General features: G+C 43.5%; 6 protein-coding genes and 1 long non-coding RNA gene across 14 annotated transcripts; 2 read left to right on the forward strand and 5 right to left on the reverse strand.

Moving 5' to 3' along the window:
- Window positions 1-1,360: 1,360 nt before the first annotated feature.
- On the reverse strand, window positions 1,361-11,829 carry SFXN4 (sideroflexin 4). The gene is made up of 14 exons (XM_058841957.1): window positions 11,660-11,829; window positions 11,504-11,569; window positions 10,662-10,736; window positions 10,299-10,325; window positions 10,156-10,210; window positions 9,361-9,386; window positions 7,867-7,917; window positions 7,716-7,781; window positions 7,535-7,603; window positions 6,210-6,300; window positions 4,874-4,989; window positions 4,090-4,175; window positions 2,876-2,990; window positions 1,361-1,728 (listed from the first exon to the last, which is right to left on the reverse strand). Exons 1-14 carry the CDS (start codon window positions 11,696-11,698, stop codon window positions 1,651-1,653), a joined length of 960 nt encoding a protein of 319 aa, XP_058697940.1. The 5' UTR covers window positions 11,699-11,829; the 3' UTR covers window positions 1,361-1,650.
- Window positions 11,830-13,478: 1,649 nt separating this feature from the next.
- PRDX3 (peroxiredoxin 3) lies at window positions 13,479-19,043 on the reverse strand. Its single transcript, XM_058841958.1, has 7 exons — window positions 18,962-19,043; window positions 18,794-18,869; window positions 18,569-18,710; window positions 17,708-17,843; window positions 15,397-15,500; window positions 14,414-14,579; window positions 13,479-13,903 (listed from the first exon to the last, which is right to left on the reverse strand). The coding sequence occupies exons 1-7, from the start codon at window positions 18,995-18,997 to the stop codon at window positions 13,850-13,852; spliced, it is 714 nt and encodes a 237-aa protein (XP_058697941.1). The 5' UTR covers window positions 18,998-19,043; the 3' UTR covers window positions 13,479-13,849.
- Window positions 19,044-26,204: 7,161 nt separating this feature from the next.
- Window positions 26,205-175,912, forward strand: GRK5 (G protein-coupled receptor kinase 5). 4 transcript variants are annotated; one of them, XM_058841951.1, is made up of 16 exons: window positions 26,205-26,469; window positions 88,514-88,609; window positions 121,785-121,897; window positions 129,751-129,828; window positions 147,819-147,919; window positions 150,768-150,860; window positions 153,030-153,093; window positions 153,602-153,742; window positions 154,781-154,971; window positions 159,486-159,523; window positions 160,334-160,423; window positions 161,708-161,916; window positions 170,813-170,950; window positions 173,259-173,396; window positions 174,187-174,318; window positions 175,115-175,912. In XM_058841951.1, the coding sequence occupies exons 1-16, from the start codon at window positions 26,418-26,420 to the stop codon at window positions 175,211-175,213; spliced, it is 1,773 nt and encodes a 590-aa protein (XP_058697934.1). In that variant the 5' UTR covers window positions 26,205-26,417; the 3' UTR covers window positions 175,214-175,912. The 4 variants fall into 4 exon arrangements, with proteins under 4 accessions (XP_058697934.1, XP_058697935.1, XP_058697936.1 ...); XM_058841952.1 differs by lacking the exons at window positions 26,205-26,469; window positions 121,785-121,897; XM_058841953.1 differs by lacking the exons at window positions 26,205-26,469; window positions 88,514-88,609 and having other exon boundaries at window positions 121,837-121,897; window positions 150,764-150,860.
- A 23,116-nt stretch (window positions 175,913-199,028) lies between these two features.
- RGS10 (regulator of G protein signaling 10) lies at window positions 199,029-220,002 on the reverse strand. Of its 3 annotated transcripts, none has more exons than XM_058841947.1 (5): window positions 219,909-220,002; window positions 214,255-214,373; window positions 212,746-212,832; window positions 205,738-205,881; window positions 199,029-202,345 (listed from the first exon to the last, which is right to left on the reverse strand). In XM_058841947.1, exons 1-5 carry the CDS (start codon window positions 219,955-219,957, stop codon window positions 202,199-202,201), a joined length of 546 nt encoding a protein of 181 aa, XP_058697930.1. In that variant the 5' UTR covers window positions 219,958-220,002; the 3' UTR covers window positions 199,029-202,198. The 3 variants fall into 3 exon arrangements, with proteins under 3 accessions (XP_058697930.1, XP_058697931.1, XP_058697928.1); XM_058841948.1 differs by lacking the exon at window positions 219,909-220,002 and adding an exon at window positions 218,826-218,975; XM_058841945.1 differs by lacking the exon at window positions 219,909-220,002 and adding an exon at window positions 216,044-216,176.
- A 9,935-nt stretch (window positions 220,003-229,937) lies between these two features.
- Window positions 229,938-248,865, reverse strand: TIAL1 (TIA1 cytotoxic granule associated RNA binding protein like 1). 3 transcript variants are annotated; one of them, XM_058840790.1, is made up of 12 exons: window positions 248,567-248,865; window positions 241,962-242,058; window positions 238,581-238,679; window positions 238,227-238,281; window positions 237,829-237,916; window positions 235,867-235,942; window positions 233,837-233,945; window positions 233,459-233,554; window positions 233,291-233,375; window positions 232,879-233,002; window positions 232,268-232,407; window positions 229,938-231,406 (listed from the first exon to the last, which is right to left on the reverse strand). In XM_058840790.1, the coding sequence occupies exons 1-12, from the start codon at window positions 248,593-248,595 to the stop codon at window positions 231,289-231,291; spliced, it is 1,116 nt and encodes a 371-aa protein (XP_058696773.1). In that variant the 5' UTR covers window positions 248,596-248,865; the 3' UTR covers window positions 229,938-231,288. The 3 variants fall into 3 exon arrangements, with proteins under 3 accessions (XP_058696773.1, XP_058696772.1, XP_058696774.1); XM_058840789.1 differs by having other exon boundaries at window positions 238,581-238,730; window positions 248,567-248,828; XM_058840791.1 differs by lacking the exon at window positions 229,938-231,406 and adding an exon at window positions 232,662-232,754 and having other exon boundaries at window positions 232,272-232,407; window positions 238,581-238,730; window positions 248,567-248,836.
- Window positions 248,866-250,689: 1,824 nt separating this feature from the next.
- Window positions 250,690-251,925, reverse strand: LOC131580590 (uncharacterized). The gene is made up of 3 exons (XR_009277897.1): window positions 251,716-251,925; window positions 250,984-251,068; window positions 250,690-250,861 (listed from the first exon to the last, which is right to left on the reverse strand). It is a non-coding gene; the product is annotated as an uncharacterized LOC131580590 (long non-coding RNA).
- A 7,998-nt stretch (window positions 251,926-259,923) lies between these two features.
- Window positions 259,924-276,665, forward strand: BAG3 (BAG cochaperone 3). The gene is made up of 4 exons (XM_058841128.1): window positions 259,924-260,124; window positions 271,364-271,714; window positions 273,389-273,769; window positions 275,360-276,665. Exons 1-4 carry the CDS (start codon window positions 259,954-259,956, stop codon window positions 276,131-276,133), a joined length of 1,677 nt encoding a protein of 558 aa, XP_058697111.1. The 5' UTR covers window positions 259,924-259,953; the 3' UTR covers window positions 276,134-276,665.
- Window positions 276,666-287,303: the final 10,638 nt, after the last annotated feature.

The raw sequence follows: 287,303 nt of genomic DNA on the forward strand, positions 1-287,303 counted from the left end.
AGCAGATGACATTTGGCTCAGCAGACCCTTTGGTCTGACACAACACAATTATCTTCTTGACCCCAATGACATTTTACCATGTTCTGAAGAACATCACCCACAGAGGCTGAGTGAGCCTGCAGAGTTCAATGGGTGTAAACAATCCTTTACCTATAAAAATTCACTACAGTTCTCCAGTGGAGTACTGCAAACTCTGCCAATTACAGACAGTATCCATATGGTCTTCCTGGAACAGCTTTGCAGCATGTTCCCCTCCAGTTCCAGGTCCTTAGGATGTGCTGCTGCTCCTTTCTCCTCTTCCCTTGTCTGACCTTTCCCTCCAGTAAGTTGTTAGAGGAAGGCTCAAAAAAGGCAGAACTCAAAGAAATTAAATTCAGTCCCCAACTTCCTGCTTTTGTTGAGTGCCAAAAGCACAGCAGGGATCTCTTGTTGCAAGAGCCTAGGCCTGCTATTTTTCCTTACTTTGCTCTATGCTGCTCTCTTCCTCTAGGATGGACTGGATTGGGCAACCATTTCTTCCCTCACACTGTGAAAAGAAATCCAATCCTCCAGCAACAGCAGAGCAGTGAACTGCATGTTGTGCCCTAAGGAAGTTAAATTATGGCACACTTTGGAGGCTGCACTTGTGCTAATCACTTTCACATAAATAATTTTCCATTATTTAATGCATTTCCATCCTTGTCACATAGCCTTAGCAGCACCTCACATAACCACAGGCAGGGGTTGTAGGAGAGGTGGCTCAAAAATCACTGAAGATGTTGTCACAATCACAGGGTGTCCTATAAGCTCTTTCTGCAGCCCTTCCCAGACAGCTGAGGGTCCCTGAATAATTTCACAGGATCAGCAGAATGTATCACCTCGCTGATCAACACACCAAAATAACGCTACATATCAAAAGAACTTGCTTTCTTTCTTTGGATAACCACAGCCAACCTTCAAAAGTGGAATTCCTCGTTGTCCACCACAAGGTCAGAAAGACATGGGATCTCCTCATGACTTCAGTGTAAAAAAACAAGCTCTAAAGCTCAAGGGCCATCAGGCCTCACAACTACTTCAAGGATGTTTAGAAAGCCAGGAACTAATTGGTAATCAAGTTTGACACCCATTTCCAGAACACTTTTTAGACAACTAAATTAAACCAATATTCCATTGCCATCAGGGTTGCTTTGTCCAATATAACTTCAAGGGCTGCCTCAGTCACGTCTCATCCTCAAAATGAGCATTGGTAGATCACTGAAAACATCAAAGTGTTCTGATAAGAACCAGCTGGACTTTACCCACAGGAGTACTGATGTCAAAGCCTCCACTGGCTGGGTTCCTGGAAAGAAGCACACCAAAAGTTGCAGCAGCAGAACAAACCTATGTACTCAACAGTCGTTTAATTAAGAATCAATCACCTGAGGAAGCACAGAACACAGGTTGTGACAAAGGCTGTGTTATAGTGCTTTTCTAGTACTTTTCAGCTTCAGGTGCCACCAGGCTGGGGCTGGCAAAGCCATGTTGCCAAGTTCTGCCTCTTTACAGGCCACACCATCATTCACAGGATCTGGCACCTTTGCCACCACAGAATCACAATTCAGCCACAAATGCCAGTGCTGCAATCAGAATTCACTTGGATCACAGCACACATCTATATATAAAAGCCAGGCTCTAGATTCCCCTGTTGTAGAAGAACTCTGTTTCTTCTGTAGATGACAGAATTTCCGGTTCAAGGTCTGCTCGCTTTATCTGCAATGTAGGAAAAAAGGGAATCAGCACCACCATGGATTGGTAAATGGATGTTAAATCCTTCTTACTGCATTGCACTTTGCACAAATTCAAGAACTGCATTTGGGACTTGAGGCTCTTTGTTTATCTGGGGATTTGAGGAATTTTTTGTTGTTGTTTGGGTTTGTTTTTTTGTTTTTTTTCTTTTCTCCTCCAACATTTGCTGTATGTGCACACATATGGGAAGAAATACTTATTATTTGAAAATAGTGGCATTATCTTTGTTCACTATAGAACCACAGAATCATTTCGGTGTGGAAAGACCTTTAAATCACCAAATCCTGCTGTAAACATATTTGGGTGACACACAGGAGAACTTCTGCTGTGGGCTGGGAAGCCCAAAGGGCATCAGCCATCCCTAATCTCAGTACATAATTCCTCAAAAGTCCCCTCATTTATGTTCAGTTTGCTTTGCTGTCATAAGAGATAAGGAAATCTAAAAAAAAAAAAATGCCAGAAAGTTTAGGCAAATAAAAGAAACCACTGAAAACTGCAAAAGCCCAGTCTGTGATTTGCTAAGAATATTCACAGAGAGGAAACAAATGCGGAGATGCTCCCCTCTCATTTGTCCTTTTCCAAAGCCCAAGGTTCAGGAGCTACATCCTCCATTAAAAACCTGCCAGGAAACGATTCTGTTCTCTCCCAGGGAACAGATTACACTTCCCAGTTCAGCAAGGCAGGGTGAAGAGATGTCACATGTGAGCAGGTTTACCTCTCCAGTGAGCTCGTGCTGACTTTGTAAAAAAAAAAAACTCTCATCTTTCCTTTCTCCTGCAGGACTGAATGCAGTGCTGGAAGAGCCTTGGTTTAAATCTTCAACATACTTTTCCTGACCTTGCTTGCTTCAGACTGTTGTGAAAGTCTGATAAATCTACACTGAAAAGTGTAAATATAAATAACACACAATGCAACTCAGACCTCAGAAGTCCTGTGAGCCTCTGCCTGGTACATGGGCCTTCACAAGCAGCCTCTCTGCTGCCCCATTTCATATGTACCGCATTAATCCTGTTGATTTTTTTATACATGGCTTTCAGACTCCTGGCCATAGTTCTGAAAGGCTTATTTAATGTCACAATAATCTTAAACCAATTCATCTGAAAGGACTTACCTCCCCACACTGTGGGAACATACTAAATGAGGCTGGTAGCATCCCTGCTAGGACTGACATAATCACAAACATCCTCACTGAACCCAAAGCACGAGGATTTTTAACGAATCTTGCTCTGTCCAAGACATTGAAAAAAGTATGTCAGTATATTGAAAATTAGCCTGACAGTAACACAAAGAGCATTAGCTACTATTTTACTGGTTGAAATTATACTGAAATTAGTAATAATCTAAGCTTATGGTTCCTAAAGATGTTTCCTTACTTCATTTCCTATGTTCTTACTCTTAACTTCCTGTGCTTTCCCTTTGTTTTGTGCTTGCCTGCAGCATTTTCCAAGCCCAGACTGTCAAGATTAGGAAAACAAGCAGCAAGATCAAAGTGACAAAAGAAAAGAAAGTAGTGCTTTAAAGTGGCTCAGTTCCTTGATTAAGATTTTTCTTGCATTACCCTCTTTCCTTACACACTTAGTTCCTGTGGGCAGCCCTATTTTGCCTTGTGCAAAAATTTATCACTTGACATATAGATTTAAAATTTTGTTTTACATCTGCATTTGTCTTCTGGTAACAGGAGTCCCTTAAACTGACAGGAAATCAATTTAGGCAACGTCAAACGACCTGACAGAGATGATCCCTATCTGTACTATTTACATGACAAAGATCATGACCTAAAGCTCAGGGCAGGCTAAGAATCCCCTCATAAAGCATACAATGTATTCTTCCTAGGATACAGGGATTTAAATGTTGAAAAGCAAGAACATGTTTTACAATAGGTGGAAAACTATCTGGAAGTTGGGATCTGGCTTTAGTTGCAAATTCAAGTTCCACATTACCTCTTCAAAAATGCAAACCTAAGCTAAGTGCTGTGAACAACCTTGATATAGAAATTGAAACTCAAATTTTAAGTTAGGGAACTGGAGGGAGGTAGGAAGGTGCTGGAAAACAGCCTACCAGGAAAGCACATACATGTTTTCTGCATGGGAGCAGAGAGGAAAACCTCATTCCTGCAAACCCTTGGAGCATGGGTTCAGACATAACCAGATTCACTTAAGGATCTCAAAGAATCACAGCAGTTCAACAGTAACTTCCCACATCATCACTTCCTCCAAGGCAAGCAATACTGCAAACCCAAGGAAAAATCTGGCAAATGCTAACAGCCAGACTGAAAACCAGAGTACCACTGAGCAGGCACCCCCAGCCTCTTGCAGTGCCCCTCACCTCTGCACACAGTACATGAGCACTTCTGGCAGGAAGAACGTTGTCCCAAACAAGACCCCTCTGGACAATGCAGTCTCCATAACAGCCTTCAGTGAGAGAGCAAAACAAGTGTTGTCAAAAGAGTGCTCTGGGCAGCTTCAAACACTGCCTTGCTTCCCTGAGTGCTTTTTTGTCTTTCACTCTGGAGTTTAAAGCAATAAGGGATAACACCTCTTAGAGGAATTCTTTCTTAAATGGAAATTAAGAGGCAAATACTCTGCTTATGACAGAGAAATTCCTTAAATTCCTTAAAAAGAAGATGAAACTACTGATGAGTTTTCCTGCCATGATCATAATTTTGCTAAGATTTGTTTTTCTAAGTTGTGCTGCATTTCAAACAATTGGTTATACCTTCTGGGCATCCTAACTAGCCTGTGTTAAATCTGAAGTTCTCTCTCCAGCTGTCCCCAAATCCTTATGCTCATGCAGTTGTTTCCACAATACAGGAAGTGTCTCATCAGAAGATCCAAGAGTTTTATCTCCTTCTGGAGGTGATGAGGGAAAACAGAGATGTCTGTGCCAGTGTCTCTGGTCCTCAGTATATTGGTCTGGGGAGGCAGCCAACCCTTGATGACACAAAAGTTGTGGAATGTGGTTCCAGAGACCTAATCCAAGCCTGGCCAAAGATTCAGCACCTGATGTGGGATTCATTATTCAAGATATCCCTATCTACTCTCAGCATCACATTCTGTTCTTAGCAGGGAATGAAAGGCAAGTCAAAAAAGCTCTCCATCCCCTCACCTACCTTCTCACCAGCCTTCTTAGACACTCCTATAACCTTGCCATTCCTGTCCATCACTTCTATCCCATTCTCAAATTCTGGGCTTCTCACCACTGACACAGTAAATGCACTTGTCAAACCTGCAGGGTTAAAGGGGATATTGCTTTAATAGATCCAAAAGGACTGCCTCAATAGTAACACTCATAACGATGTGCATTTTACATTTCCAGTTCAATAGTTCACAACTGAATAACCTGACAGCTTCAAAAGACACTGCCCCATGAAAATCTATTTGGGATCTGAATCTTTGTTTGAAACTTAAGAGAGACTGCAAGGCTTCAGTCCTAAAAAGTGCTTTGTCATCATGGATCCAGAGCTTTGAAAATCATTTCTATCCAGCTCAAACCATGAGTGCTTTGTCTTAAGAGAAAGTGGAGGGATTTCTGCTGTGGTTAGGTTTTGTCCTGCTCAGCATAAAATCCAGCACAGAAGACAAAATCCTGAAAGGAACAGAGTTTCAGAAAAGGCTGCATCCTGCATTGAAAGGAAGGCCATAGACTGTCAAACTGACCTTGCTTGAAATAAGAGATTGCTCTTTTTAATAGCTCTTGGTAGGGCTATTCAATAAAGACATCAGTGTACCAGAGGAAACTTTGCAAATGCTGGACTACCATTAATTGATTACCCTCAGGCTTCCCTCTACATTTCAGAAAATGGAAGTACATTTAACACCTGCTTCAAAGGAAGCAAGTGAGAAACCTCTAATGTAAGACCTCAGAAAGATCTGAGTAGGCATCTCACATAATTTGAAACAGAGGAGATGATGCATTTTAATTTTAGCAATTTTCCCTTAAGAAAGGCAAAAATTTTCTATTTGGCAATAGAAACACAATTAACGACATTAACCAGTTAAACTTGTCCTGGTGAAACTTCACCATGGCAGTAGAGTTGTCACTGTAATGAACTGAGTCCCACTCTCCTTGCAAGATTAATAACACCCTGCTAGAACACATCTCACTTTCTGCACTCCCAGAGCGATGTCGCACTCTGGTGTCACAGATGTGCCACACCAGGTCATGGCAGTGCCGCTGTTACTGCCCTCCTGATCTGTCCTGGTGCTTTCAGGTACGTGTACAAAGGGCACAAGAGTGCTCTGCCGCTCTGAAACTAAACCCAGCAAGAATCCAGTGAGGTTGGGGACTGTGCAGTGAGAGCTGTCTCCCACAGAAAGGAGTGGGCCAGTAAAGGCAGCCAGGGAAGAAACAGTGAGACCACAACTGTGCAAAAGCAAGAAAACCCTACAGTCAGACAGGCAAATGGCCCTCAGGCCAGCTGCACGATGCAGTTTGTTTCTACTCACCAAACAGAGGAGCAGGGAGAAGTTTTTTGACGACAAGTTGCATTAATGAGCTCTTCAGCACATAACGATTCATGAAGGCAAGAGGGAGAGCCTAAGGCATGGAGAGGAAACAGGCACCCTCCATTGAAAAAATGTGCAGCATTAGGAAAATAAATCTGTGACTTAGTAAGTAGTTAACATCTATGAAAATAAACAAATGCCTTGGTTTAACGTTCCAACAAAATATACGCCTACTCTAGTTAAAGAAGGTGCTCGTAACCACGCTTTTAGGTAAGATTTAAAAACATGATAAATAAAGCATTCAACATTATTACATAGAGGACAGAAGCAGGGAGAATACAAGGACAGAAAAAAGAAAATAATAACCTCTGACTAATATTCCTTGGAAATTTTATCCAACTGCATTTTGTCACACATTCCTCTCTCCCCCAAACAGGAAATCTGGTTTGCTTCTGTATTTTTCCTGATTCTCTGCAGTTTCAGCCCAATTCTATATTCCCATAATATACTTGCAGGAAGTTTCATCTAGGAATAAAGGTCTAGGACACCAGCTGGTCCTCTAAGACTCCTTTGAAAGACAAAGGGCAGCACTCCCACAATGACCCATGGGCAGGGCTGCCTCCTCAGATTTCTGTAAGCCCTGAGCAACCCTAGCCAGCTGTTCTGCCCTGCAGTGGGCAGAGGTGAAACGCCCTCTAAAAGAAGCAAAAACCATCACATTTTTCTGCCAGAAGCTTATGAAAATCACTTCATGTGGGGGGCAAGGAGAGGCATCACAGAGACATCTACACTTGTGATGAGTGTCATGATGAGCTCATTTTGACGTAGCAAACTCCAGAAACCACAAATTCCTATTCCAGCAGAGAGCACAGGGTGAGCTCCCTTCTGGAAGACTTATTTCCCTGCATCCAGTGCAGTATTTGCATGACCATGCTGCTCCTGGGATCTGAGCAAACACTGTCCAGTACTTGCAGATCTCACCCCTTATTTGGAGTTGGATCTCTTCCACAGCACCACATCAAAAATCAGCTACAACACCCCAGTGGCTCACTCTGTGTTTGTAAACACTGGCCAGTTTCTCTCACCACCTGTTTGCTAAGCTTGCAAAACAATAAAGAAAATGACACAAGAGGAAGCATCAGGGGAAGCCACATAAAATAATGGCTGACAGATAATCAGAAAGTATTCTGAACAGTTCTGTGGCAAGACATCAGAGTAGAGCACCAGAGCACAGTCCTGAAGGATATCTGGCACTGTGGTTACCTCAGTGCCTACTCCTTCTCAGGAGATCTTCTTAGGAAAGCAATCACTGAGCAAATACTTACACCAACACAGGCTGAATAGGAAATGGCTAACAAGCCAAGAAAGATCTGCTTTTGATGAAGTGAGTATTCCTAAGGACAGAAAAAACAAACTGCATAAGTATATTGTAAAACACTTGCAAATCAAGTTCAAAATGGCATTTGCACAATTAAGATGATAACAAAAATAAAAATCAACACTCACTTCAGCCTTTGGGGTGCCATTTCCATTTACCAGAGTGAATGCTGTGGTGTATGTGTGAAACACAAACTGCAGAAACAAGAGATTGTAAGAAAAATTGAATTCAGGATTGAGACTAGATGACCTGTAAAAGTAGAAAGTAAGAGGCAATTACCTGCCAAAATAAAGAATGCTTTGCCCGGCTCTGAACAGATGAAACAATGACCTAAGAGGAAAAATACATAAGAAAATGAGGTTTGAAGAGTGTAAAGGTTTTTGGTGCAGGAGCACCAGTAGAACTGCTGGGGAACCACTGGCAGCAGTGTCAAAGGCTCCAGCTGGTGCCCAGAGCCATCAGCCTTGGTTCTAGGCTATCACAGTCTCATGTTACAGAGGTGACATGCTCATTTTTCTATTCAATAGAAAGCACACAGACAGGTATAAAACACAGACAGATAGTGGTAAAACATTATGTGCAAGAATATCACAGCAAGATGCTTTCTTACCCAAAAGAAAAATGCATTTGTGCCAGTGAAGCTTAAATAGATGCAAATAAAATAACTAAGGTAGCAAAAGTGTAATTAAAGAAATGATTGAGAAAAAGATTGGTTTTGCTGGGGATATGAATACAAACTTAGATCTAAAACCAAAGATTTTAGGAGTTAATTCCAATCTTCTTCTCAAATTCAGACAGTGAATAAGAACTTCAGTTTTAATAAACCACAACCATTCTTGAGGTATCACGCTCAAGGTGTGGAACACTTTCAAAAAACAGAGTCAATCAAGATAAGAATAAAAATATTGAATAAGAGAAAGGCTGAGAATCTCCAAAGCCTCAGAGAAGGATCAGTAATTCATTTAATATTAGTGGATCAACCATCTTTATTATTAATGCAAACACTGACTCTAATAATATCTATAAGAGTGCATTAAACTGCAAATATAAAAGTATTTCTACTCATTTTATTTCTGCTATTAATGAATTTAACAGCCATCAATTTAACAGCCATCAAGACTTTCATTGTACTTTCTAGCAGTGCCATGTAAGTTCATGCTGTAATGTCTGTATGGAATGACATATCTAAGGATGTGCACTCATAGGCCAAGCCCAAACCCAAAGAATCTAAACAAATAAATATGCACATAATTACAGCTACAAATTTTATGAAACCACATGGTGCCATTTTTTGAGCACAATAACAAGAGTTCACTTTTATATCTTTGATAATTTACTGACAACACCATTTCCTACTTGCAAATGCACCATCTACATAAGAAAAAAATCATATTCTGGATCTGAGACACAGAATGTAAGGCTCCAACTCCTTCCCACTGCAGTTCCAGATTTTTGAGGCTGAACAGACCAAACCCAGGCCTTGCTCTCATTGCTGAGTGATCTCACCTTGCATCAGAAAGCTGTCCTTCACACATGAACAATCTCTTGGAATGCTGCTGGAGAAGGGTAACTAACAGCTTTGGACTTCAGGAAGATTCTCTCAGGCCTCGATTTCCAGGTTACTCAGCACTTCCCATAAAACAGATATCTTTCAAACAGCTTGTGCTGAAGCTACAGTAGAGCCCCAAAACTTCTATTCCCTCCCTCCACCCTCTGGCTATGGAAAATGGGAGACTTGCTGGATGCACACTGGCATCTGTCATGATTACTCACCAAGGGAAGAGTTATGGGCATGAAAGCTAAAAAGAAAGAAAACTTTATTTCAGTAAAATTAACGTCTGTGAGTGCAGATGGATGGTCTTGAGCAGAAATTTCCCCTAACTTCCCCTGTCTACTTCCATCTCCAAGCAAAAACCTGCCCACAAACCCCAGCATCACCATTAACTCCAACCCTAAGCTTTATCTCTCACTCCTCACTTAAGAAGCCACAATCCCAGATTTCACAGCCAAAAGGAGCCCTCATGAGCTCCCCTCACCAGGGCTGCTTGGAAAGCAAATAACTGAACACAAGTTCAGCTCTCTGTTCAAAAAGAGAGGTATAACAAAAGCTGCCACAGTTATGAGTGGTCACAGGAGATAATGAGTAAATAGCCTCAGTATGGTTGTATCTCATTAACAATCTGTGCTGCTTAAAAAAACCCTAAGCACACTTGATCTGTCACCAGAAAGTAAATTCATCCAGCAGCCACAGCCATCAAGGGAAATACTTAAATTATAGCAGACACTTAAATGTGGAGGGATTTGGGAACTCATTCTGCAGCAACAAGAAGCAGAGACTAATCAGTGTTTCCATCTACATGAGAAGATTATCCCAGGGAGAAATTCCTCAACAGGAGCATAGGAAAAAATAAAAAAATATTTAACACATATAACAATGCAACTAACAGAAGAATCTGCTTGCTTTTCTATATGGAGAGTGCCACTGTGGTGTCACAGCAACTATTTACCAGGAGCTATTCCCCCTGATGCTTCAATCACACAAATAAAATTTCACGTAAGTGAACCTACCAGGAGGTCTAAACAAAACAGGAATTATCTTGTCTGTATCAGGATGTATGCTGGACTTAAAAAAAAAAAAAAGCAAATTAGAACATCTTTGCCATACTTGAATAAGGGAAAAAAAAATTCATCCAAATGTTTTGTAAACTTACCAGGCTTAGCAAGAAGGCTTGTTTAGTCTACAACAGTTGGAAAATTAGGTTAGTAATTGAATTTCTTAAGAGGCTGGGTAAAATCTTCTTTCTAAATTTATTCTATGTCTTTTTCTCATCACTTCCTTTTATACAAAGTATACATATTTATACATCCCTTTAATTATATTTTCCTCTAAAATGCCTCTCCTGTTGAATATAAAGCACTCACATCCCATGGGCTGTGTAACACACTAAGCACACACTAAGGCAGAACAGAAGGTTAATTTTAAAAAGTTAAAACTAGTAGGTATTTTAAAACATAAAACAACAATTAAATATGGCTAAACACTTATGTTAAGACTTTACTGAAGTCCAAAATACCTGATTATTCTGTATGGGCTCACTTAGGGTCTTCTCATTGTTTTGTATTAATAACCTGGTTCTTTGTATTTCATTCTGTATTTGAGAAAAAAAAAAACAAAACAAACAAAACTCCCTCAGATTTCAATATTCTGGATGCAATATATCAGCTATAAAACACTGCAAATACAAACCTAAAAGCTAATGATGCACCTCTCCCTCACCTGAGCAGTGAAAGCAAGAACACACCTAGACACAATGAATTCACAATCATAGAAACTTTTAAATTTTAAATTATTGGGATAATTCAACTGCTGGTACAGCAGCCATGGTCTGAGCAGGGCTGCTGAGATGGTTGTGCCTAGGAATGTCCCTTGGTTTGTGTGATCAGATATAGAAGTGCACACACGAGTATTTCTGTTTATTGTATATTTGTGGAACGCTTCGGGTTGGGAGGGACCTTGAATCCCACCCAGTGCCACCCCTGCCAGGGCAGGGACACCTTCCCAAACCCCGTCCAACCCGGCCTTGGGCACTGCCAGGGATCCAGGGGCAGCCACAGCTGCTCTGGGCACCTGTGCCAGGGCCTGCCCACCCACACAGGAACAAATTTCTTTCTGCTATATCATCTAAACTTCCTCTCTGTCAGTTTAAAGCCATTCCCCCTTGTCCTATCACCCCGTGTCCTTGTCCAAAGCATCTCCCCAGCTCTCTTGCAGCCCCTTCAGGCACCGGAACATTACATTTGCTGCTAAATTCCTCACGTATTTCCTCTCCTCAGCAGCCCTGCAGTGACCCCGCTCCACAGCCCGGCAAATCCACAATCCCCTCGCTCACCTCGACCCTCCCCGCGCGGTACTCACGGTGGACTTGAGGAGCAGCAGCGGATCCAAGGCGTCCGACCAGAGGAGAAACCTCTGGAAGAAAGACTGAGGGAGACACGTTTGAGAGAGACGAGGCGTTATTTCGGACCGTGCCTAAGCGCGGCCCGTCCCCACACCGCGGCCCGCGCTCCCCACCTGCCCCTCGGCCCTCCAGAAGCACAGCTTGGCGTCCATGGAGCCGCGGCGCCGGAAGCGCGGCCGGGCCGGGTCCGCTGCCGCACGCTCCGCCCGGGCACGGAGCCGCCGCGCCGGGGCCCCGCTGCCGGCAGCGCATGGAGGGGGACGGGCCCCACCGCCTTTTCCCTTTCCAGCGGCCTCCCGCGGGAAGGCAAGGCTCTATCGCCTTTTCCCTTTCCTCCCGCGGGAAGGCAAGGCTCTATGGCCTTTTCCCTTTCCTCCCGCGGGAAGGCAAGGCTCTATCGCCTTTTCCCTTTCCTCCCCCGGGATGGCAGAGCCGGGGAGCCGGGCTGCGGACGGCTGAGGGAGAAGCCCGGCCAGGTGAAGGTCGGGGTGTCCCAGCCCCGCAGGCACAGACCGGCCACTCGAGGTGCGGCAAAAACCAGGCTTATTGGGAAAAATTCCACGGTTATATTTCACAAAACAACCAAACAGCGGGACTGAAAAGATTTCCAAGTAGTGGGACCTGGAGCAGCAGCAGGCACGGCAACACTTCAGGCTCATTTTTTTAATCGTTTGTTACATTGGAGCATTGATCCCCATTATAAAGCTAACTTAGGACTCGGCCACCTTGTGCTGCTTCGCTTAGAGGGACAGAAGATGAAAAACAGAAACCCAGTGAGTGTTGTATTGATCTGTGCAGTCTCCCCACTGTTATAGATACATTTTATATTGTTGGCTTTTCGCAAATATTAAAATGAATGTTATGTGTATGAGAAATTTTGTTGTATTAATATAGTTTTCTTTATTTCTGTTACTGATGAAATTTAGAAATGGTAGTATAATACATATATGTTAGGCTATGGCATAGTATTAAAATAAAAACTGCTTTTTTTTGTATAACCCAAAGACTGAGGAAAAAAAATAGCTAGAGAACTCCTGCATTTGTAAACTACCTTATCCAGATGAAGACAGCAGTGACCAGAACTCTGGGGGAGGAATTTATTGCATTTCTGGTATCAGGGAATGTAAATCTCAATGGCACCAAGAAGACTGATCTATTGGGAAGGGGGCAAGAGAAAACTAAACAGAAGAACACCAAAGATCCTAAGAAGAATGTATGAATATGTATGAGAATTTATGGATATGGAGCAGGGTTCTGTTTTTAAGGGACAATCCTTTGTTAGTAAGGTGTGCTCTCTTGGCTGAATGCAGAGACACCCGGCCGTATTTGTATACTTTATTTTTTTCTCCTAATTGTCTTTTTTATTAAACTTCTAAATTCTATAAAAATTATGTGAACCTCGTTTTTCACACCACGACTTTGTGTCCAGGGGCAGCTGTGAACTGCTGTGAACAAAGGTGTGGGACAGAGCTCCCGAGGCAATGAACAAACACATCCAGTTCCTTCAAAACAGAGAAACGGGGCTTAGGGGGAAAGGGAAAGAAAAGCAAAGCACCACACCTGCTGCTAGGCCACGTTAAGATTATTTTATTATAGCTAGAGCAATGCTACATCAGTTTGAAGCAGTACAAGAGTCAAGCAAATTCAAGTGAAAAGAAACTTGCCATTAAACTCCAGTAAGTGCACTGTGGGGGTTCAAGTTTTTACCAAACCAAAGTAAAGGTCATGCTTGTTAGTGCTCCTGAGTAGCTGCACTGCATCTTTTTTTTTTCTTGAAATGGCACATATTTACATTCATTCCATGTTTTAGTGCATTTACACACAAAACTAATGATTTTTAAATTATTTTTACTTGTTACATTCATCTCTTCCTCTGTAAAATTCATTAAAAACAAACCATGTATCAAAATTCTATCCTTTTATTTCTTCAAATTTTTAATTTTTTTTTGGACAGAATTTTATGTTGTGTGAGAAAACTAAATGCAGGACATTTTCTGGTCCAAAATCAGTTAAAGGGAAAAGCCAGTGGAAGGCAATTGTAACTTGAGTACTTATCACATTCAGGAAGATGATTAATGGTCACAGAAATCCATGAAACTGAAGTTGCAGAAGACAGGAGGAAAGCCTTAGTTTTACCCTTTTAAAGCAAGACAAGGGAGTCAGTAAATATCTCAGAATTTAATTTCTTCTTAAACATGAGAAAATGAGAAATTTTATTTTTATTATTAATTTTTACAATCACAGCAGTTTTCCTAATGTCTTCAGTGGACAAAAGTAAGAGTTTTGTCCACATATTTGAGTGTTTATTTATGCACTTTTTCAAAATATTCTTTGGAACCTTCTGGGCTTGGTTTGATCTGTCAAAAAAATAAAGTTTAGTTATTACTTGGTATAGATACAATAAAAAATTACAATTTGACACTTTATCCAAGAAAATCCATGCATACTTTGTAGAAACAGTAATCTAGTTCTGTTTCTGCACTTGGTTGAAAGACAAAAGCCTAGATCATGCACAACTCCTACTTGAAAATTTTAAGGATAAACCACATTTTTCCTGTTAAATTACGATGCATTAAATAAGTTAAAAAAATCTGAACTCGGTTAATGCAGAGTCCAAGTCAAATCTGGAGTTTTGAACAGAATTTGCATCTCCTGAAAGGAAACCAGTAGCTTTCTTCACAGAAATCCCACACTTAGTATCAGACAAACAAACTAAATTGGCCCAACCAGTAAAAGCTTTGTGTTTAAACAGGCAGAGATTCAGTCAAACACCTCACATCCGAGTGGATGCCAGCCCTTCAGACAAGCAGAAACAGGCCAGTGCCTATCTTTAGGAGGATTATATTTAGCACTGAGCAGGCACTCACCGTTGGGGAGTCTGGAGTCCAGTTAGCTGGGCACACCTCTCCGTGTGTCTCCACGAACTGGAAAGCCTTCACCAGGCGCAGCGTCTCCTCCACGCTGCGCCCCACGGGCAGGTCGTTAACACTCAGGTGCTTGATGACCCCGTTTGGGTCAATGATGAACAGACCTCTGCAATGGAGCAGGAGTTTAGGGAAGGCAAATCATGTTCCAAGGCCAAACACAAGGAACTGGATGCACAATTTCAGCAAGGCTGTTACTCCTAGTTACATGCATCAGGAGCAGAATGACAGCATTTGGTATCTTGTTTGTTAGCAAAGTGATGCACTGCTATGGTACTGTGAAATTACAAACTATGCATAGAGACTATTCAATCCAGGCAGACATAGCAAAGGGAGAACATGTTCCACCTGTACTTCAAAACTGAAAGCTGGCATCCCAAAAGACATGAGTCTTTTTGGTCAAATCTGTAGGTACTGAGTGAAGAGCTGCTTGTGCATTATGCCACTAAATTAAATCCCACTGCATACATGCACATGTGAAAACCAAAGTCCCAATCTTAGCTTACTCATTTACTTAATCTGTCAGTAAGCAAATCAAAGAGTCAAAAGCTCCTGATCCAAAGAGATCAGGAACTAAAGGCCTCCAGAAGACTCCTACCCAATCCACTCAGGACTACTATGGAAAACAGTTATCAGAAATTGCCCTTTTGTGCTGCTCTTTTTCCTTAGTGATACGGAGTTCTCCCCATCTCTCAGAGCAGAAAAGCTGGCTTTTCCTTCACACACTTTCAGCCTGAAGCCCTTCTCAGCTTCATGGCCAGAATGGCCAGTTGCCCTTTTCCTAGGGTGGGATTCAGCCACCCTACTGCAGCAGAAGACATGTCAGAGCCTTCACCTGACACCATTTCCCCACAGGAGGGACAGTGGGCTGTATGTTGGTTAGACTGGGTTGCGTCACAGCACAGCTACCTGCAGTTGAGCCTCACCTCAGTGCTATGCCAGGTCCTTCCAGCAGCACCCCATAATCACGGGAGATCTGTTTCGTGAGGTCTGACAGAATTGGAATATTCATTTTGCCCAAACCACCGCTCTAGAGAACAGAGGAAGGTTTCACTTGGTTACAAAAAGCTCCATAGGATCATCCTTCCTGAGCTGCTGGATTCCCTGTTCTTCAGGGCACAGTAACAACAAAACACAACCACGGCATCTGCTCCATGAAAGGAACCAACTGTGTGCGGTGTTGCTTGGGTTTACTTTGTCTGTTTGCTTTAAAGTATTCAAGAACAGTTTGTTTCTTTAGAAAGCAAAGATTTCTTTTGCACTGAGCATTTTAGAATTACTTATTTTGGTGGTAAGAGGCTACCAATGACAACAGCCATAAATTTCCAGGAAAATTTCCTTTGTGCCCTATTCAGGAGCTTTGAATAGAAGAATTTCTACTGCATATTTACATGGTCAGAATTAAATAGGAGGACCATGGTGCAGAGGGAAGGGAAACAAACCTGTGAACGAACTTTGGAGCACATGTCTGATGAGGAACAATAGGGGAGCTGAGGATATTTAACCTGGAGAAAAGGAGGCTCAGGGGTGACCTTTATCACTCTCTACAACTACCTAAAAGTGGGTGTAGCCAGGTGGGAGTAAGCCTCTTCTCACAGGTAACATAGGACAGGACAAGAGAAAATAGCCTCAAATTGCACCAGGTGAGGTCTATGTCAAATACTATCAAAAATTTCTTCACAGAAAGGATTGTCAGGTACTGGAACAGGCTTCCCAGGGCGTGGGGAAAAAAAACATGTGGATGTGGCACTTGAAGACCTGGTTAGTGTTGAACATGGTGATGGTGGCGGTGGTGAGTTGGACTTCATGATCCTAGAGGTCTTTTCCAACCTCAGCAATTCTATGACTCCAAACACAATGCTCCTACCAGCACACCAGGTATGTCAGAGTTCTGCTGCTCTACTCAGTGCACACATTTTTTTTAGTTTTGCCTCTCACAAATCAATTTAAATACTATTTGAAGAGTCAAACAAGATTTCTTTCAGTTCTGCCACATACTGAGTTTGCAAGAGAGATAAGCTCTCTAACCTTGAAACAAGGCTGGAGTTTGTTAGCTTTGCTATTCTTGGCATCATCAGTGAATCACTGTGTAATCTCAGCCACTCAGACCCTGATCCTGCAAACACTTGTCTGCAACAGAGTTCCCTACAGAGAGCTTTGAGCACAGATGTCAGAGAAACCAAGGCTTCACCTCTTCTGGGTGTCAGTTTCCTGCCTGTGCCACCATGGAATTATTTCCACCCTGTGGAAAGGGTGTTTTGAGTTGGGCTCCATGATCTTTGTGGGTCCCTTCCAACTCAGAATAGCCTGTGCATCTGTAAAATACTATGTGCACCACTGACATACCCTGAACACCTTTGGGATAAAGCTGTGAAATCAGGCCACAGTCACACTGCTGAGCTTTGAACAAAGCATGCAGAAAAGAAATACTCTTTGACAGGCTCAGCCAAGGTGTGTTAAATCCAGCAAACTCTCCTCCCTCCCCTGTGTGTTCCAGTGGTGCCCAGCCTGCAGCACTCCTGCACACTGTCCACACAGGCTGGGACGGATGGCACAGGTGCTTCTGCACCTTCCTGGGACACCTGTGGTTCTCTACAGCTACCTAAACCAGGGAGATGCTTTATGTTGTCAAAAGCAGGTATTTTTAAATACATCTGAAAGAGGCTCCTCTCCAGTAAAAGGCTGTCTTCATCACTTTCCTTTCCTAAACTAAGCCAAAACCTCCAGTTGTACTGCAAGAACAGAACCCTTTCTGTTAAAAAAGGTGAAACTGGTGATTCTTCTGCTTCCATCCTGAAGCCACCGCTGTTGGGTGCTTGTTCACAGTAATGACTGAACAGCTGCTGCTCTTTTTCGTTGATAGTTTTTGTGCATTATCAGCTGTCACAGGCATCTTAGGACGGTGATATGTAAACTGAACATTTGTCTTTTGAGATAAATGTAAAAGGATACAATGTTATCAACAAGGCTATCATCATAGCAAAACAAGTTAAATACTCAAACCAAATAATTAAGAAAAAGAGAAAGAAAACAAAAGACAGATGTCAGAATTATGTCATTAAATGTGAAAGTTGATTGCATATGACTTGAGGAACTCAATTATACTAAAATATATATTAAAAATTATATTAAAAATCAGCATTGGCATACTTATTTATTCAACTCTTCTACTCTGGAGCTCTTGTGAAAATAAACCAAACCAACGGAGAAAGCCCTAAAAAGATATTCGATTCGTACCTTCCGTGGTGTGTTTATCCAGGCCAGATGAGTAAAATGAGAGTCCACTGAAACAGCCACCACTTCACAGTTCACGTCACGAAATTCATTTGCTTTGTTGCTGAAAGCCACAATTTCCGTGGGGCAGACAAAGGTGCTGGTGGGAAGACAGATCAGGCTGTAATAATTCTGCTGTCTTCTCTAGAGAAGACTCTCATGTGTGTTTCTAGGCATGAATGCAGCAGAGTGTTTTCTTTAGACTGTTAATTTTAGCCATGTTTCCTACTCAAGATTAGTTTCAGTCTCAAACCAACAGCCACAGAGTTAGCACACCAGTTACCATCTCTGAATTTTAGACAAATTCCTTACAAAGATGGAAAAACTGTCTTTGCTAGAGACTCTCTGGACAGAGTTTTTTGAAACTACAGCAGAAAGGTCTGCAGGTTAAATCCTTCTCCATGTGCCCACATGCACTAGGATGCTCTTGGCAATTCAAAGCTTCTGAGCAGACTGACCCCCCATCCTGTCATGTTTTGCCATGCGGTTGCAGTTCTGCTTGCCTTGCTGCTTCAAGGACAGAGTCTCCAAGGCAGCTGCAAACTGCACGGCAATGCTCTTATCCCTGGGATGTGACTGTAACAGGAACCACAGCCAGCTCCTGATTCAGTCCCTGCAACTAAAAGATGCTTTTCAGCCACCCTATCCACTGCTTTAACACACAATGGCCGTGTGCTCCCAATCTTATCACTCACGCTCTAGAAACAGCCACATCTGCCCTGCAAGAGTGGCCCAAATCGGGCAAAACCAGAACGACCTGCAGCGCTTATGATGACCTTCAGCAGGGCAGAAGGCCCACAGGCAAGGGGAGAAACCCGCACTCACAAGTCCAGGGGGTAGAAGAAGAGAACCAGGTATTTCCCCTTGAAATCATTTAGGCTCAGCTCCTTGAACTCTCCGTTAACCACGGCCGTTCCCTTGAAGGACGGGGCGTGCTGGGTCACCGCCGCGGCGAACCGCGAGGAGCCTGCGGAAGGGAGAAAGCAGAGCTGCGGGCCGGGCCCGGGGGCGCTGCCGGGGCGCGTCCCCCGCCCGCCCTCCCGCACTTACCGAGGCTGAAGGGGCGGCAGGTGCAGGCCAGGGGCCGTGCCGTCCCCCTCCTCCCGGCGGCGGCAGCCACGGGCACCTGCGGGGACAGGAGGGACAGGGAGGGTGAGGGCGGCGGGGCAGGGCCGGGCCGGGCCGGGCGGGCAGGCCCGCGGGCGGGCCCTCACTCACCGCGGCGCGGAGCAGCCTCCCCAGCGCGGCGGCCATGTCGAGCGGCGGGCGGAGCGGGGCGGGCCGCGGGGCGGGAACCCCAGAGGGGCGGTGAGGGACGCACGGAATTGCTGAATCGATCGCTTTGGGAAAGGCTTCTCGGACCGCGCTGTCAGACCTGTGGCCGGACACCACCGGGTCAGCCAGACCGGGGCATCACAGGCGCGTTCAGTCTTTCCTTGAACATCTTCAGGGATGGTGACTGCACCGCCTCCCTGAGCAGCCCATTCCGATGTCTAATCACCCTTTCTGCGAAGCAATTCTTCCTAATGTCCAACCTAAACCTTCCCTGGCGCAACTTGAGGCCATGTCCTCTTGTCTTTCCATTTGTTACCTGGGAGCAGAGCCCGGCCCCGACCTCTCTTGTCACAGCTGTGGAGAGTGACACAACTGAGCCTCCCCCATCTCACCTGCTCCTCTCAGGACTTGTGCTCCAGACCTTTCTTCAGCTCCGTTCCCTTCTCTGGACCTGCTCCAGCTCCTCAATGTCCGTCCAGAACTGCGGGGCCCAGAATTGGACCCAGCACTCGAGGTGCAGCCTCACCAGTGCCGTGTTCCCAGCGCTGTGCCCGGGCTGAGCCCGTGGGCTCTGGCATGGGTGGTGTTTGCTGTGTGCCGATACAGCCCGGCTTGTGCTCGGAAACCTTCCACATACACACAATTGGCTCTCACTATGCTGAGCTCACTCGGATTATCATCACAGAATCACAGAATATTCTCAGTTGGAAGGAATACACAAGGGTCATCAAAGTCCAGCTGCTGGTCCTGTACAGGACATTCCAAGAGTCACACCATGTGCCTGCGAGCATTGTCCAAACCCTTCTGGAGCTCTGTCAGGCTGGGTGCTGTGCCCACTTCTGGGGAGCCCATTCCAGTGCCCAATTACCCTCTGTTTTTTTCATAAATCTGGTGGTTTTTCTCATATACAACCTAAACCTCCCCTGACTCAACTTCAGACGGTTCCCTCGGTTCCTGTCACGGATCACCACAGAGCAGTGTCTGCCCCTCCTCTTCCTCTCACAAAGAAGTTGTACATTTCAATGTGTTGTCACCTCAGTCTACTCCAGATAAACAGAACAGGTGTCCTCAGCCACTCCTCATACAGCATCCCCTCAAGAACCTCCTCCACTTTCACAGCTCCTAGCTTCTTTCTTTGTGTTCCCTCATCTAAACACTTAAACCAAGCTGAACCCAGTTTCTCTTCTGTGTTTTAGTAACTTCTGGTTTCATATATTTATAAATATTCACAACATTTTAGAAAGGGCAGCTAGAGAAAAGTCTGCCTCTGCTAGCAGGATAAGCTCAGCCATCAGCATGACGGGGGGAATGCCAAAGGCAGCCAGAGCAGTGTCAGCTACCCCTGGGATGAGCTCAATGAATGTCAAATCTATACTTCTGAATTTATTCCTGGTACTGATACATCTGCCTGGTCCAGTCACCTCTGTAACAGTGAAACATCTGAGCCTTCAAAAGAGGGAGGATTGTGTTCAACCTCCTGTTAGGGTTGATAATTATTTGGTATTAACTAGGTACTATGCCTAGGAATTGTTTGGGGCAGTATTAGTTGGTGTTGTCCAAAAGCGTGCTGAGACCTTTCTGGGCATTTAACATCATGGCAAATTTCAGTCCCTGGCACCTTGAATTTATTAATCCAGATGTAGGCAATGACAGTGGGAAATGTGGCCCTGAAAAATCCTCTCAAAAAAAGAATAATTCCTAGCAGAGTAACAAAAATAATGTTACCTACTCAAAACATGAAAGTGGAAGTGAATAAACGATTTGTACATTAGAAAGTATGGCAGGTAGAGTGTGGGTGAGCTGTGCCCTAGTCTGCAACCTTGGATTAGGAGAGGGAAGGAGCGACTGTGACCAGGGCAGAGGTGTGGGAAGGTTTTGTGCTGCTGCTGAGGGCTGTAAGCGGAGTGAAGCTGAGCCTGGGACACCTGTGGAGCAGTGGCTGTAGGTGGAGAGCAGCAAAACCATCAGCCATTACCTGGGCTGACTCTTTTCAGAGCAGTGCAGGATGGCATGACTGTGTTCGTGTCTGAAACCTGGCACATGCCCTCGGGCACAGAGATGTGCTCACCCAGACGAGTGCCCTGGGACTGGGCAGCAAATTGTGTGCCCAGGGGTGGCTGGGTTCCTTTCCCTCAGCAGTGGGAGCTGCATTGTGGCAGCCAGAAAAGAGCTGTTGCTCGGATTTCCTGAGGATGGCTGTCTCATCCACAGATGACTATTCACAAAACTTCTAAATTGATGTATTCTAGACAAATGCCCTTCCCCCCATCCCCGGAAAGTTATATTTGTTTGAAACTCTTTGTTTAAACTCTTGGCTTGCAGGTGGGGAAATATTGCTCATGCTTTGTTATGGAGGCAGCGCAATTCAGCTTCTCAGACCTCTGTGCAAAAGCTTGAACTACTGCTGTTTAATGGGGGATATTTTCCATTTTGCTTTTGGAAAATGAGCATCCCTGCAATCTGAAGATGGACCTTGTCACTGCCAAAGTGCACATGATTAAAGTTGTTCCTTTTTCCTCAGCTCTGGCTCTGGCACAGGCTAGAGCAGCTGCTAAACCTGGTTCTTATTGACATCCAAAGCTCAAAATCAATCTACCAAGTGATACCATATGCACATCTTTCTTCAAATCTTGTTGGTTGTCTTCTTAGCTATCTTTAAGCCTGACTCAAATTGAGATGTGAAGTTGGTGAAAGACTCTCCAGGGATTTCAGCAGGCTTTAAGGAGAAGTTGATATAGAAGGTTCAGGGTAGTCCATCAGGCACTTGAACAGATAATGGCAGATGTGAATGTTCTTCTTGGTTAGGATATTTATCTGCCTGCTCCCATTTTGTGCCTCTCTTTTCCTATCTGGGAATAGTTAATTATGTCTTTCTGGTGAAAAACTAAAAGATCAGCTGATAAAAAATACTACATAACTCTTGTGTGTCATTCCCACTATTGCTTTGTGTTAAATTTTAAAGAGCTCTTTGAAAGATCATCGTTCACACAACAAAACTTTAGGGAAAAAGTAGCTGTTTCTCTCTAAACTTGGTGAGAGGGATAAGCAAATCTCAAATCAGAACTGCTGCTGTGGAACACTGAGTAGCAAATTCTGTGCAGAGTATGGGATACATATGTCTGCTTGTTTAAAAAAAAAAAATCTGCTTATCTTCCAGAAGGTTATTCCATGAAATGCTGTAATAATAATTTATCGTCTACCTCTAGGAAACGGATAACTGAAAAAGAGGCTGTGAAATGGAAAAAAAAGACAGAGGCATAAACATTTGTATCTAAACCAAAGCAAAAAGTTTGGCTTAGGCAACATGATGCATCACCCCGTGACTGTTGGTAGATGGCAGCCTCTGTCCTTGCACACAGGGGCGCTGGAAAATATTCCAGCTGCCTGCAAATGCTCTCACAGGCCTGTGTGCTCCCACCTGCTGATACCCAAGCTCAGCAGGAGGAGAAAGAATTTGCCCATTTGTAGCAATAAGTTTCAGAAGCAATTCCAAGCACAATCCAGTTTAGGGCTAATAATGAACGGGCTTTACAGCATTAATTAAGTATCAGAACGTGGATTTAGGAGATAGCTGTTGTTAGGGTATGTTTCCAATTGATAAGTACAGGCAAAAGCCTTTCTGACATCTGGTTCAGCGGGGTCTTATCCTTCCTTTTCAAGGCGGCCGTGCAGAGGCCGAGTGGTTTTTCTCTGGTGGCAGGATAAAACTGGGTGTGTTGCCGCTGTGTTTCTGGCTGGAGCTGTGTGAGCCCACCCTGCCTATGAGTCATCCTTCGAGTGGCTCAGAATATCACACTGTGCCTCGCTGCTTCCCTGTTCCTATTACACTGATGCATTTGGGTCTCGCTCGGTGTTGGCGTTTCATTTACAAACCTCGCTTTTCCCATAAAGATGGCTGCCAGTCCTGCTTTACCCTGATGTTCAGCACTCTTAGGTTTTTAGGAGCCTCTCCTGAATGACTTCAGATGGAAATTTTAAAGCACATTTTTAAAGCACATTTTTAAAGCACCTTAGAACATTTTTCAGAATATGAAATTTTTTTTGGTAGCCTCCCTTTTTTTTTTCCTTCCAATATTGGTTGTTTCTGCATATGATTCAGACTGAATTTTCATTTCTCTCCTAGCAAGTGTTGAATCAAGGTATTTAGACCAGCAAAAGAGACCTGTGTTCCTTCCCTGCAGTCTTTCCCTGCCACCCTGTCTGAGTCCACATATTTCAGCACCATTTTACAAGAGCGAATAGAGTCAGATAAGCAGTGGAACAGATTTACAGGTCTCCTGTTTCCTTCTCCCTCACTCACAGAGAACCTGACTGTTCCATTAAATCAGGTGTGGACATAGCTTGAAATTAAAGGACTGTATCACCACAAGAGAAAATGGATATAAATAAATCTACCTCTTCTTAATTATTTTTGTTGTTTTTGTGAACCAGTTGTTCCAGGTGACCTGAGAATGAAGATACTGACAGCTGTGAAGCAGTCATGAGGTAAGAGTCCAAATGCTGCAGTGGGTTTTGCAAAAGCCAGCTGATGGACTTTCTGTGCAGTGGAACTTGCTCTGCCAACATATCGGGAGCCACGTCCATGAACGGGGCCATCCATCTCAGGCCTGTGTCATATATCAGGGGTTCAATCAGGCTTAAAAAGTGCAGGAGAAAAGAGAGATGCAGTGAGAGCTAATCACCTGGATTTTGTTTTTCAAAGTAGTGCTAGGGAGTGCTAGTGAACACACCTCCTTCCATGTCCTAGTGCACCACAGTGAGTCAGATTTATTAGAAACAAGGGGGGGAGTTGTTAGTTAACATAAGAATATTGAAAAAAGCCTCTCCATTGCTCTTCCCAATAAGCACGGAGTCAGAATCGCTGCTCTCCATATAGATGTGTAACTAAGACACACATATTATTGCAGACCCTCAGCAACCTGATAGCAGAGCTCAGATCTCCCCGCTCCCTGCACTCAGCCACATTTCTGTGGTTACCTCTGGTCCACTTCAATGCACAGCCATGCAGCTGAGCTGCAATAACCCCTGTGGCAGCAGCACACACGCTGCTGGCTGGCTGTCCCTGCTCCTGCGGGAGCTGGTGAGCGTGCCTTTGGCTGCCAGGATCGTGGAGCGCGCCGCAGCTGCGCCGCTCATGAACACTAGGTAGCTCCGTGGGATTTCCAAACTCCAGACAGATCTGTCGTAACTCTTCTGATAAATAGGTTTGCCCTTTCAAGAATTAAATATTTGAAACTATACAGGAAAACATCAGTGTGCTGGAGTCATGCTTTTGTCCCACAGGGTAACACCACTGTGGGTGACTCCACATAACTAGAGGTGCATACAGATATTAGATAAAAGAGGAGCACCAGAGCTGTTGGGTGCACATGCTGATTTCCAGTGCAACTCACACTTAAGCTCTTCAAGATCTGCCCTCTTCATTCAGGCACCTCTATAAAAATACCGCAGCAAACACAGCCAGTGCTCCCTGTGGAGTCTCCCATGGAGGTGAATCCCTCCCCACGGCTCAGTCTCATCCTGAGGTGCAGCAGACACAGAGATATCCCACTGCTGCTGCAGTGAGTGCTGCTTCACAAAATGGGCACTTAGATACATGCCTTCATTTGTCCTCTGGAGAGAGGTGTTGCTTGTAGCATTAAAAACATTCTGTATAATAAAAGTTCTGGCTTCTACCATCAGCCACGTTGTGATGTTTGCATTGTCCTTATGATGATCATTAGTGGGAGGCTGGGCAGGGATGTGAAATGCACTTAGAACTGCGCATAATCTGCTCTGTTTACATCAGTGCTTCCACAGAAGAGTTCAAACAACAAGCAGGGCAGATGCTTCTTAGGAGCCTCATCTCTGTGCTAAGGCTCTGGTTTCCAGGAAGCAATTTCTCCCTCAAGAATTATTTAATCAGAGAAAAATCTTCCGGTACTTACAGACACAACTGCTGCTGTATAGAACTTGTATTACAAAGAAAGTACCACAACACGGAACGGCTCTGAAGGCTGAATGTTTTTCTGAAGCTACAGGAGAGAGGCTATGGAAGATTGTACATAGCAGTGCCACCTGCTATGCAAAATAACTTTCAAAGGTCAAACCTTTGACACTTAATCAGGTACAAAAGGCATTTATTGTAGCAATTTTACCCCCAAGGTATTATTCATTAAATGCATTTCTCATCTATTTCCTATGTTCAGAAAATGTGTTTGAGGCAGTCTGCAAGCTCTGCTATCGCAGCTCATTTCTGTGTGGCTGTGGAAAGAAACAAATTGGTACAATAAAAAAAAAAAAGAAAAAAGTAGTGTCTACGCTCCACTTACAAAAAGGTGCATGCTAATTTGATTTGCTTCATGTGGATTTAATCAATGCAAATACAGATGGGGGAAGAGTGTCAGTGAGAGTAATGGGTCGTTTTTATTCCTCTTTCATTGCTTGACCTGATGAATCGATCTACCCCGTTGCTAGGAAAATCAGAATCATGCTGACATGAGCATCTGTCCTATGTAGACAGGAGAGAGTTTATGTTGTAATCTAGCGCTTAAAATTCACAAACTTTCCACAAGTGGCTGATGCCTCGCACAGCTCCTTACAAGGGTGAAAACAACGGTGTGGCAGAAGAGATGGGGTTCCCCCGGGTTCTTCCGTAGGGGGCTTTTGCGATCCCTGGAAAGGCGAGAAGCCACGGCCCGAGCAGAAGGGCGGAGGGGGAAGCCGTCTGCCGGGTGTCGGCGACCCCTTCCCACGAGTGTGGGCACCTGCCGGGGGGTGACGAGCACGAAAAGCCGGGCCGGGGAGCCCTGGGGACCACGGGCAAGACAAGGGGAGCCCCGGGATGGAGCCCGGCACCAGAGCTGCGCCGGGGCCGCGACCGCGGGAGCCCCGCGTATCGCCCCGCGCATCCCGGCGGCGAACACCCACCCCCGCCGCCCAGAACGTTCTGGCCGGCCCCTGCCCGTGCCCCTGCCCGTGCTCTCCCCCTCCCCGAGGCGGACAGTGGCCGTCCCTCCCTGGGGACCCTCCGCGGCTGCGGAGCCAGCGCCAGGTGCAGCGGGGCCGCCCCAGGACTACACGTCCCGGCGTGCCCAGCCCGGCGGGGCCGGCGCCTGCGCGGGGCTGCGGGGCCGCTCCGCGGTGCCACACCCCCGGGGGAGGGAGGCAGGAGCGCCCGAGCCCTCAAACCACCGGGGGAGCCGGCGGGGCGGAGGATGGAGTAGCGGGGCGCGGCGGAGCAGGCAGCGCGGGGAGCGCCGCCTCCGCCCGGGGAGCGCGGGGGAGCGGGCGGGCAGGCGGGGATGATGCGCGGGGGGACAGCGCGCTAGGGGCAGGAGGCGGGTGGTCGCCCGGAGACTCCGCACCTCGGAGTGACGTCCTGCTGCAGTGCCGCTGCCTGCGCTGCCCGAGCTCGTCAATGGAGCTGGAAAACATCGTTGCCAACACCGTTTTGCTGAAAGCCAGGGAAGGTGAGAGAGCGGCGGAAGGGGAGAGGGGGCCGGAGCATCCTTGTCGCAGTCGCCCCTCCGCGGAGCGATGCCCGCGGGATGCGGGCGGGCACCGGTGGGGATGCGCGCCGGTCCCGCCGGCGGCGGCTGTCGGGGTGCCATGTGGCTGTGCCGGCGTTGGAAACGGCTTGTTTGAGACAGAGCCCCGGTGAAAAGGAAAATACCGCTGTTTTTCCCTGTGCGCGGGGGTTTGGGAAAGGAAGTGAATGAGATTGCAGAGATTACAATATTCACCCATCTCTTCCTTCCCCCTTCCCGCCTCCCCCCCTCAAATCTGGTCCCACAGATTGTGCTATTTCAGCGTCTATTGTTAAAGGTCAGCTGCAGATGCATTCATTCAAAAGGGCTTAGCAAATCTGCAAATAGCTTTCCGCGCCGTGTGGTGAGACCGGCAGGATCGTATCGCTTCCCCGTACAGTCATTGCCTTATTCGGCGTTATTAGGTGAGATCATGTTGCCGCAAACATGCCCATTGTTGAGAGCGTGTTTCTCCCCAGCCGGAGCCGGACAGAGGGGCTGGGGGCTCAGCCCCGGCCCTTGGGTGGCGCGGGGGTCTCGGAGCGGGGGCTGTCCCCCGCGGCCGCCGCCGCGCTCGGCCAGCGGGGATGCTCCGGGCGATGCCGGAGCCGCCGCTGCTCGGCGCGGGGCGCCCTGAAGAGACGCTCGGCTGCGGCGGGGGGCTCCCGGCAGCATCCCCGTCCCGACCCCGAGGACTCGCAGAGACAACCACCGGTGGATCGGGCTCCCGGGGCTTGCTTTCCCCCCGTCGGGAGCGGACGCGGTTTCCTCTCCCCGCGCGGGCGGACATCCTCCCGCGGCCGCGGGGCGCGGAGCCGGGCGCTGGGCACGGCGGGGCTCGGGGCTCCCCGCGGAGCCCCCGTCCGCCCGGAGCATCCCTCCGGCTGGAGCGGGAGCGCCACGCACAAGCAACACGTCTTACGGCTGCGGCATCGCTGCCAAGACGCGATCGCCTTCTGTCTGCTCCAACCCATTTTTATGTTTGTGTTTATTTACTTGCTTGCTGCTTAAAATACGGCGTTTTTCCAAGCCCTTGCTCAGAGTTTCTTCCCTGAAAGCACTTGCTGGACCAGGCGTTTTTAGGTGCGGTACAACCTGCAGCCCGTTCTCCGCTGTCCGCCGGAGCTGCCTGCGAGCAGGGCTGGGCGCCCCTTGGGTGGGCTTCAGCTCCGGCTGCTCTGAAGCTGTGGAACTACGAGTAAAGCAGCGCTCATTTTGTGAGAGATCATTCAAATAGTCCGCCCCTGGAGCGATCCTTTTGCTGGGAAAATAACTCAAATTGTAAAATAGTGTTTATATAACTCACAGGCTGTTGAACTTTTGAGGCTTAGCTAAAGAGTAAAGTCCTGAGATCCTCCCAAAAAAGCTCTACAAATAATAAGGGCAAAGGTGTTACCCCATTCAGCAGATCAGTAAATTATAACTTTTTGTCTTCTGATGGAGATCTTTTATTTTCTGTTGTCATTTTTAATGTTGTTTAGGATGTGGTTGTTGCTACCAGTCATACAATGCGGGTTTAGATTTCAGTAGACTTTAGGAATACTTTAAAGGACTGGTATTAATTACAGTTATTGTGAGTTGTTTACAGAGAGCCGATATTTTGCAAGTAATTTTAAATGTGCCGCTCAGTTTTATGGTCCTTTTCTACCATTCTCAGGAAGATGGTTACAGTCACGTCATGTTGCTTTATTGTGTTAGACTTGTATTAAAGAAGCTGTTAGCTGCAATTCAAATGGCAGAAATTGATCAAGATTTCCACCAAACTACACTCCAACTGTTCTTTAAACCATGTATGAACCTCCAGCAACATTTTTTGGAGGCCTGTTGCTAATTTATTTTTAAAGTTTGGTTTTTGTTTTTTGGAGGAGATATGAAATTTTTTAAGTGAAGAACAAAGGGCAATTTACATGCCTGACATCAGAGCCACAAGTATTATTGCTGTATGAGATAGGTTGCCACACTTTAGTTATTGTTGTAAGCTGCACTGAGTAAAGTTGTTTTAAGATTTGCAGTGAGTTAGGTAGGTGGCTTTTGTTGCAGATAAAAAAGGCAGACAACATATGTAAGACCAAGAGTAAAAAGCAAGTTAATATATTGAAGATTATGGTACCTAAAAATAAGTTTGTTGCAGGTCCTGCAGACTCCATCAATAGATTTAGATGGGTGAATGTGTAGCCTAAGCCAAGTAAGTGCCTGTGTGTTTCCACTTGTGAAGTCAAAATTAAAAGCTGTATTAGCTCAATCACATGCTGGTTGGTGCCTGCAATGTGGTCCTTAATGTTAGGAGGAGAAAAGTGATGGGATCCACTCTGCAAATGTTAGTAAAGGCAGAAGTTTTGTCAGAATTGCAAGGGGAACACAAACCTACTCTCAGTAGCAAAAGGGAATGTCAGAGAGGTTTAGGTAGAGCTGCAGTGTGAAATCCAGCAGTGAGGACATTTGAAGTAGTCAGAAGTCAGGCTGAGTGGCCACCACAAATGTTTTATAGCAAATATTGGTTTAAATTTTGCAACTCCTTTGCTCTGGCCTTGGTAGCTTTTTTTTTTTTTTTTCCCCTCCCCCTTTTTTCCCCCTGTGGTCCCTTGTCTAAGTTCCTTCACCCCTGGTATAAAGTGAGCTTTTTAGCTGAAATACCAGGGGGCAAGTTTTATAACTGCTACACAAATACTTGCACTTAAATCCTAATGATCACAATGAGAAGCACACCCAGAATTAACTGATGCCATGTGAAACATGAGTAATCTTATTAGAGCAACAAAAAGAGTAAATGTGGTTCACATACAAAAATGCATTTCAGTGAATAATTTTGAGCAGAGAATAAATTTCAGGAAATTTTAATATTTTTGCAGAATATGAAGGTTTTGACACAAAATTACACGTAAGTTACTTGTTATACTCAGAAGTCTGTCAGTCTGAACATGTTAGAATGGAGATTTACTGCATTTGAAAGTCCATTCATTATTTATTAGGAGTAAATTTATGCTGTTTCCTCAACTATAATTTCTCATTTCTTGAATGCAAAGTTCCATTTCACAAATCGCTAATCCCTTTCCAGACTGAATAGAAAATTCATCTGGTTTAATTATAGGAACCAAATAGGTATTTGGGAACTATCTAGTATTGCCTGGGGAGAAGAATAAGCTGAGAAGGGAAGACAAGAAAGATGAGAGTCATGAAAAGAAAATCAAAACAATAACAATTGCAGTCATTTTGGGTTGAGTAAGAACCTCAGACTGTGAGGTGGCAAAACATTTATCTGGATCTTCATGGCATCATAGAATGGTTGGGTTGGGATCACTCAGTGCCACCCCTGCCATGGTCAGGGATGTCTTCCACCATCCCAGGCTGCTCCAAGCCCCATCCTGGCCTTGGACATTTCCAGGAGCAGCCACAGCTGCTCTGGGCACCCTGTGCCAGGGCCTTCCCACCCTCCCAGGGCACAATTCCTCCCCATTATCCCATCTCCCTGCCCTCTGGCAGTGGGAAGCCATTTCACTGACTTTTCATCAGCCTTCTTGTTCCTGAGTCTCAGCAGCGGTGTCTGAGGCACAGAACCACCCAACCACGAGCACTGCAGATCCACCACGCTGCCAGCAACGAGCCCAGGCTGGGCAGTGAGTCCCAGTTCACCTTCCCAGTTTGTTTGGCAGAGGGCATCATCAGAAACAGAGCCAGGAGAGACCAAGAACTGAATCTGCTGAGGTCTCAGAGGAACTTCAAAAGTCCTGGTCCAGAGAAGATTTAGCTTGTATCCAGAGTCTTGAATCTACCCTTGCCTGCCAAAAGCAGTAAGCTGATAAAAGACAAGTTTTTTGAGAGATAATTGATAAAGGATAAGTTTTTTGAGAGACTGATAATTAAACTAGAGTGTTTATATGCAAAATAAACAATGGTGTGAAGAGCATGACCAAGGCCTGGTGATTACCTGAACACCCTTCCTCATGAGCTGTTCTTTCCTAGCCATAAGATCAGCCTTCCCTGATGTTTCCTGCTGCTTCTGTGGGCATGAGCTTCCTCAGACAACCTAAAACACATTTCAAAACAGAAATACAACTTGACTCTTAGATGGCAAAATTCTTAAAAATTTTGTACAAACAAACAGACAATTCTCACTGCTTTGAAGTTTTAATGATAGCTGTGATGTCTAATTTAGTCATTAGTTTTGAAGTAGCCACTTTGGAAAATGAACTGTGTTTTTTTGTCAAACCTAGAGTTTCTAAAGCACAAAGTTTACCATGTAAAAGGAAAAAAAGAAAATCTTCAACCACTGAAACACAATGGAAAGGCTCTTTTCCCTTTTTAGGTAGGCTGAAATTCTAAAATAAGCTTATTTATGGCACCCAAGCAGAGCCTTCTATTGGCCTAGACAAAAGGAGTGACCTTTTATACTCTCAGAATTTTTTGATGAGTGCACACTGATGCCATATAACATGCAAAATGTGCCTGTTCATAAATTGCTGTATTTTTAGCTTTCTTTTGCAGGATGATCACAGGAGAGATTTGTGTGTGTCCGTACTGGCAAAAGACTAGCAATAAATCCTAAACATGAAGCGTGATTGCTTTCCAAGAACTTGGCTGCAGAGCACTTGGAAAAAGGGCAGGAGAACAATGAAAAGCATATTTTGAAGGAAAGGAGGTGGCTATAGTGACAGCCAAAACACTATGGAGAATATGGTTATTGCAACTTCATTAAGCAGTGCTCTGAATGCAGAATCTAAGGTCCTGTCCCCCATCCCTTGACGTAAACCCAAAATGTTTTGTATGGAAAACATTGGAAGCAGAGGAAGCTTCCATGTTGTGTCTCAATTTAATTTTCTTTTCTGGAGTTCAAGAGAAGCTCACCACTGTAATGGCTTTCAAAAAAAGTATTTCAAGAATGGAGTCAGCCATTGCTCCAGATGCAACAGGGTGATTTTAAGCAGTAGTTTAAAAAAAAAATAGGTTCCTGGAACCATTTCTTTCAGGGAAAAAAAAAAAAATACCCAGAAGAGTCAAGACTATCTGATTATATTTTAATCAAGGAAATTCAGGAAAGAGGATTTTTCAGGCCTCTCTGAAAAGAATGTGTAGGTCTGAACCAGTTCAAAATTTCTTTTTAGAGAAGGGAATTGGTTCTGTAGCCACACCTGGCTTAGGGCAAATGTGTATGTGTAGAACTGGCTGGAAATATATTTCCTATGTTGTTTTTTTGTATTTTTTGATAGCAGGGCTGATGCAGAGCAAGGTAGAGCTGTAGCTGTGCCCTTGGTGGACACTCTGGGGTTCTCCAGTGTGCAGACATGGGCAGCAGGGCTGGGGATGTGGCAATGCTGGAGAAATCAAGAACTCTTCCATCCAGACTTCTTCACTGGAGAGAGGACCATGCTCCTTCCTGTGTTGTTGTGTGGAACTGTTATGGTCTGATTGCTATCTGTCTTGTTGGGTTTGTAGGCATTTAAAAAATATTTAGTAGTGAGCCAGGTTATTAACACAGAGAACCTATTATGTAGTAAAACTTTTAGTACAAATGTTAACTGTGGAGGTTTGAGTAGAACTACTTACATCTGCTCCATTAATCTCATGGGATTGCTTTCCTCAAGTGCAAAATAATAAATCTAAGAGAGACTGCCTGTCTTTGTTATCAGTATGTTCTTTTTCTGAAAAGGTTTTAACTTAGTGTTGCTGAAATTATCCACTTAGAAAAGAATTTTCAGTCCTTACACAAGACATTGACATAACTTTATGACTCTTTTTTTGTATTAGTTAAGAATACCCTGAGAACTTAGTAAAAAAACACCCAAAAGAGGTGGTTTTAGTGATGGTCTGCTGGGTGTTACCACAGCAGCAGCATGTGGACCAAACCAAGCCACGTGTCTTTGTGATAAACAGCTCCAGAATGAAAGTCTCAAACACAGTCGTGCCCCAAGATGAGCCCTGCCTGCCCATGCCTTCGTCCCCACTGAGTTTGGGTTGGCTTGTGCTGCCCCGTTTTGAAGGAGAAACAGCTTAAGAGGAATTCAGCAGCTCTGACTTTGCTGCTTTAGGCCCCAGGGGTATGTTACACCTCTTTGGTGGCTGATATTGCTTCCTTTTTCCTTTTTACCTGTGGACAGCACAATGTGTCACTCCTGGAAAAAAATAGACAACAAAGACCCCACAATTGCATCCTGGCTGACTTCTTGGAAAATGAGCTCCCTTTCCAGGTCCTTTCCTGCTGTGCTAGCTGAGAGCTGCTAATGATCTCTTCCCAGCTCAGAGGATGAAGACCTGTGTGCTGAGCACTTTGATGTTTGCAGGGAAGGGTCTGAAGCCCCAGTAGTGTAGTCAGACCTACTGCAGATGTCTTCTGATCCCCACAAACCTCAGAACTCACTGCTAGCATGGGGGCAGGGTCCTCCTGCATGGGTAGAGACACAAGTTGTGGTTTTGTTGTTCAGCTGACTGGTTCTTCTCCCACGCTGCTTTTCTGCCAGTGTTACTCTGTGAATGACTTCTGGTTTGTATTGATCCAGGGAAAGCTACAATATCACATCAGGATCCATACTGTTGCACTGAAAAACTTGAAAAGCAGATTGTTTTATCAAAGCAGGTACTGTGCCTAAGTAAAAAGCCAACCAAAGAAACACAGGTTCTGGACAGAAAATTGGGAGTTAGGGATCTAACTCATGCTCATCTGAGATCTTCCCCTGCATCTTTATTTTGAAAATATTCTGTATGCTGTATGAGTTTTTATGTGGCAGTAGGGAAGAAAAAAATTGGTTACCCCCTATTTTTACTGGCATGTAATCTAAACAATAACAAGATGATATAATCCTAATATTTCTTTAAGACCACAGGATGTGAAATTAAATTAGAAGGCCAGGAAAATAAAGAACCCTGCAGTTTGATTACACTCAGCTGGATTATCTTTGTAATTATTTTCTTTGGAAGATTTAAAAATGCATACAGCTTTGTGAAAAAAGATTAAGTAGGGAAACCAAAATTAAAGTAAACAATCTAAAGAAAATATTGCAAAGATGATGGGTATTTTACTTAATTAAAAAAAGATGCACCAAGTTGCCTGTTAAAAAATGAAAGGATGGAAGAAAACACAGGTGAGGAGGAAGATGGATGAGGCTGTTCAACTGGCTCAGCTGCTTCTAGCTCATATAATGTCCTTTCAGATATGGTTAAGAAACTGTCAGAAGCAGTTATTCAGGGAGGAAGGGCAGGCTGAAAGGAGCAGAATTGCACACAGGTACTCGAGCCTCCATTCAGACCTGGGAGCAAATAATGCAAATAGTTGAAGGAAGGGTGGTTGTCTGTGTTCCAGGATGAGATTTTTTATTCACAGATAAGTTTTTGGTGGTACAGCCAAGGCTGAAAAATGTCTATATCCATCATTTCCAGCACCTAGGGATGCATTTGCTATGCATGAGTAGTCCTGTGGACTTCATGGGCTTTGCTTGCTGGTTGGAAGTGCAGCTTGTTTGTGCTCAGGGATCAGCCAGTTCTCACTGCAGCAGAGCTGTTCCAGGCAGTAAGGCCACGTGGAAAGAGCTGAAGGGAAACTACTGGAAGCCATTGGGAAAGGCCTACTACATCATCTTGTCCCTGGTCTGCCATGTACTTTTTAAGGTATGAAACATATTGGTATAAAAACGACTCCATTTATGAGTCTGTCTCTTCAGATTTTTTTAAATGAGCCCAAGAAATCTTGACTTTTTTTTTTCTGGTTAAATTTCCCTTACTTCCATCTCCTTTACTCATGCAATCCCTTTTGTACAGTTTTCATTTTTCCAGGTACTTTCTGTTCCTCGCCAGTTACAGTCTTGCCAAGTTTTACAGGATTTGTTCTTCTTCCACCTGTCAGCTTGGAAGGCCAGGCTGAGATTTTGTGAGTTGAGCTGGAGCTCCCTCCTGGTGGTGGGTTCCTCGTGCTGAGGGACAGATTGGCCACGCAGGGAGGAACCTGCTCCTCACCCTGCTCCTCACCCTGCCCCACCTCAAAACCACCCCAAACAGCCTCTGTGGTGGGGAGGGACCCTGGGGAAGGGGAAGGACACACGGGGTATTTCAGCAGGGTATTTCTGAGCGGTTTCTCCCACTGAGGTTGCTGGTGGAGCTCCCTGTTATCCCCAGGATGCCGGAGAGGCAGTTAATAAGCTGGAGCAGCTATTTTTTGCCTTGGTTGAGTATCCTCTTGGGTCCCATTGAATGCATGATTTCACTATGAGCCTGGCTCTTCCTGGTAGGCTGAGGTTATGTTGCAAGTTCTGGAAGTTACCGTATTTTTCATACAATTCCTCCTTTGCTTCACTACTCAAAGAGCCAATCTTTACCTTGTATGGGTGTGGAGAATGACGACTTTTTGGATGCTGTTTGTTGGTTCCCAGTGCTCCTGAACCAATCCCTTTTTCCTAACATCATTCTCCCGGTGAATAAATGTGGATGATTTTATTTCCTCTCCCTGTTGGAGTAGTCAAAATTTTTCTAGACCAAAATTCCCATATTTTGTTCTTCCCATTTCTCTGTCTAGTTTATTTTCCCTCTCCTCTGTTTCCGACACCACCTTTGAATCTGAGAAGTCTTTGATGTACTGTTTAAAACACATTTAATTAGTTTGGATTAAATGTCAGTTTCCTAGCCACATGTAAGGCTTTATGTATTTACACACTCCTATTATCCTTGGTTGCTCTTTGGTCAGTGTTTAGTCTGTGTGACAAGTCTCCTGTCTAAAATTACTGAAACTGTTCTTTTTTCTCCTCTCCATGCATGCATTATGAGAGATCTTCATGGCTCTATGGGAAGTCTTTATTTTACAAGGAAAGCTTTAGACTGTGCCTGCCTCAGAGCTCTCCCTCAATTTTATCTTGTGTGTCCCAGGAAAGGGCCCACCTGCCAGGAGAATGGAGAAATTCTGTAACGCTACAGTGGTGTTCGCTTGGCAGCATCTGCAGAAGGCACTAATGGAGGATCTCATCTTGTGGGGAAAAAAAAAAAAAAAAAAAGGTTAAAAAAGGAGAGAAATGCAGCTGGAAGAAGAGGAGATTCAGAAGCAAAGGGAAGATGTCAATGCCAAGTGAAAACAGCACCAGTGAGTCCTCCGTGACACTTCCATCAAAATATTCCTGTAGGCAGTGCAAGGGAACTGACACCTTTAACAAGCAGATGAGTTGGAAAGAATGGATGCCAGGCTAAATCATCATTTAGCCAAGGTTGCCAAAATATCTGTGGAAGACATAGATATATGTAGAAATACATTCATTCATGGTGTTTAATGCTTGTCCTTAGCTTTCTGCTGATTTCATTTTCCTCTTCTCTCTTAAGTTAGACTTTGTTTCTTCCTGGGGATGAAGTAATCACTTTTAGCCAATGTTCTCTCTTCCATCTTCTTCAGTGTTGGTTGGTTTCTTTATTTTCCAGTGCTCTGGGTCTCTATGAAGGAGGAGAGGTTTTAGTGAAAAGCATTCTGGAAATCAATAGGGTTGCTTTTTGTGCTGGTGATCTTGCTACTTGTACAGCAAACCTTTCTCCTGCAGGAATCAGTGGAACAACCTACTTCTCCTCCTTTGTTGCACAAAAATGCAACTGCTCACCCTGCAAGTTTTGCAGAAAAAAATTTACTTGGCTATCAGTTATGGAAAATTAAGGGAATCTGGACACTCATCCTTAATCTTACTATGAGAGGAAGGATAGTTGCCCAGTGCAACATTTGGAAGCTGTGAAAAAAAAATACAGGAATTTGGGCTAATCTATGAATAAACCCTTTCTGTCTCCCTCCTTAGCAATTCCACATCTACATTCCATCTTTGAATCCTGGTTTTGTGTTTTCTGAGGATGCCAAATTTTAAATCATGAGTTGAGTGAGAATTCCTCATGAAGCACACATCTGGGAAAGTTTGTGCTTTGTTTATTTCAGCAGCAGAGTTTTGGGAAGAACTATCCAGATGATTTACATATGATGTAAGTTTTTCTCAGGGTTACCATACACCTGTCCTGGAAGCCTGGTGTGTTTAGTGTGCATCTCCTTTCACTCTTTGCTGGATGAGAGACAGGAATGGCTCAGGAATGAAAAAAAAAACCACAGAAATTTAGCACTCTGGTTTGGAGAGCTGGTGATAGAACAGAAAAGCATTTGAAGTTTGAAATCTCATTCTTGTCACATGTCAGGGATGGACAGTAAATAGCAGCAGGTGCCTGTGGAAAGGCGTGGATTTCCCAGTCCTTCCTCAGGCTGGATTTTTCAGCCTCCCATTCAAGGGTCTTACTGAACAGAAGGTGGCTTTACCCTGCGGGACTTAACAGAGGGATCTATCCTTTGTGAATTAATTTAATCCATTTTTTGGATCCCATTTCTGCTTTTGGCCTGAGAAGCTTTCTGTGGTGATGAGTTCCATCGTGTAACAAAAACATGCAAGCTTCCCCACACGTGTCCTTCATGAGGGACTTGGTCACTGTATGACTTATGTTTTGGCAGCAGTCACTGTGAAGATGTGGAAGTGTCTTGGAGGGGGAAGAAAGGGAATTATCCACAAATCAATCAAATATTTCTGGGTTTTTGCTGTGTTGGTTTAGTTTTTACTTTTGTTTTAACATGTGGATTTCCTTGCTTCTGCGATTTATATTGGAACATCCATGATTTTATAACCTTTTATGTCCTCTAATAAACAGTGTATCTCCAGGCTGAAAGGTCCAATCTGTCATCTCTGTCCCTTTGCATTTTTTAATTCTGTGTCCTTTTTCAAATGGGGTGACCAGAACTACCTGGCACTGGTGTGCACTGTGGGCAGTGGCACAGTGCTGCTGACCACTTTGTACTTTCTTCTTGTCACCATTTTAACTTGATGTTTGTTTGCATTTTTTTCCCCACTGCCACAAGTATTCATTACTAGGCCTATTGATGGTGACCTCAGAAATTTATCTCCCAAGCTGCAATGTTTAATTTGGAGCCCATTGTTTGGTGGATATAGCAAGAGTTGTTTTCCTTCATGAGCAATACTGTGCTGACACAGAATATAGCTTTCTTTTATTCTCCTAGTTTTTAAGTGATTTAGTACTGCAAAATACTCCTGCAACTCTTTGCAGGCTGTTTTTGTTACAACTGTCCTGAAGAAATTTCTCTTGGCAGCAGATGCCATCTTGTTTATTTATCTCTTTTCTAGACCATTTATAAATACACTGAATAGTCCAAGTCCTTTTGCAGATCTCTGTGGCACCCTGTGAGCCGCTGTGCTCCACTGTCAAATTCTTATCCTTGATTTTCCATCTTGTCAACTGCTACTGACTCACAGCAGGGTCCCCTCTATAGAAACAGTTCAGTTTCTTAAGAATTGTTGGGGAAGGTCACTGCCAAGAAAATCACTGTTCAAAAGTGTCAAAATCCACCTGCCCAGGCAGCTGTGAGTACAGCCAACTTCTTCCAGAGGTGGGGAGGAAAAGGGAGTGAGAAATGTAGGAATTTGCCAGCTGATGGCAGTGTTTGAAGGAGCCGTTCCTGAGACAACTGAAGGTTGGCAAAGAAGTGAGAGTTGCACCAAGGGCTGAGGGACAAGGTCCCAGGTGAACACTCTCAAAATGAGCCCTGTAAAATGTACCCATCAAATCTCTGAGGCTGTTGTAAGCTCAGTGATCACTCCTAATGCCCCAGAGGAGTGTGATAACTGCCAGTGGTGCATTGGCCACAACACACTGAAAAATGAACCCAAATCTTCCTCCATCCCCAAATCCTGCCTGTCATGGGAACAAAAAAAAAAAAAAAAAAAAAAAAAAGGTGTTTTCAGGTAATTATTCTTCAAGACCTGTACACTAAATATTTGCCTCTGTCCATGCATGCATGCACAGGATCAACCTCTTTCATCAGGCAGCCTAATCCAAAATCTCTAGCAGGTCTCGGGACATTTGTTATTCTGGCTCATGCAGACTTCCAGCTGCAGAATGTTTATTTGGCTGTGAAAAGTCTATGAAGTAACAATCTTTGATGGATTCAGCATATTGTTTTCTCTTCCTTTTTTGGGATGCTGTTTGCCTCCAGCTCTCATGGGGAACACATCTCTCTTTTCTGTGTATCATAAATACCAGAGGCCACAAAGGGCTGGTGCTGTGGCACAGGTAGGAGCCTGCACTGCACAGAGCTTGCCTAAAAGTAATGCACAACAAGTTAATGTTTAACCTTGCCAGCATTTCAGGTTGCTAATAATTTATCCTTGCTTATTAGCAGCTTATGGCTTGGATAATACCACCACACTGGGATTTTTCATGGAGGAAAGTGAAGGAAGTAAACTCTGGCTCTGTCAGCATAGTTGGGAAAGCAGATAGGGAAATTTATTATTTATTGAGTGACCTCTCCAAGACCTTCGTGTGGTGGTTGATATAAACAAACTGGTAATTACAAAGAGTGAAATAAGTAGAAGGAAGCTTTCTGAAACTTAGGGGTGTGCTGTGTAAATGACGCTTCCAAGATGAAGCTCAAGTCTATATGTTACAAATCTTTTTCAAAGGCATTGTTGGAATATATTTTTAAGCAAACGTTTACCAGCTGTGTGAAAGCATGAAGCTTGTTTAGAAGCCCAGAAATATTTTACAAGGTGAGGACAGAGCATGCTTTTGTTCAGAGTCCCTGGCCTAAATTTAAAAAAGTACTTAGTGATTTAAAAAAAAATAAATTTTCAGCTTTTAGATACAATGAGCTGAGAAGGAATCAAAATAGGGAGTTAACTACTGGATATTAAACTCTGATAAAATGTGCATTCTGTGCAGGGAAGAGGTAAATGTGAGAGGTCTGGCATGTCTCTAAGGCCAGACACTGAGGAGGGCAGGCAGCAAGGCTTTGACCTCTGCCCTTTGTTCATCTCTGTGCTCGCTGTAATCGCTCAGATCTTGGGATGCAGCACCACATCTTGAAAGGGGGAATGTAGAAATGCTGCCTGTGGGAAGCTGCCAGTGCAGGTGCCAGCTGAAGATGCCATTTTATAAACACTGAAGCAGGTAATACGTTTCAGACGTGAATAGTCCCATAAGGCGAACAGTTTGCTGACGGAGGCAATCTGAGCAGTTGCTCATCAGTGAAAGTAAATGCTTCACATTCCTGGCTCTTGCCTTCTTTATAAAAAAAAAAAATCACATTTTGTATAAGTAGTTAGAGGGCCTGATGCCTAATTCCAGCAGATAATTGTGGGAAAACTGTTTTTTAAGGAGGTTTTGCTTGTTTCATTAAAAAAGTGATGAGATTTGCAGATGCTTTGCTAACATAGATGTGCACTATTACTGTTATCTTTTCATCTGGGCTGATTGAAAATCACAATGACTGTGTTTAAAAAAAACACAAACAAGTGATGTATTAACTCCTCTAATATCTCATTGCAGATGAAGTTTCATTTGATCTTAGTAGATGATGTTCAGCTGGAGAATGAAGCTGTTTTAGGATTGCAAAATTTTTGCACAGGAGTGAATTTTGCTTTTTATAAATCTTACTGTTTTCCTCTAGGGAGGGGGAAGAGGGAGAGAAATAGCTTGACAGGAATCAGTTGTTTTGATTTAAGAGAATGTGAGGAAATGGTATCTTCCAATAAATACAGATTTTATTAAAGTTGAATACTGTGACAAATAGTTTAGACTTAGAATGTCAGATTTGGTATGTAAGCAGAGCAACTCCACTGAGATTTGAGTGCATTGCTAAGATTAATGAAATAGACTTTGTAAAGAAGGGCAATGATTCACTGAGTAAAAATAGGCAGCATCTTAAAGACCTTGTAAACACAGCTATTAATTTTACAACTAGAATCATATACTCTTTGTCTTAGTCTGAGAATAATGCCACTGCATTCTCTGACACTATTCAGTGGGTACAAATTCAGCTCTTAAATAGATTTTTAAATAGATTCTGACAGTGGCCACAGTTGCATTTTTGTTTGCGTGCTTTGTCCATACTTTGGAACAGCTTCATGATACTTCTGCTGTATAAAATATTAATCTCTTCCCTCTTAAGCCATCACCCCCACCACAAATCCTGCTTGATATACTTGCTGCAGACAGTAATAACAATACAAAAGGAGCCACAACTGACAGGCTTCTACTTTTCTACCTAGTTATTTCAGGGTTTGGCAGTCTAGGAAGCACTCCTTGGTTGAAGCATGAAGTCCCCCCCATTTTTGATCGTGCTTAATGCTTACTTTGGTGCTGTAGTTTGATTTGAGGGAAGGGGAATCTCTTCCCCCTTCTCTTCCATAACCTCGGGTGTTGTAGTTTTTATCCATTCTTTTCAGTATGAGAGAGAAGCTTTCTTTAGCTTGACACAGCTTTATGTTGATCTTTCCAACAGCTCCTGTCTTATGCCACTGCCTTGATCTTCTACATGAAGTGTATATTTGTTTTCTTTCAAAAGAAGGAAGCCTCAAAATTTGGGCAGAAGGCAAAGGCTCAATTCAAGCTTAGTGATATTACTTTTTTTTAATGGAACATGGCAAAGTCATCATCATTTTCCACTGAACCCACTGGCCATGAGTGTCTTTTTCTTCTTTTTCTTCTAAGCTAAAAAGCACAATAAAGCATATTTGGTGCCATTTCCTTTAACTTTTGAGAACTAAGCCAAAGGCTCAGCTTACTGCTTATGCAGGAATATTAGTAATCACTTTATAACATTAGGGTAAGCACACAGATCACAAATAAACTTTACTGAACTCTGTGAATTCTGTAGGGTTTTTAAAATTTTCTCCTCACCATTGCCATTTACCGTTTTTACCATTTTTGCAGGGTCCTGAACTTCAATTTTCAGACCAAAAGCAAGTAATTCATCTCCACACAGTAACCTGCCTATAGGAGGAATCAGTCCAGTTGACTAGACTGATATCTGGATATTTCAAACATAACCAAATGCTTAGGCTTTCATGTCAATCTGTAACAACTGGCATAGACCTACATGTCATTTGTGCTCTGGCTGTACCTTGTTTTTAACAGTGAAGGAGTGTTATTTGACAAGCAGCTCCTTTTCTGGCCAGGGTAACCCACATACCAACCACTACAATGTGGTGAGAAGTGACGGGATGTGACCTGTGCTGGTGAGGACTCTGTCATTTGTAAATGTTCCTGTCTGTGGCTGTTCACGTCTGCCCGTTCTCTTACTGTACACGCTTTTCAGGAAGACATAATAGTACTTTTTGGGTAAAGGACAGATCCCTTAGAGGAGGCCTTAGCTGGCCTTTTGAGTGGTGGGAATTACTTTCCCTCTGCTGCATCCCAGCTGGGCAGTGCCATGGGGCTCAGCCCCATTCCCTGTCTGCCTGGCAAGGGGCAGGGGGAGAGGGCTCAGGGTATGGCCCCTTCATCCAGCCCCTGGGAGCAAGAAAATCCCAGACCTAGGAGACGTATCAGGGACTCACAGCTGTTTAAGAGGGGTCTGGGATCAGTTAGAAAGCAAGCAATTTTTCTAACTGTGAGTAAATCCTGCACCTGGAAAGAGGAAAAGACTCAGGAGACTGAAACTGGAGCAGGCCACCAAGCACCGTGCACAATTGTGTATCCCAGCACTGGCACAGAAGGTTTTTCTTCCTGTCTTTTAAGTTGTGATAGATGAGGCTGGAGAACAGGAGAATGGTCTCTACCACCAGATCACTTGGTGCATCTGAGTCAACTGTTTAATCTTTCATGGTCAAAATCTCTTCTGCAACCAACCTGTGTTCTGTAAAGCAGCTGAACTTAAGGAGCTAATAAAGGAATATTAATGCAGGTGTCTCCATTACATGGAAAACAGAGTATGCAATGACATTCCCTTCTGCTGTGGAGCAGCATGTGGTTTTTATTTTCTGTGTATAAATCAACGTATTTTATTTGTTTTGTAGTAATTTGTAATACATGGATCAGTGTATTCTACAGGAACTTACACTAATTATTCAGGAATGATCCCCTATTTAATTGTTAGGACTAATTTTTCAGCCTGGTTCTTCCATTAGCTGTGCCATGTAAGCAAATTTTTAAAAATGCATGTCATCATTAATTATCTCATAGAGGAGTCATGATTAATGCTGCTCTGATGTCTAAGCAGATCAAGGAACATTCCTGTAGCTGACACCATGGGAACTTTCCCTTTGAAGTCACTGTAGACTTTGGCTGATTGAAAACCTCAGGACTATGCCCAGGTTGGCCTTTCCTCTGAAACTTAGTTAAACCAGGTGAATTCTTTATGCTTCTTCATGACATTTTTTTGAGATGACTGCATATCATGTTCTGCCTGAGACACTGAAACCAAGCATACCTCACATTTTCTTAAGTATCGCCAAAATTTGTAATTTTTCTTTATAGGAATGGCTTAATGAAATTCTTGGAAGTTTTCTGAAAGCTTTTGAAAATCCTGGTTTGCTTTCTCAGTTTTGGGCAGCTCTGTGCTGACATGTGAAAGGGAATATGCACATACCTTAAGGGTGATAGCATTACTCCTGCAAAGTTTATAAGCTTACAGTAAGCTCACATATATTGAATTCAGCAACAGTTAAAAGCATATAGGTATGGAAAGCCTTATGCAGGCATTTAACCTTTCCTCACAGAGCTGGCTGCTAGAGGCTGTGTCGACAGCTCAGTAATTTTACAGAAGTGACCATTAGTGTTTCCTGTCCTCCTTATGAACTTTGAAAATATTCAGTGTTTACCTCTGATGACAGTATTCTGCACTCCAGATGCAGAATCCTTTCGTGCTGCTCAGGATTGGCAAGCACAAGGAAAGGCGATGCAGCCTCCTCCCTGAGCAGCACAAAGCTGAACTAATCCATGGGCCCAGGTGAGGAGCAGCCCCTTGCTCGTGGGGCTTCTGAGCAAGAGAAGGCAGCAGAAATGGTCCCTGGAGACTCTTGATCACAGTACTCACAAATCTCAGCTCCCCACTGTAGCAGCCTTTTGCAGGCCATGAGGTTAATTCATGTTATTTCACTTCACCTCTTGGCTATAACCAGTTGAGAAAGTCGTCCTCTCATGCAGCTTCAAATTCTTGCAACTAAGAATTAGAAATTGCAAATAATTCTGCAGCTGGGAAAGTATTTCGCCATAGCTGTGGTGAGGGAAAAGTCTGTTGGTTGTAGGGCTGCTGGTTTCCTCCAAACAATTTACCCAAGCAGATTAAGATCTGGGATTTTCCAAAGTACAAGTGCAATAAAACAGAGTAGAAAACAAGAGCTCCTGCTATACTGTGGCTACCTATTGAACTCACAAGGGAATTCAGGCAGAACATGCTGCCCACCCCATCTGACAGCAGCGGGATTCAAATCTTGGTTTGCATCAACAAAGTCATTTACAATAAAAACAAAAGAGCTTCTCTGGAAAGCATTGAAGAAATAACTGTTGTGGGAACCCATAGCTTCTCGGGGGAAGGAGTAGAAAGAAGATAAAATCCTGGGGCCTTTGTTCCCAAATGATAAAACTCAAGACTCCACGTGTTGCCTGCCGGGGAGGCTCAGCAGTGTCAGGTGGATTGTGCCCGTGCTCGGAGCAGCGACTGGGGCTCCCTCTGGCTAAACCAGCTTGGTGCCACTTGTGTGTCTGCCACACTGCCCTGAGGCTGTGTCAAATATCAGCATGCATCAGAAAAAATAGTGGTGGTAGCAAGTTTTATTTGCATCCTGCTCTTTCAAAGGGAGTGAAGGTTTGGGAGAGTTAGGGCTTGGCTAAGCTAAGCATCCACACAGGTGCCTCCCTGTGATCTGCAGAGGCTGTGAGTGAATGGCTCCAAGCAATAATTGCTGCCAGTGAAATATGGAGCTAATAAATGTCTGCAGTTAGCAGCAAACCGAATAACGTATTTTGAATAGTAAGAATGGTGTTTGAACTCCCATAAGTGTAACAACATGTGGCTGTAGACTTTGTTAATGAATGATTACAGTGTAAAATTAAGCATATGGAAAATATTTCCATTTCTGCTTTCTGATTTATAACTTACTTTAAACACTTAGGGACAATGTTCTTTCCTGCAATCAAAAATGACTGGGGTATGGACAGGTTATTAAAGATATTTGATTTTTGCCTTTGGATATGACTTTATTCCCCAAACCCTTATGTGTGGGGAAATGTATACAAGTGAGTAGTTCGTCTTGCTTCAAAGTAGAACACATCTGGCTTCAGAGTCCACCTCTGAAAGGTGACTTAGAAGCAAAACCTGTAAGAATTTGAAAAATTCTTCTTAAATCTTTGTATCATTAGGCAATCATCCCCAAATCAGTCTGCTTTAAGGTCTAGTCTGGGACCTGTTTCCAAAGTATATGCACACCAGTTGGTTTTGCCAGTTGGCAGCATGGGACATGAAATATCTGTTATTACTTAGTGCAAGTACACCATGCTACAGACTGTGATTTAGAGGGCTGGTGTTTGCAAATCATTTATGAAAACTTTCTTATGTTTCGTCTTGTAAAACTTTGTAATTCAGCTGCTGCCCAGGGTGTTGTTAAGCTTGAGGGTATTAAGTGTTGCAATGTTTCTGTTTTAAAATCACAGTTTTAATGCATTTTAGGAGTTTCTAACTCCAAAAGCATTCTCAGAACATGGAACATTTCTCATTACCAAAACTGATGCTGAAATAAACTATTTTTTTAAATTTTTTTTCTAAGTGAGTAACGCAGCTCAGTCTGTGGTGTCCTATAAAACCTTTCAAATTGGGGAATGGAGTGTGTATGTAAGGAACACGCTCCCAGGCTTAGGACAAAATGTTTTGCTGCTGCTGATGCTGCAGAGGCAATTCTTTCTTAAATACTTTAGCATCAGTGTAACTGGCATTTTGGCATCACTGCCTTACATTGCTCCATGTCATGTTGGGGTATTATTTAATTTGGTTTAGGAAAAGTGTTTGTGCAGCTCCTGTTTATGAGTGATACCACAGACTGGGTTCCTCAGCCTAAGACAAATACCAGTGGAATCTGATGGAAAATGCACAGCCTTAATAGATGTGCTGGTATGCCCTGTTGAATTTTGTTGTTGTATTTATTTTGCTCGGAAAGAGAAAACAAGTAATTAGCCAAGAAAGCTCACAGCTGCATAGCACACTCCCCTCTCTCCTATATACACACAGTCTATTGGTATACACAAAACTGGCACTAATGAAACATAAATAGATCCTTTTCCTGCATGGAAAAGACTTTTAGCATTGAAAGGGAATGAAAGCAATGGGATTCTTTGGAAAACCTAGTTATTTGGGTTCCCAGTTTGGGTGTTAGGCTCTCAGTTTGGGTGTTAGGCTCTAAAGCCCTCTGTGGTTCCATACATGGTATGAAGTCTTTCTGGGTTTCTTGGGGTTTCTTTTTTTTGCTCTATGTGTTTGTTTAAACCTGTTGGGAGATGGGATCCTTTTTCTGGATTTCTGTAACCACATTATTGACTGCTTCCAGCAACGACCCCTTCTTCCAGAATCAAAGCTCCTCTTCTTTGCAACAGCCCTGGAGCCTCCAGCTGTGTTTAATGGCATTCACCCCTAAAACAACAGCCAGGTCGCAGCTTCTTTTACTGTTACCTGCCCCCATTTTTCCTTCTTGCCTCAGTTCCTAAAAGCAGTGCTGTGCAAGAGGCTTGGCAGCTCCGAGCAGTGCTGTTCACACCAAGCTGTTGCCCCTGCACCTCCCTCCTTCCCGAGCTAAAATAGCCCCCCTTGCAGACCTGGCTGTACACCAGCTCTCAGCCACTGGCTGTCACGTCTGCTCTGTCCTCTCCTGCTTCTCTGAGCAAAATGCCATCACGTCCTCTGTCCTTTCTTCACCTACAGTCCCTCTCAAGATTATTGTTCTGAGAAGCTGAGCAGCAATGTAATGAAGTCATGGCATTTATTTCTAGGCCTCCCTAACATTTCTGGTCAGAGATGCCTCACGTTCCAGGAATGGTAGGGTCTACACCATGGTACTCTGTGCTCTTCAGGACTTTGAATAAAATTCAAGGAGACCTTCTGTGTTTTATTTTAAAAGGGGGAGAGGTGATCTGGCTTCAAATAAGACAGCTTGGATTCACTTATATAGTCTTCATGAAACGTGGCAGATCCTACCCTTCAAAACCCTTCCAGCAGGAACAAGCTAATGAATTCCCCATTACTGTTCTCATAGGGCAGCTCAGAAGTAGGTAGTTTTCTCCTTTAGTGAAACACATTTCATTTTGAATTCTGTGCTTTTTTTAACAATTACATTTCTGTTCAGGCAGTCCTTTGACATCAATAGAAAACCTCCTCTGAACACCTTAAACCTCCTCTTTGAATGCCTCTGAGAAGTTCAGGCAATTGGTTAGGGAAGTGCTAGCCCAAGCTCAGCCCCATCTTTCCTGTTATCTAGCAGAAACCCTTCACTGAGACTTTCTGCATGTTGCATGGAATTTCCTCTTCTGTCTGCCTGAATTTTTGGAGAGCCTTAAACACTGGCAGTGGCTCTGCAAAATTTTTCTGGGGAGCTTGGTAGAAACTGAGCTGGAATGGTGAATTATAACGAGAGTAAAGAGCATAACATCACATAATTCCCCAGGAGACTCAAGTTCTGCTCTCACTTTGCCAGCCTTGTGGCTCTGTGTGCAAACCTGGGACTGCTGAACCCTCAGCTCCACAGAGCTGCTCTCAGTGACTCCCTAAGGGCTCTTGAGGCTTGAAAAACCCCCACCTTTGTCTCAGAAAACCTTCCTTTTCCAGTATGTGCACGAGTAGACTGCAGCAGGAAGGTGGAGGGTGGCTCACAGACAAAGATAAATTTTAAAGGGGTTTGTTCTTCCTATAGGCAGAGGTATTGTATATGGGAATATTTTAACTCCCCCCCCCCCCCCCAGCTGTTTGTTTCATGGTGACAAATTTGAAAGGTCCCAGTGACTAAGTTAGATAAACTTTGAAATGCCTAATTGTTCTGTTTTTCAAGCGCACCCTCGCAGTAATGTTCAGTGCTTTAATAACAGTTTCCTTAGAAAGTTCAAAATGTTTTACATGTCACGATGCCAGAAAAATGGGCTTGTAGGGAAACAAAACAAATATGCAATTCTTAATGGGAAAGGTCACTTCTCTATCCCTTCCTCCTACCTGCTGAAAAGAGTTATTTAACTCTGTGTGTTTGGCCATCTGAAGTGGAGCCCCCTCAAGCTTTCCTGCCTGCGCCTCCCTTTTGGTGGGGAGTGTTTCAGTCTCTTATCACGGCTCCTTTGCTGGAAACAGCTGTTGCCACATCCTCATGGTGGAGCAGCCCAGCACAGCCAGGGGAGCCCCAGCAGACTGTGGCACCTCAGGGACAATTGTGGGTGCGTCAGGCCCTGCACGGCTCACGGAGCCTTATCTGGCCAGGGCCTGGGCCAGGCTGCACCGAGCTCTGGCTGTGTTTTCTCTCCTCACAGGGCTCCTGTCCCCACCAGAGCCGTGGCCCTCGAGTGCAGCGGGCAGTCACGTAAGAAGAAACATCAGGGAAATGCTGGAGCGGGGATAAGAAGAGGACGTAGGCTGGTGATGAGATCTGAGTTGTGCGTGCTTGGCAGGCCGATGAGGTGGCTGAGCCTAATCAGAGACTGGCCAGGCCCCGTTCGGGGGGACAATCGGTGTCCCCAGCACACAATGGGAGGGGAACTACGTCCTCGCACGCACACAGAGGGAGGAAGCCTCCACTTGACAAAGTGGATATTTTAACTGGAGTTATTTTCTCCAGTTTCGCCTCTGCGCATTGGCAAAGAGGCTGCAGAGCTCTCAAAGCAGTCAGAGGAAGTGAAGTTACAGAAAAGGATCAAAATGGGTAATCACCGAATAGCTGCATTTCCATCCTGTCTTTGTATGACACATGTTGTTCTTACATACAGCACAGGAATATGCAGTCAGCTGAGTGACAGTCCCAGAGAGTTTGTCCTTTAGCACTGATGGCTGAAACCACTCAGAATTTGTGCAGGGGATGACAACGCTTTCTTCCTGGCTGTGATTCCTCTCCCTCTGCTGCAGCCTTTCCCAGGGCTCTCAGCTGGCTTTGCTGTGATAAACTCTGGTTCTTACATTTTTATCTCAAGGTCCACAAGCTCTCCTGCCAATGCCATCACCCCACGTTTGCCTCATGGTACAGTCTGACATGTACATGACCACCTTCTTTGTTTTGTGCCATTTGTAACACACAATTCCCATACAAAAACCCTCTTCCCTTATTTCCCCACAGGCGTCTTTTCATATTCTTCTCTTCATATTTTTTTATCTTCTGCCATTTGATATATTCACAGTTAAATAAATAAAAAATAAAAAGAAGTGATATCTTGCAGAATGCTGCAGCTACAAAAGGCCAGAAAGCTTTAGGACCTCTTGTAACTGTTTTATGATAAATACTGTTCAGCAATCCTTTGAACACACCTGCACTACATCTGGCTCTCCAGTGAAGGCTAAACTTGTTTGCCTGAGTTATTTTACTTTTTAATTACATACATAATTTGGACTGTTTGTATATTGTATTAGGCACTTAAGAATTGCAGGTAATTCTGCCTGAACCAGAGTCACATCTTGGACTGTACTACTGGCCTCTGTAATCTTGATTTTTTTCTGTGACAGTAACTAGAGCCAGATGACTGAGGAAAGCATAATGCTGTGTCCCATAATAAAACATTTGGGAAAGGTTTTTTGTTGTTGTTGTTGTTGTTGCTAGCCAGGGATCACTGGACAGCTGAAATCTGATGCTTAGCACTGACTTTTGATGTGTTTCAATCCAAGCACCCACACATGCTTCCACAGGCTTCCTAATAACTTGCTGGAGTTACAGCCCAGCCTGCGTTATCCCTCTGAGAAGCTGAACAGCCACACCAAGTGATCTTCTGCAGGCACCTGGACAAAGTAGCTAGAGAAGCAGCTAATCCTATTCTTAGCTTGGCACGCTGGTTATCTGTAAGAGGACAGCCTGCCAGAAATATCTGGTGACATATTTGTCCAAGGGAGGGAGGCCTGTGCCAAGATGCTGTGGGTGCTGCTGAATGGAGTTGAGTTTAGGAGGAGAAAAATCTGTGAAATGTGAACTCAGAAACACAGCTGTTGTTAAAGAAAATGTGAAGCTGTTCCCACCAACACAGATATATTCAAGATACAGATATTTTTAAAAAATTATTTTTTAAGTATCAGGAAATTAAACAGTAAATGCTGCGGTGTCAGCCAAAGTTAACTCTACCTAATACTTTTGGCTTGGCCACCAGAGGTGGCAGCAAGCTGTATGCACAGTTAAATGCTGTTTTTATTTCATTTCATTTTAAACTTAAAGCCCTTTATGCAGGTTAAACATTCTGGGACTTGTGCTTGAGTGTCACCCAGCAGTTGGGGCTGTGTGTGCGTAACCCGGCGGTGAGTACGTGGTACAGTCCTCCCTCTGTGCCTGCTCTGGAGCAGCTCCACGTTTGTTCGCAGCTCCAGCAGCAGAGCCCGGCTGCACAGCTTGCCCAGAGGCAGCAGCCTGGCCTTGGGGGGCTCCCTGCAGTGCCTGTGCTGGCTCAGGCTGGCAGCTGCTCACAGATGCCCATCAGATCGCTGTAAGCCACCAAGGATAAAAAACAAAGCAGCAGTTTAAGAGCAATACCTGGCAAACAGCTGCTCTCTGTTGTGTGCAGTGAGGGCTGCTTCTCTGCAGGGCATTCAGAGTGCCACAGGCTCTGCCAGGCATCCTGTGAGGTGCTTTGGAGCACCATGTGCAGGCACCCACTCCACACTGCTGGGCCCTGGACCAGGACTCCCTGATGGGAAATCTTCTTTGCTTTGTGTGCATCCAATGACCCCAAAGTCAGGTGCTTAAATCTGGAAGCCTCCCCTGAGGTGCCTGAGCCCATTTCTGCCCACCTCCCTCTGTCTGGGTGTCAGAGTCCCCTCTGCTCTCCTGCTTCTCTGGGGAGAGAGCTCTCCAGAGATAGCTCCACAACATGGCTGGGAATCCCTTTTCTCCTATATTTTTAGCAGTGAATGCCAGGCAGGATTTAGGCTAAGGCTGTACTGGTCAGGATGGCTTTGGTGGGCACTGAAAAGGATTTGGCTCTGGGGAGTCCCTCAGCACTGTCTGGGATGGGGCTGACCCTGGCAGGAGCTCCTGCAGGACCCCAGTCCCTCAGTGCCCGAGCTGGAAATCTTCAGGTTCTTCTGCTGCAAACTGGTTGGGATTCCAAGGGTGACACAGCTATTTAGGCTGTGGTGCCCTCTGAGAGGTCTCTGTGGAGACAAGAGGGACTGTGGCCTCTGCATTGTTTGCTCTAACCACAAGCAGAGGTGGAAGCTGATCCCTGTGGACAGGTTTCAGCTGTGCTCATCTGTGCCCTGAAGAATAAATTGCTTTGAATTCCTAAAGCCATGAATTTTGTGTGTGAATATAATAAAAAAAGTCACTTCAGTTCAGCAGAAAAATATTGCCCATGAGGCAAGGAATTGTTTTTTTATTATCTGCATCTTGGTTAACAAATCCGTTCTGATAAATGCAGACAATATCAAGTCCATTGTTGTTGGCACCCAAAAATAACAGTTAAGTTGTCTTGGGCAGTTCTAGTGGATGATGTCCAAAGATGACAGGCTTTTGCTGCTGATAAGTTCAAAGTAAATGTAGTTTTTAGGTATATAGGAGAATTGTTGTTACCTCTGGGTACTGAGTGTTCCTAGTCCAGTTACGTAAGGGCAAACAGTGACGAAGTTGGCTTGGAGCCTTCTTCAAGGTTTATTTGGATCACAAAGAGAGTTCCCTACTCTGTAAAGAGAGAAAACTGGGTTGATTTCACACTTGAAGCCATTCACTATGAATGCCTGTAGCAACACCTGGCAGAGGTCCCACTATTACAGAATGAAGGCACCAAACTGTGTATCAAAAATACAAGAAGAGCAAAGCAGCCAGGCAGGACATCTCTGTCAAGGAAATTGATGTCCCATTCATTCAGCCCTACAGTATGTTTTCCTTAGACATCCTGTGCCTCCTTCAGGGTTTTAAAATGAACCATAACAACTTGTTCCTGCACACAAAGCCTGGTACTCATTTGTACTTGCCAGGTCAAGCTCTTTGCTTGCATGAGGGCAGAGACCCTCCTCCGAATCAGCTTCTTGCAGGGGGAGCTTCCCAAGTTTTAAAGTTTTTAAGGTTTAAAAACTGCACTCCTGCTAATGCACCAAAATGGAATTTAATGCCAAGTGATTAGGCTGAAGAGGTCACAGTTTGTGCATATTGATGAGAAGTTTTCAGGCAAGTGGAAGTTTTGTGGTTTACTTTTGTTGTGGTGAGGTCTCATCTAGGGCAGTAATACTGGTGTGTAGGGAAGGGGCTGGGGAGAGACCCGGTTCTATTTCATTCCCAAACCCCATCAGTGTCCTGCTGAGCCTGTAGCAAAGCCTCTTGTCACCTGGGCCTCTGTTTCTGTTGATAAATGACAATGAACTGAGTTTCTCACCAGGATGAATGCATCATCAGGCATTTAAGAAGTGTTTAAAGATCCTCATAGGCAAGATTTGTTCTACGGAGGAATAAAATGTATTTATGTGGTTGTTGCTGTGATACATTCTGCAGCTTTGTCTATCTCTCTTGTGCTTTTTCTAGCAATCCCTGCTCGTAGCTGTTTCTCCTGCTCATGTCCTTGCAGGAAACAGGGCCATTCCACATTTGACACTCATTCCCTTCACATACAGTTTAATTCAAATCCAGTTCAGTTGTGCATGATCTTTGCTCCTTTCCACTCAGTATTGGTAAGGCAGTGGGAGGTGAATAGGAGGTGTTTTCATCTATGCAGATGGAATATGAATGGAAACTTCTGAAAGCAGGTGGCCAAAAGTGACAGGGTCAGGAGCAGGTTTGAATACAAGGATAGCTTGAAGGTTCTTTGTGACACCTCAGTAACAGTAGTTAATAGGCATTTTTGCTCCAGCCTTTGAATTTGCATAAGCTGGGGTGCAGAGACTACTTGCCTGATCTGCTGTGTGAGTGCTGCAGTGTCTGTGGGCAGCTCTGGTATCCACAGCATCATCCCTCATTCCAGTGTTGCGAACATTTTCGGTGATTAGCTGGCAGAGGGAGCCCTGGCTGGCCTGAGAGCTTTCCCTTGCTGTTTACTATCATTATAATAAGATACTTGACCCACACAATAACAGCATTAGTGGTGGGCTCAAACCAAAATCTTTGGATTCTAAATGCTCTAAACTTCGGGAAATGGTCAGACCCAAATTTTGTGGCTTGGCACAAACTCTGAATGAAATGAAACCAAACATGCCAAGTCTTAAAACTCCTTTAGAGTCAGAAGACTTACTTTCTTTCAAAAGAGTTCTATCTCTCTTGTTTGAAGTGCTTCTTAAGACTTTGCAAATGCAAGTCAGGTTTCTCTACAGTGTTTTTTTTTTTACCCCAAAATCCTTTCATATTTATGGATTATTTTCATAGACTTCTAATATTATTTTCCCCTTGATTTTTGCCTATGTTTTCATCTCTGTAGTGAGAGGAAGAATTAACAGTTGTAGCTTTGATGTTTATAGGCTTCAAGCATTTTTTTTATGCTGTGTAGATAGATGTACACTTTTATATGTCATACTTGGAAAATGTACTGGTGATATGGTTTTAATTTGAAATTGGTCTGACATCTAAAGCTAAACATCTTAATTGTCCATCTAATGCTTTCCCTGTGTCCATCTAATGCTTTCCCTTTGGAGACTTGTGTGCTATTGAATGTTTGACACACAAAGTCCACTGAGTGCCAAACTCTGAATGTTACAGAGAAATCCTTGGATTATGTGCAATGCTTAGTGAAAGCTTTGAATGCTACCAGATCTCTAGAGAAGGACTTGAGGACCCTGGGCTGAACTTTTTTTGTTTTGACACTGGTTTGTTACTTGACAGATGACAGCCTGATTTTCCTGACTGTTTATTTTCAGGAAGAACATGAGCATTTTCAGTGCTCCTCTCAGCAGCTCACTTCTGCCTTCCCGAAAAGTCAGATGGCAGGATTCTCTTAACCTTTCTGTTTACTCCCTTTATAAACAAAGATTAAGGGGACCTCCCTGGGAAGTTGATGTTTCAATCCTGTAAGGAGCTCAGCGACTGGATGTGCCCGATGGGGCGGTGGTGTGTGCTCGCACACCTCAGGGTCAGGCAAGGCTGGCACAACAAAGAAATGAATGGGGAGTTGATTCTCCTTTCTCCTGCTGGGTCTGCTCGTGGTTCCCCTTCCCTCTGCTGAACAGAGAGTCTCATGAGTGCTCTGTGGCCAGCAGGGACCGTGGGGCTGCAGCTGGTGGCCTGTGGGTTGGAGCTGACCCGTGGCAGGACCTGGCTCTGAGCCTGCTCCTTGGAAAGGATGGGGAACAGCAGCTCGGGCACAGCAGCCCCACTGCTGCTTGTTTGCAGCAGCTGAAGACCTGGCCTGGATAACTGGAAGGAGCACAAAACATTCCTGAGCCTGGAGGGGTTCCATAGCTCAATCTGGGGCTTAGAAGCCTCTCCATATTCTTTATTTCAGTGTTTGTGAGGTTTGTATTTGTATTAACTTCAGAGGGCTGTCAGGAGGAAGCTGGATCAGCTCAAAAAGAGTGTGGTTAGTGCTTCTTGTAATGCTGAATCCAAGTGCTCCAACTTCTTGACATTATCAGCACTGAAATAAAAAAGAAAAATAAGGAAAAATAAGCTGAGCCCAGAGTTTGGTACATTGTGTTGATAATGTGAGCGTGGTAGACATCCATAGGCATACATTCTAGACATACTTTTATATGTCATGCCTGAAGAGAAAATTATTGTAAAAGTGTGCTTCCTAATGCATCATCCAGACCTTGCAGCCTGAGCAAAACAGTGAAGGCTTACTCAACTAATCTTCTCCTAAAGATAATACCGTGATATTTCACGCCATTTTGGGGTGGTTTTTTTTTTTTCCTAGCAAGATCTGTATGCATTTATCATACATTAAAAGGCTAAGGTAAATTATTTCCCTCTAGAAAATGCCAGCTGCAATAAATCCTCCCCCCTCACCACTCCTGTAATGGAGAGCTTGGCATTTTAAAGCTGTTGATTCACCTTGCTTGCAGGAGTCCCGTTCTTGCCAGCTCACCTTCCCAGCCACCAGCTCCTCTGCTGCTCCACTCTCTCCATCCATGGTCCTGAGGTGCTTTTCCATGTACCCTTCCTAATCCTTCACATGAGGCTGTGTTCTCATCCTGTGTTCTCCAGCTGATCCCCACTAGCATCCAAAGGGTTATCTCGTCACTTAGAGCTATTCAGGGACCCAAATTAGCATCATTCCCCTTAACCTCCTCTGTCCTTACCTGCAGCCCCTCAAAACCCTCCTTTCAGCTGAGTGGTGCCTGTTTGAGGTGCAGGCTGTGCTGTACCCAGTGAGTGCATGGTGTGTGTATGTACTTTGTGGTATGTGCTGATTGAGCCCGGCACGCTGCTCTCTGATACTGCTTTATGACAGTAGAAATGTCTGCTTGTGTGTAATGTCACGTCCTAGTTGTCATGTTTATTCTGTGGCCAGCATTGCCAGTGGGATCCAGGCTGTACCTACAGAAAGAAGTGCTTTATGCATTTGTACATTTTAAGAACCGAGGTTCATCACTGTTTTTCCATGTCCCTACGTCTCTGCCCAGGTCTCACTAGCCAGAGCTCCCTTACAAAAAGCTGCCTGGCAATCCAGGCTCATATTCCTTCTCTAGACTGGAAGCAAAATTCCTGCTTTTTGAGCCACTTGCCTGGTTTCTGTTGTTGCACTGGGTGAGGGTTTGGTAGCACTTTGTGAACTCGCCCTTCCAGCTGTGGCTGGTAGGGACATTTCAGTATTACTTAAAAAAAAATTAAAAAAAAAAAAAAAAAAGAGTGGGAGTAAAACACTCAAGTTCTGCAGCGAGGCCGCACTGACAGTTTTAAATGCTTATTTGTGCTTTCTTGTGCGTTAGCACTGGAAAATGAGAATGTGAGGGTGGAGGAGAGCGCCGCGTTGTTTTGCGGCACCGCCTCTGTGCAGCAGCAGCTCGGGGACGGGCACAGCGTGGCTCTGCTGTGGTGGCTTTGCTGTGGTGGCTCTGCTGTGGTTTAGCTGCTGGCTGTGAGTGACTTGGCCACCACCAGCCCCACGTTATGTAAAGGTCGTCTGGGCCAGGGTTAGTTCTACTGCCACAAGACTTCAGCGAAAGTAAATACGCGAAACATTACATAACCCGAGGGGAGAAGTAGGATGAAAATTATGGTGCCCACAGATTGAGTGGGGAGGGTTGTGGGTGTTGGTAATGAGTAATTTAGAACATCTGCAGACTTTTTATTATTACTTTTTTCTCAGTATTTTCCATTCCCCTGCTTTGTGGTAGTACCTTTCTTAAAAGACCTGGAGGCAATGTTGTATCCAGCAGTAGGTGAATTGAAAGGCTTGGGTGACTTTCATTTAGGTTAGTGCTGAAATGCTGTGCTCAGAATCAGAATCCAAATGGTGCTTGAGTAATCTCAACTTGCCAAGTCTATAAAGAATCTTACCCTATCTCTTCCCAACACCTCTCCTCCTTGTGTCCCTCAAAGCTGGGATATTTGTATAGGGAGAGATCTGCCATTTCCCACATCACCATTAGCTGGCTCGTGACGTGTTCTCTGATCCTTTGTGGAGGAGCCACGGTGTGGTCACTGGGGCAGACACCCCTTCTACACACTGGTGTGTTCAGACCCCCAGTTTCACTCTTCGTTGATATTTTCCTCCTCCATCCCCACAAGCACAATAACATCAATAGCACTGAAAGTCTCCTTTCCATCCATGAGTTTTTCTGGTTTTTTTTAGGAAAACTGTAAAACTAATAATCCTCTGCTTGCAAATATAGATCTTCATGCTAGTCTGGAGATATTCCCTATGCTTGGGACAGGGCCAACTGGACCTCTTTAGTGTTCAGCTTTCCCTTTTGTAAATTTTTTTTTTGAGAACTTATCTGTATTAGATATGTGAGCATTTCATTCCTTTGTTGTTATGGTTCAAGAGAGGAGATATTTCATCTTCCACGTGCTCAGTTTAATCAGAGGGCTGAAAAGAGGTGTTTGGGGATTCCGATGTTATTTATTTTTCCCTATTAGGAAATGAGTCACGAGCAAGTGACAGCACTGTCTCCAATCAGAGGGACTCAGAGCTTGTGGATGCCAAAGTCTTGTCTGCTAATGATGACTTTTAACTGCACAGTCTTACAGCTGTTCTCTGAGCCTCACTCTGTTTCAGGTGTGGCTTTGGCCTTTTATTATTTTTCTTCCCAGCCCACTGGAAAGGACTTTTCACTCTTTGTCAGCCAGCACACGTCCTGAGAGGTCCTGAGTGCTTTTTCATCCCACTAAGTGGAGGGGGTGTCACAGACGGTCAGCATTGCTCAGCACTCCCTCAAGCACATCACAGAGGCATCTGTTGGCAGAAGCACTCACGAAATTGCCCATCAATATCTCTGCATTTCAGCTGTCACATACTCACTGCACTGATGGAAAGTCACGTGTGTGGCCCAGGCTGGGATGGCTTTACAGGAAAGATGGCTAAAAAGTAATTTCTCTTCCCTGGGAGACAGGGAGTGCTCCGGATATTCTGCTTTATGCCAGTGCCACTTACAGCCAGATATTTTAATCCCATTCAGTTTAACATACCTCTTAAAATGTGTATACCAAGTGCTGCCTCAAGATGCTGAATACTAAAACTGAATGAAAAAAATCAACTCCTGTTTTATTTGTTGCTCAGGGTCTTTTCCTTAGTGATGTAGTCATTTTTGTTATGATACTGCTCTGATTTGAAATAATTTTCTCTCTTCAGTGCTAAAAATTAATTACTTTTAAGAGCAGAATGAACTGTATGTTAAAAAGAATTTACTTTCTACATTAAAAAGTACAGCTGGCATTAAGTCCAGAGGAAAATTATATTTGCTTTAAGGGAAAAGAAAAATAATTGCAAATAACTGTGTGCAAAGCCAGATGAGATTGGCTGGGTTTTGAGGAAAATGTATCTTAATCCCTTGATATGACAGTTGCCTGGCAGTCAGAGCAGGAAAAGAAAGTCACTGAGCTTTTTTTTCCTTCTCTGTGAGGTGGGAAATGCACATCCTATTGCAGAGATGGAAAAGGAACAAGTAACTCTGCAGGGCAGCTTGACAATCACACACACATTCTTTTCTGGAGAAACAGCTCATAGTCAGGGAATTCCTGGGTTCCAGTGACAGGAGTATCACAGGCTCTGCTCAAGTCTCCTCCAGATCTCAGCTGTATGTTTACATGAGCGCTGTGGTAGTGAATTATGGAGGTTTGGTTTTTTTTCTGTGTACTGTGTTCATCATAGCTGTCACTCCAAGACCTAAACAAAACTGGAGCCTTGCCATCCTGCTGCTGTGGCAACACAGGAATAAACTGTTTATGACCAAATAGTTTGAAGTCTGAGACAATAAAAAAATAACAGGTAGAGGAGAGGGATGGGATCTGTTCAAGCATCCATATGTGTGTGCTTTATGAGTATATGGACATGCACAGAGGAGGAACAGAGGCATTGTGAATATTATCTTTTCCTGTTTGCTATTTATTTTTTAATGTTCTCATCATCCAATGGCTTGAAACCATGGCAGAGCAAGGTGTGACACCATTCTCTCTTCGAATCCCAAAGCATTCCTCACCATTCTTGTTTTAGACCAGAGTTTCTTACTCCCTACCCTCCAAACAAGGGATTGAATTGCATCCCCCCAGTTCAGGCTACGGGCACTTCAGATCCTGGATTGCTCCCACAGAATTAACAAACCCACTGTGTCTGGGGGCTACAGAGCTAATTGCCACCTCCTAAAGCTTCACTTCCTCTTGTAAAGAGTGAGGCTGTGGTCAAGCTGTAAAAGTGCAGCTTGCAAAAACATGTTTGAAGTTTTTGATGTGCACCATAGTTGCCTTTAGAAACACACCTAAAGAAGATATGGGTTTCCAAAATTCAGGGTGATTTACCTGGGATCCTCCCCTATGTAGCTCAAGTCCACAGCAGACTAACTCCATGAAAACAAGTCCCCTGTGGTAAGTTAAAGAAAGGCAGAGCTGGGGACATTCAGAACTGCTTTGATGGGAAACAAAGAAATGGTATCTAGCACACATAAAAATATATAGCAAAAGCAGATGGAGCTAAAGGCCAGTAAAGAGCAAAGGTGTAAAAGCATATCAGCAAACATATAAAAATGACCCCAAGGGGATCCGAGTGTGAGGAAGAAAAAAAACATGAACAAGAACAGTATATTCCTGCTGGGAGAGGGATGTGCATGGTGGGGGTTCACTGAAACACCTCAAAATGCCAGAATGACACCTGTGGCCTTGGGGCCCAGAGAGACTGGGAAAGGAAGAGGATAGCACCAGGAAACAGAAACTAACTTTGTGTATATCAGTTCTCACTATACTAATATGTTGGGGGTTTTTTCTGTAATTGAAAAAAAACCCTAAAAAATAAGTCTTGACTAATAGTGGTTAGAGCCTTAAGACTTCAGTTAGTCTAGCAATAAATACTTGTTTTTTGGTATAAATATGAATATATACACATATGTTTATATATGGTGTTCTTCCTCTTTACTGATAAAACAAGATTTTCAATGTAGCAAAATAATTAATCATGTGACATCACCTTTCAAACGAAGGTTTGGGCTGTAGCATTGCAGCCTAGAGATGATAAATGTCCACAGTTTAGTGTCATACACATCCCACCTAAATTATTCACACGCCCTTCAGGCTGGCCTTGGCTGCCCTCAGGAGCCCTGGACGCAAATGCACATGTTGGGTCTCAGGCTGGGATAATTACGTATGTGAGGGCTGCTGGGGTGCAGGGGGGCAGTGTGAAAACAAAAGAGCCTTGAGTGGCTTCCAAAGAGTCCCTGGGACCACGCTAGGGAAGTCTCTGTGCTAAGGCAGACTAACTCTCCTAAGGGTCCTTTTCCCCAAGTGAGATCTGGATGATGTGTTAGTTCTCCTGCTTAGAGCGATCAGAATAAACCCCAGTGTGTTCTGCTGGTGGGTGTGAGCTAGGCAATCTGCTTGTGCTTTCATACCAGATGGGTTAAATATTCCCCACCCTACGGGCTGGTTTTCACAAGGGCAGGCAGCACAGGAGGAGAGGGAGCTTGGCCAGTGCTGGGGGAACACGCAGAGCCATGGAAAATGTGGGAATGGGGATCCATCCACACTTGCTGTCTGTGGCTGCTGCCATGCGTCAGGCTCTGGCTGTTCTCACTTTCCCACCAAGCCTCCCACAGCTGAACAGAAAGGGGCACAGGCTGAGTGGCAAGAAGTGGTTCTCCTTCAGCAGCACTGGGTTTCCATGCTGCTGGCAGGTGGGGATCTGCCCAGGACCTTCTTCAAGCACAGAGTGTGACTGCAGAGCCAGCTCGCTTCGGAGCACTGGTCACACTCTGTAATTCCTTCTCTAAGGAATCTTGTGTTGCTAGTGGAGATGATTACAGCCATGGGTGAGAGGTGGAGATGGCATGTCACATATCTGAGCCTGGGGAGACTATCTGCATCCCCTTAGGATAGGACAGGTGGCACTGGCCACGGTGCTGGGCTGCCCTGGGGACACAGGTCAGGCAGGAGCAGGTCTCCTTCCAAAGCGAGCAAAGGTTTCTCCTGGGCTTCTGTACACACACATCAGGGCAGCCTCCTCACTGAGGGCAGCCTGGTGCTCCCCTCTAGGACAGTCTGAAGTGCCTTTGCAAAGCACTGAAGCCAACTTAACAGTGGGTATTCCCTGTCTTCCACTTCTTTCACACTTCCAGCTGAGCAGAAGAGTGAAACTCCTGCTGTAGTCCATGGAGCAACATCAATTCAGCTTCTTAAAATTCCCTGAGGTCTTCATTTGGCTCACATCTTGTCCTAGATGGCCATAAAGTTTTAAAGTTTGATTTTGTGTTTGATTTTTTGACTTTTGCTACATTATGCGCTGCCAGATATTGAGGTTCATGGTGACTTTTGTTCACTTACTGTGTTGAATGTTAAAAGGGAATAAAAATTGTTATGCTTCAGGCTTTAAAATGTTCTTTAATGCAGGAAGAGAACCTCAGGTACATTTAATGCATTTCATCTACAAGAAGTGCTTTTAAAGGATGACTGCATTAAAAATATTTCCTCAAAATAAGGCAGAGAGCATTGGATTTTTATCAACAAATAAAATGGCAAATAAAAGAGGCAGCTGGTTCAAGGTTTATCTCTAAAAATTACTGAAGCATTTACAGAAAAATTTTGTCAGGTAATTTGCATATTCATGAGTAATTTCTCCAGTTGCTGTATTTAGTTGATAATGCCTTTTTTTAATACTGTAATTAAAAAATTTTGATCTAAGTTACACTTCAATTGTTTGCTCAGATGCACCAAAGCAATTGGTGTTTTGTTTACTTGCTGTTTTAAAAACAGCTATTACCTGTAAAACATTGTTTGCAAGGAACATTTTCATACCCGATAAATTTCTGGGAGGGCCTCCCAGGTAACTGGACTCTGGACACTGCCATTTGAGAACCCCACAGCTACAGAGATGCTTCCAGGACAGGAAAAGGAAGGATGGAGGAAGAGATAGATTAGGAGGCAGAAGAAGAATGAGAGTGTGCCCCAGGAAAGTTGGCTGCAGAAAAGCCCAGAGCCACTGATAGGTCCGTCAATTCTTTTTTAGCCTTGAGGCAATGAAGATTTATGTTTGTTTGTGAGGGCAACAAGAGAGAAGTTTCTTCATCAATCCATTCTGCAAACATTCCTGGCTGGTAATCCCACACTCAGGACTACAGGCTGCTGTCATCTGGCTGGAACATGGAAATCTTATTCCATGGGCAGTATTGAAGCAAGTGAGATTCCAATAGGGACAAGTATAGAAAGCTGTGAATTTTCTCATGAGAAATTTCCTTTTAGAAAGGGTTTCTCCTCTCTCACGTATTAGTATTTCAGTGAAATATTTCACTGACACTGAAATATTTAGCTTTCCACTTGTATCAGCTGGTGTAGAGTTATATGATTCTATAATAATGTAGAAATCTAAATTATGAAGCTAAGATGATGCATTTTGACCTTATCACATAGTAGTATTCCAGGCAAGTCTGAATTACCATTTTTAGTGAAAATGTTGACAAATTGTGCATCTTCTCATGGAACACTTGAGTTTAATGGAAGCATCATTTCCCAGTGGGAAAATGTGCCATTAAACAAAATGTCAACAGCTGCTGGGCTGGAGAACATGCTAGTGGACAATGGGAGGGGAGGAAAAAAAGACACATGTCACTGACACACACATACAGAGTTGATGAAATCAGTTTCAATTTACTCAAGTTGCTCTAGCATCACTTTCAATTACATATGCCAAGGAGAAAGCTACAGCATCCAGCTGTGGGAATCAACAAGACAATTGTGTGGCAGTCGTGAAAAGAACAGTCAGCAGAGAAATTATTTGCATTTGCTTTTCTTGACAGCTGATATTTTCCTGATAAATTGCTGCCCTTTGTTGTTCTAGCTGCTTTGAAGAATCAACCCACTCAAGGGGGTGGTAGCTTTGCCCTCATTTCTGGCTTCCCATCAGCTGGCACAGGTTGGGGAGGAAAATAGGAGACTGAGACAGGAGGAGGAGGAGGTTGCAGACCATGTAGCAGAGGTGAAGTTGGAAGAGTGATTAAAGACATGCTGTGGACAGAGTGCTGCTCCAGTGATGGTGCTGTCCAGAGCTGTCAGTGTTAGGGTGGATTTGGGCAGGATTGGTGGTAGGAAAGATACTTTCATGGCCTGACATAAGCTGATGACCATTAAAACAAGTAGGCCTGTGAGGCTGCAGGCTGCTGAGAGAGGCAGAGGAGCTATAAAATTAGACTTCTTCTGCCTATGGAATGTGGGTTTGTGCCAGTGAGAGAGGAGGACAGGAGAGATTGTCAAGGCAGTTTGCACTTAAACTCCAAACCATGCAGATGTGCCATGGGATTTCTTTCCTTAGCGAGCCCCAGCAAGGAGGAGGTGGAGGGAAACTTTGGCAGCAGGATGTGCAAAAGGTGCCTGCATCAAATATGCAAAATTGTTCCCCCTGGATTTCCCTTCAGTGGGATCATATTGTTGTTAAATGGATTGTTAAATAGGATTTAAATAGCTTATTAAATGGGGTCCCCAGCTGGGTGGCTCTTAGTGGGCAGACTGTTCCAATTATTCTGGATTTGCCCTTTTCCTGCAGCAGCCCTGCCCTGTCTAATACCAATATTTCAGCAAAATTCACTTTTGCAAGAATGTTATTCTATCCTAGGATCTGGGCCAGGCCTTTATTTCTGCTAATTACAGATCAGTCATTCTTTTTCTTTTCTAAATGTTGAAAAAATGTGTTTTATGTGCAAGAATGGCTGATAAGTGATACACCCACAGGAACATTATATTTTTCTAACATCCGCCTCTGTGTTCTTTCTCTAATTTGCCTGCCACTGTCTTTGTAGAGGATCTGTTTCCTTCGCCTAGCACTGTTCCCTGCCTTCTAGGTGTTTTCTTTTTCTTCAGCCACCCTAAATTCCCACCACTGCCACATCACAGTTTATTGCTTTTTAGTGCTTGATCAGTTGGTGAGTGTGAATTTTCTCTTTATTTCAGGCATTGTTTGTAAGTCTTCATTAGGTGCTTAATGGTAAAATCTCACCTGCACCATTCTGCTTTGTGGTGGGACCAGGCCAGGGCCAAGAGTGACAGAGCAGGAGCACCACAAGTACCATCTAACCCCTTTCAATAGATGATCCTATTCTTAAAACCTGTTTGTGGTGCTTTTTATGTAGAATCTTCAGGATGTCTCCTGTTTATTTCAAAATAACATCTTTGGCCATCGAAAGAGACTGCTATAAATGCTGAAGTTGGCACCAGTGTTTTCTGAATTAGACTGAGGCAGTAGAGGAGGCTCAGTGATAAAATGGTGCTTTGCCAGCTGGTTTTATACTGGTGAAGATGTTGTGTGTCAGCACGGATGGCCCTGACTCATCCAGTCCTCTTGAGAATAAACTTTGAGGCTTTGGGCAACACTTTCAAAGCGCCTCTGTAGGCAGGGATCCCCTCTTTGTCATCAAGGTTTGAACTTCAGGGTGCCAGAGTCACCACAAACAGTGCCTGTCCCACACGTGAGGTGTGTGCAGTGCTCGTGGCCCTTCCTATGGCTTCGTCTTTGGTGTGGTGTGAGGGCTCTCCTAAAACGTGTGCCTGTTGTGCAGGAATGCGATGCTGGAATCTCAGCAGGTGTTGGAGGCACCCAGCCTTTGTCTGGGTCCTGTTCCTGCTGCCACACAGTAAAATGAGGAGCCAAATGATCTCTTTGGAGTGCTGGATCCATCAGCAGAGGTTAAGCTGTCTCAACATAGCACAAAGATTCCATTTTTCCCTCAGTCCCAGGGGTGGAAACAGAGCTGGAGGGAGCTGGGGCACCAGGAGCAGCTTGTGACACTTGAACTTTTCATGTGAGAGCACTGCTTTGTTCTTTAGGCTTCCCAAAGTGGCAGAAGTGATGTTTCTTGCCCAAGATGGCTGTTGAGAGTTATGTTTTTAGGTTCCATATTTGAAAATCACCTGGGAGGTCCACAGACACATCTCTTCATGGGGTGACGTGTTTGTTGCACATGTGTGGAGGAAGAGCCGTGACTGTGCTGTGCTGTGGGTGAGGAGCTCTCTGAGAGGAGCAGTCTTGGCATGCCTGGCCAGGGAAAGGCCTGGATCCAGCTCCTGACCAGGCACCTCGCTGTTCCTGACAGCAGGCCTCAGCACAGCCTGCCAAAAACCCACTGAGGAGTGTGAAATCAGTTTTCTGGGGAAGGAGCTCACACCTGGAGCTAGAAACACAGCTCTCCTTCCCAGTCTTTTGTGGCCAGGGCCCATCACATGTCTCTCTGAACTCGCTGCTGTCCAGCAGTTCCTGTGCCAGTCGCTTCTTCTCCCTCCTGTTTTATCTGGGCTGCAGGGCAAAACCATCTTAAATTCCTCACTGGGCTCTTTGAGCTTGCTGTGGGAAGTCTCCCTTGTATCTGGCTGCAGTGAATGTGGTGTGGAGATCAACAGAGTGTGGAAAACTACTGAGAGCTTCTGGGAGGGGATGGTACACCACTGCTTTAACATAATTTGTGACTAGAGCCCCACAGAGCTTTCAGCTTCTCTCTTGTCTGTGTGTGGTACCCACGTCTCAGAGGACAGGCTGGGGACAAATCCACTCTCACCATGGTTGGCTGAGGTAGGAGCAGCACCAGAGATGGAAATGATGCATAGTGTCATCTCCACATTGAAATAACAAATAAGACCACAAAAGTTCTCAAAATAGCCCTCCTTGGGTTTGCATCAGGGCATCCAAGAGAATGGCAGCCAGGGACAGATTATGGCAGCCTGGAATCTTCCTCGCTTTGCTGACCAACATCCTGCCTACAGGATACAAAGAGCTCCCTACAGGACACAAGATGATGGCTAGCAAAGGATGAACAGGAAGGTAACAGGAGTACAGTTATGTTGGCCTGCTGGATTTCACATAAAGATGCTCTTAGAAGGATGCTGGTGTGATTAGGGAAAGGTATCTCAGCTGAGGGATATTGGATGTTCACCTCTGCACTGGAAGGGACACTGCCATCTGGAACACCAGCCCTTTGAGCAAGGGGCAAGTGATTGACCATGGGTTGCTTTGAGTTGTGCTTGCCAGAAAAGTCATCACCTCAAATATATTATTTTCTCCTTTTGACTGTCACAGTCCCAGACACGCTGCTGCTTTGCAGGCCATCCCAATGGCTGTGTACCAGCTGTTTGGTAGCGTTTGAAGGGTCATCCTTCTCAGGGTGTCCTAGTCAAAAGAATCCTTGGAAGTACCCAATATAAGCATGTTTGATTCTGTACACAGGTCCATCCTGAAGTGCTGTAACTCCTGTTTCCTGAGGCACTTATTTCTTGGTTGCACAGGAAACAGTTGTTGATGGCAACAGAGAGAACGAGTCTGACTTTCAACATCTGGCTTTTGGAGGCCTGAGAAACTCCTGTGATACACAGAGAGGATTTATGTGATCAATACCTACTAGTCCCTGAGCAGGGCCAGGGGAACAGCTGTGCCCTCTGAAGCTTTTTATTCTGTGTGGTGACTGTTCAAATGTGGCCTTCACTCCTCAGCAGGCACATCTCATGGCATTGGCCAATGTGTGAGCAGAGAAGCTGGGGGAAACCCTGCCAAGAGTTGTGGTTGAAATACAAAAAGTGTAACCAATCAAGCTACTTATGGGATTTCTTTAAATCAACGAAGACTCCATTTGACACCTTGTCCCTCCAGCTGTCACCATCTGCATCTGCTGTGTTCTTGGGAAACAGGATCTCACCTGTGATTGAGGGGTTTTTAAAGCAGAAAGAAAATGTGAAGGTGGTTACAGCATGGATTTGAAGCTTCCCCTCCCTGGATCTGCATTGTGCTGATCCCTTCCTAAGGAACTAAGCATCCCAAGGGCTGCTGTGCCAGGGTATGCTGAAGCACAGGTCTGATGGCTGGGGTGCAAGAAGTGTCAAAGAGATGAAGCTGTGCTGCTGTGAAGGCTCTGTGCCCTCCTGAGGTCTCCATACCTGAGGCAGACTTTTCCACTCTGAGACAAGCCAGCTTTTGGGCAGCTTCTTCCCGTGCAGTGGCACACACACTGCCCTCCTTCAGGGGCTGGCCCCAGGTTTTTAAACGTTAAAAACATTCGTCTTTTATTTCTGCTGCCGTTCAATATTATGGGAAAAGATGTTATCACAGCTAATCCTTGCGGTGTCTTTGGAATTTCTTGGCCTGTGAGGGTTTATACTGCATTCATGTATTCCATGAATTGGGCACAGGTTTTGCTTCCGACAGCAGGAGGTTTTTTCAAGGGCATCCCAATAAGATGAAAGTGTGGTCACTGACAGAAACCACAGTGTCAGACTACGGTCTTGAGGATGTTTTGAATGGCTCTGTATTTTAATTCTTGATTTCCCCTGGCATTTAGACAACCAGCAATTTATTTGAAATCCTAAGGGGAGAGGAAAAAGAAGGAGAACTGGAGGAAATGCCTTAATTTTCTTGATCAGAATATTTTGGAAGTTCACATGTGCCCTATTTTTTTAAAAAAGGAGATAACTAGAGAATAGAAAAAATACTGCAGAAAATCATACTGAAACTTCAGCATATTTTTCCTGGTTTTTTTTGGGACTTCTAATTATGTTCTAATATGCTGGGAAGGTATAAAGCAATACCTAATGGCTGAAAATAATAAAAAATGGGTGTAAGGGCAGTCAACCTGGCGAACTCACTGCTGTAGCCTTTTTGGCAGGGAGTCCCATTTCTTGTAGGAAGACTTTGAAAAACCCTGGTACTATCACGATTATAAAGTTTGTGGTTTTGCGTAGGAAGAGTAAGAAAAAGAAAATGAGATCTTGTACGTCAGGATATGATCTATCCTTTGTCTCTTCCCCAGCTTCATATTAAACACTTCAGTAGGCATTTTCAAAGGTTGCTGTGTGAAGTATCAAGCAGAAACAATGACCGAATGTTGTGATCGAGGCTGGGAAACCTTAACCAGTAACTTGCAGCTGCCTGTGTGAGTTATCTGCAAACCACATCATCATTGTCTTATGTATATCAAAGCTGGTCATTTCCTATATTGTTCTAACATACCTGCCCTGCTCTGTTGAGGCTGCAGGAAAACAGGAAAGGAGGAGGGTCTTGGCTGCAAGTGGGTATCTTGTTCTTCCTTTGTGATGCCAAAAACATTTGTGAATGAGCTTTGACCCTGAAGTAGGCTGAGCTGGTAAGGAAATTCATAATTTTCTGTCCATTCATGTTTCATTCACATTGTTTACCTTTTGTTTAAACAAGGGGACTTTGTTGGGTTGGTTTTGTTGGTTTTTTTTTGCTTTGTGGAGCATGATTCACCCATAAATCAGCCCCTCTCCCCAGCCCTTCCAGCCTTTGACAGCATGGGCAGGGTGAGCTGTGCTGGGGAGTAACAGCAGAAAGCCTGAGAGGTCACACAAAGCATTCATTCAGCCTTTAAGTGTAATACTTCTTAAATTCTGTAAAGTGATGTACAGAGGGGCATCTTCAGGTGTCCTACCTAGACCTCATGTACAGAAATTCCTACTACAGTGTTCCACCAAGTATAGCAGTGCAGCCATGAAGATCACTGTACGTATTGCTGACATACTGACAGCAGTCCTTTCCCTTCAAATTCTGCTGCAGAAAGTTGGCATTTTTAGTTATTATGCATGCATCTTTTCAAACCTCTGCTTTCTCTTGCCTGTAACCAAAACTTGCTGTTGATGTGCAGCCATTATCACTTTACAGCTGCAACACCTGCAGGAGTGGCACATGGTAAAGGAAGGTAAAGCATAACCAACCAAAGCACTGCAAAACAGGATAAAAATAAATGCGAAACAGCCTTGTGCGTGAGAGTAGGGGAAAGCTTGCACACAAACGTAGGATCAGATAATCCTGGTTAAATGTACACCATGGTGTAATCAGATTGTGCTGTTGGTTTGTGTTGTTGTAATGGTATTTGTAATAAGCAGCTTTGCTCAAAAGCCTGGCATTCGTGCAGAGTGCTGTCCTCTCTGGGGGTGTTTCTGAGGGTGCTGTGGTGTGTGCAAACAGGGCAGCTCAAGGTTGCTTCGCAGTTCTGGTGTCCCAGAGGAGCCAGGTGAGACTGGGAAGCTCCAGTGCAGAGGAGGAGCTGCTGGCAGAGGAGGCTGTCAGCCCTTTGCTGACCCTGAGCCCATCTGCACATGGAGCAGAGCACGATCCAAAGGTCCCTGACCCCACAGTCCAGGTTTGCTGCAGACATGTGAGCAGCAGTGCCACGCTGGGGTGGCCTTGTGCCCAGGCTGATGGGCAGGGGCTCTCAGCTTGCCCTGCTCCCAGGGATCCTTCCCAGTGTGCCTGCTCTGCCCTGGCTGCTGACTCACACAGAGCTCATCTGTGCTGAGCCCCATGGACAGCCCCATCTTCTCCCTCAGAGAGGAATGCGTAAGGCTGGGTATAACCCCTCCTAATTTAACCCACAGGTCCATGTTGCTTAAAATCTGCACCACAAGCACGATGCAGGTTTTCTAAGAGCTCCTCAGGGCTCACAGGTGTGAGATGCCATACAGAGAAGTGTCAGCACCTCCCCTCTGACACGACCCTCTCTACATCTGACATGCTTTTTTCAGATAATGGTGGTTTTTGGCTTGTCTGAGCAGCTGGGATGGGTTAACAGCAGCGATCCCTGTGTGAGACAGATTTCCAATAGCCGGAGCTCAGCAGCTGAATTTGTGAAATAATCCCGCCGGCTTTAATCAAGGGAGGAGACTGCAAGAGGCTTGTAAATTCCTACAGCAAAATTCTCATTCACGAAGCAGATCCTGCCTCCAATATGCTTATCTCCCTCCCTCTGTGTGCAGAGCCCTTGACGTCAATGGAAGATTCGCTCTTTCGGGGAGAGCAGAAGACTGAGGTCACGCTCCTCCCTGCAAACAGGAGAATTATGTCCCTGGCATTGAGGCGAGAAGGCTCCAGGCTTTTGCACAAAAGCAAAAAAGACTTGAAACAATGGCATGCACAGAAAAATAAAAAGGTAGACTGACTGCAGGAGAAGCATTTGGAGCTGTATCAGCAGGCAGTGGAAGGATGCGACTCTCGGTTGCATTTAAAAATGAGCTGTTTGGCAGCCATGAATGGTGTGGAGGATTTCATTCATTCATCCCCCTCTCCAGCTCTGGGAAGGGACATCTGTCAGCCCTGAACCCAGGCAGCAGTCAGTGGCTGCAGCATGCTGTGCTCATAGCCCAGCACATTTAAATCAGCAACCCAGAGGTTAAACTCCGCAGCTCAGCCACCGGTGGCCTCAGTGATATTTATAGATTGCATGAGCAGTTATGAGCAAAAGGTACTCCTCATGGCTGAATTATCAGAGGTTAAGTGTGACCAGTTACTTCATGTCATGATGGATGTTGCTATTTTGATTTTTCTCCTTGTATTTGAGGAGACTGAGCATATGGGTTTAGGAATCTCCAAAGAAAATATTAGATTTATCGCTTTTATCAAATTACATTTATAAAGCTGCTTTTGCTGAGGAAGTGCTTTGCAGAAATTAACATTTTACCTATCTTAAACTTTGGAACAGTATCAACCCATGCAAATTAAACACTGCCATTCCCCTCAAAGAACTGTTTATTTCTTCTCTGCAATAAGGGAAATGAGTTCCTAACTCTGCGGGGAACTTGTCGCTCTGCAAATGAGGTTTGTAGCGGCACAAGAAATACAGCATAGTTCGCTGAGGCCAAAAGCCAGCTGAGGTGACCAAAGCCAGGAGAGGAGTCCCTGGGTGCTCCCCGGGGTCCTGTGAGGAAGGAGAGATGTTTTCTGCAGGACAGTTTCCTCCCAGGGCTGGAAGTCAATCGACATGTGGCTCACGCCACGAAGCCGGGAGCGTAAACGGGGAGTGTGTGTTGCTTTCATCCCGTCTCATGTTCCTGCCGAGGCTGTTATTATTCACCATTTACCTTCTCAAAATATTGAGCCAATTAGAAAAGCAAATCTCTCTTTTGGTGAATGCCCAAGGGTGAAGCCGTAACGATGTGTGTTCTCCGCAAGCCCTAATTGCGGGTGTCACAGCTGCACCTGGGACTGCTGGGCTGAGCAAACCCAAATTCCTGTCTGATATATTTTACACCTCGGCCAAGCCACACTGAGTGGCTGCTTTTGTCCAGCTTCATAAGCCGGGTGGCTGAGGCTGGTCAGCGCTGGGATGGGAAAAGCAGCTACAGGGAAGGAAGGGATGGCTCTTGGGGAACGTCATCCCGAGCGGATGGCCAGGGAAGGTCCCAGCTGCTGGGTCAGGCTCTGTCGCTTACAAACTGTGAACTGCCAGTGCATTTATTGAGATGGAGGCTGTAATCCTGACTGTGAGATGCAGAGAGAAGTTTCTGGGTTTTTGCTTTGTTAATTGTCAGACAGGTGGCGTGTGAGTGTTTTTAATTATAATGGAGACAGGATTGCTCCTGTGTGCCGTCAGCTAGATTATGTATAGATCTAAGGTCCTGCTGTTGGAATCCTATAGTTTTCTTATATTTCCTTTCTTGTGGTGAATTAAGCATCATACTCTGAAAGTTTGCATGGATGAGGGTGTGTATGTCGGTTGAGAGATTTCAAGCAGAGGAAGATTTCAGTATGGAAGTCGAAGAAGCTGCTGTACTTCCTTTTACATGCCAGGATTTTTGCCCTCCTGCATGATGACAGCAGTGCTAACTTAGTGAATCCCTTCATTAAACTCATCTGATGGCTCAGGCTGCCTGCCATTAGTGCTGCTTCATACATGGTAAGTGGTATTGCTAAGCTTTCTAAAATGACTGTAACAATCTAACTGGTGCCCAATGGGATGTCCATCTCATGTCTGACTACAAGGAATAAATTATGCTCTCACACTGATAATTGCTCATGGCTGGGTTCAAGAATTACAGTCCTGCAATGCTGCTGATTAGAACTGGTCTCCCTTTTTTTGTGCACAGATGCTCCCTGTGATCCACTTCAGTAACTGCCCCAGCTTCTCCAAATTGATTGCTCTTTGCAAAAGAAGGAAGACATAATTCTGCAAAAGCTTTGCAGGCAGCTAGGACCTGATTTAAATTCTGAATATAAATTCTGATTTCTTCTAGGTAGTTTAAAAAAGTATTCTTGAGCATTTTTAGTGATTCTGAAAATGGGGTGGCTCATAGAAAAACCGCATTCAAAAAGAAGTACCTTCAGAAAATACTGAAGTATTCAAAGACCCTGTAAAAGTTCATGTAAAATTAAGTCTGTTCTGAATGGAAGAAGCAGAAATAACTATGATTTTTTTTCTCCCTAAAATAAATTCCCCGAGCTCCTTAACAAGACTAGTGACAAAGCAACGTATGAAGTTCTGCTCTACGCTTCACTGCCTATTTTCTCACCCTCAGCTTAAAAATAACAGCACTGTAGCACCTTCTGTTTTCTCGTGACGTCTACACACACTTTATGAATAATCTTCAGGGGGAACGCTGTGCTTGATCTCTGATTGGGATTTTCCCGTCTCACCCGGTGTTGACTTAACCCTGCTTCCAAGAAGTCAAGAGTAAAACGCCCATTGATTTCGGTGCGAGCAGATTTTGACTTTTCAGAAATGCTCAGCCATATGTGTTCTCGTTTTGGAAGTATCATGTGGTTGCATTTGGCCCATGTCGTGTTTTAGTCACTCAGAAAGAACACGCAGAGTTCCAGCCTGTCCTTACCTGCCCTCACGACTGCAAGAGCTGAGGGCCTTGGGGAGGTTTTGAGGGCCAAAGGTTTTGCTGTTGTCCCATTTTGGGGTTTTGCTTGTTTGTTTGTTTTCCTTCCCAAATTTCAAGAAAATGTTTCTATTCTAAGACAAAAGGAATACAAGCATTTCTAATGTGCTCTGAAATAAATCTGAGGGAGAAAAATGTTTGAACTCAGCCTATATGTTTTATTTGGGAATAAATGGTAACAACAACTTTATTTTATTCCTTGTGATATAATTTAGTATTTTGAAGGGGTAAAATAGTTTGGAATAAGAAGCTGAAATACTGTTTTAATCTTACTGAGGACCTTTTAAATTTCCTACATTTAAAAATAAAATGTTATCAGAAGTGACACATCTGTGAAACATTTACTTTTGGCTGATTGGTATTTTCTGAGGGAAAAATGTTTCACTGAAAATTTCTATCAAGCTTTAGAGTTTCTAAGTCTTTAATGTGTTTGCAGCCATCAATATCAAAGGGAGGCTTAGGAAATGCTCTGGGTGTATGTTATGTGCTGGGAACTGATTGAGGGCAAGATGAAGGGCTCAGAGTTGAGATGCTGTGGAGCTTTAGGTGGGATGAACCTGCAGGCAGGGATCAGAGCCTGTTGGGACAATGGGAGTTTCAGCAGCTGTGAATCAGGAGCACAGCCCATTAAACCTGCTGTTCTCCAAGGGTAACAGTCCCTGGATGGGTGAACAGACCTGTGTCTGCTTCAGCCATCTCCATCTGTGATCACAGAGCCCTTACTTTCACAAGGTGTTTACACAGCCTAACTTTGCCTAAAGTAACATGAGAAATCTCTGCTAGAAAAGGACTTAAAACTAATCCTCCCTGGGTCTGAGGTTAATGTCCTTTCCCCTGGATTCCTGGTACCATCCCTATCCTCCTGTCTGCTTCGTCATCTGTAAGGTAAGCTGAGCATGGTAGGGGAGAGCTCCTCTCCAGCCAAGGGTGTAAGCAAATTAAGAAGACAAATGCAATTAATCTGTGTTTTCTCCCACATTCCTTGTGCTGTATCCTGCTGTCACCATGTGGTCCCCACTGTAGTCACTGAGGGATTTTCACTGGATATGGTACAGCTTTTGAGCATGTTTCCTGAGCTAGATCTGCTGGTTAAAGGATTTGCTGTCCCCCTCACATGATGATGGCACACACCATCAAGGTTTCCCATGACTTTGTGAAAAAATGATTGCAGTCTTCGTGTCATATGGTTGTTCTGGTTCAAACACACTGGTCTGAGCAACGTGAGTTGGAAGAGAAGTCAGCCTGTGACTTTGAAAATGTGCAAATCACCCAAAAGAAATTTGTCTCAGATGTTTTTATGGTATTTCAGTTGGAGTTCCATGAAAAGTACAAAAAATAACACTTTGCCTAAAAACAAAGTCCCAAAACAAACAAACCCATAATAAATAAATGCTTGCCAAGAGTCATAAAAATCTTAAACTGTGATTTAATATCCTGTCTTTCTTTTGTCTTAGTGGAAAAGGTCATATAGATGAAAGACATCTGCTGTTGTATCTCTCTTGGATTTCAGGACAAGACCAGTCCTAATCTTAGCCTCTTTTTTTTTCTTTTTTTTTTTTTCTTTTTTTTCTTTTTTTTCTTTTTTTTTCATTTTTTTCTTTTTTTTCTTTTTTTCTGGAGTGCATGTGAGCAAATTGCCATAAATTTCTCCTATTCAGTTGTCTTAATGTGTCAGCTCCTGAAGAGGATGAACAGGCCTGTGATTTCAAACGGAAAATCCTTTGTGTTTTATTCTTCAGAGACGGCTGCTTGCCTGTTTTAGTCCATTCCTAGAGGCATTTCCCTGAAACGAGGGAAGAGAAGAGCAAGAGGCTTCAAGCCCCTGTTCCTGGGGTTGCTTTCAAGAGTAGGAAGGATGTGGAGGGGTAGCAGTCCAGTTTGGAACAGGTCAGAGATAGAAGGTGTCATCAGAGGCTGACAGTCAACAAGAGGTGAGAAGAGGACAAAACTGGAAAATAAAATAAGTAGTTAATGGGCAGAAATGGGCATTAGAAATGGGCAGAAGACAGAAAGACAAGAAATGTCAGGGTGAAAGTGAGGGGAAACACCTGGTCTGACTTGCTCTTAATTTTTCAATGCTCTTTCCATTGTCATGTTTTTATTGAATCTGTTTGAAATGCAGTCAGATCTGGACAACAGTGAATTTACAGCCCTTGATTGTTCCTGGCAACTTTTAATGTTTTTTCAGTAATACCACCCCATTTTGAAAAATGGACCTTCCTCAGAAAGCAATTGTGTTGGTGAGTGGGAAAACCGTGACCCCCTGAAGCCACAGGGGATGAAATCCTAACCCTTGCTGAAGGCAAAGTCAGCATCCCCAGTGACAGCAACGGGTTCAGGATGTCACGGGGAGTGCTTTTGGCTGCTGTGCTGGGCTGGAAACTCTTTGGGGATGGGATCTGTGTTCATGTGTTGCCTCGTACAATGAGGTCCTGAATTTGTCAGCCTCTAGGCATTGCAGAAAAGCAAATGCTAAGCTGTCCTGTGAGCAGTGCAAGTGATTAAACATTGGTGCCATTGGATGTCTGGTAAAGGGCAAGTGTCAGGATTTTCTCAGCAGATCTTTTTCCTTTCTCCAGCTGCTTGTTCTCTCAGCAGTAGGAAGGTGCTGTGCAACCCCCTGGACGAGTGACCAGCCATGTGGAGTTGGTGGAGAGGATCCTCACCTGTGTGTGTTCTCTCTCCAGAGCTGGGCAGCTTAAAACAAACTTAAGAATGCTTTTCCTGCTAGCATCAAGCAGCCTTAGTTCTCTTATGTCCTCTGACAATATCAACTGGAAAACTTTTCAAGAAGAATGGGTCTGCTTTTATTTTGGTTTTCTTTTTCCTAATTAAAAGCTGGGCATTTAAACTGCCTGTGATAATTTCTTTTCCCAGTTGCACATGTGGAGTGTCTCAACAGGACTGTAAAAGTCATGCTAATTTATGTGAGGGCAAAATTAATATTTAAGCTGGAAAAGCTTTTGCTATTTTTTATTTGCAAAATGCTTTTATGTCTTTAAGTAGAGGGCACTGCTGAAAAGCCAAGGGTTGTGTTGGCTTTATTATTTTTATTTATGTACTTTAAAAGCAGCTCAGAAATATTTTAGTTGATATCTGAAGCCAAGGCAGCAAAGTGCAAATGGCTTTATCATCTACTAACATGGAAAATGTGAAACAAAATAGATGCACCTTCTACCAGGTTTTTTTCCCCCATCTTTGTTTTTCTGCTTCTGGGAGATAAAGATTTTTTTTTTTTTTAATAATTTAGAACATTGCCTTTTTAGACATAAAATACAAATAATTTATTTTTATTTTTACTGTCACTGTAAGCACTCTTCTACATCTCCCACATTATACTACCATGAAAAACTTCCATACCAGGAAGGCTTGGAAAACAGCACTTACTCCAGAAACACTCTGCACTTAGAGTTTTGTGCAGAGGGGACTCCTCAGTTCAGGTCCTTATCTCTCCCTCTCACAAGGGGCTTGTTGGAATTTGTGGCTCCTGATAAAATCAGCCAGAGTTGTAGGTGCTGGACTTGAGGCTGTTGGGGTTGAGAACTAGTTCTGCTCTTGAGACAGTAGTCAGGCTTTAGGGCAATCACAGCCTGCATTTCCAGAGAATTAACTATAGAAAAGCATAGAAAATAACTGAAGATCCAAGTAAGATTGAAAGTCTAGCCTTTACCTTGAGAAAAAAATCCCAGGTCTTCATGCCTGTGGAGGCACTTTATATTTGCTGGAGACAGAAGGAGGTTGTTAAATCCAGTCATTCCATCGAAGGTGGAAAGCTGAGGAAGGACAATCCTGCTCCCACCTGCTGCCCTGACACCCCATGTGCCCTGCTGCTGCTGGGGAGGCTGAGGGTGGCTCTGTGCTGTGCGTGGGATGTGCACAGGCACCCGCAGAGCCCGCGCCACGGAGCCTCCCTGCCTCCTCTTGCTTCTGCATCTTCTTCCCATAAACACTGTTTTCAGCTGGGGTCCTGATTGTGTTGTCATTTTAAAAAAAGTATTTTGGAATGTTAACTTCAGCCAGCTGAAATTATTTCCTTTTTGCCCCCTTACTGAGAGGTTTTATAAATATCAAGTTACACAGGAAGCAAATTCTCCTGTTATCAGATTGTTCTGTAGTCACTTTTCTTTTCCTCAAAAGCATAATGGTGAACTTTATCAGTGCTCAGTCATTTGTTTCCTATTAAACACGAGTGATTAAGATGCTGCTTGGCTCACTGGGAAGAGTTACTGACCTGTTCTGTCTGTAAATATATCTTCAAATTAGGAGACACCTGAAACTGGTAGGAAGTGGGTATTAATTGGGTTCAAGTTCCACAAGCACAGATTGCAGTTTCCCAGTGGGATGTGGTAAATAGCCGTCACCAGGATAATATTAATTACATTATCTCCCAGAATGGTCCCAAGAGGTGCTAAAATAGCACATGTGCCACTTGGGCTTAGATGCTTAGACACGAAGATCAGTGTTTGCTGCTGTGTTGCTCAGCACAGCGTGTTGCGTCACTGGGGCAGTTGGATGAGATAAGGAGGCTGGGATTTTCTGGCTAACTGCTTAGGGTTTTTCTCTCATGAGTTTGAAAATCAGAATGTTATCTCAAGCAATAGCTGAATTTCTTTTCTCTGCCCTGACACCTGACAAGGAACGGTAATAGCAAGCCTAAAAAATGGATTTCATAAAACACCTGAACAGCAAGTGTTTCTTGCTGCAGAGAGTGTGACTTCCTTCTAGATCTGTGCAGCTCTAGAGTGACTCCAAGTGCCGCACAGGCAGTACACAGACCTCATTCATCAGAATCACACTCCATGCAATTGGCTTTATACCCAGTCACTCCTCTGGCATTGCAGTGCTCTGCTCTGTGCCACCAGCATGTTACAGGTTGTGTGGGCTGCACCCTGACCACTGCCCTTCCCAAAGCTGCAGCTCACAGGCTTTTGCTTCAAAAGCCCCTCTGTTGATTTTGCTGAGCTGGGAGGACGTGGGCCATGGGGACAGCTGTCTGTCTGGTGCCCATGTGAAGGTCAGACCGTCCTCACACTGGAAATGCTGAGCCAGACGCCTCCCTTAGCCCTTGAGGACCATGTTAAGTCTTTTTAGCCTTCGAGGACCCAGCAGCCTTCCTCCTAGGGGTAATGATTAGGGACAGAAGCAAGGAGCAAACAAATCTACTGTTCAATGATGTCTTGTCATGAACTTCTCCATTGGTAATTGAAGTTCAGCAAGCAGGATTCATGTGGGATGGATGCCTGGCACTGGAGATGAATTAACTCTGACCTGATAATCAAACTCTTCTGTCTGGGCTAGGAAAACATGGACCTGGTGGTTTGTTAGGGACATGCTGGCAGACACTTAAAGACAGCAATGCTAAAGGCACCGTTATAATTAGCTCAGGCAGAGACTGAGCACATGTATTGACTTGAAACCCAGTGTGGCTGTTCCGTGGTTGTCATGACCCCTGTAGAAAACACTGCTGAAAGAATACTTAGACTTTAGTCACTTCATTCAGTGTTACACATCCTTGTTAACGGTGTTAGATATTACCACTGTTAATTAAAGGTATCAGCATGTCCCATAATGAGGGGGATTACTTGCCACGTAAGGAGTCATGTTATGGTTCTCAAAAACTGACTGTTAGGTTGAAACTGTGTTTTTTAATACTCAAAAAGTGCTTGTTCCTTGTTTGTGAAGCTTAAATTAAACACCAGAGGGGTTCACATATATTCAGATGAAGGGGAAAGATGTGCCCTAAAGTCTCTTTCACAACAGCTCAAAACTAACATAACCACCTTAAAACAAAGGGAAGCTTTCATCCTTGTTCTTACAGCTACACATGAAGATCTGAATAGAAATAAGATTGAGCAACAGGAAGAAAATAAACAAGTAGACCTCATTCTTCCCTGTGGAAGTTGTTTCAATAAAAAAGTATTAGGCAGTTTCAGAAAATGTCACTAACTGGGTGAAAGTGGTCCCCATGTATTTCCCAGTTTCCTTACTCCTCCCATGATGACAATTTCCACTAAGAGATGCATTGTTGAACCAGGGTTGTGCAGGACAATGAAAGAGGGAAATTTTCTGGAGAGGGAAAATGTACAGAATTTGTTTTGCATTTTGTAATATATTCTGGTAATTTTATTTATTCCTGTTGCTCTCTATTTTTCTTCAAAATGAGAGGAAACAAGCACAGGCTGATTTTTATGGTGCAATTCCCACTCCCCCAAATTTTTTTTTAATTATTATTATTTTTTATGCTTGCATATTCAAAGCTCTAGATCAGACTTTTTTATTAAATACAAGCAAACAATCTTTCTTCCCAAAGTGGGCAGGGTAATCTATGTCTGCTTGACTGGGCCCAGAAGGTTCTGGTTTGTGCTGGAGTCAGCAGCAGTTTCCTACAGTGACTTCGTTTGACCTGCACTGCTCTGACGGGCTGGGGCTGGCAACAATCTCAGCCTCAGCCATCAAAACATTCCTTTGTAGCCAAGTGTCCTTCTGCTTTCTCTGAAATATCTGGTGTCAGTTTTAACAAGAGGGGAAGCAGACGTTCGTCACCATTAATTCACTGGACAATTAAGCCGCTGATCTCTGACCTCCTGCCATTATTGGCTTTCAGAGCCAGGGTAAAGACCCCACAGATATCTGTTCTCTGTCATTCCCTGAGAGCTGTCCTAGTATTTTATTTACTCAAAGGCTTAGCTCTTGCCCACCACCAGCCAAATGTATGTGCTTTGTAATAAAAATTGCTAATAAGCTGTCCCAGGCAGTGACATTTATCTCTGAGTGACGATAGCAGCAAGCAAAGGGAACAGCTGGCTGTCAGGAAGGCATGTGAGTGGGAATCATACATTTATTTAGATTTATGTACATATTAGAAGTGTCCATCCCTGGCTGCAGCTGCTTTTGGTGCTTTGGGCTACCTTGGGCATCCAGACCAGAGGCAGGGGCTTTCCACTGGGAGGTGTGGGTGCTGTGGGATTGCTGCATGGTGCTGTTTGTTCTTCTCGCTTCATCTTCCAGGCTGTGACAGTACTTAGCTTTTGCTCTCTCCTCGAGTCCCTGCTGGTAGCATCTTTGCTGCCACACTGCTCGCAGGGGGCTAATGGCCCAAATCAATACCTTGTTTCAGTTCTGGCCCCAGGGCTGCAGTGAGAGGCAGTGGAAGTGCAGGACTGTGTGAGCCATGAGGAAATAGTTAATCCATCCTGGCACTGAGCTCTGTTTTGTGTTTATTAAGACGGCCGGGTGGGTGGGAGAGGCAGCCGAGCTGGGCCAGCTGCTTGCATCATCTGACGCTCACACCATGCAACCTTCAAGCCTCATTTTTCAGTCACTGGTTTTGAAGCACTTCATTAGCTAATCAGAGGAACCCTCTGCCTTTGCTCTGCAAGTTTCCTTGTTCTTTGTCTTCTACCTCCGAATTTTTTTTTATTTTTTTTTTGTTCTGCTTTTTGTCCTTCAACTGGTAGCTATAGTAACCCCCGTGAATGAGTGACTGTAGTACACTTGTACAGCCCACTCCCCTCGGGAAAGCTGTGCCAGGCTGTCACACACCTGCAGTGCCTTGGCACCCCCTGCTTCAGGGGTTTCTCCAAACAGCAGGGACAGTCTCAGCTTGGGAGCCAGCTCCATCCTGCTCGCTATTTGCAGCTGCAGCCCACAGTACATTGTGGCAGAAGGAATGAGTCACTGGCAGAGCAATCTGTTGCATCAGATAATCACAGATTACCTCCATTAACCCAAATCCCTTCTGTAACCTTTTACAATAACGATCCCAAAAGCTGACGCATACAATACTGTTACCATCGCGTCTTGGGCTGTCAATGGTTTTTAAAGAGGATGTTTTCTGTGCTTTCAGGGGTGATCTAGCAGGTTGTGCCAGCAGGATCCACAGAAAGAAGCTGTTGGTACCTTGTTGCTGGATGAGATGATGGGGCCAAAGCCAGGATTTGTAGCTAAGGGGGAAGTCTCCCTTAAAGCTGGCCACGTCCTTTTGCATCAGTCCTGTGCACCCTCTCACAGCTTTTCCCTGATATCCACACAGAATCTCCTTCCTCCAAACCAAAGTTGGTGCCCACACCTTTTGCCCTGTGCCAGTCAGTCACTGCAACTGGCAAATACTTGTTGTGACCAGGCATTTTAGGGGGGTTTCACCCCCTCTCCACGTTGCCCCTATGACATGTTTGAAGGCTCCTCATATCTCAAGGGTTTAATTTATGTTTTATTCATATCTGTGAGAAATTGGTGTGTTATTTGACCACGGAGAGCAAGGAAGATGGCAGTTATCTGCTTTTGTGGTGAAGAAGGATGTATCTGATCCTGATCCCAAATAGAAAATGACCCAGTCTGAGACATGTTATGATGCTGTACTTTTCTTCTTGGCTGACTCTGGAAGCAAAAGGTGTCACAGAAGGGAAATTCCCCTAAAACAATTCTGGCAGTATAGCCCAGACATATATACTAAGGAGGTTCCCAACCTAATTTTCACCATATTTAACATATGGATTTCTGAGTTCTTGTCAGAACATTTCAAAGCTTTACCAATTCTACCAGTTTGGTGGAACTAATAAATTGACCAGGCCTAATAAAACAGCCTGTCTCAAGCCATTAATTTTTCATGATGTTTACAAAAATTCTTTGCTTTAGTCTTGTTGGTGAGTTTATTTAGGTGAGGATAAAAAGCCAGAATAGAACATAATTCTCAGAGCTTGGCTACAGACTGCTGATAGGAACACTTGAATTCTCACCTCCCCTCCAGCTGGATCTCCTCCCCACAGTTCAGAAATACTCTTTATAAGACTCAAATGTCAGGAACACAGAGGCTAAGTTATTTTTTTAGATACTGCAGAACTATTTGCAGGAGAAAAAGCCCACACAGCTCTTTGACAGGGACAGACAGAACCCACATCATTTCCTGCTCAGGGATGGGTTTTTGCATGTTCTCCCTCTGGAACTGGCATCATATTTTTCAGGCGAGCTGAGCCCCATGTATTTGCTTTTACCAGGGCCAGGTTTCCAGTCCTCCTGCCTGTCTCGTGCTGCACATTGTGCTGTTGTGTTGCTAAACATCAGAACTGCACAGGATGGATCAGCAAAGCAGCAGAGCTTGTCAGGTTCCTAGTCACTTATCTCAGTGTTTAACTGGGATCCAGGAGTCCCTGTAAGGTATTTTGGGTTTAGGGGCCAGCCCTGGAACATTTGGGCTGTTTGAGGAGCACAGCTGTATCCAGGAGCACTACACATCCTCCTGGGCAGTCTGTGTGGGCACTCCGTGGACTGTGTGTGGGTGATGAGCTCATAGACTCATAGAATATCCTGAATTACAAGGAACCCACAAAGGTCATCACCCTCACCATGCACAGGACCACCCCAAGTTGCATTTGCAGGTTTGGGTTTGGAGGCATCAGTTGGTACCTTGCATGCATGTTGCTAAACAGGGTACTAAATATATAGAGCAGGTCATAAGTTTAAAAGCCATTGCTTAAAGAGGAGTTCCTTCCTGGAAAGATGTTATCAAGCCCTATTCAAGCAGGATTTCTGGAGCAGGGATTTGCATTCTTCCTTTGGAAGAATGGGAAGCAGGTCTCATACAGTCAGTGTAACTCACAGCTGTGCAAATTAGCTCAAGGGAATTGGTAAGAAATGTGGGAATTTAGAGTCACTCAAACATTCAACTATGGGGAGGCCACGTTCCTTGTTTAATTCTTGTGTACTTCAAAGCATGTGACAGTTGAGAACAGTTCTGACAAAAGAATCTTCCTTTCGAAGAATGAAGTTTTGTCAAAAATTAAAGGGTTTGCAGGAAAGTGTCTGCTTGAAAGAAAAGATGATTTGCTTTTTCTACCTTCTTGTTGACAATATAGAAACATCATTTTAACAAAGTAAAGAATGTCAATTTACCATTCCCATTTTGTTCCAGTGATATCTTAGTACTCTATTTGATATGTTCTATGATAATGTTTTGATGTTAGAGAACTGAGATGACTCAAATGTTACCACAGTGAAATGGTTTAATGTCTTTGCATCAGAATTTTGTAGAACTTTGAAATACAGTCTCAGGTCCAGTTTGGAGAAAAGTTCCACTGTGAGATTTAATATTTTTAGCAGGATGATAACCTAGAATCTCAACAACTCTGTTCAAAAGCTTGGTCTCCCACAGTAATCATTGATACAGATGTGTTACATTTTTTTTCTGTTATCCATACTGTTGATGAAGATCTCTCACTAGTCCCCAGACAGTTCCCCAATATGTTAAATCAGCCAGTACATGGTAGTGCATTCTAAACCCAACAAAAATGGCCGAGTTTGTGCCAGTAGCCTTGTTTATTTTGAGGTCAAGAATAGGAAATTGAAATTTTGGGCTCTTCTTAATTTTACTGTTTTAGATTATAGCTGGCTTTATTTTTGTAAGATTTACTGTTTGTTTGTTTTTTAGCAGATTGTAAACCTTCCATAGCCTTTGTATCTTTTGGATTATTTTTGTTTGTGGCGTAAAAGTCAACAATCTGTTTTTGCTCATCGATCAGCTGCAGATAAACACAATGCAGTTAAATACAAGTATAAGAGAGAGAGACATCATGATAGACAAACTATAGGTGTTTATGTTGGGGGAAATTAAACTGCATCCAGGGAAATTTGTGACCAAACAAATTTACTGTTAGCATAGCAGTGAAATGTAAACCCAGTATATGTGAACTGACCCACAAAACCCAAAGAAAACTTTTTTCAAATAATCTCAAAGATGCATTAAAAATATCCAGTGGAGGACATAGGCAGAGTTGTGTGGAGAATGCCACAAACTGGGATGCCTACTTAAGACTTACAGAAGAAATTAAAGGCCTGATTTTTAAGTTTAGTTAAGTCCTTTTAATGTGCTTTGACCAGGCACGAAGGTAGCTTGTGTAAAGACTCCTTTATATTCCTAATGGCCTTGACATATGATAGTTAAGCCCTGAGGATCAGTCTTCAAAGATTAATCCCTTAGCTTTCTCTGTCCCTTCAGGGCAGTGGATGTTACTAAAGCATATATTAACATTATTATTCACATGAAAAACGTGTTGTTAAAGTCATGTTTCAGCCACTTATCAGTATTTGCAGTATTACCTGACCTCTTCTTGGAATCACAGGTAGATATTCCTGCAGTAAGTGTTTATCAACAGTGAATTCTGTAAGCCAAGGTTAATAGTACTGTGGATGGCAGCTGTATACAAAATATTTTGCCCTCTGGTAACCAGATTGCAAAGCCAGCCTGACTCTGCTTGTGCTTTTGCTTGTGAAATTCCCATCAGTGTGGTTCTGGAGGCTTAAACATGAAACACGTGTCTGCTCTTCAATCCCCCAAAAAAGCAGTGAGGTGTTTTACACAGTGGTTGTCAGGCTTAGGTATTTGTAGCATCATTATGAGCAGATGTGCTGTGGCAGCAGGGGAGATGGGCACAAAACCCTTATCGTGGTCTGTGACTCTTCAGAGCTGGGCTCATCCAAAAAGGCTGCGGGAGATAAGGACAGATTAGTGTCGATAAGAGGAGCTGCGTAACGTGATTCTCTTCCGAGGGCTTGCAGTAGACTTTCTATTATATCTGAGAGAAGAGACCCTCTAGACATTGGTTTCCAGAGGCACTGCACCCCAGGGCTTGGTGGACACCTGCCTGCTTTTGGAAATCCAGCCCTCATACTCTTCACATTTCCCTCGGGCTGACAGGAGGGATTCATAAAGAGGTTCCTAACATTCTTGTAAGTGCTTGTTTTAAGCACAGGTTAATCAGCAGTATCAGCTCTTTATGGAATAAAACAGGGTTCCTGGGGTTTTTTCTGCTTTCCCAGAGGAGAGAGACAGGATAAAGGGCAGAGAGCAAGCAATCTTTCATTCCTTAAAAACAAGCTGGTTTTATTTGCTAGTACAGCTGAGTGTAGGTAGAACTAATAGGAAAGAAGAATAGTGAACCTGGGAGAACTTGCACATGAAACAGGTCTAATAAGGGTGAAACTGTTTGCCTTAGAGGCTGGATGTATTAGACATGAAAAATTCCTAGGGGAAAATGATGGGCTGGTAAGTTTTATTCATGCTGTCTCATTAGGACAAGGCGCTCTAGGAAAACAAGATTAAAATTAGTATTCTTTTCCTTCACAAATACACAGTTAATCTTTGGTATTCACACCCACATGAGACATGAGGGCATTCAGCAGTGCAGGGCGTTTACCAGGATCATAAGAACAGCCTGATTCTAAGTAGCACAGATGCTAAAAAAGGAGAAGAAATTGTTTGGAAGCCATACACCTTCATGTTTTGTTAGCCATATTAACAATTATTTGCATAATTAACAGAATGTGGAACAAAGTTAATGCTTTTCAAATACTTCAGAAACAGCTTTCCAAGATCTTCCTCTGAAGCTGCCTGCAGTACATCCTGTACTGGCCAGACCTTACTGTAATGTGGCAATTCCAATTCCATAGCTTCAGACACCTCCGTGGGACAGAGTAGATAAAGGATGTCAAGAGGAAGAAGAGAAGCAGCATAAACATCTTGTGAGTGGGAACAGGACACTCACCATGATTTTTTTGACTTTTAGTATTTTTGGAGTTTGTTCTGCTGCTTTCACTGTGTAATCAAGGCCTTGCATTCTGAGGCTGCAGAGCTCTCTGCTGTTGTTGGGAAGGTCTTGGGTGACAGCCCAGGGACTGCTGTGAAGTGGAAGGTGGAAGCTGTAGTCATTCTCCAGTGATCTGTGGATTAACTAGATTGCAGTTAATACAGTTGGATGAAATATTTGGCTGTCTTGGATTAGCCAGGCCTGGCAGCATGGGATGTGCTGCTGTCTTATCAGCTTGAGCAAGAACAGAGCAAAAGTAGGAAGCCAGATTATCCATCCTTAAAATCCACCTTGCATGGTGGCACGAGGCACAGATGGAATATGCTACAGGCATGGCGCTGGAATAAATTCATCCAACAATGCTTTACTTTGTGTCATGAATAATCTTCAATCATCTGAGCAGGAGCATGTTTTGATGCTGTCTTTAGCAGAATTAACAGCCTGAAAGCCTTGACCTCTTCAGCTTCATCTTCAGCTCTGTCCTCTGTCTCTGATTTCTCATCTAATTTTGGACAAGCCACTTAATATCTCACTGGCTTAATAATATGCAGGTGTTTTCCTGTCTCCTTTTGGTGTTAGGAGAGTAAGTATTTACTGAATAGCAGAGGGCAGAAAAAAAAAGCACTTTAGGCTAAGGGCAGCTCCTGCTGGCAAATGTTTTACAAGTGTGCCTCTGGTTATGTCTCTGTCCTCACAGGCAGAGATCAGAGCTAGATTTGCCATGCAGCATCACAAGATGATGAAAAACACCATGTATTTTTCAGTAGGTGAGATGTAGAACAAATGCTTTTGTTACCTGCAGAACTGGTTGACATGTTAGAGAATTAGCTTCAACCCTGAGTTTGCAAATGCTGAGTTGTTGAGTGCAGGCAAGGAAGCGGGGCTGAGCTTTTGTGCTGCTGCTGGCAGCTCACCTTTTGTCGTCAGCAGCAAAGCAAAATTTTAAATCAGTCAGACCCTCCAACACCACAGGATGGAACTCACATTTAAAACATGGCACGTCTGTCAGCCCTGCCCTGAGCAGCTGCCTTGAAGAACGCACATCCTCCTGTGCAGAATAGACGGTGCAAAGGCAGCAATCAAGGCAACGTGTGAAAAGCTTCCCTCTGCAACCTGCACCATGACCTATTGAGAGAAACCTCCTCTTTTAGCTTTTAGCTCTGCTAGACAATTTACTGTGTCTCAGCTGTCTCACTGCATTATGTCCTTCAAACCCCCCCAGAATTAACGTTTGGAGCCAGCAAACACTGCTGGCTCCACAAGAAAAGCTGAGAGCGGAAAGGTCAGGTCGATTAAAGCACTTGATCAGAATCTTTAACATAAAGACGTCACAAGCAAAGCAGTAACGCTACTTCACGCTCAGCTAAGAGCAAATGATTCATCAGGCAAGGCTGCTTATTTTTGGAGGATAGCCACAAAAGAGAAGAGAACATGCTGGCTGTATCGATCACGGTTTTAACGGGGGACCGCAGAGCCCTTCTCTAGTTTTGATGGAAATTTAATGTCAGAAATACATCATCCAGTGTAAATACATCAATACATATTTTACATTGAATGGATTTTAAAGATGTTCTGGCCTAGCTTAGCAGAATCATATCACCTCTGCACAAATCTCAGAGCAGTCATTTAAAGCAAAGGGCTATTTTGCAATATTCTGTGTTTGACGCTGCTAAAGATGGAGCCTTTTGGGGAGGACTTGTGTAAAGGTGTCTGGAGAAGCAGGTGTGCTCTGGAATCTCTAGAGCTTGTGCCTACAGGGTAGACCTACAGTGGGTGAAGATGCACCAGTGTTGAGCAGATTCAGCTGAAAGGATGGCTTCATCTGGCTGACCCCCACTGCCTCCTGTGTCCAGAAGTGTTTGGAAATACTGTGGGAGCAGGCACTGCTGCTCAGGCAGCTGCACATCCCTTGAGCAGAGAGCTCCTGCTTGCCCCAAGCAGCCTCTCTGTCTGACCCTCGGGAAGGGCAGAGGTGCTGCAGTGGCAGCAGCCAGAAATTAGGGGCACATAGGGGTTTAGGTTGGATATCAGGAAAGGGTTTTTCACCCAGAGGGTGGCTGAGCACTGGAACAGGCTCCCCGGGGAAGGGGTCACAGCACCAAACCTGTCTGAGTGCAGAAAACATTTGGACAGCACTCCCAGGCACAGGTGTGTTTCTTGGGGTGTTCTGTGCCGGGCCAGGAGTTGGACTTGATGATCTTGATGGGTCCTTTCCAACTCAGAATGTTGTAGGATTCTGTGATTCTAAGATGAATGAGTGTGAGGAAAAACACAAAGAGAAGAAAAGTTCATGGAAGAACGGTTCAGAGAAGAAAATGCAGCCATAGAGAACGACTGGAAGAGAGAAGGAAGAGGGAACTCCTGGTGGAAAGATCATTTTCCCAGAGGAGTATGTGAAGGGAGGGTGCAGGGAGAGAAGTGTTAAGTACAGTGTGATGAGGCATAAGAGCAGAAGCACAAAGGAAAATGCCCCTGGAAGAGTGGAAAAATAGGAGCAAGTGGAGGTGGCAGCCTGGCATGCAGGAGCTGCTGTGCAGGATTGCAGGAGGGGGCTTTTGGGGACATGGAAACCAATGAAGACCCTTAGGGTTGCTGAATCCAACCCCTATGGCCACTGGCAGCAGAGGACAGTGATCTGTGAGCAGATGTGCTCCAGAAGTTGGTGAACAGATGATCACAGTGCTCACCCCAGCCCACAAAATGCTTAACAGCACTTTGTTGTTCACCTAAGGCCCTCAGCATGCAAGACCACGAGAGCAAGACAAGCTCTCTGATGCTGTGGGCAGAGGGATGGAAAAGGAAATGGCTTCAGCAGCAGTGGTTGGGATGCTCTGAGGAGGGGGAGTGGAAGCAGATTTCATGACAGACCCAAGGGGTATGTCTGTATTGCATAACACTGTGTGGTGGGGAGGCAGTCCCAGCTCTCTGTGCTTTGCTGCAGTCCAGTTCCTGGAAAGGATAGCAGGGCTGTGCTCCTGAAAGTCCAGACAAGCTGGATCCTGTTTGGCCAATGCAGATATCTCAGCTCTATGTTGCATATTGTAGAAATACCTGTCTATACATGGTTCATATACAAGGTTCCTGTCAATAAGAAGTTGAAAATAATCCAAAGCAGACTCTGTGTTGGCAAAACCACTGACCATCAAAGGAAAGGAATAAAAGGTAAGAGACAAAAGAAGCTCTCCTGTCCCAAAGGTGACATTGTGTGATCAGAAATGCCTCACAGAGAGCAACACTTGTAATTTTTTCCTGAGGCTCCTGTTTTCTCTCTATAGTCTGCTACCTTTTGAGTCAGTGCTCTCCTAATTTAGCCTGCAATGTCATGCAGGACCCAACACACACTCAATCTGCAATTGTGACTCTACCAACCCCTCTATAGAATTAACTGAGCTCTGAATTAGTCATTCAGCATGCCAGTGCATGTAAAATAGACTCAAGTGAATCAGATTCTGTGTGCAGGGACTGAATTGCAGTAAACAGAGTGACTCGGAGAATCCCTGTCTACATGTCCAGAGGGATACTCCTCCTCCTCCACTGGAGCACAGCCTCTCCAAGCAGAACAGAAAGAGGAACCAATCAGTGATTTTTGACTCATGAAGCTATTAATTTTCTCCTACAGTTCTCCTGAGGAAGCAGCAGTGACCAGAGTGTGTAACAGCAGCAGTAGTGCTGTGTTGGTGGGATGTGGAACGTGAGGGTGGGAGGGGATGGTGGGAATGGAATTTTGATCTCCAGTTTTCAGCTCTTTTTTTGGGATAGGATCAGGTCCCAAAAGCAGAAGGAGGATATCTGTGCTGAAAGGGTGTGAACTGTAATTTTACAAGATTGTTTGACTTGTGTGAAGTGGCTTTTGTTTGGGGAAGAGGTGATGCTGGAGGTAGCACTGTCATCTCAACTGACCTGGTGGGCAACAAGCCTGGACTCCAACTTCTGGTGAGCTGATCTTCTGCCAGATGCCACCTCCTTGGTCTGTTTTAAGTTCAAAAGAGTTGTGATTTGATCTGTATCATAGAATCATAGAATGGTTTGGCTTAGAACGGACCTTAAAGGTCACCTAGTTGCAGCCCCTGCCATGGGCAGGGATATCTTTTGCTAGACCACATTGCTCAGAGCCCCATTCAACCTTTCCTTGAACACTTCCAGGGATCTGCTTGCACCCACAACGCCCCAGCTTTAATTATTAATGGTATCCATCAGAACTGTGACTGGGCAGGTAAACTCTAGGTGGAACTATGCCCTCAAAACAATCTAATCCTGATATTTCTCTCTCTGCAGGGGGTGGAGGGAAACGCAAAGGCAAAAGCAAAAAGTGGAAGGAAATCCTGAAATTCCCTCACATTAGCCAGTGTGAAGATCTGCGAAGAACAATAGGTAAGAGCTTTTCCCTTCTTTGGAAGTAATGCATAAATAAAACATTCTATCAGAACTGGCTGGTTAGAATGGCATTAAAGGTACTCATCACTGCAGGGAATAGGTGGGCATGCCATGCACATTCCTCCCATGGTGCTGCCATGCAAACTCGGCGTTTTCTCTTCCTAAAAGAGGTTGTGGACCAGGCAGGAGAGACTGGAATGATGCACTTGCAGGACAGGGCTTGGGGCTGGCAGCATCCAGGCCCTTTGTTTTCCATGCACAGGTTCCAGGACCCAAAAGGGTTTCACAGCTGGACCATACCTGGCATGTGGGACAGGGGCTTTCACTCTGTCCCTACCAGTGTGGCTGTAAAAACACATTCAGAAAGGAATCCCCTCATCACATCCTGCATTCTCTTCTAGTAAGTATCTCCTTATCTGGGAGGAAATGAGACTTGCTGACTGTAGTTGAAGGTTAGTGTTAGTTATAGTGTGGATGTGATGTTTGAAGCAGCAGCCACTGCTCCTGCCAGGCAGGTTTGCTCAGTAGCACCTTCCCCAGTTCAGCCACAGCACAGCTTTGTGGAGGCTTTTTACAGGACATGTAAAAAACTTCTCTTAATTTGTTTTATTCATGTGGGCCAAATGCTGCAGATTTGGCAGGGAGCTTGCAGTGTCCATTTTCATAGCACTGCATTTCTCCTGCTCATACCTGCCAAATTTCAGCATTCTTTTGACTGCTGCCTTGGCAGACAAGGCTAGTAGCTATCTCCTTCTGCATTCTCCCCTGGAAAGCCCAGGATTACTGGTCTCACCACAAGAGGTTAACTTCAGCATTTGAGGCTCCTTTTCTCCCCTACACATAAAATCCAGCCACTGGCAAGGAATGAATGAAAGGCAAGAATCTGTAACAACTGAGATAACGGGCAGCATAATTTGTCTAACTTGGGTGAACTCCTGGGGTCTGAGTGACAGTGCCCTGTCAATATTTACATTAGAAATCCACAGCGTATTTATGCAGAGAAAATATGTGGAATGTTTTGAAAATTCTTTTCATGGTCTCCAGTATAAATTTTCTTCCTTCACCTTCTGTTGTAGAGCTAAAAGAAGGTAAAGAAAAGAGGGGAGGCAAGAGAATAGAGTGCAGGTTTTCCCCAGCTGATAAACATACAAAGCCTGACCAATTTCTGAAGGTACAGGACCTACTGGAAGCAAATCTGACTTAATATATTGTAATTTGCAAAGGGAATTCTCCTCATTGTTCTGTCAGCCTTGGTTTCCAAAAGGGAAAATGGCTCCAGATAAAATGCTCTCTCTTTACAAAAAGTGTACTATCCTAAAATGAGTAATCTTTAAAAAATTAAGTCTGCCAATTATTTCTGTTTCTGAAATGCCATTTCTGGCTTTTTTTGTGTGTGTCAGCTTCACCCTAATGTAATTTGTTTTGCATTTTTTTTGTGAATGATTTGGTGATGTAACCAGGCTGTTGTGGGATCTCAGGGTGGATTTGGTTTCAGCCACTTCAGTGATTACCTGTTAACTGGGAATTTCAGCAACTGCCTTTTCCACAGTGGGAAATAAAGTCCAAATCCTGGTTCTGTGACTCTGATTTTTGTTGAGTTGCTTTCCCACTGAGCTGGATGTGATTATACAAGGAATGAGGTGCTGCTCAGCCTGAATAATGTTATCTGTCCTTGCTGGCTCTATCATTTTCAGTAAATCTCTGAAGTAGGAACATCCCAGACAAACAGTTGTCCAAACTTCTTGCTGATACAGGACACACCTTGGGTAGGTGTGTCTATAGTGTTAAGTCCTTTCTGTGTGTGTGCTCAGGATGGATCCATTGCAGATCCCTTGGACACCAGGAACAAGTACTGGTCACTGCAGTCTGGCCTTAAATGGCTTCTTTTCCTGCCTCTGCTGAGGAAGAACTATTTCCCTGGCCTTAACCCTTCATTTTTTATTTTCTTCAAGTCCTTTAAAAGGATCTCAGGATTTCAGAGCAGTGTCTGCACAGGTACATTACAAGGGAATGTACTGAAATCTTTCCTGGCCCTTCAGCTGCTCTGGGACTTTTAGAGGATTCAATGTCTTGGAGTGTCTGCACATCAGCCCCTACCCTAACAATTTCTTACCCTTCTAGTCAGTGCTAATAATGAAATAGAAAGCCCAGAAAGGCTTTTTCCTCCAAGGCTAGGTTGGATGGAGCTTTTAGTGGAAGGTCTTTTGGGGAGATTGGAACTGAATGATCTTTCCAACCTTCCAACCCAAACCATGGTTCTAAACTTTATACAAGGCAAAGGCTGCTAATTCAATTTCTTTAGAGATCAGGACAAACACAGGCAGCTTCTGCTCATCACAGACCTCATTGCTGCCTGTCCTCCTCCCAGCATTTTCCATCAGAGTCTTGCCACTTAGCTTAAAAAAAAATCACAGCGAGCTTTAGAGGGTTGGATGAACTGGAGCACTGGGCTGTTGAGGTTTTGTTGTATTCCTCTCTTCTGGATGCTTCCCAAGAGCCTCTGGGGAAAGGCTGGAGGCAGGAATGGGATGGACTTTTTGATTTAGAGCAGTCATGGACTGCAGAGCTTAGTTTAATGCAGCCATAAGCAACAGATGGAAAATGCTGCTGTTGTAATTGTGGCAGCACGGCCTACATGCGTGTGTAGATGCCCACATTTTGGTGTAAAAACGTGTGTGCTTTTGCACCCCGCTAAGATGTACTGAAAAGAGTCTGTGTCTTAAAAAAAAATAGCGTAGTGTGAAAAGAAATCTGTGAAAAACAGGAAGGCTGAAATAAACCAAGGGTCTGCGACCTGTGTTGACACAATTATGAGTCAGTTCATACCTTTTGGTTACCTCTGTGTTTACAGGAGACTCTGTGTTTGACTATCCATCATCTGGTGTCTCACTGAAAGACTTGCTTAGTAAAGCCCTTTTTCCCCCTCCTTCTTGTGCACAGAAATAAAAATCAAAACACCCGAGAGAAACACTGCTTTTTGATAAATAAACAAACACTGGAAACATCTTTATTAGAAGTGCCATTTAGCCAAGGAGCTATTTTTTTGGACTGGACTTAAAAGCAACTTCTTTTCTGCTTTCTTTTTTGTCCAAAGTACGCAACACCTTTTGCAGGGAAATTCAGTGGCCTTCATTGTGTGCTAATTAAATAAGCAGGGGAAGCAGGGATGCTGCACTTTACCGGGCTCTGAGAGAGGTTTGTATACTATGAATGGCTAATGCATGTTTCCATTTGCAGCCCTCTTCCTGGCTGTATTTAATTGTATTAAAACAACCGGCCCTTCCCATGTTGGAAGATTTCCATATTGGCACCAGAGGCCCAGTCAATCGATAAAAACTGATGTTTGAGGCATAGTTACCATGACTCATGTGATGGATGCTGCTGTAGATGGGGTTCTGCTGTCTTTAAAAACTCACAGATGACAGCTTAGCAAAAGAGAGATGTTTCAAGGGAAGAGAAAAAAGTAGCAAGGAATGGCTTTAAAAGTTCCTGCATTTGACTGGACATGAAGAGATGCCACAAGTTAGAGATATCCAGCAGTTTAAAGGCCATCAGTAACCAAAAATATAAGAAAAGGTTGTAATTTGAAAGGCTAGAGCATCTTTTTGATGATAAAAGATTCTGGATGTCTCTAAATATTTCTGAATGACGCAAAAGGTTCTGTTGGTTAAAAGTGTGGAATTTTTATTTCTTTTGCTCAGACCCATTCTGTGCTTTTTTCTTGCCTAAAAAAAACCTGCCTGAGTGAAAGAGTTGATTATTCTGATCTTTGGCAAATTTTCATTCGCAACTGTCCAAATGCTATATAATAAATCAAGACTTTTTACCCCATAGATTGAACCTTGTGGGGAAACTGCCACAGAATGTGGCTGTGTTTGTTGCATAGAGTGATCTGGTGCATTATTGCAGAAAACTTTTCACTCCTTTGGTAAAGCAGTTTCTGGTTGTGCATAATGCTCAGGTAGAAGAGAACGCTGAGGATTTCTCTTGTTAAATATTTTTATTCAGTGAGATTTAGAGTAAATTTTACTCAATGAATTGAGTAAATTTTTCTAGTGATTTTTTAGCTAGTGCTTTAAAACCATGACACACAGTCAGAAAGATCAGCCCCATTAATACTAATTTGACCATTCTTGGTTAAAAAAAAAATAAAAATTCTTCTTTTGCCATTTAACTTCTTACATGGCATTTGCATCCCATTTACTCAGGGTAAAAGTAGCTTGAGCTTCTGGCATATTCTTTTCAGTATTGTTAAAAATACACTTCTGTGTGAGAAACACTTTGTAGAGCTGGTGAGCAGAGTAAGTGGGACAAAATCGAAGCCACTGAGTTCACATGCTCACTTTTTACAAAAGCTGGCTCTTTCCTCCCTCCCCCCCACTCTCTTGGGTATTGTACTTTTTCAGACATGATCAAGACCTTCACCTACACGATTTTTTTTTTCAGTCACTTTGCAGTTTATCTGCCTGGAGGCACAACTGGCAGCGGGATTCAGATGCTTTGAGTATTTGTGGAGCTTCCTAGAAATGCTTTGCAGCCTGCACTGAGCTCCATCCTGTGGCAGAAAGCCTCCTGCTGTACCCCCATTGTTCATTCAAAGGTAGCTTGGACCTCCCTGCTCTGCTGCACAGTGCTGGCACATCTTTCATGGATTCCCACCAGCCATTCTCGGGTTCCTTGGCTCCAGAGGTTTTCCAGCACTGCAGAGAGAAATTCATGGGTGAGGGGTCTTGCAAAAGCAAAGGGTGAGTTTCCAGGCTTGCTCAGGAGGGAAGCTGTCCTTGAGAGACTGAGTGACAACATGGCCATGGTCAGTGTTCACTGGGGGGTAAGTGTGTGGCACCCTGCCCCTCTTCTCTGGCATCACCCCTGGGGCTGTATCCCCTCAGGGGATGGAGATGTGGGCAAGGAAATGCACTCCATGTGCACATCCCAGAGCCTGAGGCCACGTGCTGGTGTCACATATAAAGCCCAGGCACTGGAGCTGGGAAAGAGAAGTCATCAAAGCCCTGTCTGATCAAAAACAAAAAGAAGCAGCCAATTTTCTCTCCACCAAATTCTTCACCTCTGATGTTTACAGTGATTAAAAAGCATGGTTGGGAAATGTAATCCTGAAGCCAACAAATAGATCAAAGGAAGGAATTGCAGCTTGCCTTCCACTGTAAATAACCAAGCTCAGCTGGTTATAACTTCTGTGATTGTCTTGTAGTATTGGTCTCAATCCTACACCTAAGGCTGGCATGGTGTTTTTGGCTAAAACTAGAGTTTAGTTTTTGAGAAATGTTCTTCTGGTAGAAAGCATTAGATTTCCTTGGAAAAAACTTCTACATTTTTATTGGAAATAGGTTTTCAACAAGCAGTCAGGATTCCATGGCATGAAATAACCGCAAGGGGAACCATCTCCTCCTTTCTTTCCAAATGTGTAGGAATCAGGGTAGCTGTGTAGGGAAGGTGCTGATGGGGAGTGTGTGTACAGCCAGAGCTGAGTACCCAGCACAGAGCTCTACACCACTTTGGGGAGGAACTGGGTTTTCTGGGAACCTGGGGAACTAGAACTACTGCAGTAGAAAACACTGTCTAGTAAAAATATTTAAATAAAAAAATAGGACAACATCTTATTGTTGTTATGATGTTAATTGAAATATATAGCTGGAGAAATGAATATCACTTAAGGCTCAAGCTGGAAAACATGTAGGCTCAAAAATAATTTTTGAACCACACAGGGCATCCCTTTAAATTCAGTTGATGCCAGGTTGGGGGGGGTTTAGCAATCAGAATCATGCCCTGAGTGACAAGCAGTTTTCCCACACTGGTGCCCTTGGTTACCTGCAATACATGACATATTTCAGTCACTATCAGCAGCAGCAAAGGGATATCTTGCTGTTCTCCCATCAGCCCTCCCCTGGGTGTTTGTTTGCAGCCCAGGTGCTCGGGGGAGGGAGTGGGGCTCTGCATCACCCCTGGGGTCACCAGGACCTGAGGGCCTGTTCTGGCTGATCCCATGGATGCTGGAGTGGTGCCTAACAGAAGATGTCCTGGGATGAGTTATCCTCTGCGGTGGCTGTCTGCAGGGCCAGTACAGAAAGAGCAGAGAGAAGAACCCAAGGAGGATCAAAAACAAAGCTGGAAGGACTCCTGAAAGCTGTGGATAGGATTTATTCCTCTGGAAAAAGTTATGCAGAGTTTTTTGGATTACATTAATACAGAAAAATACCTCAAACTGATTCATTTCTAAAGGAGAAAGAAAGTCCTTCCCCTTGAATGTGCCCACTCCATATGCTTCCTTTTCCCTCACTTTCTTTTTTCCTTTTTCTGCAGTAGACATCACTTTCCTTTCCCCTCTCTTCCTTGAGCCAAAAGGTCTCTGTTGCTCCTTCAAAGTACAGCTTATGCAATCTTTCCAGCACAGACCTTCCTGCAGAGTTACCCTGTAGTTTCTTGGACTTGACATGCTGTCCCATATCGTGAATACATCTAAATTAAATTAGATACTCTTCAGGGGCAGGAACTGGCCACATGATAGAAACAGTTCCAGCTCATGAAATGATATGGCTGACGTCAAAACCATATTGTTTGTTTACAAACCCTCGGTTGGTTCAGTTCCTTTCTTTAAAATCCTTCAGATTCAACTGTAATTCCATCATAAACATAGGTTTCCAGTGCTCAAATGTGGACAAGCAGAGCAATGTTTGGTGCCCTTGCAAGATTAGCTGTATCCAGTTTATAGCTACGGGTGGAATTGAGAAGGGCTTGGGGTTTTTTTTTTCCCCCTTATAATTTTTTTTAATGCCATCACAGAAAGTATGTGAAAAACAAGCTGTTTTATGCATCTAGTGAGACTCAAGACTAACACTGGGAGAACGGGCTGCTTGCAGGCTGCTTGTGCTTGACAGCTTCCAGGACGGGAAGGGGACGCAGGGGAAATGAGTTGAAATGATCTCAGTCCACGTTCTATTTACAGAATTTATTTCACAAGACTTAATCCATTAAGTATTACCTTGGCAGGGGCAACCCAGAAAGAAAGCAAGAAAGACATTGCTATTCTCCACAAAGAACGGGCAGCAAATCCACATCTCCTTAGCAAAACGTGAGCCCCCACCAGTCATCCTTCAATAGAAAGCCTCATAAGGAACAAATAATATCACTAAACTTCTGTATTTTTGTTTTGTGGCAAAGACTATATTAGCCTTTGCAAACTGAGAAGGAAAAAAATGCCACGACTTGCACACTTGAATTACTTTCCAACGCTATTACAGGGATATGCAGGAAGGGAATTAGAAGAGAATATATCCTTTTACAAGATCCATTTCATCTCTTGCTGAAAATAGAAGTAGATATTGTGAGCTGCAGGGTTTTTCATTATCTCATTAGGTAATATGAGTCATTAAGTCTAATTAATACTTATGCAGTGATTTGTAAAAAGCTATAGAAGTGCTCACGGGTCCTGTTAAATAGTAGTACTTGGTTGTTAAGGAAATTTATTTTAAAACCAATTCAGCATTTGCTGGGTGTGGGGAATGAGAGGTAGGGCTTCATTTATGGTAAAACCTTGCTCTTATCCCTGCAGGACTCTCTTGTAGCTTTGCTCCTGGTAGTGATGGGAAGGTGGTGGCAGGACAGAGCTTGGCTGGCTCTGCTCAGCTCTGCTGGAGTCAGAGAGTTTCCCTTAAATTAAACTGTGCAGGAGCTCTCTTATAATGGAAGGAGGGAACTGCAGGGAGGGAAAAGGGAGAGGAAAGATTTACCAGACCCTACTTTATAGGGATGCTGTGAAAGTGAACAGCCTGAAATCCTCACCTTTGAGGATACACTCAGGCTTTCACGGTGGGATGGGATTAGCCCAAGTTAATGCTTTTTGAGGAAAAGACCTCATTTGGAGTAGCTGGTAGAGGAAGTGTTACTTTGACTTGGCTTCTGCTGGTTACTGCAGAGGCCTCTAGGATTGTGGCTGGGCTTTGTTTTAGGGTTTTCTGGGAACAGTCATGCACCATGGAAAGTCCTTAGTGGAAATATGGCCCATTGTTCGTTGTCCTTGTGCTCATGGCTTCCAGCTTTCAAGGAAAAGAGAGGTTGAATGCTTTTAAGATAATCCCACACCTATCTTTTAATTCTGGTTTCAAGACAGCATGAAGGAATTTGCATGTGGAATGTTACAAGCCTGATTTTTCAGTGGTTTGGCTGAGTCCCTGAAGTCATTGAGAGATTCCATTTATTTTTCAGGTAATCGCTCTGTGCTGCTTTGAAAACACTTGGAGGTGATAATTTGAAATATTTCTCTGTGCTCTGTAGGTCAGAAATCAGGGCATAGCCATGAAATCTTCTAAATATTGCTATTAAAATAGAAATTTCCCCCATCAGGATCAAAGCAGGAGCTATGAGGCCATTTCTGAACAGAGCCCTTGGTTGTGCCAATACTGTTATTTACTTATTAATCACACTTTTACCATGCTAAACTGATGCCAGAGAATTCGAAGACAAGTAAAATAAAATACTCTCTGCCCTAAACTGCAGTCCCTTAGCTGAACTAATGGAAAGGAAGAGTGAAAGTCCAATTTAGGGAAAAGAAACAAAATTATAGAGCAGGATAGTATAATGCAAACTACGAAAAAGTCTCCCAAGTTTGGGGAGGATGGTAGACTGATATTTGATTTTGCTGAAGACCCCCCTGTTGTTGTGGCATTGGTGAAGTCAGTGAAAAATGGTTCAACAAAATGTCTGAACTCTTGTATTCCTTTAAAAATATTTTATGGAGCAAGACATATTTAAGTTACAATTCAATTTAATGTATTAAGAAAAACATGAAGGGTTTTACCTTTTCAGAAGAATTACTAATTTCAAAAGATGGTGAGTCTCTATAGTATTAAATGAAACACAAAAATATAATCTTTGGAGATGCTTACAAATTTCTTTGTACCTGCCAGATTTCACCATCGTCCAGCCCTGCACCAGCTTTATATTTGTACAGTGGCACTTTGAAGGTCTCTCCACGTCACATTGATTTTCTGAGCTCTCTCTTGGACAAGTTAGGTCAGTGTTGACAGATTGGTAAAGGCTGTTCTCATGAGCAACAGGACCTGGCTCAACTACATACAAGTATTTGCAGTGTTGAAACAGCTCTCTATAAGTAAGTGCTTTCAGGCTTTCATAACTCCTGGTTCAAAATATTTTTGGCATTTGTAAACATGGCTTATGGAGAAACATGGTTTTGAGCGCAGGAAGAATTTGGTGTAAGTCACTTCAGAACTATTCTGATCAGTCCAAACAAACAACATTCAGCACTTGAGCACCAGGTTTGTCGCATTTGACCTTTTGGTGTGGGTATATTTTGTTTCATGAGCAGTGACTTCAGCACACTGAGCTTCAAGAGAGGTCTAAAAAGGAAGTGGGGACACCCTCAAAGGTACAATACTGACTCTATAATGCGAAAGAGAGAAACACGTGGTGGGGAACTGACTGAGTAACAGGGAATATTTGATTTAAAGTAGCAAAGTATGACGTGTTTATGCTGATCAGCTCTCCAGCAGCCAAAGCCAACTGGCAGCCCTGCCACTTCAAGCAAGATCCTTTTCAGATTTCCTTTTCTGATCTCTTCAGCTGAACCTGCTAAGCCTGACCATGAGTAACTCGGTGGGAAATCTTTGGGAAAGAGCTCTGTGCTGGTGACAGGGTGGGCCCCACATGGGAGGGAGCAAACCTGTCCTTGGGAGGGAACAACAGCACTGTTGGCTCCTGGAGGCCCCTGTGTGCCCAGATCTGTGCCCAAGGAGGATGGAGAACAGGGGAGAGTGGGTGAGCTGGGGGGAAAAGCTGTGGGTAAATAAATATACATCCCCTTTGTGCCATCAGTGGGAGGACTCCCAAGGCTTGTTCTGCTTGTTGTGGGAGGGTAAGAGCCAGCATGAAAAGAGCAGCTGTTAAGCAGCCCCAGTGCTGGGAGTGGACCTCATGACTGTCCTTAACTCCATGGAGGCTTTCTTCCTCCAAGGTAGAAACTCTTTCCTTCTAAAACTGCTTTCATCCCTGCCCAGGAGACTGTGGGTGTCCATGGGGCGCCATAACCTCATTATCTTCTATGGAAAAAAAACCCAACCAACTTCTAAAAATATTGTCTATGTCAGTATTGTCTATGCCAGTGTGACTATGAATCAGTGGTCAGAGCTGCGAGGGAGAATTACAGCCTTTTCTCCCTGTTCTTTGCCATGGACAGCCCCAAGTCCTATGACTGGGACTAATGTCTTTTTTAGAATCTACATCAAAGTCTCCTCAGGGGGCAGGGGCTGTTCTTATGAGTTAAAAATCAGATTCTTTAGGTGAGATCTTAAGGAGCGAAAGGAGGCGATGCAAAGTTTCAAACTGGGCAGAGGAGCTGCCAACACAAAGGTCACACAAGGTTGTGGTTACTCCCACTGTGCTCTGCAAAGGGCTCTGTGCACCAGCACAGACTGGGATTACAACAGGGCCAGCACAGAGACAGGGAAGACACGGATCCACCCTGTAGCCATGCGGTTTTCACAAGTTTTCTGGCACTCACTGGCCTCTGTTCCAAATCCTAAAGGAGCTCTGATGGAGACCTGCCATCCCCCTTCAAAAAAAAAAAAAAAAAAAGGGATAGGATTTTGTTCCCAGTAGCAGCGTTGAACTAAGTGGAAAGTAACCATCACCCACAACCAATTCCTAGTAAAGCACCTACAGACTCTGAAATCTACAGAGTGCTCCATTAGTGGTCACTGTAACTCCTAGCATAGGTAGGACATTCCTTTATTTTCTCCTTGTTCATACCACATGAGAAAACTTGTCCTTCTCCATCCCCAAGGACAGATTATCATTTTTTCCTAACCCCCTGTGTTCATTGCAGGGGGGTTGGAGTAGATGACCTTTAAAGATCCCTTCCAACCCAAACTATTCTGTAAACAGATTCTGTGATTCTAGCCTTCTGTCTCACTCATTGCTGGAGGCTGATGATGCTAAATCACATCTCCCCAAAAGCCTTTATTCTTTGTGTAAATTAGCTGATAGCTTCTTTCTACTGATGCAAGTCAAAACAATGCTTTAGCTGGCAGAATTATGTGGAATTCTGCCTCATCTGTTTTTTGCCTCCCATCAACAAACTCGTATTTCCCTAACAAGTCCTCAGATCTGGCAGTTTTCCAGGGTTTCCCTTTTTGGTAGGCAGCAATAAGGAAGGGAATCTCATCTTGCTGCCAGCTCACCCACTTACAGTATGCATTGGGAAGGGATCAGAAAGCCTTTCCTTTGACTGCCTCAGAGAGAGAAGGCACTGGGAGTTCAGCTGGAGGCTCTGCCTGTGAGATGTGGGTCATCAAGACAAATCAGAGAGCAAACACACCCCTTTGCTTTTCTTCCTGCCCTTTTTACCCTTCATTTAAGCAAATTTAGGTCCTCGTGATGCATAGACAGCATCCCTTGAAAGGGAGATGTGTGTATCTGCTGGGCAGGTGCAGTCTGACTCCCCTGTCTGTGCTCTGGTGCAGGGTGGAGGTACAATGGCAAGAGAGGGAACATTCCAGTGACCATGATTGCTGGTCCTTGGCCAGCTCAGCCAGCCTGGGTGCCAGTTGTGGTGGTGGGTTTTGCATAGCTGTGGGTTTGATACCAGGCTAGCTTGCCAGCTGGCAGCATGAGCTGGGTGACTTTCAACTCCACAAATGCCATGCCAGCATCTGTTTCTCATCCTACAGCATTTTAAATAATGCACGTTTCCAGCTGTCTTGCCCTTCCTTCCCAATTCTGGAGTGCAGTTTGCTGGTTCCATGCATTGCTCTGGGATGCATTTCCAGGCTATGCAGTTGGCATGCAAGGCAAAGCTGATCAGGGGGCTGCAGGATTTGATGTGAACTGTCCGTGCCCTCATCATCCAGCACGGATCAGAAGAAATCCTCAGCTGTGAGGAGTCCCACAGCTTGTGGAATGCGTTAATTAAACAAGAATCTCTGGAAGAGGTGAAGTGGTAGAGGTCCTCTGCAGATAACTTGGCAGCTCCCTAATACAGTATTCATGGCTTAAAGTCTCTCATGGGGGGGAAAAAAAAAACTTTATAAAAGGTTTCCAGTAGAAATGTATTTGAAGAACGCAGTGAAGGCTGTGGAATCATGCTGCTCCCAAGCAGAGCAAAGATTGAATTCCAGTGCTTTGTTTGGGGTAAATTGCTGACCTTTGTCTTCAGCATTAAAGCCATCTTGAAGAAAACCATTCCTAGCATGCAACAAGTTACTTTTGCTGGATTCTTTCCTGCATACAGTGTAATAGTTTAATATGAATATAGCAGGAAACAAGAAAAATTGAAAGCATAATTAATTTTGCATGGCATGATGTAAGAGGTGACTTCTTTTAAGGAGCTAGAAGACAGAGGGATCAGCATTGAATATTTTAAGTAGGGTCTTAGAACAATCCTGTAATGGACTTCTCCATCCCTCCCTCTTCTTAGGACCATAAGTTCTATGTTTCCTACTAGTTCCCTTTTTTTATTTATAGACTTTAAGCCTTAATCAGAACAGTTTTACTTATCAGGTTGTAAAAATCCTTCATTTCCTGTCCCAGAAAGTCAATAAGTGTTTGCTTCTTCAGCTCAGTAACAGTTCCCCCATTCTGCTTTCTGGGCAGATTTACTCAATATCACTGCAATTTCTACCCACTGAGCCAATGTCTCTAGGCACAAACTCTTCCTGCAGCGTTACAGCTAAGCCTTTTCTACAGCAGCCTTGCCATTCCCCAAATTTCTCCTCCCCTTCAGAGCCTGGGAAAGCAGATGGACCCTATGGGATGACCTGGGGGGGGAGTCAAGAAATCCAGGCTGTTAGAGCTGAAGTGGGGAAGCACATTCCAGAGGAGACAAGCCTTGCACCAGGAGTGTTTGCAGAGCTCCAGCCCACATCGCTGATCTCGAGCTCTCCAAGGGACTGGAGTGGCACAGGGACAGCAGATGTCTGGTCTTTAGGCTGGTGTGGTGTGGTGTTTTCCACTTGAGCTGGATCTCAGCTCCCAGCTAATGACAGCCATGGGAACCCTGTGCAGTGCAGGGCCGAGGAGGGCACCTGGCAGGAAAAATCCATGGCAAAGCATCCTGCTGCTCTCAGCCATCTGAAAGGGGAAGGCAGCAGAATCACTGCAGAGAGCTCCATAGCCAAATGTCAAGCCCACAGTTCCCTCATCAGCCATAAGGAGAAAAACACTTGGCAAATCCAACCCAGCCCTGAACCTGAGTGATGGAACAGCCTCCTTCAATCTGGCTTCTCAGAAGTGCTGACTTTTTCATTATGTTTTAGTAAATCAGTTTTATTCCTCACCTCAGGCTTGAAAGCTGCAGTTCAAGTCTCTGAATCCTATTGGATTGGCCTGTCACTCAGCTGCCCAGGAGTGTATCCAGTGATATGCAGATGGGATGTCCTGTCAGAGCTCTGCATATGAAATAAGGCTGGGGATGGTGTGGATCTCCCATGGAAGTCCTTGGGGTCAGAGAACCGGATCTTGGCATTGCACTGCAGCTTCTGTTGCTGGAGAAGGGGAAGGCCATGTGGTCGGTGTGCTGTAATAAATATAGCTGACCTGAGGGAACTGCTGTGGGCAAAGATCTGTCTGAGGCCTGGGGGATGTTATCAGTCTGCACAAGGAATGCGAACTCTGGGTTGTATTCAGCCCTGGAACCAAACAGATCAGGGTTAAAGCATCTGAGAAATGACAGAGCTATGGCCGTTGTAAAAGATTGTGCTTTATTTCAAGGCAGGGAAAAGTGAATACAAAAACTGATGTCCCAGGCAGCATGAGATGAGTAGGAAAACATTACTGCCACCATAAAAACCCATCATGAAAAGGCAAGATCAAATGGAGAAGAGCAAAACCAACACCACAACATGCATTCTGGTTTTGGGCTGCTGGGAGTTCTCATGATCTTTTGGCTGAGTTAACAGAAGCTCTTTGCCCAGGGCCCTTGCCAAGCAGCCCATGATTTACAGGTGTGATTGCACATGGTTAATGCAGTGGGCATGGGAGCAGCCTGAAAAGAGTGGCAGCACAGGCTTGTGAAGAAGTAGCAACTAAATGTTTCTGAGAGGCTTCCCCCAACCTGAAAAGGAACAGGGTGTTTCATGCTGTTGCCCATTGCAGCTGGCATAGCCTAGCAGGCATTTGTTACTTCAAAGTGGACATGCACTGTCATTTCATGGTGTTGATCTATGCTACTTTAAAATAGAATACTTAGGAAATGGATCGTGCCTGGACCTCCTGGTCTCTAATCTGCAGCAACTGAAATTTATGCCCCTATTAATTTTAGAGAAAGGTTGTTTTAAGGCATTGTCTCAGGCATTTATTCTTATTAATGACCTACTGTAGCTCTTTGAAACCTCTGCTCTTACCCAGGACTCATCAGCCAACTACTCATGGACAGTGAGACTTGTGGGATCCAGAAATGAAGTCAATGCCATATGGCTGGACTGATGTAGAGCTGGGAGATATGATGTGATCCCAGACAGACACAAGGAAAAGGTGGTGGGCAGTAACAGAGTTTGTTAATCAGTGATTTCTTACCTTCCCTCTTTATTTTTTTGGTGGACTCCAAATATATTCCAACTGAAATGTGAATACCCACATGGAAATTTTAAAGCTCTGGCCTAGCTTACTGAGCTTTTCAAAGTCATTGGGCTTCTCTGAGTACATGTTGAAAGACATGGTCTGTTCCAGGTGTTTTTAGTTATTTAATCAGAAAATTATGTGAAGGCTGGACTGAAGAATACAGGAAAATCTGATAAAAAACTTAGGAGGATCACAAATTAAAATGTTGTCTCACAAGAATGCTGAATTGGGAAAAAAAAAGAGAAGCAGACCATTTCAATTATATGAATTATCTGATTTGGAGAACTCCACAGTACAACAGCTCCCATTGAAATCAAGGGACTTTGTATGAATTCCTGGACTATCTTGCAACATTTTTAAGACTTTTCACAATGATGGATGAAGAGAGGAATTATCTGAATAATGTGCTACAGTACTTTCAGTGAGGCTGTGCCAAGGGTAGCACCAGGTGACAGGATGGATGAAATCAGACTGGTCAACACAGACACCTAAGGCAAAGGGAGCATTGTCTTGGGTCTGTTCAGTGGAAATATTATTTGTGAGAGACACAAGCAGATTATTCCACACTAGAGCCAGGTCCGGCCACTCTTACTGATCTAATTTGTCTCAATTGATGAGAATAACCAAAACCAGTTTTCTTAATTGTGCTGGAAATTTTACATCTTCCTTCTGTCATATTTTTGCTGACTTCCTGCCAGTATTTGCACAAGCCATTGTCATTGAACAGTGTAGATTGGCCCTGGGGAAAGTAAGGCAAGTCAGCCATGCTCACTGTGTTGACTGTGTGATTCAAAAGTGGTTTGGCCACTCCTAAAAAAATGAAGAAAGAAAATTCTCCTGGTCCTTGGCAGAGGATAAGGTGACAACTTTCCAAACACCCTGATTTCCTTTCACTTGAAGTCTGACATCCAAAAAATGGGGAGGCTGTCGTCACATTTATGAGCGAGTTCATTTGAGAGCACTGTGATCAGTCAAGGGAAGCTGGCCAACAGGACAGGGTGGAAGAGAGACCTCTTGCAGATGGTTGGTTGTTTTTTTCCCCAGGGGACTTAGCTGGGACACTCCAAGACAAAAGACATTTGCTGTCATCCACAGCAAATGTTCTCCAAGTGCTCCACCACATTTGGCAGTTCCAGCCAGGGTCGACTCAACTCTTGATGTTGCCCAGGACTATAAATTCTGGTTTGTGTAGTTTGTTGTGAGAGGGATTATCAGAGGAGATCTGTTACTTTAGCTTGTCTCTGCTCTGCTTGGACACTGCCGCTTATATGGAATTTCTTATTTAGAGTAGGATGTTAAATGTAGTGTCCTGGCTAAATTCCAGCCTGGGTGTTTATACTCTGCTCAATTAAATGCCATTGCTGGATCATTATGTGAAAGCAAACTCTGGTGCTTGTCCTTTGCTAGTAATGTATATACCCTTAAGACCTGATTTATGGAGAGGCACATCAGCCCTCCTCTGAGGATCACAAAGTCATGATTCACATCAATAATGATAGTGTGCACTAGGCCAGACCTTATGGATTCTTTTTCTTGTTTTTTTCTTTGTAATCTCAAGGTTTATTTTCTTGCTCTTGCAGTACTGTTGCTTTTCCTACAGTGTTAGTGTCCCTGAGTTATCACATGATGTATCTCCAGCATGCTGCTGTACCACAGGTCCAGGCAGTGGGGGAAGGATAAAAAGCCAGATCTTTTAAATCAGGGCAGTTTCTCAAATGCATATTTCTTCAAGAGGCTTGTTTAGTCTGTTTCTGTTTTGCCAGGACCTGTGTTTTTAGGAGTCTCCTCCTTTCCCTTAAGTCATGATTCTCTTTTGCTACATTAATAGTAGCAGTCAAACCTGAGAACACTTCAAGGTGTATCTGATGGGCTTCCAAAAGCAATGAATATTTATTTGTGTTCTCTAAATCTTTCCACTCATTGGGGTAGGACTGCCCTGATTTTCTGTGTTTTTTCAGTGCCTAGCACCATACTCCCCTCCACATGTTCTTGGTCCAGTGCCATGATTAGCCATTAGCACAGTAAAATAACCTTTATTAATAATAATGCTAGAAATTCTTAGCAGGAAGAGTGAATATGGAGATACAAATTTGCTTTCCCCTGCACTGCTTTTTTGGAAGAAGGTATCTATTCCAGCAAGGCAATTCTACAGAGATGCAGTAGAGATTTCCTGTCTTCTCTTTAAGTCTTGCATCAGAGGCATAGCCACAGGTTTCCCCTCTTTGCCTGCCAGAAACCAGGTATTTATTTAATTTTTAAAAGTATTGATTGAATTATCTCATTTTCTAGCTGCAAGGAATGGTAGAAATTGCTGATCTGTAGAGCAGTGGTTTGACTCAGCCATATCAGGTGAACTGACCTATTGAAACATAACAAGAGTCCAGGTTTTGCCTAAAAAGGATGCATGCCATGAGATGGAGAATCAGTTGCAGATCTCATTAAGGCCAAATACATTTATTTTATTTTTACCTGAAGCATAATTAATTTAAGAAGTGAGTTCCACAGGTTATATGTTAAGATACTCCTGGGCTGAGATGAAGAAGAGAAAATCTGGTCATTTCCTCATATCTGGGTTGCAATGAACAGAACAAGAACAATGGTTTCAGAGGGGGGACTGATGGCTCCAGACTTCTTCTATAAAGCAGCTGGAGGCTGGAATTCACACATGAAGGACATGTCTTTGTATGTGTTCTGAAAACAGCATGACAGAAATGTTGTGCTGTGACTTGCATAACGTGTAGCTCCACTTCCCAACAGTTCTGTGTGCACTGTTGCTGGCAGAATCCAAGACCATGACTCTAATGGCAAATTCACATGGGAACCAAACGTGCCCAGCCAACCTCAAGCTGCCTTTGGATCTCTTGACTGAGGAACACTGTACATCTGTTTTTTCACACGGGGTTGGTTCCATCCAGAGGGTCAAAGCTGTGTTAAGGATGATGCTGGTCATGCACAGGCAGTAAAACGATCTTGCCCTGCAAGTGCTGCTTCCTAAGTTTTCTTCTTGACTTCATCTCCACAGATGAGATCAGTGGAAAGGAAGATGGGGAGGGAATAGCATGGAGATTGCAAAACATGCTGGGAGAAATGTACTTTTCCATGCATGTCTTGCTTGCTGGACTGCACATTCCTCTTTCCCTGATGACAGTGTTATGTGCTGGGTTTTGCTGGTAGCTAGGCAGCTACCCAGAGCAACAAATCCAGGTGCCAATGAAACTTTCCATCGACTGAAGTGGGTTCAAGGGCAGCAGTAACAACTCACAATTCAGTCTCTTCTGAGGCCACAACACAAGGTCCCATGCAATATTTTTAACTGCAAATTATTCCAAAATCTCTCTCAAAACATAATCAGTACTTCATGCTGCGCATCTGTACCAAGGATTTAGAAGAAAAATGGGTTATTAGTACCTAATTTACATTTTACATTTTATGTTTTATGCTTCCTGGCAAGTTAAAGCTGTGGTCAATGGTTCGGCCCCAAATGGCCTTTCATTACTCAGGCTGTCCAGACATTCATAACCTTATGAGTCCTTACCAAAGAGGCTCAGATTTGTGCCAGAAGTATTGGGAGGAGAGAGCGCTCATGTGGAATATGTATAATGTAAGAACTGAATGGTATTCAAGGAAAGTAAGGTGATATTAATCCCTGATAAGCTGAGAGAGATGATCAATTATTATAAATCATAAAATTATACAGAACGTTGCGTGAGTCTTATGCCGTCGCTCTTATTTTTCCTCATCTTCTGCTGTTTTATGTTTATCTATTTAGGCTAAAACTCTGAAAAAAGAAGCTGCTTGTGTTTTGGTTCCCATGTGACCCTCAAAGATAGCATCCTCTGAGAGTTTTGCAGTCAGCATCCAGTGAGGCTCCCAAGTCAAGGTCCCCAAACACCACAGGCAGGACAGCACTGGCTCTGTAACACATGATAAATAATAACAACACTTCTCCCAAAGCCAAACCTTCTCAGTAATGGTTACCAGTGGGCTGGGTAGCGCCATCCATTATTGAATTTGTCTAATATTGGACATTATAAGAGCAAGATGTTGCCAGAGTTATGTAGACTGAAATTTTCCATGCTGGATATTTTCCATGCTACTTTTTTTTTTTTTCCTTCTTTTTAATTTTGTTTTAGTAAAACTAAGTCTGAAGGTGCAAGCCAAGATTGATCACTAAGAAATATCATCAGTCTGGTGAGGGAATGAGTGCTGGTGAATTAACACTGTTATAGCTATTCCTTAAATATCCAGGCTAAGTATGAGGTCTATTACAGTTTCAGAGGATATTGCATTGCACATTGCTGAGGGAGCTGGCAAAGTTTTACAGTGTTTTGCTGCAACTCATCTACCTATTCATCCTCTCAGTCAAAAATGGAAGAGGCAATTTAGGGTGCATTTTAGGGGAGGATCCCATCTTGAGTATCTCTGCATGCTTTTCCCTCCAGTGAAAGAAAGCAGCCACTTCAGACTGAGACTCAAAGTCTGGCAGATGTCTCCCAAAAGGGATCCACTTGGAGAGCTTCCAGTGAATCCATATCCCACCTCTACTGCTGCACTCTGTCAGTGTAGGACAAATGCTGGGATCAGGTGGGTGGAGAAATTGGGACCCACTGCCTAGAGAGATTGAGACTGACTGTAGAAGTGGAGGAAACTTGCTCATCTTAGAGGAGGTAGAATGGAGGAGCAGGACTGCTGGAGAAAGTGGCAAAAGCTAGGAAGGCAAGGTGAAAGGAAAAATAGGGGAGTCATGGTCCACAGAGCCCGTAGAACCCAGGATGATCAGCCAACACAATTTACATCTTCTTTCCCAGCTCCCAGCAGCACAAGCTGATACACTGACACCCCTGTGTCAGCTCTGCTGGTATGGATATCACTGTGAGTGTCAACATGATGGAGTTTCTGTTTCAAAGGAAAACTAGGAAAGAGCTCAAGAAAAGCTGTGTTAAAAGAACATTCTTCAAGTTGCCAAGTTGAAAGTTCCCAGCCTTTTGTGTAAACTCTTCCAAATGAGCAAGATTTTCTCCACTGGTCCACAGCAGGTTTTTTTCTTCAATTTTTCTTCAGTTCCTTAAAAGCTTAGGAAATTAAGCATGCAAAAATATGTGTTAAAACAATGTCCACCTAAAATAAATTTTGAATTAAGGCTGCCTATGCAGCTTAAATTCATCTTTCAGTATATATATCAAATAATTAATTTTCTTTCCCAGGAGCCGTAATGCAGTCAGTTCAAAAGCCTGAGTTAGTCTGAGGCTGGAACAGGGTTGTCTAATAAAGGAGCACAGAATGGCTGACTCATTTACTGCATGAGGTAAAAGGTGTGTGATAAATTTATATGGGGATTTGCAGCATCAAAGGAAACGGTCTCATAGCCAAAGCAATTGAATAGCATACTAAGGAACTGGAGAGGGATACATCTTATGTGATGACAGGCAAGTCATTTAAAATTAGTTTTTCACAGTTGGCCTCTAATTGTGCTTTTTCCATTTTCTGAGTAGTTGCCTTGAGATTTTTGTGTCTCGGTTACTAACGTGTCCAGCTGAAGCAAATGGGAGGTTGGTTTTGGACAGAGAGAACAGCATTTAAAGTTAAACACACAGAAAATCAAGTCACACCAATCAGCCGACACTTTTTACCTTAACCTTCGTATGTTTCAGTTCCCCATCTGCAAAATTTGAGTCTCTGTCTCCCAGAGGTGTGGTGCAAATAGATCCATGAACACACCTGAGGTATTCAAAGGATGCATTGGAGAATGTTACAGAGAAATGAATCACTGTGTCTCCAGAGCAGGCCTGGTGTGCAGTAAATACAGTCCAGGGCCACACACTGAACCAGAGGAGAGCACCAAACACCAAATAGCTGCTCATTATTAAGCACTGTCTGTCCTATGCACTGAACGAGGCGGAGGCCCTGTGGGAAAAGGAGTTTGCAGTGATGTAATTAAAGACTGTACCAGAACGCACACACAGTGAGCAGTGGGATTCAGGCTGCACCAGCAACTTTAATTTAGGTTTCTCCTAGGTTTTGAGGCTTAGCTTTGCAACCTCAATCACGTTCCTTTAATAATTTGGGGTGCGTCGACGTAACGCTGCAGCCGAATTCTTCCTTGTGGAATATTATGTCTTATAAAAAAAGATATTCTGTAATCAAAAGTGAATGTGCTGCATTACTTCCTGTTTTCTCCCCGTGCTGCTATGGATAATTGCTTCTTTCCTGCGAGTGGAATGAAGACTGTTGAAGTCCAATGGCCTCAACCATGGGCTGCTTATTCAATGTGGCATGTAAGCAGCAGGGATTTCCTTGTCCCTGGCTGGAGACCTGCATACTTTACCTCTTGAATGCAAGTAGGATGAAATTAATCAGTGTTGGTTTTCTCAGCAAGCAATGAAATTTCAACCACTGCAACGTCGGAGGAGGAAGACTCCTCAAAGGGGACCGGGAGAAAATGCATGAATGAGAAGTTCCTGCCAAGACACGAACACTACACTTGAGTGTGTCTGAAACGTTGGGTGCAGAGAGTAAATAAGCCCCATGACAGGTCTAGCCTAAATACCCAGCACTTCCATGGCAAGTAGCCCATACTTTCACCAGCCTTGGCATCGAGACGAGGATAATATTTTTGCAGGGATGAACTGCACTTGAACAATGTCTCTAATGTTTCAGTGTCGATGCAAGCATGCTTGCCTTTCAGATCAGCCATGTGGCTCTTCTTTTCCATCCCTTTCCCCCTTTTCCTTTCAGAGAAGTACATTTTATGTGTCTGCTGAAGAGGAAATCCCTGTCTTCTGTAGAGTTCCTGGGCTGAGGACCCAGAAGACAGTGCACCTCAGTCCTGGGAACGGGGCTGTTAACCCTTAGCTGATGATTCTCTTCCAGCTTCATGCACTGTGATGAGTGTTCCTATATCCCACTCTGACAGGAGAACCTACCTATCTCTAAAGTGATAATTACACACAGCAATCCTGAATTCCGTTTTTTGAGAACTCCCAGCAGCTCCTGCACTGACTGATGAGGTGACAGGAGCAGTCTATCCATGCACATGGGACACAGAATATTGCTGGTGAAGCCACCACTTGCTCTAAACATCTGTGCACCAAAAAGCCAGATACAGCATCTTCCCTACCCATTCTGGAGGTCAGCATGGGAGTAAAAGCACAAAAGGCAACTCTGCTTGGTAGAATTGAAGGGGCAACCCATATCTAAGTGGCTGTCCCATAAAAGAGATCTTTTTTTCCATGTCTGGGCATCCCTTCACCTTTATGGGCTCAGAGATGATGCTTCACACAGAGGGAAGGTGGTGTCACCCAGATGAGAAAAGGCAGCGTGAGCAGTTGCACAGTTCTTATTTCTGGCTTCATCCACCTCACTTCCTCCTAAGTTCTTGACCAGAATGACTTGGGAATGGCTTTCTCATGCAGTTGTGAGGCTGCTTTACCATGCCAGAGTTACTCCTTGTCGTGTGTCACTCTGGTATAAAAGTTTATGAGATAACCAGATTAGATTTCAGTTTATCCAGCTGTTATATCTGAGCAAAGCAATATCTTGGTGGTCAGCACCTGGCTGGAAGAGTGCTGAAGAAGGCTTTAGGATCTCAGTTATTCATTTATTTCTTCAGATCCAACATGTTGAATTATCCTCTTCTAATGAGAAGTAAAATGTCTAAATATGTTTTCAACATCCAAATATCCTATCACTGCTTATGAGGTAGGCAACCCTGCTTGAAGTTCCTATTAATTTTGCCTTCACTGAAATCTTTTCAGTAAGTTTGGAGGTGATAGCATGGGTTTCTTGTTTTGCAGATCTGAACACCATTATTTTGCGTTGCTGGATATTTGTGGTTGTATGTTGAAATTTAGGAAACAAAATGGGGAAAAAACACTTCATAAGGGTAAGATGTTTTTCCTATGACAGTGTGAAAAATCAAGAAATTACCAGGAAAAAAAAAAAAGGAGATAAAATTAAAAAATTCAAATACTAAAATAATTCAAAGCTCCAAAAGTTTCACATATTTTCCCTATGACAATCCAGTTTTCATAAGAATGAAGTGGAAGTTCTCTCTAAAATTACCTTTTTTTTTTTTTTAGTAGAGCTAAGTAAGACTGTTCATGGGTTTTGTGTCTGGACATAAGCTGCCACACCCTCTGCATCCATCCCAGTAATTTGGTATGAAGGGATCCCTGGTACTGCAGACTTCTGTCAAAAAGGAGAAAAAAATACTTAGCACTGGCAATCCCCCTCTTGCACAAGTTACTTTCAGTGCATTTGGAGTTTCTAAATGACTTTAAAACCTCCTTTCCACTCCTCCTATCAATTTTACTCAGCAGCTCAGCTCCTTCACGCCCACTCAGAGGGGGCTGTCTCTCAGCAGGCAGTCAAATCAGCCTGTCAATATAAACCAAGGCAAAGTCAGTGTCTGTATTATTATAAATAAGCCACTTGTAGTTGAGCAAAAGATCAAGTTAAGTGGTAATTTAACAGTGTTCTCACAGGTCAGTGGTACCCCTTAAAAATCATTGAGGATTGATTATGTTTTTCAGTATATTATTGTCTCTGATTACTTAGGTTGGTGGTTGAGCTTATTGTACAATTTTTGTAAAGGTTGGGATTGACAAACACTTATAAAATAAGTGGAGTTTTACCAGTATGGAGTTTTTTTGTACTTGAAGCTTGAGGTTTCAAAACATGAGGAGGAAAAAACTGAAGGAAAAATACCCAAGAAAATTTAGCAATCAAGTAACAACTGATAGCATCTACTATTCTGTTAAAGGATTCACTAATAAAATGGTTGGGATGCTCAGGACTTGCAGTGAACAGCATGCAGAGTAAGTAATCTCTGTGAATAGTTTTATTTTGTGCCTGTCAGTAACATGTGCTGCTTAAATATGCACTCACAGAGTGACTGTGCTTGTGGCTCTGTGCACTCTGCCACTTACTGACCTGGTAAAAGTTTAGTCTTGAAGAAGGAAAGCTGCTTTCCTTTCTACCTAGGCTGGTTTAGAAGTCAAAGAGCAGTTTTGCAGAAGTCTTTTCGTCTTAAGAAAGTGATTCACAAGATGTCTCCATTCGTTTCCTGGAATCGAGATGTTTATTTTGTGCTATGTACAACAGCAACAGTTCTGTAGATTTCATAACATTAAACATTCAAATTGCAACTTCTACTGAAATTTTCTTTCAGCATGTGTTACCCAGAATGTCACCAGGCAGGAGTCTAAATAACAGCGCTAGACAGAAAATAAGTTTGGTATTTCAGTTAAAAACTTTCAGACTGGACATAAAAGTCCCAAATAAAAAAAAAAAAATCTCTGTAGCTACAGTCTTTGAGAACAAATCATCCAGTTCTGTCATTCCCATCCAAGGCAGAACAAAATGAGAACAACTAAGTGTTTGTTCCCCGAATTTCACAGGGCGTTTCTGAGGTGAGCTTTCATATTTCTTTGAGGGATTTTTTTTCCAGTCCTCTGGCCTTGCCGCAGAGACATTGTTGAAAGTCATTTAAGAAGATAAAGGCAAACTCCTTTTCTAGCCAGGGTGGTGGTCAGGATTTTGGTGCAGGCAGCTCTTCCCCTGGGGCTGCACGAGTACCACATGAAAGCGCTGGGAAATGTTGGTGGGGTATCTTTGGTGATCAGTGTGAAGTGGTTTGGAAGCCCACCCTGCCCTGAATACCTTTGTGACTGGCCACAGAGACAACTGTTCAAACACTGCTTGAGAAGCCTCACCTTGGCATTGATCCAGGGCCATGTGCTTTTCAAGTGTAATTTATGGGAATGGAAAGCATCTTACTACTAGTAATGGTAATTTTTTGACTAGAAGTATAACACACCTGCCCATCTGTCTGTCAGCCAGTCAGTCTGTCTCCCTGCCCTTTTTTGCTTTTTTATTCCCTTTCTATGCACTGTTATTTTAACTGGCAGCCAAATGTAAAAGTAAGGATGTGTTTAAGTACACGGTACCTAATAATTTAAGTTTTAAAAAAAAAAAGTACTTTAAAATATTCCCACTGCACATTCACAATCCAAATTTCCTGGCGATTAATCCTGGTGCACGCACTTCCACTGTCCTGCTGGTGTTGAGGGTGGAACTAAGGGTAGTTAATTTATGTAGTTTGTCCTTGGCAGAGGAGAGGTGGGAAAACTAAGGTGGGCTTGATCAAGGAGCTACTGGAATTGATGGGAATCATTCTTCCCATCTCAGCATGGTGCTGATAACGCCGAGGTTGGGCCGTTCACTTAAAAGCTGGTCTCAGTAGTTGGGTCCCTTCCAACTCAGAATATTCTGTGGTTTCAGCAGGTTTAACGAATGTCTTCATTATTGGCAGCAGTTATTTGTTGTCTTTCCCCTGCACCCCATAAGTCACACAGCGATATTTTTACTTCTCTGATTGAGAGGCTCAAGCATTAATGGCAAGCTCCATCTTCTGCAGCTGAACCTTGACCCTTGCAGTTTCTGCTTTTGAACACGGGGCTTGGTCAGTGACCCACATGGGAAAGATGCAGTTGTCTGAGCAAGTAACTTTTAGAAGATACCAGAAGTGTTGTGGAAGGGCTGGAATAACTCAGCAGAGTAGCTTAGATTTTGTTAGGGTGAGAATCTGTCCTCCCCTGGCAAACAGCCCGGTCTCAGGGCAGAGCATTTTCTCTTTGCCATCTGACTGTGCTCCTGGCACAAGGCTGGATGACCAAATGTCTCCCCTGTGAGAGCCGAGGGTCCCTCCCCGGGCTCTGGACCCCACTCATGTTTTCCTGTGCAGTGATTATATTGAGCTCACAGGATCTTGTTTGATTCTCTTCCTGCTGCTGCTACAAAAAGGGTGGGTGGGTTGTTATCCCTCCCGTCAAAATCTTTGTCCAAAATCAACAAAGCCACAAACGCGTTCTGGTTCAAGTACTCGTGCAAACATATTTATGCAACTGCTTGTAGGATTTGAATTTCAAATAGAATTCCATGAGCAAAGCTTCGATACAGCTGCTTTCAAAAACAAATGAGAAGATCCATATGTATCACTGAAGTGTATTTAACTGTGAGTTTGTTCCAATATTCTCCAAGCATATTTTCCATATCGGTCCAACTGGACTGTTTCCATCTCCAGTGTAATGCTGCTGTGATGTGTGGAGTTTATCCCTGTAGCCTAATGCCATGAAAAGAGTGGAAATAAGGGAAGTTATACAAAGCAAACACTGTCTGCATCTGAATAATTACATTAGATGTTCGATGATCAGGAGATTAAATTTTGTTTGTTTTAAAAAAGACAGCTGACAAGCAGAGAAAATTAAGTTGGCAGGACTTAAAACCAGTTTGGGGTAATTCCATTGTCTCAAGTAAGCTTGATTGCATTCTTATTTTTAATTAATTAAACTTAGTCAGTGCCAGAACAACTCTTGCTGTAACAGCATAGATGAGGGGTCTCCAAGTCTTTTGTAGAAAATCCTAAATTCAAATGGAAAAAAATAAATGAAGGCCAAAAAATATGTTCTCCCCCAGCATTTTATATGTTAGGTCTGGACTTTCCTCAGCAATGAAGGGCTGCTTTGAGCTGCAGACTGGGACGAGCTGCTGTTTAGAATAAGGAATCTATCAAGCCATTATCTTGTCATAGGTCGTAACAATTTCCGTATTTTACTAAAAGCAAGCAGATGAAATATTTATGGTTAGAGAGAGTGTGCTTTTGCCACCAGCAAGAGAACTTCATCACAGCCCTTGGCTTCGGAGTTCCTGTCCGGCACCTGCACGGCTCGGGACCTGCCAAGATAAACACTCTGCAAGACAGAGGCTGCGTCGTCCTTTTTAATCTCTCTGAAGTGCCAGGTGAAGTTCTGGAGCAGTAGAGCGGTTCATGTATAAAAAGACTCTGCTGTGCTCTCCTGGACTAAATTTCCGCTCCGGGAGTTTGCGCTGCGAGTAAATAGCCAGGAGCCACGGGGCCAGCCAGCAGCACTCGGGGCTCCCACACTTTAATGGACTTTTTCTGGCCACGCTGCTCGGAGGCAGGCAGTGCCATTAGCCCCATTTTATAAATACAGCATGCCACTGAGGTCTGCAGGGCACAGAATATTAGTTGTGCTGGTAACTGAATTCCCACGGGAGCCTGGATGCTTGTGTGTTAGGCTTTTATAACATGACTTACTGCCACAGTTTATAGGAATTTTTGAATGAACTGAAATGTGACATTTTTATTCCTGTCTTGTGCTCTCTAACCATCTGGCTTGCCTCACTTTTTAAATGCATTGCTGGAGACAGGGTGAACTGAGAGTCCTCAGCATCTTAACCACAGGTTTCCATTGTAAAATAGCCCCCCTCACACCCCAAACAACAAAAAGAGCCCCAAACTCAACAAACCCCAGAAAATAACAGACAAGAGGGACAAGGAACTTCCCTCCTGTTGCTGCCTCCCATTCCTGCAACATTCCCAAATAGGCACCATGAAAAAGAGATCCTTCTCTACATTACTGTACAGGTTTTTGATCAGGCTTTGCAGTTTTAACAACAATATCGCTGTTTCTTCATCAGAAATGGTCCCCTATTTTCAGTTTCTCAAGGAGAAAAATCTGACCTGTTTTCCACTGCAAGTACCTGGGTTCCCAGCAAAGTTCATGAAGTCCTGACTGGCCATGACATCTCCAGGGTTGAAAACCATAGAAAATCAAGAGTAAGAGTATAAAAGTAATAAGGTCTTCAGATGTGTTAGCATGGCCCACCTTGGGGTTTTGATCTTGAACAAAAGGATTATCTTTTGTATTGAAGCATTTTTATTAGAGATGGAAAACCGTCTTTTGTAGAATGCAAGAGCTAATGTTCCAGCTTTCGAGATTATTCTGAAATACAAGAGCAACACAGACACTGTTAAAAATGCAATCAAAGCAATTTAAATCCTTTTAAAGCATTCACAAAGGATGCTTTGATAAGAAGCAACTTTCATCAGCCTGAAAGACGAGGCAGTTTAGAGTGTGCTGTTTATTAAGTTTGTACATAGACAGTGGTAATTCCACTTTTGGCTGGAGAAGAGCAGCAGTAAATTATAAGACATCTTTATAAGCACCAGTGTTAGACTTGCTGGTTTTAAATGAAAAATGTATTTATATTAATAGAGCTCTAAATGGGGTTATTCAATGTGTAAAGATGCAATTTGTTTTCCATTAGTACTCTGAATGGACACAAAATAATTCTGTGAACCTTAAAGGATTTAGTCTTTTTTTTTTCCTTTTTTTTTTTTTTTTGACAAAAAGAAGGGAATTGCTACAAGTGCACAGTGTATGATGGGCTGTGAAAGTCTGTTTAGTTCAGCTGTGCTGCGTATTCTTTAATCTTCCTGCCTTTGTCCTCCTTTTCATTGTGTGTCCCTCTAAGGAAACTTACATGAAGAAAGCAAAGATGGGAGAAAAAAAACCCAGAAGTGGTTTTATATTTGGGCTGGGCAGGGTAGGATCTCTTCTAGCAGCATCTCCCTGAGTTTGACTGAGGAGGGAGGTGTGCGATTTTGGGACATCTTTAGCTGAAATTTCCATCCCTCTCTGGGATGTTGGGGATCACTTGGGCAGGCCCCAGCCCCTTGGAAGAAGGAAGTTTTATTTCTGGTGTGCCAGCAGTCTTAGGAGCTGACTGCTACTGCCTTGGGCTCCGATGCTGCTCCTATTGCCCACTGAGGCATTTAAATGCTTTCTTCCATTAATTTGGGGTGCTTTTTCTTGTTCTGGAGCACAGCAGGGGAGAGCAGCAGACAAATAATAGACTTGGAACAACATCTAAATGGTTTTGGTTCACCTTAAGAAGAAAAAAAAAAAGGAAGGGAAGATGAATTCTCATCTTGGATCACTGAGAAATAAACAGGAAATAAACAGCAGGAAATAAACATTAAGTCTTCCTACATACTTTTTGGGGATTCCAGGTGTTTGTTTGTTGGTTTGTTTGTTTGTGGGATTCTGTTGTTATTGTTGTTTTGTGGGGGCTGTTTTAGGCAACATAATTATTTTCCTTTTGGATCTTACTCAGTTTTCATCTGATTTAATGCCAAGGATAGCAGGGATCCAGAGGTCAAGTCCAAATGTTCCCATGCAGCAGCATGGTGCATGTCTTCTTGGCAATTCTCCATGCATTTCTTTGGAAAATCTGCTCTTGGGATTCCAGTCTGTTGGAAAATAAAATATTGCTTAATAGATAGTACATAAACACAATCCTTGGCCACACCAATAAATGACTAAAAAGCTGAAAAGATATTCCTGGCTTTTGTAGACTTTAAAAGTGAGGTTTAAACTGAGCTCATCCCTCCCCACAGACATCTACAGGAGGAACCCTCACCAGCTGATTGCAGGGGGTTGGATTTGCAGCTCTTCAGAACAAGTTGCAGAAGTACAACTTTTACAGCAGTCTTACTTAAACACCTGCAGTTTACACTGAATACCATAAAAGACTGATTTTCAGCCAAGAGTTATCTCACAGTTTTTTAATCCATCAAAACCCACAGGAATATTGCAAATGTTAAAAGAAAAGGGGGACCTGGTCTCTTTGCAGACCACTGTTTCTCTCCAAACAGTGATTTTGAGCCAGCCAAAAAAAAAATGAAAGGTATTTAAATGAGAAATTCGGACAAAAAATCTTCACAATGCATAAGGAGGTTTTTATCTATTTAAAATATTAGATTTTCCCCCCTTTTAATTGAAAGTTGGGGATTTTGACATCACCAACTCTTTTACCTTGAGTTTTTTCACGTCATCAGTGGTATGTTTTGACTAGTATGAAATTTTGTTAATAGGACTATTTTTCTTAGTCATGGGCTCAGATATTTTTCAGAATCTTACCAGAATATCTGTTTGGGAACAAATTTGGACATAAGCTTTGAATGGTGACAGTGTGACGTGTGCAGGTGCAACTATTTTGGTGTGTTCTTTGTGCTGGGTGCTCTTGAAATTAGTATTTCAATACATAAGCTATGAAGTAAGGGGGGGGAAATGAGTCAGTAGAATTATGAATAAACATCATTTATCTTTATTTATCTTATGAATGTTAATTACGGCATTTTATATAATACCTTTTCTATATTAATCTGTGTTGTTGCTCTGTTAGGAAGATGAAGAATTCACTTGCATGTGTGCGTTGTTTGCCAGTGATATTTTCTAAATACAGAGTTTGGCGTCAGTGAGAAGTGTCTGCTTTCCCAAGACTTTGACCCACCCAGCTTTTCACCCCTGTTTTGGGTGACTTTGCAGGTGTTAAACAGGATGGCGCTGAGGCAGGAGGGTCTGACTACCAAAGATATCACTCTCAGAGCTGTTTTAGTTACACTTCATCATCATAAGCATATGGTTTCACTTCCAAGTGTTTAACATTTCCATTTCCTCAGGAAATCATTCCTTCTATTTTTTAAACTTTGGAAACTGGATGGATATTTTTACTGGCAGGCGGAGCGAGAGCGACACAAGGCTCAGCCCCAGCCCAGGAGAGCCCCTGGCTGTGGTGCCCACCCGCCTCCCCATCCCTTCCCTCCCACAGCAGCTCCTGAGCACAGCTCGGGGTGCTCCAGCCACATCTCTGGGGTGCAGCATGCTTTTAAAACACTTCTTGCCATAATAAAACCATCCACCCCTTTTTCAGCTTTAGCTGGGAGACGTGTTTTTCTTTCTTAAGTCTGCTCTGGGCCCATGCATCCCAAGAATTAGTTGAGTGCAGATTCCTTTAGCTGACTTAGTGAGGCCAACAGCAAGATCAGGGCCTAAGAAAATAGTTTGTGTCACCTACGAGGAATGAGAGCATTTTCATCGGGTATTTATTGTCTGTGTTGGTATATCCAGCAGTTAAATGAGCATGACAGAGGAGTGGATGGCTCCAGGGAACTGCTCTGGGTGTTGCATTTTCAGAGATTATTTTTGGCATTTCCTTTTTCCTCGTTACGAGTGGGTCACCCTTCTCACGTGCTGGCCAAGTTCTGTAGAGCAGGAGGAAGTCCATACTCCTGTCTTCTTTATGTTGTGTTTATGTCACAGTGCTCAGCTGAGTGTTTTCTTTCCCTGCTGTGCCATGAATTACACTTATGGATGTGCAATTTGCACACAAATTTAGCTGGTCTCACTGGTCCTTTTGGTATCTGCTACGTTGGGTGTCACCGTGTCATAACAACTTTGATAAACTTACTGCATTTTGTACAACAAACGTTATTACTGTCCATCAAATGATGTTCTACAAGAGAAAATATGGGGCAAACCAGCTGATTATTATGTTTATTCCTTTCTGGTTTACTCTGTTATGAATCCAGACAGTCTCATTCTTGGAAATGGCATGGGGAAATTTGCTGTGGGTCTGGGCTTTGGGAGGATTGAGTCCTGCCACCAGGCAGGCCGTGTGCTACTGGTATTCAGGGTGTGTTTTATTCATATCCTCACAAGAGTCAGTTAGTCAAGGTAGCAGAAAACAGCGTCAGGCAGATGTAGTTAAACCTTCACACCTCCCAGGAGAGCTCACCTGAGCCTCTGGCTTCGTGCCGGCCTCTGGGATGTTGTGAGTGTCTGTTTTGATCCTCTCTCCTGACTCCTTCACTTCCCTTAGTGCTGTAGATGTCTGCACATCCCTTCAGCAGTTACTCACTAAAAACACCACTTGGTCAAGCAGCACAAGCTGGTACCACCCACAAGGACACCCCAAGGCTGCTCCTGTCCCAGAGATCCCGCTGGTTTTCCCACCACTCATAACAGTGCCGTGATGTTCCATGCTGAAGGCTCCAGCTCAGGCAAACAAACCAGTGCCAGGGGGTGGCTGCTGATAATTAGATTGACTGGAGGTCAGGCTTGGATTTACACAGCAATTTTGATCCAATTTCACTTGCAAGAGAGCATCAAAACATTGCAGTCTTCTCGATAGATTGAGTGATATCCTGATCCAAAATGGAATGGCAGTGCCAGCAAAAAAAAGCCCATCTGCTTCAGAAGACCAGACCAGGGCAGGACCACACTGAATTAAAAGCATTTTAATGCATAAAATTTCAGCTATCCCCAGCCCATGCCTCCAGTGACCACCCTGGAAGTGCCTCAGGAATCAGTTCCTGAAGTACAGCCAGGTGCAGCACTGGGCACTGTCCCTCTTTCCTCTTACAAGAGGCAGCCTTGGCTGTTCCTGCCTGCTGTCACCCAGCTACAGGACAGTAGTCCAACACCTCATACAGCATTTTCTGTTCAGAACAAATGTACCCAGAGGGTGCTGAGGCCCTGGAATGGGTTGCCCAGAGAAGCTGTGGATGCCTCCAAGGCAGGATGGATTAGGATTGGAGCAACCTGGGATAGTGGAAGGTGTCTCTGCCCATGGCAGGGGATACGTAATTAGGTGATCCTTAGGATCCCTTCCAACCCAAACCATTCCATGATTCTCTGATGATTCTGTGAAGCCCTGTTTTTGCAGAACATGGTCCCCAGGACACAAGCTGAGATGAGCAGGGCCTTCAGCTGGGTGCCTCAGTGGCAAAGGGGATCTCCATCACAGACGTGCCTGCATCCATGGAGTGGGAGGAGCTGCAGGACGTGGGGGGACAAAGCAGAGGGGGAATCAAAGACATTGCAGGAGTAACTGCAGGCCCAAGAGAGAAATAACCGAGGCACTGACAACTTGTGTGGGTTTCGTATGTCTGTTTGCAGTGCTGTGTTATGTGTTTAGAAGCTGGTTGTTTCCATAATAACAGCAAGTGCCATATGGCAGCGAGGAGGGTGGTGAGAAGAATGCCTAAGGAAACACAGTATGTTGTTTGACATGTGTGTACTTGTAGAGGAATAACGTGTCTCAAGCAAGTATTGCTGCTCCAAGCAGGCTGAGGGATTTGCTGCTCTCACCAGAAAAATATCCAAAGCCCTTGGCATTTGTGCTGGTGCCATGCCAGTTAATGATGCCTGCCCTTCATCCGTATTCTCCTGCTGATAGTCCTTGTGATGGGCAAAGGACCTTTTGCTTCACTGTGAGTGATGGTTGTGGATGCACCAGCACAGGGAAATGGCATTTAAACATGGCTTTTAAGGGGAAATACAGTTTTGTAAGGAGTGCTGTGTGAAACTGAAATGAGCCAGATGCCATATGCTCTATCCATTCCTTAATGCTCAGCAATTAAATAGCAGAATTTTTGAAACCTCTGAAAAATGCATCATTTACTATAATTGTTTAATAGAAGGTAGGCTAAGCATTTCCAGAGATATGGGGCACTTTAGTGCATATCTAGGAAGCATCCAAGAAGGACTCCACAAATTCCAGCTTTTTTCTACCCTTTAATGTATGACTCATATTTCAAAGACTTGTAATTTGCTCCCCACATTCCCACCAATACCACCAGTCTGAGCTTTGCATACATTTCCAGCAGAGAAAAATATGAAATTATTTTTCATAATAGGTGAATGGCTTATGCTTGACCTTTACCAACATCAACCCTATAGAATCCAGCCTCTCTTAATTGAGTCTTAAAGCCATTAATTATATTTGTATACCTGAAACGTGGTGGCAGGGAGAAGGAGGTTGTTTAGGTTTGGGGTTGTAGTTCTGCACTCACTTGCGATGCTTTAACTCATGAGCAACCTGAAAGGCAGAGCTCTTCTCATTTTCATGCTTCTGTTCTTCTCTTTATTGCCTCTAGAGAGAGATTACTGCAGCATATGTGAAAAGCAGCCCATTGGAAGGCTTCTCTTTCGGCAGTTCTGTGAAACTCAGCCTGAGCTCGAGTGCTGCATTAGGTTCCTTGACTCGGTGGTAAGTCAATTCTTGTGGTATTTTGGGGTGCTTTGCAATGTTTCCCTGACAGAGGAGACTCCTGTGACCCCATGAAATTGCTGTTTTGTGGGATTTTGTGTCTGAAGTGTGTCTGAAGTGGACAGGGGCTGGTGCCAGCCTTGGGGGACATGAGCCACCAGAGGAGGGTAAGGACAGTCACCCCCAGAGCACTGCTGTGTGCTCCCTTCATGTCAACACCCGAGCAGATGGGGTGCTCTGGGTAATGTCTGCTGATGGGGGTGAAGCCTGCAGTGCTGGGAAGCACTGGGAGGAAAGGGAAGTTGAGAATGGACTGACAAGAGAGGATGGGCAGTCTAATAATCCTAATATCTCTTACCAAGCCTTTTCATCCATAGAGCTCAGGGTGATTTACAAAGGACATCCTGATAATCAGCCTGTTTTTTCAAATAGGAGAACAGGGTACAGGAATAACATGATTGAGGTCACTGAGACACAAATCTGCTCCATTTTCCACCCCAGTGAGCCATCAGTTAACCCAGCCACTGAGCATCCCCCCAAGCCCTGGGGGACCTGACACTCTTTCCCAGTCTGGCATCACTTGGCCATGTGTCCTGCCAGCTGCTCACAGTGAAAAAGTCTCTCAGTGACTTCTTTTGCTGGGAACTTGTGAAAAGGGAGGGTGTTGATTGGCCAAAAGGTGAAATGGTACCAAAGAGAAAGATGAACTTGTCAGTTGTGAGTGCCCACAAGGTCTCGCTCCCTGGCTAACACTGGCAGCCAGAAGCAAAACAATTCATACCAACAGGAATAAAATTGTTTTGTTTGCACCATGGTGAGGCTACTCTAAAGTATAGGGAAATGTGAGGATTGCACTGAAGCTGTGAAAGTAACAGTCTGGAGAGGACATGTATCTTAAGGTTGCAGTAACAGCAAATCTACAGCATCACAAAAAGTGTTGGATAAAGGCGTATCTGTATCCGTTTTTAGCTGGTCATGACTTCCACGTGTTATTCCTAGCACTGCTTGGGATTTTCTGTGGTGAAAGGTGTAGCCATCATGGTACATGGGACATCTGACAAGCACTCTGTGCAGCTGTGCTCGAGGCCAGCAGGCAGCAGGACATTTGGGTACCCTGGATGTGTTTGTCCTGCGCTGAACCAGCATTGTCCAGTGAGGTGTCTGCCCCGATGAAACCCCACACACCCACCTGGGAGGGAGGCACCCGCGCAGAAATGTCACATCATGAAAGCCCTGCATGCACTCAGGGCATGGCACTGACAGCAGGAACAACCTCTGGGCACGGGGAAACATCTGTCCCCCGCAGGGCACCGTGTGACAGCCCTGCTGCAGCGCTGCCCAGCCTGCCCCCGGCTCTGGGAATTGAGGGCACTGTGTCATCTCATCCTCCCAAGCCCTGTGCAGCCGTGACAGGCACTGAGGCTCCGTGTCCTCCCTCAGCCCTGCAGCACACACCACGCTGCTCCTGCAAAAGCTCGTGGTGGCACTGGCTTTGTTTTAAAGGTCTGTCTCTGAGCAATCCCAAAGGATTGCTGTTCCCAAATCCTTTTGCAAAGGTGTGCTTTGCACCCACCCCAAGCTGCTTTTGCAGAGCTGCCCTGTGGACCTTGACTGGGCCAGTGGTCTGTTCCCAGTTAGGCTCAGACTGGCACTATGAGGATTTGATAGCAAAATGCCTGTCTGGGTGGAGGTCTGAATCCTTATTTTTCTCCTTTTTAACACTAACTAGCAGTCTCCTTTGTTTATTGATTTCAAATTCTGTGTAAGCTTGCTCCCAGCCCATGAAAATCCCTGTATTAGGCAATATTAAGGTCAAGCAACACAGTCCTTTGCCATTAAATTGGATGATTGCTACTGAAATTTGCCCAGCGGGGTCACACTGTGTTCAGTGAGTAGTGGGATTCAAGCCAAGCCCTATGTTAGGCTAAAAAAAAGCCCTATAATGCAACCAGGAGTCTGACTTTACAGCCCTAATCTTAGACCACCAAGAATGTGAAACCTTTTCAAGACCACCTGCTGTAAGAAGCAGGAAAAGCCAGGAGTTTTCATTTTCTTTTGTCTTGGATATTTTTCTAACACTAAATACAAAAATTAGCTTTTGTGTAATGTTAAATAAAGGGAAAAGATAAAAGGGGATAGTACTTAACTGTTCATGAGGGGCTCACTGAGCTTTTTGCACATTGAAAGGGAGGACCACCTCTCTTTTTCAGAGCCCATCTAAGTGACTTTACCTGGTGACACAGTAAGTCCCTGGCAGAAGCCAGTACTTGATGCCTCCCAATATTTTATAGTTTTTCAATTCATGCACTCAACTGTCTGCAAGGAGAGAAGTGTCTGGGGCTTCTGGGAGAAACCAGAAGCTGAGTCAGACGTTCAACAACCCACCAACATCCTTATGAGAGACTAAGCTCTCTCACACCTTTGCTTCCAAAGGCTGGTAGAATCATCCAGACCTTGCAGACCAGAATATGTAAAGACACAAAAAAAAATCCTCTCTTGACTGGACATTTGTGTCAGCTGTTATGTGAAATAACTAACCTGGTCTGATGTAGTCTCCTGCAAATGTAATTATGGCAGCATTTGGGGATTTTTGTCTGTTAAACAGTTGTTAAGCTGCTTTCTGAAGGAAAAGGATTTGTATCACAAAATTCTGCATGCATGTAGGTGTGTAGCTGTCAGTTCCCTCTGAAACCTCTGAATACCTTGGCCAATTTCAACCAGTAATTGAGATGAAAGTGCTCAGAGGCATAAAGTCTCTACATGTTTTCTGAGAGCAGCGTTTGGGTAATTAGTCACAGTGGGTTGTAGCCCAGACTAAGAGGAGATGTGGTTTGTGAGCAGTAGCCCCAGCATTAGGTGATAACAGTGAGAAGAACAAAGAGATGCAGAGCTCTGCAGCACAGCCCTGGTGGAGCTGTGGGTGTTTGGTTCCCACTGCTGCTGTGGGAACAGTGAGTGCCTGTCAGTGTCTGTCTGTCTGTCTGTCTGTCTGTCTGGGAAATGGAGCAACAGCAGCCCCTTCTCCCAGCTGGCACGAAGGGCTGCAAGGACAGACAGCCATCTCTTATTGCAGATATTGTGCAAACAAACCCATGGCAGAGGGCCTGATTGCTGAGATAAAACATCCACCGCGAGCCCACGTGGCTCTGAAGGCATCGCGTGCTTATCTGGGTGCATGGAACCACAGAGACCTGCCCTGAATGGCTCCCCAAACCCTGAGCTAGCCATTCAGAGCTACAACTATGTGAACATAAACTATTAGCATTAGATGGAGATGGTTGATGATTAAATTGGCCCCTCTAGAAGCCCTTGCCCAAGGAATCACGCACAGCCCCGAAGCACGCTTTGCTCTGCTTACAAATATTTTAGCAACGTGGTTCAACTTTGGAGCTGTTGAAAGAGAGCCGTTAAAATAAAGTGTGGGGGGAAATATTTCCTGTGCTAAAAGGCAGATCAGTGAGCAGGCAAGGCGCTAGCAAGACGTGTTTCCTTCTCCACAGCCAGTGCCTCCAGCACAAGAAGGTGGCAGTTCAGTTCAGCAGGGACCTCTTGCTCCTGTCCCCTCCTCATCAGCACATTCCCAGGCTGCCAGCTCCTGACATTTCCTTCTCCTCTCTTAGGATTTTTATGTGTCACTAAAATGAAGGCTTTAACTTCCGGACTCCCTTTCCTGCTTCATCTACTCACATTCATAATGATTTTTTTCCAAGAGAGGGCTTTTAACAATTTAATGTAGATTTAGGTTGACTGGAAGAGAATGGGGACAATTTTGGTCATTTTTTTTTCTCTAATCTGAACAAGGTTACTTTTTTTGCACTGAAGCCACACAAAAATACATCCTCTGGAGGAAAATAGCCCTGCTGCCTCTCCAGGTTGTTTCTGCTTGTGATATCTGGGCTCAAGGAGCAGGGTGAGAGGCACAACCTCCTCAGGTGGACTTTTCAGCTGAATGCTTCACTAGACATTGCACTTATCTGGGGTGAAAGGATGAGTGAGCATCCATTTAATGCCATTTGTAAAAACCCTGTCTTGCTGTTAGGGAGATTTCGTTTGGTTAAGTCCCTTTTGTGGTATATAAACCATCTGTGTATGTGTGTCTTAAAGCTGTTCAAGGCTTTTCCCATCAGAAATGCCAGTTTGTTGGTATCAACAAACTCATTAACTCAAAACTGTGTTTTCAAACAGTTGAAAGGGCTCTTTTTGCCCTGCCTTTAAATATGAAAAATATGGTTTCAAGTTCACTTTTCATTTAAAAATGTGAGTTATTATAAATCCCAGCTGTTTGGGGTTTGCCTTCCAATTTTCAGTCACAGATTTTAAATCTCCAGTGGAGGCAAGAGCTAGGACAGGCAATGAGGACAGAGCAATGACAGGGCAGAGCCTGGAGTCTGAGAAAAGGACTGAGCAGGGAGATATTCTCAGCTAACAGAGGAGGGACCTGAGAAAGCAGAGGTGAAAAATTGTTAGTGAAATGCCAGTAATCTCTGGAAGAAGCTCAAAAGGTGATTCCACTATTCCTGATTTTCACCAAGAAGCCAAAACTACTCTGGTGGGAGTGTCTGTTCCCATTTCCATCTCTTGGTGGGTACAAGGGGTGATGATTCCCTGGGCCATGCCTTGCTGCCACAGGCCCTGCTGTGGGAGAACAGTCTCCCAGACCTGCAGAGAGATCTCTTGGGATATGTTTTTCCATTTTCACATATTTGTAGCCATGCAGTTTCAGGAGCTCAAATAATATTAAGGTGAAAATCAATTACTACATAAATTGATGTGTCAGAATCAGTGTGAGCCCCTGTGGGGTCCCTGTGTCATTGCCCTGGTAGCTCTCCATCCATCACAGGCAGCTTCCAGCCCTGAAACCTGAGCTGTTCTTGAGCCCCTGGCCCCATCCCACAGCCAGTCACAGGCTAGATGTTGCTCCCTTTTCCAGCTGAAGAGCATTTTTCCATCTGATCTCTCTCAGCCCATCCTGAGGGCAGCTGCTCCAAAGGGAAGGCACTTTGCACTCCCATTCCTCCATCCAGCCAGGGCTGCTTCTATGGAAGAAGGAGCCACCAGTGTAATTACTAGCTCCAAATCAGCAGCCAGAAGAAAAGTTAGCAGCAGACAGTGGCCAGCCCACATCCTCTCGCCATTTGGGCTGAAGGATCTGTGCCTGCCCACAGAAAGAGCCTTCCCTGCAGCTTGTCCCACGGAATCAAGGCAATCATAAATCCTCCCCTCATTTATGGGCTGTGAATAGGGCCCTGTCTGACCTAACTAGGGCATGGAGAAGCTATTAGACTTCAGAGCAGGAGCCTTGAAACACATGCCTGGATTCATCAAAGGAATAATGGAAAATATTCTTTTCCACACGGATTTTAAGTAATGATGTAATTTCTAGCAATCAGGGATTTGCAAAGTGTAGCCATGCTTTTAAGTATTGGGAAAGAAGGGGAGGTATCTTGTGATTCAAGCACAAGACCAGGATTGAGGACCTTGGTGGCTTCCCAGGCAGGTGGCAGAGAGAACATGGGGACATCCCTGTAGTAACAGGTCATGGCTGAAAATGTACCAGGGTCTGTTGCTGAATAGCTCAGAAACGGCACTGAAGGGAGAAATAATAATGAACTTAGGAACAAAATGGGACAGGCTTCTAGTGCAGACCTACAGTGAAATTAACTCTGTGCACAGTTGGAGCTTATGGTTCCTTCTCACATCCTCACTTGTCTGTCACTTCCCACCTTTGCCACCACCATGTCACATTTCCTGGGAATGTCAAATGCAAGTATAATTGAACTTTCCTTTTATTCTTTGCTATCTATCTTGAGGCAGAACGAGATACTCTGTGTATGTAGAGGTGTGCATTTAGCTCTGCAGACGTTGGATCCCATCAGGAATCACATTTCAAGACATCCAGTTCTTGCTGAGTTTCTGTCTTCTGGTCTTTCCTGATTTGTTTCCTGTTGTACAGTTCAGATGGGATGTAATTGTTACAGCTTATATGTGGCCAAAAGGACATCAAATTTTTCGACAGCTCCCTGGTAAACTTCAAATGAGAGATTATGACTTATAATCAGGTTTTATTTGCTAGGGAGACAATATACTATCAGAGTTGGAAAGCAAGTGAAGGAGAGAGAAATCATGGAGAAAAATGTTGCTAAGATGCTCTAAGCATTTCAGAGTTCTGTACTTTAAGAGCTGAAATGATCCGTACTCAGATACCATCTAAAAGCATAGAAAATTAGATAAAAGATTTTTTTAAACCATTGTATTAAGTTTTATGAGAACATAATCAGTTTAATCCCCAAAATTGTCACTCAAAAAGAAGTACTGTACTGGCTGATTTTAGTTTTTGGTTGTTTTTTCATCATTTTTATTTGTGGCCATAATCATTTCCCAGACCAAATCAGATCATAATTCCAGATTGTTCAATCAACCTGCTATGCCTGTGTGTAAATATTCAGCTCCAGACTTGAGCTGCAATAGCTAAATGAGCACTGGCCAGATAGAAGGGGAATAGCATTATTACTACATTGTGGTTTCCATGTCATTCCTAGGTTTGCTTAGCTGGGGTATCCATTACAGCCAGCCTGCAGATTTATTGCATCCAGCCCAGAGCAGTACATACATCTTCCAGTGGGCAATAGTTCTGAAATTTGTTCTTCCAAGTGTTTGCCAGTTCAGTCTGATTTACCTTTTTTTTTTTTTTTTTTTTTTTTTTCTTTTTAGCTTCCTCCTCATTTATCATTGCAGGCAGCTTGTATTGGACCAGGTTATTTAATTGGTTTGGCAGGATTTTCTGGGATCCTTTTTTTAATACAGTCATGAAAGCTGTTAGGCTGTCGTCTTCTTTTTTTTTTTTTTTTTTATACTTCTGGAAAATATTTTGATCCAAAGGCTAAAGCTTCATATTCCAGGCAGTGCCAAGCAGGAATGTCTCTAAGAACTTCTAAGAACCTGTTGTCATTTAGCCACTGGGGTCCCCTGCAGCATGTGTTTCCTTCGAATGCCTGCCACGGATGTGGAACTTTAGCTGAAGTGATTAATATCTTCATGGCACACATGTAGTGCTTCCTTTGTTTCTAATGTAAACAAAGCTCATCAAAAGTCACTAATGTGTCATACCTAGAGCAGCCAGAATTTTGAAATGTAGGTAGACTTTGTGTGTGAGGATGGGGTTCTCTTTTTTAATGCACTAGGGAAGCCAAAGAGAATTTTGCTTATGGTGTATGCTCCTCTAAATGATCTCTTTTGTTTCCTCGTGGTCCTAAGAAATCAGAAACCCTTCTGAAGGGGCTGAGCCAAAGATCACTAACAGTGATGGGCAGTCCCTCTGCTTTGCACAGCTATTGTTACACCAAGCATAATGAGGTATAAATACATAGAAAAGACACATTAAACAAAATTACAATATACTGAAGAATATATATATATGTATATATTCACCAGGCACTTGAAATACAACTGTGGCAAGGGTAAACAAACGTTCACTTTCTCTACTACTCAGAAAAATAATTTTACCTTCTGTGTCCACCGTCCTTTTGAGCAAAACCAAATGAAGTTGATGTCTCTTGTCACTGAATGCTTTCTGAAAGCTGGCTTTGCAAGGTTATAAAATAGAAATTAATTAAATTGTATTGGTGGTAATTAAGAGACAAAGCCCCAGAAGATGCACCACTAGGGTCTGGTCAAAATATAGTGGAAGATTTTTAATAAGATTGTGTGTACAGGTTTCAGTTCCACCAGAAAATTATATTTGTCCTTCAGACTTTTCATACAGAGTGTTCTGTTAAGGCCACATCCAAAATGAAGTTATAATGGTGAAATATGAGTGCAAATATTGACTTTTATTTTTTATATGTCTGTTCCAGGCAGAATATGAAATTGCTCCAGATGAAAAGCTGGGAGAGAAAGGAAAGGAAATCATGATGAAATACCTCACCCCAGAGGTAAGGGGCAGCCAAAGTGGCATTACTGAAGGAATGCTGCAAGGCACACCTTTACTAAACAAGGTTGTTACAGGCTCTGTAAGCCAGACTCCTAAAATTTATGGTGGCAATCTCCAGTGAATAAACCTGCAAGTCTTATACAAACAGTCAGAGAGAAAAAAAAAAATTATAATGCAATCCAGAAATTGACTTCTAAGGATGAACTTGACTTACCAGGGGCTTAATTCATCCACGGATGAGCAAAGGGCTTCTCTGGTCTCTTCTCAGTGTACAAAGCTCTGCGTTGGGGGTGTAATACAAGAGACCTCAGCTGTTACCAACAGATGCCCCAATTATTTCCTATCCAGCTCAGAAGTGGTGGTGACATTTCATACTCTGTTGTGTAGAAAGCACAGGCAAAAATGGTCTTTCCTTACAGACACTTTTGGTACAGAAATTTTTGTATTTTGGTACAGAAATTCCCACTCTTCCCCCAGCACCATTTTCCCCAGGGTGGGCAGGGACACGCAGGACTGGCAGGGGACAGTGGGGGCTCAGGGGTGCTGTCCCCCATCCTTGTGTCCACCACGGCAGGTTGTGAGTGAAGGAGAGGAGCTCCTGGGAGCAGCCGTGTCCACAGGGTGGCACTCCAAACAGAGGCACGGATGTGCTGCTGGAATTTGGGACAGGCTGCTCTGGGACTAACCCTTTTGGAGGGGTTGCAATCATTTCCTGGCCACATTTCACCTTTGCTACACAAGTCACTGCCAGTAAGCAGTAAACATCCAGCTTCAAACACAAGAGCAATCCTAGGATTTTTCCTAAGTTGCTTTCGTAAGAGTAATCAAAGACGTACAATTGCTGCTTCAACTGTTTTACAAAAGGAATACATTTGACCTTCAGGAGAATTAATCACATTTTTGGCAGATGTCTTTCTAGAGGGTTTAAATGGTACAATATGTTTTGGAGGTGCAGGGGCAGAGCAGACCACTCTTTTTCCACTCAGTCATTTTCCTACAATAAACTTTGATGCATACTTTCAGTTATCTCAGGCTGCATTTTGGGATCTGGTTTCATTTACTGAGCCTGGCTAGTTTCATGTGCAGCCATTGAGCACTGCCAGTATGAGTTCCTGCTGCCCATTCATTAGGGGCATGAAGTTCCACTGCTTCTTAATCCACCAAAATGACCTTTTGTCTTAAAATTCCTGTCAACAGATGAACGAGCAACAAACTCTGAGGGAAAATATTTCCCACTGCTCCAGCTCCCATCTGGAAAGGGAGATAGGCATTTTGCTGATAGGAGAGCTAGTAAAGTGAGGGGAGGATAGCATTTCTTGACTTCAGCCAGTCTTGCTGCAGGTTTCCTGAAGCCCTTCACTGCTGTCCATTGGCTCTCCTGCCATCCACGGTGCAGCCAGAAGCACATGGAATAATTTAGTGGATGTGAAGTGAAGACCAAGCTGAAAACTGCTGCTTCTTCATCAACAAAGAGCGGTGGTGTTACTGGAAGGAAAAATACTGGGACTCCAGAGCTGGAGTTTCCATTCTCTGCCGTGCCCTGTACTTCTTATTTGACCTGTGTACCTGGTTTCTCAGTATGTAAAATTGGCACAGCATATTTACAGTCTGTCCTGAGACTTTTCTGGTATTTGCAAGTTACCTTAACAACTCTAAGCAGAAGGAAACTGGATGACCTCCAGCAGTCCCTTCCAGCATCACCCATTTTGTGATCCTGTGAAACCCAGGGCTGTTCTCCTTCTCTTGTAATCTAAAACTGCCCCCCTGCTGGTGGTGCTTTAATGTCTGCATTGGTCTTGCTGCACTTTTTTTCCTTAATGAGAAACTTCTGCTTCTTCCCAGAGGGATGTGGAAACCCTGCATAGCAGAAAATACTTCCTAGAGGCAGGGTTGACTGTGCCGTAACAATGGGTTCAATACTAGACTTTCTAATAGGTGTCCCATACAACAAATACTTAATAAACTAGAGCAAGGCCTGGATTGATTTAATTTCATTTTAGATATCTAACTAAGATAGTTGGGATAGGAGTGCAGATGGCCTACTTTCCTTTCTTGTCAGGAAAAAGAAGTATCTCCAAAGGACATGTTTGAAGCCATTAGGAGTCAGTGATTCACAGGACTGATGTCTGCAGTCCAAACAGATGAATCTGGACCCAAATGTCCTAATGGAACATCCTGGCCAGCAAAGAAACCTTCTTTTCATTGGAATCAGCATTTCTCTATTTAATTATCAGTCCCTTGAAAGGTACAAATTGCTGCTGTTTCTGGAGTCTTCTGCTTTCAGTTGAAAGCTTCTTTTAAGTAGGTGTGTGTCTGTGCTTCAAAGAACCTGATTGTCTTGATACAAAAATAGCGTGACACACAGCTTGACTGATAGAATAAAATTATAGGTTTAGTTCTTGGACAGATAATTCAGGCTTATAATGTGAGGAGTGTTTTTCCCAGAGTGCAGGATCAGAAGCACAGTGAAAACAAAAAGTAGACTTCTTGCTCTTTAATATTTATAAATGATTTTTAGCTCTTGCTTCAGTTTTTAAAGGGCATACATATTTAACATACAACATGTCAGTATATCACCATTCCAAAGGGCGTTCATTTGCATAGGGAACATGCACTTTATTTGATAAAACATACACTTCTTGCGCAGCAGAAAGGAGGAGAAGGCACTTTCCCAGATGAGCAGGCATGCCAGCAGGACTCCCAGCCCTGTGTGACTCACAAAGTCACTGCCTGTGAGACATCCACCAGGACGGCAGAGCAAGGAGGTACCTCTGAAGTGATCACAGTTCAGGCTGTGCACAGCTTTGGCATCCTGAGCAGCCCCTGCCTGCTTGTTGGGGAATTGAAATCTTTGTCCTGGTGGACAAGGAGGTCAGCTTGTTCCTGAGCTACAGGCAATAGCAGTGACAAATCCTGACAAATCCTGGCCCCTGGAAGGGAACATGGGTGGTTTAAGAGGAAGGAAACGTGGCTGGTTTAGGCCTCTCAAAGAAGAGGTACATAGGAACAACCTCCCTAAGGATGTGGTGGAGTCCTCATCACTGGAGGTTTTCAAGATGCTGTTGGGCACTAGATCATCTCATCTAGGCTCCCTTTCCCACAAAAGCCTGGACCAGATGATCTTCAAAGGTCCCTTCCATGCTGAGCTGTCCCAGGATTCTGTGCACTCAGGTCCTAGGAAGACAGTGATATTCCATCTCTCTTGCCTAAAGTTCACTAGAACAGCCACATCCAACTGAATTCATTCAACTGGCCCATTCTGAACTCTCTGGTGGGAGGGAAATGTAAGGAGCAGATGTGATCTTCACACTGAAAGTGCCAAAATATGAGTGTTTTCATGGCTTCTGTGGCAGCTTCACTTGAGGGGTAAGCAGGAGGGCAAAAACCCACAGGGAAGGTGTCCTGTACCTGAGGGAAACATTCCCTGAATGAGCTGACTCTCATAATTCTCTGAAGAATTATTCCTTCTCTGTGCACAGGAGGAGCACAATGCTTGTCACACCAGCCAGGTCAAGGTTTCTTGACTAGAATTTGCTTCTTTAAAAAAAGGCTTTAACAATTTCCATGAAAAAGTCACTCCAAGCTGCCTTCTTGACTTCATAATCCCCTAGGGCAGAGGTCCAACCCACAGGAAGTCTGAAATTTCTGAGGTTGTGAAATATGATGGTAAAACTGCTAAAATGAATTGGTCACAAATATTTCTTCCCTGTTTTTTTCCTAATCTCAGCAGTTGAGTGGAAAAGGTTCAGTTTTAGGTCCAGTTCCATCTGTAAATGGTTCCATTGAAGTGTTGAGTTAAACCGAACCCAACCTGGCTTCATTACCTGACTTCTTCTTGTACTGGAAGAGCAAGGAGATATATTTACCTTTGTACTGCTTTTAAATTAGAGTTTTATGTCTCCATGCAGTATTTTTGCCTTCCTGCCTGACAGCTGCCATGCCTTACTCTACTAAATCACTATCCCACTATTTGCTTTTTCACTGTAAATCACCTTGAGAGACTTGGAGAGACGCTATATAAAACTAAATTGATTTGAAATGGCTCTTAAGACAGTCTCCATATGCCATTATAGTTTATATTTGGACTCAGCTGGGTACTAAAAATGTTACTGAACAGGATGTCTAATGTGTATTGTTATCCTCATTAAAATACTTCACAGAATATGAAGAACAGCAATAGCATTAATTTTCTTATCTGAATTCCTGTCCAGTACCCTTTCCTCCAGGAAATGCACAGAATAAAGGCCATGTTTGCACTTTCTTTGCTGCAAGAGGTTAGCTGGGCACAGCAATAACCTCCTTACTCCAGTCTCAGGCTATCAGTGGGAATTTTGGTAAACAAAATGATGTCTTTGTTTTTAAACAATTATAGGATAAGGAAGGAAGGGAGGGAAAAGTCCCTTGAAAGGGACTCCAGCTGATCAGCAGTGCCTGCTGGCCTTCCACTTGTCTACAGGCTAAAATGTGGCATTCTCTCAAATCAGTTGTTTATGGAGAAGAAAACATCTCCATAAGATAGATGAGATGAAATTAAAATTACACATGAGGCCTTCTGCTGGGCCAGGCCATGCAGCTGAGTCAGGCTCCTGCTCACAGACACCTCTCCCATCTCTGTGCACCAGCAGAGTAGTTTCCTTTTGGCCATTGCTTTGATCTTGACAGCTAGGACCTTTGCCTCTCTCCCTGAGATTTCTTCCCCTCCTTCCTATTTTCACCCCCAAAATAAATGCAAACTTCAGCACTTGTGCTTCTGGGTGAGTCACCTTCACTGATCAGCGAAGCCCTTCCATCTCCCAGAAGGGAAGTTTCATCTATCACTTCTTAATGATTCTGCCTGAATCCTGCAGGTCACACCATACCAAGAATTGGATTCAAGTCTTGAGACCTCTTCCTCTGTTTATTTTTACTAAGTGCCTCCTAAGGAGCATGTTATAATTAGTTTTTGGGATGGCCAGAACAAAAGCTGAATGCCACTGCAAGGGAAGCAGTGGAAGATAGAAACCTAAAGCTTCTGTAAAGCAATCTGCAGAGTCTAATGCGAGACAGAGGCTCTGTGTTTTGAAAGGTGAGCCTTCAGGGACTGTTTTCTACATTGTTATCTTTCTCCTACAAATTCAGCTTATGTCACTTATATCCAGCAAGTCATCTCTGTCCCCCTGTAAGCTTATTATCCTGCTGATAAAAGGCCAACACCATATCTCCTTTCACTGGCTGCAGTGGATGGCCCCTTAAGGCTTGGTCCAAGAGTTTTCTCCACAGCTAGTTTTCAAATTTTTCTAAACCCTATACATTTCATTAATGACCCAATTGTAAGTAAGCAATGAATGAAGTTCCTGTCTGTCCACAGTGTGTTACATGGACTCAGGATGGGATAGAATTATTTACTTGCTCAAAGCGTTATTCACTGCATCCTTCAGGCTCCTATTAGGAGACTTTTCAGGATGCTAAATGCTTAAGTAGAAATCCTGGCATCGCTTGAGCCAGGAGAATTTTGCCATTTAATTAATTACCCTGGGACTTTGCCCTTTGCCTCAATGGATTTCTCATCTCCCCTTTCTATTGACTTCACTACTCTACGAGCACCATTTTAGCCAGACATGATAGCATTACTTAGGCCTCTGCTTTGCAGCTCTCATAATCAATACATAATCCAGTCTCCAGAGAAATCAATGTATAATTCCTGTTGTTGTTGCAGAGACAGCACGATCAATATCTCTGCTGATCACTGTGTCTGAGTCCGGGAAAGTACCTTCTCAGTGGGCTTTCTAAAAAGCTCATCTTTCCAAAGTTCAGTTCTGGGAAAATATCTGAGCGGCAGAACGGCAACTGTGTTACTCAAATTAATGCTTTCTAGTCAGAACTTATTTTAATGAACATTTGTCTGCCACTGAAGCTGGGCTGTAATGTAGTGTGGTAGGCAATCTGAAAAATCACAGTGTTGCCTTGATGAGGAGTCCCTTTGCTGTGGTCTCAGGCAAAAAGGCTTTTTTCTCACGGTTTGCTTGAGTCCTGTTTCCTCATCCTTTACCCACTGTTTATAATACAAATGTTAGTTAACTAAACACTTACTGAGGGCTTCTGTCTCTTGCAGTGGTGCCAAACTTGCAGGAGAGCCTTGGAAATAACGTGGAGTGTGCCCTGCCCTGATGATGCTGCCCCAGAATAGATCCTTGGGTGGTCCTGTGTCCTGTCCTTTAGACTCAGGAAGGGCTGCATTTGCAGTGTCTTTGCTCAGACTGCTAGACTGGGCTGGAGTCTTTAACTCCTCTGGTTTTGTGCTCATCAGGGCTATTGAAGCTCTGCTTCTCCTTCCTGTTTTTCTGGAGAGTGCAATGCCTCGTAACTGTTTGTCATTTTTAGTCAGGAAGAGCATTGGGATGCCTTGGTCATTGGGAAAAAGCCTTCTGGCTTCCCTGTGTTTGCTGGAATTACTCCGACTTGACCCTTTGGAAAATGGAAGTTCATTTCCACTAATGGATGTCAACCTCACATGTAAACCTGGCTCACATCTGTCTGTGAGGCAGGGCAGGCCCCCCAGCCTGCTCCAGCTCCTCTTGCAGAACAGCCAGCCCATCCAAAAGGACTCTGCAAACAAAGAGCAGAGCTGCTCAGGATTGTCTGGCAGCAGGAAAGCTGTATTTGCCTGCCCTCACCTAATGAATATGCTAATTATCATTTCCTCCTCCCTGTTTTAGGGGTTATCTTTTCCCTATCCCCTCTGCATGCCCCTCATGACTTACATTGGGTTTGTATGGATTATCCAGTGGCCAGGGAAGTTAATTCTAAAAGAATTTCAGGTCCATTCAGCTTTCCCAGAAACAGCCTCTTCTGCCTGAAAATTTTGCTCACATGGGAAAAAAGGAATCAGCCTTTTCCAGCTGTCTGGAACACTGACTTGCAAAACATCCAGAAATCTGCAGGAGATGGCTTTTGTGTGTTTGCACAGAATAACATTAAAATAGACCTCTGGTGAGTCCAGCCTCCTGCATTCCCAGCACTCAGCCTTGGAGGCATCTGGCTTGGAGAGATGAGATGACTCTTTCTGCCCACTGGCTACAGGGAGCCTGGGGAGACTCTGAGTGTCTCAGCTTTTAGATGATTAAAGTGTGATGAGGTGAATTCCATGCTAGGTGTAATGCAGAATACATTAAATTACCATGCATGGCATATCCACACAGGATTCTGTGCGCAATTTCCCAATAGTTCTGGAGTCCTTTGATGACCTGACCTCCACAGCCCTTCCATTCCTTGACTTGCTGCAACTTTGCTGGTTGGTTCAGTTTCAGATTTCTGAAACCAAAAGCATAATGGCTCGATTAATGTCTCCCTGGGCTCAGGATTCCTCATGCTAAACTCAGAAGCAGTAACAGGCAACCCTATGCTTGATCCCAGCAAAGAAGACAAAGAAGAGGCACGTGGTGAGAATGGAAGTTAATCATACCTTATTTCTCACCTGATTCCCTTGTAATAGGAAATTAGGATTCTGGAAAAACATCTGGAGACTTCAGCATCAGAGTAGCCTCAAGAGGATAGGTCAGGAAAATTCAGATGAGATGCCTGAGGCTAACACCTTTGGCTGGGATGATGCAACAAGAAGAATCAATAAACTGGTAGAGTGTGCTATTTTAACTTGGAACTGGGAATCACAGGGTTTTAAATTTCACAGGAAAAAAAAAATCTTTGAAATATTACTATGTAAGTGTAAAAAGTGAGATTTTTGAAAAAGTATTTTTTTTACAAATTGATTTAGAAATAATCAGCATATTTAAGTTGTGGATGTGTGACACTTCAAGCTATTCATGTTTAATGTTTTTTACCCAGTAATCCAACAACAACGAAAAAGATCATTTAACCTGCTTGCCAAGCTTTAGCTTGTATGCTAATTTATTATTTTTTAACCAAGTCAGACTCTGACCTGAGTCAAAAATCAAGCATATAGCAAGTTTATTATCCTTGCACTGATGTTGTTTGTCCAACAAGCAGAAGTGAGGAAGAGTGGAATATGCCACTGCAAACAGCGTGTCATTCCCTACAATAAATGTCTTCCCTCTCAGCTCTTTGCAGATGGCTGCTACCATATGATAGTTAATGGATTGTGTGATCCAGGTGATAGGGGAACGCCCTGTTTCCAGCAGTGATTTTGTTTGCCTTCCTGGGTGTTTCCAGTCTTTCTGTGAGTGGGCCACTGGGTCCTGCCTGATTATTGTTTAATTCCTTTCCTAATTCTTTTCAAGACCTTCCTGGACTCTCTTTTGGATTTTCATTTTTCATTCAAATGTTTCCTCAGGATTTTGACCTGCTAGTGGAAAAAGATGAAGGCAGGTTCTATAGAATCCCCCCTGCAAGGGATGGCAAAACAGCCCTGGAGTGGAGCTCAGTGTGGACCAGGCTTCACCCAGCAAGGGAAGGGTTACTGCTGTTTACAGCCTTGTGTCTCAGGAGTGAATTCAAGCAGGGATCTGTTTGTTTTCCTGCAAGAAAGCCATTCAGTAATGTCGAGGTTGTAAATGAGTGTTTATATGTTTAGGGGTTGTTGTTTTGTGTTTTATTTTTAATGGAACAAATGACATTTGGTTTACCAGAGGAAGCCAAGCTATGACTATTGCAACATAAGGTTGCTTGGTAATGTTTAGGCCATCCATCAGTTCAGGAAGATGTTAAAAGGTAGGAAGGTCCTGATAAGAGGCTGAACACTGAATTTTTTCCAAACTTATTAAGCACATATGACAAGAGAAAAAAAACTTCCTGAGAAAAGAAGCTTTCAGAATTGTCCAGTCATCTTTGCTGCTAGTAATAGTGGAAACACATTGTTCTCCTAAAAAGCTTTATCAAATATCTGGCTGCCTGTGGCAATGCTCTATAGCCATGGCTCTGTTGGGTTGCTAACAAAAGTGGTTCTGTGACACTCAAAAGGATTGTGAGCAGCCTCACTGTGGGATAGACAGAAAATCCTGGTTGATATAAACCTTCTCTTCTCTGTTCCTTAAGCTGCCCCCCTCATCCTGCTTACAGCTACAGGTTATTTCATCTGTTTCCATCTTTTAATCTGTGTGCAAAGTGCTTTTAAGGCAGAAAAAGGGCAACAACAAGTAAAACAAAACTTTCCCTTCCCCTGCTTTAAATTCAAGTTTATTTAAAACAATTTCAGCTGCCTGGTTTATGAGCACCCCTCCACCAATAAATCCATTGTCTACAGAAAGGAGGAAAAATGTATTTCTTTGGTGAAGAAACCTCTATGAGCACGTTTCTAAAAAATCACTTTAGAAGTATGGGTAGGGAAGGACTAGGGTTTGAAAATGCAGAAAAATATCCTGCCAAGCACTTCTTGTGAGGCCAAATTTCTCACTAATTGAAGTCAAAAGCATATCTTCTGTGCTGACCAGTTTAGATTCTTAAAATAAGCTGTACCAAAAACCCTGTAGCTGGTTGGGATTGTGGTGAGTGTTCCTGTTTAATTGAAGAGTATAAAGTCTGCAGCTGATTCACTGGACTTGCAAAAGGAGATGATGAAGCAACTAAATTTTGTCTCATGGGACAATTTTTTATTTCAAAATTACTTTCTATGGGGCTTTGGGTGTTTAAGCTCTGGTCATCGATAGGAGCCAAGAAGAATTTTCCCTTTCTTGAGCCTAGGCAGTCTTTTCCTTTGTTGCTCCGAAACTCCTGTTGTGGTTATGCCTCCAGATTTCTCTGAATCAAATAAGTCAACATTCCAAGGAAACCACACTTTGGACTGGAAAGCTTTATGTAGGAAGCCTGTTGACTCACACCATTTGCATGGCATTGCTTGTTTGCCTCTATCAGGAGCAGAAATGCGGTTTCTGGAAAGGAGCAGCTACAAAATTGTCTACTGAGAAGAGGAAAAACAAGGTATAGCCAGATAACAGGCCCTGTTGCTGGCTAACAGGAGAGCCAAAAAATAATTCATATACTTCCTATGCACTTGTCAGGAAGGAAACCTCAGAGGCTGCTGTTTCTCCAAGGAAGGACATGGTTCTAGACTACAGCTTGGATCCCAGCACCAAGAGGAAGGATGCTGGGAACACAGGCAGGAAATGTCCTTTTTCTGCTGCTGGGCTTGCTGAGGCACAAGAGGTACCCTGAGGAGTCCAGGGTGAGTACCTGAAGGTATTTCAGGTCCACCACAAGAACTGAGGTGGTAGTGTGGTCCTTTGTGTGGTTTCAGTACAGCCCCACCAGGCTAGAACATGCTCAGCTGCTTGCCGAGAGCTCTGTTGTCTCCAGTCATTGTATTTTTCTGTGTGTCAACATGTGTTTTGATAGTTCAGTAGCATATGAGGGAAAACAGATTTGTCATGACTCCAGATCAGCTTGCAGCTACAAAACAAACCCCACAGCTGACAGGCATTGCTGATTTGCTTCACTGAGATACAGCAAGTGATCCTGCCCTGGGTATTGGGATTGGGCTCAATATTTTCTCTGCCACTGACCCTCTCTGTAATCCTGGGTGAGTTATTTCATATCTGTGGCCCCTGCTCGCACTCCCAGGGCTGGTGAGATCGAGTTTTGGAAGCTCTGGCTCTCATGACGTGTCTGTAGTGCCTGGCACTACTGGCCCCCATTCTTAGGTGTCATGTCCACACACTGTTGTAATAGATAAATTGCTGCTAATAACACAGCTGCCTTCCATGCTCCCCATCTGCCTCACTGCCAGTTCCTACATCTGTCGCCTCAAAGCAAATATCCTGGAATTATGAAGCCTTTTGCTTTACTGGTTCTCCTCATACAGACCCAAATTACTGTGGCGGGGGGGGGGAAAAAAAAAGTGAAAAGCAAATGCAGAAGTCGATTAGTTAAAGCATTGCAGCTGCCCTGATGTAGAATTGGCTGTTTACTACACATACAGCTGAAACTGAGCAGATAAGATCAGACACAGGGAAAGGCAAAAGAATGTTCCAACATTTCTGTGCGCAACACCAAAAGGCTTCAGGAGACTGCGTGTGCTGTGACAGTGCTGGGATCCTTTCCCTCACCAGGAATGCCCAGCCTTGATTTCCCAAAATCGAAACACAACCAAGACATTCCACTCCTCATCCGCTGCTCTCTGAATTTCTTGATGGGACTCAGTGATCTCAAAGGCCTTTCCCAACCTCAAGGATTTTGGATTCTCCCTGTCAGCCCCTTCACACTTTCCCTCAGTCAGTCCCTGGCTGCGTGGTTGGAACATCCCTGGCTGTAGCTTCGACTTCTGGATAAAGCCAGAATTTCCAGGTTTTTGTGTATGAACTCTTCTTGTCCGATCATGCATCATCCCACACAAAAAGTTCGTTTTAGCCTGTTTCTGTCATAGTTTTGAGGTCTCTACTAGTAGCAAATCTAGTGTGGAGATTTTCAAACAGATTATATGTGGAACATTCCTGTCAACATCTGAAAATACACATATCATGAAGACAAATGCTTGGAAGCAGAGGCAGCTCAAGAAAAGTTACAGCTTGAACTTTTGTCCATTGACTGAAACGTTTTTAATTGTTTTAAGCCAGTTTGTTGTGGAATGTTTTCATAACCTGAAACATAACATATGCTGCACGTTATTTATTTTACGCAAGTGACTTTTAAAATAACTCATCATGTTTCAGTATCAGCTGCATGCCTGAAACTTGCCAGGAAAGCAGTTGTGTTTGTGACAGAAGTTTGCATGAGGTCTATTCAATCTAAAGAGTGTGGAATCTTTCTGGTTCATACAGTTTGTGTAGTGCTGAACAGTTGTGCTGTAAGACACCCTGATGACTCACATCCACTGGCAGGAGCTGGTGTGAAATGAAAGCCTGTACTTCTAGGTTTCTATTCTTTATTCACTAATTGCTAGCGACAATTGGACTGATTTGAGGAATCTGAGCATCTCTAGCTTTCATTTATCTCAGTGTGACTTCTTTGATTTCAGTCACAGGTGATGATCAAATCTTGTGCAAAACATACCTCTTAACCTCCTGTTCACTGTTCTGTAAAATATTGTGAGATTGCCACCTAGCTTAATCCTGCAATGAAGCTTTAACATTCTGAGGTTCTTAGATGAAAGTCATTGTGTAAGGATGAAGAATTACCTCTGAACTATGGACCTGCTCTGGTTCTTACAAAGTCAGTCTGGCCAAACTCAATGCTTTCCCTTTTTCTGGTCTGAAGTTCAGGGATCTACAAGCCATGTCATTTATTTTTTTAGGAGACAGTGATGATTGAGACAAGTCCTTGTAGCAGGATTGTTAATTTGCAAAGGAGAATCTTATTCCTTTACTCAGAGCTACAGGTTTCCTTTGGTGAGCACTCAGCAAACAAACTCCCTTCCTCATCTGTTCTCATGGCCATGCCATGTGCCTGTGCTTTATGAAGCCCAGTGTTTTGTAAAATCATTGGTACAAAGGACTGGGAAAGGGCTCAAGAGCCTCTTGCATTGAACACAGATCAAATACACTTAGATGATCAACAGATGTCTGAGTGCCCTTGGAGGTCTTTCAGACCTCTGAGAACAGATTCCACAATATTCATAGGCCTGTTCTTCTGCTTCCCTGTGTGAAAAATTAGAATAAAAAGCTTTCATATCCAATTAAGTGGATTTCTTCACATCATTCCCCCAGAGCAGAGCAGAATATGCAGAATAATTGATCCCTGCCCTTTTTATTAAAAACATTTCTATATTAAAAGACCTTTATCAAGTTTCACCCTTGCTTTTCCAGACTAAACAAATCTAGTTCCTCAATGCTTTCCTCAGGCTTTTTTTCCCAAGCATGTTTCCCAACACTCCAGGCACTTGATGCTCTTGTCAGCTCTCTGAAAGTTTTTCAGAGGATGGTGAACCCAGCTGGATGTGTCTTTAGCTGGACCCTCTCAGTCCACTTTGTCATTTGGGCAAATGACAAATTATGAATGAAACAGCATCAATGAAACAGCAAATGAAACAGCAGCATTGCACACAATGAACCAGCTCTGCCCATGCAGGTTTGTGTTGTGTGTACATCTGCTCTGGGCATAGCTGGGGACACCTGCTTCTCACCTCACCCCAGTCCCTGAAGTGTGAACCCCAGCTGCTGGGCTGCCAGGAAAATGCTTCTGTTCCTTCAAAGTGCCCATCTCTGCTTGCTGGCTGCCTGCTCTCACTCCCACAGGCTTGCAGGCAGCACCTGTAGCGCACCACATCTTGACCAAGGTCATGCACAGTAAACGTTTGGAAGTTATCTCATAAAAAAAGGAAGAACAAATAACACATCTTTGTGGAAAAGTAAAAGACAAAGTCTTCTGAATGCTTCCCTTGGTACTGCCCACACTTCAGCTTGTTTGATAAAGAATTTGATTTGCTGACAGATCGATAAAAGATCGGATGTCTCCCACACGGTTGCAGGGGAAACACTGAGCTATGTTGTGAGTCCCATGGTAAACACATAGAGATGACTTCAGGAGAAGGATTTTTTGATGGCTGTCCTGTTCAGTGAACTCAGCAAAGACTGGGTCTTGGAGGTCTGAGTGAAATAGCCTGTAGCAAAACTTACAGAGCTGTCAGAAAAGGAGAGGTCGCATTTTAAAGTGTAGTGATGCAACATGACATTCAAAATAACAGATAATGGGGAGTCACATAGGCTGGAAGCTTTCATCTGATCTAAATCAGACTTTGCTACCCTTCAGTACTTCAGTGGGGTGCCAGGCCATGGGCAGCACCAGACACTGCTGCTGGACAGGACTCTGCTGGCATCCAGACTGTTTTTGGACATGAACACAACTAACCTGAGCAAGTGTGAGACATATCAGCTGTTCTCATACCATTTACAGAAAGGGAAGAGCATCTGAGAGGAACTCTTTTGTCTTATAAAGACAAAAAAAAATACAATTTTGAAGTGGAGACTTTTCTCAGGATGGGCTAATGGAACTCAGAAGTAACTCAATATCCATTTCTTGTTTCTCAAATAACCACTAACACAATTCCTAGTTGCATTCTTTTCTTAAAAATTAAATGGGAGAGTATCATAAAACTGAGCTATTGCTATGCCAGAAAAGTATTTGCACAGAGGTTTTCAGTTTCTGGCCATAAAAGAGAAGATACAGGAGGTAGGAAATTTTGTTTAAAACCTGGTAAAAGTAGTGTGGACTTTTGGACTATTACTAAAATGTCTGATCAATAAGGATAACATGATGAGAGAACTTTTTGTTGTAGGATCAACTTAAGCACATCTTGTGCTGTTCTGAATCTGTTTTCAGTTCCATTTGCTTTACCCTTGTGCTAATCAGTTGATTTGACTGGCATAATTTCAGATTACATTATTGTAAGTGAGATCAAGAATCTCTTTCTTTGCCTTCAGGAAACAGAATAGCCATTAGGGGAAATATGGGACTGTACTTGTTGTAACTCCCCAGTGTTTTGTTTTGAATACAAGAAAGTGTGACTGGTTTCTGCAGGTGTTTCTGAAGAGTTAGCAGAATATTCTTTGTCACAAGCTCAGATATAATGGTCTTAATCACAGTGTATGGCTCTCCTAGCTGCCACAGGACATTTAATATGTTGGAAAAGGTGTCTCTGTTCCCTTGTAAAAGCCAAATTTGCTTTTACAGCCATTGCCCATAATGCAGCAGGAGAATGGTGTTAATAACCATTTCATTGTGGCTGCAGAAATCTTCTGCACCCCTCCAGGGAAGAAGCAACATTTTCGTCTGTAAATGGCCAAAGTGTTACCTTTGGAAGCTTTCACTCCTGGGATCCAAATGCTTCCTTGCATGCATAACCTGTGCTGCCTAATTGTTCTCCAGGGGAGCAAAAGTAGGTTGGGAGGTTGGATTTTGGTTTGTAATTGTTTCTGGCTTTGTTTGAATGTCTGAAGGCTGTGGGTATGCATGGTATTCACACAGGGAAAATGGCAGCCATGGCTGTTTAATGGGAGCAGTGGGAACTGTGAAGTCTCAAGGAAATTCTCAGGAAGGATCATACAAAGGCTCCCTGGAACTGTAGGCAGAGTTGGAAAGGGTTGGGTATGCTCCTTCCAGGCATGTGGTGCCCTGAACTCTGTGAAGGGCTGTAGAATGACACAAAATGTTTTGCTGGGTCTACAGAAGCTTTGGAAATTATCAGCTTTGGAAAAAAAAACAAAAACAAAACCAACATTCCTCATTATAGAAAATGGAGTGGTCTGGGGAAGTGTTTGCACTGCAGTCTAAGGCTTTAGTCCATGCACAGGATTTCAGTGTGTCATGTCTTTGCCTGCCTTGGTACTGCTACCTTGCTCCCAGTTTGTGCAGAGATCAGACTCAGAGGTCAGCAATGAGTGTTTTTGAAAAACCAAGCGGTGACTGCATCTCCCACGACTTGGAGAGAGGAATCACAGTTTGTGTCTTTTCTAATACTTCCCACATTGTCTTACTATTTCTTTAGCTCATTCTTCCCCCCTTTCACTACAAGAATTTAATTTTCTCTTTATGAATGAGAGCTAGCTGATGCTTATAATTTATTTTTTTTAAATGTACTTTGATCTCAGACAAAGTTTGATGGAATTAGTACTCTAGTAATGTGTCATGGGCATGATCTTCAACACTAACCCCAAGGCAGTTTACCTTCCACTGGGAAATGAATTCCCAATGGGAGATGAAGTTGCCTGGCATGAGTAAGAATAAGGTCACTTGGTCTAAATGACTAATTATGCAGTTTAGTACTTAGCTTTTGGATTCCAGTTTTGACCTCTAAATGCAGAACAAGTTCCAGATGTAGTCAGTAGTAACTTCAGTTAGAGGCCCTGATATGGATTTTACTGAAGTGCTGCTCCATTCACATCAAAAGACACTCCTGGTCCACAGCAGTCCCAGAAGTGGAGTTCAGAGGTGTTTCTGTTCCCTGTAAATCAGAGAGATGGTTGTCTTGAACCAGGGCTTGGGCCACTGGATTCACACAGCCACCTACCAGCTTTGGGCTACCAGTGAGCATGTGTGTGCAAATGTGTATCCACTGAGTACATAAATTATAAATTAAAGGTATTCATTCATCTGGTTTCTAGCCAAAATCAGCTGAAATGCTGCTAATCATTAGACTTTTGTTCCTATCTGAATATTGCTTTAAAAGCCTTTGGTTTAATCTGCTTCCTGTCTTTTCCCCCAGTAGTTTCAGTGACTGGAAAACAGGAGTTCTGAGGTTTTTTTCATAGTGCTTCTATTGCTTCCCTCTTACCTCTATTTACTCTCTTGAACTAAAACTGAGACTTAGATTTCATTGTGGGCATGTATATTTACCTCAGTGGTCAATCAGGCTGAGAAAATCTGGCTTTATCTCAGTCTCTGTCTTTTAGATGATAACATGAGGGGCTTATCTACCTCTCAAGAAACTGTGAGATTTCTTAATTATCAGTGATCTACTCTGTGATTAAAAGTGGGTGTTCCCTAGATATTTTCTGCTGAGGAAATGGAGGAATATACTGAGGAAAAGAGGAACCATTTCAGCGAGGTCAGAGGTGTCCCCAGCACGTTGTGCAGATTGTCTGTCCAGGCTGAGCAGTGAGAGTGCATTGCACAGCATGCACAGACAGTTCTGTAAACCATGTTCCTATTTAAAAACATCCAAGTGGAACAAACTTACTTTTTCATGTCACAACCAGGATCATACTCACATTTCAGCAGTGGGAAGGAAAAGATAAAAGACTGAATTCAGCTTTCAACATGCTGGAGATTTTCTGTGGCTCCACCTCTGCCCCTTCCTCTGTCCTCATTCCCAGTGTTTTTGAACTCTGCCTGCAATGCATTTCAGTGCTTGCCAAGATATCTCTAACTAGGGGTGAGTTAATGAGAACATCTGGCCAGGAATGAGGGATGATGCTCTGTGACCCACCCACTCAGCACATCTGGTGGTTGTGGGCATGGACAGGGGAACTTTACTGATCATTAAGGCTTCTGCAAGGAAAGAGGATTTTATCACCTATTATATGATATTTATATATATAAAATAAAATATATAAAATAAAATATAAAATATAAAATAAAATATAAAAATATATTTTAAATATTATATATATAAAATAAAATATTTTTTTTGTAAAATAAAAAATAGAATAATATATCATACATATATATTATTTTGTCATCTATGGTTTATTAAAAATACCCAAATCCAATAGGTTATATAAAGGGGCTTTCATGTACATGGGAGAAATGCCTATAAATAAGTGCACACACACACACAAATACACACTTTGTAATATAATTACAGTACACAGTCAATGTGTAAGAATGTGGAATGCCTAAAAAACTGTTCTTGTAGATAATTAGTCCCAAAAGTCCTAAACTGGTTAACCATCAAGGCAAATTGCAAGAGACCTCTCTTTGGTATGGGCTTTTTGCAGGGTTGAATATACACTCTCTCCAAAGGGAGGAGAGGATGAAAAGAGTTTATGTGGTTAGTTGGCAAAGTTCCTTTTTGAAATTATTATGTGAAAGCTGCTGAGTTATTTTTGTCTTTCTAAGGATGAACTAAGGTGTCCAGATACCATTGTGAACATCTTTTTATATATAGATAGATGTAGATCTATATCAATAAGTACTGATGCTCTGCTCTTGTTCTGCTTTGCTGGTTAAAAGAAAAAAAAAAAGAAAAAAAAGATGGATTTTTCAGACAGCACAATGAATCACCCATGAAGTGAAAACACTGGGCAAATTCTCTTTTGTTTAATAGAATGGCCTGTACACAGTTCAGGCCAGCACATTTTTCATGGGATGCAAGGGAGCAGTTCAAAGAATTGGCAAGAAGTGGGTCCTGCATATTCATGAGGCTGGGCAAGGAGGTGAAGGTACAGGAGAAGGCAGAAAAGCAATGTGAGGATAGAGTGGAATGTGGAGCGAGTTGCCACGGTATCCTATTTTACTGCTCTTTGACGTAAAGCTCCTTTGCTTTTACACAACCGCTGGAATTGAATGGAAGCAGCTCAGGGGCATAAATAATGAATGTGCCTCTCACACGTTAAGAGAGGAGACTGCACCTCGTCAGAGAGTTAATGTGCCCCTCTCTTCTCTCCCCAGTCTCCAGCCTATGTTCCCGAAGTCAGTCAAGAACTTATCCAACAGACAGAGGAGAAACTCCAGAACAGCCCCTGCAAAGAGCTGTTCTCTCCCTGTACAAAGTAAGTATAACACGACACCCGAAGATCACAGGGCTGCAGCAGCTTGTGAGGAATGTGTCAGGTAGAGACATTTCAGGCTGAACCCGTGGCAGGTATCTTTGCTCACAGTCCTAAAGGCAGAGCTGACAAGGGGTGAAGTCATTTCATCTGAACAAAATATAATAAATATTTCCATGCCATTATATGCGCTACACACAGGCACTTACTGTTTCAGGTATTTGACAGAGTGTTCTAGCCAAGGAAACCAGCCGTGGATTTCATGCTGTGTGAAAAGAGCTACAATGATAATGTATCCAAAGAAAACATCTCTGTTTCAAAGTGAATAAAAATTAAGTGGCTATACAGTCCATTTAGACAGAGGAATGTGCAAACTTGCTCCGCATGGCTTTTCCAGAAAGTCTTCACCAGGAGAACGGGGCTTTTTTAATGCTTTCTGTCTGTCTGTGGCGTTCAAACGAACGTGCATTATTTCACCCTTTGTCTGGGAAAAGGCTTATCAGTTTCTGCAGCGATTTGTGCCATTATGTGCTAAAGCTCCAGGTATGCAATCTGCATTTGCAAACCCTGCCCCATCCACGCCGGTAGATCATAAAGCAATAAAAATATGAAAAGGAGGGATCATCGCACACGGGCCCGTGTGGTTTCTGGCTGAGCGCGGTTTGTTTTCCCCGGGTGATGTAATGGGGATTTGTAAAATTTGCTCTGCTGTCATTCATTGTTTTGACTCATTTCATTGACCTTTTCTGGTTCCAGTTATTCTTTGCGTTGGTAGGAGCTGTGGGTTATTTCTGGCCTTCTCTTATAGCACAGGCAGTTTCCTTGCACTGGCCTGGTGTCCTGTAGAGATGCTCTGTAACTCGCACCACTTGTGGGTGCCAGTCCCAGTGACAAAGGCAGAGCTGTGCTCCACACAAACCCCCCTGGTGCCTGTTTCCAGTTCTCAAATCGGTTTGAAAGCTGACAGTTCCCTCTAAAATGCACTTTGTTGTTGCCAAAGAGGGGAACTAAAAAGCAAACAACTGCTGAAAGGCAGCTATTGTTCTTTTAAAATACGTGCAGCTTTTAATTAACTGAATGGAAAGGGCGAGCATTGGACACCACTTAATGCAGGCTCCTTCCTTCATCCCAGCTGAAACTCAGGAATGAGCCAGGTTTGGGAGCTTGTTAATAAATATGCTGATCATTTCACACGGACTAAAATGAGGTCAAAAGGAAGTTTTAAGGACTTGCTGTTGGTATTTACTGGTACTGAATGATGTTAATTTTGGAAGGGTTCACATTCAGACCAGAAAAGGGAGGCATACATACAAATATGAAGCCTGCTGTCCTGTAGGAGCAGGGATGGGATGAGTTTCATTCACATCTTCATAGATAAAAATCAGTCTGCAAGAAAAATGTGTCTGTAACTTAATTTCTGCTTTTACCTTTAATATTTTGACTGTCTGCTCCTGCCCTCCTCCAGATTCACTTAGAATTCTGATACTGAGTTTGGATATTTGTTAAAGCAAATTAAGACTTACTTTTTAAATTTTATTTTGTAACCTTTAATCCATCAGGGGAAACTGTTATGATCTGTGTCCAGTCAAAGCTAATGAAGACAGCAACAATTTGACTTGTGCATACTGTACATGTGCAGTTACTGCTTTCTCCAAACTGATGGTGCAAGAATCACAAAGAAAAATAAAAATGTAACAGCTGAGAAATACCAAAAATACTAGCTCATGATCAGGGAGGAACTAAACTGAGGAGACACATTACTCACGGTGACTTGTTTGCTCAGAGAACTGCCCCAGGCTAAGACATAGACTATCCATCCCCAGACTAGAGCAGTCATTCAGAGAGGATTTCTCCCTTCCAGCAAGATCTGGAAATATGTCTGCATGCCCTTAGAGATGGTCACAAACATGTCTGTATGCACCCAGACAGAAATGCTCATTTCCTTGGGCCCTTTTCACCCAAACCCAACTTCTGTCCTGCCAATGCTGCCAGCAGAGGTGGATGCAGGAGCCCCAGAAAGCAAAGCAAGAATCAGCACCAGCAGGTGCTAAAAAACATGACCACCTTTGTTTTAGACAACTCCCAGCTCAGCTCATGTTTTCTTAGTTCTGAACCTTTGGCCTTTCTGACAGGATGCCTGATGCTCCCTGGCTGTTTGCTGCCTTTCTCCTCACACTTGCAGCCTGACCTTTTTATTCCTTTATTCCTTCCATTATGCAAAAGACTGCATCCACTGCATGAGCCCCAAAATTCTTTTCTTGATCCAGAAGCAAATCCACATCCCTGTTCACACTTTTCTTCCCTCTGTTTTACTCTACAAAGCACATAGCTGTTAGGAAATCCCCTTTGACTTTAGTCACACATACTAATTCTCCTATATAGCAGGAATTGAAACTCATCTTTTTTGCTCAAAATGATGTCTCTGATGGTCTCTCTTTGATAGAAATGGGCTTCAGCCAGAAATTTTCTAACCAGATGTAAACATCCCTCAAAGTTTAGGAGCTCAGTTCCTGAGGATGTTGTTTCAGTTTACTAACAGAAGCAAAGACATTCACTGTCTGATGGCTAACAACCTCTCTAAAAGTCCATTAAAGCCAGTGGGAGTTGCCCTGGTAATTTTCAGCAAGCACCACCAGTATTCAGCTTGTATGAAGCCTCCTGTTACGAAATGCATCAAGCACATCACTTTGTTTCTATATTGAAACAGTGAGCAAAATAAAGTACAAAATAAAGTAGAAATAACATAATCCTACAGTAAAGGAAGTCTGGAATTTTCTCCTCTTGTTTTGTTTCTCTTTTGCTCAAAGTTCAGGATTATAAAATGCTTATATATCCTTTTCATCTGAGATAGATCTGTCCTTGACCACCTCAGTGGGGAACCATTCCAAGAGTACCTAAACAGCATGTACTTCGACAGGTTTCTCCAGTGGAAGTGGTTGGAAAGGTAAGTGTCACAGGATTATTTCTTTTAAAAATATAAATAAATAAATAAATTTTAAAGAAGGTTTATTTTTGCTTTCCATGCAAAGTCTGCAGAATATGCTCAAAATCTGACAGTTGAGATAATGTTTGCTTCTACAGCTCAAGTGTTCAACCATTAAATGGACTTAGGTACATTAAACATATTAAATATGAGTAATGTACATTCAGCATCTTTAGCTGCCTTTCTGCTTAGCTACCCTCTGAATGTGGTGACTTTTTGTCTGGACCAGTTGTCACTGTTATTAAATCACTCTAAACAGAATAAAACTGTGGAGTATGGGTCCTCTCACTGTATTTATTGGCTGGACATTCCTGAGCACATTTAATAACCAGGCAGCCTTAGTGGGTATTAATTTGCAAGGAAAGGGGCTTGTGCCTTTCCCTTGTCAGGGAGTGCTGGAGCAGACGGTCACTGCTGGGTGACAGTGACCTTGAGCTGGGAGAAGCCCCATTTTCCACAAATGGAATTAATTAGGGCGGATGGGTTAGGGCCGGATCCATGAGCTCTGTGTGTCAGCAGGACGCCTCCAGATCAAAGGGGCTGTGCCAGTTCCTCTCCCTGGAAAGCTACAAAGCTGCTGCTCAGGAGGGGTGGGCAGAGGGAAGAGCCATTTCATGCCAAGACATGCTCCACATGCCATCTTTACTGACCCCAGCATTTACTCTTCCATTTCAATTAAAAAAGCATTGTGTGATTCATCTCTAGCCAGGCTATTTCCTATCTATTTTCACATTAGGAATAAGGAATTTTCTGCAGTGCTTTGAGGATTTTTTTTTTCCACTCCCCAACAAGTGTGACAAGCTATTGGATATGCCTGATTTAAAAGAAGCTGGGAGAATTGCTTTTAGGATTAGCAAAGAGATGTTAGTAGCATGGAGTGATCAACAGCTCCTTCTGACAGCCTGCTGGCTCCAAAGGAGCAGTCACAAAGTCCATTTATTCCAGGGACATTGCTGAACATGTAGTTATCACTACTAATTGTTGCTTTTAACCCCAAAAGCATTTGCAGCAGCCTCATGGAATAATGAAAATAACAGCTTTTCCTCTTCCAGTTTTGACTGTCTGCATACTATTCTTCCCCTACTTTGAAAAACAATAATGGGCATTAATGAAAGGATTCACTTCAGCATTTATTCTTCGTTGTCATCAACCTCATCATCCCTGTGGTGGGAACAGCCACGTTACTGTGCTCCCTCTGCCGGCTGGCTGCCTGCCAGAGGGGAACAAGGATAGCAGGAATGTCCATATCCACTGCTGGGATCCTTGTAAAGCCTTGGTGGTGGATACAAATTGGGATCTCGCTGAACCTAGAATAATTCTTCTGTCATGTTACAAAACTTTTTCAGTAGCAAAGTAAAAGTTGGATGTAGAGTTGGAGCCATTCTGGTGGAGTAGATTTTGTGGGAAGCCTGGGAGATTGTGTAGGGATCATGTCAAGTGATAGGGAGTGCTCTGCTCCCAGGGACAGACTTATTTAACCTTAATTTAGCTCTTGCTCCCTTCTTGCGTGCAATGCTCCCCTAGGAAGCAGATAGCCCAGAGGGAGTGGACTGGCCTGGATCTTGTCTTCCTGCTCTCCCAGCCTGCAAATGTCACATAAATCCACCTCTCCTGCTCCCAGGATTGTTTCTGCCTTTGATTCATAGAAGTTTCATGTTTTGTTTAACACACCAGAAATATTTGCTGCTGGTTTGAATTTTGGATCTCTTTTTCTCATCTTGCTGGCCAAGCAAAGCAGTGTGTTAGCCCATCTTATATGTCATGGGAATTAATATCTTACTGGAAGATCTCAGGCTTCTTCTTGCTTAACAAAGGCCAAAGCTGTATAATGGAGATTCAGAACCCTCCTTGGTCCTAAGATGCTAACAGAAATTATACTGATGACTCACTAATGTGTTGTATTTTATTACAGCTTAATATGTTGGAATTGAAAAGTTCAAGCCATACATAGTATTGAAGTAATGTAATTACATAATTATATTATATAATACGATTACCTTGAAATAATGGGATTATATAATATTTATCTATTTTGCTTTTCAAAAGTGTGCTCTGAAATAAATAAATCACAGAGAGTGCATTAAACATAGTGTGGTGGGGGGTTTATTTATTTATTTCCTTTTCTTCCAGGCAACCAGTAACAAAAAACACGTTTCGGCAGTACAGGGTACTGGGGAAAGGCGGCTTTGGGGAGGTGAGTAATTCTGAAACTTTCTGTTATAAGAGTGTTTTTTACTTTTTAGACATTGCAGGTACAGGAGCCTGATGTGACAGAGGCTGATTTTCATTAATTGCTGACAGTTCTACTTAACCCCTCATGACACCGTAATCTCAAAAGGACACTTTTGAGAGTTATTTTATGTTCGGCTGTTGCGTTGACAGTGGAATTGGGGTCACACCCTTATTTGTATTTTCCTGGTGTCTGGAGGTGGCAGCAGAGGCAGGGGAGGTGCAGACTGAGAGATTACAATCTGCACAGACAAAAGGAGGTGGGAGAGGAAGCAGGCGGAGGAGAGTGAAATAATTAAACCGATATTCCACAGCAGGTTTGGGAACAGTAGTCAGTCCCCCAGCTGCCCCCGCCTAGGCCTGGCTCGCTGTCTCTGGCCTTAAAAGGACTAAATCAGAGGAGATGGTGAGGAGTAAAGCGCAGCCCAGACACAGCTTCGGATTACCCGGCAATTGTTCTGCTCCATTCGCAGGTCTGCGCCTGCCAAGTGCGAGCCACGGGGAAGATGTACGCCTGCAAGAGATTAGAGAAGAAGAGGATAAAGAAGAGGAAAGGCGAATCCATGGCACTCAATGAGAAGCAGATTTTAGAAAAAGTCAATAGTCAGTTTGTAGTGAGTATTGAGCTCCGTGGTTCCCTGCTCACCTACTGGGCAGTGCTCTGGTTGAATCCAGTGCCTCCTCCATCTCCTGCTCCTGGAAAGGTGCCAGAAGCTGAAACTCTTTGCTTTGCACCTTAGCCCTGCTCCATGTGCCTTTGCCGAGTCTCACTTTAGTCTCTGCTCCATGAACACGATGTGTTTTACAGCTGCATCAGGATGAGCTGTTCTTACCCAGCGTGATTACCTGAATTCCCAGGGTCTGGGAGAGAGGTGCTTGGAGGAGACTGAAGGAGATTCAACCCCAACAGATCAGATGAACCTGGCTTGCAGAAACATCTAAGCAGTGAGGTGGAGCTGGTTGGTCTGATACAGGGCTCTCCTGAGTCACACCAGCTCCTGTGCCTCCTTTAAAACTTGCCTTAGATTAAAAAAAAAAAGGTGTTATCTCAGCATCTGTCATGTTCTTTGTACTTATTTAAGGAAACACTGTGTATACAACAGATGCAAGGTGTTTGCTTACATATTTACTTGCTTCTGCCAGAGGATGGCAGATATTTTAAAGTGATGGGTAGATTTTAGCTGGTCTGATTTTTCCACGGGCACCCACCACAGCCTCTCAGGGATGATGCTGACCTTCACGTCTCCATGATGGTCCATTTGATCACCCCAGGACTGGGATATCTGGGCCTTCCAGGGAACTCATTGAGATGCAAAAAGGTGCAGCAGGAGATATAGATTCCCTTGATTACTAAGATTTCTCGTACATGGGAAAATATGCCTGGAATTAGTATGTTTGTCCAGCCTCTGAATCCATGTGAGCCTTGAGGATTTCTGGTGATAAATAGGCTGGATTCCAGAGTAATCTGTAGAATCCTAACATCTGATTTTTCTGTATTTTTAAGACATATGCTTGCTATTGTAAGAAAGCCCATACCAAATTCAGTCAATGTTTTTTTTTCAATTTCTGGATAAAATCTTTAATGAAAAGCTAGAACATCCTTCTTAGCAGCCATCTGAACTGTCATAACTGTGCTGCAAATGTTTTTCTAGGTCAATTTAGCCTATGCCTATGAAACAAAGGACGCACTGTGTTTAGTTCTGACCATCATGAACGGAGGTGACCTGAAGTTTCATATCTACAACATGGGAAACCCAGGCTTCGAGGAGGAAAGAGCTTTGTTTTATGCAGCAGAGATCCTTTGTGGCTTGGAAGACCTACACAGAGAAAATACTGTGTACAGGTAAGCACTTTCTAGAGTCTTAGGATGTCTTTTCTGGGTAGGAAAGGATTGTCTGCTTCTTCCCTTCTTATTGTGGTGCTGTACAGCTGAGAGGCCTGAGTGCTTTGGCTGAAATTTCGCAGAGCCCTGTATAAATACAGCATGATACAGTAATCATGGAAGGAAGCAGTTGCTTCCCTAAATGCATCCTGTCTAAATCATCCAGAACTAGCACAAAGCTCCCCAAACCCAACCTCAGCATGCGAAATAAGAAAATGATGGAAGTTCCTTTAAATGGATTTTATTAAAGAATCGATTTGCTAGTTGGGATAAAATGGAGATCATCCATCCAAGCCTCTGTTTTAATTTGTTAGGTTGTGTTGCACGAGGGGCTCCAGCACGTCACATGTGGCAAAACTTCTATTGCAGAGGGCGTGCAATCCCAAGAGGGTATCTGAGAGAGAGGGCATGGATTTCCACTGGTGTGTGATTAGCTAGATGGGATCATGGTGATCCTGGCGTGCCAGCCATGGAAGGGGGCCCATTCCCAGCCACACAACAGAGGCATCCTGCTGGCAGCATCCCACCATCCGTGGGTGCAGCCAGCGGGCACAGCGCTGCCCGGCGCCGCCGCTGCCGCTTCCAGGACGGCAGATCCCGAGTTCTCAGCTTCCAGTTTGGCTTGCAGCTCTACACAAGCACTTTTCCAGGGCAGGCTGGATTAGCAAGCAGATTGCAGACAGAGTTCTTGTGACTCCACAAGGATTTATTTTTTTTAATCAACAGCCACTGTAGTTGTAAACAACAGTTAATGTTTGTCTTCATCATCCCCGCTTGTGAAATCATCGTTGCTGGCATTCACAGCAGAAGAGGGCCTGTAAATTGATGAAAGAACTTCCAAGGACAATGATTAATAGACAATAAGATGCTATTTTTAAAAGCCAAGCCACGCTTTAAATCATTTGATATGTCTCTGTGTAATACATATGATGTATGTGCTTGTACGCATAGAAATTGCAATATTGTTTTTCCTTGGAGATCTCTAACAAACTGACACTTGGTTGACTTGCATCTTGCTAGCTGGCACACAGAGGGCAGACAGATAACATGCTGATTTAGTTGGTGCTCACCCAAGAAGGAAGTTTTTTCTTTCCCCAAGGAACAAAATGGTACTAAGTGTTTAATGTCAATTGAAAAATCAAATCATCAGTGAAGTGTCTGGCTTCCTTTTCCCTTAGAAAACCTACCACACTTTCAAACATTTTAGGAGCTGGTATCACAATCATGTTTTATTGAAAAAAAATGACTGGTGCATTCATAACATGACTGGTAAAATTCCATACTAATGCCATTTTCTAATAGAACAAATCAGATCTGGCCACCTAAAATAGTGTGTGGCTCTGAGAGAAATGGCACCTACTTCCTTAAGCAGGAGTTTTCATGCTACTCTTACAAGAGCTGCTACTTTACACCTCAGATGGCATATTCATTTTGGTGATGAATGATACTACATCCTTGTAGGTGATATTTTCTAGCAGTATTTCAGGAGCATCTGCAGAGACCCCTCATTTGTAATAGTGCAGCGTGTTGTGGGACCCGTGAGAAGTGCTATATAGGTCAATAAAATATAGCAGCTAAATGCTGCTGCCTTCTCAAGGCGAATAATTCATCACAAAACACTTATTCTTCAGACTTAATTTCATTTTCTATAAACAAAATGCTCCTGAGTAAATCGCAGCGTTGGAAAATGCATCCCCATCTCCTGGGCCGCTGCTGACGCACGCTGCAGACGTGACCCGGGAGAAAAACCAGGCTCAGAGTCAGATTTATCTCATTCAGAATTCCCTTGTCAAACATGGCACTTGTGTTACATTTCTCAACTGCATCATTTTAGTAAAGGTCAACGGGTTGGTTGTTCATGGAAAGCAAATGTAAAAAGCTTCTGGTTCTCCACATATTATATATATATATAATTTTTATATTACATTATTTATATTGCATATTTATATGTTTCTTTTATATTTTTATGTGTTTATTTATGTGTGTATATAACATTTATTGTTTTATATAAATATATTTTATGTATGTATTTTTTTTTTTTAATTTATACTATAGCCATGCCTGGAAGCTCCAGTCAGCATCCTGTTCACATTGTCCCAGGCATTGCACAAATACATGCATGGGAAAGCCTTGTCCACAGTGATTAATTGAGTTGTTTAGGCTGTCCTGCACAGCCAAACAATTGCCTTTTGAGCATGGGCACAGTGCCAGCAGTTTATGTTTCAGTATGTTTGGGCAAGGCTACATTACAAATGGGAAGCTGAGCCTTTGGGATGTAGCTTTACATGCCAGTGTATCCACCAGGGAGTTTTATTCCTCCTGAACATTTCAGTAATGAACCCTTGGAAGTGCTGGCCATGCAAAGGAAGCCAGCCTTGATCCTGAGGATCCAGAAATCTGAAAACAGAAATGACAGCTGATGTCTGGGAGGGGAGGAAAGCTTCCTCTAATTGCCCTGAATCGCAGAGGACCTTAAGAATTGAACTGGTGCTCTCAGAGTCCTTGTGGAGTCTCTCATTTTCTCTTTCAAAGACAACATTTCCCAAATTGCACATAAGATTCTTATCATTGGGCCTCAGTTATAGTTTTAAATGGGAATAATAACTGCTGAGCAGAAGATGGAGTAACTGATGAAGGCTGAGTTCTTCAAGAAATGATCCTTACAGGATTTAGAACACATTTTCAAAAATAAACAGACAATGCCCTTGGCCGTGCTGCTCCTGCACTGGAAACCTTCTGCTGATAGGCAGGGAAATACCACAGTGGGCAGTGGTATGTTAAACAAAATCACAGCTTCTCCTCAGTATTCAGCTGCCCTTCACATATTTCCACATTGTTTATTTGAAAAGTAGGCTTGGTACCATTGGGCACTGAGTGAGGTTTATCTTGGAGGTCAGGAAGATCTGAAGCAAGCAAGAAGAGGAGATTACTCACAGGGCTCTGTTCTTGCTTGAAATCATAAATAAAAACAAGGCAAGTTTTAAAATTCCAATCCTGGCATTGTCAAAACCATAAAGTACCCCTGTCCATACACAGGAAAATTCAGGATACTGGAGTGGCACAGCTTGAGAGGTGGGGTGGGCTCCTGCACAGGCTCTGTGCTCTGCCCTGTTCCCTGGTGCAAGAGTTTCTCTTGTACACACCCTCTCTTTGCTCTGTGCACAGAAATGCCTCTTGCTGGGAAGTTAACAGAACCAAGCTGGTTCACAGATGCAAAGAGGCCTTACAAAAAGAAGAGGCCAAGCAGTGCTTGGATTTGCACCAGGCTAAGCACTGTCTTTAGCTAAAAGCCAGGGCATGATGTGGTGAATTGAAGCAATGCTGTTTTCCCTGCCTCACCCAGCTGCTGGTGCCTCATTCAGGCTCCTGAGCCAGCACAGCCCAGTCCTGGGGCACTTCTGGGACACTCCCTGCCCAGCATGCCCATTTCAACCCTCTGGTCCCATCTCCTGGGCTGCCTTCATTCCCACTCTGCACGAGCAGGATGGGAAGGAGCCTGCCTGGCTCCCACATCAACAGCAGCCCAAGAATGGCAGCAGCTGCCGAGTTGTGCTGGGCTTGGAAAGGTTTGGAAAACAGCCTTGGTCAAGGAGAGGACAGCGTGACTGGGCTGGGAAACATCTCAAAGCAGCCACTGGTGGAGCAGGTTTTGTGCAGACAAAACTTTCAGAAGACTGATCTGCCAAGGCTCTGCTAAATATATGAAAACTGAGATTGTTTACTTCAGAAGTTTATACCTTGCCCCTTTTTTTGCGGGTTTTTTGGGGGGGTTTTTTTGTTGTTTTTTTTCTTTTTGTCAGGAACAGTAAAAGGCATATCTTTGACATCAGACTGACCACCTTGTTACCAATTTTCATGGCATTGCTCCAAACCACACAGGCACTAGAGTTTCACAAATGTTTGTAAGAAGAATCTTAATCTGGGCACAGCATTCTCCCCTCTGCCCTGCATTTTCCAAACTCAACAAAATTATTGCACATGTGTGCAAGTGCATGGACACACATTCACATATTTGGCCTGAGTCAGATGCCAGACATAGAAAATTTGAGCCCAACAAATTGCTATTTCCATTTTCACATGTAAATAAAATATTTTAAAACCTAAAATATTTCTTTTTTTTTTTTTTCTAATGTTAGATTTTATAACAGAAAATGTTACAGAGATTTAACAACACACAGGACTATAGGGTTTCATTTACAGGGTTCACAGGACTAGATGGATGAGTCCATTATAGGGTAGATTAGGAACTAAAAGCTTGGCTTAGTGAAAAATTCTAACTCCAGTTTAGGAAAAGACATATGGTTTCAGTCTATCTGTGAAGTGAGTTGTAAAAGGTTGTATTGGTTTCAGGAGTTCCTCGCTGTTTGAGTTGACACTCAGCTGGTTTATTACGAGTAATAAATGCACTCATGCAGTTGTATGGTTATGTTATCAAAACCAGCTTCATACCCATAACTTCTATCTTTCATTTCCAGAGATCTGAAGCCAGAAAATATCCTGCTGGATGATTATGGTAAGTCTTGGAGGTTTACAGAGATGCTTTCACAGTAAAGTAGATTAAGTTAGTTTTAGGATATATATTTTACAAAGACAAATAATGCTCTGAAGTGATTAAGAGGCTCAGCATAGACTAATATTCCTGTCTCGGGGTGGGTGAGCTGCTGGAGCTCGGGGCACAGATGGAAGGAAGCAGCCGTGCCCTCAGCAGGGGCTGTTCTCGAGAGCTCGGCGTTGCTGGGGCTCTCTGCCTTTCGCTGTTTTTCCATCCTTGTTGCAAGGCTGATGCAACACAAAGGGAGTTCTAATTTCTAAATCTGTGCTTCCCTCTCCATTTTTGAAAGTACTTTCATCCTCTGCTGAGCCAAGTCTGGTTTTATGCAAACCCAGGTACCCGTTCGTTGCTGAAGGCAGCGATAATCAAATCTCCTGCTGACTTGCAGACCAGATGTAGCCTCTTCAGCCATCACAGACTTACACAACTGTGTCAGCCCATCCATCCTCTGTGATCAGTTCAAGATACTTCCCCACAGCATGCTTCTCTCTGCCTTTTTTCATTAGTTTTAAAATACCTAATACAATCCACTGCAGTCCACAGCCTTTCTGTTAAAGTTTACTTCACTGTGTTGTAGTGCCCTTAATAATTCCTCTTTTCCATATCAATGAAACTGTTCCAATTCAGTGATTCACAACATGCTTTTCTTAAAATGGCCAAGCAGTAAATTTCAGGAGTATTTTAGCAATGATGACAGTTGTGGGTTTTGGACTAATTTGGGTCAGGTTCTTATATCTGCTTTGTGTTGTTTTGTTTCTTTTTTCCTTCCAGGCCATATTAGAATATCTGATTTGGGTCTAGCTGTTAAAATCCCTGAAGGTGAATCAATCCGTGGAAGAGTAGGAACAGTAGGGTATATGGGTAAGTCTTCCACAGCTCACCTCTTTAAAAATCTGGAGCTTTAGAGATATTTCTGCCAAGTAAGCTTAAGAGAAAGAATAAAAAATATTCACATTCATCTGGGTCCAGTTCCATGCAGCAACTCCCACAGAAATCCTGATAACCAGAAGAGGATGAAGGGATGGACCTCTACAGCTCTCAATGAGGCTGGTCTATAACCTTAACTCAGCAAAGAAAATTGAGAGGGGAGACAGCAACTGGGATTCTAGTGACTTTAGTGTAGATTTGTCTTAGGAGGGTTATGTACAAAAAAAAAAAGTTTCTTTCTGGTTGCTTTTTTGTATAGGAGTTACAATGTATTTGTATGGTTATGATAAAATGGGTGAGTCCACACCTCTGGTCATCTTGACCAGGGTCATCTTGAGCTTTCCTCTATGTGCAGGAGAGGCTGCACAAAAGACAAGTAGAGATTTGTACATTGGTAAAAAAAAAACCCAACCAAACTACACTCCCTTTTTTAACTAAATCTGTTTTCTAAACTCAATGTAATTATTTTCATGCATTCTCTGGGTGGGCATATTTCTTGGAGTAAAAATTGCTTATGCTTATTTGACTGAATAGAAACTAGCTGATGTGAGCCACTGTTACACCATATGGAGACTTTAATGAAAGCAAGCAAATCAGTTGTCATGTCTAAATTTTGTTATCTCAGTGTAAGTTTGCGTGCACACTAAGGCTCTGTGCTTGTGAGCACGTGTGTTTGTACCCATGCATGGAGGTGAGGGTGCCTGCCAGACAGTGACTATCTGCCCAAAAGCATTGTGTGTGGTTGCAACACAAAATTAATGGATTGGGGGTTTCTTCAGTGGGGAAAAAGAAAAGCTATAAATTGACCAAAGAGACAGAATTTGCTTTTGAAGAAATGTCACGGCTGTTTACAGGATATGTGTTTGCATTTAATTTCTTCCCTAAATGGATAAATCTGAGGGAACTCTTAAAATTAGGTCTCTGCTTAATATTAGATCCAACTTCTTTCGTGATTTATTTTTTCAATTGGACTGAGTTGATAGAGAAGTCAGAAGACAGCATGCACAAGGCATGTAGCATGTAGAGAGAACACCATGGCATGTAGCATGCTGCATTTCCTGTAATGCCCTCAACTGTAATCAGGAGATATTTTTGTATTTTACCCACCATTCTCTGTGCATGTGTATTCAGTCACCAAAATGAAACTTCTAAGCATTTAAGTGCTTTGCCTGTGTAAATACCAAGCATTTCCACAAGGCATCTCACTCTCCTCCACAGCTCCAGAGGTGTTGAACAACCAGAGATACACACTCAGCCCTGACTACTGGGGGTTAGGCTGTCTCATTTATGAAATGATTGCTGGGCAATCACCATTCCGTGGAAGGAAGGAGAAGGTGAAGAGGGAAGAAGTGGACAGAAGAGTGCTGGAGACAGAGGAGGTGTACTCCCATAAGTTCTCTGAGGAGGCCAAGTCCATCTGTAAAATGGTAAGGGGCTGGAAGGCCCACTGGGGCAGCTTCATTAACGAGCTGTGACTGACATGGTCTGAGCAGTGACAGGGTGCCACAGAGGGGCTGCAGAAACAAGGGCCAACCAAGCTCATCTGTGGATGGGATGACTGCATTCTCTATTCATTCAAACTCTGTTTATTTGGGCTTGTTTCTCCCTGAGATTCATCACGGTCATCCTGAGCCCTCTCCAAAGTTTTATGGCCAAAGGAGCAGTATCTATTCTCATGAGACTTTGAATGTTAGTTTGCAGTCAAGAATGCATTTCTGTCTTTTATAACCTTGTAGAAAAAAATTAAAAGGACTTGATGATGCAAGAATCTGATTGTCTCCTGCAAGGAACTGCAAACCCCACGCTTCCATTGTCTTTGGTGAGAGCTGGGGGTAAGCAGGACAAAGATTATGCAATGAAATTGTTGTGACACTCAAATGTTGTCCCAGCCCATCTCACTAACTTTGTTAGCAGTTTTTCCCCCGGGGTGCCAGGGTATCCAGCTTTTCTTAATACTGTTGAGCTGTTCTTCAAAATGTTTTCTCACTCCTTCAGCTGGGAGTCATTTTCGTAGCACAATAGCCATGTCTGACAATGGAAATCCTCAATCCCCCTGAGAAATCTCAAAGCCGCATCTGAATTCATCAATGTCTTGTTGACATCCATCTTTAGAAGGCTGAATTGTAATTTGGAAAAGGATGTGGCCTTTTTCTGGGTGTTGTTTGCTAATGAGTGAAGTCTCCTTTGGAGACAATGACCTATCTGTTTGCTGGTAGAAGGAGAATGAAGGAGAGGAAAGGTCAACAAATAGGTAGGGAAAGTTTCACCAATGTCTTGTGCAGCACGCAAGCAAAGAGCCCATCCACAACTGGTTGGTTGGCTGCATGAAGAGACAATGAAGTCTCCTCGCAAAATAATAATGGTAACACTGCCAAGTATCATGCCTGGAAGTCATTAACTCACAGTGCACCAAGTCATTCCTGAATCCTCGGGGTGGTAATTAGCTGACATCACTCTTGATAGATAATCTGGGACATTCTCTGCCCTTAATTGGTGATGCAGAGCCCCCAGTGAAGCTGCCACAGGAGGATCTGGGGCAGCCACGGGTTCTCACAGACCATCCCATGTGCCCCAGCAGGCTGCCTTCTCTCCTCAGGTAGCATTTCAGCTCTCACCAGGTGAGGAGCAGCATCTGCTGGAGTGGCAGAGAATTTGTGTGTGTCCTGCTGTTAATCTGAATGGAGATGTGAGGCAAAAATTTTGCCTTGCTGCTTGAGGCATAGAATTGCAATAGTTTGGGTTGAAAGGAACATAGTCCAACCCCCCTTTTCCAGCTGATGTACGTGTAGAAGCCCTTCTTGTTTCTCTTTATGTCCCTTGCATAAGAGAATGAACATATACTTTGAAAATAACCATGAGAACATAAAGCTTAGAAGAATTAAATGTAGCATTGATGGAAAGTGGTGTAGATGACCTACCACACTCCCAGGGGAGCAGACAGTCATCACACTATAGTGGTCTTTTTCATCTTCCAGCCATGGAGACTCTGGTTTCAGGGAGTCGGGACCTCAGGAGATCATTTAGTCCTTTCTCTTGCCTCAGGGAAGCTTGGACTAAATATAATTATTCCTGAAGTCTTGATCACTACTGCTTCCCTGTCCAATCACGTGGCATGTTTACTGAGGTGGTTTGTGCAAACTATTAATGGATCCAAAGTAACCTTTCCCTTTCTGAGCATTAATATCTTGTGGCAGGAAGAGTCTGAGTCCTGATACTGAGTGTGATGTTATTTGTGGTTTCCCATCCAAAAGTAATTTATTTTATCAAGTGACGTTTTTTTTAAAAAAATTATTCAAACATATTTTCTCGAATTCTTTTTGCTTTTTATATTGAAAGCCAGACCTTTGTTGCTTTGCATCAGCATCTTAACAAGGAAACAAAAGAGTAATAAAGTACCATCATATCTGCAAAATGAAGCAAAAAGTTGCAGTACATAAATGAAACTTGAGCCTTCTCAAAGACCCAACACAAAAGGCCTTCCCATAGTGGACTCTTCAGGGCAGGAGTGAGAAAATGTTTCCCACCATGTTGCCCAATGTTCTCTTCAGAGCTTACTTCATGAGCTAACAGCATCACCACCAGGAAATATATTGTCTTTATTCATTTACTCACAGGAAAACCTTCTAGTGTCACCCCACATCAGCCTTCCCCTCCTGGATGTTTGTGCCCTTTGGCATTTTTGCAGGCACGTATCATAGCTCCTATTAATCATCATCCATCCCATATTTCCATGTTTCATTTTGTAAGCAATTTCCCATAAATGAGACCTCATTTTGGACTGAAACAGAGATGAATAACAAATAATTAGGAACAGGGGCAGCTGGCTTTCTGGGAAGCTCCCCAACCCATAGTTCCCATATAACATAGCTGCTCCTGGTGTGTTTTTTCTGTGAAAAAACTCCAGTCTTTCTAGGAAATACTCCATGTTTGTTGTTGTTATGCCTCGTGCTTCAATGATGTACACGCGTGTTTTCCCTGACAAGTGCAGTCATGCATCAAAAGATGTGACTTGAAGTGCCTTCAAGTCAGCAGGGTTGGATGGGCCCACATTCCTGTGCTCCTCTGTCACTCTGTTAGTGCCCTGCTTGTCTGCATTTCCCACAGACTTCTCTTCCCTGATGCCTTTTATCCCTGCAGCTCCTGTTTTACCCTACACAAGGGACCTCTGATGGGAGGGTGTAAAGAAGGCAGAGCCAAACACTTGGTTTGGTGTCCCGTAGCAGGACAGGAAACAAGGGAAACAAATTGAGGCACAGGAGCAGTTCAGTTCCCTCTGAACATTAGGAAACATTTTTCCATGGTGAGGATAGCCAAACAGTGGGACAGGTTGCCCAGAGAGGCTGTGTAGTCTCCACACTTGGAGATACCCAAAGCCCAGCTGGACAAAGTTTGGAACAGCCTGCCCTAGGAAACTCTGCTTTGAGCAGAGGGATTAGACTAGACCATGTCCAGGTGTGGCTTCCAGCCTCAGCTGTTCCATGTTTCTGATCTCCATTCCCTTTTCAAAGTGCTCCCCACCAATTAAAAGACAATGGGTCCTGTTTTCCTTAAAAGCAATTTCTCCTGTTCCTTACTTACCGTCAGGAGCTCTGTCATCATACAGCCACTCCTGCCTGCTGCCATCCCTCCTTTCTGCTTTCATGCCATGGAAATCAACATTATGACACCTTAAAGTTTATCAGTGCCCAAGGATAACTGCTCTTGCATCTCTCTTCTCTCATTTAGTAATTGACCATAGTATTGCTTTTCTATTCTCTAAAAATTGCTTAAAATAATATGTTTACTTTAGTGTCAGGACTGAACTTTAGCTAGGTGATTTCTTAAACTGCTTGATCAGCTGGGTCAATGGAAATGATTTTACCATTCCCCTTGTCTCTTTTCATGAGTGGTAATTTTGTTTTCCTTACTCCTATAATTTTAGGACTAACGTCTTTGAACTTGGAATTATTTATTACATGGTATGATCTGGATATGAACTGACTGATCACATGAAGATAAAACAGCACTTTGGGGACTTTTGGCTTTTTTTAGCAATCCTCACAACAGTTTTTTTCTTTTTGTAAAGGAAGCAAAACAAAGTCACGGAAAAAAATCTCAGACATTGCAGAGTTTGAATCCCCAGTGGGGAGCAAATGAGTGACATGAAAGTATCAGAGAGCTCTTTATATAAGATCTTGATGGAACTTCACTGCTGCTACTCAAGACTCTCTTTGAAAGTGCTGTTCTAGTCATGCTCTGCCCATGAACCCTGTAGACTAAACCCTAAATGTCAAGTATCAACTGGAGCCTTTTTTACCAGAACACACAGCTCTGCTGTTTGGCATTAACTTCATGCATGGTTGGGTGGCCCAGGCCATCTCCAGATTTAAAACTGTGAATTATCTGCAGGCTCTACTGTAGAATTACATTTAAATTATGTTCCGTGGGGTCCCTTGCACTGCTGTCCCAGGAGGGCTTGTCATCAGCCTGATAGAGTTGCTTTTGTTTTCTCTATTCATATTAAATGAACCCTTTGAAGCTGAATTGAACAAAAGTGTAGAGATGACTTATGGCATACTGTTGTTATCTCCATTTTCTTTTCCATGTCAGATTCCCAAATGGGATACATATTTCAGGCTCTTGCATGGGTTTACTATTGCAGAAACCTTCTGGGACTGCAGGAAATGGTAAAAGACTTATTGTTCCTTGGTGAAAGGAAGGATTCTCCCTTCTGGAAAATATTCTAATCCATGCTATGTCTTGATATCCACAACAGAAGCCAGGAAGAATGTCTGGTTTCACCTGTTGCTATCTCTAGATTTGGTCGCATCTACAGCTTTTCAAATTCCATTTATTTCTTACATTTTTCTCCATTGTGACTCTCCTGGGACTCTCAAGAGACTGGCAGCTGCTCCCCTGCAGCAGGGTTTTGCAGGAGAATCCTCTCCTTTCTGTGTTCTTTCAGTCCCAGCCTATTCCCAGTGGCCTGCTCCCTTTTGTGTCTTTCAGCCAGCACTGGCCAGCCACCCACAACCAATGGTATTCATGCTCCAGAAACTTCCTTCTTGCATCTGAAGTTACTGAATACTCCCTTGTTTGTCATGGAGGAACCCAGGAATCCCCAGGCAGCCTTTTTCTGTCCTCAGCTACCCTTTTCTCTGACCGCACACTCCAAACATCTTACAGCCTGACAAGGGCAAATTCACAGATCAGCTTGGTCTCCCCACTTAGTCCAGAATCCAGACTGCAGAGATGGGAAATAACCCCCTTTTCATCCCTTCAGAGCTGACTTTGAGAGCAGAGACTGCAGAGGTCTCCTGTGTCATCTCCAAGCATGTCCAAATCTATCCCTTCCTACCACCACTTGCTCCTCAGCTGTTCCTGAAAGGTCCAAGGTATCATTTCCAAAAGTATATCAGAGCCACTAAAAATGATCTTTCTGCTTTCAGATTCTTCTTTCCAACTGTCAGGAAAGTCCTATTGACATGAGAATAAAAGATTAAAAGAGTTTTTCTTTGCCCAACCAGAATAGAGCAAGCCTGATTCTGACTGGAAATTCCAAAGTGACCATCTTCAAATAGACTAGGGCATAAAACTGGATTAAAAAAAACCAAAAAAACCCAAAACCCCTCACAACAAAAAGTCCTAGTCTCAGGACTATGAGAACTCAAAGTCTAATGTAATTATTTGAAAGCAAAGCATCCCTCTTTCCTTCTAGCAGGGCAAGCAAAGTCCAGAGAAGTGCTCTGAGACAGGTCTTTTGCAGTGAGCCAGATGGATGTGGTACAGTATCATGTGAATCTCTCTGCTCAGAGTAAGGCGAGGCATACAGATGTTTCCTCAAGTCCTTTTACATTTATGGATCTGCCGCTTGTGATCTGTCAGCCCAGATGTCACCACCTAGAGAGCATGAGGAAAGAATGGGGAAGAAAGGGATATTTGGAAGCTGAAAGTTGCTGCTGTGGCCAACAGCAGTATTTAAACCCGTTCCTCTGACCATCAGTCTCCTGCTGTTGCTGCTGCTGCTGCTGAGGCAGAAAGACCTGAGCAGAAAACTCTTATGTCTACAAACCCCTTCACCACCATTTGTGGCTTGGCTGCTGCCACTGCAGCTTGCTCAGACCTGGCTGGAGGGTGGCCTCAGTACCCATGGGGCACATGGATTGCCAAAGCCATTTGCCATCTCAGGCTGGAAATGACAGCCCTGGCAACACAGAAGCAGAACTGAGGTGGCTGTTGGAAGTCAGATATGAAAACCACCAGTGCCCAGATGGTAGAAGTGCCCAGAGGTAGCAGAGCGTTCAGAGAAGCCTAGAGCTGTGACACTGTAAATCCCTGATAAGGACAAGAAACCCCAGCTCTAGCCAGGCACCAGAGGAAGGAGCATGACATGACATTAGCAACAAACAATTTAAGTTCCCCCTCGGTGGCTGAGGCAGCAGCCCAGGCAGTAGGTGCTGGGGCACACCAGCCCTGAGCTGGGCACACAGACCCCGAGCTGGGCACACAGACCCTGAGCTGGGCACACACACCATGAGCTGGGCACACACACCCTGAGCTGGGCACACACACCATGAGCTGGGCACACACACCATGAGCTGGGCACACACACCCTGAGATGGGCACACTGACCCTGAGATGGGCACACACACCCTGAGCTGGGCACACAGACCCTGAGCTGGGCACACACACCCTGAGATGGGCACACTGACCCTGAGATGGGCACACTGACCCTGAGCTGGGCACACACACCCTGAGCTGGACACACAGACCCCGAGATGGGCACACACACCCTGAGCTGGGCACACACACCCTGAGATGGGCACACACACCCTGAGCTGGGCACACACACCATGAGCTGGGCACACAGACCCTGAGCTGGGCACACTGACCCTGAGCTGGGCACACAGACCCTGAGCTGGGCACACACACCCTGAGCTGGGCACACACACCATGAGCTGGGCACACACACCCTGAGCTGGGCACACACACCCTGAGCTGGGCACACAGACCCCGAGCTGGGCACACACACCCTGAGCTGGGCACACTGACCCTGAGATGGGCACACACACCCTGAGATGGGCACACACACCCTGAGCTGGGCACACACACCATGAGCTGGGCACACACACCCTGAGATGGGCACACAGACCCTGAGCTGGGCACACACACCCTGAGCTGGGCACACACACCATGAGCTGGGCACACACACCCTGAGCTGGGCACACAGACCCCGAGCTGGGCACACACACCCTGAGCTGGGCACACACACCCTGAGCTGGGCACACTGACCCTGAGCTGGGCACACACACCATGAGCTGGGCACACACACCCTGAGCTGGGCACACACACCCTGAGCTGGGCACACTGACCCTGAGCTGGGCACACACACCATGAGCTGGGCACACACACCCTGAGCTGGGCACACACACCCTGAGCTGGGCACACTGACCCTGAGCTGGGCACACACACCATGAGCTGGGCACACACACCCTGAGCTGGGCACACACACCATGAGCTGGGCACACACCCCCCGAGCTGGGCACACTGACCCTGAGCTGGGCACACACACCATGAGCTGGGCACACACCCTGAGCTGGGCACACACACCCTGAGCTGGGCACACACACCCTGAGCTGGGCACACTGACCCTGAGCTGGGCACACACACCATGAGCTGGGCACACACACCATGAGCTGGGCACACACACCATGATCTGGACACACACCCTGAGCTGGGCACACACACCCTGAGCTGGGCACACTGACCCTGAGCTGGGCACACTGACCCTGAGCTGGGCACACCTGGGCACACAAGCAGCATCTCCTGGCAGCCTTGCCCCAGCGGAGAGCCTGCCTGGCACCCGAGAATCACAGGACTCCTCCCCAGCCTTCCCAAAGGTGTTTGCATCCCACCACCCGCAGCTGGGACGGTCCCGGGGTCTCTCCCGGGGGTGCTCCCGCGGGCCCGGTGCCTGTCCGGGCTCAGAGCCCAGCCTGGCCCGTGCCCCGCCTGGTGCCGAGCCCCGCTGGCCTTTGCTGATGCTCTCGGTGCCCTCACGGTGCACAGCCCGCTGCTCTCGGCCCCACTGCGGCCCAGCAAACCGGGGCCAGCAAACCGGGGCCAGCAAACCGGGGCCAGCGACGGAGCCTTCCCATCCCCCGGGCCCCGGGAAAAGCCCCCGGCCCGGCTCCCGGCCCCTTCCCCGGGCAGCGATCGCCGCCCGGGCCCGCCGCGCTGCCCTTTCCTCTGCTGCCTCCCGGCGGCACCGCCCGAGCGGCTCAGGATCCCCGATGGGCTCTCAGGGAGGCTTGTGGGGAAGGGATGCTAAACCCTGCCGGGCTAACCCTCTGCCATGGGCAGGGACACCTTCCACCGGAACAGGCTGCTCCAAGCGCCTGGAGCTGGGCACATCCAGGGGCAGCCACAGCTTCTCTGGGCAGCCTGTGCCAGGGCCTCCCCACCCGCAGGGAAGAATTTCTTCCTCATATCCCATCTAAACCTGCTCTCCTTCAGTTTAAAGCCATTCCCCTTTGTCTATTAGTGACATGTCCTTATCCGACATCCCTCTCCAGTTCTCTTGTACTGGGAGGTGCTGTAGAGTTTCCCCTGTAAATATCACGGTGTTTCTGTTCTCTTGCTTATCTGATAGACCAAAGATGCTGAGCTCAGCTGGTGGGCATTGCACCATTATGGGTACCCAGGAACAGGCAGGACTTGCTGTAGCAGGTGGAGGTTGTGCAGTGCCCCTCTCTGAAAACAAACAAGGCAGAGCTGAGGATAACCACTGGGCACTGGCTCTGTGGATGGAACCTCCCTTGAGCTCAGCAGAGATAAGCCCATGGCTGTAAAGGCTTGGTTCAATGTGTCATGTGAGACATGATTCCATGTCATGGAATGTAGTGCAATGGGTGAGGGAAACACAATTTGGTATTTTTGATTTTTCCCAAGCACTTGTTCTTCTGAGGGAAAATTATTCTTGCAAACATAAGAAGCAAAAACAAAAGAACTGAGACAAAACACACGGAACTTATGAATGTGCAATTTATATGTTGCCTAGGGTATGTCAGACCTCCTCTTGAAAGTGTTCACTGAAAGCAAGCAAAATAAATGGTCTCTGTTACGACTGTAAATACTTAACAGCAGGTGATTTTCTGAGGATTTCACCAGAATGTAGAACAATGCAGTCCTAATCCATTTAACTTCAGCTTTTAAGTAACAACAGTTGCAACTCCCCTCTGTACTTCCCTATGGGCACACTTAGAAACAAGTGTGGAGATAAAAATATCTTTGTGGAGCTCTTGCTCTTCTGACACCCTCACCATTCTTGTTGGCACGTTTCAGCTCCTCACCAAAGATGTGAAGCAGCGGCTGGGATGTCAAGGGGAAGGTGCAGCAGAAGTGAAGAGACACCCCTTTTTCAAGAGCATGAATTTCAAGCGGCTAGAAGCAGGAATGCTGGATCCTCCCTTTGTGCCTGATGTAAGTACGATAGCAAGAACCCCCAGTGGCCGCTTTTAAGAGGTTTGTTTCTAAAATAGCTTCTCTCTCTCAGGGCTGTCATCGCTGTCTGCATGGGTAGTTACCCCAGGAAGGTGTGAAAAGTGGCAGGGCTGGAGTGGGGAGGCTGGGAGGAAGAGGAGAGAGGGCTCTGTGGGCATGTGGGTGCAGGCTGGTAACCTGGGGCTTGATCCATTCCCACTCCTTCTGCCATAGCCTTCCTGCTCCAGCACTGGAGGCACTGGGAACCTTTGTCTACGGTATTAACTGTGAAAGTAAGTGTGCTCAGAACCAGGTGGTGCTTGGGACAATCAGCAGTGAAAGCCACATGTGTGCATACAGGTTTATAGAGGCAAAACCAGAAATACAAAGTCCACAGAGCTCTGTGGAACTGGCTCATCATGAGAACAGTAGTTTGCTACAGTCTGAGCCAGGCTCAGCTATCAAGTGTCACCTCAAGCAGAGAAGGTGACTTGGACCTGAGAGAGCATTTGGAGCTTTTTGGTGTTCATGGGGCATGGAACCCAACACTGAGTCCTTACCCAGATTTACACACCAGGCTCACACATACTGAAAGTCTTTGTTGCATTGGCAACAACAAAACTTTTTCCACCCTTTTGTGGTATCGGTTTCTAGCCCAGTGCACAGAGTTATCTGATTATTTACCTCCTGCAGGGCTCTCTTTCTGGCTGGAGCTTCTATCCTTAAAGTCCCCATATGGTTCTAAGTAAACACTGCCATTTTAACATATTAAGGAAAGTAACATCTTGGCAGCTCCCATTCCCCTTGCTGCAAGCTCAACCAAACCAAAGTGGTTTGAACACTACAAAAGTTTACTTTAGTTGCTCTGGTTTTGCTTTACATTTTACTATGTGGCCTAGTTATTCCTGCCAATTAGTCTGTACGACCTGCTTTAGTGGGAAGAAATAAGAGACAAGCTACTATTTCTTTCTGATGTAGAAAATTATAAAATTCTGGGCTCAAATTTGGGATCTGCCAGAGTGCATAAAAACTGTGGAACGTAAGGCCTAGAAGGCACCTCTTGGGGACATATTTACAAAAGCAAATGCACATAAATTTTTATGGCTATTTATTGTGAGCTCAAGAGCTGCCCGTAATTCAATTTATTTGGCACTTCATCCATAGATCTCCCAGTCTTTACTGAAGTCAGCTGAATCACCCAAAGCTATATAGCCAGTGGCAGAGGTTGTTATCCAGACCATGTCTCTCCATCCTCTTCTACATTACTCCATCTCCACAAAAATGCTGTGGATTGCAGCTGTCAGGAATGCAGAGGGATACAGCCTTCAGCAAATAGGACTTCTGTCAGGAATTAAGTCAATTTGTCTGGTCACAGTGCTCAGAACTAGATAAATAAAGTACTGCACGGTTGGACCCTGGGCAGTGCAGTCCTGGTACCACGGATAGACAGCAGGATCCCACACGTTCTGGGGTTCAGCAGCTCTGGCTGGTCCCCACAAGGCACCCCTCAATTATCCCTGCACATCAAAGGGTGGCTGTGCCATTGGTGGGAAATCTCTGGGCACACACACTGCCTGTGATAGGTAGCCACAGATGACTCTTTCTGCTCCCTGGGGCTGGCTGCTGGAATATGAGCTGAAAGTTGCATTACTGCAAAGAGTTTTGTCTCTGTCATCCCAGAAAATTAAGTAGTTCAAAAAGGCAAAGCCATTTGACTGTTTTTTTTGAAGAACTGTATCCAAGTTAAAAGAGTTAATAGAGGTAATTCTGGACAGCTTCCAGCAGCTGAGCTATTAATAAAAACAATGGAGAAATGCCAAACCTCCTCTGTTTTCTTTAGCAATTAGGATGCATTCCTTTAAATTTTTAAGCTGCAAACTCCACAGCTATCTGGACAGGAGGGCACTTCCATCTGAGGCCTCTTTTCAGAACTCTCTTCAGTGCGCCACTCTAAACCTTCTGGTTTTCTGTTGTTCCCTCTCTAAATGAAAAGACTACTGAAGGGTTCCATTTTTCTTTTCTGGCTCTTTCTGTCCTTTTCCTCTCACCTCTTAACCAGATGGTACATGGATGACTAAAACCCACTTTGACTGATGCTTTGAGGACTTCAGAATAGGAAGCTTAATGTGCTCAAAGTGAAGTCAGCCTTTGATGATAAACATGCGGGCAGAGGGAGTCTGGAGAAGGAGGATGCAGACACACACTTGTTAGACATTCTCACTTGACTGAATCTGTGAATGAAAGCACATGGTCCGACTCAAAAATATTTTTCCTCTTGTCATTTCTCCTTTTTTTTCTGCTGACATAGCCCAGAGCAGTGTACTGCAAGGATGTGTTAGACATTGAGCAATTCTCCACAGTGAAAGGAGTTAACCTGGACCAAACAGATGATGATTTCTATTCCAAGTTTTCCACAGGATCAGTGTCTATTCCATGGCAAAATGAGGTAAGGATGTATCACAGCAAAATTACTGCAATAAACTCCATAACACAGATGGTTTAAGAGGAACTCTATGTTTCCAGTAATATATAGCTACTGGATAACTTGCCAGACTCTAATGCTTTCATGAGTTACGAATGGCCTCTTTCAAGATCTGTAATGTACCACAGATGTCAGCTTCAGGTGACTGTATCTGTTGGCTCTGTGTATTTGTGTAAATTGGCAAGGATCCTACCGTACTTCCTCCTCCTGGATTTCTACAGAGGTGTTTCCACAGCTCTCAGCACCTTCTGTGGTACAGTTGGAAATCCTTAATAGAAGGATCCTCCACTGGTGACCCTGCTGTCACCCATTGTCTGCAGTCAGTCCCAGCTGCAGCAGTTAACTCCAGCATTTCCATATCTGGGTCTTTGTTTCTGTTTGACATCAAAACACAGCCAACAGTGGATTTCAGAATCTAGCTCTGCATCAAACAGCAGATCCACTTGGGCAGAGGGGTGCTAATAACTGGGATTTTGTGAGAGTGCCTGTCTTTGACTGGTATTCTCTACAGTGCTAAAGGAAAGAACAGAAAGTCTTGTGGGGCAGCTTCTGACAAGTCTGATGTGCAATCACGCAGAGCAGACTCAGCCTCTGCTTTTCATACACTCTATTTGCCCTCTACAGACAACAGCAGGAATCCAACTGTTAACTCTCCTCACACACTGCTGACTTTGAAGAACCTAGCGCTACTAGAATTTATTTAGTGCAGATGAATAATTCTATTTTTTCTCTCTCTCTCACTGTATTCCACTAGATGATAGAAACAGAGTGCTTCAAGGAGCTGAATGTATTTGGACCAAATGGTACTATTTCACCAGACCTAAACAAAAGCTACCCCCCAGAGCCACCCAAGAAAGGATTGCTACAGAGAATATTTAAGCGACAGGTGAGACCTTTTGTGACTAAGACCAGGAAACTCAGCCTACTTTCACAGCCCTGTTCTGGTGATATTTCTGCTAGGAGAAAGGCAGTGCATCTTAGAAAGGGCTGGCTTTCACATTTACCTCCATATCTCAAGTTTTTCATCTACCCTGTGTGATATTTTTTGCCACCAGCAGTTCCAGTGTTGCTTGTGAGTTTTGTTTCCAGCAGTTGAAAACTTCTTACCCATCCTATTTTCCAGTGCTATGCTGAAATGCCTTTTGAAACGGTTCAATGGTTTTGAGAAGCTCCTTGTGAAAATCCTTGATTTATGTGTTTAAAGAAAAAAGGACAAATGCACATTTTGAGGGAGGTAGTCGTGGCAGGAAAGCAAGACAATAAAGAAGAGAGAAACCCAGATAAAAATGTGATGTGCAGCTTTCATGAGGCACCATGGCACCACTTGCAAATGTTAATAACATTTTTAGATTGGTCTGTTTCTGTAGAGTTAAAGCCATGCCTGAGCATTGGCAGGTATCCTCTGTATTAGTCAGATTTAGCAGATACTGACATTTTGCAGTGAATTGATTTGGCTCCTGGAGCTCAAGTGAATCTTCTTTGCTGCATTCCTCAAGAACTGCCATGGTTCTGCTGACTTAGAGAGACTACAGGTAAGAAAGTGAAGAATATTTTGCATCTGAAGATCTTTAAACAACAATCTTGCAGTCCAGTCAGTACCATAAAATGAGCAATGTTGGATTAAAAATAAAACCACGGCATATTATGGGAATCTAATTCTCATTTTCTTCCTCTTCCTACAGCATCAGAACAATTCAAAGAGTTCTCCAAATTCAAAGGCCAGTTTAAATCATCACATAAATTCAAATCACGTAAGTTCAAACTCCACTGGAAGCAGCTAGTTCCAGCTCAGTCCTATGAAACAACATGTTGCATCCTTCCACTATAATCTCTGGAGCTTCTGTGGATGAGAGAGCCTCCACCATCGAGTGAAAAAAAGAAAATCTGGATCTCCCAAAATGGAGATTTTCTATCCATTCCTTCCAGTGGAGCCTCACATTTTAAGAAGAAATTTCCACTCAGGTCTGTTTTTGGAGGTGGCACTCAAGACTGTGTGAATCAAATTTGTCTCTTTAGAACATTGCAATAGAAATTCAATGAACATGACTACTTGCACGTATTTAAATAGCATCATACTAGAACTGAATTTTGTCTTTATTATTTTTAAAGAAAAGTTTTGTAAATTTCTCTATTGTCTCAGTTTACATTTTGTACATTTGTATTTAAATGAAAGTCAGACTTTGGAGGTGTATATTTTCCAAGCAGCAGCTGTAAAGCCATGTGTTTTAAGACATTTTTTTAAAAGAAACAAAATGTGACTCAAGACTTCCAGAGCCTCAAACGAGAAATCATTCTTTTTAGCAATTCTAGAAAATTCTTCATAAATCACTTTATCAGACGGGGGTTTATTGACATGCATTTTTATGAAACAGTTTATTCTTAATTATTTTACATCTGTATATTTGGTTTACAGCAACACTGCATACATTTCTCCTCTTCATTAGTTTGTAATGTCTCGCATTAAATGCTAAAAGACAAGATTTGGATGCATTCAAGAATGCTACCTGCTATGCTGAAGGTTTGTGATGTCTTGGGACCAGCACAGCTGAGATTTGCACTTACATTGTTATTCCATCAAAGGCCTTTTAGTTAGAAAGGGAGCCCTGTTTTAATCTCTTTTCCTTCACTAGTGGTTGTGCTGTTTCTAACAACAGATGGAACAAAGCTGAGGGAGAGGTGACCAGGAAAGCAAATGTCCATTTATTTTTCTAGGACTTCAAACCTGCACCTGCTGAAATGAGAGCAAAACTCAAAGTATTCTCCATGCTGCAGTCAAAAACCCAAGGTCTTGCCACAGCTGCCCATATCAAAGAGGCAGTGGGAGAGAAGTTCAGCAGTCTGGTTTGTGCCAGCCATAGAGATTTGTGACAGCTTTGTAGAGCTGAGCTGTGGAGATTCAGAGTGGGATCTGAGCTGCTTTTGGGCAGTAGCAGAACCTACGGGCTGTGCCTGCACTTAAAATACTTCCATGTGTCATGCAAACATCCCCTGACACATCCCCCCAGTTAGATCCCCAACTGAATAAAATGCCAGTATGAAATGATAACTCCCACTTCCAGCTCCAACATTCTTTGTCCAGGATTCTTTAATCACTGACAAAAACTCTGTCCCCACCAGGATGAGCAGGATCAGGCAGGATCAGTAGCAGTACCTCAGGCATCAGAGTCATGCTTTTCTCAAGTATTTCATTATTATTGTTAAGAATACCTGATCAAAAGTATGGTTCCTTCCCTTCCACAGGAATTGGAAAACCTTTGTGCCCCCAGCTGCAGGCAGGATCTCTACAGCCCAAAGTGTTCTGTAGAGTGTATTGGTTCCCCATACTCTTTACAATGTTGGCTAGACTATACTGATTTTTTTAAACCTTTGGGTCGTCAGGAACATCTGAAAGCCACCCTGGTGTGTCTAAAATTCTGTTAGCCAGTAGTGAGCTACCCCAGGGTCCAAGGAAGAGATGTTCCAGTGGGAGTCTATAGCCAAAATTCATTAAACTGCCATGTGTATGTTCTGTGTGGCCAGTGCTGAGGGGGAAGAGGATGAAGGTTAGTAGTGGCAAATCCCTGAGTGCAAAACACACAGAAATGGCAAAGTAAAGCAGTTATTATTATTGGAGTTGTGAGACAGAGAGACAGAACAGGGATTTGCATAGAGCATCTGACAGAGAAAATTCAAGACAGGGAGATGAGGCTTCAGCCATTCTCCCATGTCAGATTCTGGCATTGCAGATCTTATAGAAGATTCAGGATTTTAGAGATGTTGCTAATTTAGCATGTGAAGACTAAAATTTTCATTCTTTACCATCTCCCACTATTGAGAAATACCAGTAAATCCCTTACTGAAAGCTGGTGAACAAATTGCAAATGTTGATTATAGCTGGTCTTACACTTTTTAAATGCTACCAGGCTTAACTAGTGGTGGATGATGTTTTAGGGACAACAGTGAATGACAGCACTTGTGCCTTGTCCTGCTTCCCTTTCAGTGAGGACAGTCCTCACTCAGCAGCTCTAGGAGCCTGGCAGTGGGGATTTAGGGACATTGCAAAGTCCTGGAAGGATGAGAGCACTCTTTCTCCTTGGATACCTGGAGGACATTATGCTAGGGTTGGATATCCTGAATTCTCGAGGTGGCACGGAAGAAGGGTGCTTTATGTGCACCTGAAGGCATCAAACCTGGGATGGAGCCCCTCTGAATCCCACCTCCTTGGAGCAGTGAGAGAGGAAGGGGAGAGACAGAAAACACCACCAGTAGAGGGAGGTTTCCTGCCACATCCCTTGAGTGTTTCTGTCCTGTCTGACAAACTACAAACAGTATTACCATGATGGGACAGCAGAACTTTCCAGCTCCGAGCCCTGGAAGACTTAAAATCCATCAGAAGTGCTAATGACCAGTCCTACGGATCTTCTTGTCACAGTTTGCCTACAACAACAAAACCTGCAGGATTTCTTTTTTTTTTGCTTCTTATTTTTGTTGGGATTTCTTTTGTTTTTTTAATTTTTTCAGCTTACCTTGCACTCAAAGCTGGAGTAGGAGCACAGTCCTTGCACGTTCATTGTGTAACCAGGTGCAATTTGTGCCCAGAACTCAGGGCTGAAGCCCTGTCAAGGCAGTGCCCTGCAAAGCCAGGCTTCCACAGACATTTGGCCATGGGTTCCATGGAGTCAAATTGAAAAAACACTGGGAACTCTGAAAAAAACCCTTATATTTTTGTCATACAACCTTGGAGAGCATTTGCAATGATATTTTTAGCATTTTGATTCCAGGTGAATTTTGAGAAGGGTTTGCACGTAACAAAGTAGTAGAAAGGAGTAGTTCTGTAATAGCTTTCCTGACTGATTTATTTTCTCTACCTCTGCTTCAGTTACCATCCAAACTCTTTCAAAAAAAAAAGCATATGCTCAGATCTGGTTGTTTGTTTTAAATAGATAGATGAGCAAAATTAGCTCTTTTTAAGAATCAGTAATCTTTTGCAATCTGATCCTGAATTATGCAAGCATGCCTTTTATTTTTAAATCTTTGTTGAGTAGTCTGATGAACACTAATTAGCTGACAGACTTTCATGAGTCAGGTGTTTGCTATTCATTTTCTGTAGTGTCTCAAGGTTCACTTGAGTCTTGTAGCATTTTTTCCCACTGTTGGATGAGAGGCTTTTTTTAAACAACAGAATAATGAAGGAAAAAAAAATAACAAACTCTTAGATGTGCACTCTTGACCTGGATTATCTAAAAAGAGGTTTTTCACAAGAATGGCCATGACTCAGATGTTGTTTCTGAACAAAAACCTGCTGGTGAAGCTCAGAGAGGTGTGAAGATAATCAAACCAAACAGGTAGTGCAGTTCAAACTGAGTGTTAGGGAGCTGCAGAATTCAATATCGCAGCGTTCACCTGGCCCTGCTCATTAGGACTCCTGGTTCCTGCCAGTTCAGAGACATAACAGCTCTCCATAAACACAGCTTGATACCACCTCAATTTGCAGTCACCCCAGAAACCGTGGCTGAGAGTGTCATCAGCACTAGGAATCAAACTTGGCTGACCCAGTAAAGCACCTAATGTGAAGACACTGATTCTTAAGGTCATTCACCCAGACCTCAGGATCCAGCTTGAATTCCTTATTCACATTTCAAATCCAGTTGATCTTTTTCAGTGGCCATACCTCAAATGAAAAAACCAACAGGAAACCAACCTGCATTAGTGGTAAAATCACAGTCAAGATGAGGAAGATGCAGAAGCTGTGAGCTCTGGAGGACAGTGTGTAAAGTCCACAGTGTGTGAATATTCTGGGTGCAGTGGCAGCTGGTACTGCACAATCTTCCTTGGGGTCATCATGTGTTGCTCAGAGTTCCTTCAGTGGCCTGGGAACTGCACGCACAAGGGTCTGGCCCATGGCTCAAAGACAGCGTTGTCCCTCTGGGGGTCAGAGGGGACAGCTGGATGAGGCATGTAGGAATCCCCCCAGCCTGCATGGACAGCATCACCCAGGTCTGTGTATCCCAGCCTCAGTCAGGAGCTCCCTGCACAGGCTTTTCTGGAAAAGCAATAAATGCACAACCCTGCAGCACAGCTGCTGCATCTCACCAATGTCCGTGGAACAGGTGGCTGCAGGAACTGGCTCCACCATGAGCAAGATGTGGATGTTTTCACCCCTGCTCCACAGTCAGTTGTGATCATCATTTTGTTCAGTTAATATTTGTCATATTCACTTAAGTTACTCAGTGCAGAGAAGATCATTTGTCAGGCATTTCCCATACAATCTTTGGAAAGAGTGGATTTTTCTTTGGAAGAACATCCCATCTGTCTCTTGGCATGTGGACCATCTTCCATCATGTGGACGCCTGCAGGAGCTCTTGAAGTCCATATTTAAAGGCTGTCCTGCCCAAAGATGGTCCCAGTCTGTCTCAGGCTGCAGGGAGGTTCATTTGGCAGTGAATTTTGGAAGAATCAGTCTGTTCAGCGGCTCCATGGAAATCAGGAGATTCCAGAGTTATCTATCTCAAGCCTTTCACAAATATGACCTTTAACTTAAAATACTACTAAAGATTTAGACTAAGGAGAATAATTACAAACACCCTCATGCTAAAGTTTAGAGAAATTTTGCATCAGTTTAAAACAACTCCTCTTTTGTGTGCTGGGCAGGACACACTTCCTTTTATACTAAATAATATTGGAGTGCTGGCTGGTAATAATTGTCTTTGCCTAAATGCAAAACCCAAAAAGATAAATTAATTGGTTCAGAATTTCATCAAAGAAGCTGAAAGCCAACAATATGCTACAGTAATATGGGCTGACCTCCCCCAAATGTCTCTGTGATAATACAAATACAATCTGCTGCAGTTGGATCAGCTAAGCTGCTGTACTGACAAATGGGCTTTGTGAAAGAAACAATTTTAAACAGATTGCTGCCTATTCATTAACATGAATATTACTGCTGGCACATATGTATTCTCCTTGCTTTATATACTGGAGCCAGGAGTGATGGTTTGTATTCCTATTCTGACTGTGTTTTTCTTCACTGCCCTGGGCAAACCTCTGTGAAATTTTGTTTTCCCATTCCCAAACATGGAGGGATGCTCTCTGTCTGTCAATGGAAAGCACTTTGGAGTCTGGGCATAAACCAGATCAGTATCAATTCTTTGTATTAATATTTAAATGAAATAGGCTTAGTGTAGCTGCTCATTATTTACATGACTAGTGAGACGACTCTCCTAAACTAGGACTCTTTTTATTATTGGTTTGTCTTAGTTCCTTAGAGATACTGAAACAGAACAAACTGCACTTCTGTAAGACATCTCCAGCAGACAAAGAGGTGACAGTGCAAATGTTTAAGTACTCATTTCTTGCTGAAGAGCTGGCCAGTAATTGTGGCATTCACATGAAAACATTTCCTCTGTTTTTCGAAGAGAGATAAACAGTTATGAAGAAAGGAACAAAATAACATTCATTGGTTCAACTTTTTTGGCCAAGCCTGCAGAGGATTCCCTAGGTACCCATTGAGTGAGGGGCTGTGTGAAGCCCCAAGGATGGATCTGAGATCCCAGACTGGGTCTGGGAGCAAAAGAGACAACATGCCTGGGGTCAGTGGGCTCCACAGGGGAGCTCCAGGTTTTCTGGAGCAGTCCCATGGAGAAGATTCTCTCCCAGAGAAGAAACATCTCAGGTGGTGGCAGGATGGCAAATGTGTTTTCCTTTCTCATCACCCCACATGCAGCTGTTGGATATGTTAATTAGCAAGCTCAAACGAGTTGTTTCATGTGTATTGAATGCGGTCTCCCTTAACTCCATTTCTTTTAAACACTGGACACTCTTCTAAAAGACTGAACATTTTAGCCTTTTGAAGCTGAAAGCTGTAAAAACTTTATTTTGTGTTTCTGAGCAATGTAGATAGACCTAAAGATTTCATGAACTATCATGTGGTTGCCCATATCTGACTAATAATTAAATTGTAAAATTGCAGTTTCATATTAGGGTTAGTCTTTTCACCTGCTTTAAAAATTAAAAATCATATTTGGTATATAAACACACACAGAATATCCTTCTGATTGAATTTCAAGAGCATATCCAGGAGTAAATGTTTTAAAGCACTTCTAATACTGTAGTCTATAAGAGGAGCAGACACTTCTAAAGCAATGTTAAAAGTTGTCTTTCATAACTGAGTCAACAGATCATTTTTGTAATAAATTAAAGCAAGTGTTCTCAATTAGAAGAGCTAGTGGCTGTTGATATTGTACAAAAAAAAAGTCATTCTAATATCCAAAGGGTTAGGGGTGGGGAGGGTCTGTTTGGTTTTGTTTCTCTTTCCAGGGAGATCTTAAACATTGTTTGATGAAGCTAGTTTCATTTTGAGATTGTTACTGAAGATAAAGGCTTCTGTGTTCTATGGCTGCTTGGATTCTTCGTACATAATGTCCTAGTAATGTCACAGTGCTGCTGTATTTAGATCAAACCACTGTTTTGATTGGGTTTTTTGGCTTTTTTTTTTAATAAATTCCTTAATTTAAATACATGAAAATTATATGTTTTGCTTTAATGAGGCACCTAATCAGATTCCTCAGGTCCTTTGGATCCTGAAGATGGTTGCAGTGAGAGTGGGGTGCAGCCCATCTCTTCCTGGGTGCCTTTGTGGCTTCACCTGGTTTGTGTTTTCTGTCCCACCACATCTTCACAGGGGTTGAGGGAACCACAAACCAACCTGAGGTTGTACCTCCCTTTGTGCAGCTTCTGGTTCTCCTCAGGTTGTGTTTCCCCTGAGACCTCCTTCCCTCCCCTGCCTCCCACCCTCTCCTCCCCATCTGCACCATCAGCCAGGGCAAGTTTTGCAGCCTCGGGGGTAAATTCAGGGAGAGGGTGACAAAATCACGGCAGGGGCACGGGCTTCAAAAAGCATCAGCTCTGCTTCTAAAATTCAGCTTTTGCCTGATTTATGAGGCCCTAGTTTGCCTAAGCTCCAGTCAGACAGACAGAATTTATTTACAGAAGGAAAACAACAACCAGCCAGGGGTGCTGTGCACTGTTCCACACAGGTAGATCTAAAACAGAGATAAAGAGTGGCTGCAAAAGCACCAGCAGGAAAGTGGTGATGCACTGCTTTTTCTTTAAGAGGAGAAAGAAGTATTTTTCAAAGAGGCATGAAGAATATTTTTATGAGACTACTAATGGCAAGCAGTGTCTGCATCAAGTTTCTCAGAAGAACATTGAGAAAACAGATTATCTGCATGAAAGAAGCAGCTACATCCAACAGCTAAACTCAGTAAAACCCAAGGTAATAAACTATATAAATTCAGGTCATGCATATTATCACTTTCCAAACAAACCCAAGCCATTTTTTTCACAAGGTTTTAACAATCTGAGAGGCTGTGAGATGAAATTTTATTTCTCCTCTTAGCAGCTCTTGGTGTTTTGTTGGGTTTTTTCCTCTCTGTAACTTCATGTCTTTTCTGTGCAGCAACATCTAGATATGTTCCCTCCTGGGGGATCCAGTCTTCTTAGACTGTTCCACTATCTCTGACATGGGATGCACAGCTTCTCAGAGGAAAGTCATGACACCATTTTGAAGAAAATCCAATTTAAAAGGCATGTCAACTTTTTTTTAATTCCTCGGGGTGCTTTACAGATGAAAAATACCATAAATGGGCCTGACTGTGAAATTTCAGGTCTATGGGGTTCTTCTGGGGGAGGAAACACTACAAGTTTCTGCCAAGACAGAGTCTATTTTTTGGGGATTTGAAATTCTGCTTCACATTTGTTATTCAGTAAAAGTGAAAAATAAAATTTAAATGTGGCCTGTTAAAAACTGATGATCTGAATTGTCTTGAGTGGAGAAGAGGAACTGCCAGGAGGCTGAGCAGTTTGAATAGCCCATTTACAGATGCTTGGGTAAATCACAGAACCACAGAATCATTAAGGTTGGAAAAGACTTCCAAGATCATCAGGTCCATCAGGTCAAAGGTTTGACCAAACACAACCTTGTCCACTAAACCATAGCTTTAAGTCATTTCTGGAATACTTCCAGGGACTCTACCACCCTCCCTGGGCAGCCCATTCCAATGTCTCACCACTCTTTTAGCGAAGAAAATACCTGGTTTTCTGGTTTCTTTTTAATGACAGTTTATTGATGCTATTTTTTTTCTTAAGGAGGCTTTGTTTTCCTTTGCTGTCAGCAAAAGTCAGTCACACCCTAACAGTGCAAGTCTCCCCACACCTCTGTTCATTTAAATGGCAAGGTCTGCAGAGAGGCTCAGGATGCTCCAGACCTGCTAATCTGGAGTTACTGCAGTGTGACAGTCATTAAAATATCAGGAGCAAAAAGGCAGGCAGTTTCCCTTTTCTGAAAAGCTTGTAGATCGGAAATGACTTGCAAAACCAGACTTCAAAAGGACACATTCAAGTGTGCAAAGCCACATGTTTAAGAAATGAAAGAATTAAGGTTGCCTGTATCCCATTAATACTGTTCCTTTCCCCTCATGCACTGTTATTATTATGCCCTCACATAATACCATGTTATTATTATGCATCCACTCCTAGAGGAGAAACTAACCTCTGGCAAACTCACAATGAAAACCAGATGCATCTCTTCAATGGCATCTGCTAATACATTATGAGTTTCAGACTTTCATTTAAATCCTAAAAAAAAAAATAAAAATAGAAATATTTTCCTGCAGGGAAAATCTCACCTAATTGGCTGCTCCCTCCATTTGCAGCAGGAAGGCAACTGGGAATTTAGAAAAATTCATTTAGCCTAAATATTTATTTCTCCCACACGCAAAAGACTGAGAGTTCTCAGTATCCCATCTCGGTTCCCTTCGATTATCTTGATCCCAGGTTGGGTAAAGGATGTGGAATGAGTCGTAGATGTTTCCCTTCCCTTTTCTGGGGAGAAAACTCTTGGTTTTTTCCTGAGGGAAGTGGCAGAGGGATGTGAGAAGTTCCTCAATCTGCCCTCCCCTTTCCTCATACCTTCACAGCCTGAAAAACACAAATATGAGGCCCAAGAGCTGAGGAGGCAATGCAAAAGAAATATTTCTGCAAATAGGTGTTGGGAAGAAGGAAAATGTGACCTGCAGAAGGGACAAGACACACCTTGGGGTGAGTTTCAGCAGGGCTGAAGAAATGAGAGGAACAAGGAGGGAAAAGCATTGGGGAGGAGGCAGCAGTGGAAGGGATTAGGTGTAGCCAGGGGCATGGTTTGCTTGTTAACTCACATTAAAACCAGTCTGAAAGCAAAGAGAGAAACATCAACTCAAACCACAACTATAATGAGGAATTTATTGCTGATGATACCACAGGCAGTAATAGATCTTTCTGGAAGCTTAAATTCATTGCCTCATTTTGGGTCTGCTATTCACTGTGGAATTAAACATTGACATTTCCCATAGTAAAAACATTCAGCTGCAGCTGACATTTTATACTTACATGACCATGATAAACATTAAAATACAATAAACAGTTTGAAGTTCAGATTACATTAGGAATTCACTATGTGGTTCTTGTATTTACAGTAAGAAAGAGGGAAGGAGCCTTCTTTCATACTTAATTCCATCATTCTAACTTAAATCTAGCATTTTTTTCCTCTTTGCCCTTGTGGTGGTTTTTGAAACAAGGGGTTTTGAGTTTGCAAATAAAACCATAATGGCTGATCATATTTAAAAGTAGATCTTCTGTGTTTGTTTCTTCATGCATCAGACTCTTGCAGTGCTCCACCTCATGATTACACTTGGCAATGAGTGAAAAATCAGTAATTTCTCATCAACTATTTGCATCTGTGTCAAAAACAAGTCACAGTAAGAACATAAATTATTTGGGCCACAGTGACATGATAAAAGCAAGAGGCTAAAAAGAAGCAAAATAACGAGGCAGAATACAACAGCCTTTCTTCAGATTAATTAACACAAACTTCACAGCAGGAGACAAGCTACTGCTCTGACAGTAATCACCTGTTTTAAAGGCAATTTAAGTATTCTAGTAATACACACATGTATTTAGAGCACTGCTATAAGCTGCACCTATGGCTCAATCATGCTGATTCTTTCCAGGAAATACTTGAAAACAAATATATGCAATGTTAATCAAGAACAATCCCAAAATAAGCACCTTTCTGCATCAGAGGGGACTGATATATGTGAGCTAAAATCAGAATGGTGCTGAAGAGGAACAACCCTTCCTGGGTTCTAGCACGGCACGAAAATCTCCCACCAGCTCCAGAATCACTTCTTTTGCACAAATGCTTCTAGAGGAGCAGCGATGTGCATCGTCACAAGGTCCAAGCAGTCGCCAGTGTAGAGCTTTAGGACACTCTGGATTTCCTTTTGAGCCTGGCACTCGCTGCCTGCCTTGCTGTGCTGGTTTGCTGAGCTGCAGGGCTCCTGGTGCTCCTGGCCATGGCTCAGCAGCAGCACGGCGCTGCAGCTGCTCCTGCGCTGGGAACCCCTGAGGAACAGGCTCTGGCTCTTCTCTGCAAGCCCCTTTGTCTTCCTGCTGCACCTCTGGTGGTTCCCCAGCTCCATCAGCCTCTCGTTGAAATACTCCTGCAAAGGTTTGTCCTGGAAGCCAGGGCTGGTGGGCTGGTGGCCTTTCAAGCAGCCCCCCGAGGAGCCCCCCAGGCAATGGGCTAAGGAGCCTCTCCTCGGGAAATTACTGACTTGTGGTGAGGAGTTCTTCCCTCTTTCCAGATCCTGGAAAATTTGGTTGAAGGCAGGATTTCCCAAATAACTTTTTGATAACTGTTTTAAATAGAGGGGAAAGGAGAGGCAGGGTTGGGGGCAGAAGGAAGAAGGAAATCTGAATTAAAATCTGTTGGCTTCAATAGAAATAGAATCTAAGGCATAAAGTTCCATACAATAAACAGCTGTTAGACAGTGTTTGAGATTCTTAATCTAAATTGCCTAAAGACCAAGCAGTTTGCTACCAATCCCTCTCTGGAACAGAAATCCAGTGGGCTGAGAGGTTAATGCTGAGAATTTTTACCTCCAGACTGTGATGTACTGCCACAATTTTGTGTTGCCTCTGTGAAAATCTAACTTTTTAAAACAATTTCTCACTTGTCTGTATTAACAGAATTTTAGGTTTATATTTTTCAAATCCCATTAGCTTGTAGCTGCAGTTTCCCAAGGCAAAACTTGATCCTACTTCTAAGAGATTCATTCCCCCCCACCCCTTTCTTTAATCCCAGGTAATTGCTGAATTCAGTGTATTTTTCCAAGAATAGCAATTTTCACATTCAATCTATTTCTACATCGTAAAACTATGCAGTTTATTATTATCATCATCATCATTGATATGCATAATTTTTTCTCCTCCTTTCCCATTGCAGGATGCCTCTTTCTAACCAGCCAAATTAGTACTCAAATTATTTAAACAGTAAAGAAAGATCTGGTCCAGCCCCCAATGATACACTTGGGCACCTTCAAGTTGATTTCAGGGGAACATCCATGTGATGAGTCCTTTTGTTGACTGGGAGATACAATTTTGGCAGAAACTCACCATGTAAAAAGTTGCTTTTGCACAGTTTAATGTCCTCAGGGTTTTCAAAGTCCCTGTTCTGCCATTCCCACCTTTCTCACCTCCTTGTCACTCCAAGACACCCTGGCCTGTCTCAAGCTACCAGGAGCAACAGCTGGTTTCTGTACAGCAAGTTTGGCCAGACCATGGCTTTTTCTCTCAAAACCTTAGCAGTTGGGTTTGAGAGAAGAGCTGTTGTATATTATATTACTGTTTCTAATCAATAAAAAGAAAGACTATACTGTATGTAGATGACAGCCACAGCGGGGTCGTGGAACATTTTGCAATCATTTATTACGCCTGACAATGCCTTTGGTATTAAAAATAAAAAAAACCCATCACTCATGCAGTTTTTGACAATCTGTAATTAAGTCTAGATCCTCTCTAAGGGTCCAGCCACAAATCTGGTTTGAGAGCCCAGCAATGTCTCAGTAGGGCACTCCATCATCAGCCCCTGGCACACTGCCTGCTCGTAATGAATGAACAACATTGAGCTCAAATGAGGAATAGTGGGTTGGACATGCCATGTAAACTGAAAAGCAATCAAGGTTTTGATCTCCCACTATTCCATCACACTTCATTCTGGAGGGGACCCAGCAAATCTGATGTCCCTGCCTAGAGTGGTTGTACTTTTGGAATAAGTTAGGTAATTGAACACTTAAATCTGACCAAAGCAGCCTTCCTAACTCAAACTTTTTAAAATGGTTAAAAAACAAAATAAACCTAAAAATAATAATCAGCTTTTAAAATGCAGCAGAATAAAAGCCTTTCAAGTTAAGTTTTTCTACACCCAACCACAGCACAGACTTTATTATCATATCAAACATCAGCTTTTCAGAACATAAGGGAACTATTCATCCTGCAGAAGAATAGGTAGCAGACACCATATATTGCAAGGAGAGTTTTGGCACACAAACCTTGACGTCCTGGAAGCCTGGGTATTCTGGGATGATGGGCAGGCCACACTTGCTGACACTGTTTGACCAGTCTTGTTTCACAATCCTACGAGAGCAACTGCAGCTCCTGGAGAGGGGGGCTTTTCCCAGCTCGGGTGGATTTTCAGCGATACCGAGCCCTTTGCAGTGTTTTATGTAGCAAGTTCTCAGGCACAGCGTGGAGGCAGGCCCTTCCATTGCAGCAGGATCCAGAGGAGTTTGGAAGCAGCGTGTATTCCAGAATAACTCTCTCTCCCAGTTCTCCTCTAATGCATAATCTGGTCCCAGGGTACACCCTGCAGTGCTGAGCGCTGAGACACAGCACAGGCAGCTCCCAGCAGTATCACAGGCAGCAGATGCCTTTGCTGAGGTCTGAGACCCTCAAACCATTAATGCTGCTTTTATCCTCTGAAAGCTCTTCACAGAAGGTCGGCAAATCTGAACCAAGAACGCAAAAGGTTCAGGTGAGAGGAGAATTTGCAGGGATTACAGAGTCTCCCCCCGTCATCTCAGACAGCCCAATGTGGCTGCTGACGCTCAGCAATTAGAGAAGATCAACAGCCACACGCAGGAGTCGTCACTCAGCCTATTTGGAGCAGGCAGATCACTGCCCTTGTGACTGACCAGGGATCCCTGACACCAAAACATTCAGGGCTTTAGCTCTGCAAGGCCAAAGGTGAATTAAGTCAACACAATGAACAAAGAGTTGAGGAAGGACAGTGTAGGAAGCTGCAATAAAAAATTCCTCTGAAGAAATCTTATGCTTCTCGTCTTCCTCAGTGTGGTTGGAGATGGGCTACAGCCCTGGAGACCTGGGGAGATCCAAACTGCCTCACTGTTTGTGTCAGGAGAGGGATGCTCTGCCTTCAAACAGCCCAGCACCAGTGCAAGTTTGGCAAGAGATAGTGGAAGCAGCAGGACTCCTTTCAGCCAAAGCTGAGCAAATGTTCCCAGCAAGAAGCCAAAGCTGCCCTGAACAGCTTACAACCCACGCACCACAGAGGAAGGGCAGCCAGGAAAGCAGCTCCACGGTTTTGATTTGGAGATATGTTGGTGGTATCATCTGCTGGAGACAGATAAATGTCTGTAGTTGCAACAGTTGGCACATCACAAGGGCTCCTTGTTGTCCCCAGGGGCAGGGGACAGCTCCTGTCACTGGGAGGGCAGCACCTCCATTCACTGCCCCAGCGGGGCCAGGCTGCACACAGAGCTTTGGCACTGAGGGATGAGCTGCCTCCTCTCCATCACACACCACAGAGTAATTACTGTGCTCACTGGTGCTTGTGGAAGGAACACAGAGGGGATTTGCAATCCCCAGGCCCTCCAAGGCTTCTCGCTTATTTGAGGTATTCAAAAGTGTTTTCCCACCCTGAATACCTTCATGGAAGTACTTGTGGGTGCCCTGGATGAGCTAGAGATCCTCATCAATCCAGGGTATCCATAAACATTTGCATGCACATATTCAGAGCCCTGCCTGCGAGCTAAAGAGCTTTGGATGTGATCCATGAGGCCATCAGCTGGATTCAGGTTAGTGCTTTAGGCTCTCTGGCAGATGGCAGCAGGACCCTCAACAGCAACACCCCCCTGGCTGCAGGTCAGGAGTGGGGCAGGAGCCCACAGAAACACTTCCACCCAGCCCTTCACTGTCCAGCTGCAAAGGTGCAACACTCCTTTAGTTATCTGCTCTGCTAATTTTTCATTTGGGAGTGAAACAATTCTCAGGCAGAGAACAAAACTCTCCTGTGTGAGTGGCCATTGCAGCTGCACCCCCAGCAGCCCTCACAGGTCAGGGTCTGTGTCCACAGCTCTGTATGAGCCTCACACAAATTCAAATATGAGCCTGACAGTACCAATTTGCATGTAGAGATGTCACGATGCTCACACAGTGATGGAACAGTGAGTCATCCCTGCTGCAGCCCCGATTGTTTGCAGGGCTGTTGTATACATAATGGTACCTTCCTATAGAAATACAATGTGGCCTTGCTAGGAGTACCTGAGAAAAAATTTTAAAACCATCAAAAAGACTTCCTGGCAAGGATTTTTTCCTCTGAAAGGCTTTCCTTGTCCTGTTTGGTGGGGGGAAAAAAAAAAAAAATTATCATCCATCCTGCTAAAATTTTTCAGGCAGTCCCTGAGCCACAGCTGCTTTGGGGGTATGTTCCGGGCACAGCTGGATCAGTAACTCCCTGCAGACAAGCAGGAGGTGGGTTTTGTCTGTCTGTCCAGCCCAGGTCACTGCCTCCGGCTCTCAATGCCTTCAGCCAGAGCAATCTGCACTGCAGAACGTGCCTTACCCTGCCGAGGGCGAGAGAAAACACAGCAGCAGCAGGAGCACAGCTGCTTTCACTGGCCACAGAGAATTCTTTTGTGTCACAGCCCGAGGTTCTCGTGCTGCTGCCCACATTTGTCACCTGGCAAACGAGAGCTGTGTGAAAGAGCTGCCGCTGACACGGCTGGCCACACGTAAAGAGTTCCCTCTTTCCATTTCAACCCTCATCCCAAAACCTCTCATTATCAGAACCCTGTTGTCCCCTGGAAGCTTTTCCCTGGTTCAAGTGAGACACCAGCAGCTTTTGGCTTGTAATTGCGCACTGTGCTCAATGGATGTGCGAGGGCTGCACACAATGGTGTGTGGAGCTGGTTAAAAACAGCCCCGTGCTCCTGCTTTAATGGGAGGTTCTGGTTCTACTCCGTCTGAAACTGGAGCTGGTGGAGTTTTGTTCTTTTTCGTGTTATTTCTTGTGCCATGTCATTAGTGCATACAGTGGGGTCAGGGCAGTTCTCTCTTCAGAAAAACTCTCTGTCCTGTTTAATCCACAGCTTTGCATTATCCTGTGATCCTCCAGTGAAAGGAAACACGGTTTTCAGTAATGTGTAGGCTTCACTAGTTACCCACCTTATCTACCAACCTCTAGATTCTTTTAAAAAGGATTTTGGGTTATTTTAGGGGACAGTCAGACCCCTCATGCCTCAAGGCACTCAGGATGTGCACAGCCTGCATCAAAATCCAGAAGGATGCTCTCCTGTAAGACTGAGTGCATAAGGAAACAAGGGCAAACATTCACAGCAAGAACAAAGTGAATTGCACAGCAAATCTCTTCCTCAGTGCTGTTCAAGGGATGCCACTGCTCCAGAACTCTGTCCTGTGCTAGGAGCAGTCCAGAGCCTGCCAGCAGCAGTCCTGCTGCAACAGCCAGAGCTCAGCAAATCCTCTCTGAGCTAAATACAGAGCAGGCTTCCCTCCAGCCAGCCACTCTGGACCAATTGTGATGTAAAGCTTTTCAACTGTGAGGAGTTTTTGTGAAACTGGGGTAAGTGCTGGCTTCTAACACCTAAGATTAGAGACAGAGAAGTCAGTCCCAAATCCCTGATAAGCCAGAGCCAGGCAGGGTTGCAGGGGAGCCTGAAGTTCCTCTGACAGCCCAGAAGTGTGGGAAAGATGAGAGTGAGCACACCAACCCCATTGCTGCTGACCACGGGAGCACAGTGTGTCGTGAAAGGAGAAGCAATGAGCTGTTTCTGGCATGGAACAGGGCCCTGGTCCCTGTTCCAGAGGTTGGGGGTGTGAGCAGAAGTACAATTCCAAAAAGCTGAGTCAAAATTTTGTCTTCTGATGTTACTCAGTTCCTCATTTTAAAAAAGGGCTTGGTCTGGCCCTAAAAAGAAGTCTGGGCTGTATGATTGTCTGTGCATCCCGAGTTCCCCCAAATCTGGAGGTGTGACTTCGTGTCACTTGCAATTACCTCCCCTCCTCTTGCCAAGAAGAGCTGTGTGTGTGGGGAGGGGGTGAATCTCTCCCCCATTTTACTTTGCAATCAGAAATCCCTGATCTCACTCACATTCTTTTGACCTCAGACCAAGTTTCATGCGTCTATCTTCCTTTCTTAGAGAGTTAATACTCTTAAAAAGAGAAACAGATGGCACCCGTTTGCAGATGTCAAACGCTTGCCTCACGTGGCACGTTTACTATTGGATTTTCACCAGAGGCTCATGGCCCAGATAGAGAGATTTTAGTCATAATCACCAGCTTGAAACGTGAAGCAAACACTCACTGACTAGGTCTGGCCACAGTTACATCTCTCACTGCTTCTGACTCTTTTTAAAATCATTTGTAGATTGGAGTACAGAAAAATTAAAGGATTAAATGCCTGGAGTGCAGGACGAAGAATATTGGAAGTGGGTGCTAAAGAATAGATGGAAAAAGAATTAAAAAATGTAACTGCTGCACTTGTGGGAGGGAAAGGGCAGAGCTACAGGAGGACAGGACCCACATTTCTCAGTGCATGTGAAGCTGTGTTGGGAGCAATGCTAGGGGTGTTTGTGATGAATACTCTGATTTATACTCTGATTTACACTCAGCTATCCTCCCATGCAAACCTTCCCAGGTGAGCAGTGGAGCAGGCAGGTGTGACCCCTCTTGCCACAGAACAAAGCAGCTGTGAAGTTTGCTGCTGCATCCCCCTGAACACGGCTCTCAGGGCTTTTGTTTCTTTTCCTGTTTTTCAGGGTTCTGAGTTTCCTGGTGGCTGAAAGCACAGGGAACGTGCTGTTCCCTCTGGGAGAGCTGTGGTGGTGTCCTTGTCTCTGCTTGCAGCTGGTCCATGTCAGGCATGAGCCCACCTGCACCTGCTGAGCCCTGGGGCAGTTCTGTGGCATTTTAACCACATTGCACATCTCCAAGAAAAGTGCCAGTGTGGTCATTCCAGAAGCCCAAAGTGCCCCACCTTCATCCCATGGCAGCTTCAAAAGCACAGGGAGGCATTAGCAAATCCACAGCCCAGCATCCAGGGCGCAGGAAAAATATGGCAAAAGTCAAATTAAATGCCATAAACAGGGTGGCTGCTTGTCAGGTACAGAAATGATCTGGTTCGCTCCACATTCATTTTGTCTGTGTTCAGTACCTGAGCTGCAAACTGTGCAGGTGAGCCTCACTGAAGCTCAGTGTCTGCAAGGGAGCTTCCCATGCTCGTTCTGGTGGCTCAGCAGGCTCAGGAGCACCACATTTCTGTCCCTCTGCTCTCAGCAGGTGCTGCTCGCTGGGGACCAGCTGAGCTGAGATAATACAGGACAATCTCCAGTAGCCAGGACACTGTTTGCAAGTCAATGGAAAGCACACCCTTGATATCAGCTCTTCTCAGTGCTACCAAAAATGCCACAGGCAGAGAATCAGGGTGATGAGCATGATTAGAAAGTCCAGGTAAGCTGGGACCGCTGCCTTGGCTGCCACAAAAAATATCATATCTGAGTCTCTGCCACCACAGCTCTTTCCTCCTGGGGAAGGAAGGAATGGGTTTTGTTTGCTTTCTCTGGGAGTTGTGGCTCTGACACAGGGTGCCCAGAGAAGCTGTGGCTGTCCCTGGATCCCTGGAAGTGGCCAAGGCCAGGCTGGATGGGGCTTGGAGCAGCCTGGGATAATGGGAGGTGTCCCTAAACCTCAAATAAAACACAGAGATCCCTAATCCCCTAATAAAACTCAGAGACCTCTAAACCCCAAATAAAACACTGAGATCCCCTAAGCTCCACATAACGCACAGGGACCCCTAAACCCCAAATAAAACACTGAGATCCCCTAAGCCCCAAATAAAGCACAGGGACCCTTAAACCCCAAAATCCGTCCCCAAAATCCGCTTTAACCCCGCACGGCCTCAGCGCGCCCTCTGCCGGTGCTTCGGGGCCCCGCACGGGGATTTGGGGGTCCCGGGGCTGCCGTGGGGATTTGGGGGTTCCGGGGCTGCCGTGGGGATTTGGGGGTCCCGGGGCTGCCGCGGGGATTTGGGGTCCCGGGGCTGCCGTGGGGATTTGGGGGTCCCGGGGCTGCCGTGGGGATTTGGGGATTCCAGGGCTGCCGTGGGGATTTGGGGATCCCGGAGTTGCCATGGGGATTTGGGGGTTGCCATGAGGATTTGGGGTCTCGGCTCTGCCGTGTCCCACTCACACGGAACTCATCGGCAGCAGAGCCCCCCCACCCTCCCAGGGAAGAATTCCTTCCCAATATCCCATCCATCCCTGCCCTCTGGCAGTGGAAGTCATCCCCTCTTGTCCTGTCCCCCTGTCCCTTGTCCAAAGTCCCTCTCCAGCTCTCCTGGAGCCCCTTTAGGTGCCGAAAGAGGCTCTAAGGTCTCCCTGGAGTCTCCTCCTCTGGACTCGCACCCCCAATCCCCCCAGCCTTTCCTCTCAGCAGATGTGATCCAGCCCCTGACCATCTCTGCAGCCTCCTCTGGCCCCACTCCAAAGGTCCCTGTCCACCAGAGCTCCATCCTGCAGCAGGGCAAGGAGAACATTTAGCAAAATGTTACCTCTGGCTCCAGCTGCAATTTTAGGTGCTGTTTAAGCCTCTGAAAATCACAGCATTAATGTCATGGTGGAGGTTGTATCTCTGGCTTCTGTCAGTTCAAACAGGAATCTGAGACAGGTCCCCAAAAAGTAAATCTATTAAATGGTGTTAATTCAATGAACCTGCAGCAGATGCAAAAGCTGTCACCTGATTAAATCACATTTAAACTAGTGCTGTTATCTGTAGAAATAAAAAGTGGGGTTACAGCCTCGGTGGAACACGTGTTTGCAAATCCTCCCGAGCCAAATGAGGCAGGGCAGTGCCAACCTGTGGCATCTCCAGGCTCCCAGAAACGATTCACTGCAAGCTGCAGCCAGAGGAGCTTCTGCCACAGCTCCATCCACATCAGCACAGCTGCAGCAGCAAACTGAAACCTTAGCTTCTAGTCTCGTTGGCAAAAAAATAAAACCAAAAAAATACCCCCAAGCAAAACGCTTCTCGTTGTTTTTAAAGCAGAGGTGCACCAGAGCTGTGTAGGACAGCCCAGGGTTAGGGGGGAAAAAATAATCATGGAACAGGTGATGTGGAAAACAGTGATGCTCACCACACTGTGAGCTGTGATTTTCCTTTTTTCAGCTCAGTAACAATTACTTCTCTTTTCTATTGCTGTCTTTTCCCCCGTGTTAAAATTTGGTGGGTTTTATAATGTATTTAGGAGGGTTTGTGGTCCAGAGGTACAACCACTCCTGCCCACTGTATTTATAAGCTTTAAAGGAGAATATGAAGAGGGGGGGGAAAGTAATAATCCTGGTTTAGGTTATGCCTGTGCAAAATGAAAGGAGACGGGTGGAGACCACAAAGACCAAAGAGAGGGTGGGTGTGATGTCTGCACATCCTCTGGGAAGTGGGTGCTTCGTTCTGCTCTAGTCCAGATGCTCATAAATCTCCCATCTTGGTGAGGCAAGACGTGCCTTGAAGCAAAATGCTGCTTAAGAGCAAATTGCTGCCACATAAATAAAATTAAAGTTGTCAGGACATACCCATATCATGATTTTGGAGATTTTGGTTCCCAGCTCCACCCACCCAGAGGCAAATTAGGAAACAACAGTGAGGTAAATAATGGTTTTCAGGGTATAGCTACAGCTCCCCTGCTCTCCCTTGGTCCCATCAGTCATTTCACATAAGATAAAAACTGGAACTTGGCTGAATGCAGACTTTTTTTTACACTTTTTCTTTGTCGATGTCACTTTGGTCACTGCTATGCCTTTCTCAATTTTATTTAGCACATCATGAAGACCTTTTAAAACTGATAAATAAAAAAATGTAAACTGATTTTCCCCTTCTTTTTCTGTGCAGTTTGAGAGCTCTGTTGGGACATCAGTTGTGTGTACAAGGACAGCTGACTCTCAGCACTGTAACCTTGAACAGAATCTACCTTTGGCAGTTCCCAGCCCTGCAGTTTTCCCTTTCCATCCACTCCCACCCCTCTGGGCGTCAGTTGCATCCTTGGGCATCCCTCTTTGAAAATGCTGAGCCCTGAAAAGGCTCAGCACTTCCCAGTTCTGTTTTCCTAAATTGTAGCCTCTCTTTTTCAAAAATGAAAGAAGAAGAAAAAAAGACTGATTCAGGTTTTGGCAGCTCTCCTCTCAAAGAAGAATATTCCACGTTTGCACACGAAAGGGAATTTTTAGCCAACCAGAGCAAAGATTCAAAATAACAAACACAAACAATTACAAAAAAAAAATTTGCCACACTCAGTAGTTTTCTGACTGCTGCTACTGGCTCAGTGAGAGGCTGGTTCATTGCCTAATCTTGAGCTCAGAAAAAGACAGGTCATCTTTAAGTTTACAGCACTATTGGCCCAACTACAGAGGATAGGATTTCCCTCAAGCCTCTGCCCAAGCCCCAGTGATGACTCCAAAAACAACAACTCGCCTTGAGACTGGAAATTTTGCTTCAGAGAGATTTTGTTCGCGTTCCGTAAATGATACACAAATATTCATCTGAGTGGATGGAAAATGCTTAAAAGCTGCATAATGTAGTGAATGAGACCAGTCCCGAGATGGAAATAATTTCCTTAATTCCTTGCAGTACTGCTGTCACTTCCAGCCATCTGTTAGCTGGGAAGTCACTGATAATCCACGGAGCAGATTGGGCGATGAATCCTCCTGAAAGCAGAGATCACAAAGAGTTCACTTATTTCTCTACAGTAGAAAAGGAAGTGGGTGGGGGAAATGAATGAAAGGATGAAACACACAGCTCGTACCCTCCTGGCTTCAGGATAAAAGATTTGCTTTAAAAAAACCCTGGTAATTTCATACTTCCTTAATGAGAAATGGTGTCCAAGATGTGGAGTGAGCAGCAATCAGAAGCAGAGTTCTGTGAGCCCAATTAGCTTCATTATGGGGTTACAATGCAATTTTAATCCCACAGGTCTTCCCTGGGCCTGGGAATTTTCCAAGCAGCCTGGTCAGGATGTTGAGAACAGCTTTTAAGAGTGGCTGGTTGAACCCTGCAAGAAAAGCATCAGAGATGGGTTTCCCATCCATTCAGGGAATGACTTGCACCAAAACTCTGCCCCCGAGGTCTCACCATGTACCGAGGTTCTCAGTCTCAGTCATATTTTAGCAGTCTTGTCCTTCATGTTTTGGGGTCTCATATTGTTTGGTATCTCTTTACAGACTAAGAGAGGCATGAGCTTCTCCCATGTGCTCTTTGCAGCCAGATCCATCTCTGTGGCACTTTAGGGATGCTAAAAAGATACGTTTTAGATGTGTGTAGTGCAGGGGTGTAAAAATGCCTAACCTAGTACTCAAACCATGGAAAAATTATGAAATCAGTAAATACAGAACAGGAACTAAGAAAAATTTATGTTCAGCTGTTCCTCTGGACTGCAGCTTGAGAAAGAACCTAAAAAGTTTCAATTTATCGCCAAGTCAGTGTATTTTTTGGTAACTCTGGGAGAGCCTCAGTGCTGCAATTGCTAGCCTAACTTAGTGAAGTACTTCAAGTTCCTACCCCATCTTAGTCATGACATGGAAAACCACTTGAAATCTATCTAACCCAGTGAGATAGGCCTGATGAAAACCACATTTGTTGATGCTGATACAGCTTGAGCTCAGCTGCTGCCAGCTGAAGCACAGCCTGGCACGTCCCCCTGTCCAAGACCCCCTGAGCACCACGATCCCCCCTGGGCTGAGGGGTCTGGGCAGGGAGCACCCTGGGGAAAACATGCACTGAGCTCCAGCAAGGGGTCAAAGCAACAGATTCTGCTTGAAGTTTGCATGGCAAAGAAAGCAGAATTCCCCGTGTCTGGACACCCCCCTGAGAGCAGGTTTGGTGCTCGCCCAGAGCTAATCCCCACTCCCAGCCCTTCCTGCTGGCTTGCAGGGTTTTGTGAAAGCCAAACAAGAGCCCCAGAGCAGCACAGGGGTGCAGGCAGGCTCCAGGCTGGATTTTGGGCACACGAGCTCTGGAAAAGCTGGAGTGTGGCAGGAATAAGGGTCAGAGCACCCATGGAAGGGACAGCTGCTGACCCTTCTGCAGTTTCATATCACAGGGAGTTATCTGCTCTGTAATGCCGCCTTTCAAAGCAATTCTCGTCTTTTGCACGGGGATCCCCCCAAGTTTCGATCAGAGCGACAGCAGCTGCCTTTTGTGACAAACAGAGCCACACCAGCATCTTTGCAGAGGGCTTTTGGAGCTGCATTTCTTGCCGACAAAAAGCAGAGGGCTTTTGGAGCTGCATTTCTTGCCGACAGAAAGCAGAGGGCTTTTGGAGCTGCATTTCTTGCCGACAGAAAGCAGAGGGCTTTTGGAGCTGCATTTCTTGCCCACAGAAAGGTCGCCAAGCTCGCTGCATTTGAGGAACGAGCAGCTGCGACCTTTCCCTGTTCCGGCTCTTACTCCGAGCCCCAAAATCCCCAGGAGTTGTTCAGCCGAGAGCCAGGAGAGGGTGCTGCTAAATTTGGCAATGGCCCCACAAAATGCCGCTTTTCCCTCTTTCTTCCCCTGCTTCCACCCCCAGCCCCTTGGAACGGGGCGCTTTTAAACGCAATGGATTTACATACGGATATAATGGCCCTGATGAGAAGCATCTTTCGCTTAATTACAGCCAAAGAGGAGCGATCAGAAGTGCGGCCGCAGCTGCCGAGCACTTGTATGGCAGCACAGCAAAGTCCCAGCAGTGCTCGGGATAAAGGATGCCCCACAGCTCGCTTTGAACTGCGGCTTTGCCAAAAGCCCTGGGACATGAGCTGTGCTGGATCCAAACCAAGAGGAACTGCCTCTGGCACGGGGAAACCATCGCTGCCGTGTAAACAGTGCTTCTGGTCTCTCAGGGACAGACATTCGGCAAAAATGCGTGACTCCGGGACTTGCTGCCCTGTTTTAGGATGAAAATAGTTATAAACAATTTATAAAAAGGAGTATATATCACTTCTCAGCTTTGGGCCAGTCACAGAATGATACAGGACCTCTCTGCATCACAGACCTAATTAGTTTTTAGCCCAGATGCAACCCACTTAAAATGTCTGAATCTTCAGTACAAAACTAAGAGCATTCCAAACCTACCCAAACAGGAAAATTAAAGTCTTTTTCTCTTCCTCCCTCTGATTTCTCAAACCCTCCTTCTCCACACCAGTGGGCTGGCAAGTGCAATGAAAGAACTGCAGCAGGAACAAAAGAAATGGGAGATGGGGCAGGTACAAGAAGCATCTGCCCCTGCTCAAGTGACAGAAGTGAGCCCCACTGTGCCATTCCTTCTTCCAAGGAAAAAACTCTACACTAGGACAGGCTGTAAACTGTGTTAGCAAGGACTGAGAGCAGGATAATGGTGGGACATGAAGCCATCCCTACCCAAACTCTGTTTGGAACATAAAAGAGCTGTCAGCACACAGATTTGGTGTATTTGTAGAATATTTTTATTTTTTAGCTGAGAAACACAAAATAGGGCAGTTTAAGGCATGCAATCAGGCACGAAACTTCTCTTGCTTGTTTTGTGTGCTCATACCTTCAGTGTAAGTTCTATGAAGAGTAGATCCTATCTTTAATCTCTACATAAAGCAACTCTGAGCACCCATTTACAGCCAGAGGTTGGATGCAATGTTTACAGCTGTTCCTGGAATGAAGGATTTATTCCTAGGGAAACAGTTCTTTTTCTGTGTGATTTGCTCTGTGCCACGTAGAACAAGTGCCACCTATTTTCAGAAGCAAGTTTGTAATAATACCAACTCTCCCCACATATACACAAATTGCAGTTATAGACATCTGCTTGCATGGTTTTAATTTCATTGCCCTTTTACTGAAAAATACAGATAATCCAATGAATAGGAAAAAACATCTTTGCTTTCTGCATATTGCAAGCCTGCTTGTTGGTGTTGTAGAGAAATCAAACAAACCCAGGCACCACAAAGAGAATGGTGTAATCAGCTTTTTGCCTCTGAGGTAAAAGAGCAACTCAAAGATTAAGAATTTTGTGGGTTAAGGTCCATTAGGTTAGAAACATAATAGGTATTGAAGTAAACATCATAGGATTAGAGATGCTGCTAAAACATACATTTTCATTTCAGTAACTTTTGTCTCGTGGTAGTGTAAGCACCTTTGTGTCTCCTCATGTGGGGCATTTGCTCTGAGCAAGCAAAGGCAGTACCTGATAGGGAACATATTGCCAAGGAAAGTGTTGTTCATAAGCAGCTGCAAACTTATTTTCTCTCTTTAACAGCCGACCTTTGTTCATACGGCTCCTGGCTTTATTTTCTATTATTACCATTTTAAAACATGATAGACAAAGACTCTTCTCCTTTGCTCATGCATTTTTAAAATCAATATGATTAAAAATGAATCTACTGTGCATCCATGTGATGAATGTGGTAAGAGCTTGTTCTGCATTTTTCTCATTAATGTCCCCATGCTGAATTTTTCAATATCACTAAGACTAATGTAGCAAACACCAGGAAAATACAAATCCCAAGTCCTAAACTGGTTAAGCTGCCCACTCCCAAGGGCTTCAATGCTATCAGAAGTTCTGTCCTCTGCTGTGGCAGGCATTAAGAGTTTGTTATTACAGTGGATTTTCAAAAGAGGCAATCCTGAGATTACAAATAGTAAGCAAGTCCAGAACTGAATGGTCCCATTTCCTAGGCCCCATCAGAGGAAAGAAAAAAAAAAAAAGTAAGATTCATGCACGTTTAGTTCATTCTTATTCAGTAAAACATTGAAATACAGCTTAAGCATGAGATCAAATACCACTGAAAGTGCCTGAAGTAATATGACTTCACCATTAAATCTTTCGAGAGCATAAAAAGAACATTAACTCAGTGCATAAGAATTACACCTTACAACGTGCATATGGAGGCACTGACCTCTCCTTTGATTTCCTAAAAATGAACAGGGCATGGAGCTCTAGGGGAACAATCAGAACTTCCATCCCCACTTTCAACTAGGGAAAAGCCCATGGAAACAATTTTCCTTTACACAACACCTGCAAGAGCAGCTCAGAGTTAAAAGAAATAATCAAGTCTACCAAGTGAGTTTGCATTCTAAAAATGACAAACTAGACTTAGATTTTAAACATTGATAGTGACAGCAATGTATGAAACATATCTGGCATTTCTGACCAAAAAAAAAAGTAAGTACAAAATGTTCAAAAGCTAACTGTGCACTTAGATTACCCAGCACATAAACAAAAGTTCAAGACAAGCAGTGCAAAAAATGGAAGAGTAAATAATGAGTGGGAAACAGCCAGACTACAGCTGTGAAGCTTCTAAACAGAGCAAGTAGCTAATACACTTTCCCAGCTTAAAATGCAATTTAGTAACACTGCAGTGAATTAATCAAAAAATATATGAACACGTGAAAAACTCAATGCCAAAATGTGCTTTGCAGTGCTGACACATTCCCAGGACAACATGGAATGCGCATTGGGAATGCCTTTCATTACCAACCTTTGGTTGCACAGGGCAGAAATAAATTCCCCTTGCTCTCAAGCTTGATGTGAGAGTGGCTGAACCCCAAAACCAACTCCATGTTCCACTGCAGCTCTCCAAAATCACAATTAGGAAACCCTGAAATATTTGAGTGGGGCAAACAAAACCCGGCAGGGCGATTTTAGCAGAAAAAAATTGAGTAAAACAAAACCAGATTTGGTTTGTTGGTCCTTTGCCAAAGCACTGTGGCTGCACAGAGCAGGATTGTTCAGGAGATCTGGGAGAGACCAGATGCTTCCTGATAGCAGCATCTGATGTCACACTGGCATGAGGGACAAAGCCAAGCTTTGCTGAGATCAGTGTGCCCTGAGAGGGATATTTACTTATTCACTGTCACATTTCCTAATGGCAGTTAGGAGTTCTTCAGAGATTGTCTCTTTTAGAGCCTCTGTTCCTAAGGGAATAGAAGTTATCCCAGCCTCTGAAGAAGGTGATTGTCTACTGCAAAAAAATTAAAATAAAATAAAGGGGGAAATTCAGGAGATACAAAAATGAAAATCATGACTGGGGAAGTGTTTTGATTCAGCAATAAAGGCAAAGCAAAACAGACATCACCCTGAAAGAACAAAGTCACACAGGAAGTGATTGGATTCTGCTGAGCTTAACCCTGAAAGACGCTGTCCCTTTATGATTAAATTTGCTATGAATGACTCACCCACAAACTACTCTGAAATGTACTCCTCAACTGCTTCTCCCAGAAGTTCAGGATGTAAAAGCTAGTCCCAAATAAAAATTACAAGGCGAAAATGAAAACCCAGCCACGCTATCTCCAATTTCTCATCACCAAAATGCCTCACAAAAGAAAACACAAGAATTGAAAGCATTTTAACCTGTGAAATATGAAAGGCAATTCATGCTATGGAGGAATACCTCAGCCTTTTAGCTGGGAAACAGTCCTTCCATGGGTGCTTGGTTAATAGCTATCATGCAAAAACAATTAGTCATTCAAGCAATTAAGAAGGTAAGTATCTCCTAAAAAGGTTTTGAGCTTTCCAAGCCCTAAATGCAACTGCTATAAACCTAGACTGTTCCTGAGTGTAATTTCCTTATTGTATTGCCTCTCCTGAAGAGATCCGTTGTGTCTCATGTGTTGTAAATTCTTGATGCTCTTTTAGCTGCAGTCTGAGCCTCTGCTGAGTTCTCCTCTTGCTCCTCGCTCTTCTTATGGTTTAGGAATATGTCTGACTTCAGGAAGCGGCTGTAGCTGTCATATTTCATGAGATTGAATATCTGGGAAGAGGGGGAAAAGAATACAAAGCAAATGACCTCAGTAAAATGAGATTTTAAATGGGAAGGATGCATTAATTCCAATGTACTTTCATTCTGTTTGTACTACAGCATTACTACAGAGTGGGACATTTAAAAAAATACACTTCCAACTCTTCCAGGGGCAGCATGTTGTGGGCTCCAGGGTCACTGCTTGGCAGTAATATCCACATTAGTTTAAAAATCAAATTATAGCTTTCACAATAGCCAACTCTGCACATCTAATACTGAGGGTGAGAGGTGCCGTGCCTTGGTCAGTGAGGAGGATGATCAGATCCTCCTGGGAGGGTGTCTGGAAGGCATTCAGAGGGACAAAGCAGAGCTTTGAAGAAAGAGAGGTACCTTTTATGCACCTTTCTGCCTGCAGTGACTCCTGAATGCTGCAGAGTAACTCCTGCAGAGGACTGGGTAACTAAGGAAAACCTCAATAATTTACACAAGTGCTGAAACAACTGGTTTAGCCAATGCTCTTAAACCTATGCCAACCTTCCCATCTTTTTTAGACCAAATGCCAAGACTTGTCTCAGGCCAGACAAGAAATGTTGCAGGAACCTGCCACAAAGAGTTGACCTGGTATAGATGTGTTTTTCCAGTTAAAATGTGGGTTTAAATTGATGGTGGATTAAATTTGTTTAATTACACTTTTCACTAGGCCAAGAGCTTCTCACAGCCAGCATGGAAACATGAAGTCAGCCCCAAGTACAGCTTTTTTCTCCCAGGGCTTGAGCTCAGGCTCATCCCTCAGCATAAATGCTGCTCTTCTATTTATACCCACTGCAGACAAAAAACAAAAAAACAAACAACAACAACAACAAAAAAACCCTACAAATCTTTTGGAGTTTTCTGAAAACAAAAGGGTTGGGAGAAGAGCCTGGAATCTGTTCAGGTGTCAAGGTCAGGACTATATTTTGCTTGGTCTTGAAACAGAGGGGAAGGGAAAAAAGTAAACTTCAAAACTATAATTGAGGCAAAACCAAAGCCAGCCTCACCCCCAGTCTATTATTTCACTGGTGGAGCCTCTCTGAGTCATGTTTCAGGACTGATTCTTTTTTATGATACTCAGAATAACAATTTCCAAGATAAATTTGTGGATTCTGACCTGCAGATGTGGCTAATCCATGTGTGGGTAATTCATCTTTACCTTTACAGGCCTCACTTCTAACTGATAGTACAATCAGGTAACACAACTCTTTGCTAGGAGGAAAAAAAAACAATCTCAGACTGCTTTTTCATTCCACATCCTCGAGGAACCTGGACAGATACAGGCAAACACCTAAAACTTGACTGTTCTTGTCTGTGCATTTGCTGAAATAGCTCCCTTGCAAGTAAATTACATGGTGGCTTTTACTAACCACTATTTGTTTACACATTTAAATATTTAAGTTCATGTCTAAAACCATGGAAATATTATTCTTTAAGATACATACTGGAATATGAAAAAAAAATCTCAAAGCACCCACTCTATGTAGAGCCTGATCTTCAGGGTCTGAACTCCTCCTGAGTTAAGCAAAGTCAAATTTGCTTAACTCCTGGCACTGGCTAAATACCATACAATTAAGTTTATCCAACCAGATCAAGGGGAAAAAATTGTAAGGAAGACATTTCCTGTTAAAACATCATGCCTGTGTTAAGAACTTAGACCCCTCTTGTTCCTGGTATCACTTAAAGCATCTCCCAGAGAGAAAGAGCATTGAAGATGAAGATCTCCTGCAGTCTGCTCAGCCACATACAGAGCAGAGCTCATAATCACGTGCCAAAGCAGAACCCTTTTTTCCCCCTCCCTGCCTTTGTGGAGCAGCAATATTTACCCCACAAGTATTCTGAAGCACGTGGATTTCTATGATCCACACTTCATCCAGCACACACAAATGGCCTGGGGGCAGTTAAGGGCACCCATGGGCAGCAGCCCACACCCCCCAGCACCCCCAGTAACACCAGGAGCTCTCTGGAGAGCTGAAGCTCTTGTTACAGCACTGCTCTACTCCAGACTGCGGCCTCCCAGCTCTGCCTTTGTCTGCTCCAGACCCACAGTGCCAGCAGTGGTTAACACTGCTCTTCAGAGAGCAAATTACACCACTCCTCATAACTTTATAAGGATTGAAAACTGGAGAAGACCATAACTCTTCTGAGCCATTATCTAACAGCAGTAAACAGTAGCTTCAAGCACTGGAAACTTGCAATGACCCATAAATGCTTTGCATTTGTTTTTAAAACTCACAGAATTTCTTCCCACACTAGGGGGATTCCTCTACCACTAGCCCAGTATGTTTCCAGTTCAGGTATTGCTAATCCTTGGCTCTCCAGGTGCACGTCATTTATAAAATAGCAAATATTTTCATTCCAGTATTCTCTCCAGCTTCACTCTTACACTCACTCACCCTGAACTGCAGTGCTTAGACCTACCAGAACATTTCCTTCCCTTCCCTCAAGTCAGAACTTTTTCCATTAAAAACTCTGTTTCTTCACACGGAAATTTGGTTTCAGGTATTTCCACTGCTAATGTCTTGGAATCTGCCTGAAAGACAACAGAGCCTTTGCCCCTCAGACCCCTCCAAGTGACCCAGACAGTGTCCAGCCAATGCACTCAATACCTGATTGAAATGGGCTGAAAACACTGTTTAAATCACTGTGCTGTTTCTCCACAAAAGGAAACAGTCAAATGGAAAATACAGGTAGTCCTGAGGATGGTACAGGAATTAAAAATAGTACTGCAAGTGCTGGAAAGCTGCAGATAAGAATGACTCACTTCATAACTTATGCTTTGAAATCAGCTAAATATCAAGAAAATTTACCACCTAAAGACATGCCTGCAAAATTTCTAATTCCTACCAGACCTCCCAAGTTCTCTAGGGAAAGGCAAAGCAGAGACCAACTCCTCTAAGTCTCACATGTTGCAGAAGAGGAGGGTTTTCAGAAAATCATGTTATATTCATATCAATATAAATACCAAAGTAAACTGAAGAAATTTGAGCTCTCCAGGAAACCAGTGGCAACTACAGAAACAAACATCAGCAATGAGTCAGAACAAGTGAATACACAGGAAAACGAAGACGCTGGGTTAGTCAGGGCCATTCTCAAGCTACCCACACAGGGAGCCAGGAGAAAACGCCATCCAGTTTTCCAGGAAAGTCCTGAGTTGGAATTAGAATGATTGTATTGAGTCTCTTAATTAATTGGTTGTAGTGAGATGGGGCCAAGAACCTGGAATATCTCAGAGCAGCTGCATTAATATCCCCAACATGGAAGCAACCCAGCTCTGTGCTTACCTGTTCAATCCATGTCATGGCTGGAAAGCAGAGTTCACTAAAACCAGACAAAAATGAATGAAACTGTGTTATTGAAACAGATCATTTTACCTGGTCCTGGAGCTTCTGAAACATGAGAGGGTGAGGTGTCTCCAGGATGGTCTCACTCAAACGGGACTGCCCTTCAACATTAACTTGGGAGGAAGCTTTGCTGGACAGGAAAGTCATGTAAATCTCTTTAGCTTTTTCCTGCATCTGCAAAAGGACATTTATTTAGAGAATTATTTGCTGTGGGAATGTTTTCTGTATCATGTTCCTTACGTATGTTCATTTTTACTGGAAGACGAACACCCCTGCAGGCCAAAAGCTACAGTAATATCAGTGAAAGCTGCCAGAATTCAGCTCTAGGTTACAGCAGGTTGGGATGGTTGAATCTCAGCAGCCAGGGTAAAACTGCTCAGCATCATCAACTACACCTTGTCTTGGCTTTTGAGACAAATGTTTTTCCTAACAGGTCATCAGTGTGGGCAAGAAACCCAGAGGAGGAAAAACTGGAAACCTGAAGTGAAAAAACTGGGAAAATTGAGTGAAATTAGTGTGCAACCCATGCTGCTGCCAGATAACATCGTCACACACTTTGTCTTAACCATTACCTCAAAGCAGATCACCTACAGCACGACTCCACGATTAAAGAAAACACCAACAACTTGGCTAATTGGCAAAGATAAGACTCTCAATAGCCTGGGATTTGGTAAAGAAGGGCGTGACCTGCAGAAAGCCATTGGTATTTGCCCTGATTTCAGAGCTCTTCCCTTGTCAAACCAGTAACAGCAATAACATCTTGACCCCACCAGCATCTTTAAGCTTCAAAGCAGTGAGTGGCCACAATCCCCTGCAGTTCAATGAAAGGCCCCTTATCCAGATGGTTGGATAAGAGGGAGAAGAGAACTAAGCCAGGCAAGATCCAAGCCCCCTGCTGCAATCTGAATTTTGCATGCTGAAAGCAACCCAGGAGCAGCTGCTCTGGGCCATCCCGAGCCCTGGGCACTCACCAGGGTCCCCAGGGTACCTCTAATGAGCAACCACAGCTCCAGACCAGCACCAGCTGAAGGGCTGTGCCTGTGATGGGAATAGGGCTTGAAGAAGGAAACATTTAAACCCTGGCCATGAAGGAGTCTCAGAATTATTTCCATGTTTTACAGCTGAGGTACATTTACACTTGGGGGTGATTAGAGGAAAAGCTGCATGTGTTTGAACATTCGAGAGGCCTAAAGAGTTGGGGCTCTCTCACTGCTGAAGGGGACACCCATTCTCTAGTATTCCTTTTTAAAACTCATTATTCATCTGGTGGGTAGAACGTTACGTGTCAAGTGCATTAGGTCACAATGAACTCTTTTTAACAATTTCCAACTTGTTTCACAGCTCAGAGAGGACTGGGTCAGCCACTTCTGTTCTAAATGAGCAATTAATCCAAGGGATCAAAGGTGTGACTGCTATAAGTGGCAAAGTTAATGTCCTAATGCAGGTACAGTAAAGGGGCCTTCAGCTATTATTGCATGAACCATTGTACTGCCAGTCCCACCTAAATGACTTTTGAACCTGCTGTCCAATTTCAACCACACTTGAGAGAGGGGCAAAAGATTGAAAAAAAAATAAAATTACTCTCCTGCTGAGTCAAAGGAAAATCAGGAGAAAAGAAAGGGAGAGGAAAAGCAGCTCATGCACCAAGGGAAAAACTGCAGTACGTGCTCAGAAGTTATCTGCTCTACTTGAACTGCAGGGTGTTGCTTGCTGCTGGCTAACCAAGGCAGATGCAGCTCCTCACCAGCCCCAGCACAAGGTGCTGCTTGCCCAAGGACACAGGAGCAAGCTGGGCACTACAGAGAAAGGGCAGAGGGAGGCTGGAGAGGAAACACCAAACTAGAAGCAAGTGTGAGGAAGTTTAAAGAGCATGGAGAGGAACAAGAGGACTGTGTGGGAGGCTGGTGAAACAGGGAGGCTCTTTGGATTTTGTGAGGAAGAATAACAAAGAAAGGAAGTGAAAGAGCTGTGGCAGGGAGAGGAGGCCATTGCAGAGACACAGAGAACCTGGCTTTATAGCAGTGGGGAGATATGAAAATGCACAGCTGCACGTTACAGGTTCTGCTGCAAATAGAACTGTTCTGCTACATCTATGCTTCAGTGGTACAGCAGCTGATTAACTACAGCCTATAATTTGCTTTAAAAAGAAAGAACAATTAAAGCTGCCAGTGTGTTCATACACCCCCCAAATGTCACTCAGGCAGAGCCAGGTTCAGGTGGAGGAGGCAGAGATCATCCCTGTTCACTCGGTGGCATTCTCTGCTCTGCATCAGCCTGAAACTAAAGCCTCAGCCCAGGGGACTCTGGAACTGAAACAGCTCTTAAACTGGGATCTTGTTCACAGGTGGTTATTAAAGGATTCCTGGCAGTCCTCAGTTCCATCTGTGTGCTCTCCCCAGTGTCGGTGCCAGATTCCCACTTGGAGTACAAAGTTCTGTCTACAGCACCCCCCTCTCTATTTCAAGTGGATACAATATTCTTTCCCACTTCCTCTCCTAAGGTCAAGCTCAGCTCCCAAGCATGTGTGGCTCCCAACTGAGGTGGATGGGAGCCCCAGATGCTCATCAGACCAGGCTCCCAGCACTCAGCAGCTGTGCAGCATTACCCAGCCCTGCTAAACCCCTGCTACATTCCACATGGGAAGCAACAGAAGAAACTCCTGAATTGCAGGACTTTGTTCTGGAATCATTCATTACAAAACTTCAACATGGATATTTTGGTGGGTTTTAGCAATAGCTGAAAATATTCCCTGTTGTTGGAAGCATTTATTACAATCTGTAAGTTATTTCTGAAGCTCAGCTGCAGGAGGAGAAGAAACATTTAAACCCTGGGAAGCAGCACGACTGACATGTTGTTTATTTCATTAACAGTCACAAATGCAACAACGTATGACTAACTCCAACAAAATATTTACAGTTAAATTTTATTCCTTTATCCCCACCACTTCCATTTCAGAAATTAAATGTGTGCCCTAACAAGGGCCACATGGGTGGCAGCAGAGCTCACTGCTATGAGTGGACTTGACCCAATTGATTTCTCCATCTTCACTAAACATTAAATTTGTATTTTAACTTCAGTTTTAAAGGAATATCCTTTTTCTTTTGTTGTTGTTTTTCTTTTTTTTGAGCTACAGAGATGTGTCTTGAGCTGAGGGGGAAGTCTGTACCTTCCTGCTAGAGGATAGGCTGAACCCAGTCCATCTAAAACTGCCTCACTCTGCCAAAAAATCTCCCCTGCTCCCTGAATCATCAGGCTGGCAGAGAAAGGATAATAATAAATATCTCTGGCACAATGGATGCTTAGTCCATTGCTCATGTGGGGACCTTTGGGGAAGTTTAAACTGACGGAGTAGAACCCCACGTCAGTACTCTCACATCAAGTAATGAAAAGTTTGTCTCATCCTTTAAAAATAGGGGGGAAAATCCCATTCATAGAATCATGGAAATTTGAAATTACTTTAAAGGTCAGCTACTTCCAACCCCCTGCAGGGACAGGGGACATCTTCAGCTACATCAGGTTGCTCACAGCCCCATCTAGCCTGGCACTGCACATTTCAAAGGACATGGCATTGGTCACCACCAGTTCCAGTGTATCACCATCCTCACAATAAAGAATTTCTTCCTTATACTTTATCTAAACTTGCCCTATGTCAGTTTGAAGCCATTCTCCTTGTCCTGTCATTCCATTCCCTTCTCCAAAGTCCCTCTCCAGCTCTCTATGAGCCCCTTTAGGCACTGGAAAGTCTCCCTGGAGCCTTCTTTTCCCCAGGCTGAACACCCCCAGCTCTCCCAGCCTGGCTGCAGAGCAGAGATACTTCAGCCCTTGGAGCATCTCTGTGGCCTCCTCTGGACTCACTCCAGCCTGGGTTAAATTGATATCAGCTTCATCTGACCAAGAGTCTCAGTGTCTATGAGCTAATCTGTGTGGGAAACCAGTTTTAAGGAGAAGCAAATTACAAAACAAGTAAAAAATTGTTTTTAGAATATTGTGCACACAATAGAGAGATGCAAAGGGATTTCTGCAAGAGGCACTTTCAGAAGAAAAACCCACACTTCATGATACCATAAACACTGGAAAGATTTCTATTTTTAGTGCTTTTCCTAGCTTTGTAAATTATCTAAACAAAGCCACCCATAGGCAGTAGCTACAAAAATTTACTGTAAGTCTGTGTCATTCTAAAGCACATTTATTCAGCCAGCTATAATAATTTGGGCAACTGCAGGCTGACCATACTGTGGGATGACTGGTCCTGAATAATTAACCTAAATAGAACTTAGTTAAATTTCTGTCCATTCATCTGGCAATTCATTGAAGGATTCACCAAGCTCCTATCCCTGTACATCACTTTAACATTTTCTGTACTGGCATCCTAAGTTAACAATCCTAAATCAGCTAAATATATGGAAATTATTTAGCAAGGGAAAAATGATTATTATCCCACTGAAAGCGTGGGACTTTACAGAAAAGTCGACTGACTGGTTGTTCTTTCCTCAAGACTTTTTTGTATTCATGGACCTTGATGAGGGAGGGAAGCAGCTGAATACACAAAACTGGAATTACTAAATGTTACAAAGTTCACAGTCAAATCGAACATTTCCCTCTTCCTGCAAAAAAATAGTATTGTTACATTTTTATGGATTTATCAATACCCAAAAAATACTCTCAGCAAATTGTTTTGAGGGGAATTTTTTTTTCAGTGCAAAACACAGGATATTTACAGAAAGGAGACTCTCCTACCCAAAATACATTGTTTGGAAAGAGACAGGGAAGTTTTTGTTGTTGAAAATCTACTGGGAAATTGTTTTAGCTGACAATATTTGACTGACCTTAAGAGAGGAATCCTGGACACAGCCCTCTTACACCTGTGCTTCATAGCACCTCTCCAAGCCCAGCTCTCCCATCTGATTCCTATTCCTTGGCATTGCTGATGTTCCTCCAAGCCCACTCCTGGAAAAGCTGCAGCCCAGGCTTGGACAGGAGCACTCTGTGCTGGGTTAGGAACTGGCTGGATGGCCGGGCCCACGGAGTGGTGGCATCCAGCTGGTGGCCAGTGACAAGTGGCGTCCCTCAGGGGTCTGCGCTGGGGCCTGTCCAATATTTTTATTGATGACATGGATGAGGGAATTGACTCTTTCATTAGTAAATATGCAGATGACACTAAGCTGGGAGCGTGTGTTGATCTGTTGGAAGGGAGGAGGGCTCTGCAGAGAGACCTGGAATGGTTGGATGGATGGGCAGAATCCAGTGGGATGAAGTTTTAATAAATCCAAGTGCCAAGTCCTGCATTTTGGCCACAATAACCCCTGCAGCACCACAGCCTGGGGATGGTGTGGCTGGACAGTGGCCAGGCAGAAAGGGACCTGGGGGTGCTGGTGACAGCAGCTGAACACGAGCCAGCAGAGTGCCCTGGTGGCCAAGAAGGCCAATGGCCCCTGGCCTGGATCAGGAATGGTGTGGCCAGCAGGAGCAGGGGGCTCATTCTCCCCCTGTATTCAGCACTGCTGAGGGCACACCTGGAGTGCTGTGTCCAGTTCTGGCCCCTCAGTTTGGGAAGGACCTTGAGATGCTTGAGAGCATCCAGAGGAGGCAACGAGGCTGGTGAGGGGCTGGGAACACAAACCCTGTGAGGGAGCTGGGGTTGTTTAACCTGGAGAAAAGGAGACTCAGAGGTGACCTCATCACTCTCTACAGCTCCCTGAAAGGTGGCTGTGGGCAGGTGGGGTCGGTCTCTTTCTCCAGGCAGCAGCTGACAGAATGAGGGGACACAGCCTCAAGCTGCACCATGGGAAATACAGGTTGGATATTAGGAGAAAGTTTTTTACAGAAAGGGATAAAGTACTGGAATGGTCTGCCCAGGGAGGTGGTGGAGCCACCATCCCTGGTTGTGTTTAAAAAAGACTGGATGTGGCACTCGGTGCCATGGTCTGGGTGAGGTGTTAGGGCTGGGTTGGACTCAATGATCTTGAAGGTCTCTTCCAACCCAGTGACTCTGTGATTCTGTGATGCACTCAGAAGAGGCTGAAGGGGCATTTTCCCACTCTCACCTCTTTGTGGTGCCCTTTGGCAACAAGCGCTGCACTCAGGTAAAAAGCATAAAAGTGGGATTTCAGAAAGAAAGAGCTTTAGGAGTCTGACTCTCAAAGATAGACTCATTTGGAGTTTTGAAACCCTACTCACAGCTATTAAAGATGAGCTCTTAAAGAGCAGATAAATTTGAAATTTCTCAAGAAAACAACAAAACAAAAAAAAAACAAAAAAAAAAAACAGATTCAAAAACTTCTTGAGAAACAAGCAAACAAAACATGGTATGTATTTTAGGCCTGACTCTATGGACTTCAAAGTCTAAATGTGAAAATGGATCCAGTGTTCCTGGTGGATCTAAATGTAAGCCAAGATCCAAGTAGTAGGAAAAAAAATCATATTGGAGGTGCTTGGTTGAGAAATTTTCCAACAGAATATCCCTACTAGAAGGATAGAGCTGTCATCAAAAAGAAAAAGCTCTGCAGGTATACATCAATTTGGATAAATATTTAAGTAAGAAGTTTAAACAGACCCCTTTTATTTTCTAACTTGTAATTTGATAAGGCAAAATGTTTCATTTTGGTGCTGTAAAATATTTTTGTTTGGGCCATTTGTGATTTTTATGTTCCACATATAATCATATATATCACATATATATCAGAGTGCTGCAAATTTCCATGTAATAGCTGCTATGCTCTAAAAAAGTTCTGAATGAAACATCTTTATATTTGCAAACAAGATGATGCAATATCACTGAATTAATAAAACTTTTGTTACTCCCTAGAAACTACAAAAAGTTCAGTTCTCAGAACATGGGAAACCTGACAATTTCAGCACTTTGTTTTGATTTGAAATAGAACCAGCTTTGTTTCCATACAATTCCACCAGGATGATTTTAGTGTAATTTTTTCAAATGTATTTATCTGCATTCACGCAAAGCACATTATGCAACAGAGATGTTTTAGCTCCAGCTCTGCTAAGTAAACTTTGTTGACAGAATTTATTTAGGAAACATACCTGCTTTTTTCCCTGTGTTTTCTTAAATTCTTCACATGCTAACCAGAACAAAACATTTTCTTCACTAAATTCTTTCTTTAAGAATTCCTAGGAAAGAGAAAAACAAACACACAAAGGTTAGGATACATTTTCTCAGTTGTTTTTCCCTCTTCCTACTACAGCTGTCAGAACTAGAAGCCACTTACAATTAATTTTACAATGAATTTAACCAAGCCAGTGTCACAGAACCACTGCATTTGTGCATCTGCAGAACTGCTACTGAACACTCTGATGTTCTGCACTTTGAAAGCACATTCCAGGAGGAGGATGGGCTACATCTAATCTCAGACCATAGCAGTAACTAACAGGAATAGTTTCTTCAGTCTCCCTTAAATAACTTGAGCACTTTTACAGCCACTGCTCAAAGGGAAATCCAAAAATATATGAATTCATTACAGGGTGACTAAAATGAATTATTTTAATGAGAGTCACAAAGCACTTGGGATTCTCATGTAGTGTCCTTCTGCCTTTTGTAATGAGTAAAATCTCTACAAATAAATGTGTTGTTAATGTGATCATCTGTGGCAATAAATTCACTTAAACAAACAGAAGCAGAAGATGTAGCTGTGTTCTCTATGCTGTTTAAACACAGCACATTCAAAGCCAAAAGTGAGGCTTTAAAAGGGGAAAAATGCACATTAAATGTATTTATGAAATATTATGCCTGAAACTTTTGTAGCTATGAGATCATCAGTTTTCTCTTTCAAGTGTTAGAAAATAGAGACTAAGTAATGCCAGGAATTAAACAACACCAAGATTTACTTTTTTTTCTTTTTTTTTTAAAGAATTTAAAATCAGCATTTTGTAATTCTTGTTTACCTCACTTTTCAAACCAGTCTGGCAGGAAACCATTTTATCCCAGTGCACTTTATGGTATGGCAAAAGCACTTTCAAGTAGGCAGTTCCTATTCTTACATCTAATGTGGCAAGAAGGCCTTGAAACACCAACTCACCACCCTCACCTAATTAAACTTCAAGCCATTTTGAGCTGCACCAGCCCACACTTTGTAGTAAACTGAAAGGGAATATTTTCAGTAGAGCTGCTAAACACAGAGCAAGAGCCACAGAGTCATCAGATTGCTCCTGGTAACTCATTGCTTAAGGACAACGTGTGAGAACCGAGAGCCCGGGGTCTCAGTGCAAAGTAACACCTGGCAGGAGGGATCTGTGGCTCAGGGACTGCAGTTTATCCTACAGGAACTTGTTAAACCTGGCAAGGGAGGACAGATCCCACTAGGAAGGTGCAGCTAAAAGTCCTGCCTGAGCCTTTCAGGTGCAGGATGCAGTGGCAGGGGGCAAAAGGTGCCACCTCAGAAGCTCTGCCAGTGGCACAGCTCCAGCTCTGCTCAGGGCACCTGTCTAGAGGGAGGTGTGCCTCTGGTCACAGTGTTCACAGCTGCACCCTGAGGCTCATTCTGCTTTAAAACCTGAATTTTGCTTTATGTAAATATGCATATTTCATATATCGACCCTAAACCGTTTCACTCCTTCCGGGTCTTCGAGGAGGTTCTCCAGGGATGTGGCCCATTTCGAGGTTCCTTTCAAGGTTTGGTGGCTGCTGCTTGGGTGGCCCTCACCATCATTTATCTCTGGGGGAAAAAAGAAAAGTAAAAAAAAAAAAAGAAAGAAAAGAAAGAAAAAAACAGCATCTTCTTTAGAAAAGACAAGTATCAGTCACATGGATGTCTCCCCCATTTCCCTCTGCACTCTTGATTTCAGCTGCTCTCTTTAAAGGAAACACCATAAAACGAAAATAACACACACACATACAGACACTTGAATTCTGCTTTGCCTGTAAGTAGGCAAAAATTCCTTACAGCCACATAATTCACATGAATGTAAGGAGGCACTGTCACTGTTTTATAGGGGTTCCAGCACCTTCTGCCTGGGGAACACAATGACCACAGTCCATATTTTGCTCTGGCACTGGCAACAATGTTGGCTGCTCAGAAGGAACTTCTGGCCAGTCACACACGTGAAATTTATTTTTAAGAAGAGAATCGTCACTGGAAGCTGGATGCTTGGTAAAAGCAGAGAGAGAAAGAAAAATAATGGTTTGTTTAGCAGGAGAACCAGTCTAAGACATTAACCCAGTCCAATGGGAGGAAAGACACCCAGCAGAAGAGCCTCACTCCAGCTGAGTCAACCTGATTTTGGGCAAGAAGGTGATTTTACTGTTTGTTTCCAAGTCCTGAAATTCTCCTTTTATAAGATGTTCTGGACTTTGCCCATATCTGATCTGCCAGCCAGCCTTCTCACAGACAGGGAAGATGGAATACAATTTATATTTTCTAAATCCCAGGAACAAGTACATTTCATTTGAGGCTGGTGATGACAAAAAAACCCTGTTTGCTGGCTACCCTTCAGAAAACCTAATACTTGGAAAAACTCCAGGAATGCTATTGCTCATCTGAGAAACTCCAACACAGACATAAAGTGCTCAGCCTCCTCTCCTCTAACACACAATGCCCTGGGAACACAGGAGGATAAGAGCTGCACTTCAGGTCACTACACACTGGAGAGATGCACAAAACCCTTACTGTAACCAGTCGAGCTTCTATTTATAAATCCTTCATTTCTCTTCTTCTCATTTAACTTCTGCTTAAGCTCTGCTTTTAAAAACCCTTCTTTCACCATGAAACATGAGATACTGATACTCACTGAGTATCTCAAAAAAGTCTTTATGCAGAAATACGTACATACACACATACATACATACGTACATACATATATACATACATACATATACATATATATAAAAAATACACAGTAGCAGATGCCCTTTACAGTTGGTGACTGGAAATAATGCTGAGGTTAAAGCCCTACAGAATATTGGCATGACAGCAGAGGCTCCTGAGCTTTGGTTGGTAGGGACCTGTGGAGTCTGTTTGTTTTACCAGCTGTTCTAAATGAATGAACATCTCTTTTGCCTTGACAGGAGAGGGGATTTTGTTTTAGAAACTCTGCTAGTTTAAAGGTCAGGAGCCAGAACCTAAGGATTGAGTCCAAACCACAGCTGCAGCCCGTGCATGTGACAAGAGCACAGCGAGTTAACACAGCCGCAGCTTGCCCCTCTTCATGCAAAAGGATGTTCTTCTTGATTAGCACTTGAAGAATTTATTTTAGAAACCTGACTAAAAGTATTTGGGCATCTAATCTCAGTAAAATCTGTGAGATTTGAGTGGGAATGGCCACGTGTATTGCAGCAGAACACAAGACCCTCTGAGGAGCTGGGATGTGCTGTTACATTCACGCTCACCTTGGAGCGGGATGGCAGCTCTGTGTGTCCAGGCCATTCCCTCACTGAGCATGTGATTTAGCACACAACAGAAGGGGGGAACATCTGATTTCCAGTGTTTCTTTTCCAGTCAAATCTGAAGTGGACACTAATGATTACTTTGAAAAGCATGTGTTTCAATGAGGCAGTGCAGACCCAGGCCCTTGTAAACCTAAAAAAAAAATTCTGGTAAGGAAATGCCAGAATAAGTCCTTCCACAAACACAGAATACATCAATTTGCTTCTCTTCTGCTGCTTCGACTGATCTCCCATTTTACTGTTGGCCATTCTCTATCTTCCCTGGTCACCATTTTCCCCATCTTCCTCTCACTTCCAGCCTACCCAGCACAGCCCAATTCTACCCCTCCATTTATGTTCTGCCCCCTCTCCTCCCTGTCAGCCTCCAAACCCTGCTCCCTCTACTCCTCTTTTCCCTGCATTTTCCTCCTACAACCTTAATAAAACAAAATTTGGTTTTGAAGGGAGGTTCTACATGACATCTTCCTAGTGTCCATCCTGCTGAGGCATGTGCAGGACACTGTCACTCCGTTTATTTCCTCACTTACACAGCTCCCCACAACCCAAAAAATACTGTGGTGCAGAGACAAGGGTTGTCTGCCCATTGCAGCCGTTCCATTTACCCCTTGCCTCATTTATTCAATTGATTCCATCTATCCCTTGCCCCAGTTATGTCCCCAGAGCAGAGGCTCTCAGATGTCTCAGGTGCTGGGCAGCTTTGGGTGCCTCCAGAAGTGCAATCCCAGCCCAGGCTACAGCTCCCAAGGCTGGGAACACCAGGCTGAGCACCACTGATCCCCATGTCCAGTGCTCCTCTGTAACCACCATAAAACATCAACATTCACCTTCAGCACATACGCAAATAGGCTGCACATGACAGTAGCAAACACCCTGAAATTTTATGAGGCTATTAAAACTTCTAGGTGTTTTTATTATATCCCATTAAATATGCCATCACCAACACTTATTCTAATACAAAAGTGACTCGACATCCCCCAAGTCAGGTTCATAACTTCTGGTTCCATGGAGCAGATTTAATATGTGATTTTCAGAATTTTTTTTGAGAGTTCAAAAGACAGGAAAGAGGTTTTCCCCACAAATGACTCCAAAAGCTGATCCTCAAATCTATCTATATTACTAAATTAACTTAAAAAAGAAACTTTCACTGAAGTGCAAATTAATGAGTCTGAAACAATTCATGTGAGGAGGCAATACAGCAGTGTAGTTACATGAATGATCCTCCTGACACCTATTTATCTCTGATATTTATAAAAAGATTACTTTCTCCTGTTAATATCATCTGCTGACAAAGTTAAGTAATATAGAAACAACAAGCTCAATACCACTGTTTAACAACAACCACAATGTACATACATTTGTATGATCATTTAAATGAGGAAGGCAGACATTTGCTGTTACTAAAAACTGGGAGATAATTTTGTGCATCACAAAGGGCACTACAAAATGGCAGTTCTCCCACCAATATTTCTGTAAAAGTAACACCCAGAGTATGCATCAGATGATAAATAGGTTAACTACCTTTCTTACATTACAGTACATTTATTCCATTATAACATGCTAATTAAATTTCAGCGCAGAGCTCGCTGTCTTGGACATGGGTTAGAAAGCAAGAGGCAGAGAAAAGGCAGCAAGGCACGCACGGCAGAGCACAGTTGTAAGAGTTTCTGCTGAAGCAAACTTTCCACTGAGTTGGAAATCTGCTTCAGAGCCACAACCGCTCTCACGATGTGCAGGGAGCAGCCAGCTGCTCCTACCAACGCAGCAGATGATTAAGTGCTTCTTTTAACAGCACCATTCTTCAGAGCACTCCATGCTAAGCCAGCAAAGTGGCAGTTGCATTATCTGGAGCATTATTTTAGAGGGAAATCTCGCAGAAGCTGCCTTCCCATCACACAATGGCACTGCAGCAGCAGGCTGCGGATAAAGGCTCTTTGTGCGCGGCAGAACGGTAAGCGCAGCACTAATAACGCCGTAATTATCAGCTGGAGAGTGCTATCAAAAATGCCAAATATTTGCATCCTCCAAACAGGAACTTGGACTGAAATCCCAGGCAGTATCAATACCATCAATACATACAGCTTTGCAGGTCAGAAATCACAATCCTGGCCCTTGTTTTTGACAAGCACTAAGAGAAAAATCCTGTGGGAACCCATCAAACTGAGTGATTCAGACACAGCTAATTGAGTTAGACATGCTGCTCACTCTGCCTTCCAGAAGCACTGCACACTGCAGCGGTTCCCAAGCTGCTGCCACGCTCCAGCTGTTGAAACCGTGGCTTTTGTGGCACCATATCGAGCAGCACAGACTCACACCCTTCACAGAATCCTGCTGAACACATCCCTTCCCTGTGGCCTGCTCTGCCCATCTCATTCCCGCACACATCTTCTGCACACTCCCCAACAAACAACTGCCACACAAGCACAATGGCAAAAGCACCGTGCAAACAGCACATTCCTTACTCTGTGGCTAAGCACCGATGTACAACAAGAAAAGCTGCTTCCATTTCTTTTTGAAGAACTTCTGACCACTCCTCCCCTCATCCACCTGGGTCATAAATCTGCAAGCCATGAGCCTTTTTTATTACTTTAAAAGCACTCTGAATACGCTGTCTTGTCCCACAGTCACAAGAATGCCTACCCAGCAACAATCACAAGTCTGGAATTAATAAATCCAAGGTATGAAGCAGTGGGAAACTCCATAAGCTGAAAAGGGAAAATTCCCTTACTTTCCATGTATCCAAGCATCAGCTGATGAATCCTCGCACAACAATTCTTTCCTAGTAGCAGCTGAATTTTGGACCTTTTTGCTACAGCAGAGCTGTCCTTCTCACCCGTGGGGTTCTCAGAGCATGAGCCTCAACATCCTCTTTTGACTGTCTCTAGCAACAGATGGCTACTGGATTCCACTTTTAACTATAGGGAAGGAAACTAAAGGGACGTTCCTCTTTTGTAGCATCTCTGGAAGTGTTCACCAGACATAGCCTTTAAAACACCCTCTACCCGCCTCCTCCACCCCCCCAGAAAAAAACCCCGGCCCCCAAAAAAACCCCAGAAAACCCAAACAGCTCTAGACAAAGATCTCATTTGGCTTTTCTTAGAAAGATTGCAACTTCTTCCTGCACATCATAAAACAGTGTTATTCTCTAGGATTTGGAGATTGCAATTGTTGCCCCAAATGTCTCAGCAGCGACAGACATCAGCCCTTGGAACCGACAGACTCGCAGCATCGGGAGTGTAAAACACACAGCCGCGTTACAGCGCCTGTCTCCAGAGGGGTCCGCGATGTCCTACATTATTATTCCTCGGAAATCTCCATTCCAGCTTTAAACGCTCCCTCCAAAGGCGAACTCCTCAAAGTCAGTTTGGAGTTCGAACAACCACGCTCTGATGTCCTGGGCTATCGCCTCGCCCCCGGGAACAGCAGCAGTTCCGACCGAAACTTGGCTGCCGAGGCACAAGCCCGAGCAGCACCCAGTTCCCCGTTCCGCGCCCGGCGGGAAGCGCCGCGCTGCCCCCGGAGCGCGCATCGCTGAGGGCTCGCTGAGGGCGGAGGGGCCGCCGAGAGCCCCGGGCCCGGCCCCGAGCGCCGCCGGGGCCCAGGGAGCTCCGTGATCCCCCCGCTTCTCCCGGCGGGGCCGCGGGCAGCGCAGCCCGGCCCGGAGCAGAGCACAGCCCGGCCCGGAGCAGAGCACAGCCCGGCCCGGAGCACAGCGCAGCCCGGCCCGGAGCACAGCGCAGCCCGGCCCGGCGCTTCCTCGGCGGGAGCGGCCGCGGGCTCGCCCGTGGTTCGCCGGTCCCGTCCCCGTTACCTGAGGGCGGCCGCTTCCTGCTGAGCCGGCTCACGGCCCGGTTGAACATCCCGGGCGCCGCTCGGCCCCGCTGCCGAGCCCGAGGGCGGCCGCGCTGCCCCGCCCCGCCCCGCCCCGGGGAGCAGCGCCGGCCCCGCACCTGCCCGGAGCGGAGATGCCACGGGCCCCGCGGCACAGGGACCTCCCGTGCGACGTGGCACTGCCGGGGCTTCACCCCCTCGCAGCCTCCCCCTCCCCAGCCTGAGCCATGCCGCCCCTCTCACAGCCCTGCTATCTCCGTGCGCCCACACCCTGCTCGTCCATTCCTCCTCTAACTCTTCCCGGCTCAAGCCCCTGCTCCTCAGTCTGCTCCTGCCATCGTGCTCGTGGACACGGGATAGCAGTGTCCCCTATCTCCCCCCGGCATTAGCCACCAGCCACCCTCCTGTCTTTGCTCTAGCCACCCTGGAGCAGGTGCAAGAAGCAAAAACACTTCCCCAAAACGGGCACCTTCATGAAATTGTGTCCTGTCTTATCAAAACAGAGACGCCGAGCTGCTCGTGTTGGAGTGACTCCTTTGCTCTTCCAACACTTCGAACGACAATTATTTCTGAACAGAAAAGCGTAATTACAAAATTTACTTTCACTTTCAGAAATAATGTTTTTACCAATATATTTGTTCAAAAATCCAGCATGTGAGAAGTTTGTGTAATTCTGACAAAGCTGCAAGCCATCAAACAGACAATTACCTCAGCAAAACAGTAGTGGGAGGCAATGGGAGCACTTAAATCCCACTGGAAATATCACCAATACACAAAAAAAATCACAGAAACCACTGCTAGCAGACAATTCAACAGTTGTTTTATTTCCACCTCAGCCAAATCCCATCCTGAACGCACAGTAACACATTGCTAAGCTCTGTTCACAGAGGGAACTTGGATGGGCTCCCCATCTCACTGAAAATTATGGATATTTTCCACTTACACGTACAAGGCCAAGATCTCATTCCTGGGAATTGGTGACACCAGAAGACTGAATGCAAGAATCAATTGCATTTGTGCTTCCAAAATAAACAACAGCACAATACCTTCCAGCTGAAGGGATTTGGCCTGCACCCCTGGACCTCTGCCTTTGCACCAAGGCCAAAAGCTGCTAGCTGGTAAAGATTTCTTGGCTTTTAGGGAGGATTAAAAAAATATGAAAGTTTGCTGCTCTGCTGGGGGAACTGCTCAGCAGCTGCACGTGGTGTTTCCAGGCAGATGTGTGAGACAGGCACAACATTTGGGACACAACTGGAAATTCTGTGCAAGCACCAGAAGAGCAGGGTGTAACACGCAGCAGCAGCAGGCCCCGGAGGGGCAAAGCTGGGAGAGGTAAAGCACGTGGAGAGGCACACGGGAAAGGAGCAGGGTGGGAGAAGACAGCTTGGACATGCACTTCCCTAAGTATTTTTAAGACATATCCACTAGTGCCAGGTATTCCAGGCAGAACATTTACACTGAAGCAGTACAGACATCACCAGATTTTATTTTTCTTTCAGAATCAGGTCACAAAGCCCAAAGTTTCTATTTTAAGTCTTAGGATCTCATACTCCTAGGACAAATACATCATCTTTGAGCCAGTGTACTGACAAGAAGCTTTACGACTTATGTCAAGGATTTGGGGCTGAGGGAGTACATGAGAACGGGGAGAATGTTTGGAGGTCAGATCCTGCTCACAGTGCCTGTGCTGGCGTCTCCAGCAGACCCAAGAGAGCTCAGCTCCTTGTCCATTCATGTAACGGGAAATCTGACCTACAGATCTGCCACAAATTGACTTCTAGAATCCAAGATTTTGGGTTCCTTTCCCCTCCTTGATACAAATGCTTCCAAGATTTGTTTCTGCCCCGTTTCCTGTAGAGGCAGAATCCCAGGTGGGCACACCAGTGCCTGTGCTCTGTGTTCCCGACGCTGCTCTGTGTGTTCTGCTCTCATGTTCAAGACCCAGCGCTTCATCAGACAAAACGACTTCAGGAAATTTTCCTTCCAGGTGAATACAGTGGAGATTTTCAGGCATGGCTCATTTGCTGGTGTTTTTTTCATCTTTTTCCACAGATAAGCTGCAACACCCATATATAGCAAATTATGACTTAATTCAAATTGTGTCAGTGTCCACATGCCACATCTCTATGTTTTTACATTGATTTTTAGACCTTGCATCAGTTTTTTACCAGGTTTTCCTTAATTTCACAATGCAAAATTTCCCTTAAAAATCAACCCCCACACGTTCCATAACCTCTGGCTGCAGGCCAGGCAATACAAAGAGGATGGCGTGCTCTCAGTACTTACCACGTCGTTGCACTCACACCTAAGGAACTGGGTACCATTAAAGTGGAAATCTGTTAAAATAGTCAAGTGAGCTTAAAAGTGACCCTGAAAGATTTTGAGCCTCATCCTGCTTCATTCTGCACATGCATGACTTGTTAGCACAGGGTGTGAGAGCAAGCCTTGGGCTGCTTATCATCCCAAACCAGGGCAACTTTGAATTTGGATAAAATACAGCAAATTTCCCACTGACACCGGCAGGAACAGGTGTGAGTGTGTGTAGGGGGAAAGAGAATGTGCAAGACACTCAAAAAGGCAGACACACGCTTGATAATGTGATTTCAGACAAAGATTCTATTTTAAAATTTGACTTGTATTCTGAAGAGTAATTTTACTTAAATTTAAATAGCTGGATTTGAAAAGAAATTAAAGGAGTTGTGCTTAGCTGTTGCCATTGCAAAAATCTATTCTGGAACATGCTGAGCTATGAATAACACCACAGAAAATTCGTAAAATGCACAGCTCATTTCAACACTAAACTGCAGTTGAAAGACTCAAAATTAATCAACAGATTATGAGAACCCCAACTCATGATTTAAACCTGATTTCATTTACATCAACATAATGCAAGTGATCTCAGTAGAGGTGGAACTTACTTATGTGATTATAAGAATTTAAAATTAGAAATGTTAACAATGAGGAGAGGAGGCCTTCAAAGTAGGAAACTCTTTTCTCTACAAAAAATCCCAGCCCTTTAAAGTCGGATTTTAGACTTTAAAAGGTTAAGGGCAGAAAATAAGACTAGATACTGCACTGCAAACTAAACACTGGCCAGAAAATGAGGTATTTTCATCAAGAATTCATGCACAAAAATCATAGACTGTTCAGAGTACCACAGGTTCAATAAAAACAGGTTTCAAACTTCATCCATGTTCATCTTAACATCTTGATGTTCGTGATGGGCTGGCAAACACGGCTTGAAAGCTTTTCCTTCCACATCAGCCAATGCTGAAATGCAGAGAGTATCATGAGCCTGCAGGGACTCAGATTTATGGGGTTTTTACCTAAATGCTTCGGCACAGACATTTTCAGTTTCACCACAAAGCAGCAAGTGACCGGCTGGTAGAACACAGCACAGCGCAGTTAACCGTGGTCCTTTCAGAGGAGCAGTGCTGAGATCTGGGGTGATTTTTCACAGTTCAAAGCCAACAGTCACTTTTGAGTTTTATTAACCTTAAACCAACAAACCATTTTTAGTTTCAAACCATGGCTTGTAAGTCTTAGCTAAATGCAGTTACTGCCTGAAGATGCACCGATACCAGAGTAAAACAGCAGATAATAAAAGGTTTTAATCTTTCAATATGATAGACACAGAATAAATCTAAACATAACCTTCCTGCAAGGTACACAGCACAAAACAGCCTTGAAGAGAATTTTTGTAGAAAATCATATTCTACTTCAGGCTTGCCTAAATAAATCAGGGGAATTTGTCCAGCACTCCTCACTTTGAACTCACAGAAAGCTCTGACTCACTCCTTTGTAAATACTTTCTAGTATAAGGAGGTTCACAGGGTCAACTTTTATCCCTAATCTTGTGGAACATTCCTCAGTACCTCCAACTCCAACAGCCTTATGTGTGCCAAAACACAGACTGCAAAACTCTGGCAGCGAATTAAAACATGCAGAAATTGAATTACAGGCTGAGTAACTCCAGTAGTGCTCCTACCTTACATTACTTACACCTATATATCTTCATAAATTGCACTCAGCAAAAAACAAGAGCAAGTGTTTCAAAACTTGAAATTTAAGTGTGATTGTGATTTTTTCACAGTTTTATGCTCTTTGCATCTGACAGGGAAGAAAATGTTTCATTAGATTAATATTAAATGCATAACAACCTTATTGTTAAACCACTCTTTTTTTCTTCAACTTTGTACTAAAAAGAAGAAAGAATTGTATTTTCCTTTTATACTGCCTTTAAATTTCAAAGGCAGATGTCTTTTTTTTTTTTACCTACAGGACTTAAAAGCAGCTTTCAGAAAATACAGCAGCATCATGAATTAAGTGTTGAGATAAATAAATGATTTTCAATAAGCAATTTCACAGCAATAAAAATCTTGACTTGGTAAAATATTCATATATTCAACCAGAAATTAAATAAGAAATCATCATCAAAATCTTAAAAGCATTCTAAGCCCTTCTGGACTACACACAGGTAGGACTGAATGTGGGTTGGAGTAAAGGAAACCCAGCTTTTGTGAATTGTTCAGTCTGGTATGAACCTGAAGATAAAAAAAAAAAAAAAGATACTTAACACATGCTTTCAACAGCCATCTAAAAATATTAAAACAGGTATAGAGAACAGAAATCAAAGATTTTTGTATTACAGGGGAATATTAAAAATGATACCTGAGGTCAGTGTGTTTCTGCTAAGAACCAGATGCAAATACAACAGACTTGTCTCCTGGTGCATGAAAAGCAAGTACAGCTCTGTTGACTAGAAACACAATTAAAGTGAGAAACACAGCAAAAAGGGGTGTGGGAAATGAGCCATGCATGGCCCTGACAATAACTGAATCAGAACTCATAATTCAAGTATCTATAGGCATTTTCTCCAGTGAAAATAATTACAATATCTGTTTCTACAGCCTCAGTAAACTCAGCCATACCTAGATCCCTCAAACAAGTATCTTTCATCTTTTACTCAGAAGTCACAGACAGGAGAAACTCCAGAAATACCTTTCAGTAAGGTTTTGCTGTAGAAGTATTTCAAGGAAACATCAACTCCTAAGTCATGCAGCTTGTCAGACACTTGGCATTAGACACTGTGACCTTGGAACATGAATTCAAAGTAAAATGTCACATACCTTGGCAAATTTCTATGCATACATCTTGTAGGACAGTTTCTGTGTTCTTCCATAAAAACCCACAGAACAAAGAGGTGCTGGAAGAAACTCTTTCAGAAGTCATTGTGAACACAGCATCACCTTGTGTATTGGCCTTAAGTCTTCAAAATGCAGTATACTTTCAGCAATATCTGTTGATCCTCTGGCCTCAGGTATTGACTATTTCAAAATGTATCAGCAATACATGGGAACAGTTGTTACGCTTTTGGAACAAGATCTTGTTATATGCATACTGCGAGTTTATATAGATTTGTTCCCTTATGAAAATATCCATTATATCCATATAATTTGAGAGATGTTTTTGGGACCTTCATATCCTTGTTTCATAGAATACATAAATCCGAGTAGGAGGCAAGATTCACCTAGGAATATTGTCCTAGAAACATTCAAATTTTATTTTTCTTAGTCTAAAATCAGCCATGTTTCTAGATAATGTCACAAACACAAATTCCTCCTACAAAACCACAGCATGTACCTGCAAATGAAAGCCCCGGTTCACACCAAGATAGCTGGAGTTCAGAAAACATTGCACCTCCGCTTTCTCTGAGTACTTGCAAATATAGAGAATAGATTTATTCTGTACAGAACACAAGCTTTGCAATTTACCAAAGCAAGGAGTAAGGCATAAATATTTCCAGCCTTTGCCTGTATAACGAGGTCTGGTGCAGCAGCTGTAGGATGGAACAGCAGCTCAAAGCCGTTGAGTCCAAGGTCTATTTGTGTAGACTCCTTGTGCTTTCTGGTGCATGTAAAACTCAAGTAGAAATGGTTTTACAAAGGTATATTGCAAAATTAAATAGTCCTTTTAATAACTTTAAGAGGGTAATTTTCTCCCCAGTCAGTACCTGAGTTGGAAGATTTAGAATAAGCAATAAATTGTATCAATTGGTCTTTCCCATCACACTTGACAACCCAGTATTAAAGGAGACAAATTGTTTGTGGAGTGAAAAAGATCTGCCCCCTTGAATGGAAAAAACCCACGAAGGGCATTTTTCATGGAACAGCAGCCCAGTAATAACTATTCATTTATTAAGGTCAAAGAACTAGCTACTCAAATGGAGGACAGCAGCTTTTCATCATCCCCTGTGATATTTATACTTCTACACAGTTGGCTCTAGTAAGTCAATTTCCATCCAGGAAATGTGAGCATTATCCAGTGTTTCATGTGGTAGACCTACAATTCTTACTCAGTTCTTATCCATCCCTGTTCCAGAAGTTGTCAAGCACGGGAAGATGTTCAACGACCAGCTGTGCATATCTGAAACTACTTCAATTATACAAACAAAAAGGTCAATATAGACATGCAACAGAATGCCAAACTATGACATTTACATTACGCAAAAGTCTACAAATTCAGATGCTTAATGCAATTTTCTCCTTTATTTGTTTAGTCACCTTCGTTTGGTGTTCTAGGCTGGCTGATTAATATGCACCTATTGTCAGAGGAACCAAAGAGGTTATGTGGTTTCTACTTTTGTAATTTTAAAGCCACATTATTTTAAGCAGGCAGAAGAAACAAGTTTGTGTCTGAATGGTTACAACCCTTGGGGTACTGACTGCTGCAGTGTCTGTGTAAACCTGTTGTGATCTTAAACGTGTTTGACAATCTGCCTTGGCATTGCTGCTGCTGCACCAGGCACACTGGGCTCTACCACCTCTTCTCACCATCATTCCCCTTCCTCCTCCTCCTCCCTTCCATGCCAGCAGCTGGGAAAGACAGCTGCTGAGAATCTGGGATCTGTGAGAGAACCAGGTTCATGCAAGGAATGGTAACTGAGCCACTGTTTAACAAGGGAAACATTCAAACACCATCACCCATCAGTACAGAAAAGGCAGTTTACACTGAATTCCCTGACAACTCCATTAAGTGTTTTTCTTCTAAACAAAAAACAGTCTGTGCAACTCTGATGCCTTATTGACAGTTTCAACACTAAGATAGAAGGCAAAGCCATGTTTCTTCCCACAGCATATCAAGAATACTTTAATAACCAGTAAGATTCAGATCAGCTTTAATCAAAGCATAAGGAGCTGTGTATTTAAGCAAGAATAACTTGTATTCAAATAATCATTACTGATGTCAAATTAACGTTTTGAGTCATTACCCTTTAAATGTCAGTGAGCAGAGCATGTCATTCACATATCCATGATCTACATCAGCACACAGCCTCACAAGGACAACACAATCAGTGCTCACTTGTCAACATGAAGTCCTGTTTCTTTTTCAAGTAAAACATTCAATAAACACTTCAGCATTTTCTTTGATTTGAAATTATAGTACAGCAGGATGGGATTTTATCCATGTGATACTGAAAAGCACAACAACTTTTAAGGGTTTTTTTTACACAATCAACTGGATTCATAGAAGTCAGCTGAAATGAAACACGACAAAGACCTTCCCAGAAGCTACTGCCTTGCAGTTGCCTTTTTACGAACAGAAACTTCATTACATAGTGAAACCCTTAAATTTATCAATGTGGGACAGGCACCACATGTGATCAGAACAAATAAATTTTCACTCACTTTCAAGAGAACCTTCTTTTGCTCTTACAGTCACAATCCAGATCCCGGATTATATCTATATATGAAAATTCAAGCTGGAACAAGGCAGTTCTTCACAAACCCCATCCATTTTTTTGAAAGTATACTGAACAAAAGATTGCCTGTATCTTGCAATGTAAGAACAGTGCAACAAAATCTTTTATTGCTGACCAGGAAACAGTTTCACGTGATTAAAACAAACACTTGTGCCCTTGTTCAAAAACAGTCAGATAATTAAGAAGTATCAGACACTAATCATGTCCATACAGTTTAAGTCTGCTTCCTTGTGTACAAACACAAGAAAAACAAATCACTATTTTTCTGCAAAACTAAGCCTTATTCACTGTGAGACTTTTTTGAGTGAAATGAAGGCAATGGTTCTGGTACAGTGAATTGCTTCTCATGAAGTTATCTTAGTAAGAAGAAGGTTCTGCAGGAAGAGTATGTCTAAAAATTGTTAGCAAATATACACAAGGAGGCAGGACTGATGAGAAGCTACACGTAACCTTAGATTTACAGCCTGACTACTGCAACTCTGCAAAATACAAAATGATTTTGCATGAAAATTTTTTAAATAAAACATCTTTTACATGATTGCAAGTGCATAGTTTACAAGTTCAGCCTTGTCTGCCTGTTGTCAGTTTTACAGCAAAGAGGGACAATGCTTTGACAGATGACAAATACAGGATAAGCCCTTTATCATGTTCCACTTTTATTGAACATTTTCTGCAAATGCAGATTACAACCTTGGTTTAGGTTGCACGCATCAACTTAAGCCATAATAAATCAGTTTCTGAAATCCAAATCCTAGTGGTAAGGGTTAGGTAGTGGTCAATTTCTGTAGTTAGAGAAATTACAACAGTGTAAGTGTCACTCATAAAAGCAGTATGGTGCAAGAGGCTCTTTGGTGCCAAAAAATTGTCAGTGATGCATTTATGAATGCTACTGAGTAAAAAGCAATCTAATTTACAACTCTTCCTCGCAGTGCTAGAGAAACATTAAAGGACACTGGAGACCCTCACACCTTGAGCAGTCTGCGAAGAAATATCACCATTACAGAAAAGCTGTATAAAAATCAATGACAAAAGACTTAAATCAGAAGGTAATATCTTATCTTTCATCCTGAAATACAGGTCAGGTACGGCCCAGCTCTACAGCAGGCATATTAAATAATCAGATTTAAAGTGATCTACACATTGAGACCTGAAAGATCACTGCCTTAATCTCACACCCATTTATATGGGCATTTATGTGGCAATGTACTTGCATCATCTATATCTTCAGTAGCGCCTAAAGAACAAACTGCCTCCACACCAGCATGCACCCAGAACAGCCATATGGCAAACACCTAGAAGGATGTAGAAACCCCAGATTTCAAGTGAAGTCTAAGAAATCCTAAAGGAACTCACAATTTGTATCTCTACTGACTCGTGACTTTTTAAACCGGCTGAGTGTAACAAAAACACAGACTTACTCGTGAGGTTTTTCCAAACTACAATGTATAGGCCGATCCTCGCGTAGATATACACATATGTACAAAATGTATAGAAAAACAAGAGTCCTATCTTGAGCAGAAAGACACTACAGATACCATACAGGAGAAAAGGAGATAAAGGGCCAATTCTGCCAACACGAGCACCCGGTTCCACACTAACTTCAGTCATTATTGCATGCATTAGATGCCCAGAGTCACAAGTACCTCTGGTGCAGCTGAGCCAACTGACTAAACTGCTCTTCCAGTACATCTCACTTTCAACCTGATCTAAAAGTCAAGGTACTACTTCACACGTCAATAAAAGAAAACCCTCATGTGATTTGCTACAGCAATAAGTGTAGTTATTTGCACAACCTGGCTGGGTTTAACACAACTGCAAATCTCCATTTCAAAACAGACTATTCTACCTCGCAACACCTGCATGGTCAGAAGCAGGAAAGAGAAAATATACAGCTTCTCAGACACTCACTTAGAACTACCATCTCTAAAAACCAAACTTTGCTTCTTTTAAAATGCAAGTTTGCTTCACTGAACTACCACTGCAAATCCTACTCTTTCCCTTCCAACCGTGCCTGCCTCAGCATTCCAGATTACAGCTGAGGCATTTGCACCCTCTAGCTGTCACAGGGAGGACACATTACTTATATCTAACTTACATTCATTTTCAACTTCAAATTTATTGAGGCAGTTTATATCAATGTATCCATAAAATAATTCAGAAATAACCCAAGTATACCATTTAAACATCTTCATGATTTATCCATTTACACACTCAGTACACAAACAACCCAGCCTCTGTACAAGTTCATCACATGCAAACCACCCATAAAGACAAAAAACTTTAATTAAAAATAAGTCACAACTCAGTGTACTGTTTCAACTGCATCTCCATTTACCAAATGGCACATTGAATATTCTCTAAAATAAGATGTTTTTAACAATCTTGTTAAAAAATTCTTGGGCAAAATATTTCTAGACTTAAAAAACATCAAGATTTTTCAAAACACTCAAGATACTATACAACTTATAATAACCTTGAAATAGGTTTACAAGGTTGTTAACCAAGGTATTTACATACCAAATAATGTAAAGCAAAAAATTTGTATTTCTAATGACAAAAAGGTGATGCATTAAAGATTTATGAAATTAAAATTAAGGCTCTTTGTTATAGTTCTTTATGTAACTTTACATAATAGCCAACTTTGGAAATGTCAGTCTTGCACATTCTTGTCAATCTACTGCATTTAAAGCAGTAGGGTATATTAAGTATTTGAATAATTACATTGCTACTTCTATGTTTGAGCATGCTTTTGAAACACTGTAATTATGAAATATTTACAATGTGTAGCCTTCAAACTTCATGTAAAAGCCCAAGTATGACTGTCTGATTTGAATACAAACAATATACTTGTAAAAACGCTTTTACTTCTCAAAATGAAATGTAAACTACTACAGTTTTAACAAGCAAACCAGCTCTGAAAAGTTTCAACGTGTGCCTGAATGTGGACAGTAAAAGTTATGTGAAATTTCTCAGACAGTACTGTTTTCCATTTCAGACTGAACTATTCATTGTATCAGTTGTTTTCTGTAAGCATGTAGAAAAATTAAATATTTTTTAAAAAAATTATTCCAAGACCTACATATACTTCGAGCTATGTCCATAGGTTTCTTGAAAACTCAATACTGTCTCGCAGGTTGTAGTGATTGGTCCACAGTTTATTTCAGGATGTGTGTTCAACTAAAAGCAACTCGCTGTTTTTCATTTCATTTCTCTTAAAAGCACAATGATATAAAACACTGAAGACAAAACAAAACAAAAAAAAAAAAAAAGGAATGGTAACCTAAAGATCAAATTCATTAGCCATGTCTCCTACTATATCAAAATTTGTAGTCAGAATTGTCTTTATTGACTTTATTTTTAATTTTTGTACACAAAGAAAAACATGTTCATATCCATCATGAACAAAAACTTAAAAAGGCAGAACTAGAAGACATTTGTGTCCTTCACCAAAGCAAAGCTGTGCTAAAGGTTCCAAACATTTCCATTTTTAAAATAAATATTTTCTTTTTTTTTTTTCATTGTCTACATTCCAGTCTTCAGAATGTTACTGGAAACTGCAGCCTATCATGAAATACACACTTTTAAACAGAGTCCCAGCTCACTGCGTTTGGTAGCTTGCCATACCATATCCAGCTTGGTTAGGTATTACAGGAGCACCTTGTCCCTGGGCAGGTTGAGCACCAAATCCACCCATCCAGGCAGCAGATGGAGATTGGCTTAAAAAGAAACAGGATGGTTAAAAAAAGTGGTGAAAAGCAAATTAAAAAAAAATAAATAAATAAAAGGAGAACATAAAAACATACTTCCTACACAACTACTTGTGTCAAAATAGACCATTTTCTTCTTTTTAATGAGTAATTCAGGTTAAGCTCTACAACATGTGATTCCTGAAAATATCACGAGCTTTTTAAGAACAAAGAAGAAAAAACCCCACAAACCTTGGCTACCAGTTGGATATGGCACCTGCCTCCAAAGGCATGAACACACACAGGTGGCTGGAACTCAACATCAGTGATGCAGAAATGCAAGAAATACCCAATACCTCATGGGCATGAACACCAGTGATAGGTTTATCAGGGCTTAATATGTTTAACTGGCACCAGATAATGAAGAACTAAAAAAGTTATTTCAAAATTATGTTAAAACAAAGAGTTTGTGTGAAGACTTCAGTCTTCAAGAGATCCATTATTTAAAGCCCACCCAAATTCTGTAACTGCACAAGTTAAGTGTCTGTGTCTAGTTCCTTCTCTCCCTGTAGGCAAATATCAGGGCTGCTAGCTCAGACTCACCACCTCAAGTCACAATCCAGAATATATTTAGATACCAGACCACCACCCAAAACTTTACCACCCTGGGTGATCTTTGTGCCTCCATCACACATGAAATGTGCCATCAGGTACAAGTCAAAGTGACTCACCCCAGTAACTGCTCATGGCAAGCACTGAAAATAAACCTTAAGCACAAAGGAGCCCCCCCTTAAAGTTTGAAACCTTGTGCAATCCTTGACCTAAATGAACCTGAAACTTAAGGTACAGCATTCTTGGAATATTCTAAAAAAATTAAATATAATTACTCACTCTACTCCAAAACCCTGTTGATTCCATGCTTGGCCATACATTCCATACGATGGTACTTGCCACCCATTAGCCATATATTGCCCATACTGTTGTGGATTTCCATATACTTGGCTCCATTGTCCCCACTGACTGTAATCCACCTGCAGAAAGAATAATCCATTGTACTTCAGGTTCTAGAGATGGTTTATTTGTGGTGCTGAAGGCAAAGTTTTGACTATATCAATCAGAGAGCTAAAACAAGCAATAATGAGGTCTGAAAAATAAGATGTCACTATGACTTAATTAGATCCCTGCACTGAAAAATATATTTGTGTGTGCTTGAAACCCCAAAGACTATTTTTGGTTGGACAGCCACCTAATCTGCAGTTAGCAAAACAGCAAGAATTAGAATTACCTCAAAGTTTCTCCCTATCTTGGATCATATCCAGAAGACAGTAACAGATATTCCATCAAAATCACTAGCCCAATTTGATGAACTGGAACATAACTGAGACAGAACATGGAACTTCATAAGAACTCCACCACAAAATTTAGCCATTATAACTGGGAAGTCATTACAGGTATAAACACAATTGCTTTTGTAATACAAAGAAAAGGTTAAGTACAGTTACCTGTTGGAAGTTTTTAGTCATATCAGGGGATTCTTTACCCCAATAACATTTAACAACATGTCCTTCAATTGTGGTTCCATTAACTGAAACAATAGCATGTGCTGCACTTTCATGGGTTGAAAACCTAAAAAATGTAAAAAACAAGCTAATGTTATGTTTTATTTCCACCTGATTACTTAAAAACCAGTGACTCCATACATACAGGAAATCCAGAGAAACACATCTGCTTTCACAAACATTCATCTTCTCAGGTAAAAAATGTTGGTGGCCCTTTTTACAAGTTCCAAATTATTCTATGAATATATGGTGACAACCTTTATTGTATCAGGACAAGTTCAATCAAGTGAAATTATAGAGAGATGAAGCATTACTACATGCACAGACCCAGGGATTTTGCTTTCTCTGTCCATACCTGACAAATGAGTAACCTTTTTCTGGAAACACCCTTATTTCCATAATCTGTCCAAACGGTGAAAAAGTCTGTCTCATAAGCTGATCTACAAAGTAAGATATTTTTGAATTAGTAATCATCCTGGTGTCAAAAAAGTTTCATAATAAGAAATAAGAGAACACTTCATACCTGTTAGCCCCGAGGCAATTCCTCCACAGTACACAGTACAGTTTTTTGGACTTGACTGATTTACTACGTCTTCAAATCTCAACTGTTTTGTATTATCTATAAAGAGAGAAGGCTGGTTTTCAGCAGTGGGCTGACTGTAACCCAGACACTTACCTCATACACAAGCATGAATTTCACATTTAACAAACACATTCAATATTTTATGACACACCAGGAGTGCCACCGCTATGCTGATACAACATACCAAAATATTCTAATCAAGATCTGGAAGGCAAGCTAGTATGTGATTTAGGTGACATGATTTTGGCTTATGTTTTATTCCCCCACTGAACAGTGAAAAGACAGCAAACACAACACAGCATGACATGAAGCTCTTACTTTCTTGTGTACTTTTGGGGGCTGGTGGTTTCCTTGTTGCCCAGTTAGTTCTGATCTGGCGGCCTCCCAACCACTGGCCTCCCATGTGTACAATAGCATTTTCTGCATCCTGAAGAGATTAAAACAGAGATTGTAGCACTTCCAAACAAAAACCATGTACAAATCTACTCCCAAGACTTGATTATCAGTTAATTGCACTGACAAAACCAGTAACAGTACTAGAAGAGTATGAAATTCTGAACAATCATAGCAAGCAAACATTAATTAACGTGAAGGCAACTGGTTACAGGGAAGGCCCTCAGAGGTAATTTGGTAAAAACTTCCTCCCATCCATTCTCTGGTTAGAAGCCAACAGCAATAATACATATACACTACCTGCATATATGCCACATATATACATGTACACCTACACACATTTATACCATACATACATATACTATACAAGCATCTGAATTAGAATGTTCAAAAGCTGCCCAAGAAAGTGGAAAGGTCACAAAGATGTCAGGACCAATCACTGAAATAAAACAACTATCATTAAATTAAATTAAATCATTAAATGTTTCTTTTGCTTCCTGGAGGTGTGCAATGGATGCTTTGTAAGTTCTCTACACATTAAAGGCATCATATGAACACACATGAGAATCCACAGCCCACTTTTAATCCTGAATATGAAACTGAAGACAATCTTTGAGTTCACAGTGTAAACAGAAACATCTGGTCAGCAAGGATAAGTTTGGTAACAGCTTCAAGAAGCAATTTGTCTCCCAATTGCTTTGGAAGAAGACAGGCACAGCAAATAATGCATATCTGAAATGCTTTTCCAAGGGCACAAAGCTTAAGGAAAAAACTGCCAAGCACAAGGGACAAAAAAAATGTAGACAAGTTAAAGGTGAGCTGCTCCCAGCTAGAATTCTCTTCTCAAACTCAGGACCTTGATCTTTCTAGTTTTAATTATACTGAGTACCCATTTTGAAAACACAGAAATACGAAAATGAAATTCCAAAAGATGATCAATAAGAAAGATTCAATCTAGAAGACAAAACCAAACCACCCCAATTGATTTGAACACCCGTGGCTCCTAAAACATGGTGAATACATAAAGGAATAGGAAAGGAAATACTGTCTGATGAATCTTACTACTACCCTGCTTGAGGATCACAGCTGAGACAAAAATGGAGCAGAGCCCAAGCCATAACTGATGCAGTCCAATGCAGGAGTTCAATTTTCTCTTAACTGCGTTACGCATTAAGAACTCAGGCTGGAGTACCTGAAGTCTGGGAGCACATCTCACTTCACCAAATCTAACAGAATGATACACTCTGAAAAACAGGCCTTGAAGTACCTGCTCAGAACAGTCACACCATAACCCTACAGGTGCTGTGGGAATGAGCAGCAATCAGGACATTAGAGTACCTTTTAGTATTATGTTTAGAATTCATCCATTAATTTCGTAGAATGAATACAAATTTCAAATTGGAGTTTTTAAGGCTGCATCTGAAAAGAATCCAATAACTTTTATTCCATGACTGTTACAGTTCCCCTCAGGTCACAGGAACCAAACACAACTGTATGATGAGGGAAGAGTGGTACAAGGAAATAACAGCTACTCCTTGCTTTTTCAGCCGCAGCACAGAACAAAGAAAGTGTAACTGGAAAAATACACTAAATCAAGGCATTCGATTGCAGTATCTTATGGCATTGGCAAATCTGAAGAAATTAAAACTTTTTTCTCTGATTATGACAGCTCCAGGTAACTGTTATAGAACATCAAAAGAGATCTGACATGTAGGACTTTTGACCACACAAACAGGCTTTACGTGCCTAAAATCCTGAAACTGTGTGGTTTTCCTATGCAAAATATTTAAGGAAAATGATTCACAGTTTCCTCATGCTGTCCTAAACATACATACAGCTCCTGTACATGTAAATTTGTTTCCCTGGGTGAAGTCTAATAAACAGTGAACACATAAACAGGCAAAACTAAAAATGGAAAATAGGAACTATTTTAAACCTGCATTGTGATTACTCACCAGTTTGTTATAAAAAGATACAAAACCATAGCCTTTTGACTTTCCAGTTGCCATATCTTTAACTACCCGTGCATCCCTGTGAAAAGAAGCACAGCTATATGAGGGTAGTATTGATAACCTGCAAAATAAAAACTAAAAGGAACCACACACACTGTATTGTGAGCATAATTTTTTCTTATAAATTCAGTTAGCCCTAAAACTACAGTCATTCCTGAACTCTCCCTATTGCTTCTTTACCTGTTAGAAAAAAGCAGTAGGACAAAAAAAATAACATGTAATAAACATGCAACCTATGCACATAACCTATACTGGCTATAACTAGAATGTTCAAATTTGAAGTATAAGAGAAACAAAGTTTCCTTTTCTAATATTCTATTGGCTAGGGTCCTCTAAGGTTTACTGTTCTATAAATTACTGTAACAATTCTATCTAATTTACCATGCATTTTCTAAATAGTTAAATGTCTTCTGCCTAGTGATACAAAATATATGAAATATTAAAAAAATCGAAAAAGAGGAAAAAATAGGAATTAAAAGGCATACATGGCCTGTTAACAGATTTCTTTATTTTTCTTGGTCAATTCTCTACCATCATTTTGGAGTTTGGGTAGCTGTAAATTTTGAAAAATTGACATTTTCAGAAATTTAAGAAAGGAGAATAAAACTAACAACAATGCTAAGCACACCAGTACGAAAACAACAAATTTACACAGAAATTTTAGTGAGTAAGTTAAAATGATTGGAAATATAGAACTGCACTGAATATAGAATGTTAAAATGTAAATACTAAAATATGTATATATAAATAATGTATAATAAGAATAAATAGAAATGAGAAAAAATCTACAACTGAGTTCCAGTGTGCACAGTTCCTTGCAGTTAGCCTTCAAGATCCTGTCCATTCTTATGAGCAATTCTGCAAAATAACCAGAATGCTATTACTTTTAATTGTGACTTGGACTTTAGAAAAACTGCAGGTCTCAGGTATAAATATAGATTGAGAAACAGAAACCTGAATTATTCTTTTTAAATTGATTTTTAAAACAGTACTACTTACCACATTAAGAGACAAAAAGCAAAGTAAACAAAACAGCAGAGGTAAGAAATAAGATTTATGATTCATTTAAAAATATGCGTACAGAACAAGAGAAAAATAAGAATTTTGTTCTAAGAAATATATTCCTGTAAAGTAGTACAAAAACGTTCATGTGCAACTTTGATTTTTATAAAGATAAACTGATAGAAGATTAACAGATTTTTTTGTAGCAGTACTCTTTAGGACACATATACTTTAGCACTCTCAAGGATTTTGTAATGTTAAATATGTTCAATTAGAACATCAGGTGATTTAGTATCACCTGAATTGTCCATGAGAAGTTTAAAGAAACATTCTCTTAACTGGCAGAAATGTGCACATATTGTAAAGCCACCATTCTTTCATTTAAGATATAATAATTGTAATTCATCCCATTATCATCCAAAAAACCAGATTTCATTCTCCTAAGTATTAGCTTTTTTTAAAACATTCCCAAGTTATTAACTAGATGCTTTATAGAATTATATTCCAATTGCCCAGTTTTCCACACTGCCAATGAAATGCAGCAAAAATGCACATAAAACACACCCAGGATACAATATATACCAGTTGTCAAGTCACTACTCTGTACACATTCTCAACACCAAAAAATCACACTTTGAGCAGTAATTAAATTTTAATAAAAAGTTGAAGGACATTAGCATATAAATTAGGTTAAAAGCACATTGCTTTCAGCAAACCAGAGCACAATTACATTACTGTATTTACATTGTAAAACACACTGAGATGCAAACCCCCCACCCAGCACAAGGAAATGAACAGCAGAAAAAATATCTCAACAGATAAGAAATAACATTTCAACTTAGAAACACATTTTCACTACAACATTTTCTGACTGATAATGGAAATGTTTATGATGATACTTACGATATTTTACCAAAGGGAGCAAATGCTGACTTGATGTCTTCTGTTGTTATTTCTGGACTTAAATCCCCAACGAACACATGGAAGTGATCTGAAAATAAATAATTTACTAATCAAATATTTAACTGCTATCTGAAGTTTCAGCTCCTGAGAAATTGATGCTCTGCACACAGCACTGGGAAACAGGAACGCTCAGGATTCCATGTGAAGAGCAGCAGCAATTTAATCTGTCCACTCCGGTTTCCCCAGTTGTAAAGCAGAAACAGAAGAATTAGTTCACAAAATTCTATTAAACACTAGATGGGAGGGAGAAAAATTATGTTTAAATGCATTTATGATAAATTATTACCACTTTGTGAAGTATTTGTGTAGAAGTGATACTGTGGCATTACATTACTTACTGGATGTATCTTTTTTCTGGCTACTTGGTGTTGTTGCCCAGTTTACTTTGACCTCCTGAAAACAAGTATAAGATTTAGTATAAATTCACAAAATTCTTACATTTTATAAGTTCATTCAAGGGTGGGTTACAACTTCCAACGTTTACAAATCATCATTTAATATAAAACACCATCATAAACAGAACATCACAAATAATACATTTCCTAAACAAGACTTACTTTTTTTTATATCAATACTTTTAAAATATTATTCTATCAATATTTAATCTTGGTAAAACATTTTCAGTGGTTTTATTAATACTTTCACGCAAATCTACATTCTTTAAATCTAAGATTACCATGTGAGCAACTTACCTTTCCCAAAATTTTTCTCCCATTCATAGCAGCTAATGCAGCAGCTGCATCTCTGTGTTCATAAAATTCCACAAAGCAATAAGGGTCATTGCTTGTATGCTGCAAAACAGAAAATCCAACAGAAGAGTTGACCCTTCTGCTATCGGGTTGCTGAGAAGAAAATCCAGGAAAATATATTACTTATAGCTAGAAACTTTCAGAATGATTTGCATCAGATTTATGAAATAGCCTTTGACATTACACTTCAATGCAAGAATTATTAAGATGGATTTTTTTATTAAAGATCTAGCAGTTTCTGAAGGATAGCTTGCTCTGAATGAGGACTGAAGTTTACTGAACTAAAAATAACTGATCAGAAAAGTGATCTGCAAACTGGATGGAAAGGGGGGGGAAAAGGGGAAGAATGGAGAGAAGAACAAAACTGCTTCATGCATATACTCAAAGCTAGAAAGATTTATTCCCCAGACATTTTCACCAATTTTCTCTTGTCCTACTTAGGAAGTCTTTCCTTTTATTTGACTGAAAACCACCAGCAGGCAGCAACCTGGAAGCTGCACAGTGTCAGTCTCAAGTTAAAAATGCCATAGCAAACAACTGGGAAATAACCTTTGAAAAGAACTCAAAATAGTTTGAAGGAAAAGGATATTAATTAATTGACTCTTAACTCTGTTAAACCTTGAGTACAACCTGTTTTTGTAGGATGGCATATCAAATCACCTTTAAAAATACTCACTGACAGAGGTCACTGAAGTAATAAATATACCAGAGTATAAAGTGCAAAGAACAGAAGAGTTTTCTGAAAAGCTGATCAAGTGGAAAGGACGTCGAGAATGCCAACCTGAACACTGGATTTGATCTACCTCCAAGATGTAATGAGTAAAAAACTCTAACCAAAACATTTCCATTAACTATTCATCATGTGCACAGACCAAAAGATGATAAACACTAATATTACCCTAAACAAGTTATTTCTCACATGGATAGGGAAGGGTCTAGCACAGAAGACCTGTTCTGGCATCAGTATTCTCACCTACCAACCTCCCCCAGTGCCAGGTAGAACACAGCTGTAACACAAGCTAAGAGAAGCTTTTTCCAGCATTCCTATTTAATTTCTGATCACTCATACACCCTTACATTGATGAACAATTCTAATCCTTCCCCCTAAAACTGGATTGTACAGCTTGAAACATAGTCCTGTCTACTTCTGAAGCTGTCAAGATGCAACAGTTGGACAGATCACAAGGCCTTTATACACCTAAAATGGTCATGGAGTCTGAAGTCATTCTCCTTAACACTGTCAGTACTTGGGGCCTCTAAAGGATGCACAATGAACAAATGGGAGAAAATGTACCTGAGACTATGAAGTTTCAATCACAAAATTCTCACAAGTTCTCTACACTCACCTCAGACGCCCCAAAAAGAAAGCCTTAATTCACCCTTCCTCCCACACTACTTTGGGAAACTCATTTAAGGCTCCTTTAGAAAATTTAGTGTAGTTTATGCTTCAGCTGAAGTGCAGCATTACTTTTAGATTGTAGGGAGGTCTTCTTTAGCTCTGAGAACTTGTCTGAACATGAGAAGAATCTCTTTTGCAGACACTCAGATCTTTAGGTGTTCACACTATCTACAAATAGTGTGCCACCAGCCTGAGTATTATATACCCCCAAAAGAAATTGAAATTTTTCAACACTTGATGCATTCATGTCACATACTCTACAAAAGAAAAATAATGACTTGGTATGCCTGGCTAAAACAGAAAAATCACAGATTTTTAAAAGGTGAAGGTGTTACCAACAATGGTAAGAACCACCTAACAATAACTCAGCTCCTAGGACAGGTTTACCACACTGTAGAAGGATGGACACCATGGACAGATCCTGTGACAGCTGCAGGCCAGTGCCAGTCTAGAATCCAGCCTGCACTTCTGTGACGGCTTGTTGGCAGGTGCTGAGGTCAGCCCAGTGCAGTCACCTCTGTGTGACTAAATACAGCTGCCAGCAATTTTTGTTTATCTACTTGTTTCATAAAGACGTCTCATTTATGGAAAGATCTTAAAACCACAAAGCCTCAACCAAGGTAAAAATGTTGGAATTTCTCACCTGCTCCTCAAGAAACCAAACTGATGCTAACAGCTCTCACCCAGCCAAAGGTGGGAGCAGCAGCACCTTATGTCTGTAGAGCACATGACAATCAAAACTGTTTCTTCAGAGAAAAACTAACAACTGTCATCTGTCAGCCTTCTGTCATTTTTCTCCAATAAACATAAAGCAAATGCAGCAGAGAAAAGCGTCACACAGGAAATTATTAGTCCAGACAAAGATGAGAGTGATTAAAGAAGCAGCAAGTTGATAATAAACTAAAAACAAAGAAATAAACAAGCTGTATGACATATTGAAAGGAGAAGCAGCCCACAGGGGAGTTTCTGCTAGCATTCCTAAAGAAGTCTGGTCACAAGACTTGCCTTCTAATACTTTCATTAACAACCTTGACAAAAATGCAATGTAACTGTCTTCAAGAAATCTGTAATTACAAGTTAGTTTCAAGCATAAGATGTAGTAAAAATGTATGAAGAGTATACAGAAACCAGAGATGAAGAACCAAAGCTTAAACCTGGCAGAAGTTCAGATTAGAGTCTGCCTGCTCAAAGCTTACTAGTTATAAACGTAGAAGGAAGGAAAAATACCAGAGGGAGAGAAGTTTTGTAGGATGTGTCAAAAAGCTTGCAGAAATGGCTGCCAACTATAAAGGTACCAGAGTATTTACAATGGAGATAAGAAAGCATTAATACTTACCAACACTCTGTGCAAAAAGAATTTATCTGGAATACTATGGAAATTTTGTCACTTTGTTTCAAGGAAAAATTAATTTAAGAATAGACAAGTGCAGACAAGAGCTATTTGTTCTGGTGCAGACAAGAGGTATTTGAACTAGTGCAGAAAAAGCTGAGGAAGAGTCAAACTTATTTTGAAGAATTTCTTATTTTTTATCCATAGCAAAGAATCATTTATTCAAAAGGAACAAGAGTTACTGAGGCTCATGTTCAAATAAAGTGAAAAATGTACAGAACAGCCATGAATAACACTTGAAATAAGTTTTCTGATCATCAGAACAATGTGGCTCTGCAAAGAGGGGGTAATCTTTTAAATAAAGTGGGATCTCATCACCAGCTGATAAAAGGTATGTCAGGGCTACCGGCAAAAAGCACAGGATTGTACCCACCAGGTCTCTCCTGCAAAAAGTTATCCCCAAAGCCAAACACGATCAACCCAAAGAAACCCACTGCCAGTAATGTCAAAAGAAGCCCTCAACTTCATCTGTTTTGGACAACTTGGGATAAAGTTACATTTTATTTGCTACCCCCCCAGATGTGGAAGGCCTTACCTCTGTTATCATTTTACAGCTTTTGCATGGTCCAATCTGGCTGAATAACTGAAGTATGAGAACCTCAGTCACATCTCTGGAGAGGTTTCCTACATAGCTACACAAGGAAACAAAAAACCAAGATTTTAAACCAGAAATTGTCATCTTTTAAAATGTAATTATGGTTTTAAAAACTTAATCAATTATAAAGAATCTCATTTTAAAGCATCTCAGGTATCTTAAAGACAATATTTACAAATCATTTCATAGTTTTAATGCAGTACTCATGTTGTTTCTAAATCATAACATTGGCCACATAACTGAGAATGAAGCTCAATTCAGACAACACTGGACACCATGACCTAGTGCCAATCATTTCTTTGGCACAGAGATGTCAAAAGCACGAAGAACATTGCTCAAGAATGTTGTGCAGAACAAGCAACCAATTGGGCAATGATATTTTAAGTTTCACTTCCCACTGAGTATCTCATCAAGAATACTTCTGAATTTGGGTACAAACACACATCTAACTCCCATGAGCTCAGGAGCAGCTCTCGGACAAATTGTGCTGCCTTGCAAGCAACCAACTCAACTTTTCTGTTTTCCTGAACATTTGGAAAGCCAGCCCACTCACCAACAGACAAGGCAATTTATGCAGAATTCTGCCATAGGAATGCACTGTACAGCATCTATCTCAACAGCCCCCACCTTTGTAATATCCCCCCCCAAATTCTGGCAGCATTATTTTAATATCACCCTGACTTCTTGATTTTTGTTAGTTTGTAAATCTTGAGAAGTAATTCCAAGTCTTGAAATACTTATTAAGTTTAGAGAAAAGTCCTAGATTTACCAGGTCACAATAATCGCTGAGAAAGTAGTGAAGGCAAAATTAAATTCTTTTTAACAATGTGACTAATTTGTGATCAAAGTGTAAATGAAGTGATCAGTTAAGAGAAAGGCTTGTCACAGTAACATATGTCAAAAGCCATGAGCAGAGGGACATTCATCATCTTCACATATAAGCCTCTCAAGACATAAAGAATTCAAGCGCAACCAGTAAGATAAGCAGAATCTTCTGTGATTTAAAAGTTGAAATAATATAGATTTTATTCATTTTACTCTGGTCATTTACAGAACGTCACAAAACTGCAAACTAAAGTCAGCCTGACCTGTTAATACAGTGAACATAAATGTGAACAAGCGTTTCGTATTGCTCACAAATTTATTTTGAGTTAACTAAAGGTGTGCTCTGAAATTGCTCTGAGAGGCAACCCTTGAAAATTTCTGAAATGTAAATTTTGTGTTCGACAGCTGGACTTTCATCTGGATCAGCAAAATTAAAAAGGACACTGTTTGTTTTCATCAGAACATCACACAATGTTATCAACAGATGTTTGTTTATGTTGTTCTTCTTTCAGCAACTGTGGGGCAATTCTGCACTTTCTCAGCAGGACTCCAAAGCTACACGATCCAGAGTGAGTTTCTGAAGTATCACCTAAATACAGAACCTCCACTAAAATCCTTCATGTACTCGTTAGTTTCTTATTAAATATGTATGAATTAACACAAGTCATTAACAGAAGCCTGTATTGTTACGAAGCTTTTCAGTAGAGAAGTTAAAAACTGCAGAACTCCAAGACCCCTTACAGGACAAACTGTCCATCTCACTGACTTTTCAGCTCTATCCTGAAAACTTAGTAGTTAAACATTCATCCATACTTTCTTTTTTGCAATATTAACTAAATTTTTGTTAATCATTCACCAAGAATAAATTGTAAATCACTAATAGCTTTTAGTGGAAATATTAACCTTTGCAGATACTACTAAAATCAGATGGAAAATGTGTATCCCAGTAGGAATTCCAACATAAAGGATCAGCTTATTGCTAGTACTGGTTTCTTCTGTATACTGCAGAACAGGATTCATTAATACTGAGCCTTCACAGCACATTGATACAGTAACACTGATATGAAATTAAAAACAGTGAAGTCTTATTAACATTATTTCTACTGCAAATCAGATGCAGTAAAGAGTACAATTAACACTAACAAAAAAAACAAACATCATCCTCTTCTGCATAATATTAACATGTATTTGGGAAACACAAAAAGTCTGAAAATCAAGCTGGAGAATTCCTCTTGGTCTGACAAAAATCTAAAAAATAAGAAAGGCCAGGGAAAGCCATTCCTCAGCAATATATTCAATGAAGGTAAGAAAAGCTATACTAACTGCTAGAAGATATAAGATATACTAAGTGGTTTTTTGATATCACCATGTCTTCAGCAAGACAGTTGTGAGAATGTTGCATCACGAACCTTAGCTATGAAACAAGCTGCCTTTTCATAAAAATCGGGACCACCTTGACTGCTAGATTCAGATGGGATGTGAAATCCTACTGGTCCATTAATTCCCTAAATGTAGATGATAAATACTGCCTTGGTGCACAATATTACCATTAGTCAGATGCATTCTCACCCTTCCCAAGCTGCTAAAATTCAAACTTCAGTAACGCACACACTGAGAATTCTGCACAAACAGTAAAGTTTCATGTAGCAAGGACAACACCCAGAGAGACCCAAATCTCTCCAACTAAATGTAAAATATGGGAATACAAACCTCTACAAATTTGAAACAATATACTAAAAACTTAGACTTGATGGTTACTTTCATGTCTTTAAGCAGACTGCAGTAACATCACCTCGTTCAGTACAGTTAGATAGAAAGGACTTTAATAAAAACATACAAGCAAACTTCTTCAGTGTAAATGTCTGAATACTACAGAACTAAAGAAATAAATATATTCACCACATTAGGAACAGACACCTTACCTTTCTGGAAACACAAAACTTTACTCAGCTGATGCTAATCACCCACTACACATGGCCAGACTATGGCTAGCTTTCCTCTTTCCAGCTGCATTTATACATGATGTAATAGAACAGCATCTTCTACTTCATGAAATCAAAATTATCAGAACCACACCTCAAAAAAACCAGAAGACTCCTAACATGCTATTTTGATCTTTTTGGACTGTTACATTCTAGAGGATATATTATGCAAACTTTTTTAAAATTATAAAACCCGGCAGAGCAGAAGCACTTACTAAACTTTTATAAGTGGTCTCGGATGATGTGATAGGGCAGCAAAAGTTGTGGTTTTTTGCACACAGGCAATAGTGTTTGCTCCCTTCTGCAAGCCTGGAGCACTTAAATACCAATTAATAAGCAGCTAAAAAAAAAACCCAACAACCCATAGACAGACAGATGTCCTGACATAAATTTTTATCTACTACACTTCTGAATGCTGCTGACAACACAAAAAATAACAAACTGCTTGAGATTCAGAGATGTTGTAGAACTATTTAAAGAACACAAGAGGCACGTATCAGTCCATAATGAGTTTTGGAACTCAACTCTTTGGCTTGAGCAGAAAAAATTCTCTTTTTGAAGGTAAACAGGTTTGTATTGCATCCTAGACAGGGAGGTAAGAAAGGGACATTTACAGTCACTACTTTTAGGTCCACCAAACTCCCTTATATACTTTTTTGAGGATAGATAGTAAATGTGATTTATCTCTCACACAGGCAACATGCAAGAAATGGCAGTTTCCATATTTAGAAGATGAAATTATGTTAAACAATAAGGTAACTGATGTGCTCAGGAGCCCATGGAAATTCTAGCAACTCTGTCTAGTGTTTATGAGCTACTGGAAATAAAATGATACCAAGAATAATCCACTCTGTAGCCTCCTCCAAGAGGCAACATTCCTGTACAAGAGCTGAACTGAAAGGAAGTTCAAGAGAAGTGAATCCGGGTGAAGCTTTACTCCTGTACCTTATCCACATTCCAGACTTGGAATACAGCATGGCAAGGCTGATGAGATAACAGCTGTAGCTATGCAGCGACTTCAGAACAGTCACTGAATACCTACAAACAACACAAAACACTTCCAAAAGCATTAACAAGAATATGCAACTTTGGAACTTTTCTGGTTGTCTGTGAGAGGCAGTAACATTAGCAGCACATCAGATTTCTGATAGTTTAGTTTAACTTTAAAGTAGAAGCAGGACTTTGATACAGCCTGTGAAATCTAACAGTACTCACAGAAAAAAAAGAGCTTTCAAGTGTTCTATTAAAAGAAAAAAAAAATCAGAACCTCAGAGCCCATTTTAGGGCCAGCTAAAAAATTAAATGTGACAAATTACACAGAAAGGCTCCCATTCTTGGAAAGTTTTTTGGCAGAAAAAAATATCTAAGGTTATTCTTCACATCTCTATAAAGATAAGAAATAAAAATGCAAATGGTGTCCATTTTCTATATCAACCCTCAGAAAATATTCTGAACTTTTAAAGGTTCGTGACCTATCATGACTTGAAACCACACAACAGCCCTGTAAGAACAGCAAATTGAAACAGCCCTTATTCCTGAGCTGTTTAAGATGGGTGTAAATGTTGAGTGAACAGTGGTTAGGTAGGTTTTGCTTTTTGTAAGTAAAAAACCACCAAAAACCAAAAAACTTGCAACTGTTAAAAAAGAAAATTTAAAAGAAATAAGAAGATGAAAAGAAAAATCCTTCCTAATTTACATATTTTTAATTTCATTTATTCCTTCAGGAGTGAAAAATTAAGGCATTCTTCAAGTACTGCTTATACTATCAATCAACTGCTTTTGCACATGGTCAAATAGCTACTGAAACAATTTGTTCTTCACTTACTCCCCCCACCCCCTCCTCAAATAAACCAAACAATGGAAACTTAGAAGTCCAACTAAGAATATTTTTATTTGTTGTTCCTGGGGGACAGTGAGTTTTATTTATGAGATCACAACTGCTCTATATATGAAAAGCAGTGATCAGGATAATAATCTTTAAAACACAACTTGCTATTCTAAATTTAAAGACATTTCAGATAAAAAGTAGGGACAAGAAGGTAAAATGTAAAAAATGCTATAGTGAAATTTTTATCTTATATGAAAAAAGCCTACAAATAATTACAGGAAAGTAACACTTTATTATTGTGGTTACTACAGAACTACTAGGAAATAATGTGCATGCTGTTTATTAGTTTAACAAATGAAACAGTCACATGTGTGCAATAAACCATTTGTGGCAGCTGTAGAGATGCTATTTTGGACATCTTAGTAGAAATTTATTTTTTTCTTGTTTGTAACCAAGTGGGCTATGTAAGGTCCTTGATGGATATGTTACTGGGAAGGACCCATGGCCAATGTGGTACCCAAACTTGTTGGCACTAAAAGAACACTTTAATACTTAGTGGGAATATAGCAGTTCTTAAAAAGAAAGAAAAAGAGACAATAATGAAGAAAGGAGCCTTGAAAATAAAACTGAATAGAACACTGTGACTCTGCTGTTTCCCTCCTCCTATTCTAAAACAACACTCGAACTTAGGTCTGCTCTGAGGGCCAAGCAAACTCAGATCATTTGGGTAATCAACACGAAAAGCATTCCAGATATGCTTATTTAAACCATACATCCCAGGAAGCAAGGACTAAGTACTTATACTACACTATAAACCAGTTAAAAGAACTTTGCAGACCTAGAGAGGAGAAGAAACACGAACTGCCTTGAGAAGCCTTAAATGCCAAGTCATCATTTTGGTAGAGAGAACAGAATTATGAGACATTTTACTCTGTTTCAGAGTGGCTTTCAGTCCAGACTATCTTGGAGAGCTTTTCTGAAGGCTACTGTCCCGAAAGCTAAATAGACAAAGATTTCATTTGCACAGTCCTGAGCTGTGTTTGTCATCTGGGCAGCACGAGCATGAGCCTGCCTTTCTCCCAGGGACAGCCCGAACGCGGCACCGCTCACAGAGCCCGAAACACCCTCTGGCAGCTGCACTGGAAATCTGGGAGCTGGTTAAAATCAGCAGCAGCACAAAATCCCTGCTCTCAAGTGCCCAACCACAAGTGCGAGCCTCCCTCGTTTAAGCCAACAGGACAAAGAAAATTCATCAAAAACATATCTGCAAAGCTGAAAAGAACTCAACAGCAACCCCCAAAATGTTCAAATTTGTATTTTTAAACAGAAAACGCATGACAGCCACCAAGTGACTGAAGAGCCCGGAGAGACACGGCCAACACACAGTTATTTCTTTCTGCTGGGCCCGATACCCTGTTATTGAACCACGCCGTGACACGCTGGAGGGAAAAGCGATCCCTCCCGGTTTCCCGGCGCTCCCCATCCCACCCACCGCCGGGAGAGCACAAAGAACTTTCCCAGTGCCGGGACCGCTGTGCAGGGGGGGCCCGGGGGCGGCCTGTGCCCTCCGGGAAAGGTTTGGGACCCCCGCCTGCACCCCCAAACCTCCGGGGACGGACCCCGGAGGCTCCGAGGATGGACCCCGTTATACGCCGGGTCCAGCTGCGGTTCGCCCGTGTTTTCCTTGGATCGGAGCAGCGCAATCTCCGTGCGGGCCGCCGCGCCCCCCTCCCGCTCCCCCTGCCCGGACCCCGCTGCCGGCCCTGCCGCACACGCTCCGTCCCGCTCAGCCCCCTCCGCTCCCCCGGCACCCCTCCAGGCCCCGGCCCCGCTCCCCGGGAGCGCATCCCTGCCCCCGCCCCGCTCCGCCCCGGGCCCGATGCCCACCCCGCCGCCCCCTCCCCACTCACAGGGTCCGGGGCTGCCCGTCGTCTTCCATGATGGTGGGCGAGCGCCGCTCTCCGCAGCCGCGCCCGGGGGCAGCGCCGGAGGGGCTCGGCGGCGCACGGAGGCGAAGGGAAGGTGAGGAGGGTGCGGGCGGCCCCGGCTCCCCTCGCTCCGCGTCGCCCCCGCGCCAGGTCCCGCGGCCGCAGATCCCGAGCGGGAGAGGGAAGCGGCACCACAAAATGGCGGCCGCCACCAGACGCTCAGGAAGCCGCGCTCTGCGCAGGCGCCGCCCCGCGCGCTCCCGGACCCGCTTCTCCTTCCCGGCCCCGCGGGGCGCGATGGGGATGGTAGGCACTGCCGGGAGCCGCGCGGCGAGGCCCCGCAGCCTACTGGGAGTTGTAGTTCACGTGGCCGCGCACAGAACGGCGGCACCTCTGGAAGAGAACTACAGCTCCCGGCACGTCCGGCGGCAGCGGCGCCGCGGGGGCGCGCCCGGGCGGCCGCGATTGGCCGCCGGCAGCCCGGGAAGATTCGCTTCGTCCCGATCCCGGTCCCCGTCCCGATCCCTGCCCTAATCCCAGCTCCAGCCCCGGGCCCAGCCCCGGCCCCACGGAGCGGGATGAAGGTGCCAAAGCTGCGCTCGAGCCTCGTCACTGTGTGCTGAGGACAAAGGCCGCGATCCGCTGTGCCCGGGGCTCGTCCCGGCCGTTCCCAGGGCCTGCGCCGGGCGGGAGCGGCTGGGTTACACCGGCGTGTGGCACTGCCGGCAGCATCAGAAGGATGGCCAGGCTGGATGGGGCTTGGAGCAAGCTGGCCTAGTGCCATCTGCCCCTGTGCGTGGCAGGGGGTTGGGAGCAGATGGCTTTTTTGAGGTTCCTTCCAGCCCAAGCCACTCTGATCCCGTGATTCCCAGAACTCTGATTTCGTTGCCGCATCCCTGTGTGTGTAGCAGCACAGCCTGGCTGGGCACAAGCACCGTATCAGTTCATTGGGGAGATTTCTTTTTCTTAGGTGTGTGATGCTTAGGGGATCCACCGAGAGAAGGTAAATTAGGAATTGTCAGTGGAGAAATAGATCAGGATAGCTCTGCACAGGCAGAGGATGAGCATCCCCACGTGCAGCTCCTGCAGAATAATCATAGCACTCTCACTCTGGAAAAAAATCAGTTTGTACACGTCTGGAACATTCAAGTACTCTTAAATACCCTCTCCCCCCCTCTTCAAAAATAGTAATATCACAGAGAAAGCTGCTTATATGGTTATCAAACTTGATATTTTCGTGCCTGCTGCTCTCACAGTAGTGTTTTCCTCTCTTTAATTTAAACATGCAAGACTGTTGCCAGGCACACGTTTCTGGTAGAAGTTGTTCTAGCACATGGATACAGAGAGAGGTGGCTTAAGTAACTCTTTAAATTGTACTAAAACCACAGCAATTTGAATATATAAATTACTGGGGTACCCGAAGCATGGATTTTGAATAGCCAGAGATCTGCAGGTAAGGAATCTCCGTGTCCAGCACAGATCAAAGACTTTTTTGTTTATTTCACTTGTTTGGTCTACAGGCAGTAAATCCCAGGAATTCTCTGATTGTTGTGACATTTTCCAGTGCCTGCAGCTCCAGCAGATGATGCAGCAGGACTGGGGAGGTGCTGTGAGACAGAATGATGTTGTGGCACCCAGTACTGACCAGCATCAGTGTGTGCAGCACTGCCTGATGTCCCTGGCAATGTGTTTTTGTCTAATGCAGCAATTAAAAAAAAAAAATAAACTAAGGTTTGTTTCAGTTTCAGCAATACTCAAGGTCTCTGTAAAAAGTGGGTATATATTTAAATTTAATTACAGCAACATCCAAGGAATGAAGCCCTTTATAAAGCAACCATACACTGACTGAGTCTTCTCCAAGTTCGTACTGAGAGTGAAGTTTTTCCACTGGGTTTAAGATTTGCAGAATTCAGAGTGTTGGGTAGTACTGATCCCAGGAGAAATTCTCTGGGAAAAAACCCTCTACTGTGCAACTGTGTTTTCCCATTAACAAGTACCTCTTTTGATATTTGTTAATGGGGGGATCAGACCCAGCCAACATGAGTTTAGGAAAAGGCAAAATCTGCTTGACCAACCTGATCTCCTTCCATGAGAGGGACACCCACCTGGAGGATGAGGAAAGGCTGTAGATGTGTTCATCTGGACTTCAGTAAAGAGTTTAACACCATTTCCCACAGCATCCTCCTGGAGAATCTGGCTGTCCATGGCTTGGACAGGGGCTCTATTTGGTGGGTAAAAATCTGGCTGGACAGCTGAGCCCAGAGAGCTGCCCAGAGGCTACAACAACATAGCAATTTTCACTGAGTGTTGACTCTAGCAAAGGAGCTGTTTTGATCTTGCTTCTTGATTTATCTCTTTGTCAGAGCAGTTTATCTATTGGAAATTGTTAGCTTGCATACCTTATTCTTAATTCCAAGTCTGGCAGCTGTGCTGTGGCAGTGAAATCTTGCAGAGACGGTTTGCTGACTGGTCTTCACCTCAGCTCTAAAATCAAAGCACTTTTAATTTTTTTATTTTTTTTTTCCCCTAGAGAACCCACATTTTACAGATTTATGAAGAAAATCAAGACACAAGAAAGGTTTGAGTTCTTAAATCATTTCCACAGGATACTGTAGGTCAACCTGGGAGGTAGCAAAAGCTGCCCTAGAAGGGCAATGTGGAATCAGGAATTATGGAATACAACCAGCCTAAACTTAAACCATGTCCTGAAAACATGCTTTCCACTCCTGACCTTGACTTCTTTTGTTATTTACTTTATATATTTATTCTCCCAAAAAAAAACCATAATGCTTCATCTAAATGGAATGTATTTAGTTTTACCTGACTTAGCTGGAAGGTTGACATTTACAAAGAGACATGGCTAATAGTCGGAGCTATCTGAATTTTGCAATACAGACACAGCCAAAGCTCTTCCCTCACAGCAAACACAGGTAGGAAACCAGACCTAGGTCAGGATGGGAGCTGAGCAAAGTAAACTAATTCAATAATAATGCATAAGTAAACAGAAAAAGAATTGTCAAATAACTAAAACTTCTAAAAATGAGAAAACATGAAGAAGGATCAGTTTTCTGCATCAAAATACTCTTTTATTTTGATATCAATTATCTTTTACTAAGAGGAAGAAATCTTACCTGTAGTCAAAACCAGAAGAATAATTTCTGTTTTTTCATAGTTCATCAAGCCCATCAACTCTTCCAAAAATCTGGTTGTAATAACTGACAGCAACCAAAAAAAAAAAAAAAAAAACCCAAAAAGACAAGAAAAAGCAAATCTTATTACAGCTTTATGTTTCAGGGGAAAGCCCTTTTTCTTAAAATTGCACCTAATTCCTCTGAGCTGAAAGTTTCTCATGTGGAAGTATAACTTAATCAGGAAGCATCTAGAGCCTTTACACATGGAAAGGTCATTCCACCAAAAATAAACATAAAGACGCTGCCAGTCTACTGGAAGTTTAGTTCAAATGCCATCCAGAATTTGTCATCTGTCAGCTTCCTTGTTTGCAGCAAGAAAAGACACGTGTGTTCTGAAATACAAGAAAACTTTCTGTCATGTCACACTGCTCCTATTTGATCATAGTCTGAACTCTGAAAAAGCATTGGACAGGATCCCAGAGAGCCAACAGCAGCAAAATGTGTCTGGCAAAATCAAGGAGTTAAATGCACAAACAAACTGCTGCAGTGTTGCTTTCCCAAGGTTCACAAAAAGGAACTTTGAAGGCTGTGCCACCTCTGTCTGCACTGGAGCTGCTTCAAAAAGCCAGAAACTTCACAGCATCTTTATTTCTGTTGTGAAACTGAATAAAAATATTCCAAGAGAATGTGACTCCCTGGACATCTTAACAGGAGACATCTGCTTATCACAATTACCCCAAACTTTGCAGCTCAGGAGCTTGTTATACCAAAACCATGAAGCAAAACTGTATAAGACATATCTTTATTTGACTGTTCAGAGCCAAAAGAGATGTTATTCCAATCCTATTTGTTTTAAAATGCATTTCTGTCCACTATGAATACTTCATAATCACTCAACACCTTTGTTTAATTATGCTAAATAATGATGAACAAAAACATTCTCATTGATTATATGTTTATATCGATTATATGTTTAAAACAATGTTCAAAAACATCGTTTACTGACACAAAACCACACCAAGTTACGAATGCACAGCCTTGCACAACCTCTTACAAAGATTTTGTTTCTAAGACTTTAGCCCTGGAACAAGCAAAAAGGGGAACCATGTGCACAGATAAATATGTATTGTAAAAAACAGGCTGGGGATTCTGTGCAAAAGTCACTAGTGAGGCTGTAGAGCTGCAACCTGAAATTCTCTTTGTTTATTTTCTTTCGGGAAACTTCTGGCTGTATTTGTGTTAGAGAGGAAAGAAAGCAATGTAGGATATAGTTGTCTAGACTCTATTAGATCACAACATCCCACACTGTGTGTTCAGTACAAGGGCTCAGTCATGCAAGATCCTTTCTTTTAATCTGTTTTTTGCTCTGCTGAGTCTTGCTGCCTGCTTGATATTGCTACAGACTGCTCAGTTCCCTCTCCTGCAAGTTTTTCCTGGATGTTCACACTTGGCATTGCTCCCAGTGAAGATGTGGAGCTAAAAACCCGTGGTGAAACAGAGACAACTTCAGTCCCAGAACTGTTCTGCTCCTGTTGATTAAATCAGTGGAGGGTAAAGGCTTAAAACAGAATTTGCAAAGCAAAAATTTACACCTAATGCAGGATGTAATTCAGGAAACACAGATATGAAGCCAGTAAAATTCTCAGACTAAAGACAAAAAGCCCACATGCAGTGATCTTGTGGTATAGAGTTGAATTGGGCTGCAAGAAATAAAAGTTAAAGGTTCTGATGTGGATAAGAGCCACGAGACTTGAACCACAATCCAGTGCCTGCCCCAAGCATGGGATTATTCTGGGGTGATATTTTAATTTCTCTACACAAAGGCCAAAAAAAGAAGAAAGATTTTTGCTTCTCAGTGAAGATCAGCAACAATTATGAAATCTCCAAAGGTGTTTTGTGGGATAGAAGAAGAAACCAGGGCAGTATTCTGCTGCTTCCCAAACTGCTCTGGCTCTCTCACCTTGCCAAGGCAGACTATTTTGGCAACTCGGGATGTGCTGAAGAGTGGAAGTGATCTGCTCCAGTTAACTGCCAGGCCACATTCCCAGCACCAGGGAACACAAGGAGGGTTGTGCTGTCCCAAAGTTTAGCAAGGATCTTTCCATGCCAGTATAACCCTCTGGAAATCAGATCCACTGTTTTTGTGTTTTGCACCATCTGTATTTTTTTTTTTTCCTAATAGAGTTGATATTTAAACCACAGAATAGATGATGTTCAGCCAAAAAAGAAAATAAAACAAAATATGAGACTTTAGAAAGACAGGAGAAAATTTGCAATATGCACTTAGAAACAAAAATCTAGTTTTCCAGTGCCCTGGATTATTTAGAAATATAAACAGTGGGAAAGGAAAACAGCTTTGGTCTGGGTAAAATCAGCCAAAGATTGAAAAAAATCCTTTTAGCTACTATAGACCAAAATTGCAGTTCTGTAAAGGCAGATAAGCATCACCTAATCTTCTGTTTCAGAAAATTGATTAAATTTGGAAAGTATTTCCCTACAGCTGCTCTGAACTCCAGGTTTTATGCATTATCCAGGTTTGTCTTCCTCTGAATCTCTGGAGATGCAGTCGTGACTCAGCCCCTGGAGCAGAAGTGGAGTCCCCAGTTTCCTGCCCCTCTGCCCTATCAGGTGACTCTGGAGCAAGGATGGCAGAAGATAAAATGTGATCAGGAGCTGCAGATTGCAGTTTTCAGTTCAGAGCCATCCAACCCAACAAAAACCACCCCCTGAACACCAGTCAGAGCCACTGCTAGAGACAGAATTTTTACTCAACTTTGTTAGCAAGGAAATTAGAGGAAAATTATTATAATAAGTAGTCTTTTATAAATGCCTCCTCTGGCTGTTGTTTTGTTTTTATCAAGAGTATGAAGACTAAGATTTTCCATTTGGATTTCTTTACTGCTGAAGACCATTAAGATTCACCATGGCAAAACTCACTTTTGCATGAGGATACCTGCAAGCCTGGTTTTGTTTATAACTCCATCTCCTGAAGGTTATTGTGCAAGTGAAGATTTGTGCTGACTTCTTGGCTGGTTCAAATTTCAGCAGAGACACATTGATACTCCTCATTAAAGGAATGTGTGGGTTCTGTGCTACCAAAGGGTTTTCAGGTTTTAGTTTTTAGTTTTTCTGACTAGTTTGCAGCATTGAGTGGATGTGTAAATGCCTCCATGGATCAGATAACTGATCCACTGAGGAGTAACACTGTCCAGAAAGCCTCCTCTCACATCTGCCCGTCCTGCTGATCCAGCTGTCCTCTGTGATGGATTTCCTAGGAAGGCAAGCAGTAATTATGGCACTGCAGCTGTGGGATATCTTTGGAGGGGAGCTGGGGTGAGAGCTCAGCAGGAAACAGCTCCAGGAGAAAGGAGGGGAGGCACTAATGCTTCTTCCAACCCTTGTCAACTGCCCTTATCAGCGAGCCAGCCTTGAGCAGCCAATTTCACTCCTAAGAAGTGGAGGGGTTGCATTCCTGGCACGGACCCAAAGAGCTCTTTGTATGGCTAGGAAATGCTAGCACTTCCAAAGCTGAATTCCCAGGCAGACGCTGCTCCAAGGAGAGCCAGAAGGAGCAGAGACTAAAGGACATGCTTTTATTTCTTTCTTTTCAGTCTCTTGCCTCCTTTGAGACTCCACTGTGCCAGGGAGAGAGCCAGAGATGCTATCAGCTCTGCATCTGCTTCTTCGATTCAAGGGAATAGAAATATTTGGAAGGGATGATTAGGGACAGAGCACTGATATAATTAAATCAGCTGCAGTACCCACAGAAACTGGAGAAATACTTCTGCCTCCACGTGTACCACATTCTGCTCATAAAAGGATCGATTTGCTCATGAAAGAGAGTTTTTAAACTCCTTTTTCAGTTGTTTTTTCCAAACTCTGTACTGTGTCTGCTATTGGGCACCCTCAGGTCTGGAAATTATTCTGTTTTGGACCAAGATTTGCCAGTAAACTTCGGAAAAATAACCCTGACGTTCCAAAGCACACTTGGACTGTGGCAGCCCTGAGTACAGCAGGGCAGATTATCCACTAGGTGGGAGCCTCTCAATTCTAATGGGTGCTGGCCACTGTGGCAATTAAAGCACCGGCTCAGATTGACTCTCCTTCATCCTCCTGATTTCTAAGGAAGACAAAGTTCTGCTCTCTGGGTAGGCCCAGACACTCCTAAACCAAAGAGCTGCCTCCTTAGCCTTCTGTCTGACCGACACTGGGAGAACAGCAGCCAATAATGCCTATTTTGGAAACATTAATTTACCTTAAATATGCCACTCATGACATATTAAGAGAGTGAGTAGCTCTAAACATTCAATTTGCCTTCTGCTGCCTACATTTGGAATTGAATTTTGCTTTTGCTGCATACAGTCACAGAAATTAAAGCCGGTTTTGCTGTGTTTACAGCCAGATTTACTCCCTGATTTATGACAAATTGCATATAAGGTGGAAATAAAAAACGAAAAGAAAGTAAAAATTGTGCTGGATTCAGCTCCTGCAATCTCTTTCAAAAGATCTGAAATTTTGAAATCTGAGTATGTGCTTCGTGAATGCCCAGCTTTAGTGTAGTTGCAGTGTGATTGCAATATGCACATTTAAAAAGCTTTTCTCCATTTAAACAGTACAATTAGCCCTCTAATTTCTTATTAATATTTTGAATTTTCTATTTAATTTTCTATTAAAGTTTATTGGAAATATATTTATCTGTCAAATGACTTGCCAGTTACTGTGACTCCAATAAACAGATGGCATGATCAAGCTCTAAGAGCCAAGCAATGTCTGCACCGTGCAGCAGTCAGAGTGAGATCAGACCATTTGTGCATGGCTTCATCCACCTACTTCTGCTCTTCACCATCAGTTACTAAATTGTGCACCAAACACTGGAAATCAAGTCTGAAGTGGTCTGTAGCATAAGTGGCTGATTAGTACAAGATTATCAATCACTTTGCATTCTTTAATTTTCTTAAAAGCAGGTTCCAATTGTATCAGTGGCCCAACAAACAGCTCCATGATTCTGAACAAACCATGAAGCCAAACATCTGTACACCTCTAGTTATTGCAATTCATAGGTTTTAGCTGAAATGGTTCATACACTCAGAGCAGGATATTCAAAATACAATCAGTGGAGACCTGGGCTATTCAGTGATACTCTGGTTGAAACATCAAGTGATGGAAATCAGGCAGGTCAAATTCATCACATCTCTTGAACGTGACGATTGAGAAACTGTGTTTGTTGCATTTATTGAGAGTGTTCATATGACTCAGATGTATCCAGCAGAGAACTTGGACTGGAGCCTGCTTCAGAACACAGCACTCGGCACGTGCCAGGCACATCACTCAGCCAGGTTCATCAATGACAACTTTCTGCAATACCTGATCCAGAACAAACATTTGAACTCCTGGTCCTGGTTAACAGAGCCTTTTCTGTTCAGGCGACCTGTGAAAGTGCTGCAGGTACTCAGGAGGTGGAAAACCAATTTAGATCTCACTGCAAGACTCTTGTTTCCTGACACACCAGAGATATCCACTTGATTAATACAGTGAGTAACAATTCTATTACAACAGTGCTGCGCTCTACAAGCTGAGCTAGAGCAGCTGTGCAGCTGGGAGGGAGCTCTCTGCAGCCCATGTTCAAGTCAAAGAAGCATGGAAGACCCTGCAGAATGTGTTAACTCTGGGTAACTACAATTACACTGTTTTAATTGTAGTGGAACACCCTGGAGCAAATGTTTAGCCTGGTACTCCTGGGTGTGTGAAGCACTGTGCAGATAGGAACATGGACAAGTCAGGAGTGATGTGTTTGCACTTTCATGAAGAACACAAAAAGTAGAAAATGCTTGAGTGTTTTGCTTTCTGAAATAGAGCATATAGACCTTGAGCCTGGAGTCTCATCTGAGATTAGCCAGACACTACAGAGACTCACTTACCTTAATAACAGATTTTCCTGAAGCCAAGAGTTTTGCTTGGCAGTATTGCCTACACAAACATTTTCATAAATCATTCTGATCTGAAGGATGGCTAATGACAATATGAACTAGAAGCTACATTGCCTCAGGGTCTCAGCTGTGGCCCAGTGACACCTCAGCACCAGAGAGCAAGCAGTGAATCCCTGTACAGATATCCTGTGTAACCTGCCTCACTGGCAGTGCTTTCACCTGCACAGGAAATCAGGCTAAATCCTACCTGTCAGGAAAAGCAATTTAATTAACAGAAAAAACATGATGTCTTGCCAACTAAATTCAATCACTAAAAGGCTTTTCCTTGTCAGTCCAGACTGTTCTCTTTCCAGCTGGATGCTTGTCGACCCTGCAGCAGCTCAAGTGAATCTTGAATCACTAGCCCATGATAATTTCTGTTAAATGCAGCACCCTCTGTTTCTTAGCAGGGTACGCCCCCACAAAAATGTCTAACTTAAGTTAGATATGCCTTTGAAATTTCCTTTCATTAATTTTTTCACCTACTTGCTGACCTTTCTCGTTAGCTCTGCTGGGTACATGGTTGGCTGCCAGCTCCAGCAAAATTAAAGAACCCCCCCATTCTTCATGCCTTTGTTTACATTCTCTCAGCTACAAACCCCATCTGTATCACTTCCTCAACTTACAAGAGTAATTTTCCTGCAGGACCTTTTTAACATCTGTGTCCCCTGTGTCTGAATCAGCTGCTTTTGTTGATTTGGAAGAGACTCTGGCATATGCTACAGGGAACATATGGTCCAAGTGTGTCTTTCTGTTGCAAAACTGAGAGTGAAATTCCTCTGCAGACTGGAAGCAGAATAAATGGCTGATATTATGCCTTTTGAGGCTACTGCTGACATTGGTGAGGCTGAGCAGAGGTTTTATACCAGAGATCATGAGAGGCAGCAGAGGTAGGAGACATGGCCAGGGACGGGCACCGCAGTTCAGGACTGATGTGAGATGAGCAAAGTTTGGGATTTGCTGCTTAGAAAACAGGTGAGTCAGAAAGGGTGATGGCAATAGAGACATCTGCAAGTAAATCCTCTGGGGAAAAAAAATATTAATTTATAATACTTAGGAGTCAAAAGCACACAACAGAGGGGACAGAAAAATGGGTCTGTGATGGAGGAGTGTGGTTCTGACAGCAAGGCACACGCAGGATGGAAGAGCTGCAGGAATGAAGGAGGAAGTGTCAGCAATTATTTGGTTTGTCAGTGTGACAAACAAAACCCCCTGTCAAAAGATGAATGACCATCAGTGTCAAGCAGTATCAGGAGGTCTTTGATCCTGCCTTGAGCTAGGAGGAGATCCAAGCTGTGCTCAGGAGTGTGAAGAGGCAGTGGTCTTTTTGAAAGAAGAGATATTTCAGTAAATAATCATCTTCCTCCGGGGGATTCATGCTTTGAATTCCTCTAAGCAAATAGCTTTGCAGAAGGTAACTTCTGCGTTTGAGGGACACTGTGCATTCACTCTTCTACTCAGGGTAACTATCAACAGGCATCTGTGGCGGCTCCTGTGACTGTCAGATGACTACAAGTGGTGTAATTGTGAAGCACAGCTACCTCAAACCAAACCCACTGAGCTCAGGACGTGCTGATAGTGCACCCATGAGAAAGCCACTGTTTTAAACCTCACAGACACCCTCTTTGCCTTCAGGTGGATTTCTAAGTGAAACTGAGGGCTGAGACACGCATTTGCAAAGTGCAGAGAAAGTTCAAGCCAGCTGAATCCGAAGAACAACGCCTGTCCACACCCTCATTCGAGAAGCATTACTTTTGCTGTTTATCAACCCTAACCTCGAATAATCAGTGACGGAGCAGGGCGTTTTGGGGAGGAGCTCTGATCGCTCTCTGCACGGGGCAGCGGGCCGGAGTCGCCTTGCGAGAGCGCCGGAGAGCTGCGGGCTCCCCAAGGACGGGCTCGGGGTGCGGCAGGGACGGCCCGGGGCAGGAGGGCAGCTCGGGCTGCTACATTCAGCCTCGGTGCCCGTGGCGAGCAGCCCCGCCCTCCCTGCACGCCGTCCCGGGGACGCCCGCGGCTCCCGGGGCGTTCCCAGCGAGCCCTTCCCGGTACCCCGGGGGTCTGCCGAGCCGCGCTGGACACAGCCAGAAGTTTCCAGCCCGCGGCTCCTTCGCCGTCCCCCGCCCTCCTCCTCCTCGGCGTCCCGCCCCTCGTCCCTCCCCCGCCGCCGCCCCCCTCGCCGCCGTTTCCAGACAGTTCCAGCCCCGCGCCCCCGCCCCCCGGCCCGCGGCGGATAAAGCCGCCGGCGCGGCCCCCCCGGCCCTGCCCCGCCATGAGCGCCGCTGCGCAGAGCCCGCCGCCGCCGCAGATGGAGGGCAGCGCCGAGCCGCTGCCCCCCGGCTGGGAGATCAAGATCGACCCGCAGACCGGCTGGCCCTTCTTCGTGGATCACAACAGCCGCACCACTACCTGGAGCGACCCGCGCCTGCGGGCAGCGCCGCAGGTAGGGCGGGCGGGGGTGCCCGGGCCGGCTGTCCCGGCGGGGCGAGGGGGGTCGGGGGCCGCGCTCCCCCCGCGCGTGGCGATGCGGTGAGGGCAGGAGCTGCCTTTTGTCTCTGACGCACTGCAGTCCCTTTTTTGTGCATTCAATCATTTGATACCTCGGCCCTGTAATGTTTATTTAAAGTTGGTTAAGTCCGCCCGGCCTGCCAGGGGAGAGGTGAACCTGATTTATTTTTCAGCCGAGAGCTGCCCGGACGTTGGGTGACTTTAAAAAAAGGAGAGATCCGGCTCGGACTCCGACTTCTTTTTTCTTTCCCCGTTTTCTTTTCCATGGTCCCAAACTCTGGCGGCAGCTGCCGCTCCGGTTTTGTTGGGAAGCGCGCTCGGGGAAAAGGCGCATCTCAGTCCAAATATGTCCATGGAAGGAGAGGCGCGGAGGGGAGAGCGGCCGGGGCCCTGGGGAATGACCCTTTCGGGTCAGCCTCTCCGGCTTTTGGGGAATACAGCCCGTTCCTCGGGGCTGTGCAGCCCTCTGACCCCGCAGCGAGGCGGCTGTGGGCAGAAAGTGCTGGAAACTTGAGCCAAGTAGGATTTGCCCGGTGGGAAAGCAATTCCCCGGGGTCTCGGCGCGCTTCTCTGCGCGGAGCATCGCGTAACCTCGGGCACGCCGGGCTGCCCCGCGCTCCCCGGGTGTCCCTCCCGGCCGGGGGCTCGGGCACGTCGCGGGCATGGAGCTCCGCGGGGCTGGACTGGAGCCCGGGGCCGGCGGCCGCCGGGGAGGGGCCGCGCCGGGGAGCGACGGGCGCGGAGCCGGGGGAGCCCTGGCAAGCCGGGGGACAGCAGGCACGGAGCCCTGGTGAGCCGGGGCACGGAGCCGGGGAGCCCTGGTGAGCCGGGGGACAGCAGGCACGGAGCCCTGGTGAGCTGGGACACGGATCCGGGGAGCCTTGGCCAGCCAGGGGACAGCAGGCACAGAGCCCTGGCGAGCCGGGACACGGGGCCGGGGAGCCCTGGCGGGCCGGGGGACAGCAGGCACGGAGCCCTGGCAGCCGAGGGACAGCAGGCACGGATCCGGGGAGCCCTGGCCAGCCGGGGAACGGCAGGGTCGGGGCTGCGGGGTCTCGCAGCAACGGGGAAGAAGCCGCTGGTTGCGGGATGCGGCCGCTCCGGGTCTCTTTTGGAAGTGTTTCTCCCCTTGCCTTACGTACAACGTGAGGAGCGAAGCGCTCAAGAAGCTTTAATTATTTTATGAACTTACCGTTTCTTAAAATAGTAATTGCCCGGTTTGCGAGCGCAGACCGCGACTGAAAGCTCGGTGTGAGAGCAACTGGCCTTGAAAATGAAGGGAAGTACTTCTCCGTCATAAATTAACCCCGTTTGCAGCTCTTTAAGTGCTAGATCGTTTGATCTATAAATAAATTCTAGCAATAACACACAGAAGTCTTAGAAAAATGTAGTTTGATAATAAGAATATTGAGACTTACAGAGGAAAAAGCGTTTTCTCTCCTTTTTGGAGGCACCTGCTAACCCTGGCTGTTACGGTAGTAAAAATAAAAATAGTGTGGTTTTTATAACCATGGAATGTACTTGAGAAGAAAAGTGTGCTGTTTACTCGAAGGCTTTTGTTCCAGGAATACCACTTGAGATTAACCCATTTAACAGAACAGTCAGATTCAAGCTGCTTTCAATAATTGTGTGAAGAGAGTTGGAAGCTGTCTGATGGATCAGCCCTCTGCTTGAGTGTGTGCCTGAAACAAAACGAATTTTCACCCTGATCTCGTGTGAAATCTGTGCTGATGGAAAGTGCCTCTGTGCCTCTTCTGCCAATTGCAAGGGCTGTCACAGGTACAAAAAGCTGCATCTGCTTTTGAACAGCTTTTGTGGGATATGCTCTTTTCCAAACAGGAAAATTTGTTATTCCTGGCTGTAAGCAGGAATTTGTGCTTTGGGTTTGTTCACTGGGAGACAGAGAAATGCGTCTAGAGATGAACTGTTGATTTTTGGGAGTTCTAGCTAAAAAAGTCCTCCAAATGATGGTGGTAGAAGTTGTGTGTAACTGCTCTCACAGAGCCATTTATCAGAACCTCGAGTTAAATGTGTCTGCTGGAATTTGTGGACAGCTGCTGAAATCATTAGTTTGTTGAGTACCACTTTATTTCACAAGGACAGGTATTATTTAGCAGAAGAGTCAGGCCCAAGGAAAATATGTCTTTTCCTAAATATTTCCTTAGCTAGGCAATGCCAAGGAAGGCAAAATTACCCACAGACATTGAGTTTCAAATTCAGAAAGGATTTTTGAAGACACCAGACTTCTGTTAATACTTAAATGGGTAGGAAGGGCATAACCACAGATAAAAGCAAAAGAAGAGATTGGATGGGGTGAGCTTTCTGATTTTCTTCATTCTCAGTCTCACTCAAATGAGAGCTTGGGGCTTTTAAAAGCGATCTGAGAATCACAAAAGCTGACTGCATGTGCCAGACTTCATGCACCTTTTCAAGGATGATTATACAAAGATCAAATTTGAGCTGACTCCATTACTGCATTGCTTTCACTGAAATCTGATGGTGAAATTAGCAATTTTTTTTACCGCCTTTGAGGTGGTCTTGCACTCTATCCACCAATATTCTTCTGTGAGTGTTTGTTCCCTTTTCTGAAGAGATTAGGCAATGAAATGAGGAATTACACTGTAAGTGGACAATGACTGGAGGACAGATCTAGGGCTAAGTGAGCTTTTCCAGCTAGGTGAGAATACAGTAGAGACAGTGTCATAATAAAGTCCTGTTGTTCCCAAGTGCTTGATCTTGGTCTTCTCACTTACTCTAGGCTTACCATCAGTAGCCACGCTGACTGCAGTAATCTGTGCCAGATGCATAATCAGGTAAAAGTTGAAGTGGCTCTTCTGAAATTTTAACCCATGACAAAGCCATTTTAAAGCAACAAAACCAGACCTTGATTTTGCATTTAACTCTGTATTTTAGGCTTTCTGTTATTTCCTCATTCAATCTGGCCTTTTTTTATTTTTACCCACATGAAGAATGAGTGTTCTACTGCATGTTTGCTTCTGTTATGTGTAAGAAATCACTGCAGCATAAGGATGGATTGGGGAGCCCTTCTTGAAAAAGAGGAAAAAAAATCTCATTTTGTTTCAGTGAGAAGTAAGGGATGACTTTGCAAGTGACAGGAAAATATATATTAATGAAGCTTCTTAGTAGCCTAAATATTTTCTTTCAAGGATCTGATTAGTTAACAGTAAAGACATTTGAGTAAGATATAATCAATACTGTGAAGATATATAGATATCTAGTAAAAATGTGTTTACTAGCAGTGTCACCCTTCCTTTTTTTTTTTTAATAGAATTACTCATTTCCTATGCTTGTTTGTTGTAGTTACTTTCTGTGCTAACTTAGGGTATCACAGATCTGCAAACTTCCTTCAGGAGTGTCTTATAACATTAAATTATTAACTTGGTGTTCCCCAAAGTGTTAATAAAAATAGATTGCATTTAAAGAAGAAAACAAAGAAGGTTTGTATAGGTATTTATCAATGCCCCCCGTCTATGTGTTGTTTCCACATGCAGTAAATCCCCTGGGAAATAATGCAGCTAAAAATAAACCAAAGGAATTGACTCTGCTGAGCTTCACTACAGATATTGAAGGGATCAATAGCTCACTGGTGCCTTGGGTTTGAGATAAAAGCTGCAGCAGCCAGGCACGAGTCAGGGAGCAGCCATAAAAGTGATCTATGATAAGTATTGGCTGCAGCAATGACTGCACAGGCCTAAACAAAGGAAGAAGAAGCCATCTCACCCTGCTGCTGATGCTTCATTGGGGAACAACTGACTACACCTAATTTTCCATCCTCTCCCTTCATGGCTGTTGCATCTCTTTTCTCTCTGCTTCCCCAAATAAGTCTGAAGTCACTCAATTCACATCTCTTTAGCAGTGGGCTTATTTTTGAGCGCTGACTTCTCATGGTCAAGTTGACTGAAAAATCCTTGGTAGACCAAATTAGAAATTGCACTGAGAGGTCAGAACAGCCTCTCTGAAGCTGTACCTCTCCAAGTGGTTCCCTTCAGGGGAAGGGAATGTGAGGTCAGCTTAGTAACAATTAAGGTCTCTTCCACCTGCAGTGTTTTTACATTGCTAATGCTGATGTGCATTCTGTCAGGCTAATAAGTTAGTTACTGGATTAAGAAAGCACTGCACAGAAAAGGCTTAATAGGTAGGAGTGTTAAAATTGTCAGTAGGGGATTTTTTGGAGGGTTGTGTCCTGGCCTTGCCCAGACTCCCTGCAGCTGCTTGGTGCAGTTATTTAAAGCCCCCCCTACAGAACATGGTGAGCAGGGAGTTAACTAATGGACATATCAATTAACCTGAAAACAAGGGGTGGATCTAATCAGAAATAAGAGACAGGAACACAAAGAAATGATAGGAGTTAATGCAAGAGGAAAAGCTGAGAAGCTGTTGCAGGGCTCTGTGTAACTCCTGGCACCATGTGCCTCTTATCTAAAGGACAAAGGAAGAATACCTGTGCCAGGTGGCAGCATTCTTACCTAGGAACTGTATTTTTAACACTTGTATGCACAGGCAGAACTTTTCCATGACTATGTGGCAAAAATAGAATTGTTCCCACTTGAGCCATGATAAGGCAGGTAACAATCCAATATGCTTTGGGGTGTGCAGGCAGTGTCACTCTATAGGTAAACTGTGGTCTCCCTTCATGTCAGGGTAAATGTAAATGAGAAGAAATGGCTCGTTCACACAGATCACATTACTTAGTTACAGGCAAAAGGAAAAAATCTTAAATATGTTGTAGAAGCTGTTGATTTGATTATTTTTATTTTTCCTTCTTGATTTTATGGACAGGAAAGTCAGGCATGGGGTGAGGAAGAGACTTGTCTGACATCACCCAGTAGGTCAGGTAGCATGAAAGTGTGTTTTTTATGGCTGATGGCAAAGCCTTATAATTAATAAATGGGGTGCTAGGTAGCAAGTGCTTCTACAGTGTTGGAAAATTGTTCTTTAAGGAAGTGAAGTCAGAAAACTGCTGTGTACAAAATGAAATTTTAGATGAAAACGCGGAGCCTGACTATAAACTGAAATTCACAGCCCACTCTTCAACCATTATCTGCTTATTCTCCTTATTTTAATGGGGCAATAAAAACAATATTTTAATTGTTTTGCTAATTTTTGAGGCTTGTGCTTTCTGATGTATTTCAGATTCCTGGGTCATAACTAATAGGAAAGCAACAGTTTGACCACCTGCTTCTTGGGTAATGATGCAGCAAACAGAAATAACTGAATAAAGTGTCATTCTCAGCACCCTTGACAAGGATATTTCTGTTAGTGCTCTAAAGGGCTTTTCTCTAACTCCATCCACTAAAGCTGGTGGGGTGGGTGGTGATCCCAGCTCTCCTAAGAGCACTCTGCTCCTCGGAGCAGTCATTGTTTCTTTCTCAGACATGTTCAGTTTGGCCCATCAGGTGCTTTTCGTGCCAACTTCCACTCATGGGCACACAGGGCAGGTGTTGTCATGTCTGCACCAAGGCATTTTAGCTGAAGAAAGAATCCTCCTAATGATTAAAGGAGGACAGGTTTTGTTCCTGGAACAAGATTGATCTGCAAGATAGCAAACATATTTGCTCCAATAAGGCTCTGTTCTGAAAAGCTTAGGATTAGTTTTCTCCTTCAGTTTTTAATCGTGTTTATTTATTTCTAATGGCATCGGTTAGAGTGAATGTTAATGTAAATACTTGTACAATACAATTTGATAATTACAAGAGAGAACAAAAGGCCTGTTTGCCTTGTGTATGTGTATGTTGGGAAATAAAACTCAGCATTCAGCAAGTAGAACATCAAAAGCAGCTTGGCCTGTAATTGGGTTACATGATGCGACTGACACGAAGTTCTACTGAGACAGCTCATGCAACTAAGCTTATTCATGCTTTCCTTCAGTCATTAGCTAATGATATCTTGCTCAAATGTCTATGTGCTCAGTCTATATATTTAAGCACAAAATGTGAGCAGAAGGGTGAGAATGCAAATGTCTGCAGCAGCTGAGGCAGGGCTGTAAGAAGTTTAGAGTCAGCATTGAGTAAATCACTGGGTACTTTCCAACTTGTGTAGTTCTCTGGGAAGTGTTAGTAAAACCCATCAGCTCGTGCTGATGTTGTGCTGTTACTGTGTTCAAACACATAGCACAGGTAGGGACTTTGGAGAAATACTTGGGATGTGTTGATTTCTGTTGGTAGCAAAGGTAGTGTAGCACTTTTGCAGTTTATGCAGCAGAGAAGAAAAGGAGGGCTGGCCAATAGTAAAGTAGATGTGGAATCTAATTCCAATGGTTAAAATTTTGCCTTTCTATGACAAAAAAAAATTGGTATTTTCTTTAATAAATAGAATAGTTACTTCATTCTTAATTTGAATACTGGGTACCACTGGCTTTTTTGATTATTAATGGCAGTTTCTGATAAAATACAGATTTGAGCCATTGTGTGAACAAAACTTCGTTGTTATGTCATCATTTTGGTTGTATTGCTGTATTTGATTGTGGAAGAACAGTCATGCTATTCTCTTCTTCCTAAATATATAGGATTTGGGCTTAAAGTTTTGAAAGGTGTGCTCTCAAGTAAGATTTTGTCAGGTACTGATATTTTCTCAGTCATTTGAGCAACCAGAATAATTGCTTGCATGGTAGTCTATAGCAGCAGCTCACAAGTTGAGAATGACATGAGTTAGTGGAGCATCTATTTGCATACAGAAAAGTTGTTTAATCTCTTGGCAGTGTTGGTAAATTTTGTTTTCCCCTTGCTAGATAATATTTACAAAGCAGGTACAATTTAAATACTTGCACTGCTGCTCTGCAAGAGCCACAGGGGTGCTGCCTGTGTGAATAACAAGTGTTTTAGAGACTGAATTGACTGTACTGAAAATGATGTCAGTGCAGGTTAAGAAAAATGCAGGAGTGCAATGGCAGCAAAGGAGGCTTTTAGACTTCATTCTGTAGACCATTTTAATATTTGAGGAATGACAAATATATTATGTAAGGAGTCTCAAAAGAGAGATTCTGAACTTGATAAAACTATTCAAGTCACTTAATATGAATACAGAATATTTTGACAAATTTAATTTGAATGGTAGAGCTGTCTGAAAAACTGCAGTGGCAATGTGCTGGCATCAGCAGTGACTGAATTTGCAGGTTTCTGTGTTTGAGTCTGGAATAACACTTGAGCAGACTTGGGGCACACTAGGAGTAATCCATTATCTACTCCAGGTAGTGCAGCTGTACTGGGAATCCTGGTGCAAGGTTGTGCTTTTGCTGCTGCTTTTTTCATTCCAGTGGCTTGTGGCTTCAGAACTTGCTTAAAATGGGAGCAAGCTGAAGATTTTAATGTTGGTCCTGACAGTGCCCTTCCCATGGGAAGCCAGCAGTAGGATGTGGGGATATGAAGTGTTTTTTCCAGTTGCACAACTCATGCTGGCTGCACCTTTATTTATCCTGGTGATGGCCTCACAACAGAAACGCTCGTCCTGGTCCGGAGAGGTGTGAGTGCTGTCACTGCTCCTGAGCAGATCTTCAGGCACAGCTCCCTGAAGAACTGTCCCTCCTGCAGCTGGGCCAAGCCTCTCACTTGCCCTGGATGTGATGGCTTACCTCAGCACCTCCTGAAGTGCTGGATTTGGGTTTGAGGTCCTGCAGGTATTTCAGGCTACCTGAAATGTTGACTAGAACTGCTGTAAAAATTACTGAGCTTTTCAAGACAGTTTTTGCATTTTTGTGCTCCCTCCTTTTGAGGGATGCTCTCTCTTCAAGGTAAATTGTGTGATCGCAGCTGGGATTGCTGATAGTTGGTCCTGTACTTACTGAAAATTAGTTGATACTCTGCTGCTTGTAGCTGCTCTGAACTTTAAGGCACTAATTGTTTCCTTAGAAAAGGGCAGGATAAATTTGCTTCAGTTTGTTTTAATGCAGAAACCTGAGTTGGGTTCCTATTTTTTTTGTACTTAAACCAGGAAGGATTATGGACTAGGACTTGCCATTCATTTGTTGGTCATTTCTCTGGGTGCAGATTGGAGTTAAATTTGAACTCTGGACTTTTTCCAGGTAACAAGTTTGTTAATGTAACAAGCAAGAACTGTATGTGATAGAAGACAAATAAAACAAAAAATGGCTACTTTTTGTTGTGCTGGCTGTGCTGTGGAATTAAAGCATTGGGAGGGAATCTGTGAATTTCTTTAACATAGGATTAAGATGAGAGTTTTTCAGAGCTTGATTCCACTCTTCCCCATAGCCACCATGTTCCCAGGCACACCTGAGCTTCTTCTGAAGTCTTCCAGAACCTGTTTGCCCAGGCTGGAAACACAGGCTCTCCTGTGCAAAACAGAGCTGCTTTGGCCAGAAGTTTGGAGACAGGGACATTGGGATCTGCACACACTCACCAGATACAGACACAAACCACTGGCAGCATCTCCCTGAACCTGGGGCCTCCTTCCTGGTGTCATTCCCCAGTGATGGGAATTTCAGAATACCTGGATTGTCCATGTTTGTGATTGTACCACAGTGGGAAGAAAAGAAACAGGGAAGAAAGAATGTTAAAGATATGGTGATACAAACAGGCTAATGTGGCAACTGTTTGTAGAGTCAAGGATTAATTAAGGGTTGAAGGGGACAATGTAGATGAGGAAGTGCAATTGTGATGAGAGCACCTTTCCTAAACCTGATCTGTGCCTCGGAGCCACTGATGGTGGGAAAATCAAGGACGCTGCATTTGTTCTTTTACCGAGGGCTGTTCCAGTATGACTGCACAGTTGAGGCCTCTGTGGTTAGATCTGGCTACAGGGGAAAAAAGCCTGTAACAAACGACCAGTTTGAAGTATTAACTTTCCACAGGATCAGCACAAGTTGTCTGGAGCTGTAAGAATACGTGAGAAATCATGAGAGTGTAGTCTATTAAAAAAAAAGAGAACAACAAAACAAAACCCCCCCAAAGTATTGACAGAAGCTTTACTTCATTTATAAACTGGATGCTTTGAAAAAGCAGTTCAGCCTGATTTTTTGCTTTGGGTTTGGGCTGCCTCTTTTGTATTTCCTAGCAGAGCTTAAGTTGCAGTGGCAGATTTCTCAGATTGCTGGGAAGGTTCAAAACAAGGGCAGCCTCACGGGTCTGAACATGAAGACAAGGAAAGGGAAACGCATGGCTGGGTTCTTTGTGGGGGGTTCATGGAGTGTGGGGAGGGTGGGACACTGACCATGTTGAATGATTTATCACTGTGGGTTAGACCAGAAAACTTGGAGGTCTTATCCCCAAACTGAGCCATTAAATACAATGCAGATCCCAAAACAACTTTTCTCCCTTTGGGCAGTTCTGTACCCAGGTGGAGCAGAGCAGCTTTGGCTGACAACCTCCTCATGCCCGAGCACCTGTAGGAGCTGCTGGCCCACCCAGCTCCTAAACCCTTCCCAGCACTGACCCTTCCCTCAGAGCTGCTGGAAGTGAGGGAATCTCCTTTTAATAGCGGTGGGAGCCGTGGCTGCTCGGGTTTCTGCGGTGGGGACACAGCCGAGCAGCTGGTGCTCACAGCGTGCCCGGACTCAGTGCAGCACCAAGGTGCTGCTTCCCGCTGGGAATCATGGGCTCCCCTCCCAGCACAAGCTCCGACACACGCTCTGCTCCAGCACAGCCACATTGCTGTCAGCTGAGCACACCTCAGATTTATTTTCCTGCAAATGCCGTTTGCTGACATGATGGTGCATCCCTCCGGATCCCAGCAGAGCTGTGGGGCCAGGGTTGTGCTGGTGGGAGGTGAAAGGGAGAGTGGTTGTTGGTGTGTGGGGTTCTGAAAGCCCCTGGACAGGCTGCATGGAGAAGAGGAATGTGGTTTCCTGGTAGGGTGAATTTAAAATGACTCATCTGTGGATCCTGGTGCAGACGTTGGCATGAGATCATCCTTGTTCTGCAGCTGGGAAAGCCAACTTCAGATTTCTTCTCTCTGCGAACTTTCTAGGCCTGGCTCTCCTCTATGTCTCTTCTAGAATTCTTCCTTTGTGAAGGACTTTTTTTTTTTTTTTTCATAATGGGTAAAGGGAAATGGAACAGTGGTGTTCAGACTTTGAACTTGTTCCTTTCTGTGTTTTTTGTTCTCATTAGTTTACATAAAGAACAGCCTCTGTTCTCTGCAGTTTTATTGCTAAGAGTAATTCTCAGAAATCACTTTTTCAGGTGATACTATTGTATAGGAAGAACACTGATAATCTGATTGATAAAACAGTGAATTCCTGATGAGTTAGTATGTTAGTGTGTACAGGAGGAACATGAAATATTTTTGCAGCTTAAACACCCCTTTAAAAATAGGGTTTCCAACACTTGCACCATATGTCCCCTTATTAAATTCTCCTCTTACTGAATAATGACATTACCCTCTGAATGACAGAGGTGCTTGTTATATGATCTGACTTAGAGATACATCTGGAACTTGGCCCTCGCAGGGGTCTCAAAATAGAATGACTGATGCAGGAAGAACTTACTAGAGGGCTTGTGAGGGCTCTTAGTACAAACCACTTCCACCCTTGCCAGAGCTTTGACATTGTCCAGTGAGTGTACTCAGACAACACAGGGATTTTTAAATGTTGCTTTTCAGCGTTTTCCTCTTTGTTAAGCTGTCACGTCTTCCCCTTCCCTCTCCCTCATTATTTACTCAACCAGATCCTCCTTAGCTGGAAGTGAATACATTTTCAGTGTGCAGTGTCAGTATCTCTCTAAATAGCCAGTGGGAAGAATGATACCAACAAAATTTGTGTTTCTGTTGGGATTGGTCTTCCTTGCAAGTGTCTTGTCAGATGTAGCACAGATGTGTTCTGAGAGGTGCTGAGGAAATGTCATTGGTCCCATCAGTACTTGTTTGAATTGGGTGAGCTCCCTCTGAAGAGGGTGGGCAGGTGGCTAGGTGCTGGTGATGAATGATAAATAAGAAATCCAGGTGGAATTAGACAGGTATTTCAGAACACAAGTGAATGCTTATGAGAAGTGAGGGTGAAAGCCCCACACATAAGCAGATTTTTTAGCTTCCTCCCCTTGCCTGCAGTGTTGGCACCTGCTCTTGGCTGCCCTGCACAGGCCTGAGAGGCTCTGAGCTCCTCATACACAGCTGATGCTGCTTTTAGGACAGACCTTTAGGGCAGCTTTCCCTCACTGTGTTTATTGAGCTACCAACAAGCGTTCTGTGCTGTTTTTCTCTTGCAGGAAGGCCAGTCCTCAGCCAATGGCCCATCTCGAGACAGCCCCAAGCAGCCGGCGGCCCGAGAAGGACACGTGGGCTACCCCAAGCTCCGGGCGGGCTACATCCCCATTCCCGTTATCCACGAGGGCCTGGACGGCCGGCAGCAGCACCCCTGCTTCTCCTCCCCGCAGCCAGGGCTGCAGAGGTACAAGACAGAGGCCGTGCCTGGCCCGGGGCAGGCTCAGCCACCCCTCAGGGGGGCCTCCGGTGGCCCCGAGTCGCCGGCGAGGGGCCCGTCCGAGGCGGCCGATAAACAATGTGGACAGACACCGGCAGCTGCGGCGGCCCCGGCGCCAGCCACGCACGGACCCGAGGTGAGCGTCAGCATTGCTGGGCTCTGCTTGCAGTGGGCTCTGCAGCATTTATGGCCTGAATGTCACACGGGGAGCTTAGCCCAACTCACCACAGGATTGTGTTTTCCCAACACTTCCAGAGTACTGAAAGTGCACAGTCACGGCAGCATAAATATGTATGGGTTTTTTCTAGCATCACCCACTTGTGTTCTGGAATGATTCTGCAGAGAGAAATGCAGAGCTGAGCAGGCCCTGTGGCAGGGGAGGGTTGTTTTAGCGTTTGTACGGGTTCCCCCACAAGAGGAGGATGCAGACGAGCCTCTTGTGTTCTGCACCATGAGTCAAACTGGGTGAACAAAGTGGGAGAGATGAGTGTCCAGTCAGCTAACAACCCAGGCCACTTCAGAAGATCTTTGCTTCCTAATTGCAAATTTCACTTGTATGAAATGGATTTACATATGCACAGATTTAGAAGGGAATTGTAAAGTATTTTTGTCCTTTGGTGGCATGTGAAAATATTTTCAGACCATGAACTTCTTTGAAAAAAAGTCACCCTGCTTGTTTTGTTTTTCAGAAGGTGGGATTTTTGGCCTGCTCTCTGCAGAGAATTAGCAAATTGGTATTCTTGTAATATATGGAAATCTAAACCTCATTTTTATTCAAAGTAAGATGAGCAGGAAATTCAGCCTTCACCAAGCTGAAAACATATCAGGTCTGTAATTCAGCAGTGGTGGCATCTTCTCTGAAACCCATTTGGAGTCTGAAGAATGTAATTAAAATCCTTTTGGCAGGTTTCTCAGCTGTCTTGACTAGCCATGCCTGTCCATAGACAAGAAGCTCAGCTTTTCAGTCTCCCAACTCTGTAGAGCTTTGTCTGCAGAGTGACTTTAGGAACGTGTCTGCTGTGCCACTTATGTGGAGACAGCAGGGAGGACCTCAGAACTTGCTGTTGCATGTTCAGCAGTGCAGTGTGGGTGCCAAGTGACCAGAGCCTGTGTTGGGGACCCTGCACAGCACATCAGCACTGCCACCACTAGTGCCACTGATGGGTGCTATAATGCAAACCATCATTTATTTATTCAAGGTTCCTGCTGTTCCATGGACAGCTAAGCAGTTGATCAGCACCAAAAGAGGGGTCTTGTTCCCCTTCTCTCCTGCCTTGCCTGCTCTCTCCTCTCACAGCTCCAGTCTGGCCTTTCACAGGAGAGGGGCAAAAGGGAATTAGCCATATCAGCCTTACCAAATTAATGGCATGCTCTAAAAATCCCAACAAGACATACAAAATCTGTTTGTGTGGCCAGGATCAGAAGTCAGCGTTGTGTGCTCTTAGGGGTTTGGGTTTGTCTCCAGCACGTAATTTGTTTGCTTAGCTTTAGTTTACCTCAAATTTAACAGGTTTAGACAGGAACAGCCATGCAAAAGCAGAAAACATTCTGACTGAGCATCCACTCCCTGCTCATTTCAGGGCTGGGAATGCTGTAGCTCAGGTTCCTGCTTGTTATAATGATGCTCTCACAACTTGTGGTTTGTCTAGTGAGGCTCTTGGCCAAAAATCCAGGGAAATGGAGTCCTTGCATGCCGGAAACACGAATTCAGTTTCTCTGATGCCTGCCTCTTTTTCTTTTTGGAAGTGAAAAGTATTGTGAGCACACGATGATTATAACACTTAATAATGCATTTTCATTTTCATGGCAGCCTCAACCTCCTGGAGCCTCTGACCCTCCAACAGTTTCCCCTCAGACCTCTGGCAGACCCAACGCGGGGAGCCATCCACTTCCTCGCGGTTATATTCCAATCCCTGTGATCCACGAAAACATGCCACGTCAGCCAGCACAAGCCTACCACCAGGCACAGAAGACCCACTACCCTGCCCAGCAGAGCGAGTTCCAAGCCCACCAGCCAGTGTTCCACAAAATCCAGCCAGAGGAGAGGGAGCCCAAGGCGGCGCGAGCGCAGTCTCCGTTCAGAGTGGCTCAGAGAGGCTCCTCCAGTCGGGAGAGTTCCCCAGCCAGAGTGAGCGCCCAGATGCAGCCCCCAGCTCCCATCCGAGTGCAGACAGGAGTAGACAGACCCCAGGTATGTAGAATGGGGAAGTGATTCACTTGCCAGGGACCTGAGCGTGGCTAGAGCTGAAAAATGAGCTTGTACTAACACATACATGAAAGCACATAAAGCAATCTCCACTGCTGGATTTAAACAGACTGGGAGATCCTGAGATAAGCAGCAAGTTGCCTTTCCACCTGTCAGGACTGTGGTGTATCACTGAAATATGATTTAATGCACGATTTAATCTTCTCCTGTCAGAGTATAATTTGGTGTAATTACACTGAGGTCACTGATGTTGCATTATGTTTATGAGAAGAAAACCAGGTCCGTGGGATTTGTGACATCTATGTAAATATACTTCACTGGTGTCTCAGAACCATTTAGGGGATAGCATCAGCTGCACAAAGTAATTTTTGCTATGAATGAAGAGGCAAAATCTAGAGCTTTTTATTCTTCTGTCTTGAAGCATGTTCTTGGTCATAGAACCTGCTGCTCATTGAACATTTTTTCCATATTAGAATTCTTACTAAAACTACAATTAAAAGGCTACTGGGAATTAGGCAACTGTGAGTGTGTGGAAGGGGGTATGTACAGAAACAAGCCTTGATTTCCTCTCTGGAGAGTTTTCACATTAAAAATGACAGGAGCAGAATTAGGTTAATAGTTTTGAAAACCCAGGCTAGGACAAAACAAGGAAGACTCAAGATTTAATGGCATATTCTAGGTCAGTGCTAATTTATTTTTGTGGGTGAGAGTTTGCACTCCCTAGTCAAATTTTATGTTTAACAGGTAAAGCAGTGACAGATTTTCAGTGCAAGCCATTTATGTACTTGTTTTAAATAAAATACAGGTATTTTACTCCAGCCATTTAAATCCATGAGAGCTGGATTTAATCTTTTAAAATCACAATGTTTATGTGCCCAAGTAAGTAAAGGGGGTGTCAGGGAGAGGAAAATGCAGATCTCATAAATTTCAGTTTTCTGCTAAGATTTCAAAACTAATCTCAATTTCAAGAGGTTTTGATGATTTAAAATTGGAGTAATCCCAAGGATAGTCTATAATCGCTACAGTGTAATAAGATTGACACAGTAACCTCTGCATGTAAATAGGTTAAAGAATAAAAATAAACTCTAACAAAAAAAAGGAATGTCCTGAAAACAGGAATAGGATAAGAATAGCCCAAAATGTGATTAAAAGTCAGCAAAGTAGTTGGCTTTTCAAGAAAGATGAGCCCTTAATTAGTGAAAAAGGGGATGGAATCTTGACTCTGTTACAGTCCAGCTGCAAGAAATCTCATTGACTGAAGTTAGGTGAAGGCTTTGCTCAAAGGTCCCGTCTTTTAAACCTGCTTATGGGGCTGATTTTATTGAGCATGGGCAGGATTTGGTGGGTTGAAATTTGGAATTGAGAGAGTTGATTGATAACAATAATAGCTGTTCATCACAGTGCCATTTTTCAGTTTAAAACAGTAAAATTCAGCCACGCTCAGGGAAGATTAATCACCTTGTGTGTGTGAAATTGCACTGCTAGGAGTACAGAAAATTAGATGTTAGCATACTTGTTCTTTAGAGGGAAATAAGGAGCATTGTGTCTGAACACAAAACTTGCCTTGCTCACCAGGTTTCTCAGCAACAAGTCCCAGCTCAGGAGCCACCAAGACCAGCCCCTCCTCCTGAAATCAAGCCTGACAACAAAGCAGCCCCGCCACCCGAAATGGAGGTGCCCTCCACATATATCCCAATTCAGGTCACCCACCAAGAACCAGATCCTAAACTACCACCCCAGAAGCCTCCAGCCATGGCAGAGAAAGCTGATAAAAGAGCTCCTTCCCCAGCTAAGGCTGCTCCCCCCCAGGAAAGGCCTCCTCCTGAAGAAGTGGCGCCACCAAAGACGATGGAAACAGGAGAACCACAAAAGCATCCCGGTGTTTTGAAAGTGGAAGCAATTCTGGAGAGAGTACAAACACTTGAGCAGGCAGTCAACTCCTTTGAAGGCAAGAAAACTGACAAAAAGTACTTGATGATTGAAGAGTATTTGACCAAAGAGTTGCTAGCCCTAGACTCAGTGGACCCTGAGGGTCGTGCGGATGTGCGCCAGGCCAGGAGAGATGGTGTAAGGAAGGTCCAGACCATTTTGGAAAAACTTGAACAGAAAGCAGAAGATGTCCCAGAACCTGTTCAAGTTGATGGACTTCAGCCAAATTTGCCAGAGCCTAAGCCCCCGCAGGAGATCATGGAGATTGAACCTGTGGTAGTCAAGAGTAAGGGAGATAGCAGTAATAAAAATGCTAAAGAGGAAACCAAAACAGAAAGACATCAGCCTGAAACTAAGGAGGAAGTGTTTACCAATCTCGCCACCACGACAAACACATCCAATAACCCAACTGAACCATAGCCACGTGCTGAAATTAGGATCTCTCAGACTTTATAACTTAAAGTGTGTTTAAGTGAATTTTAAGTTGCATGCATTTCCAGAGCTCTTTTCAACTGGTTTTAATTAACATAGCAGCTTGGGACACCGTAAACACTTTGTAGGGAAAGGAGGGAGCTAGAAAGAAAGTGATGCATTTATCCTTTATTCTTACACTATGTAAAAGACATGTTTCAAAAATAAACCCTGTACATTAATTGCTTTTAGATCAGCTGAATGGAAAAGAAAAATGGCTTCAGGGTTAATATTGATGCGTGTTGTTTAAGGTGTATTCTTTTGCAGGTGATTTTTGTAAAATCAGTGGCCTGCATTGTCAGAATACCAGTCCTCCTACAAGTATAGCCACTCTTAACAGTAATGTTTTTACTTTTAATGTTCACAGTTGGGCACTTTAATGATGGATAGAAAGTGTGTAAGAAACTGTAGGGATATTTATATGTGTGCAGGACTTCAATGCTATATTTTAAGAGGGAAATAAAATAATATGGAAGCCTAATTTAGTCTTGTGATTTTATAAGCTGGAACTGTAGAGGCAGTAAATGGTTTTAAATACACTCTTCTGAACACTGATATTTATTAGTGCAGCATTATAGTTGAAGCCTGACAGCTGTTTTCTCATCAAGGCCAAAACATGCCTTTCTCTATTGATGTCCTCCCTTCTGATGTTGTTGCTGTGTCACATCTCTGAATTGAGAAAGGAATTTGGATGAGCATTTCTGCCCCCTCACCTTGGAAGTCACCATTTAACAGAAATGTGTATAACATTGAGATCTGTGGTTGTCTTACAGAAATTTCCAGATCTTAACTTCTTCTGCAAAGTCATTATTCTTTTACTCACAATTATGGATTTTTGTATGCATAAGTACACTTTTTTTTGTATTTAGAAACACATTTTGTATTCATAGAGTCAGTAGGATTCCTCTCACTTTGTGAACAGTTTTAAGCAATGTTTTGAAGCAGTTTGCACTTAAGCAAGGGAGATAAACCATCTTTCAGCTACATCCATGTGAAATGAAAGTAGCAGAGTCAGTGCAGGAGTGCAGGGGAGGAAAGGGTCCTAACTAAAATCCAGAAGTTACACTTGACTTGTTAATTTTATGAACACAAATTTTCTTTTACCTGATAGCATGTTTGCAGCATAGAACCCCAAATTTGTGAATACCACAACAGATGATTGCTCAAGGCAATTGATCACTTACTGAACTACACTTAGAATCCTGAGAGTGGATTCAAAATTAGGTTTAAATCCATTTGGAAAATCTCTTCTTTTTAAGAGGCAGGTTAAGAGTGGTCATTGAGAACTCTCACTCTTTATTTTAAAATAACAATATAGCATGCAATTATATTGCAATATGTGTAGCATTTGGGCTGTGAACTGTCTGCTTCATTGTAGGTGGAAGGTTGATGCTTCTTTTAGTTTCATTTTCACAGTCAACAGCACTGTCTGAGAATACACAATGCCTTGTAACCTTTTGGCTACTCCAGCTTTGGGAGCAGCATTTGAGGCATTCTAGAAGAGGTGTGAAAGTGCAGCTGCCTGCATAATTCCTGCATGAACTCACTTCAGTGGCACATTGCTCATGCAGGGTTACATTTCAGCTGAGGACATGTATCTGACATCATGTAACAAAAATACTTAAATTGAGGAAAATCAGCTGTGGATTTTTAGAACTGAGCTCTAAGCAAAGTCTGTGGATGGTATAAGGCCCTATCTAATGGTTTCTCTTCGTATACCACTAAAGTAATCCAGATCAAAACCACCTCATTAACTGAGGTGGCAGAGTGGAAATTAGGATTACAGTCTTAAAAATGTAGTGTTTACAGGAAGTTAAACAGGTGCTAGATTTTTAATACATGTCATCTGCTGCTAATGGGGCCTGATTCATGTTACACTATTCAGTGTTTGTCAGAGTAGGTGGAGTCAAATTCAATTACAACTGATGAGGTTCTTTTAAGAAGCAAAACTGGAGGTAGAGCTGCACTATGCCAAGTGCTGCTTTAGAAGTTGATTCTTAAAGTTGGTGCTACTACTGCAGAATTAGGTACAACTCAAAACAAAGTGAGGTTTCATGATGTGGCCTAATAAGGGAATGTACGTTTGGCTGCCCTGGAGCTGCCTAGCTGGAGACTGGTGCTCTGAGTCATAATCTCTCTTTGTTTCCTCTCTTGCTCAAGTCTAAACTGCGCCCAGTCCAGCTTATATGTCTTGACACATCAGCATAGCTACAAATCCTGCATACAGGCTGGGAGGAGGGAGTGGCCAAGGAGGAAGCAGCTGAAGATTCCCACCCATTCCCTGTGAGCTCCTGACTTCCTCTGTGCAGAGGCTGTTTGCTGCCTTGAGTTGGTACCAGTGATGTGGAGCTGGCAGAGGAGGGGAAGGGAATTCCTCCTTCACTTGCCTTTCTGCAGGATGGTGGTACCTGATCTGTGCTTTGACCCTGGGTGGCAGCTGGAAATTTGGCTTTGAAACCCAGGTAGAAAGTAATTGGGAGTTTAAAACCGTAAGAATTATGTTACATTACTTTTCAAATACAGCTGTGCACAACAAACAGCAGGTGTGCTGTTGAATGCAAGGTTTTCTAGCACACAGTGCATTTGCAGTAGCCATTTCAAAAAAACTGAATAAATGTCAAGCAACACAATTTATTCAAGAGCAAACGATCCCCTGTCAGTGAAAGGCACTGCTTCAGCTCCTTTGAATGCAGCAGGAGGGATAGGAAAAGCCTGTGCATGGAACTACAGCAAAAGCTTAGGCTGTTTTCTGATTGCACTATCTTGTCCAGCTAGTGCTATTTTAAATGCCAGTAGTGGCCTGTTCTCTATATTTAAACCCTCACAGCAGCAAGGCATTGTGTTTCCAGTAAATATAGCATTTTGACTATTTATTTGCAGGCTGCCAAACCATGCCATGCCCTGAGGAAGGGGCAGCAGTTACACTGCCCCCAGGAGCAAGGTGGGACAGGCCTGGTGTCCAATTCCTCTCCAGAGGGAGGGACAAAGCCTTTATCTGGGATATGTTTTACTTTCAGCTTTATGTTGGCTGAGCTGTGTTTGCAGGCAAGGTGGGAACGGAAAGGGGTACAAATCACACTCCACCCAGGAGGCAGGAAAGCAGCACAGCAGTTTGTAGAGGCAGGCTCTGCCCCTGCACCTCAGGTCAAGGTAAGTCAAGGAAATCCCTGATCCAGTGTCCTCAGTGAAGGTATCTCTTTTAAAAGTAACATTAATAAAAAAATAGCTTCTGGTGGCTGGCACACAGCTGCTGAAGAGGACAGATCTCAGTCAAGGTATGCTTATGAGAAGGTTTTAATTTGCTACGTTTTCAGTCTCCCCCCTTAAATGTGCATGTATTTATCTTTTTAATTACTCAGGTGACCAAGTAGAAGGCACTATCATGGACTTAAAAGATGTACACAAACATGGGGAAAAATTGGCTTAGACTAAAGGTATAGTAATGGGCAATAATGTCTTTTTCTGCTTTTGGTCCTGTTGTGTCCAAGAAATAAAATGCAGATGTCCTAGAAACAAAGCTTAGTGCTGTAAAAGTTGAATATAGTAAAATTTTGGGTTTATTACAAAAGACAGCAATCAAACAGTTTTTCTGACGGAAACAAATCCAGCCCTTCTGGGCCACTTGGGTAAAGGAGGCTTTCAGGAAAAACTAATCTGAACTCAGCACTTGCTGTGGAATACAGATTGAAGCCAGAAGTTAACCATACAAAATGACATTTCCTGGAGCCTTAGTGTAAATATTAAAACTCCAGAGTCAAACTTCTTTGGGTAGATACAGTACTGCCATTAATGAAATATGGACACAATCATTTTAGCATTTAGAAAACAGTTGTTTCATTGGCACTTTTCGCCTATTTATGTACAATGGTACAGGAGAGCCAGATGAACAAGTGTGTTTCAGCTATTTTTTTCTTAAGATAAAAGATAAACCATTTGCTTAAAGATAAATGGGTGACACTGAGATACACTGGCCTGGTTGCACAAAGAATCAGCCTTTAAGACTGGATAATTTGGGCTCCTGAGCTCTGCCCAAAGAACCCATCCATGGGATTGTGCATGGGATCAGTCCCTGTGCCTGTGAGCCACAGAGGGACCGTGGATGGTCTGTAACACTAGAGACCAATGTAACTGAATGCCAGCCCCTGTAATCCAGGGCAAGAGTTATTTTAAGATGGGCAAGAGGCTGGTTACAAAGGAGGGGAACACACCAATTCTCAGTCAAACACCCTTCCAGGATCTATAAATAAGCAACCTAAAAAGAATAAAGAGGCTAATTCAGTTGTTCCTGCTGGAATTTCCACTCCAGAAGCTGGAAATCTGCATGAAAGGAAGGAACAGGTCCAGCCAGCCTTTAGCTTCCATATGTCCCTGCACCAGCAAATTGCTGGGCAAGCAGGAGCAGGGGATCTTACATTAAATTTCAGATTGTAGAAAGAAAAGCACATTTGCCACACATATTTCAGAAAATAATTCCAAAGGGCATTGATCTGTAAGGACTCATTTCATGTTTCAGGATTAAAAATGTAACCTGGAGTTGTTCATCCTTGGATCTTTATATCTGACATCTCTTCAAGGACTGTGCAATGTTCTCTGATGTGTTCCACAACAAACCCTGATAGGGTTTGCAGTAAAGGATAATGTTGTTGGAAGTCTTGGTAAAAAGGCTGGAGATAGAACAGAGATGAAAATAATTAACTCCTAATGAAATATGGTGCCTATGTTAGGAATGAGGTGAGCAGGCAAGAAAATGTAACAAACTTTGAAATATTACTACTTATATCTACGCAGTGCATAGATGATCTGTCTGCTGTTCACCTGACTTCACAAATATAAAATAGTTTTTAAAAATGGAGGGTTGCATTCGTTTTAAAACAGTAAAAGAAATACACTGAATTTAGCAACAAAGGAGTTATGGAACTTAGCCTGTTTTTTACTGTGTTTCTGCAGCCCCTGACAGTGAACAGATGAGATTGGCAAAATCATCCACATGGGTTACTTGAAACCCTGATTTATTGCTTTTCATCATTTTGTGAACTTTGAGTTCTCATCCATTTCTGTCTTGTCAGGAAAGGTCTGCTCCTTCCATTTGCAGAAATGAGCAGCGTCTGGAATAATTCCCTTGCGCGTTTCCCACAGGGCTGGCAGTCAGATAATGTGTTTTTTTTCTGCAGCCCATACTGATCCGTGGCAAATAGGAGTTGTCAGCCCTCTGTCTTGCCACTCCAAGTGCACAGCTCAGATTGTAAAATCTGTTAGTAAGAGCCATAATGTTTAACCCAGTGCAAGCTTTCCTATTTTATTTAAATCAAGATGAGATGAAAGGCAGGAAAACCTAAAGCAGTTTTGCCCAGCAGCCACACATACAGCAATTTTTACTTCCAAAGGACTGATGAAATGATAACACACATCCCTAGTCGGGCATTTCAGTAGGTATTGGTGAGTACTTGGTGCCCAGGACCTTCCCTGGTGTCACAATTGATGATGAGCTGCTGCCTCATCTCCGTTCCTGCTTTCCCCAGCTGCCTTTCCAACAGCCATGAAATGTTTCTTTCCCTTGGCCTATTACCACTTAGAAAAAAAAGCAAGATAGAGAAGATTTGCATTGAATTCTCTTAAAATTTTGGAGTTTGGTCAAAAAAATTGCTGGGAGTTCAACTCAAGCCTCTCTCATCAATTAAAGGTGATCTTGACCCTGAGCCAATAAACTCAAATGTTTATCAAAGTTTCTGCGTGACTGCATACCCAGTATAAAGCCAGCCCTTAAGATGGAACATGCAAGGATCAAGGTAGCTAAATCAATCCAAACTGGCTTCTCTCCACCCAAAAGAGTGAGATCATACGATTTACTTTAAAACTTTGGGAATCTGCAATATGGCAGATGTAAGCATCTGCTGGTGCAGAAAGTGCACTGAAGAACTACCAAATTTTAAATGGCCTTATTTGTTTCATTTAGTTCCTAAGATTGTTAACTAGAACCCTGACAGGTTAAATCTTGTACATCAGAAGTATCTTTTAATTCTAAAGAGTAGTGACTTCAATATGCTACTCTGTGACGAATAAAAGTACCAGGACTGAAGTTTAGCTGTATGGATATATTAGATTACACTGAATAAAGGATATAAGGTAGGGTTGGATAACAATATCATAAACAAATATTGCTGCCTAGAAACAGCAGGCATAGACACATTAAAATATTTAAGGTACTTTTAATATTAACTACCTAGCAACAAGTCCCTGATTACTTCAAGGAAAATAGGCACTACTGGAGAAGGCAGAAATCATAGCAATTATTATTGTTACACCTTTTCTTTTTCCCCCTCAGTAACAATTAGACACATAACTTTTATTATATAACATACAATTACTTGCGTAGGGAATCCCTGCCTTAAATAGTTTGTGCTTGACTACGCTAAGAAACAGACATGGTTGTGAAACTAGAGGACGTGGATTTGATAGAGCTGAGAAACTTCACAGCTGAGTTCTGGCTTGTCCAGTGCCTCGGATTTACAGCGTGACCCCAGCGGCCTCTCTGTGTGCACATCCCTGTTTTGGGACAGCGGGCACACAGCAGCAAGGGAACCTGAGGCACCTTACAGGATGTCATTTGGCGAGAGAAGTGGGCCAGTCACCTGTCTGTGAGGTTCTGTCACCTCCTGTACCAGTGTCCCAATGAGGGCTCACGTGCGGCACCGCTGCCTCTCCGCAGCGCCTTCCGAGCACCACAAGTTCCTCCTGCTGTGCTGCTGAAGCAGAAGGACTGCGATGGAAAAGGTTTCCTGCAATAGTGAGGAGAACTTTCTCATCTTGCATGTGGCCATCGTGTTGGCAGATGCTCCCCAGCGGTGTGGGCAGGCTCTGGGGGATGCCCGCCTTCCCAGGATTTCTTTTCAAAGCTTATAAAAGGTGCCGGGTTTGCATTGGAGGCCTTGGGTTCCTGCAGTTCCAGTTATAACATTGACATATCCAGCATTTTAACAAGGAATACTTTCAGATTTGGCTTCCAAACTGGGTTTTGTAGAACTCTGCTTGCACATGATCTGGATCTTCACATAAAACCAATAAACATTTCCAGTCTGGGTTCTACACGAAGATAATTATCCCAAACACAGGCATTAGAGTTTATTACAGTTTATAAACTCAAAAGAAAGCCATTGGTTCATTTCTGCACCTCTTTATTCCATAACCACAACTCTAATCCTCATTCCAAATCTCAGAATCACCAACAATCCTAATCCATCAGTCTCAAAAGAAACACAAACCTTCAGATTCAGAAAGAACAAATCCAGAATTTTCCCAGCAGCTCTTCTGGAGTGAGCACAAGCAGCAGCTCTTAAGTTCCTGCTGGCTTGAAACTGAGCACAACCTAACTGAGGGAAAGGATGGTAAATTGAAGTGGAAAAAACACTGGGGGAAGGTGTGGTTTCAAATACCTTGCTCTCAGTGTCACCTGCTTTCGAGATTAATGAGCAGATCAGTGTCGATGTGACCGGCCTGGCTTTTCTATAGGAGACAATGAATCAACTGGCTACAAAACCAGGCCCTGTATCAATGTTCACCCAGAAAAAGTTGGCAAATTTTACTCACTCACTTGAATTTGAAAGAGGAATGTAGAATTGAGACATATTTTTATTATTTGTGAGTGTGTATTGTACTTTCCTCTGATAAATCTGATAAAAGTTATTTCTTTACCATAAGTGATACTTTCTTGTTTAATTACATTCAAATTAAACATGTGTTCTCAGATTTTTAGAGAGGCTTAAAGCATTTATCTTCATAATTGATTCACATTTTGTATCATCCAAGCTACATCACCAAGAGGGTGAAATTCTCTCTGTGTCACTTGGTGATATTTTTACTTTTTGTCCCTCAGTTTTCCATTGGGTGCTCTGCATAAGTCTCCAGTAGCTGTTGATGAAGCCTGATCCATTAGAATAATCCCTTCCTGCTGCTTCTTTTCCTGTAACTCTCCTCTCATGGGCAGGAGATTTAAGAGCTTTTTGTTCTTACAATTTCCCCTGTCCTCCCTGGTGGATTTTCTGTCTCAAAGACTGGACAGCCAAAGCTTCCTTTGCTTCCAGAAGTTGGAACAGAGCCTGTGTATATTTATGGAAATGACAAAGCAAGAAAATACTCCATTTTTGTATTAGCTCAAATGGACATTTCCAGTGTGACTCCAGCAGGTCATGTGCAGAAGCCGCATCTTGGCAAAACAAAACCCCAAATTTAAAATCTTAACTCCTGAAGTTCCTTGGGCTTGAGCTGAGGAACTTGTTCCTAACTAATATGTTTTGTTACATGATGCTCTGATAAAGGCAAAATCCACTCAGTGTAAGAACTTAACAGTGCCAGTGAGGGGTAACTTGGCATTTGTCATACAGATCTTGAGATGGGGAGATTCTCATTAGATATTAGGAGGAAATTTTTTCACTCTCTGGGTTCTCGGGCATCAGGAATTGGTTATCCATGGGGATGCTGGAGTCACCATCCCTGGAGGCTGGGTGACATGGTTTGTGGTTTAGGCATGGACAACAGGATGATCTCGAAGTTCTCTTCCAGCCTTGACAATTCCGTGGTTCTGTGGCTCCACACAGGTGCACCAAGAACACGCTGCATTAGAGCCTCAGCATTTCACCCAGCAGAGCGGCACCAGCTCAGCTCCCCGAGGGCGGCCTGAGGGACTGTCCCACAGCCCAGTGCACCAAGAAAACGCTGCATCAGAGCCTCAGCATTTCACCCAGCAGAGCGGCACCAGCTCAGCTCCCCGAGGGCGGCCTGAGGGACTGTCCCACAGCCCAGTGCACCAAGAACACGCTGCATTAGAGCCTCAGCATTCCACCCAGCAGAGCGGCACCAGCTCAGCTCCCCGAGGGCGGCCTGAGGGACTGTCCCACAGCCCAGTGCACCAAGAAAACGCTACATTAGAGCCTCAGCATTTCACCCAGCAGAGCGGCACCAGCTGAGCTCCCCGAGGGCGGCCTGAGGCACTGTCCCACAGCCCAGTCCCGCCATGGCGGCTCGGCACCGCGGGATGACGTCACAGCCCCGTCAGGCAGCGCGGCCGGCAGGGGGCAGCAGCGCCCCGCGGATGGCGGCTGAAACATCGAATTTTTACAGAATTTTACAGCAAAACAGCGACGTGACGTGAGAACCGCACCTGAGACGGCCACAAGCGGCGGGGACTGCCACTGAACTCCGCACGTCTGGCCTGTATCACCCTTATGGCACGGGCGCATCATTTTTGCCTCAGGTGTTGCTCTTAGAGGTGCCTGAACCCTGCAAAACCTCAAAACTACAAAATAAGAGCGAGATTTAAGTAGTTCCAGTGCTTTGTGTCAATTATTTTTCCTTATAGAGACTGGGAAGATGTACTTCTGGGAAGACGTGTGTGAGGAGCAGCAAAATATGAAATTTTAGCTCTGCTTTTAATCGAAGTGCTGCCTCAGGTGAAAGGTTAGACTGACAATCTCCAGAGGTCCCTTCTGACCAGCATTGGTTTGGCTTCTGAAAAACCCATTTTGAAAGGGTGAGATATTAAAATCACAATCAATGTATTCAGTAAATATTTCTTTTGTTGAGGGTGCTCTTGGTCAAAGCCAGGCCGGGTCAGAATTCATATAAGCCACTTTTCCCCTGAGAGGAAGTGATTGCATATCCCTTCAGAGTGCCTTATGTCACCAATAAAACCTACAAAGGAGCCACAAATGTCTAAGGATTGCTCCAATCTTTATGATTTGATAGCTGAGAGAGCTTTCCCTTGAACAAATTGGACTGTAAGAAGAGGATATGGAAAGCATAGAGCAAAAATTGGTCTTTGATGAAGTAGTGTCCACATCAATTAATCCACTTATCACAATTGTTGGGGATTGTTTTGCATCTAATTTCCATCTCAGGGAACTTTGCATGCTCTTGTGTGTATTTATGTAGTCTTTTAATTACCTGATTCCAAAATGCTTTCCAGTCATGAAATACTCCATAGGCATAGGTCATGTGCCCATTATTCCAATTTACAAGTAGCACAGTGAATTATTTGCACTGACAGTTATATCACCCAGTGGTGCTGATTCCCAGTGCTCCCCAAATCCTCTCCCCATAGGCATTATAAAACTGTGGCAGGACATAAATTTTTCATTTTATCTTTCTTAAACTGAATCAAATATATTAAACATAACTAATACTTAAAATTTCATACTCTGAGAATCAAACCTATGACCATGGTTGGTTTTGTTAGTATTAAATTGTGTTTGATTTTGGATGCTGTGTTTGATTAAGAGCAGGGCAGGAGCTCCTATTTTTAAGATTGTTAGCAAATTTAACTAGAGTTTGTGTTTATTTTTTTCACTGTAATTAACATTGCAGCTCGAGGCAAATCAAATCAGCCAAACAGAACAATTGCTTGTGTGATGCTCCAGCTGGTCTCAGAAACCTAATTTCAAGCTGGTTTAGTTGAGCAGGAAAGTTATTTGGGGACTTGCTCATGTTTGCTTTCTCATTTATTGGGGTGGGTTTTTTGGCACATTCAGGGCTGCTTTTTCTGTAAAGAGGTAAATATGTCTGGGGTGGGGGGGGAAATGGAATGTCAGCCTTTTTCTCTTTTTTTCCCCCCTTTTTACTTCCACAGCTTACAACAGCTGCTTAGGGAAAAAAAAAACAAAAACCAAAAACAACATTGATAAATGTCACAGAAAGAAACAAAACACTTATGAAGTAGGCTTTCTTTTCTTAATTAAAACAATAAATTGAGAAGCCATGACCCAAACCTTCTGGTGAAGTATCTACAGCCTTAGAGAAGTGCTGGAATCCACTGGCCTGAAATGTGACAATCCTGCCACTTCTCAGGTGGCTCTGGATGCCTAAGTTAAATTTGCACAATATTTAAAACAAAGCAGTGACCTCACAAGAGCTGCACACAGGACATGACATTCAAAGCATTGCTCAGAAGGCTCAGACCCAGCCAGAAAAGGCACAGAAAGCAAAGAGGGTTGAGTAGGATGAATGTTGCAATTTCTTGCAGCTGACAAGTATTTGCAGTTCTGTGGGGTTCCTACACCTTGGCAGAAACTTCTACTGCTTGACAGATGCGTGCATGAGGCAAGAAAGACAGGGAATGGGTGAAAAGAAG

This window comes from Poecile atricapillus, chromosome 6 (assembly GCF_030490865.1).
Source record: "Poecile atricapillus isolate bPoeAtr1 chromosome 6, bPoeAtr1.hap1, whole genome shotgun sequence".
In the NCBI taxonomy this organism is placed as follows: domain Eukaryota; kingdom Metazoa; phylum Chordata; class Aves; order Passeriformes; family Paridae; genus Poecile; species Poecile atricapillus.

Bases quoted from the DNA above. Each gene is read 5' to 3' on its own strand.
- GRK5 (XM_058841951.1), top strand. From the start codon at position 26,418: ATGGAGCTGGAAAACATCGTTGCCAACACCGTTTTGCTGAAAGCCAGG. The intron at 88,610-121,784 runs GTAAGAGCTTTT...TATTGCCTCTAG, and splicing joins AGATCTGCGAAGAACAATAG to AGAGAGATTACTGCAGCATA. The intron at 160,424-161,707 runs GTAAGTCTTCCA...TCTCCTCCACAG, and splicing joins AGGAACAGTAGGGTATATGG to CTCCAGAGGTGTTGAACAAC.
- BAG3 (XM_058841128.1), top strand. From the start codon at position 259,954: ATGAGCGCCGCTGCGCAGAGCCCGCCGCCGCCGCAGATGGAGGGCAGC. The intron at 271,715-273,388 runs GTGAGCGTCAGC...TTTTCATGGCAG, and splicing joins CAGCCACGCACGGACCCGAG to CCTCAACCTCCTGGAGCCTC. The intron at 273,770-275,359 runs GTATGTAGAATG...CTTGCTCACCAG, and splicing joins CAGGAGTAGACAGACCCCAG to GTTTCTCAGCAACAAGTCCC.
- RGS10 (XM_058841945.1), bottom strand. From the start codon at position 216,095: ATGCTCAGTGAGGGAATGGCCTGGACACACAGAGCTGCCATCCCGCTC. The intron at 205,882-212,745 runs GTATGTTTCCTA...GTCCTTTTGCAG, and splicing joins AAACACAGGGAAAAAAGCAG to ATGCAGGAAAAAGCTAAAGA. The intron at 202,346-205,737 runs GTAAAATGATCT...CCCTCTTCCCAG, and splicing joins TTCAGAAGCTCCAGGACCAG to ATATTCAATCTCATGAAATA.
- TIAL1 (XM_058840789.1), bottom strand. From the start codon at position 248,595: ATGGAAGACGACGGGCAGCCCCGGACCCT. The intron at 242,059-248,566 runs GTGAGTGGGGAG...TTCCTTGTGTAG, and splicing joins GACGGGCAGCCCCGGACCCT to CTATGTAGGAAACCTCTCCA. The intron at 232,408-232,878 runs GTAACTGTACTT...TTCTTTCTGCAG, and splicing joins TGACTAAAAACTTCCAACAG to GTGGATTACAGTCAGTGGGG.
- PRDX3 (XM_058841958.1), bottom strand. From the start codon at position 18,997: ATGGCCGCCGCGCTGGGGAGGCTGCTCCGCGCCGCG. The intron at 18,870-18,961 runs GTGAGTGAGGGC...CTGTCCCCGCAG, and splicing joins GGAGGCTGCTCCGCGCCGCG to GTGCCCGTGGCTGCCGCCGC. The intron at 17,844-18,568 runs GTGAGTGCGGGT...TCTTCCCACCAG, and splicing joins TTCTTCTACCCCCTGGACTT to CACCTTTGTCTGCCCCACGG.
- SFXN4 (XM_058841957.1), bottom strand. From the start codon at position 11,698: ATGGACGCCAAGCTGTGCTTCTGGAGGGCCGAGGGGCAG. The intron at 10,326-10,661 runs GTATTTTGGACT...CAACTGTTGTAG, and splicing joins AGCCCATACAGAATAATCAG to ACTAAACAAGCCTTCTTGCT. The intron at 2,991-4,089 runs GTGAGGGGCACT...TGTCTTGGACAG, and splicing joins CTCATGTACTGTGTGCAGAG to AGCAAGATTCGTTAAAAATC.